This window comes from Ranitomeya imitator, chromosome 9, assembly GCF_032444005.1.
Source record: "Ranitomeya imitator isolate aRanImi1 chromosome 9, aRanImi1.pri, whole genome shotgun sequence".
Taxonomy (NCBI): Eukaryota; Metazoa; Chordata; class Amphibia; order Anura; family Dendrobatidae; genus Ranitomeya; species Ranitomeya imitator.
This window is the reverse complement of record NC_091290.1, coordinates 94,590,876-94,879,233: the sequence shown is the minus strand read 5'-3', so window position 1 is coordinate 94,879,233 and position 288,358 is coordinate 94,590,876.

Here is a 288,358-nt window from a genome sequence, read left to right as displayed (position 1 = left end):
ATAAAATGCATGGAGAAGTCATTTCGAATGAATGGTCCTCAGTGTTGTGAGAACGATGACTGGTTAAAATTTTTGGTGGTTTCTTGTTCAGTCCATAGGCCTACAGCATGTGGCAAACCGGTGAGCATGTGGCTCTATTAGTATAGGAGATACCTGAAAACATTTTCATCATAGTGCTTTTACCAATGCATGAAATGCATGGAGAAGTCATTTCGAATGAATGGTCCTCAGTGTTGTGAGAACGATGACTGGTTAAAATTTTTGGTGGTTTCTTGTTCAGTCCATAGGCCTACAGCATGTGGCAAACCGGTGAGCATGTGGCTCTATTAGTATAGGAGATACCTGAAAACATATCACACTTTTCATCATAGTGCTTTTACCAATGCATAAAATGCATGGAGAAGTCATTTCGAATGAATGGTCCTCAGTGTTGTGAGAACGATGACTGGTTAAAATTTTTGAGGGTTTCTTGTTCAGTCCATAGGCCTACAGCATGTGGCAAACCGGTGAGCATGTGGCTCTATTAGTATAGGAGATACCTGAAAACATATCACACTTTTCATCATAGTGCTTTTACCAATGCATAAAATGCATGGAGAAGTCATTTCGAATGAATGGTCCTCAGTGTTGTGAGAACGATGACTGGTTAAAATTTTTGATGGTTTCTTGTTCAGTCCATAGGCCTACAGCATGTGGCAAACCGGTGAGCATGTGGCTCTATTAGTATAGGAGATACCTGAAAACATATCACACTTTTCATCATAGTGCTTTTACCAATGCATAAAATGCATGGAGAAGTCATTTCGAATGAATGGTCCTCAGTGTTGTGAGAACGATGACTGGTTAAAATTTTTGATGGTTTCTTGTTCAGTCCATAGGCCTACAGCATGTGGCAAACCGGTGAGTATGTGGCTCTATTAGTATAGGAGATACCTGAAAACATATCACACTTTTCATCATAGTGCTTTTACCAATGCATAAAATGCATGGAGAAGTCATTTCGAATGAATGGTCCTCAGTGTTGTGAGAACGATGACTGGTTAAAATTTTTGATGGTTTCTTGTTCAGTCCATAGGCCTACAGCATGTGGCAAACCGGTGAGCATGTGGCTCTATTAGTATAGGAGATACCTGAAAACATATCACACTTTTCATCATAGTGCTTTTACCAATGCATAAAATGCATGGAGAAGTCATTTCGAATGAATGGTCCAAAGTGTTGTGAGAACGATGACTGGTTAAAATTTTTGGTGGTTTCTTGTTCAGTCCATAGGCCTACAGCATGTGGCAAACCGGTGAGCATGTGGCTCTATTAGTATAGGAGATACCTGAAAACATATCACACTTTTCATCATAGTGCTTTTACCAATGCATAAAATGCATGGAGAAGTCATTTCGAATGAATGGTCCTCAGTGTTGGAGGAACGATGACTGGTTAAAATTTTTTGGTGGTTTCTTGTTCAGTCCATAGGCCTACAGCATGTGGCAAACCGGTGAGCATGTGGCTCTATTAGTATAGGAGATACCTGAAAACATATCACACTTTTCATCATAGTGCTTTTACCAATGCATAAAATGCATGGAGAAGTCATTTCGAATGAATGGTCCTCAGTGTTGTGAGAACGATGACTGGTTAAAATTTTTGGTGGTTTCTTGTTCAGTCCATAGGCCTACAGCATGTGGCAAACCGGTGAGCATGTGGCTCAATTAGTATAGGAGATACCTGAAAACATTTTCATCATAGTGCTTTTACCAATGCATAAAATGCATGGAGAAGTCATTTCGAATGAATGGTCCTCAGTGTTGTGAGAACGATGACTGGTTAAAATTTTTGGTGGTTTCTTGTTCAGTCCATAGGCCTACAGCATGTGGCAAACCGGTGAGCATGTGGCTCTATTAGTATAGGAGATACCTGAAAACATATCACACTTTTCATCATAGTGCTTTTACCAATGCATAAAATGCATGGAGAAGTCATTTCGAATGAATGGTCCTCAGTGTTGTGAGAACGATGACTGGTTAAAATTTTTGAGGGTTTCTTGTTCAGTCCATAGGCCTACAGCATGTGGCAAACCGGTGAGCATGTGGCTCTATTAGTATAGGAGATACCTGAAAACATATCACACTTTTCATCATAGTGCTTTTACCAATGCATAAAATGCATGGAGAAGTCATTTCGAATGAATGGTCCTCAGTGTTGTGAGAACGATGACTGGTTAAAATTTTTGATGGTTTCTTGTTCAGTCCATAGGCCTACAGCATGTGGCAAACCGGTGAGCATGTGGCTCTATTAGTATAGGAGATACCTGAAAACATATCACACTTTTCATCATAGTGCTTTTACCAATGCATAAAATGCATGGAGAAGTCATTTCGAATGAATGGTCCTCAGTGTTGTGAGAACGATGACTGGTTAAAATTTTTGATGGTTTCTTGTTCAGTCCATAGGCCTACAGCATGTGGCAAACCGGTGAGCATGTGGCTCTATTAGTATAGGAGATACCTGAAAACATATCACACTTTTCATCATAGTGCTTTTACCAATGCATAAAATGCATGGAGAAGTCATTTTAAATGAATGGTCCTCAGTGTTGTGAGAACGATGACTGGTTAAAATTTTTGGTGGTTTCTTGTTCAGTCCATAGGACTACAGCATGTGGCAAACCGGTGAGCATGTGGCTCTATTAGTATAGGAGATACCTGAAAACATATCACACTTTTCATCATAGTGCTTTTACCAATGCATAAAATGCATGGAGAAGTCATTTCGAATGAATGGTCCTCAGTGTTGGAAGAACAATGACTGGTTAAAATTTTTTGGTGGTTTCTTGTTCAGTCCATAGGCCTACAGCATGTGGCAAACCGGTGAGCATGTGGCTCTATTAGTATAGGAGATACCTGAAAACATATCACACTTTTCATCATAGTGCTTTTACCAATGCATAAAATGCATGGAGAAGTCATTTCGAATGAATGGTCCTCAGTGTTGTGAGAACGATGACTGGTTAAAATTTTTGGTGGTTTCTTGTTCAGTCCATAGGCCTACAGCATGTGGCAAACCGGTGAGCATGTGGCTCTATTAGTATAGGAGATACCTGAAAACATTTTCATCATAGTGCTTTTACCAATGCATAAAATGCATGGAGAAGTCATTTCGAATGAATGGTCCTCAGTGTTGTGAGAACGATGACTGGTTAAAATTTTTGGTGGTTTCTTGTTCAGTCCATAGGCCTACAGCATGTGGCAAACCGGTGAGCATGTGGCTCTATTAGTATAGGAGATACCTGAAAACATATCACACTTTTCATCATAGTGCTTTTACCAATGCATAAAATGCATGGAGAAGTCATTTCGAATGAATGGTCCTCAGTGTTGTGAGAATGATGACTGGTTAAAATTTTTGGTGGTTTCTTGTTCAGTCCATAGGCCTACAGCATTTGGCAAACCGGTGAGCATGTGGCTCTATTAGTATAGGAGATACCTGAAAACATATCACACTTTTCATCATAGTGCTTTTACCAATGCATAAAATGCATGGAGAAGTCATTTCGAATGACTGGTCCTCAGTGTTGTGAGAACGATGACTGGTTAAAATTTTTGGTGGTTTCTTGTTCAGTCCATAGGCCTACAGCATGTGGCAAACCGGTGAGCATGTGGCTCTATTAGTATAGGAGATACCTGAAAACATATCACACTTTTCATCATAGTGCTTTTACCAATGCATAAAATGCATGGAGAAGTCATTTCGAATGAATGGTCCTCAGTGTTGTGAGAACGATGACTGGTTAAAATTTTTGATGGTTTCTTGTTCAGTCCATAGGCCTACAGCATGTGGCAAACCGGTGAGCATGTGGCTCTATTAGTATAGGAGATACCTGAAAACATATCACACTTTTCATCATAGTGCTTTTACCAATGCATAAAATGCATGGAGAAGTCATTTCGAATGAATGGTCCTCAGTGTTGGAAGAACGATGACTGGTTAAAATTTTTGGTGGTTTCTTGTTCAGTCCATAGGCCTACAGCATGTGGCAAACCGGTGAGCATGTGGCTCTATTAGTATAGGAGATACCTGAAAACATATCACACTTTTCATCATAGTGCTTTTACCAATGCATAAAATGCATGGAGAAGTCATTTCGAATGAATGGTCCTCAGTGTTGTGAGAACGATGACTGGTTAAAATTTTTGGTGGTTTCTTGTTCAGTCCATAGGCCTACAGCATGTGGCAAACCGGTGAGCATGTGGCTCTATTAGTATAGGAGATACCTGAAAACATTTTCATCATAGTGCTTTTACCAATGCATAAAATGCATGGAGAAGTCATTTCGAATGAATGGTCCTCAGTGTTGTGAGAATGATGACTGGTTAAAATTTTTGGTGGTTTCTTGTTCAGTCCATAGGCCTACAGCATGTGGCAAACCGGTGAGCATGTGGCTCTATTAGTATTGGAGATACCTGAAAACATATCACACTTTTCATCATAGTGCATTTACCAATGCATAAAATGCATGGAGAAGTCATTTCGAATGAATGGTCCTCAGTGTTGGAAGAACGATGACTGGTTAAAATTTTTGGTGGTTTCTTGTTCAGTCCATAGGCATACAGCATGTGGCAAACCGGTGAGCATGTGGCTCTATTAGTATAGGAGATACCTGAAAACATATCACACTTTTCATCATAGTGCTTTTACCAATGCATAAAATGCATGGAGAAGTTATTTCGAATGAATGGTCCTCAGTGTTGTGAGAACGATGACTGGTTAAAATTTTTGGTGGTTTCTTGTTCAGTCCATAGGCCTACAGCATGTGGCAAACCGGTGAGCATGTGGCTCTATTAGTATAGGAGATAAATGAAAACATTTTCATCATAGAGCTTTTAACAATGCATAAAATGCATGGAGAAGTCATTTCGAATGAATGGTCCTCAGTGTTGTGAGAACGATGACTGGTTAAAATTTTTGGTGGTTTCTTGTTCAGTCCATAGGCCTACAGCATGTGGCAAACCGGTGAGCATGTGGCTCTATTAGTATAGGAGATACCTGAAAACATTTTCATCATAGTGCTTTACCAATGCATAAAATGCATGGAGAAGTCATTTTGAATGAATGGTCCTCAGTGTTGTGAGAACGATGACTGGTTAAAATTTTTGGTGGTTTCTTGTTCAGTCCATAGGCCTACAGCATGTGGCAAACCGGTGAGCATGTGGCTCTATTAGTATAGGAGATACCTGAAAACATTTTCATCATAGTGCTTTTACCAATGCATAAAATGCATGGAGAAGTCATTTCGAATGAATGGTCCTCAGTGTTGTGAGAACGATGACTGGTTCAAATTTTTGGTGGTTTCTTGTTCAGTCCATAGGCCTACAGCATGTGGCAAACCGGTGAGCATGTGGCTCTATTAGTATAGGAGATACCTGAAAACATATCACACTTTTCATCATAGTGCTTTTACCAATGCATAAAATGCATGGAGAAGTCATTTCGAATGAATGGTCCTCAGTGTTGTGAGAACGATGACTGGTTAAAATTTTTGAGGGTTTCTTGTTCAGTCCATAGGCCTACAGCATGTGGCAAACCGGTGAGCATGTGGCTCTATTAGTATAGGAGATAACTGAAAACATATCACACTTTTCATCATAGTGCTTTTACCAATGCATAAAATGCATGGAGAAGTCATTTCGAATGACTGGTCCTCAGTGTTGTGAGAACGATGACTGGTTAAAATTTTTGGTGGTTTCTTGTTCAGTCCATAGGCCTACAGCATGTGGCAAACCGGTGAGCATGTGGCTCTATTAGTATAGGAGATACCTGAAAACATATCACACTTTTCATCATAGTGCTTTTACCAATGCATAAAATGCATGGAGAAGTCATTTCGAATGAATGGTCCTCAGTGTTGTGAGAACGATGACTGGTTAAAATTTTTGATGGTTTCTTGTTCAGTCCATAGGCCTACAGCATGTGGCAAACCGGTGAGCATGTGGCTCTATTAGCATAGGAGATACCTGAAAACATATCACACTTTTCATCATAGTGCTTTTACCAATGCATAAAATGCATGGAGAAGTCATTTCAAATGAATGGTCCTCAGTGTTGTGAGAACGATGACTGGTTAAAATTTTTGGTGGTTTCTTGTTCAGTCCATAGGCCTACAGCATGTGGCAAACCGGTGAGCATGTGGCTCTATTAGTATAGGAGATACCTGAAAACATATCACACTTTTCATCATAGTGCTTTTACCAATGCATAAAATGCATGGAGAAGTCATTTCGAATGAATGGTCCTCAGTGTTGGAAGAACGATGACTGGTTCAAATTTTTGGTGGTTTCTTGTTCAGTCCATAGGCCTACAGCATGTGGCAAACCGGTGAGCATGTGGCTCTATTAGTATAGGAGATACCTGAAAACATATCACACTTTTCATCATAGTGCTTTTACCAATGCATAAAATGCATGGAGAAGTCATTTCGAATGAATGGTCCTCAGTGTTGTGAGAACGATGACTGGTTAAAATTTTTGAGGGTTTCTTGTTCAGTCCATAGGCCTACAGCATGTGGCAAACCGGTGAGCATGTGGCTCTATTAGTATAGGAGATACCTGAAAACATATCACACTTTTCATCATAGTGCTTTTACCAATGCATAAAATGCATGGAGAAGTCATTTCGAATGAATGGTCCTCAGTGTTGTAAGAACGATGACTGGTTAAAATTTTTGGTGGTTTCTTGTTCAGTCCATAGGCCTACAGCATGTGGCAAACCGGTGAGCATGTGGCTCTATTAGTATAGGAGATACCTGAAACCATATCACACTTTTCATCATAGTGCTTTTACCAATGCATAAAATGCATGGAGAAGTCATTTCGAATGAATGGTCCTCAGTGTTGTGAGAACGATGACTGGTTAAAATTTTTGATGGTTTCTTGTTCAGTCCATAGGCCTACAGCATGTGGCAAACCAGTGAGCATGTGGCTCTATTAGTATAGGAGATACCTGAAAACATATCACACTTTTCATCATAGTGCTTTTACCAATGCATAAAATGCATGGAGAAGTCATTTCGAATGAATGGTCCTCAGTGTTGTGAGAACGATGACTGGTTCAAATTTTTGGTGGTTTCTTGTTCAGTCCATAGGCCTACAGCATGTGGCAAACCGGTGAGCATGTGGCTCTATTAGTATAGGAGATACCTGAAAACATATCACACTTTTCATCATAGTGCTTTTACCAATGCATAAAATGCATGGAGAAGTCATTTCGAATGAATGGTCCTCAGTGTTGTGAGAACGATGACTGGTTAAAATTTTTGAGGGTTTCTTGTTCAGTCCATAGGCCTACAGCATGTGGCAAACCGGTGAGCATGTGGCTCTATTAGTATAGGAGATAACTGAAAACATATCACACTTTTCATCATAGTGCTTTTACCAATGCATAAAATGCATGGAGAAGTCATTTCGAATGACTGGTCCTCAGTGTTGTGAGAACGATGACTGGTTAAAATTTTTGGTGGTTTCTTGTTCAGTCCATAGGCCTACAGCATGTGGCAAACCGGTGAGCATGTGGCTCTATTAGTATAGGAGATACCTGAAAACATATCACACTTTTCATCATAGTGCTTTTACCAATGCATAAAATGCATGGAGAAGTCATTTCGAATGAATGGTCCTCAGTGTTGTGAGAACGATGACTGGTTAAAATTTTTGATGGTTTCTTGTTCAGTCCATAGGCCTACAGCATGTGGCAAACCGGTGAGCATGTGGCTCTATTAGCATAGGAGATACCTGAAAACATATCACACTTTTCATCATAGTGCTTTTACCAATGCATAAAATGCATGGAGAAGTCATTTCAAATGAATGGTCCTCAGTGTTGTGAGAACGATGACTGGTTAAAATTTTTGGTGGTTTCTTGTTCAGTCCATAGGCCTACAGCATGTGGCAAACCGGTGAGCATGTGGCTCTATTAGTATAGGAGATACCTGAAAACATATCACACTTTTCATCATAGTGCTTTTACCAATGCATAAAATGCATGGAGAAGTCATTTCGAATGAATGGTCCTCAGTGTTGGAAGAACGATGACTGGTTCAAATTTTTGGTGGTTTCTTGTTCAGTCCATAGGCCTACAGCATGTGGCAAACCGGTGAGCATGTGGCTCTATTAGTATAGGAGATACCTGAAAACATATCACACTTTTCATCATAGTGCTTTTACCAATGCATAAAATGCATGGAGAAGTCATTTCGAATGAATGGTCCTCAGTGTTGTGAGAACGATGACTGGTTAAAATTTTTGAGGGTTTCTTGTTCAGTCCATAGGCCTACAGCATGTGGCAAACCGGTGAGCATGTGGCTCTATTAGTATAGGAGATACCTGAAAACATATCACACTTTTCATCATAGTGCTTTTACCAATGCATAAAATGCATGGAGAAGTCATTTCGAATGAATGGTCCTCAGTGTTGTAAGAACGATGACTGGTTAAAATTTTTGGTGGTTTCTTGTTCAGTCCATAGGCCTACAGCATGTGGCAAACCGGTGAGCATGTGGCTCTATTAGTATAGGAGATACCTGAAACCATATCACACTTTTCATCATAGTGCTTTTACCAATGCATAAAATGCATGGAGAAGTCATTTCGAATGAATGGTCCTCAGTGTTGTGAGAACGATGACTGGTTAAAATTTTTGATGGTTTCTTGTTCAGTCCATAGGCCTACAGCATGTGGCAAACCAGTGAGCATGTGGCTCTATTAGTATAGGAGATACCTGAAAACATATCACACTTTTCATCATAGTGCTTTTACCAATGCATAAAATGCATGGAGAAGTCATTTCGAATGAATGGTCCTCAGTGTTGTGAGAACGATGACTGGTTAAAATTTTTGGTGGTTTCTTGTTCAGTCCATAGGCCTACAGCATGTGGCAAACCGGTGAGCATGTGGCTCTATTAGTATAGGAGATACCTGAAAACATATCACACTTTTCATCATAGTGCTTTTACCAATGCATAAAATGCATGGAGAAGTCATTTCGAATGAATGGTCCTCAGTGTTGGAAGAACGATGACTGGTTAAAATTTTTGGTGGTTTCGTGTTCAGTCCATAGGCCTACAGCATGTGGCAAACCGGTGAGCATGTGGCTCTATTAGTATAGGAGAAACCTGAAAACATATCACACTTTTCATCATAGTGCTTTTACCAATGCATAAAATGCATGGAGAAATCATTTCGAATGAATGGTCCTCAGTGTTGTGAGAACGATGACTGGTTAAAATTTTTGGTGGTTTCTTGTTCAGTCCATAGGCCTACAGCATGTGGCAAACCGGTGAGCATGTGGCTCTATTAGTATAGGAGATACCTGAAAACATTTTCATCATAGTGCTTTTACCAATGCATAAAATGCATGGAGAAGTCATTTCGAATGAATGGTCCTCAGTGTTGTGAGAACGATGACTGGTTAAAATTTTTGGTGGTTTCTTGTTCAGTCCATAGGCCTACAGCATGTGGCAAACCGGTGAGCATGTGGCTCTATTAGTATTGGAGATACCTGAAAACATATAACACTTTTCATCATAGTGCTTTTACCAATGCATAAAATGCATGGAGAAGTCATTTCGAATGAATGGTCCTCAGTGTTGGAAGAACGATGACTGGTTAAAATTTTTGGTGGTTTCTTGTTCAGTCCATAGGCCTACAGCATGTGGCAAACCGGTGAGCATGTGGCTCTATTAGTATAGGAGATACCTGAAAACATATCACACTTTTCATCATAGTGCTTTTACCAATGCATAAAATGCATGGAGAAGTCATTTCGAATGAATGGTCCTCAGTGTTGTGAGAACGATGACTGGTTAAAATTTTTGATGGTTTCTTGTTCAGTCCATAGGCCTACAGCATGTGGCAAACCGGTGAGCATGTGGCTCTATTAGTATAGGAGATACCTGAAAACATATCACACTTTTCATCATAGTGCTTTTACCAATGCATAAAATGCATGGAGAAGTCATTTCGAATGAATGGTCCTCAGTGTTGTGAGAACGATGACTGGTTAAAATTTTTGGTGGTTTCTTGTTCAGTCCATAGGCCTACAGCATGTGGCAAACCGGTGAGCATGTGGCTCTATTAGTATAGGAGATACCTGAAAACATATCACACTTTTCATCATAGTGCTTTTACCAATGCATAAAATGCATGGAGAAGTCATTTCGAATGAATGGTCCTCAGTGTTGGAAGAACGATGACTGGTTAAAATTTTTGGTGGTTTCTTGTTCAGTCCATAGGCCTACAGCATGTGGCAAACCGGTGAGCATGTGGCTCTATTAGTATAGGAGATACCTGAAAACATATCACACTTTTCATCATAGTGCTTTTACCAATGCATAAAATGCATGGAGAAGTCATTTCGAATGAATGGTCCTCAGTGTTGTGAGAACGATGACTGGTTAAAATTTTTGGTGGTTTCTTGTTCAGTCCATAGGCCTACAGCATGTGGCAAACCGGTGAGCATGTGGCTCTATTAGTATAGGAGATACCTGAAAACATTTTCATCATAGTGCTTTTACCAATGCATAAAATGCATGGAGAAGTCATTTCGAATGAATGGTCCTCAGTGTTGTGAGAATGATGACTGGTTAAAATTTTTGGTGGTTTCTTGTTCAGTCCATAGGCCTACAGCATGTGGCAAACCGGTGAGCATGTGGCTCTATTAGTATTGGAGATACCTGAAAACATATTACACTTTTCATCATAGTGCTTTCACCAATGCATAAAATGCATGGAGAAGTCATTTCGAATGAATGGTCCTCAGTGTTGGAAGAACGATGACTGGTTAAAATTTTTGGTGGTTTCTTGTTCAGTCCATAGGCATACAGCATGTGGCAAACCGGTGAGCATGTGGCTCTATTAGTATAGGAGATACCTGAAAACATATCACACTTTTCATCATAGTGCTTTTACCAATGCATAAAATGCATGGAGAAGTTATTTCGAATGAATGGTCCTCAGTCTTGTGAGAACGATGACTGGTTCAAATTTTTGGTGGCTTCTTGTTCAGTCCATAGGCCTACAGCATGTGGCAAACCGGTGAGCATGTGGCTCTATTAGTATAGGAGATAAATGAAAACATTTTCATCATAGTGCTTTTAACAATGCATAAAATGCATGGAGAAGTCATTTCGAATGAATGGTCCTCAGTGTTGTGAGAACGATGACTGGTTAAAATTTTTGGTGGTTTCTTGTTCAGTCCATAGGCCTACAGCATGTGGCAAACCGGTGAGCATGTGGCTCTATTAGTATAGGAGATACCTGAAAACATTTTCATCATAGTGCTTTACCAATGCATAAAATGCATGGAGAAGTCATTTTGAATGAATGGTCCTCAGTGTTGTGAGAACGATGACTGGTTAAAATTTTTGGTGGTTTCTTGTTCAGTCCATAGGCCTACAGCATGTGGCAAACCGGTGAGCATGTGGCTCTATTAGTATAGGAGATACCTGAAAACATTTTCATCATAGTGCTTTTACCAATGCATAAAATGCATGGAGAAGTCATTTCGAATGAATGGTCCTCAGTGTTGTGAGAACGATGACTGGTTCAAATTTTTGGTGGTTTCTTGTTCAGTCCATAGGCCTACAGCATGTGGCAAACCGGTGAGCATGTGGCTCTATTAGTATAGGAGATACCTGAAAACATATCACACTTTTCATCATAGTGCTTTTACCAATGCATAAAATGCATGGAGAAGTCATTTCGAATGAATGGTCCTCAGTGTTGTGAGAACGATGACTGGTTAAAATTTTTGAGGGTTTCTTGTTCAGTCCATAGGCCTACAGCATGTGGCAAACCGGTGAGCATGTGGCTCTATTAGTATAGGAGATACCTGAAAACATATCACACTTTTCATCATAGTGCTTTTACCAATGCATAAAATGCATGGAGAAGTCATTTCGAATGACTGGTCCTCAGTGTTGTGAGAACGATGACTGGTTAAAATTTTTGGTGGTTTCTTTTTCAGTCCATAGGCCTACAGCATGTGGCAAACCGGTGAGCATGTGGCTCTATTAGTATAGGAGATACCTGAAAACATATCACACTTTTCATCATAGTGCTTTTACCAATGCATAAAATGCATGGAGAAGTCATTTCGAATGAATGGTCCTCAGTGTTGTGAGAACGATGACTGGTTAAAATTTTTGATGGTTTCTTGTTCAGTCCATAGGCCTACAGCATGTGGCAAACCGGTGAGCATGTGGCTCTATTAGCATAGGAGATACCTGAAAACATATCACACTTTTCATCATAGTGCTTTTACCAATGCATAAAATGCATGGAGAAGTCATTTCGAATGAATGGTCCTCAGTGTTGTGAGAACGATGACTGGTTAAAATTTTTGGTGGTTTCTTGTTCAGTCCATAGGCCTACAGCATGTGGCAAACCGGTGAGCATGTGGCTCTATTAGTATAGGAGATACCTGAAAACATATCACACTTTTCATCATAGTGCTTTTACCAATGCATAAAATGCATGGAGAAGTCATTTCGAATGAATGGTCCTCAGTGTTGGAAGAACGATGACTGGTTAAAATTTTTGGTGGTTTCTTGTTCAGTCCATAGGCCTACAGCATGTGGCAAACCGGTGAGCATGTGGCTCTATTAGTATAGGAGATACCTGAAAACATATCACACTTTTCATCATAGTGCTTTTACCAATGCATAAAATGCATGGAGAAGTCATTTCGAATGAATGGTCCTCAGTGTTGTGAGAACGATGACTGGTTAAAATTTTTGGTGGTTTCTTGTTCAGTCCATAGGCCTACAGCATGTGGCAAACCGGTGAGCATGTGGCTCTATTAGTATAGGAGATACCTGAAAACATTTTCATCATAGTGCTTTTACCAATGCATAAAATGCATGGAGAAGTCATTTCGAATGAATGGTCCTCAGTGTTGTGAGAACGATGACTGGTTAAAATTTTTGGTGGTTTCTTGTTCAGTCCATAGGCCTACAGCATGTGGCAAACCGGTGAGCATGTGGCTCTATTAGTATAGGAGATACCTGAAAACATTTTCATCATAGTGCTTTTACCAATGCATAAAATGCATGGAGAAGTCATTTCGAATGAATGGTCCTCAGTGTTGTGAGAACGATGACTGGTTAAAATTTTTGGTGGTTTCTTGTTCAGTCCATAGGCCTACAGCATGTGGCAAACCGGTGAGCATGTGGCTCTATTAGTATTGGAGATACCTGAAAACATATCACACTTTTCATCATAGTGCTTTTACCAATGCATAAAATGCATGGAGAAGTCATTTCGAATGAATGGTCCTCAGTGTTGTGAGAACGATGACTGGTTAAAATTTTTGGTGGTTTCTTGTTCAGTCCATAGACCTACAGCATGTGGCAAACCGGTGAGCATGTGGCTCTATTAGTATAGGAGATACCTGAAAACATTTTCATCATAGTGCTTTACCAATGCATAAAATGCATGGAGAAGTCATTTCGAATGAATGGTCCTCAGTGTTGTGAGAACGATGACTGGTTAAAATTTTTGGTGGTTTCTTGTTCAGTCCATAGGCCTACAGCATGTGGCAAACCGGTGAGCATGTGGCTCTATTAGTATAGGAGATACCTGAAAACATATCACACTTTTCATCATAGTGCTTTTACCAATGCATAAAATGCATGGAGAAGTCATTTCGAATGAATGGTCCTCAGTGTTGTGAGAACGATGACTGGTTAAAATTTTTGATGGTTTCTTGTTCAGTCCATAGGCCTACAGCATGTGGCAAACCGGTGAGCATGTGGCTCTATTAGCATAGGAGATACCTGAAAACATATCACACTTTTCATCATAGTGCTTTTACCAATGCATAAAATGCATGGAGAAGTCATTTCGAATGAATGGTCCTCAGTGTTGTGAGAACGATGACTGGTTAAAATTTTTGGTGGTTTCTTGTTCAGTCCATAGGCCTACAGCATGTGGCAAACCGGTGAGCATGTGGCTCTATTAGTATAGGAGATACCTGAAAACATATCACACTTTTCATCATAGTGCTTTTACCAATGCATAAAATGCATGGAGAAGTCATTTCGAATGAATGGTCCTCAGTGTTGGAAGAACGATGACTGGTTAAAATTTTTGGTGGTTTCTTGTTCAGTCCATAGGCCTACAGCATGTGGCAAACCGGTGAGCATGTGGCTCTATTAGTATAGGAGATACCTGAAAACATATCACACTTTTCATCATAGTGCTTTTACCAATGCATAAAATGCATGGAGAAGTCATTTCGAATGAATGGTCCTCAGTGTTGTGAGAACGATGACTGGTTAAAATTTTTGGTGGTTTCTTGTTCAGTCCATAGGCCTACAGCATGTGGCAAACCGGTGAGCATGTGGCTCTATTAGTATAGGAGATACCTGAAAACATTTTCATCATAGTGCTTTTACCAATGCATAAAATGCATGGAGAAGTCATTTCGAATGAATGGTCCTCAGTGTTGTGAGAACGATGACTGGTTAAAATTTTTGGTGGTTTCTTGTTCAGTCCATAGGCCTACAGCATGTGGCAAACCGGTGAGCATGTGGCTCTATTAGTATAGGAGATACCTGAAAACATTTTCATCATAGTGCTTTTACCAATGCATAAAATGCATGGAGAAGTCATTTCGAATGAATGGTCCTCAGTGTTGTGAGAACGATGACTGGTTAAAATTTTTGGTGGTTTCTTGTTCAGTCCATAGGCCTACAGCATGTGGCAAACCGGTGAGCATGTGGCTCTATTAGTATTGGAGATACCTGAAAACATATCACACTTTTCATCATAGTGCTTTTACCAATGCATAAAATGCATGGAGAAGTCATTTCGAATGAATGGTCCTCAGTGTTGTGAGAACGATGACTGGTTAAAATTTTTGGTGGTTTCTTGTTCAGTCCATAGACCTACAGCATGTGGCAAACCGGTGAGCATGTGGCTCTATTAGTATAGGAGATACCTGAAAACATTTTCATCATAGTGCTTTACCAATGCATAAAATGCATGGAGAAGTCATTTCGAATGAATGGTCCTCAGTGTTGTGAGAACGATGACTGGTTAAAATTTTTGGTGGTTTCTTGTTCAGTCCATAGGCCTACAGCATGTGGCAAACCGGTGAGCATGTGGCTCTATTAGTATAGGAGATACCTGAAAACATATCACACTTTTCATCATAGTGCTTTTACCAATGCATAAAATGCATGGAGAAGTCATTTCGAATGAATGGTCCTCAGTGTTGTGAGAACGGTGACTAGTTAAAATTTTTGGTGGTTTCTTGTTCAGTCCATAGGCCTACAGCATGTGGCAAACCGGTGAGCATGTGGCTCTATTAGTATAGGAGATACCTGAAAACATATCACACTTTTCATCATAGTGCTTTTACCAATGCATAAAATGCACGGAGAAGTCATTTCGAATGAATGGTCCTCAGTGTTGTGAGAACGATGACTGGTTAAAATTTTTGATGGTTTCTTGTTCAGTCCATAGGCCTACAGCATGTGGCAAACCGGTGAGCATGTGGCTCTATTAGTATAGGAGATACCTGAAAACATATCACACTTTTCATCATAGTGCTTTTACCAATGCATAAAATGCATGGAGAAGTCATTTCGAATGAATGGTCCTCAGTGTTGTGAGAACGATGACTGGTTAAAATTTTTGGTGGTTTCTTGTTCAGTCCATAGGCCTACAGCATGTGGCAAACCGGTGAGCATGTGGCTCTATTAGTATAGGAGATACCTGAAAACATATCACACTTTTCATCATAGTGCTTTTACCAATGCATAAAATGCATGGAGAAGTCATTTCGAATGAATGGTCCTCAATGTTGGAAGAACGATGACTGGTTAAAATTTTTGGTGGTTTCTTGTTCAGTCCATAGGCCTACAGCATGTGGCAAACCGGTGAGCATGTGGCTCTATTAGTATAGGAGATACCTGAAAACATATCACACTTTTCATCATAGTGCTTTTACTAATGCATAAAATGCATGGAGAAGTCATTTCGAATGAATGGTCCTCAGTGTTGTGAGAACGATGACTGGTTAAAATTTTTGGTGGTTTCTTGTTCAGTCCATAGGCCTACAGCATGTGGCAAACCGGTGAGCATGTGGCTCTATTAGTATAGGAGATACCTGAAAACATTTTCATCATAGTGCTTTTACCAATGCATAAAATGCATGTAGAAGTCATTTCGAATGAATGGTCCTCAGTGTTGTGAGAATGATGACTGGTTAAAATTTTTGATGGTTTCTTGTTCAGTCCATAGGCCTACAGCATGTGGCAAACCGGTGAGCATGTGGCTCTATTAGTATTGGAGATACCTGAAAACATATCACACTTTTCATCATAGTGCTTTTACCAATGCATAAAATGCATGGAGAAGTCATTTCGAATGAATGGTCCTCAGTGTTGTGAGAACGGTGACTGGTTAAAATTTTTGGTGGTTTCTTGTTCAGTCCATAGGCCTACAGCATGTGGCAAACCGGTGAGCATGTGGCTCTATTAGTATAGGAGATACCTGAAAACATATCACACTTTTCATCATAGTGCTTTTACCAATGCATAAAATGCACGGAGAAGTCATTTCGAATGAATGGTCCTCAGTGTTGTGAGAACGATGACTGGTTAAAATTTTTGATGGTTTCTTGTTCAGTCCATAGGCCTACAGCATGTGGCAAACCGGTGAGCATGTGGCTCTATTAGTATAGGAGATACCTGAAAACATATCACACTTTTCATCATAGTGCTTTTACCAATGCATAAAATGCATGGAGAAGTCATTTCGAATGAATGGTCCTCAGTGTTGTGAGAACGATGACTGGTTAAAATTTTTGGTGGTTTCTTGTTCAGTCCATAGGCCTACAGCATGTGGCAAACCGGTGAGCATGTGGCTCTATTAGTATAGGAGATACCTGAAAACATATCACACTTTTCATCATAGTGCTTTTACCAATGCATAAAATGCATGGAGAAGTCATTTCGAATGAATGGTCCTCAGTGTTGTGAGAACGATGACTGGTTAAAATTTTTGGTGGTTTCTTGTTCAGTCCATAGGCCTACAGCATGTGGCAAACCGGTGAGCATGTGGCTCTATTAGTATAGGAGATACCTGAAAACATTTTCATCATAGTGCTTTTACCAATGCATAAAATGCATGGAGAAGTCATTTCGAATGAATGGTCCTCAGTGTTGTGAGAATGATGACTGGTTAAAATTTTTGATGGTTTCTTGTTCAGTCCATAGGCCTACAGCATGTGGCAAACCGGTGAGCATGTGGCTCTATTAGTATTGGAGATACCTGAAAACATATCACACTTTTCATCATAGTGCTTTTACCAATGCATAAAATGCATGGAGAAGTCATTTCGAATGAATGGTCCTCAGTGTTGGAAGAACGATGACTGGTTAAAATTTTTGGTGGTTTCTTGTTCAGTCCATAGGCATACAGCATGTGGCAAACCAGTGAGCATGTGGCTCTATTAGTATAGGAGATACCTGAAAACATATCACACTTTTCATCATAGTGCTTTTACCAATGCATAAAATGCATGGAGATTTTATTTCAAATGAATGGTCATCAGTGTTGTGAGAACGATGACTGGTTAAAATTTTTGGTGGTTTCTTGTTCAGTCCATAGGCCTACAGCATGTGGCAAACCGGTGAGCATGTGGCTCTATTGGTATAGGAGATAAATGAAAACATTTTCATTATAGTGCTTTTAACAATGCATAAAATGCATGGAGAAGTCATTTCGAATGAATGGTCCTCAGTGTTGTGAGAACGATGACTGGTTAAAATTTTTGGTGGTTTCTTGTTCAGTCCATAGGCCTACAGCATGTGGCAAACCGGTGAGCATGTGGCTCTATTAGTATAGGAGATACCTGAAAACATTTTCATCATAGTGCTTTACCAATGCATAAAATGCATGGAGAAGTCATTTCGAATGAATGGTCCTCAGTGTTGTGAGAACGATGACTGGTTAAAATTTTTGGTGGTTTCTTGTTCAGTCCATAGGCCTACAGCATGTGGCAAACCGGTGAGCATGTGGCTCTATTAGTATAGGAGATACCTGAAAACATTTTCATCATAGTGCTTTTACCAATGCATAAAATGCATGGAGAAGTCATTTCGAATGAATGGTCCTCAGTGTTGTGAGAACGATGACTGGTTCAAATTTTTGGTGGTTTCTTGTTCAGTCCATAGGCCTACAGCATGTGGCAAACCGATGAGCATGTGGCTCTATTAGTATAGGAGATACCTGAAAACATATCACACTTTTCATCATAGTGCTTTTACCAATGCATAAAATGCATGGAGAAGTCATTTCGAATGAATGGTCCTCAGTGTTGTGAGAACGATGACTGGTTAAAATTTTTGAGGGTTTCTTGTTCAGTCCATAGGCCTACAGCATGTGGCAAACCGGTGAGCATGTGGCTCTATTAGTATAGGAGATACCTGAAAACATATCACACTTTTCATCATAGTGCTTTTACTAATGCATAAAATGCATGGAGAAGTCATTTCGAATGACTGGTCCTCAGTGTTGTGAGAACGATGACTGGTTAAAATTTTTGGTGGTTTCTTGTTCAGTCCATAGGCCTACAGCATGTGGCAAACCGATGAGCATGTGGCTCTATTAGTATAGGAGATACCTGAAAACATATCACACTTTTCATCATAGTGCTTTTACCAATGCATAAAATGCATGGAGAAGTCATTTCGAATGAATGGTCCTCAGTGTTGTGAGAACGATGACTGGTTAAAATGTTTGATGGTTTCTTGTTCAGTCCATAGGCCTACAGCATGTGGCAAACCGGTGAGCATGTGGCTCTATTAGCATAGGAGATACCTGAAAACATATCACACTTTTCATCATAGTGCTTTTACCAATGCATAAAATGCATGGAGAAGTCATTTCGAATGAATGGTCCTCAGTGTTGTGAGAACGATGACTGGTTAAAATTTTTGATGGTTTCTTGTTCAGTCCATAGGCCTACAGCATGTGGCAAACCGGAGAGCATGTGGCTCTATTAGTATAGGAGATACCTGAAAACATATCACACTTTTCATCATAGTGCTTTTACCAATGCATAAAATGCATGGAGAAGTCATTTCGAATGAATGGTCCTCAGTGTTGTGAGAACGATGACTGGTTAAAATTTTTGATGGTTTCTTGTTCAGTCCATAGGCCTACAGCATGTGGCAAACCGGTGAGCATGTGGCTCTATTAGTATAGGAGATACCTGAAAACATATCACACTTTTCATCATAGTGCTTTTACCAATGCATAAAATGCATGGAGAAGTCATTTCGAATGAATGTTCCTCAGTGTTGTGAGAACGATGACCGGTTAAAATTTTTGGTGGTTTCTTGTTCAGTCCATAGGCCTACAGCATGTGGCAAACCGGTGAGCATGTGGCTCTATTAGTATAGGAGATACCTGAAAACATATCACACTTTTCATCATAGTGCTTTTACCAATGCATAAAATGCATGGAGAAGTCATTTCGAATGAATGGTCCTCAGTGTTGGAAGAACGATGACTGGTTAAAATTTTTGGTGGTTTCTTGTTCAGTCCATAGGCCTACAGCATGTGGCAAACCGGTGAGCATGTGGCTCTATTAGTATAGGAGATACCTGAAAACATATCACACTTTTCATCATAGTGCTTTTACCAATGCATAAAATGCATGGAGAAGTCATTTCGAATGAATGGTCCTCAGTGTTGTGAGAACGATGACTGGTTAAAATTTTTGGTGGTTTCTTGTTCAGTCCATAGGCCTACAGCATGTGGCAAACCGGTGAGCATGTGGCTCTATTAGTATAGGAGATACCTGAAAACATTTTCATCATAGTGCTTTTACCAATGCATAAAATGCATGGAGAAGTCATTTCGAATGAATGGTCCTCAGTGTTGTGAGAATGATGACTGGTTAAAATTTTTGGTGGTTTCTTGTTCAGTCCATAGGCCTACAGCATGTGGCAAACCGGTGAGCATGTGGCTCTATTAGTATTGGAGATACCTGAAAACATATTACACTTTTCATCATAGTGCTTTTACCAATGCATAAAATGCATGGAGAAGTCATTTCGAATGAATGGTCCTCAGTGTTGGAAGAACGATGACTGGTTAAAATTTTTGGTGGTTTCTTGTTCAGTCCATAGGCATACAGCATGTGGCAAACCGGTGAGCATGTGGCTCTATTAGTATAGGAGATACCTGAAAACATATCACACTTTTCATCATAGTGCTTTTACCAATGCATAAAATGCATGGAGAAGTCATTTCGAATGAATGGTCCTCAGTGTTGGAAGAACGATGACTGGTTAAAATTTTTGGTGGTTTCTTGTTCAGTCCATAGGCATACAGCATGTGGCAAACCGGTGAGCATGTGGCTCTATTAGTATAGGAGATACCTGAAAACATTTTCATCATAGTGCTTTACCAATGCATAAAATGCATGGAGAAGTCATTTCGAATGAATGGTCCTCAGTGTTGTGAGAACGATGACTGGTTAAAATTTTTGGTGGTTTCTTGTTCAGTCCATAGGCCTACAGCATGTGGCAAACCGGTGAGCATGTGGCTCTATTAGTATAGGAGATACCTGAAAACATTTTCATCATAGTGCTTTTACCAATGCATAAAATGCATGGAGAAGTCATTTCGAATGAATGGTCCTCAGTGTTGTGAGAACGATGACTGGTTCAAATTTTTGGTGGTTTCTTGTTCAGTCCATAGGCCTACAGCATGTGGCAAACCGGTGAGCATGTGGCTCTATTAGTATAGGAGATACCTGAAAACATATCACACTTTTCATCATAGTGCTTTTACCAATGCATAAAATGCATGGAGAAGTCATTTCGAATGAATGGTCCTCAGTGTTGTGAGAACGATGACTGGTTAAAATTTTTGAGGGTTTCTTGTTCAGTCCATAGGCCTACAGCATGTGGCAAACCGGTGAGCATGTGGCTCTATTAGTATAGGAGATACCTGAAAACATATCACACTTTTCATCATAGTGCTTTTACCAATGCATAAAATGCATGGAGAAGTCATTTCGAATGACTGGTCCTCAGTGTTGTGAGAACGATGACTGGTTAAAATTTTTGGTGGTTTCTTGTTCAGTCCATAGGCCTACAGCATGTGGCAAACCGGTGAGCATGTGGCTCTATTAGTATTGGAGATACCTGAAAACATATTACACTTTTCATCATAGTGCTTTTACCAATGCATAAAATGCATGGAGAAGTCATTTCGAATGAATGGTCCTCAGTGTTGGAAGAACGATGACTGGTTAAAATTTTTGGTGGTTTCTTGTTCAGTCCATAGGCATACAGCATGTGGCAAACCGGTGAGCATGTGGCTCTATTAGTATAGGAGATACCTGAAAACATATCACACTTTTCATCATAGTGCTTTTACCAATGCATAAAATGCATGGAGAAGTCATTTCGAATGAATGGTCCTCAGTGTTGGAAGAACGATGACTGGTTAAAATTTTTGGTGGTTTCTTGTTCAGTCCATAGGCATACAGCATGTGGCAAACCGGTGAGCATGTGGCTCTATTAGTATAGGAGATACCTGAAAACATTTTCATCATAGTGCTTTACCAATGCATAAAATGCATGGAGAAGTCATTTCGAATGAATGGTCCTCAGTGTTGTGAGAACGATGACTGGTTAAAATTTTTGGTGGTTTCTTGTTCAGTCCATAGGCCTACAGCATGTGGCAAACCGGTGAGCATGTGGCTCTATTAGTATAGGAGATACCTGAAAACATTTTCATCATAGTGCTTTTACCAATGCATAAAATGCATGGAGAAGTCATTTCGAATGAATGGTCCTCAGTGTTGTGAGAACGATGACTGGTTCAAATTTTTGGTGGTTTCTTGTTCAGTCCATAGGCCTACAGCATGTGGCAAACCGGTGAGCATGTGGCTCTATTAGTATAGGAGATACCTGAAAACATATCACACTTTTCATCATAGTGCTTTTACCAATGCATAAAATGCATGGAGAAGTCATTTCGAATGAATGGTCCTCAGTGTTGTGAGAACGATGACTGGTTAAAATTTTTGAGGGTTTCTTGTTCAGTCCATAGGCCTACAGCATGTGGCAAACCGGTGAGCATGTGGCTCTATTAGTATAGGAGATACCTGAAAACATATCACACTTTTCATCATAGTGCTTTTACCAATGCATAAAATGCATGGAGAAGTCATTTCGAATGACTGGTCCTCAGTGTTGTGAGAACGATGACTGGTTAAAATTTTTGGTGGTTTCTTGTTCAGTCCATAGGCCTACAGCATGTGGCAAACCGGTGAGCATGTGGCTCTATTAGTATAGGAGATACCTGAAAACATATCACACTTTTCATCATAGTGCTTTTACCAATGCATAAAATGCATGGAGAAGTCATTTCGAATGAATGGTCCTCAGTGTTGTGAGAACGATGACTGGTTAAAATTTTTGATGGTTTCTTGTTCAGTCCATAGGCCTACAGCATGTGGCAAACCGGTGAGCATGTGGCTCTATTAGCATAGGAGATACCTGAAAACATATCACACTTTTCATCATAGTGCTTTTACCAATGCATAAAATGCATGGAGAAGTCATTTCGAATGAATGGTCCTCAGTGTTGTGAGAACGATGACTGGTTAAAATTTTTGGTGGTTTCTTGTTCAGTCCATAGGCCTACAGCATGTGGCAAACCGGTGAGCATGTGGCTCTATTAGTATAGGAGATACCTGAAAACATATCACACTTTTCATCATAGTGCTTTTACCAATGCATAAAATGCATGGAGAAGTCATTTCGAATGAATGGTCCTCAGTGTTGGAAGAACGATGACTGGTTAAAATTTTTGGTGGTTTCTTGTTCAGTCCATAGGCCTACAGCATGTGGCAAACCGGTGAGCATGTGGCTCTATTAGTATAGGAGATACCTGAAAACATATCACACTTTTCATCATAGTGCTTTTACCAATGCATAAAATGCATGGAGAAGTCATTTCGAATGAATGGTCCTCAGTGTTGTGAGAACGATGACTGGTTAAAATTTTTGGTGGTTTCTTGTTCAGTCCATAGGCCTACAGCATGTGGCAAACCGGTGAGCATGTGGCTCTATTAGTATAGGAGATACCTGAAAACATTTTCATCATAGTGCTTTTACCAATGCATAAAATGCATGGAGAAGTCATTTCGAATGAATGGTCCTCAGTGTTGTGAGAACGATGACTGGTTAAAATTTTTGGTGGTTTCTTGTTCAGTCCATAGTCCTACAGCATGTGGCAAACCGGTGAGCATGTGGCTCTATTAGTATAGGAGATACCTGAAAACATTTTCATCATAGTGCTTTTACCAATGCATAAAATGCATGGAGAAGTCATTTCGAATGAATGGTCCTCAGTGTTGTGAGAACGATGACTGGTTAAAATTTTTGGTGGTTTCTTGTTCAGTCCATAGGCCTACAGCATGTGGCAAACCGGTGAGCATGTGGCTCTATTAGTATTGGAGATACCTGAAAACATATCACACTTTTCATCATAGTGCTTTTACCAATGCATAAAATGCATGGAGAAGTCATTTCGAATGAATGGTCCTCAGTGTTGTGAGAACGATGACTGGTTAAAATTTTTGGTGGTTTCTTGTTCAGTCCATAGACCTACAGCATGTGGCAAACCGGTGAGCATGTGGCTCTATTAGTATAGGAGATACCTGAAAACATTTTCATCATAGTGCTTTACCAATGCATAAAATGCATGGAGAAGTCATTTCGAATGAATGGTCCTCAGTGTTGTGAGAACGATGACTGGTTAAAATTTTTGGTGGTTTCTTGTTCAGTCCATAGGCCTACAGCATGTGGCAAACCGGTGAGCATGTGGCTCTATTAGTATAGGAGATACCTGAAAACATCACACTTTTCATCATAGTGCTTTTACCAATGCATAAAATGCATGGAGAAGTCATTTCGAATGAATGGTCCTCAGTGTTGTGAGAACGATGACTGGTTAAAATTTTTGGTGGTTTCTTGTTCAGTCCATAGGCCTACAGCATGTGGCAAACCGGTGAGCATGTGGCTCTATTAGTATAGGAGATACCTGAAAACATTTTCATCATAGTGCTTTACCAATGCATAAAATGCATGGAGAAGTCATTTCGAATGAATGGTCCTCAGTGTTGTGAGAACGATGACTGGTTAAAATTTTTGGTGGTTTCTTGTTCAGTCCATAGGCCTACAGCATGTGGCAAACCGGTGAGCATGTGGCTCTATTAGTATAGGAGATACCTGAAAACATCACACTTTTCATCATAGTGCTTTTACCAATGCATAAAATGCATGGAGAAGTCATTTCGAATGAATGGTCCTCAGTGTTGTGAGAACGATGACTGGTTAAAATTTTTGGTGGTTTCTTGTTCAGTCCATAGGCCTACAGCATGTGGCAAACCGGTGAGCATGTGGCTCTATTAGTATAGGAGATACCTGAAAACATATCACACTTTTCATCATAGTGCTTTTACCAATGCATAAAATGCACGGAGAAGTCATTTCGAATGAATGGTCCTCAGTGTTGTGAGAACGATGACTGGTTAAAATTTTTGATGGTTTCTTGTTCACTCCATAGGCCTACAGCATGTGGCAAACCGGTGAGCATGTGGCTCTATTAGTATAGGAGATACCTGAAAACATATCACACTTTTCATCATAGTGCTTTTACCAATGCATAAAATGCATGGAGAAGTCATTTCGAATGAATGGTCCTCAGTGTTGTGAGAACGATGACTGGTTAAAATTTTTGGTGGTTTCTTGTTCAGTCCATAGGCCTACAGCATGTGGCAAACCGGTGAGCATGTGGCTCTATTAGTATAGGAGATACCTGAAAACATATCACACTTTTCATCATAGTGCTTTTACCAATGCATAAAATGCATGGAGAAGTCATTTCGAATGAATGGTCCTCAATGTTGGAAGAACGATGACTGGTTAAAATTTTTGGTGGTTTCTTGTTCAGTCCATAGGCCTACAGCATGTGGCAAACCGGTGAGCATGTGGCTCTATTAGTATAGGAGATACCTGAAAACATATCACACTTTTCATCATAGTGCTTTTACCAATGCATAAAATGCATGGAGAAGTCATTTCGAATGAATGGTCCTCAGTGTTGTGAGAACGATGACTGGTTAAAATTTTTGGTGGTTTCTTGTTCAGTCCATAGGCCTACAGCATGTGGCAAACCGGTGAGCATGTGGCTGTATTAGTATAGGAGATACCTGAAAACATTTTCATCATAGTGCTTTTACCAATGCATAAAATGCATGGAGAAGTCATTTCGAATGAATGGTCCTCAGTGTTGTGAGAATGATGACTGGTTAAAATTTTTGGTGGTTTCTTGTTCAGTCCATAGGCCTACAGCATGTGGCAAACCGGTGAGCATGTGGCTCTATTAGTATTGGAGATACCTGAAAACATATCACACTTTTCATCATAGTGCTTTTACCAATGCATAAAATGCATGGAGAAGTCATTTCGAATGAATGGTCCTCAGTGTTGGAAGAACGATGACTGGTTAAAATTTTTGGTGGTTTCTTGTTCAGTCCATAGGCATACAGCATGTGGCAAACCAGTGAGCATGTGGCTCTATTAGTATAGGAGATACCTGAAAACATATCACACTTTTCATCATAGTGCTTTTACCAATGCATAAAATGCATGGAGAAGTTATTTCAAATGAATGGTCATCAGTGTTGTGAGAACGATGACTGGTTAAAATTTTTGGTGGTTTCTTGTTCAGTCCATAGGCCTACAGCATGTGGCAAACCGGTGAGCATGTGGCTCTATTGGTATAGGAGATAAATGAAAACATTTTCATCATAGTGCTTTTAACAATGCATAAAATGCATGGAGAAGTCATTTCGAATGAATGGTCCTCAGTGTTGTGAGAACGATGACTGGTTAAAATTTTTGAGGGTTTCTTGTTCAGTCCATAGGCCTACAGCATGTGGCAAACCGGTGAGCATGTGGCTCTATTAGTATAGGAGATACCTGAAAACATATCACACTTTTCATCATAGTGCTTTTACTAATGCATAAAATGCATGGAGAAGTCATTTCGAATGACTGGTCCTCAGTGTTGTGAGAACGATGACTGGTTAAAATTTTTGGTGGTTTCTTGTTCAGTCCATAGGCCTACAGCATGTGGCAAACCGATGAGCATGTGGCTCTATTAGTATAGGAGATACCTGAAAACATATCACACTTTTCATCATAGTGCTTTTACCAATGCATAAAATGCATGGAGAAGTCATTTCGAATGAATGGTCCTCAGTGTTTTGAGAACAATGACTGGTTAAAATTTTTGAGGGTTTCTTGTTCAGTCCATAGGCCTACAGCATGTGGCAAACCGGTGAGCATGTGGCTCTATTAGCATAGGAGATACCTGAAAACATATCACACTTTTCATCATAGTGCTTTTACCAATGCATAAAATGCATGGAGAAGTCATTTCGAATGAATGGTCCTCAGTGTTGTGAGAACGATGACTGGTTAAAATTTTTGGTGGTTTCTTGTTCAGTCCATAGGCCTACAGCATGTGGCAAACCGGAGAGCATGTGGCTCTATTAGTATAGGAGATACCTGAAAACATATCACACTTTTCATCATAGTGCTTTTACCAATGCATAAAATGCATGGAGAAGTCATTTCGAATGAATGGTCCTCAGTGTTGTGAGAACGATGACTGGTTAAAATTTTTGATGGTTTCTTGTTCAGTCCATAGGCCTACAGCATGTGGCAAACCGGTGAGCATGTGGCTCTATTAGTATAGGAGATACCTGAAAACATATCACACTTTTCATCATAGTGCTTTTACCAATGCATAAAATGCATGGAGAAGTCATTTCGAATGAATGTTCCTCAGTGTTGTGAGAACGATGACTGGTTAAAATTTTTGGTGGTTTCTTGTTCAGTCCATAGGCCTACAGCATGTGGCAAACCGGTGAGCATGTGGCTCTATTAGTATAGGAGATACCTGAAAACATATCACACTTTTCATCATAGTGCTTTTACCAATGCATAAAATGCATGGAGAAGTCATTTCGAATGAATGGTCCTCAGTGTTGGAAGAACGATGACTGGTTAAAATTTTTGGTGGTTTCTTGTTCAGTCCATAGGCCTACAGCATGTGGCAAACCGGTGAGCATGTGGCTCTATTAGTATAGGAGATACCTGAAAACATATCACACTTTTCATCATAGTGCTTTTACCAATGCATAAAATGCATGGAGAAGTCATTTCGAATGAATGGTCCTCAGTGTTGTGAGAACGATGACTGGTTAAAATTTTTGGTGGTTTCTTGTTCAGTCCATAGGCCTACAGCATGTGGCAAACCGGTGAGCATGTGGCTCTATTAGTATAGGAGATACCTGAAAACATTTTCATCATAGTGCTTTTACCAATGCATAAAATGCATGGAGAAGTCATTTCGAATGAATGGTCCTCAGTGTTGTGAGAATGATGACTGGTTCAAATTTTTGGTGGTTTCTTGTTCAGTCCATAGGCCTACAGCATGTGGCAAACCGGTGAGCATGTGGCTCTATTAGTATTGGAGATACCTGAAAACATATTACACTTTTCATCATAGTGCTTTTACCAATGCATAAAATGCATGGAGAAGTCATTTCGAATGAATGGTCCTCAGTGTTGGAAGAACGATGACTGGTTAAAATTTTTGGTGGTTTCTTGTTCAGTCCATAGGCATACAGCATGTGGCAAACCGGTGAGCATGTGGCTCTATTAGTATAGGAGATACCTGAAAACATATCACACTTTTCATCATAGTGCTTTTACCAATGCATAAAATGCATGGAGAAGTCATTTCGAATGAATGGTCCTCAGTGTTGGAAGAACGATGACTGGTTAAAATTTTTGGTGGTTTCTTGTTCAGTCCATAGGCATACAGCATGTGGCAAACCGGTGAGCATGTGGCTCTATTAGTATAGGAGATACCTGAAAACATTTTCATCATAGTGCTTTACCAATGCATAAAATGCATGGAGAAGTCATTTCGAATGAATGGTCCTCAGTGTTGTGAGAACGATGACTGGTTAAAATTTTTGGTGGTTTCTTGTTCAGTCCATAGGCCTACAGCATGTGGCAAACCGGTGAGCATGTGGCTCTATTAGTATAGGAGATACCTGAAAACATTTTCATCATAGTGCTTTTACCAATGCATAAAATGCATGGAGAAGTCATTTCGAATGAATGGTCCTCAGTGTTGTGAGAACGATGACTGGTTCAAATTTTTGGTGGTTTCTTGTTCAGTCCATAGGCCTACAGCATGTGGCAAACCGGTGAGCATGTGGCTCTATTAGTATAGGAGATACCTGAAAACATATCACACTTTTCATCATAGTGCTTTTACCAATGCATAAAATGCATGGAGAAGTCATTTCGAATGAATGGTCCTCAGTGTTGTGAGAACGATGACTGGTTAAAATTTTTGAGGGTTTCTTGTTCAGTCCATAGGCCTACAGCATGTGGCAAACCGGTGAGCATGTGGCTCTATTAGTATAGGAGATACCTGAAAACATATCACACTTTTCATCATAGTGCTTTTACCAATGCATAAAATGCATGGAGAAGTCATTTCGAATGACTGGTCCTCAGTGTTGTGAGAACGATGACTGGTTAAAATTTTTGGTGGTTTCTTGTTCAGTCCATAGGCCTACAGCATGTGGCAAACCGGTGAGCATGTGGCTCTATTAGTATTGGAGATACCTGAAAACATATTACACTTTTCATCATAGTGCTTTTACCAATGCATAAAATGCATGGAGAAGTCATTTCGAATGAATGGTCCTCAGTGTTGGAAGAACGATGACTGGTTAAAATTTTTGGTGGTTTCTTGTTCAGTCCATAGGCATACAGCATGTGGCAAACCGGTGAGCATGTGGCTCTATTAGTATAGGAGATACCTGAAAACATATCACACTTTTCATCATAGTGCTTTTACCAATGCATAAAATGCATGGAGAAGTCATTTCGAATGAATGGTCCTCAGTGTTGGAAGAACGATGACTGGTTAAAATTTTTGGTGGTTTCTTGTTCAGTCCATAGGCATACAGCATGTGGCAAACCGGTGAGCATGTGGCTCTATTAGTATAGGAGATACCTGAAAACATTTTCATCATAGTGCTTTACCAATGCATAAAATGCATGGAGAAGTCATTTCGAATGAATGGTCCTCAGTGTTGTGAGAACGATGACTGGTTAAAATTTTTGGTGGTTTCTTGTTCAGTCCATAGGCCTACAGCATGTGGCAAACCGGTGAGCATGTGGCTCTATTAGTATAGGAGATACCTGAAAACATTTTCATCATAGTGCTTTTACCAATGCATAAAATGCATGGAGAAGTCATTTCGAATGAATGGTCCTCAGTGTTGTGAGAACGATGACTGGTTCAAATTTTTGGTGGTTTCTTGTTCAGTCCATAGGCCTACAGCATGTGGCAAACCGGTGAGCATGTGGCTCTATTAGTATAGGAGATACCTGAAAACATATCACACTTTTCATCATAGTGCTTTTACCAATGCATAAAATGCATGGAGAAGTCATTTCGAATGAATGGTCCTCAGTGTTGTGAGAACGATGACTGGTTAAAATTTTTGAGGGTTTCTTGTTCAGTCCATAGGCCTACAGCATGTGGCAAACCGGTGAGCATGTGGCTCTATTAGTATAGGAGATACCTGAAAACATATCACACTTTTCATCATAGTGCTTTTACCAATGCATAAAATGCATGGAGAAGTCATTTCGAATGACTGGTCCTCAGTGTTGTGAGAACGATGACTGGTTAAAATTTTTGGTGGTTTCTTGTTCAGTCCATAGGCCTACAGCATGTGGCAAACCGGTGAGCATGTGGCTCTATTAGTATAGGAGATACCTGAAAACATATCACACTTTTCATCATAGTGCTTTTACCAATGCATAAAATGCATGGAGAAGTCATTTCGAATGAATGGTCCTCAGTGTTGTGAGAACGATGACTGGTTAAAATTTTTGATGGTTTCTTGTTCAGTCCATAGGCCTACAGCATGTGGCAAACCGGTGAGCATGTGGCTCTATTAGCATAGGAGATACCTGAAAACATATCACACTTTTCATCATAGTGCTTTTACCAATGCATAAAATGCATGGAGAAGTCATTTCGAATGAATGGTCCTCAGTGTTGTGAGAACGATGACTGGTTAAAATTTTTGGTGGTTTCTTGTTCAGTCCATAGGCCTACAGCATGTGGCAAACCGGTGAGCATGTGGCTCTATTAGTATAGGAGATACCTGAAAACATATCACACTTTTCATCATAGTGCTTTTACCAATGCATAAAATGCATGGAGAAGTCATTTCGAATGAATGGTCCTCAGTGTTGGAAGAACGATGACTGGTTAAAATTTTTGGTGGTTTCTTGTTCAGTCCATAGGCCTACAGCATGTGGCAAACCGGTGAGCATGTGGCTCTATTAGTATAGGAGATACCTGAAAACATATCACACTTTTCATCATAGTGCTTTTACCAATGCATAAAATGCATGGAGAAGTCATTTCGAATGAATGGTCCTCAGTGTTGTGAGAACGATGACTGGTTAAAATTTTTGGTGGTTTCTTGTTCAGTCCATAGGCCTACAGCATGTGGCAAACCGGTGAGCATGTGGCTCTATTAGTATAGGAGATACCTGAAAACATTTTCATCATAGTGCTTTTACCAATGCATAAAATGCATGGAGAAGTCATTTCGAATGAATGGTCCTCAGTGTTGTGAGAACGATGACTGGTTAAAATTTTTGGTGGTTTCTTGTTCAGTCCATAGACCTACAGCATGTGGCAAACCGGTGAGCATGTGGCTCTATTAGTATAGGAGATACCTGAAAACATTTTCATCATAGTGCTTTACCAATGCATAAAATGCATGGAGAAGTCATTTCGAATGAATGGTCCTCAGTGTTGTGAGAACGATGACTGGTTAAAATTTTTGGTGGTTTCTTGTTCAGTCCATAGGCCTACAGCATGTGGCAAACCGGTGAGCATGTGGCTCTATTAGTATAGGAGATACCTGAAAACATCACACTTTTCATCATAGTGCTTTTACCAATGCATAAAATGCATGGAGAAGTCATTTCGAATGAATGGTCCTCAGTGTTGTGAGAACGATGACTGGTTAAAATTTTTGGTGGTTTCTTGTTCAGTCCATAGGCCTACAGCATGTGGCAAACCGGTGAGCATGTGGCTCTATTAGTATAGGAGATACCTGAAAACATATCACACTTTTCATCATAGTGCTTTTACCAATGCATAAAATGCACGGAGAAGTCATTTCGAATGAATGGTCCTCAGTGTTGTGAGAACGATGACTGGTTAAAATTTTTGATGGTTTCTTGTTCACTCCATAGGCCTACAGCATGTGGCAAACCGGTGAGCATGTGGCTCTATTAGTATAGGAGATACCTGAAAACATATCACACTTTTCATCATAGTGCTTTTACCAATGCATAAAATGCATGGAGAAGTCATTTCGAATGAATGGTCCTCAGTGTTGTGAGAACGATGACTGGTTAAAATTTTTGGTGGTTTCTTGTTCAGTCCATAGGCCTACAGCATGTGGCAAACCGGTGAGCATGTGGCTCTATTAGTATAGGAGATACCTGAAAACATATCACACTTTTCATCATAGTGCTTTTACCAATGCATAAAATGCATGGAGAAGTCATTTCGAATGAATGGTCCTCAATGTTGGAAGAACGATGACTGGTTAAAATTTTTGGTGGTTTCTTGTTCAGTCCATAGGCCTACAGCATGTGGCAAACCGGTGAGCATGTGGCTCTATTAGTATAGGAGATACCTGAAAACATATCACACTTTTCATCATAGTGCTTTTACCAATGCATAAAATGCATGGAGAAGTCATTTCGAATGAATGGTCCTCAGTGTTGTGAGAACGATGACTGGTTAAAATTTTTGGTGGTTTCTTGTTCAGTCCATAGGCCTACAGCATGTGGCAAACCGGTGAGCATGTGGCTGTATTAGTATAGGAGATACCTGAAAACATTTTCATCATAGTGCTTTTACCAATGCATAAAATGCATGGAGAAGTCATTTCGAATGAATGGTCCTCAGTGTTGTGAGAATGATGACTGGTTAAAATTTTTGGTGGTTTCTTGTTCAGTCCATAGGCCTACAGCATGTGGCAAACCGGTGAGCATGTGGCTCTATTAGTATTGGAGATACCTGAAAACATATCACACTTTTCATCATAGTGCTTTTACCAATGCATAAAATGCATGGAGAAGTCATTTCGAATGAATGGTCCTCAGTGTTGGAAGAACGATGACTGGTTAAAATTTTTGGTGGTTTCTTGTTCAGTCCATAGGCATACAGCATGTGGCAAACCAGTGAGCATGTGGCTCTATTAGTATAGGAGATACCTGAAAACATATCACACTTTTCATCATAGTGCTTTTACCAATGCATAAAATGCATGGAGAAGTTATTTCAAATGAATGGTCATCAGTGTTGTGAGAACGATGACTGGTTAAAATTTTTGGTGGTTTCTTGTTCAGTCCATAGGCCTACAGCATGTGGCAAACCGGTGAGCGTGTGGCTCTATTGGTATAGGAGATAAATGAAAACATTTTCATCATAGTGCTTTTAACAATGCATAAAATGCATGGAGAAGTCATTTCGAATGAATGGTCCTCAGTGTTGTGAGAACGATGACTGGTTAAAATTTTTGGTGGTTTCTTGTTCAGTCCATAGGCCTACAGCATGTGGCAAACCGGTGAGCATGTGGCTCTATTAGTATAGGAGATACCTGAAAACATTTTCATCATAGTGCTTTTACCAATGCATAAAATGCATGGAGAAGTCATTTCGAATGAATGGTCCTCAGTGTTGTGAGAACGATGACTGGTTCAAATTTTTGGTGGTTTCTTGTTCAGTCCATAGGCCTACAGCATGTGGCAAACCGGTGAGCATGTGGCTCTATTAGTATAGGAGATACCTGAAAACATATCACACTTTTCATCATAGTGCTTTTACCAATGCATAAAATGCATGGAGAAGTCATTTCGAATGAATGGTCCTCAGTGTTGTGAGAACGATGACTGGTTAAAATTTTTGAGGGTTTCTTGTTCAGTCCATAGGCCTACAGCATGTGGCAAACCGGTGAGCATGTGGCTCTATTAGTATAGGAGATACCTGAAAACATATCACACTTTTCATCATAGTGGTTTTACCAATGCATAAAATGCATGGAGAAGTCATTTCGAATGAATGGTCCTCAGTGTTGTGAGAACGATGACTGGTTAAAATTTTTGATGGTTTCTTGTTCAGTCCAGAGGCCTACAGCATGTGGCAAACCGGTGAGCATGTGGCTGTATTAGTATAGGAGATACCTGAAAACATTTTCATCATAGTGCTTTTACCAATGCATAAAATGCATGGAGAAGTCATTTCGAATGAATGGTCCTCAGTGTTGTGAGAATGATGACTGGTTAAAATTTTTGGTGGTTTCTTGTTCAGTCCATAGGCCTACAGCATGTGGCAAACCGGTGAGCATGTGGCTCTATTAGTATTGGAGATACCTGAAAACATATCACACTTTTCATCATAGTGCTTTTACCAATGCATAAAATGCATGGAGAAGTCATTTCGAATGAATGGTCCTCAGTGTTGGAAGAACGATGACTGGTTAAAATTTTTGGTGGTTTCTTGTTCAGTCCATAGGCATACAGCATGTGGCAAACCAGTGAGCATGTGGCTCTATTAGTATAGGAGATACCTGAAAACATATCACACTTTTCATCATAGTGCTTTTACCAATGCATAAAATGCATGGAGAAGTTATTTCAAATGAATGGTCATCAGTGTTGTGAGAACGATGACTGGTTAAAATTTTTGGTGGTTTCTTGTTCAGTCCATAGGCCTACAGCATGTGGCAAACCGGTGAGCGTGTGGCTCTATTGGTATAGGAGATAAATGAAAACATTTTCATCATAGTGCTTTTAACAATGCATAAAATGCATGGAGAAGTCATTTCGAATGAATGGTCCTCAGTGTTGTGAGAACGATGACTGGTTAAAATTTTTGGTGGTTTCTTGTTCAGTCCATAGGCCTACAGCATGTGGCAAACCGGTGAGCATGTGGCTCTATTAGTATAGGAGATACCTGAAAACATTTTCATCATAGTGCTTTTACCAATGCATAAAATGCATGGAGAAGTCATTTCGAATGAATGGTCCTCAGTGTTGTGAGAACGATGACTGGTTCAAATTTTTGGTGGTTTCTTGTTCAGTCCATAGGCCTACAGCATGTGGCAAACCGGTGAGCATGTGGCTCTATTAGTATAGGAGATACCTGAAAACATATCACACTTTTCATCCTAGTGCTTTTACCAATGCATAAAATGCATGGAGAAGTCATTTCGAATGAATGGTCCTCAGTGTTGTGAGAACGATGACTGGTTAAAATTTTTGAGGGTTTCTTGTTCAGTCCATAGGCCTACAGCATGTGGCAAACCGGTGAGCATGTGGCTCTATTAGTATAGGAGATACCTGAAAACATATCACACTTTTCATCATAGTGGTTTTACCAATGCATAAAATGCATGGAGAAGTCATTTCGAATGAATGGTCCTCAGTGTTGTGAGAACGATGACTGGTTAAAATTTTTGATGGTTTCTTGTTCAGTCCATAGGCCTACAGCATGTGGCAAACCGGTGAGCATGTGGCTCTATTAGCATAGGAGATACCTGAAAACATATCACACTTTTCATCATAGTGCTTTTACCAATGCATAAAATGCATGGAGAAGTCATTTCGAATGAATGGTCCTCAGTGTTGTGAGAACGATGACTGGTTAAAATTTTTGGTGGTTTCTTGTTCAGTCCATAGGCCTACAGCATGTGGCAAACCGGTGAGCATGTGGCTCTATTAGTATAGGAGATACCTGAAAGCATATCACACTTTTCATCATAGTGCTTTTACCAATGCATAAAATGCATGGAGAAGTCATTTCGAATGAATGGTCCTCAGTGTTGGAAGAACGATGACTGGTTAAAATTTTTGGTGGTTTCTTGTTCAGTCCATAGGCCTACAGCATGTGGCAAACCGGTGAGCATGTGGCTCTATTAGTATAGGAGATACCTGAAAACATATCACACTTTTCATCATAGTGCTTTTACCAATGCATAAAATGCATGGAGAAGTCATTTCGAATGAATGGTCCTCAGTGTTGTGAGAACGATGACTGGTTAAAATTTTTGGTGGTTTCTTGTTCAGTCCATAGGCCTACAGCATGTGGCAAACCGGTGAGCATGTGGCTCTATTAGTATAGGAGATACCTGAAAACATTTTCATCATAGTGCTTTTACCAATGCATAAAATGCATGGAGAAGTCATTTCGAATGAATGGTCCTCAGTGTTGTGAGAACGATGACTGGTTAAAATTTTTGGTGGTTTCTTGTTCAGTCCACAGGCCTACAGCATGTGGCAAACCGGTGAGCATGTGGCTCTATTAGTATAGGAGATACCTGAAAACATTTTCATCATAGTGCTTTTACCAATGCATAAAATGCATGGAGAAGTCATTTCGAATGAATGGTCCTCAGTGTTGTGAGAACGATGACTGGTTAAAATTTTTGGTGGTTTCTTGTTCAGTCCATAGGCCTACAGCATGTGGCAAACCGGTGAGCATGTGGCTCTATTAGTATTGGAGATACCTGAAAACATATCACACTTTTCATCATAGTGCTTTTACCAATGCATAAAATGCATGGAGAAGTCATTTCGAATGAATGGTCCTCAGTGTTGTGAGAACGATGACTGGTTAAAATTTTTGAGGGTTTCTTGTTCAGTCCATAGGCCTACAGCATGTGGCAAACCGGTGAGCATGTAGCTCTATTAGTATAGGAGATACCTGAAAACATATCACACTTTTCATCATAGTGCTTTTACCAATGCATAAAATGCACGGAGAAGTCATTTCGAATGAATGGTCCTCAGTGTTGTGAGAACGATGACTGGTTAAAATTTTTGATGGTTTCTTGTTCAGTCCATAGGCCTACAGCATGTGGCAAACCGGTGAGCATGTGGCTCTATTAGTATAGGAGATACCTGAAAACATATCACACTTTTCATCATAGTGCTTTTACCAATGCATAAAATGCATGGAGAAGTCATTTCGAATGAATGGTCCTCAGTGTTGTGAGAACGATGACTGGTTAAAATTTTTGGTGGTTTCTTGTTCAGTCCATAGGCCTACAGCATGTGGCAAACCGGTGAGCATGTGGCTCTATTAGTATAGGAGATACCTGAAAACATATCACACTTTTCATCATAGTGCTTTTACCAATGCATAAAATGCATGGAGAAGTCATTTCGAATGAATGGTCCTCAATGTTGGAAGAACGATGACTGGTTAAAATTTTTGGTGGTTTCTTGTTCAGTCCATAGGCCTACAGCATGTGGCAAAACGGTGAGCATGTGGCTCTATTAGTATAGGAGATACCTGAAAACATATCACACTTTTCATCATAGTGCTTTTACCAATGCATAAAATGCATGGAGAAGTCATTTCGAATGAATGGTCCTCAGTGTTGTGAGAACGATGACTGGTTAAAATTTTTGGTGGTTTCTTGTTCAGTCCATAGGCCTACAGCATGTGGCAAACCGGTGAGCATGTGGCTCTATTAGTATAGGAGATACCTGAAAACATTTTCATCACAGTGCTTTTACCAATGCATAAAATGCATGGAGAAGTCATTTCGAATGAATGGTCCTCAGTGTTGTGAGAACGATGACTGGTTCAAATTTTTGGTGGTTTCTTGTTCAGTCCATAGGCCTACAGCATGTGGCAAACCGGTGAGCATGTGGCTCTATTAGTATAGGAGATACCTGAAAACATATCACACTTTTCATCATAGTGCTTTTACCAATGCATAAAATGCATGGAGAAGTCATTTCGAATGAATGGTCCTCAGTGTTGTGAGAACGATGACTGGTTAAAATTTTTGATGGTTTCTTGTTCAGTCCATAGGCCTACAGCATGTGGCAAACCGGTGAGCATGTGGCTCTATTAGCATAGGAGATACCTGAAAACATATCACACTTTTCATCATAGTGCTTTTACCAATGCATAAAATGCATGGAGAAGTCATTTCGAATGAATGGTCCTCAGTGTTGTGAGAACGATGACTGGTTAAAATTTTTGGTGGTTTCTTGTTCAGTCCATAGGCCTACAGCATGTGGCAAACCGGTGAGCATGTGGCTCTATTAGTATAGGAGATACCTGAAAACATATCACACTTTTCATCATAGTGCTTTTACCAATGCATAAAATGCATGGAGAAGTCATTTCGAATGAATGGTCCTCAGTGTTGGAAGAACGATGACTGGTTAAAATTTTTGGTGGTTTCTTGTTCAGTCCATAGGCCTACAGCATGTGGCAAACCGGTGAGCATGTGGCTCTATTAGTATAGGAGATACCTGAAAACATATCACACTTTTCATCATAGTGCTTTTACCAATGCATAAAATGCATGGAGAAGTCATTTCGAATGAATGGTCCTCAGTGTTGTGAGAACGATGACTGGTTAAAATTTTTGGTGGTTTCTTGTTCAGTCCATAGGCCTACAGCATGTGGCAAACCGGTGAGCATGTGGCTCTATTAGTATAGGAGATACCTGAAAACATTTTCATCATAGTGCTTTTACCAATGCATAAAATGCATGGAGAAGTCATTTCGAATGAATGGTCCTCAGTGTTGTGAGAACGATGACTGGTTAAAATTTTTGGTGGTTTCTTGTTCAGTCCACAGGCCTACAGCATGTGGCAAACCGGTGAGCATGTGGCTCTATTAGTATAGGAGATACCTGAAAACATTTTCATCATAGTGCTTTTACCAATGCATAAAATGCATGGAGAAGTCATTTCGAATGAATGGTCCTCAGTGTTGTGAGAACGATGACTGGTTAAAATTTTTGGTGGTTTCTTGTTCAGTCCATAGGCCTACAGCATGTGGCAAACCGGTGAGCATGTGGCTCTATTAGTATTGGAGATACCTGAAAACATATCACACTTTTCATCATAGTGCTTTTACCAATGCATAAAATGCATGGAGAAGTCATTTCGAATGAATGGTCCTCAGTGTTGTGAGAACGATGACTGGTTAAAATTTTTGAGGGTTTCTTGTTCAGTCCATAGGCCTACAGCATGTGGCAAACCGGTGAGCATGTGGCTCTATTAGTATAGGAGATACCTGAAAACATATCACACTTTTCATCATAGTGCTTTTACCAATGCATAAAATGCACGGAGAAGTCATTTCGAATGAATGGTCCTCAGTGTTGTGAGAACGATGACTGGTTAAAATTTTTGATGGTTTCTTGTTCAGTCCATAGGCCTACAGCATGTGGCAAACCGGTGAGCATGTGGCTCAATTAGTATAGGAGATACCTGAAAACATATCACACTTTTCATCATAGTGCTTTTACCAATGCATAAAATGCATGGAGAAGTCATTTCGAATGAATGGTCCTCAGTGTTGTGAGAACGATGACTGGTTAAAATTTTTGGTGGTTTCTTGTTCAGTCCATAGGCCTACAGCATGTGGCAAACCGGTGAGCATGTGGCTCTATTAGTATAGGAGATACCTGAAAACATATCACACTTTTCATCATAGTGCTTTTACCAATGCATAAAATGCATGGAGAAGTAATTTCAAATGAATGGTCCTCAATGTTGGAAGAACGATGACTGGTTAAAATTTTTGGTGGTTTCTTGTTCAGTCCATAGGCCTACAGCATGTGGCAAACCGGTGAGCATGTGGCTCTATTAGTATAGGAGATACCTGAAAACATATCACACTTTTCATCACAGTGCTTTTACCAATGCATAAAATGCATGGAGAAGTCATTTCGAATGAATGGTCCTCAGTGTTGTGAGAACGATGACTGGTTAAAAGTTTTGGTGGTTTCTTGTTCAGTCCATAGGCCTACAGCATGTGGCAAACCGGTGATCATGTGGCTCTATTAGTATAGGAGATACCTGAAAACATTTTCATCATAGTGCTTTTACCAATGCATAAAATGCATGGAGAAGTCATTTCGAATGAATGGTCCTCAGTGTTGTGAGAATGATGACTGGTTAAAATTTTTGGTGGTTTCTTGTTCAGTCCATAGGCCTACAGCATGTGGCAAACCGGTTAGCATGTGGCTCTATTAGTATTGGAGATACCTGAAAACATATCACACTTTTCATCATAGTGCTTTTACCAATGCATAAAATGCATGGAGAAGTCATTTCGAATGAATGGTCCTCAGTGTTGGAAGAGCGATGACTGGTTAAAATTTTTGGTGGTTTCTTGTTCAGTCCATAGGCATACAGCATGTGGCAAACCAGTGAGCATGTGGCTCTATTAGTATAGGAGATACCTGAAAACATATCACACTTTTCATCATAGTGCTTTTACCAATGCATAAAATGCATGGAGAAGTTATTTCAAATGAATGGTCATCAGTGTTGTGAGAACGATGACTGGTTAAAATTTTTGGTGGTTTCTTGTTCAGTCCATAGGCCTACAGCATGTGGCAAACCGGTGAGCATGTGGCTCTATTAGTATAGGAGATACCTGAAAACATTTTCATCATAGTGCTTTTACCAATGCATAAAATGCATGGAGAAGTCATTTCGAATGAATGGTCCTCAGTGTTGTGAGAACGATGACTGGTTAAAATTTTTGGTGGTTTCTTGTTCAGTCCATAGGCCTACAGCATGTGGCAAACCGGTGAGCATGTGGCTCTATTAGTATAGGAGATACCTGAAAACATATCACACTTTTCATCATAGTGCTTTTACCAATGCATAAAATGCATGGAGAAGTCATTTCGAATGAATGGTCCTCAGTGTTGTGAGAACGATGACTGGTTAAAATTTTTGAGTGTTTCTTGTTCAGTCCATAGGCCTACAGCATGTGGCAAACCGGTGAGCATGTGGCTCTATTAGTATAGGAGATACCTGAAAACATATCACACTTTTCATCATAGTGCTTTTACCAATGCATAAAATGCATGGAGAAGTCATTTCGAATGACTGGTCCTCAGTGTTGTGAGAACGATGACTGGTTAAAATTTTTGGTGGTTTCTTGTTCGGTCCATAGGCCTACAGCATGTGGCAAACCGGTGAGCATGTGGCTCTATTAGTATAGGAGATACCTGAAAACATATCACACTTTTCATCATAGTGGTTTTACCAATGCATAAAATGCATGGAGAAGTCATTTCGAATGAATGGTCCTCAGTGTTGTGAGAACGATGACTGGTTAAAATTTTTGATGGTTTCTTGTTCAGTCCATAGGTCTACAGCATGTGGCAAACCGGTGAGCATGTGGCTCTATTAGCATAGGAGATACCTGAAAACATATCACACTTTTCATCATAGTGCTTTTACCAATGCATAAAATGCATGGAGAAGTCATTTCGAATGAATGGTCCTCAGTGTTGTGAGAACGATGACTGGTTAAAATTTTTGGTGGTTTCTTGTTCAGTCCATAGGCCTACAGCATGTGGCAAACCGGTGAGCATGTGGCTCTATTAGTATAGGAGATACCTGAAAACATATCACACTTTTCATCATAGTGCTTTTACCAATGCATAAAATGCATGGAGAAGTCATTTCGACTGAATGGGCCTCAGTGTTGGAAGAACGATGACTGGTTAAAATTTTTGGTGGTTTCTTGTTCAGTCCATAGGCCTACAGCATGTGGCAAACCGGTGAGCATGTGGCTCTATTAGTATAGGAGATACCTGAAAACATATCACACTTTTCATCATAGTGCTTTTACCAATGCATATAATGCATGGAGAAGTCATTTCGAATGAATGGTCCTCAGTGTTGTGAGAACGATGACTGGTTAAAATTTTTGGTGGTTTCTTGTTCAGTCCATAGGCCTACAGCATGTGGCAAACCGGTGAGCATGTGGCTCTATTAGTATAGGAGATACCTGAAAACATTTTCATCATAGTGCTTTTACCAATGCATAAAATGCATGGAGAAGTCATTTCGAATGAATGGTCCTCAGTGTTGTGAGAACGATGACTGGTTAAAATTTTTGGTGGTTTCTTGTTCAGTCCACAGGCCTACAGCATGTGGCAAACCGGTGAGCATGTGGCTCTATTAGTATAGGAGATACCTGAAAACATTTTCATCATAGTGCTTTTACCAATGCATAAAATGCATGGAGAAGTCATTTCGAATGAATGGTCCTCAGTGTTGTGAGAACGATGACTGGTTAAAATTTTTGGTGGTTTCTTGTTCAGTCCATAGGCCTACAGCATGTGGCAAACCGGTGAGCATGTGGCTCTATTAGTATTGGAGATACCTGAAAACATATCACACTTTTCATCATAGTGCTTTCACCAATGCATAAAATGCATGGAGAAGTCATTTCGAATGAATGGTCCTCAGTGTTGTGAGATCGATGACTGGTTAAAATTTTTGAGGGTTTCTTGTTCAGTCCATAGGCCTACAGCATGTGGCAAACCGGTGAGCATGTGGCTCTATTAGTATAGGAGATACCTGAAAACATATCACACTTTTCATCATAGTGCTTTTACCAATGCATAAAATGCATGGAGAAGTCATTTCGAATGAATGGTCCTCAGTGTTGGAAGAACGATGACTGGTTAAAATTTTTGGTGGTTTCTTGTTCAGTCCATAGGCCTACAGCATGTGGCAAACCGGTGAGCATGTGGCTCTATTAGTATAGGAGATACCTGAAAACATATCACACTTTTCATCATAGTGCTTTTACCAATGCATAAAATGCATGGAGAAGTCATTTCGAATGAATGGTCCTCAGTGTTGTGAGAACGATGACTGGTTAAAATTTTTGGTGGTTTCTTGTTCAGTCCATAGGCCTACAGCATATGGCAAACCGGTGAGCATGTGGCTCTATTAGTATAGGAGATACCTGAAAACATTTTCATCATAGTGCTTTTACCAATGCATAAAATGCATGGAGAAGTCATTCCGAATGAATGGTCCTCAGTGTTGTGAGAACGATGACTGGTTAAAATTTTTGGTGGTTTCTTGTTCAGTCCATCGGCCTACAGCATGTGGCAAACCGGTGAGCATGTGGCTCTATTAGTATTGGAGATACCTGAAAACATATCACACTTTTCATCATAGTGCTTTTACCAATGCATAAAATGCATGGAGAAGTCATTTCGAATGAATGGTCCTCAGTGTTGTGAGAACGATGACTGGTTAAAATTTTTGGTGGTTTCTTGTTCAGTCCATAGGCCTACAGCATGTGGCAAACCGGTGAGCATGTGGCTCTATTAGTATAGGAGATACCTGAAAACATTTTCATCATAGTGCTTTACCAATGCATAAAATGCATGGAGAAGTCATTTCGAATGAATGGTCCTCAGTGTTGTGAGAACGATGACTGGTTAAATTTTTTGGTGGTTTCTTGTTCAGTCCATAGGCCTACAGCATGTGGCAAACCGGTGAGCATGTGGCTCTATTAGTATAGGAGATACCTGAAAACATTTTCATCATAGTGCTTTTACCAATGCATAAAATGCATGGAGAAGTCATTTCGAATGAATGGTCCTCAGTGTTGTGAGAACGATGACTGGTTCAAATTTTTGGTGGTTTCTTGTTCAGTCCATAGGCCTACAGCATGTGGCAAATCGGTGAGCATGTGGCTCTATTAGTATAAGAGATACCTGAAAACATATCACACTTTTCATCATAGTGCTTTTACCAATGCATAAAATGCATGGAGAAGTCATTTCGAATGAATGGTCCTCAGTGTTGTGAGAACGATGACTGGTTAAAATTTTTGAGGGTTTCTTGTTCAGTCCATAGGCCTACAGCATGTGGCAAACCGGTGAGCATGTGGCTCTATTAGTATAGGAGATACCTGAAAACATATCACACTTTTCATCATAGTGCTTTTACCAATGCATAAAATGCATGGAGAAGTCATTTCGAATGACTGGTCCTCAGTGTTGTGAGAACGATGACTGGTTAAAATTTTTGGTGGTTTCTTGTTCAGTCCATAGGCCTACAGCATGTGGCAAACCGGTGAGCATGTGGCTCTATTAGTATAGGAGATACCTGAAAACATATCACACTTTTCATCATAGTGCTTTTACCAATGCATAAAATGCATGGAGAAGTCATTTCGAATGAATGGTCCTCAGTGTTGTGAGAACGATGACTGGTTAAAATTTTTGGTGGTTTCTTGTTCAGTCCATAGGCCTACAGCATGTGGCAAACCGGTGAGCATGTGGCTCTATTAGTATAGGAGATACCTGAAAACATATCACACTTTTCATCATAGTGCTTTTACCAATGCATAAAATGCATGGAGAAGTCATTTCGAATGAATGGTCCTCAGTGTTGTGAGAACGATGACTGGTTAAAATTTTTGGTGGTTTCTTGTTCAGTCCATAGGCCTACAGCATATGGCAAACCGGTGAGCATGTGGCTCTATTAGTATAGGAGATACCTGAAAACATTTTCATCATAGTGCTTTTACCAATGCATAAAATGCATGGAGAAGTCATTTCGAATGAATGGTCCTCAGTGTTGTGAGAACGATGACTGGTTAAAATTTTTGGTGGTTTCTTGTTCAGTCCATCGGCCTACAGCATGTGGCAAACCGGTGAGCATGTGGCTCTATTAGTATTGGAGATACCTGAAAACATATCACACTTTTCATCATAGTGCTTTTACCAATGCATAAAATGCATGGAGAAGTCATTTCGAATGAATGGTCCTCAGTGTTGTGAGAACGATGACTGGTTAAAATTTTTGGTGGTTTCTTGTTCAGTCCATAGGCCTACAGCATGTGGCAAACCGGTGAGCATGTGGCTCTATTAGTATAGGAGATACCTGAAAACATTTTCATCATAGTGCTTTACCAATGCATAAAATGCATGGAGAAGTCATTTCGAATGAATGGTCCTCAGTGTTGTGAGAACGATGACTGGTTAAAATTTTTGGTGGTTTCTTGTTCAGTCCATAGGCCTACAGCATGTGGCAAACCGGTGAGCATGTGGCTCTATTAGTATAGGAGATACCTGAAAACATTTTCATCATAGTGCTTTACCAATGCATAAAATGCATGGAGAAGTCATTTCGAATGAATGGTCCTCAGTGTTGTGAGAACGATGACTGGTTAAATTTTTTGGTGGTTTCTTGTTCAGTCCATAGGCCTACAGCATGTGGCAAACCGGTGAGCATGTGGCTCTATTAGTATAGGAGATACCTGAAAACATATCACACTTTTCATCATAGTGCTTTTACCAATGCATAAAATGCATGGAGAAGTCATTTCGAATGAATGGTCCTCAGTGTTGTGAGAACGATGACTGGTTAAAATTTTTGGTGGTTTCTTGTTCAGTCCATAGGCCTACAGCATATGGCAAACCGGTGAGCATGTGGCTCTATTAGTATAGGAGATACCTGAAAACATTTTCATCATAGTGCTTTTACCAATGCATAAAATGCATGGAGAAGTCATTTCGAATGAATGGTCCTCAGTGTTGTGAGAACGATGACTGGTTAAAATTTTTGGTGGTTTCTTGTTCAGTCCATCGGCCTACAGCATGTGGCAAACCGGTGAGCATGTGGCTCTATTAGTATTGGAGATACCTGAAAACATATCACACTTTTCATCATAGTGCTTTTACCAATGCATAAAATGCATGGAGAAGTCATTTCGAATGAATGGTCCTCAGTGTTGTGAGAACGATGACTGGTTAAAATTTTTGGTGGTTTCTTGTTCAGTCCATAGGCCTACAGCATGTGGCAAACCGGTGAGCATGTGGCTCTATTAGTATAGGAGATACCTGAAAACATTTTCATCATAGTGCTTTACCAATGCATAAAATGCATGGAGAAGTCATTTCGAATGAATGGTCCTCAGTGTTGTGAGAACGATGACTGGTTAAATTTTTTGGTGGTTTCTTGTTCAGTCCATAGGCCTACAGCATGTGGCAAACCGGTGAGCATGTGGCTCTATTAGTATAGGAGATACCTGAAAACATTTTCATCATAGTGCTTTTACCAATGCATAAAATGCATGGAGAAGTCATTTCGAATGAATGGTCCTCAGTGTTGTGAGAACGATGACTGGTTCAAATTTTTGGTGGTTTCTTGTTCAGTCCATAGGCCTACAGCATGTGGCAAATCGGTGAGCATGTGGCTCTATTAGTATAAGAGATACCTGAAAACATATCACACTTTTCATCATAGTGCTTTTACCAATGCATAAAATGCATGGAGAAGTCATTTCGAATGAATGGTCCTCAGTGTTGTGAGAACGATGACTGGTTAAAATTTTTGAGGGTTTCTTGTTCAGTCCATAGGCCTACAGCATGTGGCAAACCGGTGAGCATGTGGCTCTATTAGTATAGGAGATACCTGAAAACATATCACACTTTTCATCATAGTGCTTTTACCAATGCATAAAATGCATGGAGAAGTCATTTCGAATGACTGGTCCTCAGTGTTGTGAGAACGATGACTGGTTAAAATTTTTGGTGGTTTCTTGTTCAGTCCATAGGCCTACAGCATGTGGCAAACCGGTGAGCATGTGGCTCTATTAGTATAGGAGATACCTGAAAACATATCACACTTTTCATCATAGTGCTTTTACCAATGCATAAAATGCATGGAGAAGTCATTTCGAATGAATGGTCCTCAGTGTTGTGAGAACGATGACTGGTTAAAATTTTTGGTGGTTTCTTGTTCAGTCCATAGGCCTACAGCATGTGGCAAACCGGTGAGCATGTGGCTCTATTAGTATAGGAGATACCTGAAAACATATCACACTTTTCATCATAGTGCTTTTACCAATGCATAAAATGCATGGAGAAGTCATTTCGAATGAATGGTCCTCAGTGTTGTGAGAACGATGACTGGTTAAAATTTTTGGTGGTTTCTTGTTCAGTCCATAGGCCTACAGCATGTGGCAAACCGGTGAGCATGTGGCTCTATTAGTATAGGAGATACCTGAAAACATATCACACTTTTCATCATAGTGCTTTTACCAATGCATAAAATGCATGGAGAAGTCATTTCGAATGAATGGTCCTCAGTGTTGGAAGAACGATGACTAGTTAAAATTTTTGGTGGTTTCTTGTTCAGTCCATAGGCCTACAGCATGTGGCAAACCGGTGAGCATGTGGCTCTATTAATATAGGAGATACCTGAAAACATATCACACTTTTCATCATAGTGCTTTTACCAATGCATAAAATGCATGGAGAAGTCATTTCGAATGAATGGTCCTCAGTGTTGTGAGAACGATGACTGGTTAAAATTTTTGGTGGTTTCTTGTTCAGTCCATAGGCCTACAGCATGTGGCAAACCGGTGAGCATGTGGCTCTATTAGTATAGGAGATACCTGAAAACATTTTCATCATAGTGCTTTTACCAATGCATAAAATGCATGGAGAAGTCATTTCGAATGAATGGTCCTCAGTGTTGTGAGAACGATGACTGGTTAAAATTTTTGGTGGTTTCTTGTTCAGTCCATAGGCCTACAGCATGTGGCAAACCGGTGAGCATGTGGCTCTATTAGTATTGGAGATACCTGAAAACATATCACACTTTTCATCATAGTGCTTTTACCAATGCATAAAATGCATGGAGAAGTCATTTCGAATGAATGGTCCTCAGTGTTGGAAGAACGATGACTGGTTAAAATTTTTGGTGGATTCTTGTTCAGTCCATAGGCCTACAGCATGTGGCAAACCTGTGAGCATGTGGCTCTATTAGTATAGGAGATACCTGAAAACATATCACACTTTTCATCATAGTGCTTTTACCAATGCATAAAATGCATGGAGAAGTCATTTCGAATGAATGGTCCTCAGTGTTGTGAGAACGATGACTGGTTAATATTTTTGGTGGTTTCTTGTTCAGTCCATAGACCTACAGCATGTGGCAAACCGGTGAGCATGTGGCTCTATTAGTATAGGAGATACCTGAAAACATTTTCATCATAGTGCTTTACCAATGCATAAAATGCATGGAGAAGTCATTTCGAATGAATGGTCCTCAGTGTTGTGAGAACGATGACTGGTTAAAATTTTTGGTGGTTTCTTGTTCAGTCCATAGGCCTACAGCATGTGGCAAACCGGTGAGCATGTGGCTCTATTAGTATAGGAGATACCTGAAAACATATCACACTTTTCATCATAGTGCTTTTACCAATGCATAAAATGCATGGAGAAGTCATTTCGAATGAATGGTCCTCAGTGTTGTGAGAACGATGACTGGTTAAAATTTTTGGTGTTTTCTTGTTCAGTCCATAGGCCTACAGCATGTGGCAAACCGGTGAGCATGTGGCTCTGTTAGTATAGGAGATACCTGAAAACATATCACACTTTTCATCATAGTGCTTTTACCAATGCATAAAATGCATGGAGAAGTCATTTCGAATGACTGGTCCTCAGTGTTGTGAGAACGATGACTGGTTAACATTTTTGGTGGTTTCTTGTTCAGTCCATAGGCCTACAGCATGTGGCAAACCGGTGAGCATGTGGCTCTATTAGTATAGGAGATACCTGAAAACATATCACACTTTTCATCATAGTGCTTTTACCAATGCATAAAATGCATGGAGAAGTAATTTCGAATGAATGGTCCTCAGTGTTGTGAGAACGATGACTGGTTAAAATTTTTGATGGTTTCTTGTTCAGTCCATAGGCCTACAGCATGTGGCAAACCGGTGAGCATGTGGCTCTATTAGTATAGGAGATACCTGAAAACATATCACACTTTTCATCATAGTGCTTTTACCAATGCATAAAATGCATGGAGAAGTCATTTCGAATGAATGGTCCTCAGTGTTGTGAGAACGATGACTGGTTAAAATTTTTGGTGGTTTCTTGTTCAGTCCATAGGCCTACAGCATGTGGCAAACCGGTGAGCATGTGGCTCTATTAGTATAGGAGATACCTGAAAACATACAGTTAGGGCCAGAAATATTTGGACAGTGACACAAGTTTTGTTATTTTAGCTGTTTACAAAAACATGTTCAGAAATAAAATTATATATGTAATATGGGCTGAAAGTGCACACTCCCAGCTGCAATATGATAGTTTCCACATCCAAATCGGAGAAAGGGTTTAGGAATCATAGCTCTGTAATGCATAGCGTCCTCTTTTTCAAGGGACCAAAAGTAATTGGACAATGGACTCTAAGGGCTGCAATTAACTCTGAAGGCGTCTCCCTCGTTAACCTGTAATCAATGAAGTAGTTAAAAGGTCAGGGGTGGATTCCAGGTGTGTGGTTTTGCATTTGGAAGCTGTTGCTGTGAGCAGACAACATGCGGTCAAAGGAACTCTCAATTGAGGTGAAGCAGAACATCCTGAGGCTGAAAAAAAAGAAAAAATCCATCAGAGAGATAGCAGACATGCTTGGAGTAGCAAAATCAACAGTTGGGTACATTCTGAGAAAAAAGGAATTGACTGGTGAGCTTGGGAACTCAAAAAGGCCTGGGCGTCCACGGATGACAAGAGTGGTGGATGATCGCCGCATACTTAATTTGGTGAAGAAGAACCCGTTCACAACATCAACTGAAGTCCAGAACACTCTCAGTGAAGTAGGTGTATTTGTCTCTAAGTCAACAGTAAAGAGAAGACTCCATGACAGTAAATACAAAGGGTTCACATCTAGATGCAAACCATTCATCAATACCAAAAATAGACAGGCCAGAGTTAAATTTGCAGAAAAACACCTCAAGAAGCCAGCTCAGTTCTGGAAAAGTATTCTATGGACAGATGAGACAAAGATCAACCTGTACCAGAATGATGGGAAGAAAAAAGTTTGGAGAAGAAAGGGAACGGCACATGATCCAAGGCACACCACATCCTCTGTAAAACATGGTGGAGGCAACGTGATGGCATGGGCATGCATGGCTTTCAATGGCACTGGGTCACTTGTGTTTATTGATGACATAAGAGCAGACAAGAGTAGCCGGATGAATTCTGAAGTGTACCGGGATATACTTTCTGCCCAGATTCAGCCAAATGCTGCAAAGTTGATTGGACGGCGCTTCATAGTACAGATGGACAATGACCCCAAGCATACAGCCAAAGCTACCCAGGAGTTCATGAGTGCCAAAAAGTGGAACATTCTGCAATGGCCAAGTCAATCTCCAGATCTAAACCCAATTGAGCATGCATTTCACTTGCTCAAAGCCAGACTTAAGACGGAAAGACCCACAAACAAGCAAGACCTGAAGGCTGCGGCTGTAAAGGCCTGGCAAAGCATTAAGAAGAAGGAAACCCAGCGTTTGGTGATGTCCATGGGTTCCAGACTTAAGGCAGTGATTGCCTCCAAAGGATTTGCAACAAAATATTGAAAATAAAAATATTTTGTTTGGGTTATGTTTATTTGTCCAATTACTTTTGACCTCCTAAAATGTGGAGTGTTTGTAAAGAAATGTGTACAATTCCTACATTTTCTATCAGATATTTTTGTTCAACCCTTCAAATTAAACATTACAATCTGCACTTGAATTCTGTTGTAGAGGTTTCATTTCAAATCCAATGTGGTGGCATGCAGAGCCCAACTCGCGAAAATTGTGTCACTGTCCAAATATTTCTGGCCCTAACTGTATCACACTTTTCATCATAGTGCTTTTACCAATGCATAAAATGCATGGAGAAGTCATTTCGAATGAATGGTCCTCAGTGTTGGAAGAACGATGACTGGTTAAAATTTTTGGTGGTTTCTTGTTCAGTCCATAGGCCTACAGCATGTGGCAAACCGGTGAGCATGTGGCTCTATTAGTATAGGAGATACCTGAAAACATATCACACTTTTCATCATAGTGCTTTTACCAATGCATAAAATGCATGGAGAAGTCATTTCGAATGAATGGTCCTCAGTGTTGTGAGAACGATGACTGGTTAAAATTTTTGGTGGTTTCTTGTTCAGTCCATAGGCCTACAGCATGTGGCAAACCGGTGAGCATGTGGCTCTATTAGTATAGGAGATACCTGAAAACATTTTCATCATAGTGCTTTTACCAATGCATAAAATGCATGGAGAAGTCATTTCGAATGAATGGTCCTCAGTGTTGTGAGAACGATGACTGGTTAAAATTTTTGGTGGTTTCTTGTTCAGTCCATAGGCCTACAGCATGTGGCAAACCGGTGAGCATGTGGCTCTATTAGTATTGGAGATACCTGAAAACATATCACACTTTTCATCATAGTGCTTTTACCAATGCATAAAATGCATGGAGAAGTCATTTCGAATGAATGGTCCTCAGTGTTGGAAGAACGATGACTGGTTAAAATTTTTGGTGGTTTCTTGTTCAGTCCATAGGCCTACAGCATGTGGCAAACCGGTGAGCATGTGGCTCTATTAGTATAGGAGATACCTGAAAACATATCACACTTTTCATCATAGTGCTTTTACCAATGCATAAAATGCATGGAGAAGTCATTTCGAATGAATGGTCCTCAGTGTTGTGAGAACGATGACTGGTTAAAATTTTTGGTGGTTTCTTGTTCAGTCCATAGACCTACAGCATGTGGCAAACCGGTGAGCATGTGGCTCTATTAGTATAGGAGATACCTGAAAACATTTTCATCATAGTGCTTTACCAATGCATAAAATGCATGGAGAAGTCATTTCGAATGAATGGTCCTCAGTGTTGTGAGAACGATGACTGGTTAAAATTTTTGGTGGTTTCTTGTTCAGTCCATAGGCCTACAGCATGTGGCAAACCGGTGAGCATGTGGCTCTATTAGTATAGGAGATACCTGAAAACATATCACACTTTTCATCATAGTGCTTTTACCAATGCATAAAATGCATGGAGAAGTCATTTCGAATGAATGGTCCTCAGTGTTGTGAGAACGATGACTGGTTAAAATTTTTGGTGGTTTCTTGTTCAGTCCATAGGCCTACAGCATGTGGCAAACCGGTGAGCATGTGGCTCTATTAGTATAGGAGATACCTGAAAACATATCACACTTTTCATCATAGTGCTTTTACCAATGCATAAAATGCATGGAGATGTCATTTCGAATGAATGGTCCTCAGTGTTGTGAGAACGATGACTGGTTAAAATTTTTGATGGTTTCTTGTTCAGTCCATAAACCTACAGCATGTGGCAAGCCGGTGAGCATGTGGCTCTATTAGTATAGGAGATACCTGAAAACATATCACACTTTTCATCATAGTGCTTCTACCAATGCATAAAATGCATGGAGAAGTCATTTCGAATGAATGGTCCTCAGTGTTGGAAGAACGATGACTGGTTAAAATTTTTGGTGGTTTCTTGTTCAGTCCATAGGCCTACAGCATGTGGCAAACCGGTGAGCATGTGGCTCTATTAGTATAGGAGATACCTGAAAACATTTTCATCATAGTGCTTTTACCAATGCATAAAATGCATGGAGAAGTCATTTCGAATGAATGGTCCTCAGTGTTGTGAGAACGATGACTGGTTCAAATTTTTGGTGGTTTCTTGTTCAGTCCATAGGCCTACAGCATGTGGCAAATCGGTGAGCATGTGGCTCTATTAGTATAAGAGATACCTGAAAACATATCACACTTTTCATCATAGTGCTTTTACCAATGCATAAAATGCATGGAGAAGTCATTTCGAATGAATGGTCCTCAGTGTTGTGAGAACGATGACTGGTTAAAATTTTTGAGGGTTTCTTGTTCAGTCCATAGGCCTACAGCATGTGGCAAACCGGTGAGCATGTGGCTCTATTAGTATAGGAGATACCTGAAAACATATCACACTTTTCATCATAGTGATTTTACCAATGCATAAAATGCATGGAGAAGTCATTTCGAATGACTGGTCCTCAGTGTTGTGAGAACGATGACTGGTTAAAATTTTTGGTGGTTTCTTGTTCAGTCCATAGGCCTACAGCATGTGGCAAACCGGTGAGCATGTGGCTCTATTAGTATAGGAGATACCTGAAAACATATCACACTTTTCATCATAGTGCTTTTACCAATGCATAAAATGCATGGAGAAGTCATTTCGAATGAATGGTCCTCAGTGTTGTGAGAACGATGACTGGTTAAAATTTTTGATGGTTTCTTGTTCAGTCCATAGGCCTACAGCATGTGGCAAACCGGTGAGCATGTGGCTCTATTAGTATAGGAGATACCTGAAAACATATCACACTTTTCATCATAGTGCTTTTACCAATGCATAAAATGCATGGAGAAGTCATTTCGAATGAATGGTCCTCAGTGTTGTGAGAACGATGACTGGTTAAAATTTTTGGTGGTTTCTTGTTCAGTCCATAGGCCTACAGCATGTGGCAAACCGGTGAGCATGTGGCTCTATTAGTATAGGAGATACCTGAAAACATATCACACTTTTCATCATAGTGCTTTTACCAATGCATAAAATGCATGGAGAAGTCATTTCGAATGAATGGTCCTCAGTGTTGGAAGAACGATGACTAGTTAAAATTTTTGGTGGTTTCTTGTTCAGTCCATAGGCCTACAGCATGTGGCAAACCGGTGAGCATGTGGCTCTATTAGTATAGGAGATACCTGAAAACATATCACACTTTTCATCATAGTGCTTTTACCAATGCATAAAATGCATGGAGAAGTCATTTCGAATGAATGGTCCTCAGTGTTGTGAGAACGATGACTGGTTAAAATTTTTGGTGGTTTCTTGTTCAGTCCATAGGCCTACAGCATGTGGCAAACCGGTGAGCATGTGGCTCTATTAGTATTGGAGATACCTGAAAACATATCACACTTTTCATCATAGTGCTTTTACCAATGCATAAAATGCATGGAGAAGTCATTTCGAATGAATGGTCCTCAGTGTTGGAAGAACGATGACTGGTTAAAATTTTTGGTGGATTCTTGTTCAGTCCATAGGCCTACAGCATGTGGCAAACCTGTGAGCATGTGGCTCTATTAGTATAGGAGATACCTGAAAACATATCACACTTTTCATCATAGTGCTTTTACCAATGCATAAAATGCATGGAGAAGTCATTTCGAATGAATGGTCCTCAGTGTTGTGAGAACGATGACTGGTTAATATTTTTGGTGGTTTCTTGTTCAGTCCATAGACCTACAGCATGTGGCAAACCGGTGAGCATGTGGCTCTATTAGTATAGGAGATACCTGAAAACATTTTCATCATAGTGCTTTACCAATGCATAAAATGCATGGAGAAGTCATTTCGAATGAATGGTCCTCAGTGTTGTGAGAACGATGACTGGTTAAAATTTTTGGTGGTTTCTTGTTCAGTCCATAGGCCTACAGCATGTGGCAAACCGGTGAGCATGTGGCTCTATTAGTATAGGAGATACCTGAAAACATATCACACTTTTCATCATAGTGCTTTTACCAATGCATAAAATGCATGGAGAAGTCATTTCGAATGAATGGTCCTCAGTGTTGTGAGAACGATGACTGGTTAAAATTTTTGGTGGTTTCTTGTTCAGTCCATAGGCCTACAGCATGTGGCAAACCGGTGAGCATGTGGCTCTATTAGGATAGGAGATACCTGAAAACATATCACACTTTTCATCATAGTGCTTTTACCAATGCATAAAATGCATGGAGAAGTCATTTCGAATGACTGGTCCTCAGTGTTGTGAGAACGATGACTGGTTAAAATTTTTGGTGGTTTCTTGTTCAGTCCATAGGCCTACAGCATGTGGCAAACCGGTGAGCATGTGGCTCTATTAGTATAGGAGATACCTGAAAACATATCACACTTTTCATCATAGTGCTTTTACCAATGCATAAAATGCATGGAGAAGTCATTTCGAATGAATGGTCCTCAGTGTTGTGAGAACGATGACTGGTTAAAATTTTTGATGGTTTCTTGTTCAGTCCATAGGCCTACAGCATGTGGCAAACCGGTGAGCATGTGGCTCTATTAGTATAGGAGATACCTGAAAACATATCACACTTTTCATCATAGTGCTTTTACCAATGCATAAAATGCATGGAGAAGTCATTGCGAATGAATGGTCCTCAGTGTTGTGAGAACGATGACTGGTTAAAATTTTTGGTGGTTTCTTGTTCAGTCCATAGGCCTACAGCATGTGGCAAACCGGTGAGCATGTGGCTCTATTAGTATAGGAGATACCTGAAAACATATCACACTTTTCATCATAGTGCTTTTACCAATGCATAAAATGCATGGAGAAGTCATTTCGAATGAATGGTCCTCAGTGTTGGAAGAACGATGACTGGTTAAAATTTTTGGTGGTTTCTTGTTCAGTCCATAGGCCTACAGCATGTGGCAAACCGGTGAGCATGTGGCTCTATTAGTATAGGAGATACCTGAAAACATATCACACTTTTCATCATAGTGCTTTAACCAATGCATAAAATGCATGGAGAAGTCATTTCGAATGAATGGTCCTCAGTGTTGTGAGAACGATGACTGGTTAAAATTTTTGGTGGTTTCTTGTTCAGTCCATAGGCCTACAGCATGTGGCAAACCGGTGAGCATGTGGCTCTATTAGTATAGGAGATACCTGAAAACATATCACACTTTTCATCATAGTGCTTTTACCAATGCATAAAATGCATGGAGAAGTAATTTCGAATGAATGGTCCTCAGTGTTGTGAGAACGATGACTGGTTAAAATTTTTGATGGTTTCTTGTTCAGTCCATAGGCCTACAGCATGTGGCAAACCGGTGAGCATGTGGCTCTATTAGTATAGGAGATACCTGAAAACATATCACACTTTTCATCATAGTGCTTTTACCAATGCATAAAATGCATGGAGAAGTCATTTCGAATGAATGGTCCTCAGTGTTGTGAGAACGATGACTGGTTAAAATTTTTGGTGGTTTCTTGTTCAGTCCATAGGCCTACAGCATGTGGCAAACCGGTGAGCATGTGGCTCTATTAGTATAGGAGATACCTGAAAACATACAGTTAGGGCCAGAAATATTTGGACAGTGACACAAGTTTTGTTATTTTAGCTGTTTACAAAAACATGTTCAGAAATAAAATTATATATGTAATATGGGCTGAAAGTGCACACTCCCAGCTGCAATATGATAGTTTCCACATCCAAATCGGAGAAAGGGTTTAGGAATCATAGCTCTGTAATGCATAGCGTCCTCTTTTTCAAGGGACCAAAAGTAATTGGACAATGGACTCTAAGGGCTGCAATTAACTCTGAAGGCGTCTCCCTCGTTAACCTGTAATCAATGAAGTAGTTAAAAGGTCAGGGGTGGATTCCAGGTGTGTGGTTTTGCATTTGGAAGCTGTTGCTGTGAGCAGACAACATGCGGTCAAAGGAACTCTCAATTGAGGTGAAGCAGAACATCCTGAGGCTGAAAAAAAAGAAAAAATCCATCAGAGAGATAGCAGACATGCTTGGAGTAGCAAAATCAACAGTTGGGTACATTCTGAGAAAAAAGGAATTGACTGGTGAGCTTGGGAACTCAAAAAGGCCTGGGCGTCCACGGATGACAAGAGTGGTGGATGATCGCCGCATACTTAATTTGGTGAAGAAGAACCCGTTCACAACATCAACTGAAGTCCAGAACACTCTCAGTGAAGTAGGTGTATTTGTCTCTAAGTCAACAGTAAAGAGAAAACTCCATGACAGTAAATACAAAGGGTTCACATCTAGATGCAAACCATTCATCAATACCAAAAATAGACAGGCCAGAGTTAAATTTGCAGAAAAACACCTCAAGAAGCCAGCTCAGTTCTGGAAAAGTATTCTATGGACAGATGAGACAAAGATCAACCTGTACCAGAATGATGGGAAGAAAAAAGTTTGGAGAAGAAAGGGAACGGCACATGATCCAAGGCACACCACATCCTCTGTAAAACATGGTGGAGGCAACGTGATGGCATGGGCATGCATGGCTTTCAATGGCACTGGGTCACTTGTGTTTATTGATGACATAAGAGCAGACAAGAGTAGCCGGATGAATTCTGAAGTGTACCGGGATATACTTTCAGCCCAGATTCAGCCAAATGCTGCAAAGTTGATTGGACGGCGCTTCATAGTACAGATGGACAATGACCCCAAGCATACAGCCAAAGCTACCCAGGAGTTCATGAGTGCCAAAAAGTGGAACATTCTGCAATGGCCAAGTCAATCTCCAGATCTAAACCCAATTGAGCATGCATTTCACTTGCTCAAAGCCAGACTTAAGACGGAAAGACCCACAAACAAGCAAGACCTGAAGGCTGCGGCTGTAAAGGCCTGGCAAAGCATTAAGAAGAAGGAAACCCAGCGTTTGGTGATGTCCATGGGTTCCAGACTTAAGGCAGTGATTGCCTCCAAAGGATTTGCAACAAAATATTGAAAATAAAAATATTTTGTTTGGGTTATGTTTATTTGTCCAATTACTTTTGACCTCCTAAAATGTGGAGTGTTTGTAAAGAAATGTGTACAATTCCTACATTTTCTATCAGATATTTTTGTTCAACCCTTCAAATTAAACATTACAATCTGCACTTGAATTCTGTTGCAGAGGTTTCATTTCAAATCCAATGTGGTGGCATGCAGAGCCCAACTCGCGAAAATTGTGTCACTGTCCAAATATTTCTGGCCCTAACTGTATCACACTTTTCATCATAGTGCTTTTACCAATGCATAAAATGCATGGAGAAGTCATTTCGAATGAATGGTCCTCAGTGTTGGAAGAACGATGACTGGTTAAAATTTTTGGTGGTTTCTTGTTCAGTCCATAGGCCTACAGCATGTGGCAAACCGGTGAGCATGTGGCTCTATTAGTATAGGAGATACCTGAAAACATATCACACTTTTCATCATAGTGCTTTTACCAATGCATAAAATGCATGGAGAAGTCATTTCGAATGAATGGTCCTCAGTGTTGTGAGAACGATGACTGGTTAAAATTTTTGGTGGTTTCTTGTTCAGTCCATAGGCCTACAGCATGTGGCAAACCGGTGAGCATGTGGCTCTATTAGTATAGGAGATACCTGAAAACATTTTCATCATAGTGCTTTTACCAATGCATAAAATGCATGGAGAAGTCATTTCGAATGAATGGTCCTCAGTGTTGTGAGAACGATGACTGGTTAAAATTTTTGGTGGTTTCTTGTTCAGTCCATAGGCCTACAGCATGTGGCAAACCGGTGAGCATGTGGCTCTATTAGTATTGGAGATACCTGAAAACATATCACACTTTTCATCATAGTGCTTTTACCAATGCATAAAATGCATGGAGAAGTCATTTCGAATGAATGGTCCTCAGTGTTGGAAGAACGATGACTGGTTAAAATTTTTGGTGGTTTCTTGTTCAGTCCATAGGCCTACAGCATGTGGCAAACCGGTGAGCATGTGGCTCTATTAGTATAGGAGATACCTGAAAACATATCACACTTTTCATCATAGTGCTTTTACCAATGCATAAAATGCATGGAGAAGTCATTTCGAATGAATGGTCCTCAGTGTTGTGGGAACGATGACTGGTTAAAATTTTTGGTGGTTTCTTGTTCAGTCCATAGACCTACAGCATGTGGCAAACCGGTGAGCATGTGGCTCTATTAGTATAGGAGATACCTGAAAACATTTTCATCATAGTGCTTTACCAATGCATAAAATGCATGGAGAAGTCATTTCGAATGAATGGTCCTCAGTGTTGTGAGAACGATGACTGGTTAAAATTTTTGGTGGTTTCTTGTTCAGTCCATAGGCCTACAGCATGTGGCAAACCGGTGAGCATGTGGCTCTATTAGTATAGGAGATACCTGAAAACATATCACACTTTTCATCATAGTGCTTTTACCAATGCATAAAATGCATGGAGAAGTCATTTCGAATGAATGGTCCTCAGTGTTGTGAGAACGATGACTGGTTAAAATTTTTGGTGGTTTCTTGTTCAGTCCATAGGCCTACAGCATGTGGCAAACCGGTGAGCATGTGGCTCTATTAGTATAGGAGATACCTGAAAACATATCACACTTTTCATCATAGTGCTTTTACCAATGCATAAAATGCATGGAGATGTCATTTCGAATGAATGGTCCTCAGTGTTGTGAGAACGATGACTGGTTAAAATTTTTGATGGTTTCTTGTTCAGTCCATAGGCCTACAGCATGTGGCAAGCCGGTGAGCATGTGGCTCTATTAGTATAGGAGATACCTGAAAACATATCACACTTTTCATCATAGTGCTTCTACCAATGCATAAAATGCATGGAGAAGTCATTTCGAATGAATGGTCCTCAGTGTTGGAAGAACGATGACTGGTTAAAATTTTTGGTGGTTTCTTGTTCAGTCCATAGGCCTACAGCATGTGGCAAACCGGTGAGCATGTGGCTCTATTAGTATAGGAGATACCTGAAAACATTTTCATCATAGTGCTTTTACCAATGCATAAAATGCATGGAGAAGTCATTTCGAATGAATGGTCCTCAGTGTTGTGAGAACGATGACTGGTTCAAATTTTTGGTGGTTTCTTGTTCAGTCCATAGGCCTACAGCATGTGGCAAATCGGTGAGCATGTGGCTCTATTAGTATAAGAGATACCTGAAAACATATCACACTTTTCATCATAGTGCTTTTACCAATGCATAAAATGCATGGAGAAGTCATTTCGAATGAATGGTCCTCAGTGTTGTGAGAACGATGACTGGTTAAAATTTTTGAGGGTTTCTTGTTCAGTCCATAGGCCTACAGCATGTGGCAAACCGGTGAGCATGTGGCTCTATTAGTATAGGAGATACCTGAAAACATATCACACTTTTCATCATAGTGCTTTTACCAATGCATAAAATGCATGGAGAAGTCATTTCGAATGACTGGTCCTCAGTGTTGTGAGAACGATGACTGGTTAAAATTTTTGGTGGTTTCTTGTTCAGTCCATAGGCCTACAGCATGTGGCAAACCGGTGAGCATGTGGCTCTATTAGTATAGGAGATACCTGAAAACATATCACACTTTTCATCATAGTGCTTTTACCAATGCATAAAATGCATGGAGAAGTCATTTCGAATGAATGGTCCTCAGTGTTGTGAGAACGATGACTGGTTAAAATTTTTGGTGGTTTCTTGTTCAGTCCATAGGCCTACAGCATGTGGCAAACCGGTGAGCATGTGGCTCTATTAGTATAGGAGATACCTGAAAACATATCACACTTTTCATCATAGTGCTTTTACCAATGCATAAAATGCATGGAGAAGTCATTTCGAATGACTGGTCCTCAGTGTTGTGAGAACGATGACTGGTTAAAATTTTTGGTGGTTTCTTGTTCAGTCCATAGGCCTACAGCATGTGGCAAACCGGTGAGCATGTGGCTCTATTAGTATAGGAGATACCTGAATACATATCACACTTTTCATCATAGTGCTTTTACCAATGCATAAAATGCATGGAGAAGTCATTTCGAATGAATGGTCCTCAGTGTTGTGAGAACGATGACTGGTTAAAATTTTTGATGGTTTCTTGTTCAGTCCATAGGCCTACAGCATGTGGCAAACCGGTGAGCATGTGGCTCTATTAGTATAGGAGATACCTGAAAACATATCACACTTTTCATCATAGTGCTTTTACCAATGCATAAAATGCATGGAGAAGTCATTTCGAATGAATGGTCCTCAGTGTTGTGAGAACGATGACTGGTTAAAATTTTTGGTGGTTTCTTGTTCAGTCCATAGGCCTACAGCATGTGGCAAACCGGTGAGCATGTGGCTCTATTAGTATAGGAGATACCTGAAAACATATCACACTTTTCATCATAGTGCTTTTACCAATGCATAAAATGCATGGAGAAGTCATTTCGAATGAATGGTCCTCAGTGTTGTGAGAACGATGACTAGTTAAAATTTTTGGTGGTTTCTTGTTCAGTCCATAGGCCTACAGCATGTGGCAAACCGGTGAGCATGTGGCTCTATTAGTATAGGAGATACCTGAAAACATATCACACTTTTCATCATAGTGCTTTAACCAATGCATAAAATGCATGGAGAAGTCATTTCGAATGAATGGTCCTCAGTGTTGTGAGAACGATGACTGGTTAAAATTTTTGGTGGTTTCTTGTTCAGTCCATAGGCCTACAGCATGTGGCAAACCGGTGAGCATGTGGCTCTATTAGTATAGGAGATACCTGAAAACATATCACACTTTTCATCATAGTGCTTTTACCAATGCATAAAATGCATGGAGAAGTCATTTCGAATGAATGGTCCTCAGTGTTGTGAGAACGATGACTGGTTAAAATTTTTGATGGTTTCTTGTTCAGTCCATAGGCCTACAGCATGTGGCAAACCGGTGAGCATGTGGCTCTATTAGTATAGGAGATACCTGAAAACATATCACACTTTTCATCATAGTGCTTTTACCAATGCATAAAATGCATGGAGAAGTCATTTCGAATGAATGGTCCTCAGTGTTGTGAGAACGATGACTGGTTAAAATTTTTGGTGGTTTCTTGTTCAGTCCATAGGCCTACAGCATGTGGCAAACCGGTGAGCATGTGGCTCTATTAGTATAGGAGATACCTGAAAACATACAGTTAGGGCCAGAAATATTTGGACAGTGACACAAGTTTTGTTATTTTAGCTGTTTACAAAAACATGTTCAGAAATAAAATTATATATGTAATATGGGCTGAAAGTGCACACTCCCAGCTGCAATATGATAGTTTCCACATCCAAATTGGAGAAAGGGTTTAGGAATCATAGCTCTGTAATGCATAGCGTCCTCTTTTTCAAGGGACCAAAAGTAATTGGACAATGGACTCTAAGGGCTGCAATTAACTCTGAAGGCGTCTCCCTCGTTAACCTGTAATCAATGAAGTAGTTAAAAGGTCAGGGGTGGATTCCAGGTGTGTGGTTTTGCATTTGGAAGCTGTTGCTGTGAGCAGACAACATGCGGTCAAAGGAACTCTCAATTGAGGTGAAGCAGAACATCCTGAGGCTGAAAAAAAAGAAAAAATCCATCAGAGAGATAGCAGACATGCTTGGAGTAGCAAAATCAACAGTTGGGTACATTCTGAGAAAAAAGGAATTGACTGGTGAGCTTGGGAACTCAAAAAGGCCTGGGCGTCCACGGATGACAAGAGTGGTGGATGATCGCCGCATACTTAATTTGGTGAAGAAGAACCCGTTCACAACATCAACTGAAGTCCAGAACACTCTCAGTGAAGTAGGTGTATTTGTCTCTAAGTCAACAGTAAAGAGAAGACTCCATGACAGTAAATACAAAGGGTTCACATCTAGATGCAAACCATTCATCAATACCAAAAATAGACAGGCCAGAGTTAAATTTGCAGAAAAACACCTCAAGAAGCCAGCTCAGTTCTGGAAAAGTATTCTATGGACAGATGAGACAAAGATCAACCTGTACCAGAATGATGGGAAGAAAAAAGTTTGGAGAAGAAAGGGAACGGCACATGATACAAGGCACACCACATCCTCTGTAAAACATGGTGGAGGCAACGTGATGGCATGGGCATGCATGGCTTTCAATGGCACTGGGTCACTTGTGTTTATTGATGACATAAGAGCAGACAAGAGTAGCCGGATGAATTCTGAAGTGTACCGGGATATACTTTCAGCCCAGATTCAGCCAAATGCTGCAAAGTTGATTGGACGGCGCTTCATAGTACAGATGGACAATGACCCCAAGCATACAGCCAAAGCTACCCAGGAGTTCATGAGTGCCAAAAAGTGGAACATTCTGCAATGGCCAAGTCAATCTCCAGATCTAAACCCAATTGAGCATGCATTTCACTTGCTCAAAGCCAGACTTAAGACGGAAAGACCCACAAACAAGCAAGACCTGAAGGCTGCGGCTGTAAAGGCCTGGCAAAGCATTAAGAAGAAGGAAACCCAGCGTTTGGTGATGTCCATGGGTTCCAGACTTAAGGCAGTGATTGCCTCCAAAGGATTTGCAACAAAATATTGAAAATAAAAATATTTTGTTTGGGTTATGTTTATTTGTCCAATTACTTTTGACCTCCTAAAATGTGGAGTGTTTGTAAAGAAATGTGTACAATTCCTACATTTTCTATCAGATATTTTTGTTCAACCCTTCAAATTAAACATTACAATCTGCACTTGAATTCTGTTGTAGAGGTTTCATTTCAAATCCAATGTGGTGGCATGCAGAGCCCAACTCGCGAAAATTGTGTCACTGTCCAAATATTTCTGGCCCTAACTGTATCACACTTTTCATCATAGTGCTTTTACCAATGCATAAAATGCATGGAGAAGTCATTTCGAATGAATGGTCCTCAGTGTTGGAAGAACGATGACTGGTTAAAATTTTTGGTGGTTTCTTGTTCAGTCCATAGGCCTACAGCATGTGGCAAACCGGTGAGCATGTGGCTCTATTAGTATAGGAGATACCTGAAAACATATCACACTTTTCATCATAGTGCTTTTACCAATGCATAAAATGCATGGAGAAGTCATTTCGAATGAATGGTCCTCAGTGTTGTGAGAACGATGACTGGTTAAAATTTTTGGTGGTTTCTTGTTCAGTCCATAGGCCTACAGCATGTGGCAAACCGGTGAGCATGTGGCTCTATTAGTATAGGAGATACCTGAAAACATTTTCATCATAGTGCTTTTACCAATGCATAAAATGCATGGAGAAGTCATTTCGAATGAATGGTCCTCAGTGTTGTGAGAACGATGACTGGTTAAAATTTTTGGTGGTTTCTTGTTCAGTCCATAGGCCTACAGCATGTGGCAAACCGGTGAGCATGTGGCTCTATTAGTATTGGAGATACCTGAAAACATATCACACTTTTCATCATAGTGCTTTTACCAATGCATAAAATGCATGGAGAAGTCATTTCGAATGAATGGTCCTCAGTGTTGGAAGAACGATGACTGGTTAAAATTTTTGGTGGTTTCTTGTTCAGTCCATAGGCCTACAGCATGTGGCAAACCGGTGAGCATGTGGCTCTATTAGTATAGGAGATACCTGAAAACATATCACACTTTTCATCATAGTGCTTTTACCAATGCATAAAATGCATGGAGAAGTCATTTCGAATGAATGGTCCTCAGTGTTGTGAGAACGATGACTGGTTAAAATTTTTGGTGGTTTCTTGTTCAGTCCATAGACCTACAGCATGTGGCAAACCGGTGAGCATGTGGCTCTATTAGTATAGGAGATACCTGAAAACATTTTCATCATAGTGCTTTACCAATGCATAAAATGCATGGAGAAGTCATTTCGAATGAATGGTCCTCAGTGTTGTGAGAACGATGACTGGTTAAAATTTTTGGTGGTTTCTTGTTCAGTCCATAGGCCTACAGCATGTGGCAAACCGGTGAGCATGTGGCTCTATTAGTATAGGAGATACCTGAAAACATATCACACTTTTCATCATAGTGCTTTTACCAATGCATAAAATGCATGGAGAAGTCATTTCGAATGAATGGTCCTCAGTGTTGTGAGAACGATGACTGGTTAAAATTTTTGGTGGTTTCTTGTTCAGTCCATAGGCCTACAGCATGTGGCAAACCGGTGAGCATGTGGCTCTATTAGTATAGGAGATACCTGAAAACATATCACACTTTTCATCATAGTGCTTCTACCAATGCATAAAATGCATGGAGAAGTCATTTCGAATGAATGGTCCTCAGTGTTGGAAGAACGATGACTGGTTAAAATTTTTGGTGGTTTCTTGTTCAGTCCATAGGCCTACAGCATGTGGCAAACCGGTGAGCATGTGGCTCTATTAGTATAGGAGATACCTGAAAACATTTTCATCATAGTGCTTTTACCAATGCATAAAATGCATGGAGAAGTCATTTCGAATGAATGGTCCTCAGTGTTGTGAGAACGATGACTGGTTCAAATTTTTGGTGGTTTCTTGTTCAGTCCATAGGCCTACAGCATGTGGCAAATCGGTGAGCATGTGGCTCTATTAGTATAAGAGATACCTGAAAACATATCACACTTTTCATCATAGTGCTTTTACCAATGCATAAAATGCATGGAGAAGTCATTTCGAATGAATGGTCCTCAGTGTTGTGAGAACGATGACTGGTTAAAATTTTTGAGGGTTTCTTGTTCAGTCCATAGGCCTACAGCATGTGGCAAACCGGTGAGCATGTGGCTCTATTAGTATAGGAGATACCTGAAAACATATCACACTTTTCATCATAGTGCTTTTACCAATGCATAAAATGCATGGAGAAGTCATTTCGAATGACTGGTCCTCAGTGTTGTGAGAACGATGACTGGTTAAAATTTTTGGTGGTTTCTTGTTCAGTCCATAGGCCTACAGCATGTGGCAAACCGGTGAGCATGTGGCTCTATTAGTATAGGAGATACCTGAAAACATATCACACTTTTCATCATAGTGCTTTTACCAATGCATAAAATGCATGGAGAAGTCATTTCGAATGAATGGTCCTCAGTGTTGTGAGAACGATGACTGGTTAAAATTTTTGGTGGTTTCTTGTTCAGTCCATAGGCCTACAGCATGTGGCAAACCGGTGAGCATGTGGCTCTATTAGTATAGGAGATACCTGAAAACATATCACACTTTTCATCATAGTGCTTTTACCAATGCATAAAATGCATGGAGAAGTCATTTCGAATGACTGGTCCTCAGTGTTGTGAGAACGATGACTGGTTAAAGTTTTTGGTGGTTTCTTGTTCAGTCCATAGGCCTACAGCATGTGGCAAACCGGTGAGCATGTGGCTCTATTAGTATAGGAGATACCTGAAAACATATCACACTTTTCATCATAGTGCTTTTACCAATGCATAAAATGCATGGAGAAGTCATTTCGAATGAATGGTCCTCAGTGTTGTGAGAACGATGACTGGTTAAAATTTTTGATGGTTTCTTGTTCAGTCCATAGGCCTACAGCATGTGGCAAACCGGTGAGCATGTGGCTCTATTAGTATAGGAGATACCTGAAAACATATCACACTTTTCATCATAGTGCTTTTACCAATGCATAAAATGCATGGAGAAGTCATTTCGAATGAATGGTCCTCAGTGTTGGAAGAACGATGACTGGTTAAAATTTTTGGTGGTTTCTTGTTCAGTCCATAGGCCTACAGCATGTGGCAAACCGGTGAGCATGTGGCTCTATTAGTATAGGAGATACCTGAAAACATATCACACTTTTCATCATAGTGCTTTAACCAATGCATAAAATGCATGGAGAAGTCATTTCGAATGAATGGTCCTCAGTGTTGTGAGAACGATGACTGGTTAAAATTTTTGGTGGTTTCTTGTTCAGTCCATAGGCCTACAGCATGTGGCAAACCGGTGAGCATGTGGCTCTATTAGTATAGGAGATACCTGAAAACATATCACACTTTTCATCATAGTGCTTTTACCAATGCATAAAATGCATGGAGAAGTAATTTCGAATGAATGGTCCTCAGTGTTGTGAGAACGATGACTGGTTAAAATTTTTGATGGTTTCTTGTTCAGTCCATAGGCCTACAGCATGTGGCAAACCGGTGAGCATGTGGCTCTATTAGTATAGGAGATACCTGAAAACATATCACACTTTTCATCATAGTGCTTTTACCAATGCATAAAATGCATGGAGAAGTCATTTCGAATGAATGGTCCTCAGTGTTGTGAGAACGATGACTGGTTAAAATTTTTGGTGGTTTCTTGTTCAGTCCATAGGCCTACAGCATGTGGCAAACCGGTGAGCATGTGGCTCTATTAGTATAGGAGATACCTGAAAACATACAGTTAGGGCCAGAAATATTTGGACAGTGACACAAGTTTTGTTATTTTAGCTGTTTACAAAAACATGTTCAGAAATAAAATTATATATGTAATATGGGCTGAAAGTGCACACTCCCAGCTGCAATATGATAGTTTCCACATCCAAATCGGAGAAAGGGTTTAGGAATCATAGCTCTGTAATGCATAGCGTCCTCTTTTTCAAGGGACCAAAAGTAATTGGACAATGGACTCTAAGGGCTGCAATTAACTCTGAAGGCGTCTCCCTCGTTAACCTGTAATCAATGAACTAGTTAAAAGGTCAGGGGTGGATTCCAGGTGTGTGGTTTTGCATTTGGAAGCTGTTGCTGTGAGCAGACAACATGCGGTCAAAGGAACTCTCAATTGAGGTGAAGCAGAACATCCTGAGGCTGAAAAAAAAGAAAAAATCCATCAGAGAGATAGCAGACATGCTTGGAGTAGCAAAATCAACAGTTGGGTACATTCTGAGAAAAAAGGAATTGACTGGTGAGCTTGGGAACTCAAAAAGGCCTGGGCGTCCACGGATGACAAGAGTGGTGGATGATCGCCGCATACTTAATTTGGTGAAGAAGAACCCGTTCACAACATCAACTGAAGTCCAGAACACTCTCAGTGAAGTAGGTGTATTTGTCTCTAAGTCAACAGTAAAGAGAAGACTCCATGACAGTAAATACAAAGGGTTCACATCTAGATGCAAACCATTCATCAATACCAAAAATAGACAGGCCAGAGTTAAATTTGCAGAAAAACACCTCAAGAAGCCAGCTCAGTTCTGGAAAAGTATTCTATGGACAGATGAGACAAAGATCAACCTGTACCAGAATGATGGGAAGAAAAAAGTTTGGAGAAGAAAGGGAACGGCACATGATCCAAGGCACACCACATCCTCTGTAAAACATGGTGGAGGCAACGTGATGGCATGGGCATGCATGGCTTTCAATGGCACTGGGTCACTTGTGTTTATTGATGACATAAGAGCAGACAAGAGTAGCCGGATGAATTCTGAAGTGTACCGGGATATACTTTCAGCCCAGATTCAGCCAAATGCTGCAAAGTTGATTGGACGGCGCTTCATAGTACAGATGGACAATGACCCCAAGCATACAGCCAAAGCTACCCAGGAGTTCATGAGTGCCAAAAAGTGGAACATTCTGCAATGGCCAAGTCAATCTCCAGATCTAAACCCAATTGAGCATGCATTTCACTTGCTCAAAGCCAGACTTAAGACGGAAAGACCCACAAACAAGCAAGACCTGAAGGCTGCGGCTGTAAAGGCCTGGCAAAGCATTAAGAAGAAGGAAACCCAGCGTTTGGTGATGTCCATGGGTTCCAGACTTAAGGCAGTGATTGCCTCCAAAGGATTTGCAACAAAATATTGAAAATAAAAATATTTTGTTTGGGTTATGTTTATTTGTCCAATTACTTTTGACCTCCTAAAATGTGGAGTGTTTGTAAAGAAATGTGTACAATTCCTACATTTTCTATCAGATATTTTTGTTCAACCCTTCAAATTAAACATTACAATCTGCACTTGAATTCTGTTGTAGAGGTTTCATTTCAAATCCAATGTGGTGGCATGCAGAGCCCAACTCGCGAAAATTGTGTCACTGTCCAAATATTTCTGGCCCTAACTGTATCACACTTTTCATCATAGTGCTTTTACCAATGCATAAAATGCATGGAGAAGTCATTTCGAATGAATGGTCCTCAGTGTTGGAAGAACGATGACTGGTTAAAATTTTTGGTGGTTTCTTGTTCAGTCCATAGGCCTACAGCATGTGGCAAACCGGTGAGCATGTGGCTCTATTAGTATAGGAGATACCTGAAAACATATCACACTTTTCATCATAGTGCTTTTACCAATGCATAAAATGCATGGAGAAGTCATTTCGAATGAATGGTCCTCAGTGTTGTGAGAACGATGACTGGTTAAAATTTTTGGTGGTTTCTTGTTCAGTCCATAGGCCTACAGCATGTGGCAAACCGGTGAGCATGTGGCTCTATTAGTATAGGAGATACCTGAAAACATTTTCATCATAGTGCTTTTACCAATGCATAAAATGCATGGAGAAGTCATTTCGAATGAATGGTCCTCAGTGTTGTGAGAACGATGACTGGTTAAAATTTTTGGTGGTTTCTTGTTCAGTCCATAGGCCTACAGCATGTGGCAAACCGGTGAGCATGTGGCTCTATTAGTATTGGAGATACCTGAAAACATATCACACTTTTCATCATAGTGCTTTTACCAATGCATAAAATGCATGGAGAAGTCATTTCGAATGAATGGTCCTCAGTGTTGGAAGAACGATGACTGGTTAAAATTTTTGGTGGTTTCTTGTTCAGTCCATAGGCCTACAGCATGTGGCAAACCGGTGAGCATGTGGCTCTATTAGTATAGGAGATACCTGAAAACATATCACACTTTTCATCATAGTGCTTTTACCAATGCATAAAATGCATGGAGAAGTCATTTCGAATGAATGGTCCTCAGTGTTGGAAGAACGATGACTGGTTAAAATTTTTGGTGGTTTCTTGTTCAGTCCATAGACCTACAGCATGTGGCAAACCGGTGAGCATGTGGCTCTATTAGTATAGGAGATACCTGAAAACATTTTCATCATAGTGCTTTACCAATGCATAAAATGCATGGAGAAGTCATTTCGAATGAATGGTCCTCAGTGTTGTGAGAACGATGACTGGTTAAAATTTTTGGTGGTTTCTTGTTCAGTCCATAGGCCTACAGCATGTGGCAAACCGGTGAGCATGTGGCTCTATTAGTATAGGAGATACCTGAAAACATATCACACTTTTCATCATAGTGCTTTTACCAATGCATAAAATGCATGGAGAAGTCATTTCGAATGAATGGTCCTCAGTGTTGTGAGAACGATGACTGGTTAAAATTTTTGGTGGTTTCTTGTTCAGTCCATAGGCCTACAGCATGTGGCAAACCGGTGAGCATGTGGCTCTATTAGTATAGGAGATACCTGAAAACATATCACACTTTTCATCATAGTGCTTTTACCAATGCATAAAATGCATGGAGATGTCATTTCGAATGAATGGTCCTCAGTGTTGTGAGAACGATGACTGGTTAAAATTTTTGATGGTTTCTTGTTCAGTCCATAGGCCTACAGCATGTGGCAAGCCGGTGAGCATGTGGCTCTATTAGTATAGGAGATACCTGAAAACATATCACACTTTTCATCATAGTGCTTCTACCAATGCATAAAATGCATGGAGAAGTCATTTCGAATGAATGGTCCTCAGTGTTGGAAGAACGATGACTGGTTAAAATTTTTGGTGGTTTCTTGTTCAGTCCATAGGCCTACAGCATGTGGCAAACCGGTGAGCATGTGGCTCTATTAGTATAGGAGATACCTGAAAACATTTTCATCATAGTGCTTTTACCAATGCATAAAATGCATGGAGAAGTCATTTCGAATGAATGGTCCTCAGTGTTGTGAGAACGATGACTGGTTCAAATTTTTGGTGGTTTCTTGTTCAGTCCATAGGCCTACAGCATGTGGCAAATCGGTGAGCATGTGGCTCTATTAGTATAAGAGATACCTGAAAACATATCACACTTTTCATCATAGTGCTTTTACCAATGCATAAAATGCATGGAGAAGTCATTTCGAATGAATGGTCCTCAGTGTTGTGAGAACGATGACTGGTTAAAATTTTTGAGGGTTTCTTGTTCAGTCCATAGGCCTACAGCATGTGGCAAACCGGTGAGCATGTGGCTCTATTAGTATAGGAGATACCTGAAAACATATCACACTTTTCATCATAGTGCTTTTACCAATGCATAAAATGCATGGAGAAGTCATTTCGAATGACTGGTCCTCAGTGTTGTGAGAACGATGACTGGTTAAAATTTTTGGTGGTTTCTTGTTCAGTCCATAGGCCTACAGCATGTGGCAAACCGGTGAGCATGTGGCTCTATTAGTATAGGAGATACCTGAAAACATATCACACTTTTCATCATAGTGCTTTTACCAATGCATAAAATGCATGGAGAAGTCATTTCGAATGAATGGTCCTCAGTGTTGTGAGAACGATGACTGGTTAAAATTTTTGGTGGTTTCTTGTTCAGTCCATAGGCCTACAGCATGTGGCAAACCGGTGAGCATGTGGCTCTATTAGTATAGGAGATACCTGAAAACATATCACACTTTTCATCATAGTGCTTTTACCAATGCATAAAATGCATGGAGAAGTCATTTCGAATGACTGGTCCTCAGTGTTGTGAGAACGATGACTGGTTAAAATTTTTGGTGGTTTCTTGTTCAGTCCATAGGCCTACAGCATGTGGCAAACCGGTGAGCATGTGGCTCTATTAGTATAGGAGATACCTGAAAACATATCACACTTTTCATCATAGTGCTTTTACCAATGCATAAAATGCATGGAGAAGTCATTTCGAATGAATGGTCCTCAGTGTTGTGAGAACGATGACTGGTTAAAATTTTTGATGGTTTCTTGTTCAGTCCATAGGCCTACAGCATGTGGCAAACCGGTGAGCATGTGGCTCTATTAGTATAGGAGATACCTGAAAACATATCACACTTTTCATCATAGTGCTTTTACCAATGCATAAAATGCATGGAGAAGTCATTTCGAATGAATGGTCCTCAGTGTTGTGAGAACGATGACTGGTTAAAATTTTTGGTGGTTTCTTGTTCAGTCCATAGGCCTACAGCATGTGGCAAACCGGTGAGCATGTGGCTCTATTAGTATAGGAGATACCTGAAAACATATCACACTTTTCATCATAGTGCTTTTACCAATGCATAAAATGCATGGAGAAGTCATTTCGAATGAATGGTCCTCAGTGTTGGAAGAACGATGACTGGTTAAAATTTTTGGTGGTTTCTTGTTCAGTCCATAGGCCTACAGCATGTGGCAAACCGGTGAGCATGTGGCTCTATTAGTATAGGAGATACCTGAAAACATATCACACTTTTCATAATAGTGCTTTAACCAATGCATAAAATGCATGGAGAAGTCATTTCGAATGAATGGTCCTCAGTGTTGTGAGAACGATGACTGGTTAAAATTTTTGGTGGTTTCTTGTTCAGTCCATAGGCCTACAGCATGTGGCAAACCGGTGAGCATGTGGCTCTATTAGTATAGGAGATACCTGAAAACATATCACACTTTTCATCATAGTGCTTTTACCAATGCATAAAATGCATGGAGAAGTCATTTCGAATGAATGGTCCTCAGTGTTGTGAGAACGATGACTGGTTAAAATTTTTGATGGTTTCTTGTTCAGTCCATAGGCCTACAGCATGTGGCAAACCGGTGAGCATGTGGCTCTATTAGTATAGGAGATACCTGAAAACATATCACACTTTTCATCATAGTGCTTTTACCAATGCATAAAATGCATGGAGAAGTCATTTCGAATGAATGGTCCTCAGTGTTGTGAGAACGATGACTGGTTAAAATTTTTGGTGGTTTCTTGTTCAGTCCATAGGCCTACAGCATGTGGCAAACCGGTGAGCATGTGGCTCTATTAGTATAGGAGATACCAGAAAACATACAGTTAGGGCCAGAAATATTTGGACAGTGACACAAGTTTTGTTATTTTAGCTGTTTACAAAAACATGTTCAGAAATAAAATTATATATGTAATATGGGCTGAAAGTGCACACTCCCAGCTGCAATATGATAGTTTCCACATCCAAATCGGAGAAAGGGTTTAGGAATCATAGCTCTGTAATGCATAGCGTCCTCTTTTTCAAGGGACCAAAAGTAATTGGACAATGGACTCTAAGGGCTGCAATTAACTCTGAAGGCGTCTCCCTCGTTAACCTGTAATCAATGAAGTAGTTAAAAGGTCAGGGGTGGATTCCAGGTGTGTGGTTTTGCATTTGGAAGCTGTTGCTGTGAGCAGACAACATGCGGTCAAAGGAACTCTCAATTGAGGTGAAGCAGAACATCCTGAGGCTGAAAAAAAAGAAAAAATCCATCAGAGAGATAGCAGACATGCTTGGAGTAGCAAAATCAACAGTTGGGTACATTCTGAGAAAAAAGGAATTGACTGGTGAGCTTGGGAACTCAAAAAGGCCTGGGCGTCCACGGATGACAAGAGTGGTGGATGATCGCCGCATACTTAATTTGGTGAAGAAGAACCCGTTCACAACATCAACTGAAGTCCAGAACACTCTCAGTGAAGTAGGTGTATTTGTCTCTAAGTCAACAGTAAAGAGAAGACTCCATGACAGTAAATACAAAGGGTTCACATCTAGATGCAAACCATTCATCAATACCAAAAATAGACAGGCCAGAGTTAAATTTGCAGAAAAACACCTCAAGAAGCCAGCTCAGTTCTGGAAAAGTATTCTATGGACAGATGAGACAAAGATCAACCTGTACCAGAATGATGGGAAGAAAAAAGTTTGGAGAAGAAAGGGAACGGCACATGATCCAAGGCACACCACATCCTCTGTAAAACATGGTGGAGGCAACGTGATGGCATGGGCATGCATGGCTTTCAATGGCACTGGGTCACTTGTGTTTATTGATGACATAAGAGCAGACAAGAGTAGCCGGATGAATTCTGAAGTGTACCGGGATATACTTTCAGCCCAGATTCAGCCAAATGCTGCAAAGTTGATTGGACGGCGCTTCATAGTACAGATGGACAATGACCCCAAGCATACAGCCAAAGCTACCCAGGAGTTCATGAGTGCCAAAAAGTGGAACATTCTGCAATGGCCAAGTCAATCTCCAGATCTAAACCCAATTGAGCATGCATTTCACTTGCTCAAAGCCAGACTTAAGACGGAAAGACCCACAAACAAGCAAGACCTGAAGGCTGCGGCTGTAAAGGCCTGGCAAAGCATTAAGAAGAAGGAAACCCAGCGTTTGGTGATGTCCATGGGTTCCAGACTTAAGGCAGTGATTGCCTCCAAAGGATTTGCAACAAAATATTGAAAATAAAAATATTTTGTTTGGGTTATGTTTATTTGTCCAATTACTTTTGACCTCCTAAAATGTGGAGTGTTTGTAAAGAAATGTGTACAATTCCTACATTTTCTATCAGATATTTTTGTTCAACCCTTCAAATTAAACATTACAATCTGCACTTGAATTCTGTTGTAGAGGTTTCATTTCAAATCCAATGTGGTGGCATGCAGAGCCCAACTCGCGAAAATTGTGTCACTGTCCAAATATTTCTGGCCCTAACTGTATCACACTTTTCATCATAGTGCTTTTACCAATGCATAAAATGCATGGAGAAGTCATTTCGAATGAATGGTCCTCAGTGTTGGAAGAACGATGACTGGTTAAAATTTTTGGTGGTTTCTTGTTCAGTCCATAGGCCTACAGCATGTGGCAAACCGGTGAGCATGTGGCTCTATTAGTATAGGAGATACCTGAAAACATACCACACTTTTCATCATAGTGCTTTTACCAATGCATAAAATGCATGGAGAAGTCATTTCGAATGAATGGTCCTCAGTGTTGTGAGAACGATGACTGGTTAAAATTTTTGGTGGTTTCTTGTTCAGTCCATAGGCCTACAGCATGTGGCAAACCGGTGAGCATGTGGCTCTATTAGTATAGGAGATACCTGAAAACATTTTCATCATAGTGCTTTTACCAATGCATAAAATGCATGGAGAAGTCATTTCGAATGAATGGTCCTCAGTGTTGTGAGAACGATGACTGGTTAAAATTTTTGGTGGTTTCTTGTTCAGTCCATAGGCCTACAGCATGTGGCAAACCGGTGAGCATGTGGCTCTATTAGTATTGGAGATACCTGAAAACATATCACACTTTTCATCATAGTGCTTTTACCAATGCATAAAATGCATGGAGAAGTCATTTCGAATGAATGGTCCTCAGTGTTGGAAGAACGATGACTGGTTAAAATTTTTGGTGGTTTCTTGTTCAGTCCATAGGCCTACAGCATGTGGCAAACCGGTGAGCATGTGGCTCTATTAGTATAGGAGATACCTGAAAACATATCACACTTTTCATCATAGTGCTTTTACCAATGCATAAAATGCATGGAGAAGTCATTTCGAATGAATGGTCCTCAGTGTTGTGAGAACGATGACTGGTTAAAATTTTTGGTGGTTTCTTGTTCAGTCCATAGACCTACAGCATGTGGCAAACCGGTGAGCATGTGGCTCTATTAGTATAGGAGATACCTGAAAACATTTTCATCATAGTGCTTTACCAATGCATAAAATGCATGGAGAAGTCATTTCGAATGAATGGTCCTCAGTGTTGTGAGAACGATGACTGGTTAAAATTTTTGGTGGTTTCTTGTTCAGTCCATAGGCCTACAGCATGTGGCAAACCGGTGAGCATGTGGCTCTATTAGTATAGGAGATACCTGAAAACATATCACACTTTTCATCATAGTGCTTTTACCAATGCATAAAATGCATGGAGAAGTCATTTCGAATGAATGGTCCTCAGTGTTGTGAGAACGATGACTGGTTAAAATTTTTGGTGGTTTCTTGTTCAGTCCATAGGCCTACAGCATGTGGCAAACCGGTGAGCATGTGGCTCTATTAGTATAGGAGATACCTGAAAACATATCACACTTTTCATCATAGTGCTTTTACCAATGCATAAAATGCATGGAGATGTCATTTCGAATGAATGGTCCTCAGTGTTGTGAGAACGATGACTGGTTAAAATTTTTGATGGTTTCTTGTTCAGTCCATAGGCCTACAGCATGTGGCAAGCCGGTGAGCATGTGGCTCTATTAGTATAGGAGATACCTGAAAACATATCACACTTTTCATCATAGTGCTTCTACCAATGCATAAAATGCATGGAGAAGTCATTTCGAATGAATGGTCCTCAGTGTTGGAAGAACGATGACTGGTTAAAATTTTTGGTGGTTTCTTGTTCAGTCCATAGGCCTACAGCATGTGGCAAACCGGTGAGCATGTGGCTCTATTAGTATAGGAGATACCTGAAAACATTTTCATCATAGTGCTTTTACCAATGCATAAAATGCATGGAGAAGTCATTTCGAATGAATGGTCCTCAGTGTTGTGAGAACGATGACTGGTTCAAATTTTTGGTGGTTTCTTGTTCAGTCCATAGGCCTACAGCATGTGGCAAATCGGTGAGCATGTGGCTCTATTAGTATAAGAGATACCTGAAAACATATCACACTTTTCATCATAGTGCTTTTACCAATGCATAAAATGCATGGAGAAGTCATTTCGAATGAATGGTCCTCAGTGTTGTGAGAACGATGACTGGTTAAAATTTTTGAGGGTTTCTTGTTCAGTCCATAGGCCTACAGCATGTGGCAAACCGGTGAGCATGTGGCTCTATTAGTATAGGAGATACCTGAAAACATATTACACTTTTCATCATAGTGCTTTTACCAATGCATAAAATGCATGGAGAAGTCATTTCGAATGACTGGTCCTCAGTGTTGTGAGAACGATGACTGGTTAAAATTTTTGGTGGTTTCTTGTTCAGTCCATAGGCCTACAGCATGTGGCAAACCGGTGAGCATGTGGCTCTATTAGTATAGGAGATACCTGAAAACATATCACACTTTTCATCATAGTGCTTTTACCAATGCATAAAATGCATGGAGAAGTCATTTCGAATGAATGGTCCTCAGTGTTGTGAGAACGATGACTGGTTAAAATTTTTGGTGGTTTCTTGTTCAGTCCATAGGCCTACAGCATGTGGCAAACCGGTGAGCATGTGGCTCTATTAGTATAGGAGATACCTGAAAACATATCACACTTGTCATCATAGTGCTTTTACCAATGCATAAAATGCATGGAGAAGTCATTTCGAATGACTGGTCCTCAGTGTTGTGAGAACGATGACTGGTTAAAATTTTTGGTGGTTTCTTGTTCAGTCCATAGGCCTACAGCATGTGGCAAACCGGTGAGCATGTGGCTCTATTAGTATAGGAGATACCTGAAAACATATCACACTTTTCATCATAGTGCTTTTACCAATGCATAAAATGCATGGAGAAGTCATTTCGAATGAATGGTCCTCAGTGTTGTGAGAACGATGACTGGTTAAAATTTTTGATGGTTTCTTGTTCAGTCCATAGGCCTACAGCATGTGGCAAACCGGTGAGCATGTGGCTCTATTAGTATAGGAGATACCTGAAAACATATCACACTTTTCATCATAGTGCTTTTACCAATGCATAAAATGCATGGAGAAGTCATTTCGAATGAATGGTCCTCAGTGTTGTGAGAACGATGACTGGTTAAAATTTTTGGTGGTTTCTTGTTCAGTCCATAGGCCTACAGCATGTGGCAAACCGGTGAGCATGTGGCTCTATTAGTATAGGAGATACCTGAAAACATATCACACTTTTCATCATAGTGCTTTTACCAATGCATAAAATGCATGGAGAAGTCATTTCGAATGAATGGTCCTCAGTGTTGGAAGAACGATGACTGGTTAAAATTTTTGGTGGTTTCTTGTTCAGTCCATAGGCCTACAGCATGTGGCAAACCGGTGAGCATGTGGCTCTATTAGTATAGGAGATACCTGAAAACATATCACACTTTTCATCATAGTGCTTTAACCAATGCATAAAATGCATGGAGAAGTCATTTCGAATGAATGGTCCTCAGTGTTGTGAGAACGATGACTGGTTAAAATTTTTGGTGGTTTCTTGTTCAGTCCATAGGCCTACAGCATGTGGCAAACCGGTGAGCATGTGGCTCTATTAGTATAGGAGATACCTGAAAACATATCACACTTTTCATCATAGTGCTTTTACCAATGCATAAAATGCATGGAGAAGTAATTTCGAATGAATGGTCCTCAGTGTTGTGAGAACGATGACTGGTTAACATTTTTGATGGTTTCTTGTTCAGTCCATAGGCCTACAGCATGTGGCAAACCGGTGAGCATGTGGCTCTATTAGTATAGGAGATACCTGAAAACATATCACACTTTTCATCATAGTGCTTTTACCAATGCATAAAATGCATGGAGAAGTCATTTCGAATGAATGGTCCTCAGTGTTGTGAGAACAATGACTGGTTAAAATTTTTGGTGGTTTCTTGTTCAGTCCATAGGCCTACAGCATGTGGCAAACCGGTGAGCATGTGGCTCTATTAGTATAGGAGATACCTGAAAACATACAGTTAGGGCCAGAAATATTTGGACAGTGACACAAGTTTTGTTATTTTAGCTGTTTACAAAAACATGTTCAGAAATAAAATTATATATGTAATATGGGCTGAAAGTGCACACTCCCAGCTGCAATATGATAGTTTCGACATCCAAATCGGAGAAAGGGTTTAGGAATCATAGCTCTGTAATGCATAGCGTCCTCTTTTTCAAGGGACCAAAAGTAATTGGACAATGGACTCTAAGGGCTGCAATTAACTCTGAAGGCGTCTCCCTCGTTAACCTGTAATCAATGAAGTAGTTAAAAGGTCAGGGGTGGATTCCAGGTGTGTGGTTTTGCATTTGGAAGCTGTTGCTGTGAGCAGACAACATGCGGTCAAAGGAACTCTCAATTGAGGTGAAGCAGAACATCCTGAGGCTGAAAAAAAAGAAAAAATCCATCAGAGAGATAGCAGACATGCTTGGAGTAGCAAAATCAACAGTTGGGTACATTCTGAGAAAAAAGGAATTGACTGGTGAGCTTGGGAACTCAAAAAGGCCTGGGCGTCCACGGATGACAAGAGTGGTGGATGATCGCCGCATACTTAATTTGGTGAAGAAGAACCCGTTCACAACATCAACTGAAGTCCAGAACACTCTCAGTGAAGTAGGTGTATTTGTCTCTAAGTCAACAGTAAAGAGAAGACTCCATGACAGTAAATACAAAGGGTTCACATCTAGATGCAAACCATTCATCAATACCAAAAATAGACAGGCCAGAGTTAAATTTGCAGAAAAACACCTCAAGAAGCCAGCTCAGTTCTGGAAAAGTATTCTATGGACAGATGAGACAAAGATCAACCTGTACCAGAATGATGGGAAGAAAAAAGTTTGGAGAAGAAAGGGAACGGCACATGATCCAAGGCACACCACATCCTCTGTAAAACATGGTGGAGGCAACGTGATGGCATGGGCATGCATGGCTTTCAATGGCACTGGGTCACTTGTGTTTATTGATGACATAAGAGCAGACAAGAGTAGCCGGATGAATTCTGAAGTGTACCGGGATATACTTTCAGCCCAGATTCAGCCAAATGCTGCAAAGTTGATTGGACGGCGCTTCATAGTACAGATGGACAATGACCCCAAGCATACAGCCAAAGCTACCCAGGAGTTCATGAGTGCCAAAAAGTGGAACATTCTGCAATGGCCAAGTCAATCTCCAGATCTAAACCCAATTGAGCATGCATTTCACTTGCTCAAAGCCAGACTTAAGACGGAAAGACCCACAAACAAGCAAGACCTGAAGGCTGCGGCTGTAAAGGCCTGGCAAAGCATTAAGAAGAAGGAAACCCAGCGTTTGGTGATGTCCATGGGTTCCAGACTTAAGGCAGTGATTGCCTCCAAAGGATTTGCAACAAAATATTGAAAATAAAAATATTTTGTTTGGGTTATGTTTATTTGTCCAATTACTTTTGACCTCCTAAAATGTGGAGTGTTTGTAAAGAAATGTGTACAATTCCTACATTTTCTATCAGATATTTTTGTTCAACCCTTCAAATTAAACATTACAATCTGCACTTGAATTCTGTTGTAGAGGTTTCATTTCAAATCCAATGTGGTGGCATGCAGAGCCCAACTCGCGAAAATTGTGTCACTGTCCAAATATTTCTGGCCCTAACTGTATCACACTTTTCATCATAGTGCTTTTACCAATGCATAAAATGCATGGAGAAGTCATTTCGAATGAATGGTCCTCAGTGTTGGAAGAACGATGACTGGTTAAAATTTTTGGTGGTTTCTTGTTCAGTCCATAGGCCTACAGCATGTGGCAAACCGGTGAGCATGTGGCTCTATTAGTATAGGAGATACCTGAAAACATATCACACTTTTCATCATAGTGCTTTTACCAATGCATAAAATGCATGGAGAAGTCATTTCGAATGAATGGTCCTCAGTGTTGTGAGAACGATGACTGGTTAAAATTTTTGGTGGTTTCTTGTTCAGTCCATAGGCCTACAGCATGTGGCAAACCGGTGAGCATGTGGCTCTATTAGTATAGGAGATACCTGAAAACATTTTCATCATAGTGCTTTTACCAATGCATAAAATGCATGGAGAAGTCATTTCGAATGAATGGTCCTCAGTGTTGTGAGAACGATGACTGGTTAAAATTTTTGGTGGTTTCTTGTTCAGTCCATAGGCCTACAGCATGTGGCAAACCGGTGAGCATGTGGCTCTATTAGTATAGGAGATACCTGAAAACATTTTCATCATAGTGCTTTTACCAATGCATAAAATGCATGGAGAAGTCATTTCGAATGAATGGTCCTCAGTGTTGTGAGAACGATGACTGGTTAAAATTTTTGGTGGTTTCTTGTTCAGTCCATAGGCCTACAGCATGTGGCAAACCGGTGAGCATGTGGCTCTATTAGTATTGGAGATACCTGAAAACATATCACACTTTTCATCATAGTGCTTTTACCAATGCATAAAATGCATGGAGAAGTCATTTCGAATGAATGGTCCTCAGTGTTGGAAGAACGATGACTGGTTAAAATTTTTGGTGGTTTCTTGTTCAGTCCATAGGCCTACAGCATGTGGCAAACCGGTGAGCATGTGGCTCTATTAGTATAGGAGATACCTGAAAACATATCACACTTTTCATCATAGTGCTTTTACCAATGCATAAAATGCATGGAGAAGTCATTTCGAATGAATGGTCCTCAGTGTTGTGAGAACGATGACTGGTTAAAATTTTTGGTGGTTTCTTGTTCAGTCCATAGGCCTACAGCATGTGGCAAACCGGTGAGCATGTGGCTCTATTAGTATAGGAGATACCTGAAAACATACAGTTAGGGCCAGAAATATTTGGACAGTGACACAAGTTTTGTTATTTTAGCTGTTTACAAAAACATGTTCAGAAATAAAATTATATATGTAATATGGGCTGAAAGTGCACACTCCCAGCTGCAATATGATAGTTTCCACATCCAAATCGGAGAAAGGGTTTAGGAATCATAGCTCTGTAATGCATAGCGTCCTCTTTTTCAAGGGACCAAAAGTAATTGGACAATGGACTCTAAGGGCTGCAATTAACTCTGAAGGCGTCTCCCTCGTTAACCTGTAATCAATGAAGTAGTTAAAAGGTCAGGGGTGGATTCCAGGTGTGTGGTTTTGCATTTGGAAGCTGTTGCTGTGAGCAGACAACATGCGGTCAAAGGAACTCTCAATTGAGGTGAAGCAGAACATCCTGAGGCTGAAAAAAAAGAAAAAATCCATCAGAGAGATAGCAGACATGCTTGGAGTAGCAAAATCAACAGTTGGGTACATTCTGAGAAAAAAGGAATTGACTGGTGAGCTTGGGAACTCAAAAAGGCCTGGGCGTCCACGGATGACAAGAGTGGTGGATGATCGCCGCATACTTAATTTGGTGAAGAAGAACCCGTTCACAACATCAACTGAAGTCCAGAACACTCTCAGTGAAGTAGGTGTATTTGTCTCTAAGTCAACAGTAAAGAGAAGACTCCATGACAGTAAATACAAAGGGTTCACATCTAGATGCAAACCATTCATCAATACCAAAAATAGACAGGCCAGAGTTAAATTTGCAGAAAAACACCTCAAGAAGCCAGCTCAGTTCTGGAAAAGTATTCTATGGACAGATGAGACAAAGATCAACCTGTACCAGAATGATGGGAAGAAAAAAGTTTGGAGAAGAAAGGGAACGGCACATGATCCAAGGCACACCACATCCTCTGTAAAACATGGTGGAGGCAACGTGATGGCATGGGCATGCATGGCTTTCAATGGCACTGGGTCACTTGTGTTTATTGATGACATAAGAGCAGACAAGAGTAGCCGGATGAATTCTGAAGTGTACCGGGATATACTTTCAGCCCAGATTCAGCCAAATGCTGCAAAGTTGATTGGACGGCGCTTCATAGTACAGATGGACAATGACCCCAAGCATACAGCCAAAGCTACCCAGGAGTTCATGAGTGCCAAAAAGTGGAACATTCTGCAATGGCCAAGTCAATCTCCAGATCTAAACCCAATTGAGCATGCATTTCACTTGCTCAAAGCCAGACTTAAGACGGAAAGACCCACAAACAAGCAAGACCTGAAGGCTGCGGCTGTAAAGGCCTGGCAAAGCATTAAGAAGAAGGAAACCCAGCGTTTGGTGATGTCCATGGGTTCCAGACTTAAGGCAGTGATTGCCTCCAAAGGATTTGCAACAAAATATTGAAAATAAAAATATTTTGTTTGGGTTATGTTTATTTGTCCAATTACTTTTGACCTCCTAAAATGTGGAGTGTTTGTAAAGAAATGTGTACAATTCCTACATTTTCTATCAGATATTTTTGTTCAACCCTTCAAATTAAACATTACAATCTGCACTTGAATTCTGTTGTAGAGGTTTCATTTCAAATCCAATGTGGTGGCATGCAGAGCCCAACTCGCGAAAATTGTGTCACTGTCCAAATATTTCTGGCCCTAACTGTATCACACTTTTCATCATAGTGCTTTTACCAATGCATAAAATGCATGGAGAAGTCATTTCGAATGAATGGTCCTCAGTGTTGGAAGAACGATGACTGGTTAAAATTTTTGGTGGTTTCTTGTTCAGTCCATAGGCCTACAGCATGTGGCAAACCGGTGAGCATGTGGCTCTATTAGTATAGGAGATACCTGAAAACATATCACACTTTTCATCATAGTGCTTTTACCAATGCATAAAATGCATGGAGAAGTCATTTCGAATGAATGGTCCTCAGTGTTGTGAGAACGATGACTGGTTAAAATTTTTGGTGGTTTCTTGTTCAGTCCATAGGCCTACAGCATGTGGCAAACCGGTGAGCATGTGGCTCTATTAGTATAGGAGATACCTGAAAACATTTTCATCATAGTGCTTTTACCAATGCATAAAATGCATGGAGAAGTCATTTCGAATGAATGGTCCTCAGTGTTGTGAGAACGATGACTGGTTAAAATTTTTGGTGGTTTCTTGTTCAGTCCATAGGCCTACAGCATGTGGCAAACCGGTGAGCATGTGGCTCTATTAGTATTGGAGATACCTGAAAACATATCACACTTTTCATCATAGTGCTTTTACCAATGCATAAAATGCATGGAGAAGTCATTTCGAATGAATGGTCCTCAGTGTTGGAAGAACGATGACTGGTTAAAATTTTTGGTGGTTTCTTGTTCAGTCCATAGGCCTACAGCATGTGGCAAACCGGTGAGCATGTGGCTCTATTAGTATAGGAGATACCTGAAAACATATCACACTTTTCATCATAGTGCTTTTACCAATGCATAAAATGCATGGAGAAGTCATTTCGAATGAATGGTCCTCAGTGTTGTGAGAACGATGACTGGTTAAAATTTTTGGTGGTTTCTTGTTCAGTCCATAGACCTACAGCATGTGGCAAACCGGTGAGCATGTGGCTCTATTAGTATAGGAGATACCTGAAAACATTTTCATCATAGTGCTTTACCAATGCATAAAATGCATGGAGAAGTCATTTCGAATGAATGGTCCTCAGTGTTGTGAGAACGATGACTGGTTAAAATTTTTGGTGGTTTCTTGTTCAGTCCATAGGCCTACAGCATGTGGCAAACCGGTGAGCATGTGGCTCTATTAGTATAGGAGATACCTGAAAACATATCACACTTTTCATCATAGTGCTTTTACCAATGCATAAAATGCATGGAGAAGTCATTTCGAATGAATGGTCCTCAGTGTTGTGAGAACGATGACTGGTTAAAATTTTTGGTGGTTTCTTGTTCAGTCCATAGGCCTACAGCATGTGGCAAACCGGTGAGCATGTGGCTCTATTAGTATAGGAGATACCTGAAAACATATCACACTTTTCATCATAGTGCTTTTACCAATGCATAAAATGCATGGAGATGTCATTTCGAATGAATGGTCCTCAGTGTTGTGAGAACGATGACTGGTTAAAATTTTTGATGGTTTCTTGTTCAGTCCATAGGCCTACAGCATGTGGCAAGCCGGTGAGCATGTGGCTCTATTAGTATAGGAGATACCTGAAAACATATCACACTTTTCATCATAGTGCTTCTACCAATGCATAAAATGCATGGAGAAGTCATTTCGAATGAATGGTCCTCAGTGTTGGAAGAACGATGACTGGTTAAAATTTTTGGTGGTTTCTTGTTCAGTCCATAGGCCTACAGCATGTGGCAAACCGGTGAGCATGTGGCTCTATTAGTATAGGAGATACCTGAAAACATTTTCATCATAGTGCTTTTACCAATGCATAAAATGCATGGAGAAGTCATTTCGAATGAATGGTCCTCAGTGTTGTGAGAACGATGACTGGTTCAAATTTTTGGTGGTTTCTTGTTCAGTCCATAGGCCTACAGCATGTGGCAAACCGGTGAGCATGTGGCTCTATTAGTATAAGAGATACCTGAAAACATATCACACTTTTCATCATAGTGCTTTTACCAATGCATAAAATGCATGGAGAAGTCATTTCGAATGAATGGTCCTCAGTGTTGTGAGAACGATGACTGGTTAAAATTTTTGAGGGTTTCTTGTTCAGTCCATAGGCCTACAGCATGTGGCAAACCGGTGAGCATGTGGCTCTATTAGTATAGGAGATACCTGAAAACATATCACACTTTTCATCATAGTGCTTTTACCAATGCATAAAATGCATGGAGAAGTCATTTCGAATGAATGGTCCTCAGTGTTGTGAGAACGATGACTGGTTAAAATTTTTGGTGGTTTCTTGTTCAGTCCATAGGCCTACAGCATGTGGCAAACCGGTGAGCATGTGGCTCTATTAGTATAGGAGATACCTGAAAACATATCACACTTTTCATCATAGTGCTTTTACCAATGCATAAAATGCATGGAGAAGTCATTTCGAATGAATGGTCCTCAGTGTTGTGAGAACGATGACTGGTTAAAATTTTTGGTGGTTTCTTGTTCAGTCCATAGGCCTACAGCATGTGGCAAACCGGTGAGCATGTGGCTCTATTAGTATAGGAGATACCTGAAAACATATCACACTTTTCATCATAGTGCTTTTACCAATGCATAAAATGCATGGAGAAGTCATTTCGAATGACTGGTCCTCAGTGTTGTGAGAACGATGACTGGTTAAAATTTTTGGTGGTTTCTTGTTCAGTCCATAGGCCTACAGCATGTGGCAAACCGGTGAGCATGTGGCTCTATTAGTATAGGAGATACCTGAAAACATATCACACTTTTCATCATAGTGCTTTTACCAATGCATAAAATGCATGGAGAAGTCATTTCGAATGAATGGTCCTCAGTGTTGTGAGAACGATGACTGGTTAAAATTTTTGATGGTTTCTTGTTCAGTCCATAGGCCTACAGCATGTGGCAAACCGGTGAGCATGTGGCTCTATTAGTATAGGAGATACCTGAAAACATATCACACTTTTCATCATAGTGCTTTTACCAATGCATAAAATGCATGGAGAAGTCATTTCGAATGAATGGTCCTCAGTGTTGTGAGAACGATGACTGGTTAAAATTTTTGGTGGTTTCTTGTTCAGTCCATAGGCCTACAGCATGTGGCAAACCGGTGAGCATGTGGCTCTATTAGTATAGGAGATACCTGAAAACATATCACACTTTTCATCATAGTGCTTTTACCAATGCATAAAATGCATGGAGAAGTCATTTCGAATGAATGGTCCTCAGTGTTGGAAGAACGATGACTGGTTAAAATTTTTGGTGGTTTCTTGTTCAGTCCATAGGCCTACAGCATGTGGCAAACCGGTGAGCATGTGGCTCTATTAGTATAGGAGATACCTGAAAACATATCACACTTTTCATCATAGTGCTTTAACCAATGCATAAAATGCATGGAGAAGTCATTTCGAATGAATGGTCCTCAGTGTTGTGAGAACGATGACTGGTTAAAATTTTTGGTGGTTTCTTGTTCAGTCCATAGGCCTACAGCATGTGGCAAACCGGTGAGCATGTGGCTCTATTAGTATAGGAGATACCTGAAAACATATCACACTTTTCATCATAGTGCTTTTACCAATGCATAAAATGCATGGAGAAGTAATTTCGAATGAATGGTCCTCAGTGTTGTGAGAACGATGACTGGTTAAAATTTTTGATGGTTTCTTGTTCAGTCCATAGGCCTACAGCATGTGGCAAACCGGTGAGCATGTGGCTCTATTAGTATAGGAGATACCTGAAAACATATCACACTTTTCATCATAGTGCTTTTACCAATGCATAAAATGCATGGAGAAGTCATTTCGAATGAATGGTCCTCAGTGTTGTGAGAACGATGACTGGTTAAAATTTTTGGTGGTTTCTTGTTCAGTCCATAGGCCTACAGCATGTGGCAAACCGGTGAGCATGTGGCTCTATTAGTATAGGAGATACCTGAAAACATACAGTTAGGGCCAGAAATATTTGGACAGTGACACAAGTTTTGTTATTTTAGCTGTTTACAAAAACATGTTCAGAAATAAAATTATATATGTAATATGGGCTGAAAGTGCACACTCCCAGCTGCAATATGATAGTTTCCACATCCAAATCGGAGAAAGGGTTTAGGAATCATAGCTCTGTAATGCATAGCGTCCTCTTTTTCAAGGGACCAAAAGTAATTGGACAATGGACTCTAAGGGCTGCAATTAACTCTGAAGGCGTCTCCCTCGTTAACCTGTAATCAATGAAGTAGTTAAAAGGTCAGGGGTGGATTCCAGGTGTGTGGTTTTGCATTTGGAAGCTGTTGCTGTGAGCAGACAACATGCGGTCAAAGGAACTCTCAATTGAGGTGAAGCAGAACATCCTGAGTCTGAAAAAAAAGAAAAAATCCATCAGAGAGATAGCAGACATGCTTGGAGTAGCAAAATCAACAGTTGGGTACATTCTGAGAAAAAAGGAATTGACTGGTGAGCTTGGGAACTCAAAAAGGCCTGGGCGTCCACGGATGACAAGAGTGGTGGATGATCGCCGCATACTTAATTTGGTGAAGAAGAACCCGTTCACAACATCAACTGAAGTCCAGAACACTCTCAGTGAAGTAGGTGTATTTGTCTCTAAGTCAACAGTAAAGAGAAGACTCCATGACAGTAAATACAAAGGGTTCACATCTAGATGCAAACCATTCATCAATACCAAAAATAGACAGGCCAGAGTTAAATTTGCAGAAAAACACCTCAAGAAGCCAGCTCAGTTCTGGAAAAGTATTCTATGGACAGATGAGACAAAGATCAACCTGTACCAGAATGATGGGAAGAAAAAAGTTTGGAGAAGAAAGGGAACGGCACATGATCCAAGGCACACCACATCCTCTGTAAAACATGGTGGAGGCAACGTGATGGCATGGGCATGCATGGCTTTCAATGGCACTGGGTCACTTGTGTTTATTGATGACATAAGAGCAGACAAGAGTAGCCGGATGAATTCTGAAGTGTACCGGGATATACTTTCAGCCCAGATTCAGCCAAATGCTGCAAAGTTGATTGGACGGCGCTTCATAGTACAGATGGACAATGACCCCAAGCATACAGCCAAAGCTACCCAGGAGTTCATGAGTGCCAAAAAGTGGAACATTCTGCAATGGCCAAGTCAATCTCCAGATCTAAACCCAATTGAGCATGCATTTCACTTGCTCAAAGCCAGACTTAAGACGGAAAGACCCACAAACAAGCAAGACCTGAAGGCTGCGGCTGTAAAGGCCTGGCAAAGCATTAAGAAGAAGGAAACCCAGCGTTTGGTGATGTCCATGGGTTCCAGACTTAAGGCAGTGATTGCCTCCAAAGGATTTGCAACAAAATATTGAAAATAAAAATATTTTGTTTGGGTTATGTTTATTTGTCCAATTACTTTTGACCTCCTAAAATGTGGAGTGTTTGTAAAGAAATGTGTACAATTCCTACATTTTCTATCAGATATTTTTGTTCAACCCTTCAAATTAAACATTACAATCTGCACTTGAATTCTGTTGTAGAGGTTTCATTTCAAATCCAATGTGGTGGCATGCAGAGCACAACTCGCGAAAATTGTGTCACTGTCCAAATATTTCTGGCCCTAACTGTATCACACTTTTCATCATAGTGCTTTTACCAATGCATAAAATGCATGGAGAAGTCATTTCGAATGAATGGTCCTCAGTGTTGGAAGAACGATGACTGGTTAAAATTTTTGGTGGTTTCTTGTTCAGTCCATAGGCCTACAGCATGTGGCAAACCGGTGAGCATGTGGCTCTATTAGTATAGGAGATACCTGAAAACATATCACACTTTTCATCATAGTGCTTTTACCAATGCATAAAATGCATGGAGAAGTCATTTCGAATGAATGGTCCTCAGTGTTGTGAGAACGATGACTGGTTAAAATTTTTGGTGGTTTCTTGTTCAGTCCATAGGCCTACAGCATGTGGCAAACCGGTGAGCATGTGGCTCTATTAGTATAGGAGATACCTGAAAACATTTTCATCATAGTGCTTTTACCAATGCATAAAATGCATGGAGAAGTCATTTCGAATGAATGGTCCTCAGTGTTGTGAGAACGATGACTGGTTAAAATTTTTGGTGGTTTCTTGTTCAGTCCATAGGCCTACAGCATGTGGCAAACCGGTGAGCATGTGGCTCTATTAGTATTGGAGATACCTGAAAACATATCACACTTTTCATCATAGTGCTTTTACCAATGCATAAAATGCATGGAGAAGTCATTTCGAATGAATGGTCCTCAGTGTTGGAAGAACGATGACTGGTTAAAATTTTTGGTGGTTTCTTGTTCAGTCCATAGGCCTACAGCATGTGGCAAACCGGTGAGCATGTGGCTCTATTAGTATAGGAGATACCTGAAAACATATCACACTTTTCATCATAGTGCTTTTACCAATGCATAAAATGCATGGAGAAGTCATTTCGAATGAATGGTCCTCAGTGTTGTGAGAACGATGACTGGTTAAAATTTTTGGTGGTTTCTTGTTCAGTCCATAGACCTACAGCATGTGGCAAACCGGTGAGCATGTGGCTCTATTAGTATAGGAGATACCTGAAAACATTTTCATCATAGTGCTTTACCAATGCATAAAATGCATGGAGAAGTCATTTCGAATGAATGGTCCTCAGTGTTGTGAGAACGATGACTGGTTAAAATTTTTGGTGGTTTCTTGTTCAGTCCATAGGCCTACAGCATGTGGCAAACCGGTGAGCATGTGGCTCTATTAGTATAGGAGATACCTGAAAACATATCACACTTTTCATCATAGTGCTTTTACCAATGCATAAAATGCATGGAGAAGTCATTTCGAATGAATGGTCCTCAGTGTTGTGAGAACGATGACTGGTTAAAATTTTTGGTGGTTTCTTGTTCAGTCCATAGGCCTACAGCATGTGGCAAACCGGTGAGCATGTGGCTCTATTAGTATAGGAGATACCTGAAAACATATCACACTTTTCATCATAGTGCTTTTACCAATGCATAAAATGCATGGAGATGTCATTTCGAATGAATGGTCCTCAGTGTTGTGAGAACGATGACTGGTTAAAATTTTTGATGGTTTCTTGTTCAGTCCATAGGCCTACAGCATGTGGCAAGCCGGTGAGCATGTGGCTCTATTAGTATAGGAGATACCTGAAAACATATCACACTTTTCATCATAGTGCTTCTACCAATGCATAAAATGCATGGAGAAGTCATTTCGAATGAATGGTCCTCAGTGTTGGAAGAACGATGACTGGTTAAAATTTTTGGTGGTTTCTTGTTCAGTCCATAGGCCTACAGCATGTGGCAAACCGGTGAGCATGTGGCTCTATTAGTATAGGAGATACCTGAAAACATTTTCATCATAGTGCTTTTACCAATGCATAAAATGCATGGAGAAGTCATTTCGAATGAATGGTCCTCAGTGTTGTGAGAACGATGACTGGTTCAAATTTTTGGTGGTTTCTTGTTCAGTCCATAGGCCTACAGCATGTGGCAAATCGGTGAGCATGTGGCTCTATTAGTATAAGAGATACCTGAAAACATATCACACTTTTCATCATAGTGCTTTTACCAATGCATAAAATGCATGGAGAAGTCATTTCGAATGAATGGTCCTCAGTGTTGTGAGAACGATGACTGGTTAAAATTTTTGAGGGTTTCTTGTTCAGTCCATAGGCCTACAGCATGTGGCAAACCGGTGAGCATGTGGCTCTATTAGTATAGGAGATACCTGAAAACATATCACACTTTTCATCATAGTGCTTTTACCAATGCATAAAATGCATGGAGAAGTCATTTCGAATGAATGGTCCTCAGTGTTGTGAGAACGATGACTGGTTAAAATTTCTGGTGGTTTCTTGTTCAGTCCATAGGCCTACAGCATGTGGCAAACCGGTGAGCATGTGGCTCTATTAGTATAGGAGATACCTGAAAACATATCACACTTTTCATCATAGTGCTTTTACCAATGCATAAAATGCATGGAGAAGTCATTTCGAATGAATGGTCCTCAGTGTTGTGAGAACGATGACTGGTTAAAATTTTTGGTGGTTTCTTGTTCAGTCCATAGGCCTACAGCATGTGGCAAACCGGTGAGCATGTGGCTCTATTAGTATAGGAGATACCTGAAAACATATCACACTTTTCATCATAGTGCTTTTACCAATGCATAAAATGCATGGAGAAGTCATTTCGAATGACTGGTCCTCAGTGTTGTGAGAACGATGACTGGTTAAAATTTTTGGTGGTTTCTTGTTCAGTCCATAGGCCTACAGCATGTGGCAAACCGGTGAGCATGTGGCTCTATTAGTATAGGAGATACCTGAAAACATATCACACTTTTCATCATAGTGCTTTTACCAATGCATAAAATGCATGGAGAAGTCATTTCGAATGAATGGTCCTCAGTGTTGTGAGAACGATGACTGGTTAAAATTTTTGATGGTTTCTTGTTCAGTCCATAGGCCTACAGCATGTGGCAAACCGGTGAGCATGTGGCTCTATTAGTATAGGAGATACATGAAAACATATCACACTTTTCATCATAGTGCTTTTACCAATGCATAAAATGCATGGAGAAGTCATTTCGAATGAATGGTCCTCAGTGTTGTGAGAACGATGACTGGTTAAAATTTTTGGTGGTTTCTTGTTCAGTCCATAGGCCTACAGCATGTGGCAAACCGGTGAGCATGTGGCTCTATTAGTATAGGAGATACCTGAAAACATATCACACTTTTCATCATAGTGCTTTTACCAATGCATAAAATGCATGGAGAAGTCATTTCGAATGAATGGTCCTCAGTGTTGGAAGAACGATGACTGGTTAAAATTTTTGGTGGTTTCTTGTTCAGTCCATAGGCCTACAGCATGTGGCAAACCGGTGAGCATGTGGCTCTATTAGTATAGGAGATACCTGAAAACATATCACACTTTTCATCATAGTGCTTTAACCAATGCATAAAATGCATGGAGAAGTCATTTCGAATGAATGGTCCTCAGTGTTGTGAGAACGATGACTGGTTAAAATTTTTGGTGGTTTCTTGTTCAGTCCATAGGCCTACAGCATGTGGCAAACCGGTGAGCATGTGGCTCTATTAGTATAGGAGATACCTGAAAACATATCACACTTTTCATCATAGTGCTTTTACCAATGCATAAAATGCATGGAGAAGTAATTTCGAATGAATGGTCCTCAGTGTTGTGAGAACGATGACTGGTTAAAATTTTTGATGGTTTCTTGTTCAGTCCATAGGCCTACAGCATGTGGCAAACCGGTGAGCATGTGGCTCTATTAGTATAGGAGATACCTGAAAACATATCACACTTTTCATCATAGTGCTTTTACCAATGCATAAAATGCATGGAGAAGTAATTTCGAATGAATGGTCCTCAGTGTTGTGAGAACGATGACTGGTTAAAATTTTTGATGGTTTCTTGTTCAGTCCATAGGCCTACAGCATGTGGCAAACCGGTGAGCATGTGGCTCTATTAGTATAGGAGATACCTGAAAACATATCACACTTTTCATCATAGTGCTTTTACCAATGCATAAAATGCATGGAGAAGTCATTTCGAATGAATGGTCCTCAGTGTTGTGAGAACGATGACTGGTTAAAATTTTTGGTGGTTTCTTGTTCAGTCCATAGGCCTACAGCATGTGGCAAACCGGTGAGCATGTGGCTCTATTAGTATAGGAGATACCTGAAAACATACAGTTAGGGCCAGAAATATTTGGACAGTGACACAAGTTTTGTTATTTTAGCTGTTTACAAAAACATGTTCAGAAATAAAATTATATATGTAATATGGGCTGAAAGTGCACACTCCCAGCTGCAATATGATAGTTTCCACATCCAAATCGGAGAAAGGGTTTAGGAATCATAGCTCTGTAATGCATAGCGTCCTCTTTTTCAAGGGACCAAAAGTAATTGGACAATGGACTCTAAGGGCTGCAATTAACTCTGAAGGCGTCTCCCTCGTTAACCTGTAATCAATGAAGTAGTTAAAAGGTCAGGGGTGGATTCCAGGTGTGTGGTTTTGCATTTGGAAGCTGTTGCTGTGAGCAGACAACATGCGGTCAAAGGAACTCTCAATTGAGGTGAAGCAGAACATCCTGAGGCTGAAAAAAAAGAAAAAATCCATCAGAGAGATAGCAGACATGCTTGGAGTAGCAAAATCAACAGTTGGGTACATTCTGAGAAAAAAGGAATTGACTGGTGAGCTTGGGAACTCAAAAAGGCCTGGGCGTCCACGGATGACAAGAGTGGTGGATGATCGCCGCATACTTAATTTGGTGAAGAAGAACCCGTTCACAACATCAACTGAAGTCCAGAACACTCTCAGTGAAGTAGGTGTATTTGTCTCTAAGTCAACAGTAAAGAGAAGACTCCATGACAGTAAATACAAAGGGTTCACATCTAGATGCAAACCATTCATCAATACCAAAAATAGACAGGCCAGAGTTAAATTTGCAGAAAAACACCTCAAGAAGCCAGCTCAGTTCTGGAAAAGTATTCTATGGACAGATGAGACAAAGATCAACCTGTACCAGAATGATGGGAAGAAAAAAGTTTGGAGAAGAAAGGGAACGGCACATGATCCAAGGCACACCACATCCTCTGTAAAACATGGTGGAGGCAACGTGATGGCATGGGCATGCATGGCTTTCAATGGCACTGGGTCACTTGTGTTTATTGATGACATAAGAGCAGACAAGAGTAGCCGGATGAATTCTGAAGTGTACCGGGATATACTTTCAGCCCAGATTCAGCCAAATGCTGCAAAGTTGATTGGACGGCGCTTCATAGTACAGATGGACAATGACCCCAAGCATACAGCCAAAGCTACCCAGGAGTTCATGAGTGCCAAAAAGTGGAACATTCTGCAATGGCCAAGTCAATCTCCAGATCTAAACCCAATTGAGCATGCATTTCACTTGCTCAAAGCCAGACTTAAGACGGAAAGACCCACAAACAAGCAAGACCTGAAGGCTGCGGCTGTAAAGGCCTGGCAAAGCATTAAGAAGAAGGAAACCCAGCGTTTGGTGATGTCCATGGGTTCCAGACTTAAGGCAGTGATTGCCTCCAAAGGATTTGCAACAAAATATTGAAAATAAAAATATTTTGTTTGGGTTATGTTTATTTGTCCAATTACTTTTGACCTCCTAAAATGTGGAGTGTTTGTAAAGAAATGTGTACAATTCCTACATTTTCTATCAGATATTTTTGTTCAACCCTTCAAATTAAACATTACAATCTGCACTTGAATTCTGTTGTAGAGGTTTCATTTCAAATCCAATGTGGTGGCATGCAGAGCCCAACTCGCGAAAATTGTGTCACTGTCCAAATATTTCTGGCCCTAACTGTATCACACTTTTCATCATAGTGCTTTTACCAATGCATAAAATGCATGGAGAAGTCATTTCGAATGAATGGTCCTCAGTGTTGGAAGAACGATGACTGGTTAAAATTTTTGGTGGCTTCTTGTTCAGTCCATAGGCCTACAGCATGTGGCAAACCGGTGAGCATGTGGCTCTATTAGTATAGGAGATACCTGAAAACATATCACACTTTTCATCATAGTGCTTTTACCAATGCATAAAATGCATGGAGAAGTCATTTCGAATGAATGGTCCTCAGTGTTGTGAGAACGATGACTGGTTAAAATTTTTGGTGGTTTCTTGTTCAGTCCATAGGCCTACAGCATGTGGCAAACCGGTGAGCATGTGGCTCTATTAGTATAGGAGATACCTGAAAACATTTTCATCATAGTGCTTTTACCAATGCATAAAATGCATGGAGAAGTCATTTCGAATGAATGGTCCTCAGTGTTGTGAGAACGATGACTGGTTAAAATTTTTGGTGGTTTCTTGTTCAGTCCATAGGCCTACAGCATGTGGCAAACCGGTGAGCATGTGGCTCTATTAGTATTGGAGATACCTGAAAACATATCACACTTTTCATCATAGTGCTTTTACCAATGCATAAAATGCATGGAGAAGTCATTTCGAATGAATGGTCCTCAGTGTTGGAAGAACGATGACTGGTTAAAATTTTTGGTGGTTTCTTGTTCAGTCCATAGGCCTACAGCATGTGGCAAACCGGTGAGCATGTGGCTCTATTAGTATAGGAGATACCTGAAAACATATCACACTTTTCATCATAGTGCTTTTACCAATGCATAAAATGCATGGAGAAGTCATTTCGAATGAATGGTCCTCAGTGTTGTGAGAACGATGACTGGTTAAAATTTTTGGTGGTTTCTTGTTCAGTCCATAGACCTACAGCATGTGGCAAACCGGTGAGCATGTGGCTCTATTAGTATAGGAGATACCTGAAAACATTTTCATCATAGTGCTTTACCAATGCATAAAATGCATGGAGAAGTCATTTCGAATGAATGGTCCTCAGTGTTGTGAGAACGATGACTGGTTAAAATTTTTGGTGGTTTCTTGTTCAGTCCATAGGCCTACAGCATGTGGCAAACCGGTGAGCATGTGGCTCTATTAGTATAGGAGATACCTGAAAACATATCACACTTTTCATCATAGTGCTTTTACCAATGCATAAAATGCATGGAGAAGTCATTTCGAATGAATGGTCCTCAGTGTTGTGAGAACGATGACTGGTTAAAATTTTTGGTGGTTTCTTGTTCAGTCCATAGGCCTACAGCATGTGGCAAACCGGTGAGCATGTGGCTCTATTAGTATAGGAGATACCTGAAAACATATCACACTTTTCATCATAGTGCTTTTACCAATGCATAAAATGCATGGAGATGTCATTTCGAATGAATGGTCCTCAGTGTTGTGAGAACGATGACTGGTTAAAATTTTTGATGGTTTCTTGTTCAGTCCATAGGCCTACAGCATGTGGCAAGCCGGTGAGCATGTGGCTCTATTAGTATAGGAGATACCTGAAAACATATCACACTTTTCATCATAGTGCTTCTACCAATGCATAAAATGCATGGAGAAGTCATTTCGAATGAATGGTCCTCAGTGTTGGAAGAACGATGACTGGTTAACATTTTTGGTGGTTTCTTGTTCAGTCCATAGGCCTACAGCATGTGGCAAACCGGTGAGCATGTGGCTCTATTAGTATAGGAGATACCTGAAAACATTTTCATCATAGTGCTTTTACCAATGCATAAAATGCATGGAGAAGTCATTTCGAATGAATGGTCCTCAGTGTTGTGAGAACGATGACTGGTTCAAATTTTTGGTGGTTTCTTGTTCAGTCCATAGGCCTACAGCATGTGGCAAATCGGTGAGCATGTGGCTCTATTAGTATAAGAGATACCTGAAAACATATCACACTTTTCATCATAGTGCTTTTACCAATGCATAAAATGCATGGAGAAGTCATTTCGAATGAATGGTCCTCAGTGTTGTGAGAACGATGACTGGTTAAAATTTTTGAGGGTTTCTTGTTCAGTCCATAGGCCTACAGCATGTGGCAAACCGGTGAGCATGTGGCTCTATTAGTATAGGAGATACCTGAAAACATATCACACTTTTCATCATAGTGCTTTTACCAATGCATAAAATGCATGGAGAAGTCATTTCGAATGACTGGTCCTCAGTGTTGTGAGAACGATGACTGGTTAAAATTTTTGGTGGTTTCTTGTTCAGTCCATAGGCCTACAGCATGTGGCAAACCGGTGAGCATGTGGCTCTATTAGTATAGGAGATACCTGAAAACATATCACACTTTTCATCATAGTGCTTTTACCAATGCATAAAATGCATGGAGAAGTCATTTCGAATGAATGGTCCTCAGTGTTGGAAGAACGATGACTGGTTAAAATTTTTGGTGGTTTCTTGTTCAGTCCATAGGCCTACAGCATGTGGCAAACCGGTGAGCATGTGGCTCTATTAGTATAGGAGATACCTGAAAACATATCACACTTTTCATCATAGTGCTTTTACCAATGCATAAAATGCATGGAGAAGTCATTTCGAATGAATGGTCTCAGTGTTGTGAGAACGATGACTGGTTAAAATTTTTGGTGGTTTCTTGTTCAGTCCATAGACCTACAGCATGTGGCAAACCGGTGAGCATGTGGCTCTATTAGTATAGGAGATACCTGAAAACATTTTCATCATAGTGCTTTACCAATGCATAAAATACATGGAGAAGTCATTTCGAATGAATGGTCCTCAGTGTTGTGAGAACGATGACTGGTTAAAATTTTTGGTGGTTTCTTGTTCAGTCCATAGGCCTACAGCATGTGGCAAACCGGTGAGCATGTGGCTCTATTAGTATAGGAGATACCTGAAAACATATCACACTTTTCATCATAGTGCTTTTACCAATGCATAAAATGCATGGAGAAGTCATTTCGAATGAATGGTCCTCAGTGTTGTGAGAACGATGACTGGTTAAAATTTTTGGTGGTTTCTTGTTCAGTCCATAGGCCTACAGCATGTGGCAAACCGGTGAGCATGTGGCTCTATTAGTATAGGAGATACCTGAAAACATATCACACTTTTCATCATAGTGCTTTTACCAATGCATAAAATGCATGGAGATGTCATTTCGAATGAATGGTCCTCAGTGTTGTGAGAACGATGACTGGTTAAAATTTTTGATGGTTTCTTGTTCAGTCCATAGGCCTACAGCATGTGGCAAGCCGGTGAGCATGTGGCTCTATTAGTATAGGAGATACCTGAAAACATATCACACTTTTCATCATAGTGCTTCTACCAATGCATAAAATGCATGGAGAAGTCATTTCGAATGAATGGTCCTCAGTGTTGGAAGAACGATGACTGGTTAAAATTTTTGGTGGTTTCTTGTTCAGTCCATAGGCCTACAGCATGTGGCAAACCGGTGAGCATGTGGCTCTATTAGTATAGGAGATACCTGAAAACATTTTCATCATAGTGCTTTTACCAATGCATAAAATGCATGGAGAAGTCATTTCGAATGAATGGTCCTCAGTGTTGTGAGAACGATGACTGGTTAAAATTTTTGGTGGTTTCTTGTTCAGTCCATAGGCCTACAGCATGTGGCAAACCGGTGAGCATGTGGCTCTATTAGTATTGGAGATACCTGAAAACATATCACACTTTTCATCATAGTGCTTTTACCAATGCATAAAATGCATGGAGAAGTCATTTCGAATGAATGGTCCTCAGTGTTGGAAGAACGATGACTGGTTAAAATTTTTGGTGGTTTCTTGTTCAGTCCATAGGCCTACAGCATGTGGCAAACCGGTGAGCATGTGGCTCTATTAATATAGGAGATACCTGAAAACATATCACACTTTTCATCATAGTGCTTTTACCAATGCATAAAATGCATGGAGAAGTCATTTCGAATGAATGGTCCTCAGTGTTGTGAGAACGATGACTGGTTAAAATTTTTGGTGGTTTCTTGTTCAGTCCATAGACCTACAGCATGTGGCAAACCGGTGAGCATGTGGCTCTATTAGTATAGGAGATACCTGAAAACATTTTCATCATAGTGCTTTACCAATGCATAAAATGCATGGAGAAGTCATTTCGAATGAATGGTCCTCAGTGTTGTGAGAACGATGACTGGTTAAAATTTTTGGTGGTTTCTTGTTCAGTCCATAGGCCTACAGCATGTGGCAAACCGGTGAGCATGTGGCTCTATTAGTATAGGAGATACCTGAAAACATATCACACTTTTCATCATAGTGCTTTTACCAATGCATAAAATGCATGGAGAAGTCATTTCGAATGAATGGTCCTCAGTGTTGTGAGAACGATGACTGGTTAAAATTTTTGGTGGTTTCTTGTTCAGTCCATAGGCCTACAGCATGTGGCAAACCGGTGAGCATGTGGCTCTATTAGTATAGGAGATACCTGAAAACATATCACACTTTTCATCATAGTGCTTTTACCAATGCATAAAATGCATGGAGATGTCATTTCGAATGAATGGTCCTCAGTGTTGTGAGAACGATGACTGGTTAAAATTTTTGATGGTTTCTTGTTCAGTCCATAGGCCTACAGCATGTGGCAAGCCGGTGAGCATGTGGCTCTATTAGTATAGGAGATACCTGAAAACATATCACACTTTTCATCATAGTGCTTCTACCAATGCATAAAATGCATGGAGAAGTCATTTCGAATGAATGGTCCTCAGTGTTGGAAGAACGATGACTGGTTAAAATTTTTGGTGGTTTCTTGTTCAGTCCATAGGCCTACAGCATGTGGCAAACCGGTGAGCATGTGGCTCTATTAGTATAGGAGATACCTGAAAACATTTTCATCATAGTGCTTTTACCAATGCATAAAATGCATGGAGAAGTCATTTCGAATGAATGGTCCTCAGTGTTGTGAGAACGATGACTGGTTCAAATTTTTGGTGGTTTCTTGTTCAGTCCATAGGCCTACAGCATGTGGCAAATCGGTGAGCATGTGGCTCTATTAGTATAAGAGATACCTGAAAACATATCACACTTTTCATCATAGTGCTTTTACCAATGCATAAAATGCATGGAGAAGTCATTTCGAATGAATGGTCCTCAGTGTTGTGAGAACGATGACTGGTTAAAATTTTTGAGGGTTTCTTGTTCAGTCCATAGGCCTACAGCATGTGGCAAACCGGTGAGCATGTGGCTCTATTAGTATAGGAGATACCTGAAAACATATCACACTTTTCATCATAGTGCTTTTACCAATGCATAAAATGCATGGAGAAGTCATTTCGAATGAATGGTCCTCAGTGTTGTGAGAACGATGACTGGTTAAAATTTTTGGTGGTTTCTTGTTCAGTCCATAGGCCTACAGCATGTGGCAAACCGGTGAGCATGTGGCTCTATTAGTATAGGAGATACCTGAAAACATATCACACTTTTCATCATAGTGCTTTTACCAATGCATAAAATGCATGGAGAAGTCATTTCGAATGACTGGTCCTCAGTGTTGTGAGAACGATGACTGGTTAAAATTTTTGGTGGTTTCTTGTTCAGTCCATAGGCCTACAGCATGTGGCAAACCGGTGAGCATGTGGCTCTATTAGTATAGGAGATACCTGAAAACATATCACACTTTTCATCATAGTGCTTTTACCAATGCATAAAATGCATGGAGAAGTCATTTCGAATGAATGGTCCTCAGTGTTGTGAGAACGATGACTGGTTAAAATTTTTGATGGTTTCTTGTTCAGTCCATAGGCCTACAGCATGTGGCAAACCGGTGAGCATGTGGCTCTATTAGTATAGGAGATACATGAAAACATATCACACTTTTCATCATAGTGCTTTTACCAATGCATAAAATGCATGGAGAAGTCATTTCGAATGAATGGTCCTCAGTGTTGTGAGAACGATGACTGGTTAAAATTTTTGGTGGTTTCTTGTTCAGTCCATAGGCCTACAGCATGTGGCAAACCGGTGAGCATGTGGCTCTATTAGTATAGGAGATACCTGAAAACATATCACACTTTTCATCATAGTGCTTTTACCAATGCATAAAATGCATGGAGAAGTCATTTCGAATGAATGGTCCTCAGTGTTGGAAGAACGATGACTGGTTAAAATTTTTGGTGGTTTCTTGTTCAGTCCATAGGCCTACAGCATGTGGCAAACCGGTGAGCATGTGGCTCTATTAGTATAGGAGATACCTGAAAACATATCACACTTTTCATCATAGTGCTTTAACCAATGCATAAAATGCATGGAGAAGTCATTTCGAATGAATGGTCCTCAGTGTTGTGAGAACGATGACTGGTTAAAATTTTTGGTGGTTTCTTGTTCAGTCCATAGGCCTACAGCATGTGGCAAACCGGTGAGCATGTGGCTCTATTAGTATAGGAGATACCTGAAAACATATCACACTTTTCATCATAGTGCTTTTACCAATGCATAAAATGCATGGAGAAGTAATTTCGAATGAATGGTCCTCAGTGTTGTGAGAACGATGACTGGTTAAAATTTTTGATGGTTTCTTGTTCAGTCCATAGGCCTACAGCATGTGGCAAACCGGTGAGCATGTGGCTCTATTAGTATAGGAGATACCTGAAAACATATCACACTTTTCATCATAGTGCTTTTACCAATGCATAAAATGCATGGAGAAGTAATTTCGAATGAATGGTCCTCAGTGTTGTGAGAACGATGACTGGTTAAAATTTTTGATGGTTTCTTGTTCAGTCCATAGGCCTACAGCATGTGGCAAACCGGTGAGCATGTGGCTCTATTAGTATAGGAGATACCTGAAAACATATCACACTTTTCATCATAGTGCTTTTACCAATGCATAAAATGCATGGAGAAGTCATTTCGAATGAATGGTCCTCAGTGTTGTGAGAACGATGACTGGTTAAAATTTTTGGTGGTTTCTTGTTCAGTCCATAGGCCTACAGCATGTGGCAAACCGGTGAGCATGTGGCTCTATTAGTATAGGAGATACCTGAAAACATATCACACTTTTCATCATAGTGCTTTTACCAATGCATAAAATGCATGGAGATGTCATTTCGAATGAATGGTCCTCAGTGTTGTGAGAACGATGACTGGTTAAAATTTTTGATGGTTTCTTGTTCAGTCCATAGGCCTACAGCATGTGGCAAGCCGGTGAGCATGTGGCTCTATTAGTATAGGAGATACCTGAAAACATATCACACTTTTCATCATAGTGCTTCTACCAATGCATAAAATGCATGGAGAAGTCATTTCGAATGAATGGTCCTCAGTGTTGGAAGAACGATGACTGGTTAAAATTTTTGGTGGTTTCTTGTTCAGTCCATAGGCCTACAGCATGTGGCAAACCGGTGAGCATGTGGCTCTATTAGTATAGGAGATACCTGAAAACATTTTCATCATAGTGCTTTTACCAATGCATAAAATGCATGGAGAAGTCATTTCGAATGAATGGTCCTCAGTGTTGTGAGAACGATGACTGGTTAAAATTTTTGGTGGTTTCTTGTTCAGTCCATAGGCCTACAGCATGTGGCAAACCGGTGAGCATGTGGCTCTATTAGTATTGGAGATACCTGAAAACATATCACACTTTTCATCATAGTGCTTTTACCAATGCATAAAATGCATGGAGAAGTCATTTCGAATGAATGGTCCTCAGTGTTGGAAGAACGATGACTGGTTAAAATTTTTGGTGGTTTCTTGTTCAGTCCATAGGCCTACAGCATGTGGCAAACCGGTGAGCATGTGGCTCTATTAATATAGGAGATACCTGAAAACATATCACACTTTTCATCATAGTGCTTTTACCAATGCATAAAATGCATGGAGAAGTCATTTCGAATGAATGGTCCTCAGTGTTGTGAGAACGATGACTGGTTAAAATTTTTGGTGGTTTCTTGTTCAGTCCATAGACCTACAGCATGTGGCAAACCGGTGAGCATGTGGCTCTATTAGTATAGGAGATACCTGAAAACATTTTCATCATAGTGCTTTACCAATGCATAAAATGCATGGAGAAGTCATTTCGAATGAATGGTCCTCAGTGTTGTGAGAACGATGACTGGTTAAAATTTTTGGTGGTTTCTTGTTCAGTCCATAGGCCTACAGCATGTGGCAAACCGGTGAGCATGTGGCTCTATTAGTATAGGAGATACCTGAAAACATATCACACTTTTCATCATAGTGCTTTTACCAATGCATAAAATGCATGGAGAAGTCATTTCGAATGAATGGTCCTCAGTGTTGTGAGAACGATGACTGGTTAAAATTTTTGGTGGTTTCTTGTTCAGTCCATAGGCCTACAGCATGTGGCAAACCGGTGAGCATGTGGCTCTATTAGTATAGGAGATACCTGAAAACATATCACACTTTTCATCATAGTGCTTTTACCAATGCATAAAATGCATGGAGATGTCATTTCGAATGAATGGTCCTCAGTGTTGTGAGAACGATGACTGGTTAAAATTTTTGATGGTTTCTTGTTCAGTCCATAGGCCTACAGCATGTGGCAAGCCGGTGAGCATGTGGCTCTATTAGTATAGGAGATACCTGAAAACATATCACACTTTTCATCATAGTGCTTCTACCAATGCATAAAATGCATGGAGAAGTCATTTCGAATGAATGGTCCTCAGTGTTGGAAGAACGATGACTGGTTAAAATTTTTGGTGGTTTCTTGTTCAGTCCATAGGCCTACAGCATGTGGCAAACCGGTGAGCATGTGGCTCTATTAGTATAGGAGATACCTGAAAACATTTTCATCATAGTGCTTTTACCAATGCATAAAATGCATGGAGAAGTCATTTCGAATGAATGGTCCTCAGTGTTGTGAGAACGATGACTGGTTCAAATTTTTGGTGGTTTCTTGTTCAGTCCATAGGCCTACAGCATGTGGCAAATCGGTGAGCATGTGGCTCTATTAGTATAAGAGATACCTGAAAACATATCACACTTTTCATCATAGTGCTTTTACCAATGCATAAAATGCATGGAGAAGTCATTTCGAATGAATGGTCCTCAGTGTTGTGAGAACGATGACTGGTTAAAATTTTTGAGGGTTTCTTGTTCAGTCCATAGGCCTACAGCATGTGGCAAACCGGTGAGCATGTGGCTCTATTAGTATAGGAGATACCTGAAAACATATCACACTTTTCATCATAGTGCTTTTACCAATGCATAAAATGCATGGAGAAGTCATTTCGAATGAATGGTCCTCAGTGTTGTGAGAACGATGACTGGTTAAAATTTTTGGTGGTTTCTTGTTCAGTCCATAGGCCTACAGCATGTGGCAAACCGGTGAGCATGTGGCTCTATTAGTATAGGAGATACCTGAAAACATATCACACTTTTCATCATAGTGCTTTTACCAATGCATAAAATGCATGGAGAAGTCATTTCGAATGACTGGTCCTCAGTGTTGTGAGAACGATGACTGGTTAAAATTTTTGGTGGTTTCTTGTTCAGTCCATAGGCCTACAGCATGTGGCAAACCGGTGAGCATGTGGCTCTATTAGTATAGGAGATACCTGAAAACATATCACACTTTTCATCATAGTGCTTTTACCAATGCATAAAATGCATGGAGAAGTCATTTCGAATGAATGGTCCTCAGTGTTGTGAGAACGATGACTGGTTAAAATTTTTGATGGTTTCTTGTTCAGTCCATAGGCCTACAGCATGTGGCAAACCGGTGAGCATGTGGCTCTATTAGTATAGGAGATACATGAAAACATATCACACTTTTCATCATAGTGCTTTTACCAATGCATAAAATGCATGGAGAAGTCATTTCGAATGAATGGTCCTCAGTGTTGTGAGAACGATGACTGGTTAAAATTTTTGGTGGTTTCTTGTTCAGTCCATAGGCCTACAGCATGTGGCAAACCGGTGAGCATGTGGCTCTATTAGTATAGGAGATACCTGAAAACATATCACACTTTTCATCATAGTGCTTTTACCAATGCATAAAATGCATGGAGAAGTCATTTCGAATGAATGGTCCTCAGTGTTGGAAGAACGATGACTGGTTAAAATTTTTGGTGGTTTCTTGTTCAGTCCATAGGCCTACAGCATGTGGCAAACCGGTGAGCATGTGGCTCTATTAGTATAGGAGATACCTGAAAACATATCACACTTTTCATCATAGTGCTTTAACCAATGCATAAAATGCATGGAGAAGTCATTTCGAATGAATGGTCCTCAGTGTTGTGAGAACGATGACTGGTTAAAATTTTTGGTGGTTTCTTGTTCAGTCCATAGGCCTACAGCATGTGGCAAACCGGTGAGCATGTGGCTCTATTAGTATAGGAGATACCTGAAAACATATCACACTTTTCATCATAGTGCTTTTACCAATGCATAAAATGCATGGAGAAGTAATTTCGAATGAATGGTCCTCAGTGTTGTGAGAACGATGACTGGTTAAAATTTTTGATGGTTTCTTGTTCAGTCCATAGGCCTACAGCATGTGGCAAACCGGTGAGCATGTGGCTCTATTAGTATAGGAGATACCTGAAAACATATCACACTTTTCATCATAGTGCTTTTACCAATGCATAAAATGCATGGAGAAGTCATTTCGAATGAATGGTCCTCAGTGTTGTGAGAACGATGACTGGTTAAAATTTTTGGTGGTTTCTTGTTCAGTCCATAGGCCTACAGCATGTGGCAAACCGGTGAGCATGTGGCTCTATTAGTATAGGAGATACCTGAAAACATACAGTTAGGGCCAGAAATATTTGGACAGTGACACAAGTTTTGTTATTTTAGCTGTTTACAAAAACATGTTCAGAAATAAAATTATATATGTAATATGGGCTGAAAGTGCACACTCCCAGCTGCAATATGATAGTTTCCACATCCAAATCGGAGAAAGGGTTTAGGAATCATAGCTCTGTAATGCATAGCGTCCTCTTTTTCAAGGGACCAAAAGTAATTGGACAATGGACTCTAAGGGCTGCAATTAACTCTGAAGGCGTCTCCCTCGTTAACCTGTAATCAATGAAGTAGTTAAAAGGTCAGGGGTGGATTCCAGGTGTGTGGTTTTGCATTTGGAAGCTGTTGCTGTGAGCAGACAACATGCGGTCAAAGCAACTCTCAATTGAGGTGAAGCAGAACATCCTGAGGCTGAAAAAAAAGAAAAAATCCATCAGAGAGATAGCAGACATGCTTGGAGTAGCAAAATCAACAGTTGGGTACATTCTGAGAAAAAAGGAATTGACTGGTGAGCTTGGGAACTCAAAAAGGCCTGGGCGTCCACGGATGACAAGAGTGGTGGATGATCGCCGCATACTTAATTTGGTGAAGAAGAACCCGTTCACAACATCAACTGAAGTCCAGAACACTCTCAGTGAAGTAGGTGTATTTGTCTCTAAGTCAACAGTAAAGAGAAGACTCCATGACAGTAAATACAAAGGGTTCACATCTAGATGCAAACCATTCATCAATACCAAAAATAGACAGGCCAGAGTTAAATTTGCAGAAAAACACCTCAAGAAGCCAGCTCAGTTCTGGAAAAGTATTCTATGGACAGATGAGACAAAGATCAACCTGTACCAGAATGATGGGAAGAAAAAAGTTTGGAGAAGAAAGGGAACGGCACATGATCCAAGGCACACCACATCCTCTGTAAAACATGGTGGAGGCAACGTGATGGCATGGGCATGCATGGCTTTCAATGGCACTGGGTCACTTGTGTTTATTGATGACATAAGAGCAGACAAGAGTAGCCGGATGAATTCTGAAGTGTACCGGGATATACTTTCAGCCCAGATTCAGCCAAATGCTGCAAAGTTGATTGGACGGCGCTTCATAGTACAGATGGACAATGACCCCAAGCATACAGCCAAAGCTACCCAGGAGTTCATGAGTGCCAAAAAGTGGAACATTCTGCAATGGCCAAGTCAATCTCCAGATCTAAACCCAATTGAGCATGCATTTCACTTGCTCAAAGCCAGACTTAAGACGGAAAGACCCACAAACAAGCAAGACCTGAAGGCTGCGGCTGTAAAGGCCTGGCAAAGCATTAAGAAGAAGGAAACCCAGCGTTTGGTGATGTCCATGGGTTCCAGACTTAAGGCAGTGATTGCCTCCAAAGGATTTGCAACAAAATATTGAAAATAAAAATATTTTGTTTGGGTTATGTTTATTTGTCCAATTACTTTTGACCTCCTAAAATGTGGAGTGTTTGTAAAGAAATGTGTACAATTCCTACATTTTCTATCAGATATTTTTGTTCAACCCTTCAAATTAAACATTACAATCTGCACTTGAATTCTGTTGTAGAGGTTTCATTTCAAATCCAATGTGGTGGCATGCAGAGCCCAACTCGCGAAAATTGTGTCACTGTCCAAATATTTCTGGCCCTAACTGTATCACACTTTTCATCATAGTGCTTTTACCAATGCATAAAATGCATGGAGAAGTCATTTCGAATGAATGGTCCTCAGTGTTGGAAGAACGATGACTGGTTAAAATTTTTGGTGGCTTCTTGTTCAGTCCATAGGCCTACAGCATGTGGCAAACCGGTGAGCATGTGGCTCTATTAGTATAGGAGATACCTGAAAACATATCACACTTTTCATCATAGTGCTTTTACCAATGCATAAAATGCATGGAGAAGTCATTTCGAATGAATGGTCCTCAGTGTTGTGAGAACGATGACTGGTTAAAATTTTTGGTGGTTTCTTGTTCAGTCCATAGGCCTACAGCATGTGGCAAACCGGTGAGCATGTGGCTCTATTAGTATAGGAGATACCTGAAAACATTTTCATCATAGTGCTTTTACCAATGCATAAAATGCATGGAGAAGTCATTTCGAATGAATGGTCCTCAGTGTTGTGAGAACGATGACTGGTTAAAATTTTTGGTGGTTTCTTGTTCAGTCCATAGGCCTACAGCATGTGGCAAACCGGTGAGCATGTGGCTCTATTAGTATTGGAGATACCTGAAAACATATCACACTTTTCATCATAGTGCTTTTACCAATGCATAAAATGCATGGAGAAGTCATTTCGAATGAATGGTCCTCAGTGTTGGAAGAACGATGACTGGTTAAAATTTTTGGTGGTTTCTTGTTCAGTCCATAGGCCTACAGCATGTGGCAAACCGGTGAGCATGTGGCTCTATTAGTATAGGAGATACCTGAAAACATATCACACTTTTCATCATAGTGCTTTTACCAATGCATAAAATGCATGGAGAAGTCATTTCGAATGAATGGTCCTCAGTGTTGTGAGAACGATGACTGGTTAAAATTTTTGGTGGTTTCTTGTTCAGTCCATAGACCTACAGCATGTGGCAAACCGGTGAGCATGTGGCTCTATTAGTATAGGAGATACCTGAAAACATTTTCATCATAGTGCTTTACCAATGCATAAAATGCATGGAGAAGTCATTTCGAATGAATGGTCCTCAGTGTTGTGAGAACGATGACTGGTTAAAATTTTTGGTGGTTTCTTGTTCAGTCCATAGGCCTACAGCATGTGGCAAACCGGTGAGCATGTGGCTCTATTAGTATAGGAGATACCTGAAAACATATCACACTTTTCATCATAGTGCTTTTACCAATGCATAAAATGCATGGAGAAGTCATTTCGAATGAATGGTCCTCAGTGTTGTGAGAACGATGACTGGTTAAAATTTTTGGTGGTTTCTTGTTCAGTCCATAGGCCTACAGCATGTGGCAAACCGGTGAGCATGTGGCTCTATTAGTATAGGAGATACCTGAAAACATATCACACTTTTCATCATAGTGCTTTTACCAATGCATAAAATGCATGGAGATGTCATTTCGAATGAATGGTCCTCAGTGTTGTGAGAACGATGACTGGTTAAAATTTTTGATGGTTTCTTGTTCAGTCCATAGGCCTACAGCATGTGGCAAGCCGGTGAGCATGTGGCTCTATTAGTATAGGAGATACCTGAAAACATATCACACTTTTCATCATAGTGCTTCTACCAATGCATAAAATGCATGGAGAAGTCATTTCGAATGAATGGTCCTCAGTGTTGGAAGAACGATGACTGGTTAACATTTTTGGTGGTTTCTTGTTCAGTCCATAGGCCTACAGCATGTGGCAAACCGGTGAGCATGTGGCTCTATTAGTATAGGAGATACCTGAAAACATTTTCATCATAGTGCTTTTACCAATGCATAAAATGCATGGAGAAGTCATTTCGAATGAATGGTCCTCAGTGTTGTGAGAACGATGACTGGTTCAAATTTTTGGTGGTTTCTTGTTCAGTCCATAGGCCTACAGCATGTGGCAAATCGGTGAGCATGTGGCTCTATTAGTATAAGAGATACCTGAAAACATATCACACTTTTCATCATAGTGCTTTTACCAATGCATAAAATGCATGGAGAAGTCATTTCGAATGAATGGTCCTCAGTGTTGTGAGAACGATGACTGGTTAAAATTTTTGAGGGTTTCTTGTTCAGTCCATAGGCCTACAGCATGTGGCAAACCGGTGAGCATGTGGCTCTATTAGTATAGGAGATACCTGAAAACATATCACACTTTTCATCATAGTGCTTTTACCAATGCATAAAATGCATGGAGAAGTCATTTCGAATGACTGGTCCTCAGTGTTGTGAGAACGATGACTGGTTAAAATTTTTGGTGGTTTCTTGTTCAGTCCATAGGCCTACAGCATGTGGCAAACCGGTGAGCATGTGGCTCTATTAGTATAGGAGATACCTGAAAACATATCACACTTTTCATCATAGTGCTTTTACCAATGCATAAAATGCATGGAGAAGTCATTTCGAATGAATGGTCCTCAGTGTTGGAAGAACGATGACTGGTTAAAATTTTTGGTGGTTTCTTGTTCAGTCCATAGGCCTACAGCATGTGGCAAACCGGTGAGCATGTGGCTCTATTAGTATAGGAGATACCTGAAAACATATCACACTTTTCATCATAGTGCTTTTACCAATGCATAAAATGCATGGAGAAGTCATTTCGAATGAATGGTCTCAGTGTTGTGAGAACGATGACTGGTTAAAATTTTTGGTGGTTTCTTGTTCAGTCCATAGACCTACAGCATGTGGCAAACCGGTGAGCATGTGGCTCTATTAGTATAGGAGATACCTGAAAACATTTTCATCATAGTGCTTTACCAATGCATAAAATACATGGAGAAGTCATTTCGAATGAATGGTCCTCAGTGTTGTGAGAACGATGACTGGTTAAAATTTTTGGTGGTTTCTTGTTCAGTCCATAGGCCTACAGCATGTGGCAAACCGGTGAGCATGTGGCTCTATTAGTATAGGAGATACCTGAAAACATATCACACTTTTCATCATAGTGCTTTTACCAATGCATAAAATGCATGGAGAAGTCATTTCGAATGAATGGTCCTCAGTGTTGTGAGAACGATGACTGGTTAAAATTTTTGGTGGTTTCTTGTTCAGTCCATAGGCCTACAGCATGTGGCAAACCGGTGAGCATGTGGCTCTATTAGTATAGGAGATACCTGAAAACATATCACACTTTTCATCATAGTGCTTTTACCAATGCATAAAATGCATGGAGATGTCATTTCGAATGAATGGTCCTCAGTGTTGTGAGAACGATGACTGGTTAAAATTTTTGATGGTTTCTTGTTCAGTCCATAGGCCTACAGCATGTGGCAAGCCGGTGAGCATGTGGCTCTATTAGTATAGGAGATACCTGAAAACATATCACACTTTTCATCATAGTGCTTCTACCAATGCATAAAATGCATGGAGAAGTCATTTCGAATGAATGGTCCTCAGTGTTGGAAGAACGATGACTGGTTAAAATTTTTGGTGGTTTCTTGTTCAGTCCATAGGCCTACAGCATGTGGCAAACCGGTGAGCATGTGGCTCTATTAGTATAGGAGATACCTGAAAACATTTTCATCATAGTGCTTTTACCAATGCATAAAATGCATGGAGAAGTCATTTCGAATGAATGGTCCTCAGTGTTGTGAGAACGATGACTGGTTAAAATTTTTGGTGGTTTCTTGTTCAGTCCATAGGCCTACAGCATGTGGCAAACCGGTGAGCATGTGGCTCTATTAGTATTGGAGATACCTGAAAACATATCACACTTTTCATCATAGTGCTTTTACCAATGCATAAAATGCATGGAGAAGTCATTTCGAATGAATGGTCCTCAGTGTTGGAAGAACGATGACTGGTTAAAATTTTTGGTGGTTTCTTGTTCAGTCCATAGGCCTACAGCATGTGGCAAACCGGTGAGCATGTGGCTCTATTAGTATAGGAGATACCTGAAAACATATCACACTTTTCATCATAGTGCTTTTACCAATGCATAAAATGCATGGAGAAGTCATTTCGAATGAATGGTCCTCAGTGTTGTGAGAACGATGACTGGTTAAAATTTTTGGTGGTTTCTTGTTCAGTCCATAGACCTACAGCATGTGGCAAACCGGTGAGCATGTGGCTCTATTAGTATAGGAGATACCTGAAAACATATCACACTTTTCATCATAGTGCTTTTACCAATGCATAAAATGCATGGAGAAGTCATTTCGAATGAATGGTCCTCAGTGTTGTGAGAACGATGACTGGTTAAAATTTTTGGTGGTTTCTTGTTCAGTCCATAGGCCTACAGCATGTGGCAAACCGGTGAGCATGTGGCTCTATTAGTATAGGAGATACCTGAAAACATATCACACTTTTCATCATAGTGCTTTTACCAATGCATAAAATGCATGGAGAAGTCATTTCGAATGACTGGTCCTCAGTGTTGTGAGAACGATGACTGGTTAAAATTTTTGGTGGTTTCTTGTTCAGTCCATAGGCCTACAGCATGTGGCAAACCGGTGAGCATGTGGCTCTATTAGTATAGGAGATACCTGAAAACATATCACACTTTTCATCATAGTGCTTTACCAATGCATAAAATGCATGGAGAAGTCATTTCGAATGAATGGTCCTCAGTGTTGTGAGAACGATGACTGGTTAAAATTTTTGATGGTTTCTTGTTCAGTCCATAGGCCTACAGCATGTGGCAAGCCGGTGAGCATGTGGCTCTATTAGTATAGGAGATACCTGAAAACATATCACACTTTTCATCATAGTGCTTCTACCAATGCATAAAATGCATGGAGAAGTCATTTCGAATGAATGGTCCTCAGTGTTGGAAGAACGATGACTGGTTAAAATTTTTGGTGGTTTCTTGTTCAGTCCATAGGCCTACAGCATGTGGCAAACCGGTGAGCATGTGGCTCTATTAGTATAGGAGATACCTGAAAACATTTTCATCATAGTGCTTTTACCAATGCATAAAATGCATGGAGAAGTCATTTCGAATGAATGGTCCTCAGTGTTGTGAGAACGATGACTGGTTCAAATTTTTGGTGGTTTCTTGTTCAGTCCATAGGCCTACAGCATGTGGCAAATCGGTGAGCATGTGGCTCTATTAGTATAAGAGATACCTGAAAACATATCACACTTTTCATCATAGTGCTTTTACCAATGCATAAAATGCATGGAGAAGTCATTTCGAATGAATGGTCCTCAGTGTTGTGAGAACGATGACTGGTTAAAATTTTTGAGGGTTTCTTGTTCAGTCCATAGGCCTACAGCATGTGGCAAACCGGTGAGCATGTGGCTCTATTAGTATAGGAGATACCTGAAAACATATCACACTTTTCATCATAGTGCTTTTACCAATGCATAAAATGCATGGAGAAGTCATTTCGAATGACTGGTCCTCAGTGTTGTGAGAACGATGACTGGTTAAAATTTTTGGTGGTTTCTTGTTCAGTCCATAGGCCTACAGCATGTGGCAAACCGGTGAGCATGTGGCTCTATTAGTATAGGAGATACCTGAAAACATATCACACTTTTCATCATAGTGCTTTTACCAATGCATAAAATGCATGGAGAAGTCATTTCGAATGAATGGTCCTCAGTGTTGTGAGAACGATGACTGGTTAAAATTTTTGGTGGTTTCTTGTTCAGTCCATAGGCCTACAGCATGTGGCAAACCGGTGAGCATGTGGCTCTATTAGTATAGGAGATACCTGAAAACATATCACACTTTTCATCATAGTGCTTTTACCAATGCATAAAATGCATGGAGAAGTCATTTCGAATGACTGGTCCTCAGTGTTGTGAGAACGATGACTGGTTAAAATTTTTGGTGGTTTCTTGTTCAGTCCATAGGCCTACAGCATGTGGCAAACCGGTGAGCATGTGGCTCTATTAGTATAGGAGATACCTGAAAACATATCACACTTTTCATCATAGTGCTTTACCAATGCATAAAATGCATGGAGAAGTCATTTCGAATGAATGGTCCTCAGTGTTGTGAGAACGATGACTGGTTAAAATTTTTGGTGGTTTCTTGTTCAGTCCATAGGCCTACAGCATGTGGCAAACCGGTGAGCATGTGGCTCTATTAGTATAGGAGATACCTGAAAACATATCACACTTTTCATCATAGTGCTTTTACCAATGCATAAAATGCATGGAGAAGTCATTTCGAATGAATGGTCCTCAGTGTTGTGAGAACGATGACTGGTTAAAATTTTTGGTGGTTTCTTGTTCAGTCCATAGGCCTACAGCATGTGGCAAACCGGTGAGCATGTGGCTCTATTAGTATAGGAGATACCTGAAAACATATCACACTTTTCATCATAGTGCTTTTACCAATGCATAAAATGCATGGAGATGTCATTTCGAATGAATGGTCCTCAGTGTTGTGAGAACGATGACTGGTTAAAATTTTTGATGGTTTCTTGTTCAGTCCATAGGCCTACAGCATGTGGCAAGCCGGTGAGCATGTGGCTCTATTAGTATAGGAGATACCTGAAAACATATCACACTTTTCATCATAGTGCTTCTACCAATGCATAAAATGCATGGAGAAGTCATTTCGAATGAATGGTCCTCAGTGTTGGAAGAACGATGACTGGTTAAAATTTTTGGTGGTTTCTTGTTCAGTCCATAGGCCTACAGCATGTGGCAAACCGGTGAGCATGTGGCTCTATTAGTATAGGAGATACCTGAAAACATTTTCATCATAGTGCTTTTACCAATGCATAAAATGCATGGAGAAGTCATTTCGAATGAATGGTCCTCAGTGTTGTGAGAACGATGACTGGTTCAAATTTTTGGTGGTTTCTTGTTCAGTCCATAGGCCTACAGCATGTGGCAAATCGGTGAGCATGTGGCTCTATTAGTATAAGAGATACCTGAAAACATATCACACTTTTCATCATAGTGCTTTTACCAATGCATAAAATGCATGGAGAAGTCATTTCGAATGAATGGTCCTCAGTGTTGTGAGAACGATGACTGGTTAAAATTTTTGGTGGTTTCTTGTTCAGTCCATAGGCCTACAGCATGTGGCAAACCGGTGAGCATGTGGCTCTATTAGTATAGGAGATACCTGAAAACATATCACACTTTTCATCATAGTGCTTTTACCAATGCATAAAATGCATGGAGAAGTAATTTCGAATGAATGGTCCTCAGTGTTGTGAGAACGATGACTGGTTAAAATTTTTGATGGTTTCTTGTTCAGTCCATAGGCCTACAGCATGTGGCAAACCGGTGAGCATGTGGCTCTATTAGTATAGGAGATACCTGAAAACATATCACACTTTTCATCATAGTGCTTTTACCAATGCATAAAATGCATGGAGAAGTCATTTCGAATGAATGGTCCTCAGTGTTGTGAGAACGATGACTGGTTAAAATTTTTGGTGGTTTCTTGTTCAGTCCATAGGCCTACAGCATGTGGCAAACCGGTGAGCATGTGGCTCTATTAGTATAGGAGATACCTGAAAACATTTTCATCATAGTGCTTTTACCAATGCATAAAATGCATGGAGAAGTCATTTCGAATGAATGGTCCTCAGTGTTGTGAGAATGATGACTGGTTAAAATTTTTGGTGGTTTCTTGTTCAGTCCATAGGCCTACAGCATGTGGCAAACCGGTGAGCATGTGGCTCTATTAGTATTGGAGATACCTGAAAACATATCACACTTTTCATCATAGTGCTTTTACCAATGCATAAAATGCATGGAGAAGTCATTTTGAATGAATGGTCCTCAGTGTTGGAAGAACGATGACTGGTTAAAATTTTTGGTGGTTTCTTGTTCAGTCCATAGGCATACAGCATGTGGTAAACCGGTGAGCATGTGGCTCTATTAGTATAGGAGATACCTGAAAACATATCACACTTTTCATCATAGTGCTTTTACCAATGCATAAAATGCATGGAGAAGTTATTTCGAATGAATGACCCTCAGTGTTGTGAGAACGATGACTGGTTAAAATTTTTGGTGGTTTCTTGTTAAGTCCATAGGCCTACAGCATGTGGCAAACCGGTGAGCATGTGGCTCTATTAGTATAGGAGATAAATGAAAACATTTTCATCATAGAGCTTTTAACAATGCATAAAATGCATGGAGAAGTCATTTCGAATGAATGGTCCTCAGTGTTGTGAGAACGATGACTGGTTAAAATTTTTGGTGGTTTCTTGTTCAGTCCATAGGCCTACAGCATGTGGCAAACCGGTGAGCATGTGGCTCTATTAGTATAGGAGATACCTGAAAACATTTTCATCATAGTGCTTTACCAATGCATAAAATGCATGGAGAAGTCATTTTGAATGAATGGTCCTCAGTGTTGTGAGAACGATGACTGGTTAAAATTTTTGGTGGTTTCTTGTTCAGTCCATAGGCCTACAGCATGTGGCAAACCGGTGAGCATGTGGCTCTATTAGTATAGGAGATACCTGAAAACATTTTCATCATAGTGCTTTTACCAATTCATAAAATGCATGGAGTAATCATTTCGAATGAATGGTCCTCAGTGTTGTGAGAACGATGGCTGGTTCAAATTTTTGGTGGTTTCTTGTTCAGTCCATAGGCCTACAGCATGTGGCAAACCGGTGAGCATGTGGCTCTATTAGTATAGGAGATACCTGAAAACATATCACACTTTTCATCATAGTGCTTTTACCAATGCATAAAATGCATGGAAAAGTCATTTCGAATGAATGGTCCTCAGTGTTGTGAGAACGATGACTGGTTAAAATTTTTGAGGGTTTCTTGTTCAGTCCATAGGCCTACAGCATGTGGCAAACCGGTGAGCATGTGGCTCTATTAGTATAGGAGATACCTGAAAACATATCACACTTTTCATCATAGTGCTTTTACCAATGCATAAAATGCATGGAGAAGTCATGTCGAATGACTGGTCCTCAGTGTTGTGAGAACGATGACTGGTTAAAATTTTTGGTGGTTTCTTGTTCAGTCCATAGGCCTACAGCATGTGGCAAACCGGTGAGCATGTGGCTCTATTAGTATAGGAGATACCTGAAAACATATCACACTTTTCATCATTGTGCTTTTACCAATGCATAAAATGCATGGAGAAGTCATTTCGAATGAATGGTCCTCAGTGTTGTGAGAACGATGACTGGTTAAAATTTTTGATGGTTTCTTGTTCACTCCATAGGCCTACAGCATGTGGCAAACCGGTGAGCATGTGGCTCTATTAGTAAAGGAGATACCTGAAAACATATCACACTTTTCATCATAGTGCTTTTACCAATGCATAAAATGCATGGAGAAGTCATTTCGAATGAATGGTCCTCAGTGTTGTGAGAACGATGACTGGTTAAAATTTTTGGTGGTTTCTTGTTCAGTCCATAGGCCTACAGCATGTAGCAAACCGGTGAGCATGTGGCTCTATTAGTATAGGAGATACCTGAAAACATATCACACTTTTCATCATAGTGCTTTTACCAATGCATAAAATGCATGGAGAAGTCATTTCGAATGAATGGTCCTCAGTGTTGGAAGAACGATGACTGGTTAAAATTTTTGGTGGTTTCTTGTTCAGTCCATCGGCCTACAGCATGTGGCAAACCGGTGAGCATGTGGCTCTATTAGTATAGGAGATACCTGAAAACATATCACACTTTTCATCATAGTGCTTTTACCAATGCATAAAATGCATGGAGAAGTCATTTCGAATGAATGGTCCTCAGTGTTGTGAGAACGATGACTGGTTAAAATTTTTGAAGGTTTCTTGTTCAGTCCATAGGCCTACAGCATGTGGCAAACCGGTGAGCATGTGGCTCTATTAGTATAGGAGATACCTGAAAACATTTTCATCATAGTGCTTTTACCAATGCATAAAATGCATGGAGAAGACATTTCGAATGAATGGTCCTCAGTGTTGTGAGAACGATGACTGGTTAAAATTTTTGGTGGTTTCTTGTTCAGTCCATAGGCCTACAGCATGTGGCAAACCGGTGAGCATGTGGCTCTATTAGTATAGGAGATACCTGAAAACATATCACACTTTTCATCATAGTGCTTTTACCAATGCATAAAATGCATGGAGAAGTCATTTCGAATGAATGGTCCTCAGTGTTGTGAGAACGATGACTGGTTAAAATTTTTGAAGGTTTCTTGTTCAGTCCATAGGCCTACAGCATGTGGCAAACCGGTGAGCATGTGGCTCTATTAGTATAGGAGATACCTGAAAACATATCACACTTTTCATCATAGTGCTTTTACCAATGCATAAAATGCATGGAGAAGTCATTTCGAATGAATGGTCCTCAGTGTTGTGAGAACGATGACTGGTTAAAATTTTTGATGGTTTCTTGTTCAGTCCATAGGCCTACAGCATGTGGCAAACCGGTGAGCATGTGGCTCTATTAGTATAGGAGATACCTGAAAACATATCACACTTTTCATCATAGTGCTTTTACCAATGCATAAAATGCATGGAGAAGTCATTTCGAATGAATGGTCCTCAGTGTTGTGAGAACGATGACTGGTTAAAATTTTTGATGGTTTCTTGTTCAGTCCATAGGCCTACAGCATGTGGCAAACCGGTGAGCATGTGGCTCTATTAGTATAGGAGATACCTGAAAACATATCACACTTTTCATCATAGTGCTTTTACCAATGCATAAAATGCATGGAGAAGTCATTTCGAATGAATGGTCCTCAGTGTTGTGAGAACGATGACTGGTTAAAATTTTTGATGGTTTCTTGTTCAGTCCATAGGCCTACAGCATGTGGCAAACCGGTGAGCATGTGGCTCTATTAGTATAGGAGATACCTGAAAACATATCACACTTTTCATCATAGTGCTTTTACCAATGCATAAAATGCATGGAGAAGTCATTTCGAATGAATGGTCCTCAGTGTTGTGAGAACGATGACTGGTTAAAATTTTTGGTGGTTTCTTGTTCAGTCCATAGGCCTACAGCATGTGGCAAACCGGTGAGCATGTGGCTCTATTAGTATAGGAGATACCTGAAAACATATCACACTTTTCATCATAGTGCTTTTACCAATGCATAAAATGCATGGAGAAGTCATTTCGAATGACTGGTCCTCAGTGTTGTGAGAACGATGACTGGTTAAAATTTTTGGTGGTTTCTTGTTCAGTCCATAGGCCTACAGCATGTGGCAAACCGGTGAGCATGTGGCTCTATTAGTATAGGAGATACCTGAAAACATATCACACTTTTCATCATAGTGCTTTTACCAATGCATAAAATGCATGGAGAAGTCATTTCGAATGAATGGTCCTTAGTGTTGTGAGAACGATGACTGGTTAAAATTTTTGATGGTTTCTTGTTCAGTCCATAGGCCTACAGCATGTGGCAAACCGGTGAGCATGTGGCTCTATTAGTATAGGAGATACCTGAAAACATATCACACTTTTCATCATAGTGCTTTTACCAATGCATAAAATGCATGGAGAAGTCATTTCGAATGAATGGTCCTCAGTGTTGTGAGAACGATGACTGGTTAAAATTTTTGGTGGTTTCTTGTTCAGTCCATAGGCCTACAGCATGTGGCAAACCGGTGAGCATGTGGCTCTATTAGTATAGGAGATACCTGAAAACATATCACACTTTTCATCATAGTGCTTTTACCAATGCATAAAATGCATGGAGAAGTCATTTCGAATGAATGGTCCTCAGTGTTGGAAGAATGATGACTGGTTAAAATTTTTGGTGGTTTCTTGTTCAGTCCATAGGCCTACAGCATGTGGCAAACCGGTGAGCATGTGGCTCTATTAGTATAGGAGATACCTGAAAACATATCACACTTTTCATCATAGTGCTTTTACCAATGCATAAAATGCATGGAGAAGTCATTTCCAATGAATGGTCCTCAGTGTTGTGAGAACGATGACTGGTTAAAATTTTTGGTGGTTTCTTGTTCAGTCCATAGGCCTACAGCATGTGGCAAACCGGTGAGCATGTGGCTCTATTAGTATAGGAGATACCTGAAAACATATCACACTTTTCATCATAGTGCTGTTACCAATGCATAAAATGCATGGAGAAGTCATTTCGAATGAATGGTCCTCAGTGTTGTGAGAACGATGACTGGTTAAAATTTTTGATGGTTTCTTGTTCAGTCCATAGGCCTACAGCATGTGGCAAACCGGTGAGCATGTGGCTCTATTAGTATAGGAGATACCTGAAAACATATCACACTTTTCATCATAGTGCTTTTACCAATGCATAAAATGCATGGAGAAGTCATTTCGAATGAATGGTCCTCAGTGTTGTGAGAACGATGACTGGTTAAAATTTTTGGTGGTTTCTTGTTCAGTCCATAGGCCTACAGCATGTGGCAAACCGGTGAGCATGTGGCTCTATTAGTATAGGAGATACCTGAAAACATATCACACTTTTCATCATAGTGCTTTTACCAATGCATAAAATGCATGGAGAAGTCATTTCGAATGAATGGTCCTCAGTGTTGGAAGAACGATGACTGGTTAAAATTTTTGGTGGTTTCTTGTTCAGTCCATAGGCCTACAGCATGTGGCAAACCGGTGAGCATGTGGCTCTATTAGTATAGGAGATACCTGAAAACATATCACACTTTTCATCATAGTGCTTTTACCAATGCATAAAATGCATGGAGAAGTCATTTCGAATGAATGGTCCTCAGTGTTGTGAGAACGATGACTGGTTAAAATTTTTGGTGGTTTCTTGTTCAGTCCATAGGCCTACAGCATGTGGCAAACCGGTGAGCATGTGGCTCTATTAGTATAGGAGATACCTGAAAACATTTTCATCATAGTGCTTTTACCAATGCATAAAATGCATGGAGAAGTCATTTCGAATAAATGGTCCTCAGTGTTGTGAGAACGATGACTGGTTAAAATTTTTGGTGGTTTCTTGTTCAGTCCATAGGCCTACAGCATGTGGCAAACCGGTGAGCATGTGGCTCTATTAGTATTGGAGATACCTGAAAACATATCACACTTTTCATCATAGTGCTTTTACCAATGCATAAAATGCATGGAGAAGTCATTTCGAATGAATGGTCCTCAGTGTTGGAAGAACGATGACTGGTTAAAATTTTTGGTGGTTTCTTGTTTAGTCCATAGGCCTACAGCATGTGGCAAACCGGTGAGCATGTGGCTCTATTAGTATAGGAGATACCTGAAAACATATCACACTTTTCATCATAGTGCTTTTACCAATGCATAAAATGCATGGAGAAGTCATTTCGAATGAATGGTCCTCAGTGTTGTGAGAACGATGACTGGTTAAAATTTTTGATGGTTTCTTGTTCAGTCCATAGGCCTACAGCATGTGGCAAGCCGGTGAGCATGTGGCTCTATTAGTATAGGAGATACCTGAAAACATATCACACTTTTCATCATAGTGCTTCTACCAATGCATAAAATGCATGGAGAAGTCATTTCGAATGAATGGTCCTCAGTGTTGGAAGAACGATGACTGGTTAAAATCTTTGGTGGTTTCTTGTTCAGTCCATAGGCCTACAGCATGTGGCAAACCGGTGAGCATGTGGCTCTATTAGTATAGGAGATACCTGAAAACATTTTCATCATAGTGCTTTTACCAATGCATAAAATGCATGGAGAAGTCATTTCGAATGAATGGTCCTCAGTGTTGTGAGAATGATGACTGGTTAAAATTTTTGGTGGTTTCTTGTTCAGTCCATAGGCCTACAGCATGTGGCAAACCGGTGAGCATGTGGCTCTATTAGTATTGGAGATACCTGAAAACATATCACACTTTTCATCATAGTGCTTTTACCAATGCATAAAATGCATGGAAAAGTCATTTCGAATGAATGGTCCTCAGTGTTGTGAGAACGATGACTGGTTAAAATTTTTGGTGGTTTCTTGTTCAGTCCATAGGCATACAGCATGTGGCAAACCGGTGAGCATGTGGCTCTATTAGTATAGGAGATACCTGAAAACATATCACACTTTTCATCATAGTGCTTTTACCAATGCATAAAATGCATGGAGAAGTTATTTCGAATGAATGGTCCTCAGTGTTGTGAGAACGATGACTGGTTAAAATTTTTGGTGGTTTCTTGTTCAGTCCATAGGCCTACAGCATGTGGCAAACCGGTGAGCATGTGGCTCTATTAGTATAGGAGATAAATGAAAACATTTTCATCATAGAGCTTTTAACAATGCATAAAATGCATGGAGAAGTCATTTCGAATGAATGGTCCTCAGTGTTGTGAGAACGATGACTGGTTAAAATTTTTGGTGGTTTCTTGTTCAGTCCATAGGCCTACAGCATGTGGCAAACCGGTGAGCATGTGGCTCTATTAGTATAGGAGATACCTGAAAACATTTTCATCATAGTGCTTTACCAATGCATAAAATGCATGGAGAAGTCATTTTGAATGAATGGTCCTCAGTGTTGTGAGAACGATGACTGGTTAAAATTTTTGGTGGTTTCTTGTTCAGTCCATAGGCCTACAGCATGTGGCAAACCGGTGAGCATGTGGCTCTATTAGTATAGGAGATACCTGAAAACATTTTCATCATAGTGCTTTTACCAATGCATAAAATGCATGGAGAAATCATTTCGAATGAATGGTCCTCAGTGTTGTGAGAACGATGACTGGTTCAAATTTTTGGTGGTTTCTTGTTCAGTCCATAGGCCTACAGCATGTGGCAAACCGGTGAGCATGTGGCTCTATTAGTATAGGAGATACCTGAAAACATATCACACTTTTCATCATAGTGCTTTTACCAATGCATAAAATGCATGGAGAAGTCATTTCGAATGAATGGTCCTCAGTGTTATGAGAACGATGACTGGTTAAAATTTTTGAGGGTTTCTTGTTCAGTCCATAGGCCTACAGCATGTGGCAAACCGGTGAGCATGTGGCTCTATTAGTATAGGAGATACCTGAAAACATATCACACTTTTCATCATAGTGCTTTTACCAATGCATAAAATGCATGGAGAAGTCATTTCGAATGAATGGTCCTTAGTGTTGTGAGAACGATGACTGGTTAAAATTTTTGATGGTTTCTTGTTCAGTCCATAGGCCTACAGCATGTGGCAAACCGGTGAGCATGTGGCTCTATTAGTATAGGAGATACCTGAAAACATATCACACTTTTCATCATAGTGCTTTTACCAATGCATAAAATGCATGGAGAAGTCATTTCGAATGAATGGTCCTCAGTGTTGTGAGAACGATGACTGGTTAAAATTTTTGGTGGTTTCTTGTTCAGTCCATAGGCCTACAGCATGTGGCAAACCGGTGAGCATGTGGCTCTATTAGTATAGGAGATACCTGAAAACATATCACACTTTTCATCATAGTGCTTTTACCAATGCATAAAATGCATGGAGAAGTCATTTCGAATGAATGGTCCTCAGTGTTGGAAGAATGATGACTGGTTAAAATTTTTGGTGGTTTCTTGTTCAGTCCATAGGCCTACAGCATGTGGCAAACCGGTGAGCATGTGGCTCTATTAGTATAGGAGATACCTGAAAACATATCACACTTTTCATCATAGTGCTTTTACCAATGCATAAAATGCATGGAGAAGTCATTTCGAATGAATGGTCCTCAGTGTTGTGAGAACGATGACTGGTTAAAATTTTTGGTGGTTTCTTGTTCAGTCCATAGGCCTACAGCATGTGGCAAACCGGTGAGCATGTGGCTCTATTAGTATAGGAGATACCTGAAAACATATCACACTTTTCATCATAGTGCTGTTACCAATGCATAAAATGCATGGAGAAGTCATTTCGAATGAATGGTCCTCAGTGTTGTGAGAACGATGACTGGTTAAAATTTTTGATGGTTTCTTGTTCAGTCCATAGGCCTACAGCATGTGGCAAACCGGTGAGCATGTGGCTCTATTAGTATAGGAGATACCTGAAAACATATCACACTTTTCATCATAGTGCTTTTACCAATGCATAAAATGCATGGAGAAGTCATTTCGAATGAATGGTCCTCAGTGTTGTGAGAACGATGACTGGTTAAAATTTTTGGTGGTTTCTTGTTCAGTCCATAGGCCTACAGCATGTGGCAAACCGGTGAGCATGTGGCTCTATTAGTATAGGAGATACCTGAAAACATATCACACTTTTCATCATAGTGCTTTTACCAATGCATAAAATGCATGGAGAAGTCATTTTGAATGAATGGTCCTCAGTGTTGGAAGAACGATGACTGGTTAAAATTTTTGGTGGTTTCTTGTTCAGTCCATAGGCCTACAGCATGTGGCAAACCGGTGAGCATGTGGCTCTATTAGTATAGGAGATACCTGAAAACATATCACACTTTTCATCATAGTGCTTTTACCAATGCATAAAATGCATGGAGAAGTCATTTCGAATGAATGGTCCTCAGTGTTGTGAGAACGATGACTGGTTAAAATTTTTGGTGGTTTCTTGTTCAGTCCATAGGCCTACAGCATGTGGCAAACCGGTGAGCATGTGGCTCTATTAGTATAGGAGATACCTGAAAACATTTTCATCATAGTGCTTTTACCAATGCATAAAATGCATGGAGAAGTCATTTCGAATAAATGGTCCTCAGTGTTGTGAGAACGATGACTGGTTAAAATTTTTGGTGGTTTCTTGTTCAGTCCATAGGCCTACAGCATGTGGCAAACCGGTGAGCATGTGGCTCTATTAGTATTGGAGATACCTGAAAACATATCACACTTTTCATCATAGTGCTTTTACCAATGCATAAAATGCATGGAGAAGTCATTTCGAATGAATGGTCCTCAGTGTTGGAAGAACGATGACTGGTTAAAATTTTTGGTGGTTTCTTGTTCAGTCCATAGGCCTACAGCATGTGGCAAACCGGTGAGCATGTGGCTCTATTAGTATAGGAGATACCTGAAAACATATCACACTTTTCATCATAGTGCTTTTACCAATGCATAAAATGCATGGAGAAGTCATTTCGAATGAATGGTCCTCAGTGTTGTGAGAACGATGACTGGTTAAAATTTTTGATGGTTTCTTGTTCAGTCCATAGGCCTACAGCATGTGGCAAGCCGGTGAGCATGTGGCTCTATTAGTATAGGAGATACCTGAAAACATATCACACTTTTCATCATAGTGCTTCTACCAATGCATAAAATGCATGGAGAAGTCATTTCGAATGAATGGTCCTCAGTGTTGGAAGAACGATGACTGGTTAAAATTTTTGGTGGTTTCTTGTTCAGTCCATAGGCCTACAGCATGTGGCAAACCGGTGAGCATGTGGCTCTATTAGTATAGGAGATACCTGAAAACATTTTCATCATAGTGCTTTTACCAATGCATAAAATGCATGGAGAAGTCATTTCGAATGAATGGTCCTCAGTGTTGTGAGAATGATGACTGGTTAAAATTTTTGGTGGTTTCTTGTTCAGTCCATAGGCCTACAGCATGTGGCAAACCGGTGAGCATGTGGCTCTATTAGTATTGGAGATACCTGAAAACATATCACACTTTTCATCATAGTGCTTTTACCAATGCATAAAATGCATGGAAAAGTCATTTCGAATGAATGATCCTCAGTGTTGTGAGAACGATGACTGGTTAAAATTTTTGGTGGTTTCTTGTTCAGTCCATAGGCATACAGCATGTGGCAAACCGGTGAGCATGTGGCTCTATTAGTATAGGAGATACCTGAAAACATATCACACTTTTCATCATAGTGCTTTTACCAATGCATAAAATGCATGGAGAAGTTATTTCGAATGAATGGTCCTCAGTGTTGTGAGAACGATGACTGGTTAAAATTTTTGGTGGTTTCTTGTTCAGTCCATAGGCCTACAGCATGTGGCAAACCGGTGAGCATGTGGCTCTATTAGTATAGGAGATAAATGAAAACATTTTCATCATAGAGCTTTTAACAATGCATAAAATGCATGGAGAAGTCATTTCGAATGAATGGTCCTCAGTGTTGTGAGAACGATGACTGGTTAAAATTTTTGGTGGTTTCTTGTTCAGTCCATAGGCCTACAGCATGTGCCAAACCGGTGAGCATGTGGCTCTATTAGTATAGGAGATACCTGAAAACATTTTCATCATAGTGCTTTACCAATGCATAAAATGCATGGAGAAGTCATTTTGAATGAATGGTCCTCAGTGTTGTGAGAACGATGACTGGTTAAAATTTTTGGTGGTTTCTTGTTCAGTCCATAGGCCTACAGCATGTGGCAAACCGGTGAGCATGTGGCTCTATTAGTATAGGAGATACCTGAAAACATTTTCATCATAGTGCTTTTACCAATGCATAAAATGCATGGAGAAATCATTTCGAATGAATGGTCCTCAGTGTTGTGAGAACGATGACTGGTTCAAATTTTTGGTGGTTTCTTGTTCAGTCCATAGGCCTACAGCATGTGGCAAACCGGTGAGCATGTGGCTCTATTAGTATAGGAGATACCTGAAAACATATCACACTTTTCATCATAGTGCTTTTACCAATGCATAAAATGCATGGAGAAGTCATTTCGAATGAATGGTCCTCAGTGTTGTGAGAACGATGACTGGTTAAAATTTTTGAGGGTTTCTTGTTCAGTCCATAGGCCTACAGCATGTGGCAAACCGGTGAGCATGTGGCTCTATTAGTATAGGAGATACCTGAAAACATATCACACTTTTCATCATAGTGCTTTTACCAATGCATAAAATGCATGGAGAAGTCATTTCGAATGAATGGTCCTCAGTGTTGTGAGAACGATGACTGGTTAAAATTTTTGGTGGTTTCTTGTTCAGTCCATAGGCCTACAGCATGTAGCAAACCGGTGAGCATGTGGCTCTATTAGTATAGGAGATACCTGAAAACATATCACACTTTTCATCATAGTGCTTTTACCAATGCATAATATGCATGGAGAAGTCATTTCGAATGAATGGTCCTCAGTGTTGTGAGAACGATGACTGGTTAAAATTTTTGGTGGTTTCTTGTTCAGTCCATAGGCCTACAGCATGTGGCAAACCGGTGAGCATGTGGCTCTATTAGTATAGGAGATACCTGAAAACATATCACACTTTTCATCATAGTGCTTTTACCAATGCATAAAATGCATGGAGAAGTCATTTCGAATGAATGGTCCTCAGTGTTGTGAGAACGATGACTGGTTAAAATTTTTGATGGTTTCTTGTTCAGTCCATAGGCCTACAGCATGTGGCAAGCCGGTGAGCATGTGGCTCTATTAGTATAGGAGATACCTGAAAACATATCACACTTTTCATCATAGTGCTTCTACCAATGCATAAAATGCATGGAGAAGTCATTTCGAATGAATGGTCCTCAGTGTTGGAAGAACGATGACTGGTTAAAATTTTTGGTGGTTTCTTGTTCAGTCCATAGGCCTACAGCATGTGGCAAACCGGTGAGCATGTGGCTCTATTAGTATAGGAGATACCTGAAAACATATCACACTTTTCATCATAGTGCTTTTACCAATGCATAAAATGCATGGAGAAGTCATTTCGAATGAATGGTCCTCAGTGTTGTGAGAACGATGACTGGTTAAAATTTTTGGTGGTTTCTTGTTCAGTCCATAGGCCTACAGCATGTGGCAAACCGGTGAGCATGTGGCTCTATTAGTATAGGAGATACCTGAAAACATTTTCATCATAGTGCTTTTACCAATGCATAAAATGCATGGAGAAGTCATTTCGAATGAATGGTCCTTAGTGTTGTGAGAATGATGACTGGTTAAAATTTTTGGTGGTTTCTTGTTCAGTCCATAGGCCTACAGCATGTGGCAAACCGGTGAGCATGTGGCTCTATTAGTATTGGAGATACCTGAAAACATATCACACTTTTCATCATAGTGCTTTTACCAATGCATAAAATGCATGGAGAAGTCATTTCGAATGAATGGTCCTCAGTGTTGGAAGAACGATGACTGGTTAAAATTTTTGGTGGTTTCTTGTTCAGTCCATAGGCATACAGCATGTGGCAAACCGGTGAGCATGTGGCTCTATTAGTATAGGAGATACCTGAAAACATATCACACTTTTCATCATAGTGCTTTTACCAATGCATAAAATGCATGGAGAAGTTATTTCGAATGAATGGTCCTCAGTGTTGTGAGAACGATGACTGGTTAAAATTTTTGGTGGTTTCTTGTTCAGTCCATAGGCCTACAGCATGTGGCAAACCGGTGAGCATGTGGCTCTATTAGTATAGGAGATAAATGAAAACATTTTCATCATAGAGCTTTTAACAATGCATAAAATGCATGGAGAAGTCATTTCGAATGAATGGTCCTCAGTGTTGTGAGAACGATGACTGGTTAAAATTTTTGGTGGTTTCTTGTTCAGTCCATAGGCCTACAGCATGTGGCAAACCGGTGAGCATGTGGCTCTATTAGTATAGGAGATACCTGAAAACATTTTCATCATAGTGCTTTACCAATGCATAAAATGCATGGAGAAGTCATTTTGAATGAATGGTCCTCAGTGTTGTGAGAACGATGACTGGTTAAAATTTTTGGTGGTTTCTTGTTCAGTCCATAGGCCTACAGCATGTGGCAAACCGGTGAGCATGTGGCTCTATTAGTATAGGAGATACCTGAAAACATTTTCATCATAGTGCTTTTACCAATGCATAAAATGCATGGAGAAATCATTTCGAATGAATGGTCCTCAGTGTTGTGAGAACGATGACTGGTTCAAATTTTTGGTGGTTTCTTGTTCAGTCCATAGGCCTACAGCATGTGGCAAACCGGTGAGCATGTGGCTCTATTAGTATAGGAGATACCTGAAAACATATCACACTTTTCATCATAGTGCTTTTACCAATGCATAAAATGCATGGAGAAGTCATTTCGAATGAATGGTCCTCAGTGTTGTGAGAACGATGACTGGTTAAAATTTTTGAGGGTTTCTTGTTCAGTCCATAGGCCTACAGCATGTGGCAAACCGGTGAGCATGTGGCTCTATTAGTATAGGAGATACCTGAAAACATATCACACTTTTCATCATAGTGCTTTTACCAATGCATAAAATGCATGGAGAAGTCATTTCGAATGAATGGTCCTCAGTGTTGGAAGAACGATGACTGGTTAAAATTTTTGGTGGTTTCTTGTTCAGTCCATCGGCCTACAGCATGTGGCAAACCGGTGAGCATGTGGCTCTATTAGTATAGGAGATACCTGAAAACATATCACACTTTTCATCATAGTGCTTTTACCAATGCATAAAATGCATGGAGAAGTCATTTCGAATGAATGGTCCTCAGTGTTGTGAGAACGATGACTGGTTCAAATTTTGGTGGTTTCTTGTTCAGTCCATAGGCCTACAGCATGTGGCAAACCGGTGAGCATGTGGCTCTGTTAGTATAGGAGATACCTGAAAACATATCACACTTTTCATCATAGTGCTTTTACCAATGCATAAAATGCATGGAGAAGTCATTTCGAATGACTGGTCCTCAGTGTTGTGAGAACGATGACTGGTTAAAATTTTTGGTGGTTTCTTGTTCAGTCCATAGGCCTACAGCATGTGGCAAACCGGTGAGCATGTGGCTCTATTAGTATAGGAGATACCTGAAAACATATCACACTTTTCATCATAGTGCTTTTACCAATGCATAAAATGCATGGAGAAGTCATTTCGAATGAATGGTCCTCAGTGTTGTGAGAACGATGACTGGTTAAAATTTTTGATGGTTTCTTGTTCAGTCCATAGGCCTACAGCATGTGGCAAACCGGTGAGCATGTGGCTCTATTAGTATAGGAGATACCTGAAAACATATCACACTTTTTATCATAGTGCTTTTACCAATGCATAAAATGCATGGAGAAGTCATTTCGAATGAATGGTCCTCAGTGTTGTGAGAACGATGACTGGTTAAAATTTTTGGTGGTTTCTTGTTCAGTCCATAGGCCTACAGCATGTGGCAAACCGGTGAGCATGTGGCTCTATTAGTATAGGAGATACCTGAAAACATATCACACTTTTCATCATAGTGCTTTTACCAATGCATAAAATGCATGGAGAAGTCATTTCGAATGAATGGTCCTCAGTGTTGGAAGAACGATGACTGGTTAAAATTTTTGGTGGTTTCTTGTTCAGTCCATAGGCCTACAGCATGTGGCAAACCGGTGAGCATGTGGCTCTATTAGTATAGGAGATACCTGAAAACATATCACACTTTTCATCATAGTGCTTTTACCAATGCATAAAATGCATGGAGAAGTCATTTCGAATGAATGGTCCTCAGTGTTGTGAGAACGATGACTGGTTAAAATTTTTGGTGGTTTCTTGTTCAGTCCATAGGCCTACAGCATGTGGCAAACCGGTGAGCATGTGGCTCTATTAGTATAGGAGATACCTGAAAACATTTTCATCATAGTGCTTTTACCAATGCATGAAATGCATGGAGAAGTCATTTCGAATGAATGGTCCTCAGTGTTGTGAGAACGATGACTGGTTAAAATTTTTGGTGGTTTCTTGTTCAGTCCATAGGCCTACAGCATGTGGCAAACCGGTGAGCATGTGGCTCTATTAGTATAGGAGATACCTGAAAACATATCACACTTTTCATCATAGTGCTTTTACCAATGCATAAAATGCATGGAGAAGTCATTTCGAATGAATGGTCCTCAGTGTTGTGAGAACGATGACTGGTTAAAATTTTTGAGGGTTTCTTGTTCAGTCCATAGGCCTACAGCATGTGGCAAACCGGTGAGCATGTGGCTCTATTAGTATAGGAGATACCTGAAAACATATCACACTTTTCATCATAGTGCTTTTACCAATGCATAAAATGCATGGAGAAGTCATTTCGAATGAATGGTCCTCAGTGTTGTGAGAACGATGACTGGTTAAAATTTTTGATGGTTTCTTGTTCAGTCCATAGGCCTACAGCATGTGGCAAACCGGTGAGCATGTGGCTCTATTAGTATAGGAGATACCTGAAAACATATCACACTTTTCATCATAGTGCTTTTACCAATGCATAAAATGCATGGAGAAGTCATTTCGAATGAATGGTCCTCAGTGTTGTGAGAACGATGACTGGTTAAAATTTTTGATGGTTTCTTGTTCAGTCCATAGGCCTACAGCATGTGGCAAACCGGTGAGCATGTGGCTCTATTAGTATAGGAGATACCTGAAAACATATCACACTTTTCATCATAGTGCTTTTACCAATGCATAAAATGCATGGAGAAGTCATTTCGAATGAATGGTCCTCAGTGTTGTGAGAACGATGACTGGTTAAAATTTTTGGTGGTTTCTTGTTCAGTCCATAGGCCTACAGCATGTGGCAAACCGGTGAGCATGTGGCTCTATTAGTATAGGAGATACCTGAAAACATATCACACTTTTCATCATAGTGCTTTTACCAATGCATAAAATGCATGGAGAAGTCATTTCGAATGAATGGTCCTCAGTGTTGGAAGAAGGATGACTGGTTAAAATTTTTTGGTGGTTTCTTGTTCAGTCCATAGGCCTACAGCATGTGGCAAACCGGTGAGCATGTGGCTCTATTAGTATAGGAGATACCTGAAAACATATCACACTTTTCATCATAGTGCTTTTACCAATGCATAAAATGCATGGAGAAGTCATTTCGAATGAATGGTCCTCAGTGTTGTGAGAACGATGACTGGTTAAAATTTTTGGTGGTTTCTTGTTCAGTCCATAGGCCTACAGCATGTGGCAAACCGGTGAGCATGTGGCTCAATTAGTATAGGAGATACCTGAAAACATTTTCATCATAGTGCTTTTACCAATGCATAAAATGCATGGAGAAGTCATTTCGAATGAATGGTCCTCAGTGTTGTGAGAACGATGACTGGTTAAAATTTTTGGTGGTTTCTTGTTCAGTCCATAGGCCTACAGCATGTGGCAAACCGGTGAGCATGTGGCTCTATTAGTATAGGAGAAACCTGAAAACATATCACACTTTTCATCATAGTGCTTTTACCAATGCATAAAATGCATGGAGAAGTCATTTCGAATGAATGGTCCTCAGTGTTGTGAGAACGATGACTGGTTAAAATTTTTGGTGGTTTCTTGTTCAGTCCATAGGCCTACAGCATGTGGCAAACCGGTGAGCATGTGGCTCTATTAGTATAGGAGATACCTGAAAACATATCACACTTTTCATCATAGTGCTTTTACCAATGCATAAAATGCATGGAGAAGTCATTTCGAATGAATGGTCCTCAGTGTTGTGAGAACGATGACTGGTTAAAATTTTTGTTGGTTTCTTGTTCAGTCCATAGGCCTACAGCATGTGGCAAACCGGTGAGCATGTGGCTCTATTAGTATAGGAGATACCTGAAAACATATCACACTTTTCATCATAGTGCTTTTACCAATGCATAAAATGCATGGAGAAGTCATTTCGAATGAATGGTCCTCAGTGTTGTGAGAACGATGACTGGTTAAAATTTTTGATGGTTTCTTGTTCAGTCCATAGGCCTACAGCATGTGGCAAACCGGTGAGCATGTGGCTCTATTAGTATAGGAGATACCTGAAAACATATCACACTTTTCATCATAGTGCTTTTACCAATGCATAAAATGCATGGAGAAGTCATTTCGAATGAATGGTCCTCAGTGTTGTGAGAACGATGACTGGTTAAAATTTTTGATGGTTTCTTGTTCAGTCCATAGGCCTACAGCATGTGGCAAACCGGTGAGCATGTGGCTCTATTAGTATAGGAGATACCTGAAAACATATCACACTTTTCATCATAGTGCTTTTACCAATGCATAAAATGCATGGAGAAGTCATTTTAAATGAATGGTCCTCAGTGTTGTGAGAACGATGACTGGTTAAAATTTTTGGTGGTTTCTTGTTCAGTCCATAGGCCTACAGCATGTGGCAAACCGGTGAGCATGTGGCTCTATTAGTAAAGGAGATACCTGAAAACATATCACACTTTTCATCATAGTGCTTTTACCAATGCATAAAATGCATGGAGAAGTCATTTCGAATGAATGGTCCTCAGTGTTGTGAGAACGATGACTGGTTAAAATTTTTGGTGGTTTCTTGTTCAGTCCATAGGCCTACAGCATGTAGCAAACCGGTGAGCATGTGGCTCTATTAGTATAGGAGATACCTGAAAACATATCACACTTTTCATCATAGTGCTTTTACCAATGCATAAAATGCATGGAGAAGTCATTTCGAATGAATGGTCCTCAGTGTTGTGAGAACGATGACTGGTTAAAATTTTTGATGGTTTCTTGTTCAGTCCATAGGCCTACAGCATGTGGCAAACCGGTGAGCATGTGGCTCTATTAGTATAGGAGATACCTGAAAACATATCACACTTTTCATCATAGTGCTTTTACCAATGCATAAAATGCATGGAGAAGTCATTTTAAATGAATGGTCCTCAGTGTTGTGAGAACGATGACTGGTTAAAATTTTTGGTGGTTTCTTGTTCAGTCCATAGGCCTACAGCATGTGGCAAACCGGTGAGCATGTGGCTCTATTAGTATAGGAGATACCTGAAAACATATCACACTTTTCATCATAGTGCTTTTACCAATGCATAAAATGCATGGAGAAGTCATTTCGAATGAATGGTCCTCAGTGTTGGAAGAACGATGACTGGTTAAAATTTTTTGGTGGTTTCTTGTTCAGTCCATAGGCCTACAGCATGTGGCAAACCGGTGAGCATGTGGCTCTATTAGTATAGGAGATACCTGAAAACATATCACACTTTTCATCATAGTGCTTTTACCAATGCATAAAATGCATGGAGAAGTCATTTCGAATGAATGGTCCTCAGTGTTGTGAGAACGATGACTGGTTAAAATTTTTGGTGGTTTCTTGTTCAGTCCATAGGCCTACAGCATGTGGCAAACCGGTGAGCATGTGGCTCTATTAGTATAGGAGATACCTGAAAACATTTTCATCATAGTGCTTTTACCAATGCATAAAATGCATGGAGAAGTCATTTCGAATGAATGGTCCTCAGTGTTGTGAGAACGATGACTGGTTAAAATTTTTGGTGGTTTCTTGTTCAGTCCATAGGCCTACAGCATGTGGCAAACCGGTGAGCATGTGGCTCTATTAGTATAGGAGATACCTGAAAACATATCACACTTTTCATCATAGTGCTTTTACCAATGCATAAAATGCATGGAGAAGTCATTTCGAATGAATGGTCCTCAGTGTTGTGAGAATGATGACTGGTTAAAATTTTTGGTGGTTTCTTGTTCAGTCCATAGGCCTACAGCATTTGGCAAACCGGTGAGCATGTGGCTCTATTAGTATAGGAGATACCTGAAAACATATCACACTTTTCATCATAGTGCTTTTACCAATGCATAAAATGCATGGAGAAGTCATTTCGAATGACTGGTCCTCAGTGTTGTGAGAACGATGACTGGTTAAAATTTTTGGTGGTTTCTTGTTCAGTCCATAGGCCTACAGCATGTGGCAAACCGGTGAGCATGTGGCTCTATTAGTATAGGAGATACCTGAAAACATATCACACTTTTCATCATAGTGCTTTTACCAATGCATAAAATGCATGGAGAAGTCATTTCGAATGAATGGTCCTCAGTGTTGTGAGAACGATGACTGGTTAAAATTTTTGATGGTTTCTTGTTCAGTCCATAGGCCTACAGCATGTGGCAAACCGGTGAGCATGTGGCTCTATTAGTATAGGAGATACCTGAAAACATATCACACTTTTCATCATAGTGCTTTTACCAATGCATAAAATGCATGGAGAAGTCATTTCGAATGAATGGTCCTCAGTGTTGTGAGAACGATGACTGGTTAAAATTTTTGGTGGTTTCTTGTTCAGTCCATAGGCCTACAGCATGTGGCAAACCGGTGAGCATGTGGCTCTATTAGTATAGGAGATACCTGAAAACATATCACACTTTTCATCATAGTGCTTTTACCAATGCATAAAATGCATGGAGAAGTCATTTCGAATGAATGGTCCTCAGTGTTGGAAGAACGATGACTGGTTAAAATTTTTGGTGGTTTCTTGTTCAGTCCATAGGCCTACAGCATGTGGCAAACCGGTGAGCATGTGGCTCTATTAGTATAGGAGATACCTGAAAACATATCACACTTTTCATCATAGTGCTTTTACCAATGCATAAAATGCATGGAGAAGTCATTTCGAATGAATGGTCCTCAGTGTTGTGAGAACGATGACTGGTTAAAATTTTTGGTGGTTTCTTGTTCAGTCCATAGGCCTACAGCATGTGGCAAACCGGTGAGCATGTGGCTCTATTAGTATAGGAGATACCTGAAAACATTTTCATCATAGTGCTTTTACCAATGCATAAAATGCATGGAGAAGTCATTTCGAATGAATGGTCCTCAGTGTTGTGAGAACGATGACTGGTTAAAATTTTTGGTGGTTTCTTGTTCAGTCCATAGGCCTACAGCATGTGGCAAACCGGTGAGCATGTGGCTCTATTAGTATTGGAGATACCTGAAAACATATCACACTTTTCATCATAGTGCTTTTACCAATGCATAAAATGCATGGAGAAGTCATTTCGAATGAATGGTCCTCAGTGTTAAAAGAACGATGACTGGTTAAAATTTTTGGTGGTTTCTTGTTCAGTCCATAGGCCTACAGCATGTGGCAAACCGGTGAGCATGTGGCTCTATTAGTATAGGAGATACCTGAAAACATATCACACTTTTCATCATAGTGCTTTTACCAATGCATAAAATGCATGGAGAAGTCATTTCGAATGAATGGTCCTCAGTGTTGGAAGAACGATGACTGGTTAAAATTTTTGGTGGTTTCTTGTTCAGTCCATAGGCCTACAGCATGTGGCAAACCGGTGAGCATGTGGCTCTATTAGTATAGGAGATACCTGAAAACATATCACACTTTTCATCATAGTGCTTTTACCAATGCATAAAATGCATGGAGAAGTCATTTCGAATGAATGGTCCTCAGTGTTGTGAGAACGATGACTGGTTAAAATTTTTGGTGGTTTCTTGTTCAGTCCATAGGCCTACAGCATGTGGCAAACCGGTGAGCATGTGGCTCTATTAGTATAGGAGATACCTGAAAACATTTTCATCATAGTGCTTTTACCAATGCATAAAATGCATGGAGAAGTCATTTCGAATGAATGGTCCTCAGTGTTGTGAGAATGATGACTGGTTAAAATTTTTGGTGGTTTCTTGTTCAGTCCATAGGCCTACAGCATGTGGCAATCTGGTGAGCATGTGGCTCTATTAGTATTGGAGATACCTGAAAACATATCACACTTTTCATCATAGTGCTTTTACCAATGCATAAAATGCATGGAGAAGTCATTTCGAATGAATGGTCCTCAGTGTTGGAAGAACGATGACTGGTTAAAATTTTTGGTGGTTTCTTGTTCAGTCCATAGGCATACAGCATGTGGCAAACCGGTGAGCATGTGGCTCTATTAGTATAGGAGATACCTGAAAACATATCACACTTTTCATCATAGTGCTTTTACCAATGCATAAAATGCATGGAGAAGTTATTTCGAATGAATGGTCCTCAGTGTTGTGAGAACGATGACTGGTTAAAATTTTTGGTGGTTTCTTGTTCAGTCCATAGGCCTACAGCATGTGGCAAACCGGTGAGCATGTGGCTCTATTAGTATAGGAGATAAATGAAAACATTTTCATCATAGAGCTTTTAACAATGCATAAAATGCATGGAGAAGTCATTTCGAATGAATGGTCCTCAGTGTTGTGAGAACGATGACTGGTTAAAATTTTTGGTGGTTTCTTGTTCAGTCCATAGGCCTACAGCATGTGGCAAACCGGTGAGCATGTGGCTCTATTAGTATAGGAGATACCTGAAAACATTTTCATCATAGTGCTTTACCAATGCATAAAATGCATGGAGAAGTCATTTTGAATGAATGGTCCTCAGTGTTGTGAGAACGATGACTGGTTAAAATTTTTGGTGGTTTCTTGTTCAGTCCATAGGCCTACAGCATGTGGCAAACCGGTGAGCATGTGGCTCTATTAGTATAGGAGATACCTGAAAACATTTTCATCATAGTGCTTTTACCAATGCATAAAATGCATGGAGAAATCATTTCGAATGAATGGTCCTCAGTGTTGTGAGAACGATGACTGGTTCAAATTTTTGGTGGTTTCTTGTTCAGTCCATAGGCTTACAGCATGTGGCAAACCGGTGAGCATGTGGCTCTATTAGTATAGGAGATACCTGAAAACATATCACACTTTTCATCATAGTGCTTTTACCAATGCATAAAATGCATGGAGAAGTCATTTCGAATGACTGGTCCTCAGTGTTGTGAGAACGATGACTGGTTAAAATTTTTGGTGGTTTCTTGTTCAGTCCATAGGCCTACAGCATGTGGCAAACCGGTGAGCATGTGGCTCTATTAGTATAGGAGATACCTGAAAACATATCACACTTTTCATCATAGTGCTTTTACCAATGCATAAAATGCATGGAGAAGTCATTTCGAATGAATGGTCCTCAGTGTTGTGAGAACGATGACTGGTTAAAATTTTTGATGGTTTCTTGTTCAGTCCATAGGCCTACAGCATGTGGCAAACCGGTGAGCATGTGGCTCTATTAGTAAAGGAGATACCTGAAAACATATCACACTTTTCATCATAGTGCTTTTACCAATGCATAAAATGCATGGAGAAGTCATTTCGAATGAATGGTCCTCAGTGTTGTGAGAACGATGACTGGTTAAAATTTTTGGTGGTTTCTTGTTCAGTCCATAGGCCTACAGCATGTAGCAAACCGGTGAGCATGTGGCTCTATTAGTATAGGAGATACCTGAAAACATATCACACTTTTCATCATAGTGCTTTTACCAATGCATAAAATGCATGGAGAAGTCATTTCGAATGAATGGTCCTCAGTGTTGGAAGAACGATGACTGGTTAAAATTTTTGGTGGTTTCTTGTTCAGTCCATCGGCCTACAGCATGTGGCAAACCGGTGAGCATGTGGCTCTATTAGTATAGGAGATACCTGAAAACATATCACACTTTTCATCATAGTGCTTTTACCAATGCATAAAATGCATGGAGAAGTCATTTCGAATGAATGGTCCTCAGTGTTGTGAGAACGATGACTGGTTCAAATTTTGGTGGTTTCTTGTTCAGTCCATAGGCCTACAGCATGTGGCAAACCGGTGAGCATGTGGCTCTATTAGTATAGGAGATACCTGAAAACATATCACACTTTTCATCATAGTGCTTTTACCAATGCATAAAATGCATGGAGAAGTCATTTCGAATGAATGGTCCTCAGTGTTGTGAGAACGATGACTGGTTAAAATTTTTGAGGGTTTCTTGTTCAGTCCATAGGCCTACAGCATGTGGCAAACCAGTGAGCATGTGGCTCTATTAGTATAGGAGATACCTGAAAACATATCACACTTTTCATCATAGTGCTTTTACCAATGCATAAAATGCATGGAGAAGTCATTTCGAATGACTGGTCCTCAGTGTTGTGAGAACGATGACTGGTTAAAATTTTTGGTGGTTTCTTGTTCAGTCCATAGGCCTACAGCATGTGGCAAACCGGTGAGCATGTGGCTCTATTAGTATAGGAGATACCTGAAAACATATCACACTTTTCATCATAGTGCTTTTACCAATGCATAAAATGCATGGAGAAGTCATTTCGAATGACTGGTCCTCAGTGTTGTGAGAACGATGACTGGTTAAAATTTTTGGTGGTTTCTTGTTCAGTCCATAGGCCTACAGCATGTGGCAAACCGGTGAGCATGTTGCTCTATTAGTATAGGAGATACCTGAAAACATATCACACTTTTCATCATAGTGCTTTTACCAATGCATAAAATGCATGGAGAAGTCATTTCGAATGAATGGTCCTCAGTGTTGTGAGAACGATGACTGGTTAAAATTTTTGATGGTTTCTTGTTCAGTCCATAGGCCTACAGCATGTGGCAAACCGGTGAGCATGTGGCTCTATTAGTAAAGGAGATACCTGAAAACATATCACACTTTTCATCATAGTGCTTTTACCAATGCATAAAATGCATGGAGAAGTCATTTCGAATGAATGGTCCTCAGTGTTGTGAGAACGATGACTGGTTAAAATTTTTGGTGGTTTCTTGTTCAGTCCATAGGCCTACAGCATGTAGCAAACCGGTGAGCATGTGGCTCTATTAGTATAGGAGATACCTGAAAACATATCACACTTTTCATCATAGTGCTTTTACCAATGCATAAAATGCATGGAGAAGTCATTTCGAATGACTGGTCCTCAGTGTTGTGAGAACGATGACTGGTTAAAATTTTTGGTGGTTTCTTGTTCAGTCCATAGGCCTACAGCATGTGGCAAACCGGTGAGCATGTGGCTCTATTAGTATAGGAGATACCTGAAAACATATCACACTTTTCATCATAGTGCTTTTACCAATGCATAAAATGCATGGAGAAGTCATTTCGAATGAATGGTCCTCAGTGTTGTGAGAACGATGACTGGTTAAAATTTTTGATGGTTTCTTGTTCAGTCCATAGGCCTACAGCATGTGGCAAACCGGTGAGCATGTGGCTCTATTAGTATAGGAGATACCTGAAAACATATCACACTTTTCATCATAGTGCTTTTACCAATGCATAAAATGCATGGAGAAGTCATTTCGAATGAATGGTCCTCAGTGTTGTGAGAACGATGACTGGTTAAAATTTTTGGTGGTTTCTTGTTCAGTCCATAGGCCTACAGCATGTGGCAAACCGGTGAGCATGTGGCTCTATTAGTATAGGAGATACCTGAAAACATATCACACTTTTCATCATAGTGCTTTTACCAATGCATAAAATGCATGGAGAAGTCATTTCGAATGAATGGTCCTCAGTGTTGGAAGAACAATGACTGGTTAAAATTTTTGGTGGTTTCTTGTTCAGTCCATAGGCCTACAGCATGTGGCAAACCGGTGAGCATGTGGCTCTATTAGTATAGGAGATACCTGAAAACATATCACACTTTTCATCATAGTGCTTTTACCAATGCATAAAATGCATGGAGAAGTCATTTCGAATGAATGGTCCTCAGTGTTGTGAGAACGATGACTGGTTAAAATTTTTGGTGGTTTCTTGTTCAGTCCATAGGCCTACAGCATGTGGCAAACCGGTGAGCATGTGGCTCTATTAGTATAGGAGATACCTGAAAACATTTTCATCATAGTGCTTTTACCAATGCATAAAATGCATGGAGAAGTCATTTCGAATGAATGGTCCTCAGTGTTGTGAGAACGATGACTGGTTAAAATTTTTGGTGGTTTCTTGTTCAGTCCATAGGCCTACAGCATGTGGCAAACCGGTGAGCATGTGGCTCTATTAGTATAGGAGATAACTGAAAACATATCACACTTTTCATCATAGTACTTTTACCAATGCATAAAATGCATGGAGAAGTCATTTCGAATGAATGGTCCTCAGTGTTGTGAGAACGATGACTGGTTAAAATTTTTGAGGGTTTCTTGTTCAGTCCATAGGCCTACAGCATGTGGCAAACCGGTGAGCATGTGGCTCTATTAGTATAGGAGATACCTGAAAACATATCACACTTTTCATCATAGTGCTTTTACCAATGCATAAAATGCATGGAGAAGTCATTTCGAATGAATGGTCCTCAGTGTTGTGAGAACGATGACTGGTTAAAATTTTTGATGGTTTCTTGTTCAGTCCATAGGCCTACAGCATGTGGCAAACCGGTGAGCATGTGGCTCTATTAGTATAGGAGATACCTGAAAACATATCACACTTTTCATCATAGTGCTTTTACCAATGCATAAAATGCATGGAGAAGTCATTTCGAATGAATGGTCCTCAGTGTTGTGAGAATGATGACTGGTTAAAATTTTTGATGGTTTCTTGTTCAGTCCATAGGCCTACAGCATGTGGCAAACCGGTGAGCATGTGGCTCTATTAGTATAGGAGATACCTGAAAACATATCACACTTTTCATCATAGTGCTTTTACCAATGCATAAAATGCATGGAGAAGTCATTTCGAATGAATGGTCCTCAGTGTTGTGAGAACGATGACTGGTTAAAATTTTTGATGGTTTCTTGTCCAGTCCATAGGCCTACAGCATGTGGCAAACCGGTGAGCATGTGGCTCTATCAGTATAGGAGATACCTGAAAACATATCACACTTTTCATCATAGTGCTTTTACCAATGCATAAAATGCATGGAGAAGTCATTTCGAATGAATGGTCCTCAGTGTTGTGAGAACGATGACTGGTTAAAATTTTTGGTGGTTTCTTGTTCAGTCCATAGGCCTACAGCATGTGGCAAACCGGTGAGCATGTGGCTCTTTTAGTATAGGAGATACCTGAAAACATATCACACTTTTCATCATAGTGCTTTTACCAATGCATAAAATGCATGGAGAAGTCATTTCGAATGAATGGTCCTCAGTGTTGGAAGAACGATGACTGGTTAAAATTTTTGGTGGTTTCTTGTTCAGTCCATAGGCCTACAGCATGTGGCAAACCGGTGAGCATGTGGCTCTATTAGTATAGGAGATACCTGAAAACATATCACACTTTTCATCATAGTGCTTTTACCAATGCATAAAATGCATGGAGAAGTCATTTCGAATGAATGGTCCTCAGTGTTGTGAGAACGATGACTGGTTAAAATTTTTGGTGGTTTCTTGTTCAGTCCATAGGCCTACAGCATGTGGCAAACCGGTGAGCATGTGGCTCTATTAGTATAGGAGATACCTGAAAACATTTTCATCATAGTGCTTTTACCAATGCATAAAATGCATGGAGAAGTCATTTCGAATGAATGGTCCTCAGTGTTGTGAGAACGATGACTGGTTAAAATTTTTGGTGGTTTCTTGTTCAGTCCATAGGCCTACAGCATGTGGCAAACCGGTGAGCATGTGGCTCTATTAGTATAGGAGATAACTGAAAACATATCACACTTTTCATCATAGTACTTTTACCAATGCATAAAATGCATGGAGAAGTCATTTCGAATGAATGGTCCTCAGTGTTGTGAGAACGATGACTGGTTAAAATTTTTGAGGGTTTCTTGTTCAGTCCATAGGCCTACAGCATGTGGCAAACCGGTGAGCATGTGGCTCTATTAGTATAGGAGATACCTGAAAACATATCACACTTTTCATCATAGTGCTTTTACCAATGCATAAAATGCATGGAGAAGTCATTTCGAATGAATGGTCCTCAGTGTTGTGAGAACGATGACTGGTTAAAATTTTTGGTGGTTTCTTGTTCAGTCCATAGGCCTACAGCATGTGGCAAACCGGTGAGCATGTGGCTCTATTAGTATAGGAGATACCTGAAAACATTTTCATCATAGTGCTTTTACCAATGCATAAAATGCATGGAGAAGTCATTTCGAATGAATGGTCCTCAGTGTTGTGAGAACGATGACTGGTTAAAATTTTTGGTGGTTTCTTGTTCAGTCCATAGGCCTACAGCATGTGGCAAACCGGTGAGCATGTGGCTCTATTAGTATAGGAGATAACTGAAAACATATCACACTTTTCATCATAGTACTTTTACCAATGCATAAAATGCATGGAGAAGTCATTTCGAATGAATGGTCCTCAGTGTTGTGAGAACGATGACTGGTTAAAATTTTTGAGGGTTTCTTGTTCAGTCCATAGGCCTACAGCATGTGGCAAACCGGTGAGCATGTGGCTCTATTAGTATAGGAGATACCTGAAAACATATCACACTTTTCATCATAGTGCTTTTACCAATGCATAAAATGCATGGAGAAGTCATTTCGAATGAATGGTCCTCAGTGTTGTGAGAACGATGACTGGTTAAAATTTTTGATGGTTTCTTGTTCAGTCCATAGGCCTACAGCATGTGGCAAACCGGTGAGCATGTGGCTCTATTAGTATAGGAGATACCTGAAAACATATCACACTTTTCATCATAGTGCTTTTACCAATGCATAAAATGCATGGAGAAGTCATTTCGAATGAATGGTCCTCAGTGTTGTGAGAATGATGACTGGTTAAAATTTTTGATGGTTTCTTGTTCAGTCCATAGGCCTACAGCATGTGGCAAACCGGTGAGCATGTGGCTCTATTAGTATAGGAGATACCTGAAAACATATCACACTTTTCATCATAGTGCTTTTACCAATGCATAAAATGCATGGAGAAGTCATTTCGAATGAATGGTCCTCAGTGTTGTGAGAACGATGACTGGTTAAAATTTTTGATGGTTTCTTGTCCAGTCCATAGGCCTACAGCATGTGGCAAACCGGTGAGCATGTGGCTCTATCAGTATAGGAGATACCTGAAAACATATCACACTTTTCATCATAGTGCTTTTACCAATGCATAAAATGCATGGAGAAGTCATTTCGAATGAATGGTCCTCAGTGTTGTGAGAACGATGACTGGTTAAAATTTTTGGTGGTTTCTTGTTCAGTCCATAGGCCTACAGCATGTGGCAAACCGGTGAGCATGTGGCTCTATTAGTATAGGAGATACCTGAAAACATATCACACTTTTCATCATAGTGCTTTTACCAATGCATAAAATGCATGGAGAAGTCATTTCGAATGAATGGTCCTCAGTGTTGGAAGAACGATGACTGGTTAAAATTTTTGGTGGTTTCTTGTTCAGTCCATAGGCCTACAGCATGTGGCAAACCGGTGAGCATGTGGCTCTATTAGTATAGGAGATACCTGAAAACATATCACACTTTTCATCATAGTGCTTTTACCAATGCATAAAATGCATGGAGAAGTCATTTCGAATGAATGGTCCTCAGTGTTGTGAGAACGATGACTGGTTAAAATTTTTGGTGGTTTCTTGTTCAGTCCATAGGCCTACAGCATGTGGCAAACCGGTGAGCATGTGGCTCTATTAGTATAGGAGATACCTGAAAACATTTTCATCATAGTGCTTTTACCAATGCATAAAATGCATGGAGAAGTCATTTCGAATGAATGGTCCTCAGTGTTGTGAGAACGATGACTGGTTAAAATTTTTGGTGGTTTCTTGTTCAGTCCATAGGCCTACAGCATGTGGCAAACCGGTGAGCATGTGGCTCTATTAGTATAGGAGATACCTGAAAACATATCACACTTTTCATCATAGTGCTTTTACCAATGCATAAAATGCATGGAGAAGTCATTTCGAATGAATGGTCCTCAGTGTTGTGAGAACGATGACTGGTTAAAATTTTTGGTGGTTTCTTGTTCAGTCCATAGGCCTACAGCATGTGGCAAACCGGTGAGCATGTGGCTCTATTAGTATAGGAGATACCTGAAAACATATCACACTTTTCATCATAGTGCTTTTACCAATGCATAAAATGCATGGAGAAGTCATTTCGAATGACTGGTCCTCAGTGTTGTGAGAACGATGACTGGTTAAAATTTTTGGTGGTTTCTTGTTCAGTCCATAGGCCTACAGCATGTGGCAAACCGGTGAGCATGTGGCTCTATTAGTATAGGAGATACCTGAAAACATATCACACTTTTCATCATAGTGCTTTTACCAATGCATAAAATGCATGGAGAAGTCATTTCGAATGAATGGTCCTCAGTGTTGTGAGAACGATGACTGGTTAAAATTTTTGGTGGTTTCTTGTTCAGTCCATAGGCCTACAGCATGTGGCAAACCGGTGAGCATGTGGCTCTATTAGTATAGGAGATACCTGAAAACATATCACACTTTTCATCATAGTGCTTTTACCAATGCATAAAATGCATGGAGAAGTCATTTCGAATGAATGGTCCTCAGTGTTGGAAGAACGATGACTGGTTAAAATTTTTGGTGGTTTCTTGTTCAGTCCATAGGCCTACAGCATGTGGCAAACCGGTGAGCATGTGGCTCTATTAGTATAGGAGATACCTGAAAACATATCACACTTTTCATCATAGTGCTTTTACCAATGCATAAAATGCATGGAGAAGTCATTTCGAATGAATGGTCCTCAGTGTTGTGAGAACGATGACTGGTTAAAATTTTTGGTGGTTTCTTGTTCAGTCCATAGGCCTACAGCATGTGGCAAACCGGTGAGCATGTGGCTCTATTAGTATAGGAGATACCTGAAAACATTTTCATCATAGTGCTTTTACCAATGCATAAAATGCATGGAGAAGTCATTTCGAATGAATGGTCCTCAGTGTTGTGAGAACGATGACTGGTTAAAATTTTTGGTGGTTTCTTGTTCAGTCCATAGGCCTACAGCATGTGGCAAACCGGTGAGCATGTGGCTCTATTAGTATTGGAGATACCTGAAAACATATCACACTTTTCATCATAGTGCTTTTACCAATGCATAAAATGCATGGAGAAGTCATTTCGAATGAATGGTCCTCAGTGTTGGAAGAACGATGACTGGTTAAAATTTTTGGTGGTTTCTTGTTCAGTCCATAGGCCTACAGCATGTGGCAAACCGGTGAGCATGTGGCTCTATTAGTATAGGAGATACCTGAAAACATATCACACTTTTCATCATAGTGCTTTTACCAATGCATAAAATGCATGGAGAAGTCATTTCGAATGAATGGTCCTCAGTGTTGGAAGAACGATGACTGGTTAAAATTTTTGGTGGTTTCTTGTTCAGTCCATAGGCCTACAGCATGTGGCAAACCGGTGAGCATGTGGCTCTATTAGTATAGGAGATACCTGAAAACATTTTCATCATAGTGCTTTTACCAATGCATAAAATGCATGGAGAAGTCATTTCGAATGAATGGTCCTCAGTGTTGTGAGAATGATGACTGGTTAAAATTTTTGGTGGTTTCTTGTTTAGTCCATAGGCCTACAGCATGTGGCAAACCGGTGAGCATGTGGCTCTATTAGTATTGGAGATACCTGAAAACATATCACACTTTTCATCATAGTGCTTTTACCAATGCATAAAATGCATGGAGAAGTCATTTCGAATGAATGGTCCTCAGTGTTGGAAGAACGATGACTGGTTAAAATTTTTGGTGGTTTCTTGTTCAGTCCATAGGCATACAGCATGTGGCAAACCGGTGAGCATGTGGCTCTATTAGTATAGGAGATACCTGAAAACATATCACACTTTTCATCATAGTGCTTTTACCAATGCATAAAATGCATGGAGAAGTTATTTCGAATGAATGGTCCTCAGTGTTGTGAGAACGATGACTGGTTAAAATTTTTGGTGGTTTCTTGTTCAGTCCATAGGCCTACAGCATGTGGCAAACCGGTGAGCATGTGGCTCTATTAGTATAGGAGATAAATGAAAACATTTTCATCATAGAGCTTTTAACAATGCATAAAATGCATGGAGACGTCATTTCGAATGAATGGTCCTCAGTGTTGTGAGAACGATGACTGGTTAAAATTTTTGGTGGTTTCTTGTTCAGTCCATAGGCCTACAGCATGTGGCAAACCGGTGAGCATGTGGCTCTATTAGTATAGGAGATACCTGAAAACATTTTCATCATAGTGCTTTACCAATGCATAAAATGCATGGAGAAGTCATTTCGAATGAATGGTCCTCAGTGTTGTGAGAACGATGACTGGTTCAAATTTTTGGTGGTTTCTTGTTCAGTCCATAGGCCTACAGCATGTGGCAAACCGGTGAGCATGTGGCTCTATTAGTATAGGAGATACCTGAAAACATATCACACTTTTCATCATAGTGCTTTTACCAATGCATAAAATGCATGGAGAAGTCATTTCGAATGACTGGTCCTCAGTGTTGTGAGAACGATGACTGGTTAAAATTTTTGGTGGTTTCTTGTTCAGTCCATAGGCCTACAGCATGTGGCAAACCGGTGAGCATGTGGCTCTATTAGTATAGGAGATACCTGAAAACATATCACACTTTTCATCATAGTGCTTTTACCAATGCATAAAATGCATGGAGAAGTCATTTCGAATGAATGGTCCTCAGTGTTGTGAGAACGATGACTGGTTAAAATTTTTGATGGTTTCTTGTTCAGTCCATAGGCCTACAGCATGTGGCAAACCGGTGAGCATGTGGCTCTATTAGTAAAGGAGATACCTGAAAACATATCACACTTTTCATCATAGTGCTTTTACCAATGCATAAAATGCATGGAGAAGTCATTTCGAATGAATGGTCCTCAGTGTTGTGAGAACGATGACTGGTTAAAATTTTTGGTGGTTTCTTGTTCAGTCCATAGGCCTACAGCATGTAGCAAACCGGTGAGCATGTGGCTCTATTAGTATAGGAGATACCTGAAAACATATCACACTTTTCATCATAGTGCTTTTACCAATGCATAAAATGCATGGAGAAGTCATTTCGAATGAATGGTCCTCAGTGTTGGAAGAACGATGACTGGTTAAAATTTTTGGTGGTTTCTTGTTCAGTCCATCGGCCTACAGCATGTGGCAAACCGGTGAGCATGTGGCTCTATTAGTATAGGAGATACCTGAAAACATATCACACTTTTCATCATAGTGCTTTTACCAATGCATAAAATGCATGGAGAAGTCATTTCGAATGAATGGTCCTCAGTGTTGTGAGAACGATGACTGGTTCAAATTTTGGTGGTTTCTTGTTCAGTCCATAGGCCTACAGCATGTGGCAAACCGGTGAGCATGTGGCTCTATTAGTATAGGAGATACCTGAAAACATATCACACTTTTCATCATAGTGCTTTTACCAATGCATAAAATGCATGGAGAAGTCATTTCGAATGAATGGTCCTCAGTGTTGTGAGAACGATGACTGGTTAAAATTTTTGAGGGTTTCTTGTTCAGTCCATAGGCCTACAGCATGTGGCAAACCGGTGAGCATGTGGCTCTATTAGTATAGGAGATACCTGAAAACATATCACACTTTTCATCATAGTGCTTTTACCAATGCATAAAATGCATGGAGAAGTCATTTCGAATGACTGGTCCTCAGTGTTGTGAGAACGATGACTGGTTAAAATTTTTGGTGGTTTCTTGTTCAGTCCATAGGCCTACAGCATGTGGCAAACCGGTGAGCATGTGGCTCTATTAGTATAGGAGATACCTGAAAACATATCACACTTTTCATCATAGTGCTTTTACCAATGCATAAAATGCATGGAGAAGTCATTTCGAATGAATGGTCCTCAGTGTTGTGAGAACGATGACTGGTTAAAATTTTTGATGGTTTCTTGTTCAGTCCATAGGCCTACAGCATGTGGCAAACCGGTGAGCATGTGGCTCTATTAGTATAGGAGATACCTGAAAACATATCACACTTTTCATCATAGTGCTTTTACCAATGCATAAAATGCATGGAGAAGTCATTTCGAATGAATGGTCCTCAGTGTTGTGAGAACGATGACTGGTTAAAATTTTTGGTGGTTTCTTGTTCAGTCCATAGGCCTACAGCATGTGGCAAACCGGTGAGCATGTGGCTCTATTAGTATAGGAGATACCTGAAAACATATCACACTTTTCATCATAGTGCTTTTACCAATGCATAAAATGCATGGAGAAGTCATTTCGAATGAATGGTCCTCAGTGTTGGAAGAACGATGACTGGTTAAAATTTTTGGTGGTTTCTTGTTCAGTCCATAGGCCTACAGCATGTGGCAAACCGGTGAGCATGTGGCTCTATTAGTATAGGAGATACCTGAAAACATATCACACTTTTCATCATAGTGCTTTTACCAATGCATAAAATGCATGGAGAAGTCATTTCGAATGAATGGTCCTCAGTGTTGTGAGAACGATGACTGGTTAAAATTTTTGGTGGTTTCTTGTTCAGTCCATAGGCCTACAGCATGTGGCAAACCGGTGAGCATGTGGCTCTATTAGTATAGGAGATACCTGAAAACATTTTCATCATAGTGCTTTTACCAATGCATAAAATGCATGGAGAAGTCATTTCGAATGAATGGTCCTCAGTGTTGTGAGAACGATGACTGGTTAAAATTTTTGGTGGTTTCTTGTTCAGTCCATAGGCCTACAGCATGTGGCAAACCGGTGAGCATGTGGCTCTATTAGTATAGGAGATACCTGAAAACATATCACACTTTTCATCATAGTGCTTTTACCAATGCATAAAATGCATGGAGAAGTCATTTCGAATGAATGGTCCTCAGTGTTGTGAGAACGATGACTGGTTAAAATTTTTGAGGGTTTCTTGTTCAGTCCATAGGCCTACAGCATGTGGCAAACCGGTGAGCATGTGGCTCTATTAGTATAGGAGATACCTGAAAACATATCACACTTTTCATCATAGTGCTTTTACCAATGCATAAAATGCATGGAGAAGTCATTTCGAATGAATGGTCCTCAGTGTTGTGAGAACGATGACTGGTTAAAATTTTTGATGGTTTCTTGTTCAGTCCATAGGCCTACAGCATGTGGCAAACCGGTGAGCATGTGGCTCTATTAGTATAGGAGATACCTGAAAACATATCACACTTTTCATCATAGTGCTTTTACCAATGCATAAAATGCATGGAGAAGTCATTTCGAATGAATGGTCCTCAGTGTTGTGAGAACGATGACTGGTTAAAATTTTTGATGGTTTCTTGTTCAGTCCATAGGCCTACAGCATGTGGCAAACCGGTGAGCATGTGGCTCTATTAGTATAGGAGATACCTGAAAACATATCACACTTTTCATCATAGTGCTTTTACCAATGCATAAAATGCATGGAGAAGTCATTTCGAATGAATGGTCCTCAGTGTTGTGAGAACGATGACTGGTTAAAATTTTTGATGGTTTCTTGTCCAGTCCATAGGCCTACAGCATGTGGCAAACCGGTGAGCATGTGGCTCTATTAGTATAGGAGATACCTGAAAACATATCACACTTTTCATCATAGTGCTTTTACCAATGCATAAAATGCATGGAGAAGTCATTTCGAATGAATGGTCCTCAGTGTTGTGAGAACGATGACTGGTTAAAATTTTTGGTGGTTTCTTGTTCAGTCCATAGGCCTACAGCATGTGGCAAACCGGTGAGCATGTGGCTCTATTAGTATAGGAGATACCTGAAAACATATCACACTTTTCATCATAGTGCTTTTACCAATGCATAAAATGCATGGAGAAGTCATTTCGAATGAATGGTCCTCAGTGTTGTGAGAACGATGACTGGTTAAAATTTTTGAGGGTTTCTTGTTCAGTCCATAGGCCTACAGCATGTGGCAAACCGGTGAGCATGTGGCTCTATTAGTATAGGAGATACCTGAAAACATATCACACTTTTCATCATAGTGCTTTTACCAATGCATAAAATGCATGGAGAAGTCATTTCGAATGACTGGTCCTCAGTGTTGTGAGAACGATGACTGGTTAAAATTTTTGGTGGTTTCTTGTTCAGTCCATAGGCCTACAGCATGTGGCAAACCGGTGAGCATGTGGCTCTATTAGTATAGGAGATACCTGAAAACATATCACATTTTTCATCATAGTGCTTTTACCAATGCATAAAATGCATGGAGAAGTCATTTCGAATGAATGGTCCTCAGTGTTGGAAGAACGATGACTGGTTAAAATTTTTGGTGGTTTCTTGTTCAGTCCATAGGCCTACAGCATGTGGCAAACCGGTGAGCATGTGGCTCTATTAGTATAGGAGATACCTGAAAACATATCACACTTTTCATCATAGTGCTTTTACCAATGCATAAAATGCATGGAGAAGTCATTTCGAATGAATGGTCCTCAGTGTTGTGAGAACGATGACTGGTTAAAATTTTTGGTGGTTTCTTGTTCAGTCCATAGGCCTACAGCATGTGGCAAACCGGTGAGCATGTGGCTCTATTAGTATAGGAGATACCTGAAAACATTTTCATCATAGTGCTTTTACCAATGCATAAAATGCATGGAGAAGTCATTTCGAATGAATGGTCCTCAGTGTTGTGAGAACGATGACTGGTTAAAATTTTTGGTGGTTTCTTGTTCAGTCCATAGGCCTACAGCATGTGGCAAACCGGTGAGCATGTGGCTCTATTAGTATTGGAGATACCTGAAAACATATCACACTTTTCATCATAGTGCTTTTACCAATGCATAAAATGCATGGAGAAGTCATTTCGAATGAATGGTCCTCAGTGTTGGAAGAACGATGACTGGTTAAAATTTTTGGTGGTTTCTTGTTCAGTCCATAGGCCTACAGCATGTGGCAAACCGGTGAGCATGTGGCTCTATTAGTATAGGAGATACCTGAAAACATATCACACTTTTCATCATAGTGCTTTTACCAATGCATAAAATGCATGGAGAAGTCATTTCGAATGAATGGTCCTCAGTGTTGGAAGAACGATGACTGGTTAAAATTTTTGGTGGTTTCTTGTTCAGTCCATAGGCCTACAGCATGTGGCAAACCGGTGAGCATGTGGCTCTATTAGTATAGGAGATACCTGAAAACATATCACACTTTTCATCATAGTGCTTTTACCAATGCATAAAATGCATGGAGAAGTCATTTCGAATGAATGGTCCTCAGTGTTGTGAGAACGATGACTGGTTAAAATTTTTGGTGGTTTCTTGTTCAGTCCATAGGCCTACAGCATGTAGCAAACCGGTGAGCATGTGGCTCTATTAGTATAGGAGATACCTGAAAACATTTTCATCATAGTGCTTTTACCAATGCATAAAATGCATGGAGAAGTCATTTCGAATGAATGGTCCTCAGTGTTGTGAGAACGATGACTGGTTAAAATTTTTGTTGGTTTCTTGTTCAGTCCATAGGCCTACAGCATGTGGCAAACCGGTGAGCATGTGGCTCTATTAGTATAGGAGATACCTGAAAACATATCACACTTTTCATCATAGTGCTTTTACCAATGCATAAAATGCATGGAGAAGTCATTTCGAATGAATGGTCCTCAGTGTTGGAAGAACGATGACTGGTTAAAATTTTTGGTGGTTTCTTGTTCAGTCCATAGGCCTACAGCATGTGGCAAACCGGTGAGCATGTGGCTCTATTAGTATAGGAGATACCTGAAAACATTTTCATCATAGTGCTTTTACCAATGCATAAAATGCATGGAGAAGTCATTTCGAATGAATGGTCCTCAGTGTTGTGAGAACGATGACTGGTTAAAATTTTTGGTGGTTTCTTGTTCAGTCCATAGGCCTACAGCATGTGGCAAACCGGTGAGCATGTGGCTCTATTAGTATTGGAGATACCTGAAAACATATCACACTTTTCATCATAGTGCTTTTACCAATGCATAAAATGCATGGAGAAATCATTTCGAATGAATGGTCCTCAGTGTTGGAAGAACGATGACTGGTTAAAATATTTGGTGGTTTCTTGTTCAGTCCATAGGCCTACAGCATGTGGCAAACCGGTGAGCATGTGGCTCTATTAGTATAGGAGATACCTGAAAACATATCACACTTTTCATCATAGTGCTTTTACCAATGCATAAAATGCATGGAGAAGTCATTTCGAATGAATGGTCCTCAGTGTTGTGAGAACGATGACTGGTTAAAATTTTTGGTGGTTTCTTGTTGAGTCCATAGGCCTACAGCATGTGGCAAACCGGTGAGCATGTGGCTCTATTAGTATAGGAGATACCTGAAAACATTTTCATCATAGTGCTTTACCAATGCATAAAATGCATGGAGAAGTCATTTCGAATGAATGGTCCTCACTGTTGTGAGAACGATGACTGGTTCAAATTTTTGGTGGTTTCTTGTTCAGTCCATAGGCCTACAGCATGTGGCAAACTGGTGAGCATGTGGCTCTATTAGTATAGGAGATACCTGAAAATATTTTCATCATAGTGCTTTTACCAATGCATAAAATGCATGGAGAAGTCTTTTCGAATGAATGGTCCTCAGTGTTGTGAGAACGATGACTGGTTAAAATTTTTGGTGGTTTCTTGTTCAGTCCATAGGCCTACAGCATGTGGCAAACTGTTGAGCATGTGGCTCTATTAGTATAGGAGATACCTGAAAACATATCACACTTTTCATCATAGTGCTTTTACCAATGCATAAAATGCATGGAGAAGTCATTTTGAATGAATGGTCCTCAGTGTTGTGAGAACGATGACTGGTTAAAATTTTTGGTGGTTTCTTGTTCAGTCCATAGGCCTACAGCATGTGGAAAACCGGTGAGCATGTGGCTCTATTAGTATAGGAGATACCTGAAAACATTTTCATCATAGTGCTTTTACCAATGCATAAAATGCATGGAGAAGTCATTTCGAATGAATGGTCCTCAGTGTTGTGAGAACGATGACTGGTTAAAATTTTTGGTGGTTTCTTGTTCAGTCCATAGGCCTACAGCATGTGGCAAACCGGTGAGCATGTGGCTCTATTAGTATTGGAGATACCTGAAAACATTTCACACTTTTCATCATAGTGCTTTTACCAATGCATAAAATGCATGGAGAAGTCATTTCGAATGAATGGTCCTCAGTGTTGGAAGAACGATGACTGGTTAAAATTTTTGGTGGTTTCTTGTTCAGTCCATAGGCCTACAGCATGTGGCAAACCGGTGAGCATGTGGCTCTATTAGTATAGGAGATACCTGAAAACATATCACACTTTTCATCATAGTGCTTTTACCAATGCATAAAATGCATGGAGAAGTCATTTCGAATGAATGGTCCTCAGTGTTGGAAGAACGATGACTGGTTAAAATTTTTGGTGGTTTCTTGTTCAGTCCATAGGCCTACAGCATGTGGCAAACCGGTGAGCATGTGGCTCTATTAGTATAGGAGATACCTGAAAACATATCACACTTTTCATCATAGTGCTTTTACCAATGCATAAAATGCATGGAGAAGTCATTTCGAATGAATGGTCCTCAGTGTTGTGAGAACGATGACTGGTTAAAATTTTTGGTGGTTTCTTGTTCAGTCCATAGGCCTACAGCATGTGGCAAACCGGTGAGCATGTGGCTCTATTAGTATAGGAGATACCTGAAAACATTTTCATCATAGTGCTTTTACCAATGCATAAAATGCATGGAGAAGTCATTTCGAATGAATGGTCCTCAGTGTTGTGAGAACGATGACTGGTTAAAATTTTTGGTGGTTTCTTGTTCAGTCCATAGGCCTACAGCATGTGGCAAACCGGTGAGCATGTGGCTCTATTAGTATAGGAGATACCTGAAAACATATCACACTTTTCATCATAGTGCTTTTACCAATGCATAAAATGCATGGAGAAGTCATTTCGAATGAATGGTCCTCAGTGTTGGAAGAACGATGACTGGTTAAAATTTTTGGTGGTTTCTTGTTCAGTCCATAGGCCTACAGCATGTGGCAAACCGGTGAGCATGTGGCTCTATTAGTATAGGAGATACCTGAAAACATATCACACTTTTCATCATAGTGCTTTTACCAATGCATAAAATGCATGGAGAAGTCATTTCGAATGAATGGTCCTCAGTGTTGTGAGAACGATGACTGGTTAAAATTTTTGGTGGTTTCTTGTTCAGTCCATAGGCCTACAGCATGTGGCAAACCGGTGAGCATGTGGCTCTATTAGTATAGGAGATACCTGAAAACATTTTCATCATAGTGCTTTTACCAATGCATAAAATGCATGGAGAAGTCATTTCGAATGAATGGTCCTCAGTGTTGTGAGAACGATGACTGGTTAAAATTTTTGGTGGTTTCTTGTTCAGTCCATAGGCCTACAGCATGTGGCAAACCGGTGAGCATGTGGCTCTATTAGTATTGGAGATACCTGAAAACATATCACACTTTTCATCATAGTGCTTTTACCAATGCATAAAATGCATGGAGAAGTCATTTCGAATGAATGGTCCTCAGTGTTGGAAGAACGATGACTGGTTAAAATTTTTGGTGGTTTCTTGTTCAGTCCATAGGCCTACAGCATGTGGCAAACCGGTGAGCATGTGGCTCTATTAGTATAGGAGATACCTGAAAACATATCACACTTTTCATCATAGTGCTTTTACCAATGCATAAAATGCATGGAGAAGTCATTTCGAATGAATGGTCCTCAGTGTTGTGAGAACGATGACTGGTTAAAATTTTTGGTGGTTTCTTGGTGAGTCCATAGGCCTACAGCATGTGGCAAACCGGTGAGCATGTGGCTCTATTAGTATAGGAGATACCTGAAAACATTTTCATCATAGTGCTTTACCAATGCATAAAATGCATGGAGAAGTCATTTCGAATGAATGGTCCTCACTGTTGTGAGAACGATGACTGGTTCAAATTTTTGGTGGTTTCTTGTTCAGTCCATAGGCCTACAGCATGTGGCAAACTGGTGAGCATGTGGCTCTATTAGTATAGGAGATACCTGAAAATATTTTCATCATAGTGCTTTTACCAATGCATAAAATGCATGGAGAAGTCTTTTCGAATGAATGGTCCTCAGTGTTGTGAGAACGATGACTGGTTAAAATTTTTGGTGGTTTCTTGTTCAGTCCATAGGCCTACAGCATGTGGCAAACCGGTGAGCATGTGGCTCTATTAGTATTGGAGATACCTGAAAACATATCACACTTTTCATCATAGTGCTTTTACCAATGCATAAAATGCATGGAGAAGTCATTTCGAATGAATGGTCCTCAGTGTTGGAAGAACGATGACTGGTTAAAATTTTTGGTGGTTTCTTGTTCAGTCCATAGGCCTACAGCATGTGGCAAACCGGTGAGCATGTGGCTCTATTAGTATAGGAGATACCTGAAAACATATCACACTTTTCATCATAGTGCTTTTACCAATGCATAAAATGCATGGAGAAGTCATTTCGAATGAATGGTCCTCAGTGTTGGAAGAACGATGACTGGTTAAAATTTTTGGTGGTTTCTTGTTCAGTCCATAGGCCTACAGCATGTGGCAAACCGGTGAGCATGTGGCTCTATTAGTATAGGAGATACCTGAAAACATATCACACTTTTCATCATAGTGCTTTTACCAGTGCATAAAATGCATGGAGAAGTCATTTCGAATGAATGGTCCTCAGTGTTGTGAGAACGATGACTGGTTAAAATTTTTGGTGGTTTCTTGTTCAGTCCATAGGCCTACAGCATGTGGCAAACCGGTGAGCATGTGGCTCTATTAGTATAGGAGATACCTGAAAACATTTTCATCATAGTGCTTTTACCAATGCATAAAATGCATGGAGAAGTCATTTCGAATGAATGGTCCTCAGTGTTGTGAGAACGATGACTGGTTAAAATTTTTGGTGGTTTCTTGTTCAGTCCATAGGCCTACAGCATGTGGCAAACCGGTGAGCATGTGGCTCTATTAGTATAGGAGATACCTGAAAACATATCACACTTTTCATCATAGTGCTTTTACCAATGCATAAAATGCATGGAGAAGTCATTTCGAATGAATGGTCCTCAGTGTTGGAAGAACGATGACTGGTTAAAATTTTTGGTGGTTTCTTGTTCAGTCCATAGGCCTACAGCATGTGGCAAACCGGTGAGCATGTGGCTCTATTAGTATAGGAGATACCTGAAAACATATCACACTTTTCATCATAGTGCTTTTACCAATGCATAAAATGCATGGAGAAGTCATTTCGAATGAATGGTCCTCAGTGTTGTGAGAACGATGACTGGTTAAAATTTTTGGTGGTTTCTTGTTCAGTCCATAGGCCTACAGCATGTGGCAAACCGGTGAGCATGTGGCTCTATTAGTATAGGAGATACCTGAAAACATTTTCATCATAGTGCTTTTACCAATGCATAAAATGCATGGAGAAGTCATTTCGAATGAATGGTCCTCAGTGTTGTGAGAACGATGACTGGTTAAAATTTTTGGTGGTTTCTTGTTCAGTCCATAGGCCTACAGCATGTGGCAAACCGGTGAGCATGTGGCTCTATTAGTATTGGAGATACCTGAAAACATATCACACTTTTCATCATAGTGCTTTTACCAATGCATAAAATGCATGGAGAAGTCATTTCGAATGAATGGTCCTCAGTGTTGGAAGAACGATGACTGGTTAAAATTTTTGGTGGTTTCTTGTTCAGTCCATAGGCCTACAGCATGTGGCAAACCGGTGAGCATGTGGCTCTATTAGTATAGGAGATACCTGAAAACATATCACACTTTTCATCATAGTGCTTTTACCAATGCATAAAATGCATGGAGAAGTCATTTCGAATGAATGGTCCTCAGTGTTGTGAGAACGATGACTGGTTAAAATTTTTGGTGGTTTCTTGTTGAGTCCATAGGCCTACAGCATGTGGCAAACCGGTGAGCATGTGGCTCTATTAGTATAGGAGATACCTGAAAACATTTTCATCATAGTGCTTTACCAATGCATAAAATGCATGGAGAAGTCATTTCGAATGAATGGTCCTCACTGTTGTGAGAACGATGACTGGTTCAAATTTTTGGTGGTTTCTTGTTCAGTCCATAGGCCTACAGCATGTGGCAAACTGGTGAGCATGTGGCTCTATTAGTATAGGAGATACCTGAAAATATTTTCATCATAGTGCTTTTACCAATGCATAAAATGCATGGAGAAGTCTTTTCGAATGAATGGTCCTCAGTGTTGTGAGAACGATGACTGGTTAAAATTTTTGGTGGTTTCTTGTTCAGTCCATAGGCCTACAGCATGTGGCAAACCGGTGAGCATGTGGCTCTATTAGTATTGGAGATACCTGAAAACATATCACACTTTTCATCATAGTGCTTTTACCAATGCATAAAATGCATGGAGAAGTCATTTCGAATGAATGGTCCTCAGTGTTGGAAGAACGATGACTGGTTAAAATTTTTGGTGGTTTCTTGTTCAGTCCATAGGCCTACAGCATGTGGCAAACCGGTGAGCATGTGGCTCTATTAGTATAGGAGATACCTGAAAACATATCACACTTTTCATCATAGTGCTTTTACCAATGCATAAAATGCATGGAGAAGTCATTTCGAATGAATGGTCCTCAGTGTTGTGAGAACGATGACTGGTTAAAATTTTTGGTGGTTTCTTGTTGAGTCCATAGGCCTACAGCATGTGGCAAACCGGTGAGCATGTGGCTCTATTAGTATAGGAGATACCTGAAAACATTTTCATCATAGTGCTTTACCAATGCATAAAATGCATGGAGAAGTCATTTCGAATGAATGGTCCTCACTGTTGTGAGAACGATGACTGGTTCAAATTTTTGGTGGTTTCTTGTTCAGTCCATAGGCCTACAGCATGTGGCAAACTGGTGAGCATGTGGCTCTATTAGTATAGGAGATACCTGAAAATATTTTCATCATAGTGCTTTTACCAATGCATAAAATGCATGGAGAAGTCTTTTCGAATGAATGGTCCTCAGTGTTGTGAGAACGATGACTGGTTAAAATTTTTGGTGGTTTCTTGTTCAGTCCATAGGCCTACAGCATGTGGCAAACTGTTGAGCATGTGGCTTTATTAGTATAGGAGATACCTGAAAACATATCACACTTTTTATCATAGTGCTTTTACCAATGCATAAAATGCATGGAGAAGTCATTTCGAATGAATGGTCCTCAGTGTTGTGAGAACGATGACTGGTTAAAATTTTTGAGGGTTTCTTGTTCAGTCCATAGGCCTACAGCATGTGGCAAACCGGTGAGCATGTGGCTCTATTAGTATAGGAGATACCTGAAAACATATCACACTTTTCATCATAGTGCTTTTACCAATGCATAAAATGCATGGAGAAGTCATTTCGAATGAATGGTCCTCAGTGTTGTGAGAACGATGACTGGTTAAAATTTTTGATGGTTTCTTGTTCAGTCCATAAGCCTACAGCATGTGGCAAACCGGTGAGCATGTGGCTCTATTAGTATAGGAGATACCTGAAAACATATCACACTTTTCATCATAGTGCTTTTACCAATGCATAAAATGCATGGAGAAGTCATTTCGAATGAATGGTCCTCAGTGTTGTGAGAACGATGACTGGTTAAAATTTTTGATGGTTTCTTGTTCAGTCCATAGGCCTACAGCATGTGGCAAACCGGTGAGCATGTGGCTCTATTAGTATAGGAGATACCTGAAAACATATCACACTTTTCATCATAGTGCTTTTACCAATGCATAAAATGCATGGAGAAGTCATTTCGAATGAATGGTCCTCAGTGTTGTGAGAACGATGACTGGTTAAAATTTTTGATGGTTTCTTGTTCAGTCCATAGGCCTACAGCATGTGGCAAACCGGTGAGCATGTGGCTCTATTAGTATAGGAGATACCTGAAAACATATCACACTTTTCATCATAGTGCTTTTACCAATGCATAAAATGCATGGAGAAGTCATTTCGAATGAATGGTCCTCAGTGTTGTGAGAACGATGACTGGTTAAAATTTTTGGTGGTTTCTTGTTCAGTCCATAGGCCTACAGCATGTGGCAAACCGGTGAGCATGTGGCTCTATTAGTATAGGAGATACCTGAAAACATATCACACTTTTCATCATAGTGCTTTTACCAATGCATAAAATGCATGGAGAAGTCATTTCGAATGAATGGTCCTCAGTGTTGGAAGAACGATGACTGGTTAAAATTTTTTGGTGGTTTCTTGTTCAGTCCATAGGCCTACAGCATGTGGCAAACCGGTGAGCATGTGGCTCTATTAGTATAGGAGATACCTGAAAACATATCACACTTTTCATCATAGTGCTTTTACCAATGCATAAAATGCATGGAGAAGTCATTTCGAATGAATGGTCCTCAGTGTTGTGAGAACGATGACTGGTTAAAATTTTTGGTGGTTTCTTGTTCAGTCCATAGGCCTACAGCATGTGGCAAACCGGGTAGCATGTGGCTCAATTAGTATAGGAGATACCTGAAAACATTTTCATCATAGTGCTTTTACCAATGCATAAAATGCATGGAGAAGTCATTTCGAATGAATGGTCCTCAGTGTTGTGAGAACGATGACTGGTTAAAATTTTTGGTGGTTTCTTGTTCAGTCCATAGGCCTACAGCATGTGGCAAACCGGTGAGCATGTGGCTCTATTAGTATAGGAGATACCTGAAAACATATCACACTTTTCATCATAGTGCTTTTACCAATGCATAAAATGCATGGAGAAGTCATTTCGAATGAATGGTCCTCAGTGTTGTGAGAACGATGACTGGTTAAAATTTTTGAGGGTTTCTTGTTCAGTCCATAGGCCTACAGCATGTGGCAAACCGGTGAGCATTTGGCTCTATTAGTATAGGAGATACCTGAAAACATATCACACTTTTCATCATAGTGCTTTTACCAATGCATAAAATGCATGGAGAAGTCATTTCGAATGAATGGTCCTCAGTGTTGTGAGAACGATGACTGGTTAAAATTTTTGATGGTTTCTTGTTCAGTCCATAGGCCTACAGCATGTGGCAAACCGGTGAGCATGTGGCTCTATTAGTATAGGAGATACCTGAAAACATATCACACTTTTCATCATAGTGCTTTTACCAATGCATAAAATGCATGGAGAAGTCATTTCGAATGAATGGTCCTCAGTGTTGTGAGAACGATGACTGGTTAAAATTTTTGATGGTTTCTTTTTCAGTCCATAGGCCTACAGCATGTGGCAAACCGGTGAGCATGTGGCTCTATTAGTATAGGAGATACCTGAAAACATATCACACTTTTCATCATAGTGCTTTTACCAATGCATAAAATGCATGGAGAAGTCATTTCGAATGAATGGTCCTCAGTGTTGTGAGAACGATGACTGGTTAAAATTTTTGATGGTTTCTTGTTCAGTCCATAGGCCTACAGCATGTGGCAAACCGGTGAGCATGTGGCTCTATTAGTATAGGAGATACCTGAAAACATATCACACTTTTCATCATAGTGCTTTTACCAATGCATAAAATGCATGGAGAAGTCATTTTAAATGAATGGTCCTCAGTGTTGTGAGAACGATGACTGGTTAAAATTTTTGGTGGTTTCTTGTTCAGTCCATAGGCCTACAGCATGTGGCAAACCGGTGAGCATGTGGCTCTATTAGTATAGGAGATACCTGAAAACATATCACACTTTTCATCATAGTGCTTTTACCAATGCATAAAATGCATGGAGAAGTCATTTCGAATGAATGGTCCTCAGTGTTGGAAGAACGATGACTGGTTAAAATTTTTTGGTGGTTTCTTGTTCAGTCCATAGGCCTACAGCATGTGGCAAACTGGTGAGCATGTGGCTCTATTAGTATAGGAGATACCTGAAAACATATCACACTTTTCATCATAGTGCTTTTACCAATGCATAAAATGCATGGAGAAGTCATTTCGAATGAATGGTCCTCAGTGTTGTGAGAACGATGACTGGTTAAAATTTTTGGTGGTTTCTTGTTCAGTCCATAGGCCTACAGCATGTGGCAAACCGGTGAGCATGTGGCTCTATTAGTATAGGAGATACCTGAAAACATTTTCATCATAGTGCTTTTACCAATGCATAAAATGCATGGAGAAGTCATTTCGAATGAATGGTCCTCAGTGTTGTGAGAACGATGACTGGTTAAAATTTTTGGTGGTTTCTTGTTCAGTCCATAGGCCTACAGCATGTGGCAAACCGGTGAGCATGTGGCTCTATTAGTATAGGAGATACCTGAAAACATATCACACTTTTCATCATAGTGCTTTTACCAATGCATAAAATGCATGGAGAAGTCATTTCGAATGAATGGTCCTCAGTGTTGTGAGAATGATGACTGGTTAAAATTTTTGGTGGTTTCTTGTTCAGTCCATAGGCCTACAGCATTTGGCAAACCGGTGAGCATGTGGCTCTATTAGTATAGGAGATACCTGAAAACATATCACACTTTTCATCATAGTGCTTTTACCAATGCATAAAATGCATGGAGAAGTCATTTCGAATGACTGGTCCTCAGTGTTGTGAGAACGATGACTGGTTAAAATTTTTGGTGGTTTCTTGTTCAGTCCATAGGCCTACAGCATGTGGCAAACCGGTGAGCATGTGGCTCTATTAGTATAGGAGATACCTGAAAACATATCACACTTTTCATCATAGTGCTTTTACCAATGCATAAAATGCATGGAGAAGTCATTTCGAATGAATGGTCCTCAGTGTTGTGAGAACGATGACTGGTTAAAATTTTTGATGGTTTCTTGTTCAGTCCATAGGCCTACAGCATGTGGCAAACCGGTGAGCATGTGGCTCTATTAGTATAGGAGATACCTGAAAACATATCACACTTTTCATCATAGTGCTTTTACCAATGCATAAAATGCATGGAGAAGTCATTTCGAATGAATGGTCCTCAGTGTTGTGAGAACGATGACTGGTTAAAATTTTTGGTGGTTTCTTGTTCAGTCCATAGGCCTACAGCATGTGGCAAACCGGTGAGCATGTGGCTCTATTAGTATAGGAGATACCTGAAAACATATCACACTTTTCATCATAGTGCTTTTACCAATGCATAAAATGCATGGAGAAGTCATTTCGAATGAATGGTCCTCAGTGTTGGAATAACGATGACTGGTTAAAATTTTTGGTGGTTTCTTGTTCAGTCCATAGGCCTACAGCATGTGGCAAACCGGTGAGCATGTGGCTCTATTAGTATAGGAGATACCTGAAAACATATCACACTTTTCATCATAGTGCTTTTACCAATGCATAAAATGCATGGAGAAGTCATTTCGAATGAATGGTCCTCAGTGTTGTGAGAACGATGACTGGTTAAAATTTTTGGTGGTTCCTTGTTCAGTCCATAGGCCTACAGCATGTGGCAAACCGGTGAGCATGTGGCTCTATTAGTATAGGAGATACCTGAAAACATGTTCATCATAGTGCTTTTACCAATGCATAAAATGCATGGAGAAGTCATTTCGAATGAATGGTCCTCAGTGTTGTGAGAACGATGACTGGTTAAAATTTTTGGTGGTTTCTTGTTCAGTCCATAGGCCTACAGCATGTGGCAAACCGGTGAGCATGTGGCTCTATTAGTATTGGAGATACCTGAAAACATATCACACTTTTCATCATAGTGCTTTTACCAATGCATAAAATGCATGGAGAAGTCATTTCGAATGAATGGTCCTCAGTGTTAAAAGAACGATGACTGGTTAAAATTTTTGGTGGTTTCTTGTTCAGTCCATAGGCCTACAGCATGTGGCAAACCGGTGAGCATGTGGCTCTATTAGTATAGGAGATACCTGAAAACATATCACACTTTTCATCATAGTGCTTTTACCAATGCATAAAATGCATGGAGAAGTCATTTCGAATGAATGGTCCTCAGTGTTGGAAGAACGATGACTGGTTAAAATTTTTGGTGGTTTCTTGTTCAGTCCATAGGCCTACAGCATGTGGCAAACCGGTGAGCATGTGGCTCTATTAGTATAGGAGATACCTGAAAACATATCACACTTTTCATCATAGTGCTTTTACCAATGCATAAAATGCATGGAGAAGTCATTTCGAATGAATGGTCCTCAGTGTTGTGAGAACGATGACTGGTTAAAATTTTTGGTGGTTTCTTGTTCAGTCCATAGGCCTACAGCATGTGGCAAACCGGTGAGCATGTGGCTCTATTAGTATAGGAGATACCTGAAAACATTTTCATCATAGTGCTTTTACCAATGCATAAAATGCATGGAGAAGTCATTTCGAATGAATGGTCCTCAGTGTTGTGAGAATGATGACTGGTTAAAATTTTTGGTGGTTTCTTGTTCAGTCCATAGGCCTACAGCATGTGGCAAACCGGTGAGCATGTGGCTCTATTAGTATTGGAGATACCTGAAAACATATCACACTTTTCATCATAGTGCTTTTACCAATGCATAAAATGCATGGAGAAGTCATTTCGAATGAATGGTCCTCAGTGTTGGAAGAACGATGACTGGTTAAAATTTTTGGTGGTTTCTTGTTCAGTCCATAGGCATACAGCATGTGGCAAACCGGTGAGCATGTGGCTCTATTAGTATAGGAGATACCTGAAAACATATCACACTTTTCATCATAGTGCTTTTACCAATACATAAAATGCATGGAGAAGTTATTTCGAATGAATGGTCCTCAGTGTTGTGAGAACGATGACTGGTTAAAATTTTTGGTGGTTTCTTGTTCAGTCCATAGGCCTACAGCATGTGGCAAACCGGTGAGCATGTGGCTCTATTAGTATAGGAGATAAATGAAAACATTTTCATCATAGAGCTTTTAACAATGCATAAAATGCATGGAGAAGTCATTTCGAATGAATGGTCCTCAGTGTTGTGAGAACGATGACTGGTTAAAATTTTTGGTGGTTTCTTGTTCAGTCCATAGGCCTACAGCATGTGGCAAACCGGTGAGCATGTGGCTCTATTAGTATAGGAGATACCTGAAAACATTTTCATCATAGTGCTTTACCAATGCATAAAATGCATGGAGAAGTCATTTTGAATGAATGGTCCTCAGTGTTGTGAGAACGATGACTGGTTAAAATTTTTGGTGGTTTCTTGTTCAGTCCATAGGCCTACAGCATGTGGCAAACCGGTGAGCATGTGGCTCTATTAGTATAGGAGATACCTGAAAACATTTTCATCATAGTGCTTTTACCAATGCATAAAATGCATGGAGAAATCATTTCGAATGAATGGTCCTCAGTGTTGTGAGAACGATGACTGGTTCAAATTTTTGGTGGTTTCTTGTTCAGTCCATAGGCCTACAGCATGTGGCAAACCGGTGAGCATGTGGCTCTATTAGTATAGGAGATACCTGAAAACATATCACACTTTTCATCATAGTGCTTTTACCAATGCATAAAATGCATGGAGAAGTCATTTCGAATGACTGGTCCTCAGTGTTGTGAGAACGATGACTGGTTAAAATTTTTGGTGGTTTCTTGTTCAGTCCATAGGCCTACAGCATGTGGCAAACCGGTGAGCATGTGGCTCTATTAGTATAGGAGATACCTGAAAACATATCACACTTTTCATCATAGTGCTTTTACCAATGCATAAAATGCATGGAGAAGTCATTTCGAATGAATGGTCCTCAGTGTTGTGAGAACGATGACTGGTTAAAATTTTTGATGGTTTCTTGTTCAGTCCATAGGCCTACAGCATGTGGCAAACCGGTGAGCATGTGGCTCTATTAGTAAAGGAGATACCTGAAAACATATCACACTTTTCATCATAGTGCTTTTACCAATGCATAAAATGCATGGAGAAGTCATTTCGAATGAATGGTCCTCAGTGTTGTGAGAACGATGACTGGTTAAAATTTTTGGTGGTTTCTTGTTCAGTCCATAGGCCTACAGCATGTAGCAAACCGGTGAGCATGTGGCTCTATTAGTATAGGAGATACCTGAAAACATATCACACTTTTCATCATAGTGCTTTTACCAATGCATAAAATGCATGGAGAAGTCATTTCGAATGAATGGTCCTCAGTGTTGGAAGAACGATGACTGGTTAAAATTTTTGGTGGTTTCTTGTTCAGTCCATCGGCCTACAGCATGTGGCAAACCGGTGAGCATGTGGCTCTATTAGTATAGGAGATACCTGAAAACATATCACACTTTTCATCATAGTGCTTTTACCAATGCATAAAATGCATGGAGAAGTCATTTCGAATGAATGGTCCTCAGTGTTGTGAGAACGATGACTGGTTCAAATTTTGGTGGTTTCTTGTTCAGTCCATAGGCCTACAGCATGTGGCAAACCGGTGAGCATGTGGCTCTATTAGTATAGGAGATACCTGAAAACATATCACACTTTTCATCATAGTGCTTTTACCAATGCATAAAATGCATGGAGAAGTCATTTCGAATGAATGGTCCTCAGTGTTGTGAGAACGATGACTGGTTAAAATTTTTGAGGGTTTCTTGTTCAGTCCATAGGCCTACAGCATGTGGCAAACCGGTGAGCATGTGGCTCTATTAGTATAGGAGATACCTGAAAACATATCACACTTTTCATCATAGTGCTTTTACCAATGCATAAAATGCATGGAGAAGTCATTTCGAATGACTGGTCCTCAGTGTTGTGAGAACGATGACTGGTTAAAATTTTTGGTGGTTTCTTGTTCAGTCCATAGGCCTACAGCATGTGGCAAACCGGTGAGCATGTGGCTCTATTAGTATAGGAGATACCTGAAAACATATCACACTTTTCATCATAGTGCTTTTACCAATGCATAAAATGCATGGAGAAGTCATTTCGAATGAATGGTCCTCAGTGTTGTGAGAACGATGACTGGTTAAAATTTTTGATGGTTTCTTGTTCAGTCCATAGGCCTACAGCATGTGGCAAACCGGTGAGCATGTGGCTCTATTAGTATAGGAGATACCTGAAAACATATCACACTTTTCATCATAGTGCTTTTACCAATGCATAAAATGCATGGAGAAGTCATTTCGAATGAATGGTCCTCAGTGTTGTGAGAACGATGACTGGTTAAAATTTTTGGTGGTTTCTTGTTCAGTCCATAGGCCTACAGCATGTGGCAAACCGGTGAGCATGTGGCTCTATTAGTATAGGAGATACCTGAAAACATATCACACTTTTCATCATAGTGCTTTTACCAATGCATAAAATGCATGGAGAAGTCATTTCGAATGAATGGTCCTCAGTGTTGGAAGAACAATGACTGGTTAAAATTTTTGGTGGTTTCTTGTTCAGTCCATAGGCCTACAGCATGTGGCAAACCGGTGAGCATGTGGCTCTATTAGTATAGGAGATACCTGAAAACATATCACACTTTTCATCATAGTGCTTTTACCAATGCATAAAATGCATGGAGAAGTCATTTCGAATGAATGGTCCTCAGTGTTGTGAGAACGATGACTGGTTAAAATTTTTGGTGGTTTCTTGTTCAGTCCATAGGCCTACAGCATGTGGCAAACCGGTGAGCATGTGGCTCTATTAGTATAGGAGATACCTGAAAACATTTTCATCATAGTGCTTTTACCAATGCATAAAATGCATGGAGAAGTCATTTCGAATGAATGGTCCTCAGTGTTGTGAGAACGATGACTGGTTAAAATTTTTGGTGGTTTCTTGTTCAGTCCATAGGCCTACAGCATGTGGCAAACCGGTGAGCATGTGGCTCTATTAGTATAGGAGATACCTGAAAACATATCACACTTTTCATCATAGTGCTTTTACCAATGCATAAAATGCATGGAGAAGTCATTTCGAATGAATGGTCCTCAGTGTTGTGAGAACGATGACTGGTTAAAATTTTTGAGGGTTTCTTGTTCAGTCCATAGGCCTACAGCATGTGGCAAACCGGTGAGCATGTGGCTCTATTAGTATAGGAGATACCTGAAAACATATCACACTTTTCATCATAGTGCTTTTACCAATGCATAAAATGCATGGAGAAGTCATTTCGAATGAATGGTCCTCAGTGTTGTGAGAACGATGACTGGTTAAAATTTTTGATGGTTTCTTGTTCAGTCCATAGGCCTACAGCATGTGGCAAACCGGTGAGCATGTGGCTCTATTAGTATAGGAGATACCTGAAAACATATCACACTTTTCATCATAGTGCTTTTACCAATGCATAAAATGCATGGAGAAGTCATTTCGAATGAATGGTCCTCAGTGTTGTGAGAACGATGACTGGTTAAAATTTTTGATGGTTTCTTGTTCAGTCCATAGGCCTACAGCATGTGGCAAACCGGTGAGCATGTGGCTCTATTAGTATAGGAGATACCTGAAAACATATCACACTTTTCATCATAGTGCTTTTACCAATGCATAAAATGCATGGAGAAGTCATTTCGAATGAATGGTCCTCAGTGTTGTGAGAACGATGACTGGTTAAAATTTTTGATGGTTTCTTGTCCAGTCCATAGGCCTACAGCATGTGGCAAACCGGTGAGCATGTGGCTCTATTAGTATAGGAGATACCTGAAAACATATCACACTTTTCATCATAGTGCTTTTACCAATGCATAAAATGCATGGAGAAGTCATTTCGAATGAATGGTCCTCAGTGTTGTGAGAACGATGACTGGTTAAAATTTTTGGTGGTTTCTTGTTCAGTCCATAGGCCTACAGCATGTGGCAAACCGGTGAGCATGTGGCTCTATTAGTATAGGAGATACCTGAAAACATATCACACTTTTCATCATAGTGCTTTTACCAATGCATAAAATGCATGGAGAAGTCATTTCGAATGAATGGTCCTCAGTGTTGGAAGAACGATGACTGGTTAAAATTTTTGGTGGTTTCTTGTTCAGTCCATAGGCCTACAGCATGTGGCAAACCGGTGAGCATGTGGCTCTATTAGTATAGGAGATACCTGAAAACATATCACACTTTTCATCATAGTGCTTTTACCAATGCATAAAATGCATGGAGAAGTCATTTCGAATGAATGGTCCTCAGTGTTGTGAGAACGATGACTGGTTAAAATTTTTGGTGGTTTCTTGTTCAGTCCATAGGCCTACAGCATGTGGCAAACCGGTGAGCATGTGGCTCTATTAGTATAGGAGATACCTGAAAACATATCACACTTTTCATCATAGTGCTTTTACCAATGCATAAAATGCATGGAGAAGTCATTTCGAATGAATGGTCCTCAGTGTTGTGAGAACGATGACTGGTTAAAATTTTTGGTGGTTTCTTGTTCAGTCCATAGGCCTACAGCATGTGGCAAACCGGTGAGCATGTGGCTCTATTAGTATAGGAGATACCTGAAAACATATCACACTTTTCATCATAGTGCTTTTACCAATGCATAAAATGCATGGAGAAGTCATTTCGAATGACTGGTCCTCAGTGTTGTGAGAACGATGACTGGTTAAAATTTTTGGTGGTTTCTTGTTCAGTCCATAGGCCTACAGCATGTGGCAAACCGGTGAGCATGTGGCTCTATTAGTATAGGAGATACCTGAAAACATATCACACTTTTCATCATAGTGCTTTTACCAATGCATAAAATGCATGGATAAGTCATTTCGAATGAATGGTCCTCAGTGTTGTGAGAACGATGACTGGTTAAAATTTTTGATGGTTTCTTGTTCAGTCCATAGGCCTACAGCATGTGGCAAACCGGTGAGCATGTGGCTCTATTAGTATAGGAGATACCTGAAAACATATCACACTTTTCATCATAGTGCTTTTACCAATGCATAAAATGCATGGAGAAGTCATTTCGAATGAATGGTCCTCAGTGTTGTGAGAACGATGACTGGTTAAAATTTTTGGTGGTTTCTTGTTCAGTCCATAGGCCTACAGCATGTGGCAAACCGGTGAGCATGTGGCTCTATTAGTATAGGAGATACCTGAAAACATATCACACTTTTCATCATAGTGCTTTTACCAATGCATAAAATGCATGGAGAAGTCATTTCGAATGAATGGTCCTCAGTGTTGGAAGAACGATGACTGGTTAAAATTTTTGGTGGTTTCTTGTTCAGTCCATAGGCCTACAGCATGTGGCAAACCGGTGAGCATGTGGCTCTATTAGTATAGGAGATACCTGAAAACATATCACACTTTTCATCATAGTGCTTTTACCAATGCATAAAATGCATGGAGAAGTCATTTCGAATGAATGGTCCTCAGTGTTGTGAGAACGATGACTGGTTAAAATTTTTGGTGGTTTCTTGTTCAGTCCATAGGCCTACAGCATGTGGCAAACCGGTGAGCATGTGGCTCTATTAGTATAGGAGATACCTGAAAACATTTTCATCATAGTGCTTTTACCAATGCATAAAATGCATGGAGAAGTCATTTCGAATGAATGGTCCTCAGTGTTGTGAGAACGATGACTGGTTAAAATTTTTGGTGGTTTCTTGTTCAGTCCATAGGCCTACAGCATGTGGCAAACCGGTGAGCATGTGGCTCTATTAGTATTGGAGATACCTGAAAACATATCACACTTTTCATCATAGTGCTTTTACCAATGCATAAAATGCATGGAGAAGTCATTTCGAATGAATGGTCCTCAGTGTTGGAAGAACGATGACTGGTTAAAATTTTTGGTGGTTTCTTGTTCAGTCCATAGGCCTACAGCATGTGGCAAACCGGTGAGCATGTGGCTCTATTAGTATAGGAGATACCTGAAAACATATCACACTTTTCATCATAGTGCTTTTACCAATGCATAAAATGCATGGAGAAGTCATTTCGAATGAATGGTCCTCAGTGTTGGAAGAACGATGACTGGTTAAAATTTTTGGTGGTTTCTTGTTCAGTCCATAGGCCTACAGCATGTGGCAAACCGGTGAGCATGTGGCTCTATTAGTATAGGAGATACCTGAAAACATTTTCATCATAGTGCTTTTACCAATGCATAAAATGCATGGAGAAGTCATTTCGAATGAATGGTCCTCAGTGTTGTGAGAATGATGACTGGTTAAAATTTTTGGTGGTTTCTTGTTCAGTCCATAGGCCTACAGCATGTGGCAAACCGGTGAGCATGTGGCTCTATTAGTATTGGAGATACCTGAAAACATATCACACTTTTCATCATAGTGCTTTTACCAATGCATAAAATGCATGGAGAAGTCATTTCGAATGAATGGTCCTCAGTGTTGGAAGAACGATGACTGGTTAAAATTTTTGGTGGTTTCTTGTTCAGTCCATAGGCATACAGCATGTGGCAAACCGGTGAGCATGTGGCTCTATTAGTATAGGAGATTCCTGAAAACATATCACACTTTTCATCATAGTGCTTTTACCAATGCATAAAATGCATGGAGAAGTTATTTCGAATGAATGGTCCTCAGTGTTGTGAGAACGATGACTGGTTAAAATTTTTGGTGGTTTCTTGTTCAGTCCATAGGCCTACAGCATGTGGCAAACCGGTGAGCATGTGGCTCTATTAGTATAGGAGATAAATGAAAACATTTTCATCATAGAGCTTTTAACAATGCATAAAATGCATGGAGAAGTCATTTCGAATGAATGGTCCTCAGTGTTGTGAGAACGATGACTGGTTAAAATTTTTGGTGGTTTCTTGTTCAGTCCATAGGCCTACAGCATGTGGCAAACCGGTGAGCATGTGGCTCTATTAGAATAGGAGATACCTGAAAACATTTTCATCATAGTGCTTTACCAATGCATAAAATGCATGGAGAAGTCATTTTGAATGAATGGTCCTCAGTGTTGTGAGAACGATGACTGGTTAAAATTTTTGGTGGTTTCTTGTTCAGTCCATAGGCCTACAGCATGTGGCAAACCGGTGAGCATGTGGCTCTATTAGTATAGGAGATACCTGAAAACATTTTCATCATAGTGCTTTTACCAATGCATAAAATGCATGGAGAAATCATTTCGAATGAATGGTCCTCAGTGTTGTGAGAACGATGACTGGTTAAAATTTTTGATGGTTTCTTGTTCAGTCCATAGGCCTACAGCATGTGGCAAACCGGTGAGCATGTGGCTCTATTAGTAAAGGAGATACCTGAAAACATATCACACTTTTCATCATAGTGCTTTTACCAATGCATAAAATGCATGGAGAAGTCATTTCGAATGAATGGTCCTCAGTGTTGTGAGAACGATGACTGGTTAAAATTTTTGATGGTTTCTTGTTCAGTCCATAGGCCTACAGCATGTGGCAAACCGGTGAGCATGTGGCTCTATTAGTAAAGGAGATACCTGAAAACATATCACACTTTTCATCATAGTGCTTTTACCAATGCATAAAATGCATGGAGAAGTCATTTCGAATGAATGGTCCTCAGTGTTGTGAGAACGATGACTGGTTAAAATTTTTGGTGGTTTCTTGTTCAGTCCATAGGCCTACAGCATGTAGCAAACCGGTGAGCATGTGGCTCTATTAGTATAGGAGATACCTGAAAACATATCACACTTTTCATCATAGTGCTTTTACCAATGCATAAAATGCATGGAGAAGTCATTTCGAATGAATGGTCCTCAGTGTTGGAAGAACGATGACTGGTTAAAATTTTTGGTGGTTTCTTGTTCAGTCCATCGGCCTACAGCATGTGGCAAACCGGTGAGCATGTGGCTCTATTAGTATAGGAGATACCTGAAAACATATCACACTTTTCATCATAGTGCTTTTACCAATGCATAAAATGCATGGAGAAGTCATTTCGAATGAATGGTCCTCAGTGTTGTGAGAACGATGACTGGTTCAAATTTTGGTGGTTTCTTGTTCAGTCCATAGGCCTACAGCATGTGGCAAACCGGTGAGCATGTGGCTCTATTAGTATAGGAGATACCTGAAAACATATCACACTTTTCATCATAGTGCTTTTACCAATGCATAAAATGCATGGAGAAGTCATTTCGAATGAATGGTCCTCAGTGTTGTGAGAACGATGACTGGTTAAAATTTTTGAGGGTTTCTTGTTCAGTCCATAGGCCTACAGCATGTGGCAAACCGGTGAGCATGTGGCTCTATTAGTATAGGAGATACCTGAAAACATATCACACTTTTCATCATAGTGCTTTTACCAATGCATAAAATGCATGGAGAAGTCATTTCGAATGACTGGTCCTCAGTGTTGTGAGAACGATGACTGGTTAAAATTTTTGGTGGTTTCTTGTTCAGTCCATAGGCCTACAGCATGTGGCAAACCGGTGAGCATGTGGCTCTATTAGTATAGGAGATACCTGAAAACATATCACACTTTTCATCATAGTGCTTTTACCAATGCATAAAATGCATGGAGAAGTCATTTCGAATGAATGGTCCTCAGTGTTGGAAGAACGATGACTGGTTAAAATTTTTGGTGGTTTCTTGTTCAGTCCATAGGCCTACAGCATGTGGCAAACCGGTGAGCATGTGGCTCTATTAGTATAGGAGATACCTGAAAACATATCACACTTTTCATCATAGTGCTTTTACCAATGCATAAAATGCATGGAGAAGTCATTTCGAATGAATGGTCCTCAGTGTTGTGAGAACGATGACTGGTTAAAATTTTTGAGGGTTTCTTGTTCAGTCCATAGGCCTACAGCATGTGGCAAACCGGTGAGCATGTGGCTCTATTAGTATAGGAGATACCTGAAAACATTTTCATCATAGTGCTTTTACCAATGCATAAAATGCATGGAGAAGTCATTTCGAATGAATGGTCCTCAGTGTTGTGAGAACGATGACTGGTTAAAATTTTTGGTGGTTTCTTGTTCAGTCCATAGGCCTACAGCATGTGGCAAACCGGTGAGCATGTGGCTCTATTAGTATTGGAGATACCTGAAAACATATCACACTTTTCATCATAGTGCTTTTACCAATGCATAAAATGCATGGAGAAGTCATTTCGAATGAATGGTCCTCAGTGTTGGAAGAACGATGACTGGTTAAAATTTTTGGTGGTTTCTTGTTCAGTCCATAGGCCTACAGCATGTGGCAAACCGGTGAGCATGTGGCTCTATTAGTATAGGAGATACCTGAAAACATATCACACTTTTCATCATAGTGCTTTTACCAATGCATAAAATGCATGGAGAAGTCATTTCGAATGAATGGTCCTCAGTGTTGGAAGAACGATGACTGGTTAAAATTTTTGGTGGTTTCTTGTTCAGTCCATAGGCCTACAGCATGTGGCAAACCGGTGAGCATGTGGCTCTATTAGTATAGGAGATACCTGAAAACATTTTCATCATAGTGCTTTTACCAATGCATAAAATGCATGGAGAAGTCATTTCGAATGAATGGTCCTCAGTGTTGTGAGAATGATGACTGGTTAAAATTTTTGGTGGTTTCTTGTTCAGTCCATAGGCCTACAGCATGTGGCAAACCGGTGAGCATGTGGCTCTATTAGTATTGGAGATACCTGAAAACATATCACACTTTTCATCATAGTGCTTTTACCAATGCATAAAATGCATGGAGAAGTCATTTCGAATGAATGGTCCTCAGTGTTGGAAGAACGATGACTGGTTAAAATTTTTGGTGGTTTCTTCTTCAGTCCATAGGCATACAGCATGTGGCAAACCGGTGAGCATGTGGCTCTATTAGTATAGGAGATACCTGAAAACATATCACACTTTTCATCATAGTGCTTTTACCAATGCATAAAATGCATGGAGAAGTTATTTCGAATGAATGGTCCTCAGTGTTGTGAGAACGATGACTGGTTAAAATTTTTGGTGGTTTCTTGTTCAGTCCATAGGCCTACAGCATGTGGCAAACCGGTGAGCATGTGGCTCTATTAGTATAGGAGATAAATGAAAACATTTTCATCATAGAGCTTTTAACAATGCATAAAATGCATGGAGAAGTCATTTCGAATGAATGGTCCTCAGTGTTGTGAGAACGATGACTGGTTAAAATTTTTGGTGGTTTCTTGTTCAGTCCATAGGCCTACAGCATGTGGCAAACCGGTGAGCATGTGGCTCTATTAGTATAGGAGATACCTGAAAACATTTTCATCATAGTGCTTTACCAATGCATAAAATGCATGGAGAAGTCATTTTGAATGAATGGTCCTCAGTGTTGTGAGAACGATGACTGGTTAAAATTTTTGGTGGTTTCTTGTTCAGTCCATAGGCCTACAGCATGTGGCAAACCGGTGAGCATGTGGCTCTATTAGTATAGGAGATACCTGAAAACATTTTCATCATAGTGCTTTTACCAATGCATAAAATGCATGGAGAAATCATTTCGAATGAATGGTCCTCAGTGTTGTGAGAACGATGACTGGTTCAAATTTTTGGTGGTTTCTTGTTCAGTCCATAGGCCTACAGCATGTGGCAAACCGGTGAGCATGTGGCTCTATTAGTATAGGAGATACCTGAAAACATATCACACTTTTCATCATAGTGCTTTTACCAATGCATAAAATGCATGGAGAAGTCATTTCGAATGACTGGTCCTCAGTGTTGTGAGAACGATGACTGGTTAAAATTTTTGGTGGTTTCTTGTTCAGTCCATAGGCCTACAGCATGTGGCAAACCGGTGAGCATGTGGCTCTATTAGTATAGGAGATACCTGAAAACATATCACACTTTTCATCATAGTGCTTTTACCAATGCATAAAATGCATGGAGAAGTCATTTCGAATGAATGGTCCTCAGTGTTGTGAGAACGATGACTGGTTAAAATTTTTGATGGTTTCTTGTTCAGTCCATAGGCCTACAGCATGTGGCAAACCGGTGAGCATGTGGCTCTATTAGTAAAGGAGATACCTGAAAACATATCACACTTTTCATCATAGTGCTTTTACCAATGCATAAAATGCATGGAGAAGTCATTTCGAATGAATGGTCCTCAGTGTTGTGAGAACGATGACTGGTTAAAATTTTTGGTGGTTTCTTGTTCAGTCCATAGGCCTACAGCATGTAGCAAACCGGTGAGCATGTGGCTCTATTAGTATAGGAGATACCTGAAAACATATCACACTTTTCATCATAGTGCTTTTACCAATGCATAAAATGCATGGAGAAGTCATTTCGAATGAATGGTCCTCAGTGTTGGAAGAACGATGACTGGTTAAAATTTTTGGTGGTTTCTTGTTCAGTCCATCGGCCTACAGCATGTGGCAAACCGGTGAGCATGTGGCTCTATTAGTATAGGAGATACCTGAAAACATATCACACTTTTCATCATAGTGCTTTTACCAATGCATAAAATGCATGGAGAAGTCATTTCGAATGAATGGTCCTCAGTGTTGTGAGAACGATGACTGGTTCAAATTTTGGTGGTTTCTTGTTCAGTCCATAGGCCTACAGCATGTGGCAAACCGGTGAGCATGTGGCTCTATTAGTATAGGAGATACCTGAAAACATATCACACTTTTCATCATAGTGCTTTTACCAATGCATAAAATGCATGGAGAAGTCATTTCGAATGAATGGTCCTCAGTGTTGTGAGAACGATGACTGGTTAAAATTTTTGAGGGTTTCTTGTTCAGTCCATAGGCCTACAGCATGTGGCAAACCGGTGAGCATGTGGCTCTATTAGTATAGGAGATACCTGAAAACATATCACACTTTTCATCATAGTGCTTTTACCAATGCATAAAATGCATGGAGAAGTCATTTCGAATGACTGGTCCTCAGTGTTGTGAGAACGATGACTGGTTAAAATTTTTGGTGGTTTCTTGTTCAGTCCATAGGCCTACAGCATGTGGCAAACCGGTGAGCATGTGGCTCTATTAGTATAGGAGATACCTGAAAACATATCACACTTTTCATCATAGTGCTTTTACCAATGCATAAAATGCATGGAGAAGTCATTTCGAATGAATGGTCCTCAGTGTTGTGAGAACGATGACTGGTTAAAATTTTTGATGGTTTCTTGTTCAGTCCATAGGCCTACAGCATGTGGCAAACCGGTGAGCATGTGGCTCTATTAGTATAGGAGATACCTGAAAACATATCACACTTTTCATCATAGTGCTTTTACCAATGCATAAAATGCATGGAGAAGTCATTTCGAATGAATGGTCCTCAGTGTTGTGAGAACGATGACTGGTTAAAATTTTTGGTGGTTTCTTGTTCAGTCCATAGGCCTACAGCATGTGGCAAACCGGTGAGCATGTGGCTCTATTAGTATAGGAGATACCTGAAAACATATCACACTTTTCATCATAGTGCTTTTACCAATGCATAAAATGCATGGAGAAGTCATTTCGAATGAATGGTCCTCAGTGTTGGAAGAACGATGACTGGTTAAAATTTTTGGTGGTTTCTTGTTCAGTCCATAGGCCTACAGCATGTGGCAAACCGGTGAGCATGTGGCTCTATTAGTATAGGAGATACCTGAAAACATATCACACTTTTCATCATAGTGCTTTTACCAATGCATAAAATGCATGGAGAAGTCATTTCGAATGAATGGTCCTCAGTGTTGTGAGAACGATGACTGGTTAAAATTTTTGGTGGTTTCTTGTTCAGTCCATAGGCCTACAGCATGTGGCAAACCGGTGAGCATGTGGCTCTATTAGTATAGGAGATACCTGAAAACATTTTCATCATAGTGCTTTTACCAATGCATAAAATGCATGGAGAAGTCATTTCGAATGAATGGTCCTCAGTGTTGTGAGAACGATGACTGGTTAAAATTTTTGGTGGTTTCTTGTTCAGTCCATAGGCCTACAGCATGTGGCAAACCGGTGAGCATGTGGCTCTATTAGTATAGGAGATACCTGAAAACATATCACACTTTTCATCATAGTGCTTTTACCAATGCATAAAATGCATGGAGAAGTCATTTCGAATGAATGGTCCTCAGTGTTGTGAGAACGATGACTGGTTAAAATTTTTGAGGGTTTCTTGTTCAGTCCATAGGCCTACAGCATGTGGCAAACCGGTGAGCATGTGGCTCTATTAGTATAGGAGATACCTGAAAACATATCACACTTTTCATCATAGTGCTTTTACCAATGCATAAAATGCATGGAGAAGTCATTTCGAATGAATGGTCCTCAGTGTTGTGAGAACGATGACTGGTTAAAATTTTTGATGGTTTCTTGTTCAGTCCATAGGCCTACAGCATGTGGCAAACCGGTGAGCATGTGGCTCTATTAGTATAGGAGATACCTGAAAACATATCACACTTTTCATCATAGTGCTTTTACCAATGCATAAAATGCATGGAGAAGTCATTTCGAATGAATGGTCCTCAGTGTTGTGAGAACGATGACTGGTTAAAATTTTTGATGGTTTCTTGTTCAGTCCATAGGCCTACAGCATGTGGCAAACCGGTGAGCATGTGGCTCTATTAGTATAGGAGATACCTGAAAACATATCACACTTTTCATCATAGTGCTTTTACCAATGCATAAAATGCATGGAGAAGTCATTTCGAATGAATGGTCCTCAGTGTTGTGAGAACGATGACTGGTTAAAATTTTTGATGGTTTCTTGTCCAGTCCATAGGCCTACAGCATGTGGCAAACCGGTGAGCATGTGGCTCTATTAGTATAGGAGATACCTGAAAACATATCACACTTTTCATCATAGTGCTTTTACCAATGCATAAAATGCATGGAGAAGTCATTTCGAATGAATGGTCCTCAGTGTTGTGAGAACGATGACTGGTTAAAATTTTTGGTGGTTTCTTGTTCAGTCCATAGGCCTACAGCATGTGGCAAACCGGTGAGCATGTGGCTCTATTAGTATAGGAGATACCTGAAAACATATCACACTTTTCATCATAGTGCTTTTACCAATGCATAAAATGCATGGAGAAGTCATTTCGAATGAATGGTCCTCAGTGTTGTGAGAACGATGACTGGTTAAAATTTTTGAGGGTTTCTTGTTCAGTCCATAGGCCTACAGCATGTGGCAAACCGGTGAGCATGTGGCTCTATTAGTATAGGAGATACCTGAAAACATATCACACTTTTCATCATAGTGCTTTTACCAATGCATAAAATGCATGGAGAAGTCATTTCGAATGACTGGTCCTCAGTGTTGTGAGAACGATGACTGGTTAAAATTTTTGGTGGTTTCTTGTTCAGTCCATAGGCCTACAGCATGTGGCAAACCGGTGAGCATGTGGCTCTATTAGTATAGGAGATACCTGAAAACATATCACACTTTTCATCATAGTGCTTTTACCAATGCATAAAATGCATGGAGAAGTCATTTCGAATGAATGGTCCTCAGTGTTGGAAGAACGATGACTGGTTAAAATTTTTGGTGGTTTCTTGTTCAGTCCATAGGCCTACAGCATGTGGCAAACCGGTGAGCATGTGGCTCTATTAGTATAGGAGATACCTGAAAACATATCACACTTTTCATCATAGTGCTTTTACCAATGCATAAAATGCATGGAGAAGTCATTTCGAATGAATGGTCCTCAGTGTTGTGAGAACGATGACTGGTTAAAATTTTTGGTGGTTTCTTGTTCAGTCCATAGGCCTACAGCATGTAGCAAACCGGTGAGCATGTGGCTCTATTAGTATAGGAGATACCTGAAAACATTTTCATCATAGTGCTTTTACCAATGCATAAAATGCATGGAGAAGTCATTTCGAATGAATGGTCCTCAGTGTTGTGAGAACGATGACTGGTTAAAATTTTTGGTGGTTTCTTGTTCAGTCCATAGGCCTACAGCATGTGGCAAACCAGTGAGCATGTGGCTTTATTAGTATAGGAGATACCTGAAAACATTTTCATCATAGTGCTTTTACCAATGCATAAAATGCATGGAGAAGTCATTTCGAATGAATGGTCCTCAGTGTTGTGAGAATGATGACTGGTTAAAATTTTTGGTGGTTTCTTGTTCAGTCCATAGGCCTACAGCATGTGGCAAACCGGTGAGCATGTGGCTCTATTAGTATAGGAGATACCTGAAAACATATCACACTTTTCATCATAGTGCTTTTACCAATGCATAAAATGCATGGAGAAGTCATTTCGAATGAATGGTCCTCAGTGTTGGAAGAACGATGACTGGTTAAAATTTTTGGTGGTTTCTTGTTCAGTCCATAGGCCTACAGCATGTGGCAAACCGGTGAGCATGTGGCTCTATTAGTATAGGAGATACCTGAAAACATATCACACTTTTCATCATAGTGCTTTTACCAATGCATAAAATGCATGGAGAAGTCATTTCGAATGAATGGTCCTCAGTGTTGTGAGAACGATGACTGGTTAAAATTTTTGGTGGTTTCTTGTTCAGTCCATAGGCCTACAGCATGTGGCAAACCGGTGAGCATGTGGCTCGATTAGTATAGGAGATACCTGAAAACATTTTCATCATAGTGCTTTTACCAATGCATAAAATGCATGGAGAAGTCATTTCGAATGAATGGTCCTCAGTGTTGTGAGAACGATGACTGGTTAAAATTTTTGGTGGTTTCTTGTTCAGTCCATAGGCCTACAGCATGTGGCAAACCGGTGAGCATGTGGCTCTATTAGTATAGGAGATACCTGAAAACATATCACACTTTTCATCATAGTGCTTTTACCAATGCATAAAATGCATGGAGAAGTCATTTCGAATGAATGGTCCTCAGTGTTGGAAGAACGATGACTGGTTAAAATTTTTGGTGGTTTCTTGTTCAGTCCATAGGCCTACAGCATGTGGCAAACCGGTGAGCATGTGGCTCTATTAGTATAGGAGATACCTGAAAACATATCACACTTTTCATCATAGTGCTTTTACCAATGCATAAAATGCATGGAGAAGTCATTTCGAATGAATGGTCCTCAGTGTTGTGCGAATTATGACTGGTTAAAATTTTTGGTGGTTTCTTGTTGAGTCCATAGGCCTACAGCATGTGGCAAACCGGTGAGCATGTGGCTCTATTAGTATAGGAGATACCTGAAAACATTTTCATCATAGTGCTTTACCAATGCATAAAATGCATGGAGAAGTCATTTCGAATGAATGGTCCTCACTGTTGTGAGAACGATGACTGGTTCAAATTTTTGGTGGTTTCTTGTTCAGTCCATAGGCCTACAGCATGTGGCAAACTGGTGAGCATGTGGCTCTATTAGTATAGGAGATACCTGAAAATATTTTCATCATAGTGCTTTTACCAATGCATAAAATGCATGGAGAAGTCATTTCGAATGAATGGTCCTCAGTGTTGTGAGAACGATGACTGGTTAAAATTTTTGGTGGTTTCTTGTTCAGTCCATAGGCCTACAGCATGTGGCAAACCAGTGAGCATGTGGCTCTATTAGTATAGGAGATACCTGAAAACATATCACACTTTTCATCATAGTGCTTTTACCAATGCATAAAATGCATGGAGAAGTCATTTCGAATGAATGGTCCTCAGTGTTGTGAGAACGATGACTGGTTAAAATTTTTGGTGGTTTCTTGTTCAGTCCATAGGCCTACAGCATGTGGCAAACCGGTGAGCATGTGTGTTGTGAATTCTGTGGCTGAGTTCACTTCTGTGCTCACAAGTGGTATTGCAGTCTCTGGGCTTCCTCCCTCAGGTGTTTTGGTGAGCTCGTTGGCTGCCTTGCTATTTAGCTCCACCTGAGTCTGTCTTACTTGCTCCTTGTCAATGTTCCAGTGTTGGATCTGAGCTACTGCATCTTTCCTTGGGCCTGCTGCTCTGCTAGATATGTGCTTCTAGTTTGTTTTCTGTTTTTTCTGTCCAGCTTGCTATTATCTTTTGCTGGAAGCTCTGAGAAGCAAAGGGGTGCACCGCCGTGCTGTTAGTTCGGCACGGTGGGTCTTTTTGCCCCTTTGCGTGGTTTTCGTTTTAGGGTTTTTTGTAGACTGCATAGTTCTCTTTGCTATCCTCGCTCTGTCTAGAATATCGGGCCTCACTTTGCTGAATCTATTTCATTCCTACGTTTGTCTTTTCATCTTGCTAACAGTCATTATATGTGGGGGGCTGCCTATTCCTTTGGGGTATTTCTCTGAGGTAAGTCAGGCTTGTATTTCTATCTTCAGGCTAGTCAGCTCCTCAGGCAGTGCCGAGTTGCATAGGTAGTGATAGGCGCAATCCACTGCTGCTTATAGTTGTGTGAGGATAGATCAGGTACTGCAGTCTACAGAGATTCCACGTCTCAGAGCTCGTCCTATTGTTTTTGGTTATTGCCAGATCTCTGTATGTGCGTTGATTACTGCACGCTGTGTTGCCTGATTGCCAGCCATAATAGTACAAGGAGCCACACCAATGATTCCCAATAGAGGGAAAAAAGAAATCCTGACATCATTTTTTTTTCTTAGCTCTGTCTTCAGTCTTTTTTTCCCCTAGACATTAGAGTGCTTCAGGACACAGCTGTGGACATGGATATTCAGGCTCTGTGCTCCTCAATGGATAATCTCGTTGTAAATGTACAAAAGATTCAAGATACTATTGATCAGAAATCGATGCTAGAACCAAGAATTCCGATTCCTGATTTGTTTTTTGGTGACAGAACTAAGTTCCTGAGCTTCAGAAATAATTGTAAGCTATTTTTGGCCTTGAAACCTCATTCTTCTGGTAATCCTATTCAACAGGTTTTGATTATTATTTCTTTTTTGCGCGGCGACCCACAGGACTGGGCGTTTTCTCTTGCACCAGGAGATTCTGCATTGAGTAATGTTGATGCATTTTTCCAGGCGCTGGGATTGCTTTACGATGAGCCTAATTCAGTGGATCAGGCTGAGAAAAATCTGCTGGCTTTATGCCAGGGTCAGGATGATGTAGAAGTATATTGTCAGAAATTTAGGAAGTGGTCAGTACTCACTCTGTGGAATGAATCTGCACTAGCGGCTTTGTTCAGAAAGGGTCTCTCTGAAGCTCTTAAGGATGTAATGGTGGGATTTCCTATGCCTGCTGGTTTGAATGAGTCTATGTCCTTGGCCATTCAGATCGGTCGTCGCTTGCGCGAGCGTAAATCTGTGCACCATCTGGCGGTATTGTCTGAGAGTAAACCTGAGCCTATGCAGTGCGACAGGACTATGACTAAAGTAGAACGGCAAGAACACAGACGTCTGAACAGACTGTGTTTCTATTGTGGTGATTCTACTCATGCTATTTCTAATTGTCCTAAACGCACTAGGCGGTTCGATAGCTCTGCCGTTATTGGTACTGTACAGTCCAAATTCCTTTTGTCCATTACCTTAATGTGCTCTTTGTCATCGTATTCTGTCATGGCGTTTGTGGATTCAGGCGCTGCCCTGAATCTGATGGATTTGGATTATGCTAAACGTTGTGGATTTTTCTTGGAGCCTTTGCGATGTCCTATTCCGTTGAGAGGAATTGATGCTACACCTTTGGCCAAGAATAAGCCTCAGTACTGGGCCCAGCTGACCATGTGCATGGCTCCTGCACATCAGGAAGTTATTCGCTTTCTGGTACTGCATAATTTGCATGATGTGGTCGTGTTGGGGTTGCCATGGCTACAAACCCATAATCCAGTATTGGATTGGAACTCTATGTCGGTAACCAGCTGGGGTTGTCAGGGAGTACATGGTGATGTTCCATTTTTGTCTATTTCGTCATCCATTCCTTCTGACATCCCAGAGTTCTTGTCGGACTTTCAGGAGGTATTTGAAGAGTCCAAGTCTGATGCCCTACCTCCGCATAGGAATTGTGATTGTGCTATCGATTTGATTCCTGGTAGTAAATTCCCTAAGGGTCGTTTATTTAATTTGTCCGTACCTGAACACACCGCTATGCGCAGTTATGTGAAGGAGTCCCTGGAGAAGGGACATATTCGCCCATCGTCGTCACCATTGGGAGCAGGGTTCTTTTTTGTAGCCAAGAAGGATGGTTCGCTAAGACCGTGTATTGATTACCGCCTTCTTAATAAGATCACTGTTAAGTTTCAGTATCCCTTGCCATTGATTTCTGACTTGTTTGCTCGGATTAAGGGGGCTAGTTGGTTTACTAAGATTGATCTTCGTGGTGCGTATAATCTGGTGAGAATCAGGCAGGGAGATGAATGGAAAACGGCATTTAATATGCCCGAGGGTCATTTTGAGTATCTGGTGATGCCGTTCGGACTTGCCAATGCTCCATCTGTTTTTCAGTCTTTTATGCATGACATTTTCCGTGAGTATCTGGATAAATTCTTGATTGTTTACTTGGATGACATTTTGATCTTCTCAGATGATTGGGAGTCTCATGTGAAGCAAGTCAGAATGGTTTTCCAGGTACTGCGTGCTAATTCCTTGTTCGTGAAGGGATCAAAGTGTCTCTTCGGTGTGCAGAAAGTTTCATTTTTGGGGTTCATCTTTTCCCCTTCTACTATCGAGATGGATCCGGTTAAGGTTCAGGCCATCCAGGATTGGACTCAGCCGACATCTCTAAAAAGTCTGCAGAAATTCCTGGGCTTTGCTAATTTTTATCGTCGCTTCATCTGTAATTTTTCTAGCATTGCCAGACCATTGACCGATTTGACCAAGAAGGGTGCTGATTTGGTTAATTGGTCTTCTGCTGCCGTGGAAGCTTTTCAGGAGTTGAAGCGTCGTTTTTGCTGTGCCCCTGTGTTGTGTCAACCTGATGTTTCTCTTCCGTTCCAGGTCGAGGTTGATGCTTCTGAGATTGGTGCAGGGGCGGTTTTGTCACAGAGAGATTCTGGTTGCTCAGTGTTCAAACCATGTGCTTTCTTTTCCAGGAAATTTTCTGCTGCTGAGCGTAATTATGATGTGGGCAACCGAGAGTTGCTGGCCATGAAGTGGGCATTCGAGGAGTGGCGTCATTGGCTTGAGGGTGCTAAGCATCGCGTGGTGGTATTGACTGATCATAAGAACCTTACTTATCTTGAGTCTGCTAAGCGCTTGAATCCTAGACAGGCCCGTTGGTCGTTATTTTTTGCTCGTTTTGATTTTGTGATTTCATACCTTCCGGGCTCTAAAAATGTGAAGGCGGATGCTCTGTCTAGGAGTTTTGTGCCCGACTCTCCGGGGTTATCTGAGCCGGCGAGTATCCTCAAGGAAGGAGTCATTGTGTCTGCCATCTCCCCTGATTTGCAGAGAGTGTTGCAGAAATTTCAGGCTAATAAACCTGATCGTTGTCCGGCCGAGAAACTGTTCGTCCCTGATAGGTGGACTAGTAAAGTTATCTCTGAACTTCATTGTTCGGTGCTGGCCGGTCATCCAGGAATCTTTGGTACCAGGGAGTTGGTTGCTAGATCCTTCTGGTGGCCATCTCTGTCACGGGATGTGCGTGCTTTTGTGCAGTCCTGTGGAATTTGTGCTAGGGCTAAGCCCTGCTGTTCACGTGCCAGTGGGTTGCTTTTGCCCTTGCCGGTCCCGAAGAGGCCTTGGACACATATTTCGATGGATTTCATTTCTGACCTTCCCGTTTCTCAAAAAATGTCGGTCATTTGGGTGGTCTGTGATCGCTTTTCTAAAATGGTCCATCTGGTGCCCTTGGTTAAATTGCCTTCCTCCTCTGATTTGGTGCCTTTGTTCTTCCAGCATGTGGTTCGTTTACATGGCATTCCTGAGAATATTGTTTCTGACAGAGGTTCCCAGTTTGTCTAGAGGTTCTGGCGAGCCTTTTGTGGTAGGATGGGCATTGACCTATCTTTCTCCTCGGCCTTCCATCCTCAGACTAATGGCCAGACCGAACGAACCAATCAGACCTTGGAAACATATCTGAGATGTTTTGTTTCCGCTGACCAGGATGATTGGGTGTCATTTTTGCCGTTGGCTGAGTTCGCCCTTAATAATCGGGCCAGCTCGGCTACCTTGGTCTCTCCATTTTTCTGCAATTCTGGGTTCCATCCTCGTTTCTCTTCAGGACAGGTTGAGTCTTCGGACTGTCCTGGTGTGGATTCTGTGGTGGACAGGTTGCAGCAGATCTGGACTCAGGTAGTGGACAATTTGACCTTGTCCCAGGAGAAGGCTCAGCTTTTCGCTAATCGCAGACGCCGTGTGGGACCCCGACTTCGTGTTGGGGATCTGGTTTGGTTATCTTCTCGTTATATTCCTATGAAGGTTTCCTCTCCTAAATTTAAACCTCGTTTTATTGGTCCGTATAGGATTTCTGAGATTCTCAATCCGGTGTCTTTTCGTCTGACCCTCCCAGACTCCTTTTCCATACATAATGTATTCCATAGGTCGTTGTTGAGGAGATACGTGGCACCTATGGTTCCATCTGTGGAGCCTCCTGCCCCTGTTTTGGTGGAGGGGGAATTGGAGTATATTGTGGAGAAGATTTTGGATTCTCGTGTCTCTAGACGGAAACTCCAGTATCTGGTCAAATGGAAGGGTTATGCTCAGGAAGATAATTCCTGGGTTTTTGCCTCTGATGTCCATGCCCCAGATCTTGTTCGTGCCTTTCATGTGGCTCATCCTGGTCGGCCTGGGGGTTCTGGTGAGGGTTCGGTGACCCCTCCTCAAGGGGGGGGTACTGTTGTGAATTCTGTGGCTGAGTTCACTTCTGTGGTCACAAGTGGTATTGCAGTCTCTGGGCTTCCTCCCTCAGGTGTTTTGGTGAGCTCGTTGGCTGCCTTGCTATTTAGCTCCACCTGAGTCTGTCTTCCTTGCTCCTTGTCAATGTTCCAGTGTTGGATCTGAGCTACTGCATCTTTCCTTGGGCCTGCTGCTCTGCTAGATAAGTGCTTCTAGTTTGTTTTCTGTTTTTTCTGTCCAGCTTGCTATTATCTTTTGCTGGAAGCTCTGAGAAGCAAAGGGGTGCACCGCCGTGCTGTTAGTTCGGCACGGTGGGTCTTTTTGCCCCTTTGCGTGGTTTTCGTTTTAGGGTTTTTGTAGACTGCATAGTTCTCTTTGCTATCCTCGCTCTGTCTAGAATATCGGGCCTCACTTTGCTGAATCTATTTCATTCCTACGTTTGTCTTTTCATCTTGCTAACAGTCATTATATGTGGGGGGCTGCCTATTCCTTTGGGGTATTTCTCTGAGGTAAGTCAGGCTTGTATTTCTATCTTCAGGCTAGTCAGCTCCTCAGGCAGTGCCGAGTTGCATAGGTAGTGATAGGCGCAATCCACTGCTGCTTATAGTTGTGTGAGGATAGATCAGGTACTGCAGTCTACAGAGATTCCACGTCTCAGAGCTCGTCCTATTGTTTTTGGTTATTGCCAGATCTCTGTATGTGCGCTGATTACTGCACGCTGTGTTGCCTGATTGCCAGCCATAACACATGTGGCTCTATTAGTATAGGAGATACCTGAAAACATATCACACTTTTCATCACAGTGCTTTTACCAATGCATAAAATGCATGGAGAAGTCATTTCGAATGAATGGTCCTCAGTGTTGTGAGAACGATGACTGGTTAAAATTTTTGGTGGTTTCTTGTTCAGTCCATAGGCCTACAGCATGTGGCAAACCGGTGAGCATGTGGCTCTATTAGTATAGGAGATACCTGAAAACATATCACACTTTTCATCATAGTGCTTTTACCAATGCATAAAATGCATGGAGAAGTCATTTCGAATGAATGGTCCTCAGTGTTGTGAGAACGATGACTGGTTAAAATTTTTGGTGGTTTCTTGTTCAGTCCATAGGCCTACAGCATGTGGCAAACCGGTGAGCATGTGGCTCTATTAGTATAGGAGATACCTGAAAACATATCACACTTTTCATCATAGTGCTTTTACCAATGCATAAAATGCATGGAGAAGTCATTTCGAATGAATGGTCCTCAGTGTTGTGAGAACGATGACTGGTTAAAATTTTTGGTGGTTTCTTGTTCAGTCCATAGGCCTACAGCATGTGGCAAACCGGTGAGCATGTGGCTCTATTAGTATAGGAGATACCTGAAAACATATCACACTTTTCATCATAGTGCTTTTACCAATGCATAAAATGCATGGAGAAGTCATTTCGAATGAATGGTCCTCAGTGTTGTGAGAATGATGACTGGTTAAAATTTTTGGTGGTTTCTTGTTCAGTCCATAGGCCTTCAGCATGTGGCAAACCGGTGAGCATGTGGCTCTATTAGTATAGGAGATACCTGAAAACATATCACACTTTTCATCATAGTGCTTTTACCAATGCATAAAATGCATGGAGAAGTCATTTCGAATGAATGGTCCTCAGTGTTGTGAGAACGATGACTGGTTAAAATTTTTGGTGGTTTCTTGTTCAGTCCATAGGCCTTCAGCATGTGGCAAACCGGTGAGCATGTGGCTCTATTAGTATAGGAGATACCTGAAAACATATCACACTTTTCATCATAGTGCTTTTACCAATGCATAAAATGCATGGAGAAGTCATTTCGAATGAATGGTCCTCAGTGTTGTGAGAACGATGACTGGTTAAAATTTTTGGTGGTTTCTTGTTCAGTCCATAGGCCTACAGCATGTGGCAAACCGGTGAGCATGTGTGTTGTGAATTCTGTGGCTGAGTTCACTTCTGTGGTCACAAGTGGTATTGCAGTCTCTGGGCTTCCTCCCTCAGGTGTTTTGGTGAGCTCGTTGGCTGCCTTGCTGTTTAGCTCCACCTGAGTCTGTCTTCCTTGCTCCTTGTCAATGTTCCAGTGTTGGATCTGAGCTACTGCATCTTTCCTTGGGCCTGCTGCTCTGCTAGATAAGTGCTTCTAGTTTGTTTTCTGTTTTTTCTGTCCAGCTTGCTATTATCTTTTGCTGGAAGCTCTGAGAAGCAAAGGGGTGCACCGCCGTGCTGTTAGTTCGGCACGGTGGGTCTTTTTGCCCCTTTGCGTGGTTTTCGTTTTAGGGTTTTTTGTAGACTGCATAGTTCTCTTTGCTATCCTCGCTCTGTCTAGAATATCGGGCCTCACTTTGCTGAATCTATTTCATTCCTACGTTTGTCTTTTCATCTTGCTAACAGTCATTATATGTGGGGGGCTGCCTATTCCTTTGGGGTATTTCTCTGAGGTAAGTCAGGCTTGTATTTCTATCTTCAGGCTAGTCAGCTCCTCAGGCAGTGCCGAGTTGCATAGGTAGTGATAGGCGCAATCCACTGCTGCTTATAGTTGTGTGAGGATAGATCAGGTACTGCAGTCTACAGAGATTCCACGTCTCAGAGCTCGTCCTATTGTTTTTGGTTATTGCCAGATCTCTGTATGTGCGCTGATTACTGCACGCTGTGTTGCCTGATTGCCAGCCATAACACATGTGGCTCTATTAGTATAGGAGATACCTGAAAACATATCACACTTTTCATCACAGTGCTTTTACCAATGCATAAAATGCATGGAGAAGTCATTTCGAATGAATGGTCCTCAGTGTTGTGAGAACGATGACTGGTTAAAATTTTTGGTGGTTTCTTGTTCAGTCCATAGGCCTACAGCATGTGGCAAACCGGTGAGCATGTGGCTCTATTAGTATAGGAGATACCTGAAAACATATCACACTTTTCATCATAGTGCTTTTACCAATGCATAAAATGCATGGAGAAGTCATTTCGAATGAATGGTCCTCAGTGTTGTGAGAACGATGACTGGTTAAAATTTTTGGTGGTTTCTTGTTCAGTCCATAGGCCTACAGCATGTGGCAAACCGGTGAGCATGTGGCTCTATTAGTATAGGAGATACCTGAAAACATATCACACTTTTCATCATAGTGCTTTTACCAATGCATAAAATGCATGGAGAAGTCATTTCGAATGAATGGTCCTCAGTGTTGTGAGAACGATGACTGGTTAAAATTTTTGGTGGTTTCTTGTTCAGTCCATAGGCCTACAGCATGTGGCAAACCGGTGAGCATGTGGCTCTATTAGTATAGGAGATACCTGAAAACATATCACACTTTTCATCATAGTGCTTTTACCAATGCATAAAATGCATGGAGAAGTCATTTCGAATGACTGGTCCTCAGTGTTGTGAGAACGATGACTGGTTAAAATTTTTGGTGGTTTCTTGTTCAGTCCATAGGCCTTCAGCATGTGGCAAACCGGTGAGCATGTGGCTCTATTAGTATAGGAGATACCTGAAAACATATCACACTTTTCATCATAGTGCTTTTACCAATGCATAAAATGCATGGAGAAGTCATTTCGAATGAATGGTCCTCAGTGTTGTGAGAACGATGACTGGTTAAAATTTTTGGTGGTTTCTTGTTCAGTCCATAGGCCTTCAGCATGTGGCAAACCGGTGAGCATGTGGCTCTATTAGTATAGGAGATACCTGAAAACATATCACACTTTTCATCATAGTGCTTTTACCAATGCATAAAATGCATGGAGAAGTCATTTCGAATGAATGGTCCTCAGTGTTGTGAGAACGATGACTGGTTAAAATTTTTGGTGGTTTCTTGTTCAGTCCATAGGCCTACAGCATGTGGCAAACCGGTGAGCATGTGTGTTGTGAATTCTGTGGCTGAGTTCACTTCTGTGGTCACAAGTGGTATTGCAGTCTCTGGGCTTCCTCCCTCAGGTGTTTTGGTGAGCTCGTTGGCTGCCTTGCTATTTAGCTCCACCTGAGTCTGTCTTCCTTGCTCCTTGTCAATGTTCCAGTGTTGGATCTGAGCTACTGCATCTTTCCTTGGGCCTGCTGCTCTGCTAGATAAGTGCTTCTAGTTTGTTTTCTGTTTTTTCTGTCCAGCTTGCTATTATCTTTTGCTGGAAGCTCTGAGAAGCAAAGGGGTGCACCGCCGTGCTGTTAGTTCGGCACGGTGGGTCTTTTTGCCCCTTTGCGTGGTTTTCGTTTTAGGGTTTTTTGTAGACTGCATAGTTCTCTTTGCTATCCTCGCTCTGTCTAGAATATCGGGCCTCACTTTGCTGAATCTATTTCATTCCTACGTTTGTCTTTTCATCTTGCTAACAGTCATTATATGTGGGGGGCTGCCTATTCCTTTGGGGTATTTCTCTGAGGTAAGTCAGGCTTGTATTTCTATCTTCAGGCTAGTCAGCTCCTCAGGCAGTGCCGAGTTGCATAGGTAGTGATAGGCGCAATCCACTGCTGCTTATAGTTGTGTGAGGATAGATCAGGTACTGCAGTCTACAGAGATTCCACGTCTCAGAGCTCGTCCTATTGTTTTTGGTTATTGCCAGATCTCTGTATGTGCGCTGATTACTGCACGCTGTGTTGCCTGATTGCCAGCCATAACACATGTGGCTCTATTAGTATAGGAGATACCTGAAAACATATCACACTTTTCATCACAGTGCTTTTACCAATGCATAAAATGCATGGAGAAGTCATTTCGAATGAATGGTCCTCAGTGTTGTGAGAACGATGACTGGTTAAAATTTTTGGTGGTTTCTTGTTCAGTCCATAGGCCTACAGCATGTGGCAAACCGGTGAGCATGTGGCTCTATTAGTATAGGAGATACCTGAAAACATATCACACTTTTCATCATAGTGCTTTTACCAATGCATAAAATGCATGGAGAAGTCATTTCGAATGAATGGTCCTCAGTGTTGTGAGAACGATGACTGGTTAAAATTTTTGGTGGTTTCTTGTTCAGTCCATAGGCCTACAGCATGTGGCAAACCGGTGAGCATGTGGCTCTATTAGTATAGGAGATACCTGAAAACATATCACACTTTTCATCATAGTGCTTTTACCAATGCATAAAATGCATGGAGAAGTCATTTCGAATGAATGGTCCTCAGTGTTGTGAGAACGATGACTGGTTAAAATTTTTGGTGGTTTCTTGTTCAGTCCATAGGCCTACAGCATGTGGCAAACCGGTGAGCATGTGGCTCTATTAGTATAGGAGATACCTGAAAACATATCACACTTTTCATCATAGTGCTTTTACCAATGCATAAAATGCATGGAGAAGTCATTTCGAATGAATGGTCCTCAGTGTTGTGAGAACGATGACTGGTTAAAATTTTTGGTGGTTTCTGGTTCAGTCCATAGGCCTTCAGCATGTGGCAAACCGGTGAGCATGTGGCTCTATTAGTATAGGAGATACCTGAAAACATATCACACTTTTCATCATAGTGCTTTTACCAATGCATAAAATGCATGGAGAAGTCATTTCGAATGAATGGTCCTCAGTGTTGTGAGAACAATGACTGGTTAAAATTTTTGGTGGTTTCTTGTTCAGTCCATAGGCCTTCAGCATGTGGCAAACCGGTGAGCATGTGGCTCTATTAGTATAGGAGATACCTGAAAACATATCACACTTTTCATCATAGTGCTTTTACCAATGCATAAAATGCATGGAGAAGTCATTTCGAATGAATGGTCCTCAGTGTTGTGAGAACGATGACTGGTTAAAATTTTTGGTGGTTTCTTGTTCAGTCCATAGGCCTACAGCATGTGGCAAACCGGTGAGCATGTGGCTCTATTAGTATAGGAGATACCTGAAAACATATCACACTTTTCATCATAGTGCTTTTACCAATGCATAAAATGCATGGAGAAGTCATTTCGAATGAATGGTCCTCAGTGTTGTGAGAACGATGACTGGTTAAAATTTTTGGTGGTTTCTTGTTCAGTCCATAGGCCTACAGCATGTGGCAAACCGGTGAGCATGTGGCTCTATTAGTATAGGAGATACCTGAAAACATATCACACTTTTCATCATAGTGCTTTTACCAATGCATAAAATGCATGGAGAAGTCATTTCGAATGAATGGTCCTCAGTGTTGTGAGAACGATGACTGGTTAAAATTTTTGGTGGTTTCTTGTTCAGTCCATAGGCCTACAGCATGTGGCAAACCGGTGAGCATGTGGCTCTATTAGTATAGGAGATACCTGAAAACATTTTCATCATAGTGCTTTTACCAATGCATAAAATGCATGGAGAAGTCATTTCGAATGAATGGTCCTCAGTGTTGTGAGAACGATGACTGGTTAAAATTTTTGGTGGTTTCTTGTTCAGTCCATAGGCCTACAGCATGTGGCAAACCGGTGAGCATGTGGCTCTATTAGTATAGGAGATACCTGAAAACATTTTCATCATAGTGCATTTACCAATGCATAAAATGCATGGAGAAGTCATTTCGAATGAATGGTCCTCAGTGTTCTGAGAACGATGACTGGTTAAAATTTTTGGTGGTTTCTTGTTCAGTCCATAGGCCTACAGCATGTGGCAAACCGGTGAGCATGTGGCTCTATTAGTTTAGGAGATACCTGAAAACATATCACACTTTTCATCATAGTGCTTTTACCAATGCATAAAATGCATGGAGAAGTCATTTCGAATGAATGGTCCTCAGTGTTGTGAGAACGATGACTGGTTAAAATTTTTGGTGGTTTCTTGTTCAGTCCATAGGCCTACAGCATGTGGCAAACCGGTGAGAATGTGGCTCTATTAGTATAGGAGATACCTGAAAACATATCACACTTTTCATCATAGTGCTTTTACCAATGCATAAAATGCATGGAGAAGTCATTTCGAATGAATGGTCCTCAGTGTTGTGAGAACGATGACTGGTTAAAATTTTTGGTGGTTTCTTGTTCAGTCCATAGGCCTACAGCATGTGGCAAACCGGTGAGCATGTGGCTCTATTAGTATAGGAGATACCTGAAAACATATCACACTTTTCATCATAGTGCTTTTACCAATGCATAAAATGCATGGAGAAGTCATTTCGAATGAATGGTCCTCAGTGTTGTGAGAACGATGACTGGTTAAAATTTTTGGTGGTTTCTTGTTCAGTCCATAGGCCTACAGCATGTGGCAAACCGGTGAGCATGTGGCTCTATTAGTATAGGAGATACCTGAAAACATATCACACTTTTCATCATAGTGCTTTTACCAATGCATAAAATGCATGGAGAAGTCATTTCGAATGAATGGTCCTCAGTGTTGTGAGAACGATGACTGGTTAAAATTTTTGGTGGTTTCTTGTTCAGTCCATAGGCCTACAGCATGTGGCAAACCGGTGAGCATGTGGCTCTATTAGTATAGGAGATACCTGAAAACATATCACACTTTTCATCATAGTGCTTTTACCAATGCATAAAATGCATGGAGAAGTCATTTCGAATGAATGGTCCTCAGTGTTGTGAGAACGATGACTGGTTAAAATTTTTGGTGGTTTCTTGTTCAGTCCATAGGCCTACAGCATGTGGCAAACCGGTGAGCATGTGGCTTTATTAGTATAGGAGATACCTGAAAACATATCACACTTTTCATCATAGTGCTTTTACCAATGCATAAAATGCATGGAGAAGTCATTTCGAATGAATGGTCCTCAGTGTTGTGAGAACGATGACTGGTTAAAATTTTTGGTGGTTTCTTGTTCAGTCCATGGGCCTACAGCATGTGGCAAACCGGTGAGCATGTGGCTCTATTAGTATAGCAGATACCTGAAAACATCACACTTTTCATCATAGTGCTTTTACCAATGCATAAAATGCATGGAGAAGTCATTTCGAATGAATGGTCCTCAGTGTTGTGAGAACGATGACTGGTTAAAATTTTTGGTGGTTTCTTGTTCAGTCCATAGGCCTACAGCATGTGGCAAACCGGTGAGCATGTGGCTCTATTAGTATAGGAGATACCTGAAAACATATCACACTTTTCATCATAGTGCTTTTACCAATGCATAAAATGCATGGAGAAGTCATTTCGAATGAATGGTCCTCAGTGTTGTGAGAACGATGACTGGTTAACATTTTTGGTGGTTTGGTGGTTTCTTGTTCAGTCCATAGGCCTACAGCATGTGGCAAACCGGTGAGCATGTGGCTCTATTAGTATAGGAGATACCTGAAAACATATCACACTTTTCATCATAGTGCTTTTACCAATGCATAAAATGCATGGAGAAGTCATTTCGAATGAATGGTCCTCAGTGTTGTGAGAACGATGACTGGTTAAAATTTTTGGTGGTTTCTTGTTCAGTCCATAGGCCTACAGCATGTGGCAAACCGGTGAGCATGTGGCTCTATTAGTATAGGAGATACCTGAAAACATCACAGTTTTCATCATAGTGCTTTTACCAATGCATAAAATGCATGGAGAAGTCATTTCGAATGAATGGTCCTCAGTGTTGTGAGAACGATGACTGGTTAAAATTTTTGGTGGTTTCTTGTTCAGTCCATAGGCCTACAGCATGCGGCAAACCGGTGAGCATGTGGCTCTATTAGTATAGGAGATACCTGAAAACATATCACACTTTTCATCATAGTGCTTTTACCAATGCATAAAATGCATGGAGAAGTCATTTCGAATGAATGGTCCTCAGTGTTGTGAGAACGATGACTGGTTAAAATTTTTGGTGGTTTCTTGTTCAGTCCATAGGCCTACAGCATGTGGCAAACCGGTGAGCATGTGGCTCTATTAGTATAGGAGATACCTGAAAACATATCACACTTTTCATCATAGTGCTTTTACCAATGCATAAAATGCATGGAGAAGTCATTTCGAATGAATGGTCCTCAGTGTTGTGAGAACGATGACTGGTTAAAATTTTTGGTGGTTTCTTGTTCAGTCCATAGGCCTACAGCATGTGGCAAACCGGTGAGCATGTGGCTCTATTAGTATAGGAGATACCTGAAAACATATCACAATTTTCATCATAGTGCTTTTACCAATGCATAAAATGCATGGAGAAGTAATTTCGAATGAATGGTCCTCAGTGTTGTGAGAACGATGACTGGTTAAAATTTTTGGTGGTTTCTTGTTCAGTCCATAGGCCTATAGCATGTGGCAAACCGGTGAGCATGTGGCTCTATTAGTATAGGAGATACCTGAAAACATATCACACTTTTCATCATAGTGCTTTTACCAATGCATAAAATGCATGGAGAAGTCATTTCGAATGAATGGTCCTCAGTGTTGTGAGAACGATGACTGGTTAAAATGTTTGATGGTTTCTTGTTCAGTCCATATGCCTACAGCATGTGGCAAACCGGTGAGCATGTGGCTCTATTAGTATAGGAGATACCTGAAAACATATCACACTTTTCATCATAGTGCTTTTACCAATGCATAAAATGCATGGAGAAGTCATTTCGAATGAATGGTCCTCAGTGTTGTGAGAACGATGACTGGTTAAAATTTTTGGTGGTTTCTTGTTCAGTCCATAGGCCTACAGCATGTGGCAAACCGGTGAGCATGTGGCTCTATTAGTATAGGAGATACCTGAAAACATATCATACTTTTCATCATAGTGCTTTTACCAATGCATAAAATGCATGGAGAAGTCATTTCGAATGAATGGTCCTCAGTGTTGTGAGAATGATGACTGGTTAAAATTTTTGGTGGTTTCTTGTTCAGTCCATAGGCCTACAGCATGTGGCAAACCGGTGAGCATGTGGCTCTATTAGTATAGGAGATACCTGAAAACATATTATACTTTTCATCATAGTGCTTTTACCAATGCATAAAATGCATGGAGAAGTCATTTCGAATGAATGGTCCTCAGTGTTGTGAGAATGATGACTGGTTAAAATTTTTGGTGGTTTCTTGTTCAGTCCATAGGCCTACAGCATGTGGCAAACCGGTGAGCATGTGGCTCTATTAGTATAGGAGATACCTGAAAACATATCACACTTTTCATCATAGTGCTTTTACCAATGCATAAAATGCATGGAGAAGTCATTTCGAATGAATGGTCCTCAGTGTTGTGAGAACGATGACTGGTTAAAATTTTTGGTGGTTTCTTGTTCAGTCCATAGGCCTACAGCATGTGGCAAACCGGTGAGCATGTGGCTCTATTAGTATAGGAGATACCTGAAAACATATCACACTTTTCATCATAGTGCTTTTACCAATGCATAAAATGCATGGAGAAGTCATTTCGAATGAATGGTCCTCAGTGTTGTGAGAACGATGACTGGTTAAAATGTTTCGTGGTTTCTTGTTCAGTCCATAGGCCTACAGTATGTGGCAAACCGGTGAGCATGTGGCTCTATTAGTATAGGAGATACCTGAAAACATATCACACTTTTCATCATAGTGCTTTTACCAATGCATAAAATGCATGGAGAAGTCATTTCAAATGAATGGTCCTCAGTGTTGTGAGAACGATGACTGGTTAAAATTTTTGGTGGTTTCTTGTTCAGTCCATAGGCCTACAGCATGTGGCAAACCGGTGAGCATGTGGCTCTATTAGTATAGGAGATACCTGAAAACATATCACACTTTTCATCATAGTGCTTTTACCAATGCATAAAATGCATGGAGAAGTCATTTCGAATGAATGGTCCTCAGTGTTGTGAGAACGATGACTGGTTAAAATTTTTGGTGGTTTCTTGTTCAGTCCATAGGCCTACAGCATGTGGCACACCGGTGAGCATGTGGCTCTATTAGTATAGGAGATACCTGAAAACATATCACACTTTTCATCATAGTGCTTTTACCAATCCATAAAATGCATGGAGAAGTCATTTCAAATGAATGGTCCTCAGTGTTGTGAGAACGATGACTGGTTAAAATTTTTGGTGGTTTCTTGTTCAGTCCATAGGCCTACAGCATGTGGCAAACCGGTGAGCATGTGGCTCTATTAGTATAGGAGATACCTGAAAACATATCACACTTTTCATCATAGTGCTTTTACCAATGCATAAAATGCATGGAGAAGTCATTTCGAATGAATGGTCCTCAGTGTTGTGAGAACGATGACTGGTTAAAATTTTTGGTGGTTTCTTGTTCAGTCCATAGGCCTACAGCATGTGGCAAACCGGTGAGCATGTGGCTCTATTAGTACAGGAGATACCTGAAAACATATCACACTTTTCATCATAGTGCTTTTACCAATGCATAAAACGCATGGAGAAGTCATTTCGAATGAATGGTCCTCAGTGTTGTGAGAACGATGACTGGTTAAAATTTTTGGTGGTTTCTTGTTCAGTCCATAGGCCTACAGCATGTGGCAAACCGGTGAGCATGTGGCTCTATTAGTATAGGAGATACCTGAAAACATATCACACTTTTCATCATAGTGCTTTTACCAATGCATAAAATGCATGGAGAAGTCATTTCGAATGAATGGTCCTCAGTGTTGTGAGAACGATGACTGGTTAAAATTTTTGGTGGTTTCTTGTTCAGTCCATAGGCCTACAGCATGTGGCAAACCGGTGAGCATGTGGCTCTATTAGTATAGGAGATACCTGAAAACATATCACACTTTTCATCATAGTGCTTTTACCAATGCATAAAATGCATGGAGAAGTCATTTCGAATGAATGGTCCTCAGTGTTGTGAGAACGATGACTGGTTAAAATTTTTGGTGGTTTCTTGTTCAGTCCATAGGCCTACAGCATGTGGCAAACCGGTGAGCATGTGGCTCTATTAGTATAGGAGATACCTGAAAACATATCACACTTTTCATCATAGTGCTTTTACCAATGCATAAAATGCATGGAGAAGTCATTTCGAATGAATGGTCCTCAGTGTTGTGAGAACGATGACTGGTTAAAATTTTTGGTGGTTTCTTGTTCAGTCCATAGGCCTACAGCATGTGGCAAACCGGTGAGCATGTGGCTCTATTAGTATAGGAGATACCTGAAAACATATCACACTTTTCATCATAGTGCATTTACCAATGCATAAAATGCATGGAGAAGTCATTTCGAATGAATGGTCCTCAGTGTTGTGAGATCGATGACTGGTTAAAATTTTTGGTGGTTTCTTGTTCAGTCCATAGGCCTACAGCATGTGGCAAACCGGTGAGCATGTGGCTCTATTAGTATAGGAGATACCTGAAAACATATCACACTTTTCATCATAGTGCTTTTACCAATGCATAAAATGCATGGAGAAGTCATTTCGAATGAATGGTCCTCAGTGTTGTGAGAACGATGACTGGTTAAAACTTTTGGTGGTTTCTTGTTCAGTCCATAGGTCTACAGCATGTGGCAAACCGGTGAGCATGTGGCTCTATTAGTATAGGAGATACCTGAAAACATATCACACTTTTCATCATAGTGCTTTTACCAATGCATAAAATGCATGGAGAAGTCATTTCGAATGAATGGTCCTCAGTGTTGTGAGAACGATGACTGGTTAAAATTTTTGGTGGTTTCTTGTTCAGTCCATAGGCCTACAGCATGTGGCAAACCGGTGAGCATGTGGCTCTATTAGTATAGGAGATACCTGAAAACATATCACACTTTTCATCATAGTGCTTTTACCAATGCATAAAATGCATGGAGAAGTCATTTCGAATGAATGGTCCTCAGTGTTGTGAGAACGATGACTGGTTAAAATGTTTGGTGGTTTCTTGTTCAGTCCATAGGCCTACAGCATGTGGCAAACCGGTGAGCATGTGGCTCTATTAGTATAGGAGATACCTGAAAACATATCACACTTTTCATCATAGTGCTTTTACCAATGCATAAAATGCATGGAGAAGTCATTTCGAATGAATGGTCCTCAGTGTTGTGAGAACGATGACTGGTTAAAATTTTTGGTGGTTTCTTGTTCAGTCCATAGGCCTACAGCATGTGGCAAACCGGTGAGCATGTGGCTCTATTAGTATAGGAGATACCTGAAAACATATCACACTTTTCATCATAGTGCTTTAACCAATGCATAAAATGCATGGAGAAGTCATTTCGAATGAATGGTCCTCAGTGTTGTGAGAACGATGACTGGTTAAAATTTTTGGTGGTTTCTTGTTCAGTCCATAGGCCTACAGCATGTGGCAAACCGGTGAGCATGTGGCTCTATTAGTATAGGAGATACCTGAAAACATATCACACTTTTCATCATAGTGCTTTTACCAATGCATAAAACGCATGGAGAAGTCATTTCGAATGAATGGTCCTCAGTGTTGTGAGAACGATGACTGGTTAAAGTTTTTGGTGGTTTCTTGTTCAGTCCATAGGCCTACAGCATGTGGCAAACCGGTGAGCATGTGGCTCTATTAGTATAGGAGATACCTGAAAACATATCACACTTTTCATCATAGTGCTTTTACCAATGCATAAAATGCATGGAGAAGTCATTTCGAATGAATGGTCCTCAGTGTTGTGAGAACGATGACTGGTTAAAATTTTTGGTGGTTTCTTGTTCAGTCCATAGGCCTACAGCATGTGGCAAACCGGTGAGCATGTGGCTCTATTAGTATAGGAGATACCTGAAAACATATCATACTTTTCATCATAGTGCTTTTACCAATGCATAAAATGCATGGAGAAGTCATTTCGAATGAATGGTCCTCAGTGTTGTGAGAATGATGACTGGTTAAAATTTTTGGTGGTTTCTTGTTCAGTCCATAGGCCTACAGCATGTGGCAAACCGGTGAGCATGTGGCTCTATTAGTATAGGAGATACCTGAAAACATATTATACTTTTCATCATAGTGCTTTTACCAATGCATAAAATGCATGGAGAAGTCATTTCGAATGAATGGTCCTCAGTGTTGTGAGAATGATGACTGGTTAAAATTTTTGGTGGTTTCTTGTTCAGTCCATAGGCCTACAGCATGTGGCAAACCGGTGAGCATGTGGCTCTATTAGTATAGGAGATACCTGAAAACATATCACACTTTTCATCATAGTGCTTTTACCAATGCATAAAATGCATGGAGAAGTCATTTCGAATGAATGGTCCTCAGTGTTGTGAGAACGATGACTGGTTAAAATTTTTGGTGGTTTCTTGTTCAGTCCATAGGCCTACAGCATGTGGCAAACCGGTGAGCATGTGGCTCTATTAGTATAGGAGATACCTGAAAACATATCACACTTTTCATCATAGTGCTTTTACCAATGCATAAAATGCATGGAGAAGTCATTTCGAATGAATGGTCCTCAGTGTTGTGAGAACGATGACTGGTTAAAATGTTTCGTGGTTTCTTGTTCAGTCCATAGGCCTACAGTATGTGGCAAACCGGTGAGCATGTGGCTCTATTAGTATAGGAGATACCTGAAAACATATCACACTTTTCATCATAGTGCTTTTACCAATGCATAAAATGCATGGAGAAGTCATTTCAAATGAATGGTCCTCAGTGTTGTGAGAACGATGACTGGTTAAAATTTTTGGTGGTTTCTTGTTCAGTCCATAGGCCTACAGCATGTGGCAAACCGGTGAGCATGTGGCTCTATTAGTATAGGAGATACCTGAAAACATATCACACTTTTCATCATAGTGCTTTTACCAATGCATAAAATGCATGGAGAAGTCATTTCGAATGAATGGTCCTCAGTGTTGTGAGAACGATGACTGGTTAAAATTTTTGGTGGTTTCTTGTTCAGTCCATAGGCCTACAGCATGTGGCACACCGGTGAGCATGTGGCTCTATTAGTATAGGAGATACCTGAAAACATATCACACTTTTCATCATAGTGCTTTTACCAATCCATAAAATGCATGGAGAAGTCATTTCAAATGAATGGTCCTCAGTGTTGTGAGAACGATGACTGGTTAAAATTTTTGGTGGTTTCTTGTTCAGTCCATAGGCCTACAGCATGTGGCAAACCGGTGAGCATGTGGCTCTATTAGTATAGGAGATACCTGAAAACATATCACACTTTTCATCATAGTGCTTTTACCAATGCATAAAATGCATGGAGAAGTCATTTCGAATGAATGGTCCTCAGTGTTGTGAGAACGATGACTGGTTAAAATTTTTGGTGGTTTCTTGTTCAGTCCATAGGCCTACAGCATGTGGCAAACCGGTGAGCATGTGGCTCTATTAGTATAGGAGATACCTGAAAACATATCACACTTTTCATCATAGTGCTTTTACCAATGCATAAAACGCATGGAGAAGTCATTTCGAATGAATGGTCCTCAGTGTTGTGAGAACGATGACTGGTTAAAATTTTTGGTGGTTTCTTGTTCAGTCCATAGGCCTACAGCATGTGGCAAACCGGTGAGCATGTGGCTCTATTAGTATAGGAGATACCTGAAAACATATCACACTTTTCATCATAGTGCTTTTACCAATGCATAAAATGCATGGAGAAGTCATTTCGAATGAATGGTCCTCAGTGTTGTGAGAACGATGACTGGTTAAAATTTTTGGTGGTTTCTTGTTCAGTCCATAGGCCTACAGCATGTGGCAAACCGGTGAGCATGTGGCTCTATTAGTATAGGAGATACCTGAAAACATATCACACTTTTCATCATAGTGCTTTTACCAATGCATAAAATGCATGGAGAAGTCATTTCGAATGAATGGTCCTCAGTGTTGTGAGAACGATGACTGGTTAAAATTTTTGGTGGTTTCTTGTTCAGTCCATAGGCCTACAGCATGTGGCAAACCGGTGAGCATGTGGCTCTATTAGTATAGTAGATACCTGAAAACATATCACACTTTTCATCATAGTGCTTTTACCAATGCATAAAATGCATGGAGAAGTCATTTCGAATGAATGGTCCTCAGTGTTGTGAGAACGATGACTGGTTAAAATTTTTGGTGGTTTCTTGTTCAGTCCATAGGCCTACAGCATGTGGCAAACCGGTGAGCATGTGGCTCTATTAGTATAGGAGATACCTGAAAACAAATCACACTTTTCATCATAGTGCATTTACCAATGCATAAAATGCATGGAGAAGTCATTTCGAATGAATGGTCCTCAGTGTTGTGAGATCGATGACTGGTTAAAATTTTTGGTGGTTTCTTGTTCAGTCCATAGGCCTACAGCATGTGGCAAACCGGTGAGCATGTGGCTCTATTAGTATAGGAGATACCTGAAAACATATCACACTTTTCATCATAGTGCTTTTACCAATGCATAAAATGCATGGAGAAGTCATTTCGAATGAATGGTCCTCAGTGTTGTGAGAACGATGACTGGTTAAAACTTTTGGTGGTTTCTTGTTCAGTCCATAGGTCTACAGCATGTGGCAAACCGGTGAGCATGTGGCTCTATTAGTATAGGAGATACCTGAAAACATATCACACTTTTCATCATAGTGCTTTTACCAATGCATAAAATGCATGGAGAAGTCATTTCGAATGAATGGTCCTCAGTGTTGTGAGAACGATGACTGGTTAAAATTTTTGGTGGTTTCGTGTTCAGTCCATAGGCCTACAGCATGTGGCAAACCGGTGAGCATGTGGCTCTATTAGTATAGGAGATACCTGAAAACATATTACACTTTTCATCATAGTGCTTTTACCAATGCATAAAATGCATGGAGAAGTCATTTCGAATGAATGGTCCTCAGTGTTGTGAGAACGATGACTGGTTAAAATTTTTGGTGGTTTCTTGTTCAGTCCATAGGCCTACAGCATGTGGCAAACTGGTGAGCATGTGGCTCTATTAGTATAGGAGATACCTGAAAACATATCACACTTTTCATCATAGTGCTTTTACCAATGCATAAAATGCATGGAGAAGTCATTTCGAATTAATGGTCCTCAGTCTTGTGAGAACGATGGCTGGTTAACATTTTTGGTGGTTTCTTGTTCAGTCCATAGGCCTACAGCATGTGGCAAACCGGTGAGCATGTGGCTCTATTAGTATAGGAGATACCTGAAAACATATCACACTTTTCATCATAGTGCTTTTACCAATGCATAAAATGCATGGAGAAGTCATTTCGAATGAATGGTCCTCAGTGTTGTGAGAACGATGACTGGTTAAAATTTTTGGTGGTTTCTTGTTCAGTCCATAGGCCTACAGCATGTGGCAAACCGGTGAGCATGTGGCTCTATTAGTATAGGAGATACCTGAAAACATATCACACTTTTCATCATAGTGCTTTTACTAATGCATAAAATGCATGGAGAAGTCATTTCGAATGAATGGTCCTCAGTGTTGTGAGAACGATGACTGGTTAAAATTTTTGGTGGTTTCTTGTTCAGTCCATAGGCCTACAGCATGTGGCAATCCGGTGAGCATGTGGCTGTATTAGTATAGGAGATACCTGAAAACATATCACACTTTTCATCATAGTGCTTTTACCAATGCATAAAATGCATGGAGAAGTCATTTCGAATGAATGGTCCTCAGTGTTGTGAGAACGATGACTGGTTAAAATATTTGGTGGTTTCTTGTTCAGTCCATAGGCCTACAGCATGTGGCAAACCGGTGAGCATGTGGCTCTATTAGTATAGGAGATACCTTAAAACATATCACACTTTTCATCATAGTGCTTTTACCAATGCATAAAATGCATGGAGAAGTCATTTCGAATGAATGGTCCTCAGTGTTGTGAGAACGATGACTGGTTAAAATTTTTGGTGGTTTCTTGTTCAGTCCATAGGCCTACAGCATGTGGCAAACCGGTCAGCATGTGGCTCTATTAGTATAGGAGATACCTGAAAACATATCACACTTTTCATCATAGTGCTTTTACCAATGCATAAAATGCATGGAGAAGTCATTTCGAATGAATGGTCCTCAGTGTTGTGAGAACGATGACTGGTTAAAATTTTTGGTGGTTTCTTGTTCAGTCCATAGGCCTACAGCATGTGGCAAACCGGTGAGCATGTGGCTCTATTAGTATAGGAGATACCTGAAAACATATCACACTTTTCATCATAGTGCTTTTACCAATGCATAAAATGCATGGAGAAGTCATTTCGAATGAATGGTCCTCAGTGTTGTGAGAACGATGACTGGTTAAAATTTTTGGTGGTTTCTTGTTCAGTCCATAGGCCTTCAGCATGTGGCAAACCGGTGTGCATGTGGCTCTATTAGTATAGGAGATACCTGAAAACATATCACACTTTTCATCATAGTGCTTTTACCAATGCATAAAATGCATGGAGAAGTCATTTCGAATGAATGGTCCTCAGTGTTGTGAGAACGATGACTGGTTAAAATTTTTGGTGGTTTCTTGTTCAGTCCATAGGCCTACAGCATGTGGCAAACCGGTGAGCATGTGGCTCTATTAGTATAGGAGATACCTGAAAACATATCACACTTTTCATCATAGTGCTTTTACCAATGCATAAAATGCATGGAGAAGTCATTTCGAATGAATGGTCCTCAGTGTTGTGAGAACGATGACTGGTTAAAATTTTTGGTGGTTTCTTGTTCAGTCCATAGGCCTACAGCATGTGGCAAACCGGTGAGCTTGTGGCTCTATTAGTATAGGAGATACCTGAAAACATATCACACTTTTCATCATAGTGCTTATACCAATGCATAAAATACATGGAGAAGTCATTTCGAATGAATGGTCCTCAGTGTTGTGAGAACGATGACTGGTTAAAATTTTTGGTGGTTTCTTGTTCAGTCCATAGGCCTACAGCATGTGGCAAACCGGTGAGCATGTGGCTCTATTAGTATAGGAGATACCTGAAAACATATCACACTTTTCATCATAGTGCTTTTACCAATCCATGAAATGCATGGAGAAGTCATTTCGAATGAATGGTCCTCAGTGTTGTGAGAACGATGACTGGTTAAAATTTTTGGTGGTTTCTTGTTCAGTCCATAGGCCTACAGCATGTGGCAAACCGGTGAGCATGTGGCTCTATTAGTATAGGAGATACCTGAAAACATATCACACTTTTCATCATAGTGCTTTAACCAATGCATAAAATGCATGGAGAAGTCATTTCGAATGAATGGTCCTCAGTGTTGTGAGAACGATGACTGGTTAAAATTTTTGGTGGTTTCTTGTTCAGTCCATAGGCCTACAGCATGTGGCAAACCGGTGAGCATGTGGCTCTATTAGTATAGGAGATACCTGAAAACATATCACACTTTTCATCATAGTGCTTTTACCAATGCATAAAATGCATGGAGAAGTCATTTCGAATGAATGGTCCTCAGTGTTGTGAGAACGATGACTGGTTAAAATTTTTGGTGGTTTCTTGTTCAGTCCATAGGCCTACAGCATGTGGCAAACCGGTGAGCATGTGGCTCTATTAGTATAGGAGATACCTGAAAACATATCACACTTTTCATCATAGTGCTTTTACCAATGCATAAAATGCATGGAGAAGTCATTTCAAATGAATGGTCCTCAGTGTTGTGAGAACGATGACTGGTTAAAATTTTTGGTGGTTTCTTGTTCAGTCCATAGGCCTACAGCATGTGGCAAACCGGTGAGCATGTGGCTCTATTAGTATAGGAGATACCTGAAAACATATCACACTTTTCATCATAGTGCTTTTACCAATGCATAAAATGCATGGAGAAGTCATTTCGAATGAATGGTCCTCAGTGTTGTGAGAACGATGACTGGTTAAAATTTTTGGTGGTTTCTTGTTCAGTCCATAGGCCTACAGCATGTCGCAAACCGGTGAGCATGTGGCTCTATTAGTATAGGAGATACCTGAAAACATATCACACTTTTCATCATAGTGCTTTTACCAATACATAATATGCATGGAGAAGTCATTTCGAATGAATGGTCCTCAGTGTTGTGAGAACGATGACTGGTTAAAATTTTTGGTGGTTTCTTGTTCAGTCCATAGGCCTACAGCATGTGGCAAACCGGTGAGCATGTGGCTCTATTAGTATAGGAGATACCTGAAAACATATCACACTTTTCATCATAGTGCTTTTACCAATGCATAAAATGCATGGAGAAGTCATTTCGAATGAATGGTCCTCAGTGTTGTGAGAACGATGACTGGTTAAAATTTTTGGTGGTTTCTTGTTCAGTCCATAGGCCTACAGCATGTGGCAAACCGGTGAGCATGTGGCTCTATTAGTATAGGAGATACCTGAAAACATATCACACTTTTCATCATAGTGCTTTTACCAATGCATAAAATGCATGGAGAAGTCATTTTGAATGAATGGTCCTCAGTGTTGTGAGAACGATGACTGGTTAAAATCTTTGGTGGTTTCTTGTTCAGTCCATAGGCCTACAGCATGTGGCAAACCGGTGAGCATGTGGCTCTATTAGTATAGGAGATACCTGAAAACATATCACACTTTTCATCATAGTGCTTTTACCAATGCATAAAATGCATGGAGAAGTCATTTTGAATGAATGGTCCTCAGTGTTGTGAGAACGATGACTGGTTAAAATTTTTGGTGGTTTCTTGTTCAGTCCATAGGCCTACAGCATGTGGCAAACCGGTGAGCATGTGGCTCTATTAGTATAGGAGATACCTGAAAACATATCACACTTTTCATCATAGTGCTTTTACCAATACATAAAATGCATGGAGAAGTCATTTCGAATGAATGGTCCTCAGTGTTGTGAGAACGATGACTGGTTAAAATTTTTGGTGGTTTCTTGTTCAGTCCATAGGCCTACAGCATGTGGCAAACCGGTGAGCCTGTGGCTCTATTAGTATAGGAGATACCTGAAAACATATCACACTTTTCATCATAGTGCTTTTACCAATGCATAAAATGCATGGAGAAGTCATTTCGAATGAATGGTCCTCAGTGTTGTGAGAACGATGACTGGTTAAAATTTTTGGTGGTTTCTTGTTCAGTCCATAGGCCTACAGCATGTGGCAAACCGGTGAGCATGTGGCTCTATTAGTATAGGAGATACCTGAAAACATATCACACTTTTCATCATAGTGCTTTTACCAATGCATAAAAGGCATGGAGAAGTCATTTCGAATGAATGGTCCTCAGTGTTGTGAGAACGATGACTGGTTAAAATTTTTGGTGGTTTCTTGTTCAGTCCATAGGCCTACAGCATGTGGCAAACCGGTGAGCATGTGGCTCTATTAGTATAGGAGATACCTGAAAACATATCACACTTTTCATCATAGTGCTTTTACCAATGCATAAAATGCATGGAGAAGTTAATTCGAATGAATGGTCCTCAGTGTTGTGAGAACGATGACTGGTTAAAATTTTTGGTGGTTTCTTGTTCAGTCCATAGGCCTACAGCATGTGGCAAACCGGTGAGAATGTGGCTCTATTAGTATAGGAGATACCTGAAAACATTTTCATCATAGTGCTTTTACCAATGCATGAAATGCATGGAGAAGTCATTTCGAATGAATGGTCCTCAGTGTTGTGAGAACGATGACTGGTTAAAATTTTTGGTGGTTTCTTGTTCAGTCCATAGGCCTACAGCATGTGGCAAACCGGTGAGCATGTGGCTCTATTAGTATAGGAGATACCTGAAAACATATCACACTTTTCTTCATAGTGCTTTTACCAATGCAGAAAATGCATGGAGAAGTCATTTCGAATGAATGGTCCTCAGTGTTGTGAGAATGATGACTGGTTAAAATTTTTGGTGGTTTCTTGTTCAGTCCATAGGCCTACAGCATGTGGCAAACCGGTGAGCATGTGGCTCTATTAGTATAGGAGATACCTGAAAACATATCACACTTTTCATCATAGTGCTTTTACCAATGCATAAAATGCATGGAGAAGTCATTTCGAATGAATGGTCCTCAGTGTTGTGAGAACGATGACTGGTTAAAATTTTTGGTGGTTTCTTGTTCAGTCCATAGGCCTACAGCATGTGGCAAACCGGTGAGCATGTGGCTCTATTAGTATAGGAGATACCTGAAAACATATCACACTTTTCATCATAGTGCTTTTACCAATGCATAAAATGCATGGAGAAGTCATTTCGAATGAATGGTCCTCAGTGTTGTGAGAACGATGACTGGTTAAAATTTTTGGTGGCTTCTTATTCAGTCCATAGGCCTACAGCATGTGGCAAACCGGTGAGCATGTGGCTCTATTAGTATAGGAGATACCTGAAAACATATCACACTTTTCATCATAGTGCTTTTACCAATGCATAAAATGCATGGAGAAGTCATTTCGAATGAATGGTCCTCAGTGTTGGGAGAACAATGACTGGTTAAAATTTTTGGTGGTTTCTTGTTCAGTCCATAGGCCTACAGCATGTGGCAAACCGGTGAGCATGTGGCTCTATTAGTATAGGAGATACCTGAAAACATATCACACTTTTCATCATAGTGCTTTTACCAATACATAATATGCATGGAGAAGTCATTTCGAATGAATGGTCCTCAGTGTTGTGAGAACGATGACTGGTTAAAATTTTTGGTGGTTTCTTGTTCAGTCCATAGGCCTACAGCATGTGGCAAACCGGTGAGCATGTGGCTCTATTAGTATAGGAGATACCTGAAAACATATCACACTTTTCATCATAGTGCTTTTACCAATGCGTAAAATGCATGGAGAAGTCATTTCGAATGAATGGTCCTCAGTGTTGTGAGAACGATGACTGGTTAAAATTTTTGGTGGTTTCTTGTTCAGTCCATAGGCCTACAGCATGTGGCAAACCGGTGAGCATGTGGCTCTATTAGTATAGGAGATACCTGAAAACATTTTCATCATAGTGCTTTTACCAATGCATAAAATGCATGGAGAAGTCATTTCGAATGAATGGTCCTCAGTGTTGTGAGAACGATGACTGGTTAATATTTTTGGTGGTTTCTTGTTCAGTCCATAGGCCTACAGCATGTGGCAAACCGGTGAGCATGTGGCTCTATTAGTATAGGAGATACCTGAAAACATATCACACTTTTCATCATAGTGCTTTTACCAATGCATAAAATGCATGGAGAAGTCATTTCGAATGAATGGTCCTCAGTGTTGTGAGAACGATGACTGGTTAAAATTTTTGGTGGTTTCTTGTTCAGTCCATAGGCCTACAGCATGTGGCAAACCGGTGAGCATGTGGCTCTATTAGTATAGGAGATACCGGAAAACATATCACACTTTTCATCATAGTGCTTTTACCAATGCATAAAATGCATGGAGAAGTCATTTCGAATGAATGGTCCTCAGTGTTGTGAGAACGATGACTGGTTAAAATTTTTGGTGGTTGCTTGTTCAGTCCATAGGCCTACAGCATGTGGCAAACCGGTGAGCATGTGGCTCTATTAGTATAGGAGATACCTGAAAACATATCACACTTTTCATCATAGTGCTTTTACCAATGCATAAAATGCATGGAGAAGTCATTTCAAATGAATGGTCCTCAGTGTTGTGAGAACGATGACTGGTTAAAATTTTTGGTGGTTTCTTGTTCAGTCCATAGGCCTACAGCATGTGGCAAACCGGTGAGCATGTGGCTCTATTAGTATAGGAGATACCTGAAAACATATCACACTTTTCATCATAGTGCTTTTACCAATGCATAAAATGCATGGAGAAGTCATTTCGAATGAATGGTCCTCAGTGTTGTGAGAACGATGACTGGTTAAAATTTTTGGTGGTTTCTTGTTCAGTCCATAGGCCTACATCATGTGGCAAACCGGTGAGCATGTGGCTCTATTAGTATAGGAGATACCTGAAAACATTTTCATCATAGTGCTTTTACCAATGCATAAAATGCATGGAGAAGTCATTTCGAATGAATGGTCCTCAGTGTTGTGAGAACGATGACTGGTTAAAATTTTTGGTGGTTTCTTGTTCAGTCCATAGGCCTACAGCATGTGGCAAACCGGTGAGCATGTGGCTCTATTAGTATAGGAGATACCTGAAAACATATCACACTTTTCATCATAGTGCTTTTACCAATGCATAAAATGCATGGAGAAGTCATTTCGAATGAATGGTCCTCAGTGTTGTGAGAACGATGACTGGTTAAAATTTTTGGTGGTTTCTTGTTCAGTCCATAGGCCAACAGCATGTGGCAAACAGGTGAGCATGTGGCTCTATTAGTATAGGAGATACCTGAAAACATATCACACTTTTCATCATAGTGCTTTTACCAATGCATAAAATGCATGGAGAAGTCATTTTGAATGAATGGTCCTCAGTGTTGTGAGAATGATGACTGGTTAAAATTTTTGGTGGTTTCTTGTTCAGTCCATAGGCCTACAGCATGTGGCAAACTGGTGAGCATGTGGCTCTATTAGTATAGGAGACACCTGAAAACATATCAAACTTTTCATCATAGTGCTTTTACCAATGCATAAAATGCATGGAGAAGTCATTTCGAATGAATGGTCCTCAGTGTTGTGAGAACGATGGCTGGTTAAAATTTTTGGTGGTTTCTTGTTCAGTCCATAGGCCTACAGCATGTGGCAAACCGGTGAGCATGTGGCTCTATTAGTATAGGAGATACCTGAAAACATATCACACTTTTCATCATAGTGCTTTTACCAATGCATAAAATGCATGGAGAAGTCATTTCGAATGAATGGTCCTCAGTGTTGTGAGAACGATGACTGGTTAAAATTTTTGGTGGTTTCTTGTTCAGTCCATAGGCCTACAGCATGTGGCAAACCGGTGAGCATGTGGCTCTATTAGTATAGGAGATACCTGAAAACATATCACACTTTTCATCATAGTGCTTTTACCAATGCATAAAATGCATGGAGAAGTCATTTCGAATGAATGGTCCTCAGTGTTGTGAGAACGATGACTGGTTAAAATTTTTGGTGGTTGCTTGTTCAGTCCATAGGCCTACAGCATGTGGCAAACCGGTGAGCATGTGGCTCTATTAGTATAGGAGATACCTGAAAACATTTTCATCATAGTGCTTTTACCAATGCATAAAATGCATGGAGAAGTCATTTCGAATGAATGGTCCTCAGTGTTGTGAGAACGATGACTGGTTAAAATTTTTGGTGGTTTCTTGTTCAGTCCATAGGCCTACAGCATGTGGCAAACCGGTGAGCATGTGGCTCTATTAGTATAGGAGATACCTGAAAACATATCACACTTTTCATCATAGTGCTTTTACCAATGCATAAAATGCATGGAGAAGTCATTTCGAATGACTGGTCCTCAGTGTTGTGAGAACGATGACTGGTTAAAATTTTTGGTGGTTTCTTGTTCAGTCCATAGGCCTACAGCATGTGGCAAACCGGTGAGCATGTGGCTCTATTAGTATAGGAGATACCTGAAAACATATCACACTTTTCATCATAGTGCTTTTACCAATGCATAAAATGCATGGAGAAGTCATTTCGAATGAATGGTCCTCAGTGTTGTGAGAACGATGACTGGTTAAAATTTTTGGTGGTTGCTTGTTCAGTCCATAGGCCTACAGCATGTGGCAAACCGGTGAGCATGTGGCTCTATTAGTATAGGAGACACCTGAAAACATATCACACTTTTCATCATAGTGCTTTTACCAATGCATAAAATGCATGGAGAAGTCATTTCAAATGAATGGTCCTCAGTGTTGTGAGAACGATGACTGGTTAAAATTTTTGGTGGTTTCTTGTTCAGTCCATAGGGCAACAGCATGTGGCAAACAGGTGAGCATGTGGCTCTATTAGTATAGGAGATACCTGAAAACATATCACACTTTTCATCATAGTGCTTTTACCAATGCATAAAATGCATGGAGAAGTCATTTTGAATGAATGGTCCTCAGTGTTGTGAGAATGATGACTGGTTAAAATTTTTGGTGGTTTCTTGTTCAGTCCATAGGCCTACAGCATGTGGCAAACTGGTGAGCATGAGGCTCTATTAGTATAGGAGATACCTGAAAACATATCAAACTTTTCATCATAGTGCTTTTACCAATGCATAAAATGCATGGAGAAGTCATTTCGAATGAATGGTCCTCAGTGTTGTGAGAACGATGGCTGGTTAAAATTTTTGGTGGTTTCTTGTTCAGTCCATAGGCCTACAGCATGTGGCAAACCGGTGAGCATGTGGCTCTATTAGTATAGGAGATACCTGAAAACATATCACACTTTTCATCATAATGCTTTTACCAATGCATAAAATGCATGGAGAAGTCATTTCGAATGAATGGTCCTCAGTGTTGTGAGAACGATGACTGGTTAAAATTTTTGGTGGTTTCTTGTTCAGTCCATAGGCCTACAGCATGTGGCAAACCGGTGAGCATGTGGCTCTATTAGTATAGGAGATACCTGAAAACATATCACACTTTTCATCATAGTGCTTTTACCAATGCATAAAATGCATGGAGAAGTCATTTCGAATGAATGGTCCTCAGTGTTGTGAGAACGATGACTGGTTAAAATTTTTGGTGGTTGCTTGTTCAGTCCATAGGCCTACAGCATGTGGCAAACCGGTGAGCATGTGGCTCTATTAGTATAGGAGATACCTGAAAACATTTTCATCATAGTGCTTTTACCAATGCATAAAATGCATGGAGAAGTCATTTCGAATGAATGGTCCTCAGTGTTGTGAGAACGATGACTTGCTAAAATTTTTGGTGGTTTCTTTTTCAGTCCATAGGCCTACAGCATGTGGCAAACCGGTGAGCATGTGGCTCTATTAGTATAGGAGATACCTGAAAACATATCACACTTTTCATCATAGTGCTTTTACCAATGCATAAAATGCATGGAGAAGTCATTTCGAATGAATGGTCCTCAGTGTTGTTAGAACGATGACTGGTTAAAATTTTTGGTGGTTTCTTGTTCAGTCCATAGGCCTACAGCATGTGGCAAACCGGTGAGCATGTGGCTCTATTAGTATAGGAGATACCTGAAAACATATCACACTTTTCATCATAGTGCTTTTACCAATGCATAAAATGCATGGAGAAGTCATTTCGAATGAATGGTCCTCAGTGTTGTGAGAACGATGACTGGTTAAAATTTTTGGTGGTTTCTTGTTCAGTCCATAGGCCTACAGCATGTGGCAAACCGGTGAGCATGTGGCTCTATTAGTATAGGAGATACCTGAAAACATATCACACTTTTCATCATAGTGCTTTTACCAATGCATAAAATGCATGGAGAAGTCATTTCGAATGAATGGTCCTCAGTGTTGTGAGAACGATGACTGGTTAAAATTTTTGGTGGTTGCTTGTTCAGTCCATAGGCCTACAGCATGTGGCAAACCGGTGAGCATGTGGCTCTATTAGTATAGGAGATACCTGAAAACATATCACACTTTTCATCATAGTGCTTTTACCAATGCATAAAATGCATGGAGAAGTCATTTCAAATGAATGGTCCTCAGTGTTGTGAGAACGATGACTGGTTAAAATTTTTGGTGGTTTCTTGTTCAGTCCATAGGCCAACAGCATGTGGCAAACAGGTGAGCATGTGGCTCTATTAGTATAGGAGATACCTGAAAACATATCACACTTTTCATCATAGTGCTTTTACCAATGCATAAAATGCATGGAGAAGTCATTTTGAATGAATGGTCCTCAGTGTTGTGAGAATGATGACTAGTGTTGAGCGATACCGTCCGATACTTGAAAGTATCGGTATCGGATAGTATCGGCCGATACCCGAAAAATATCGGATATCGCCGATACCGATATCCGATACCAATACAAGTCAATGGGACATCAAGTATCGGAATGTATCCTCATGGATCCCAGGGTCTGAAGGAGAGGAAACTCTCCTTCAGGCCCTGGGATCCATATTAAAGTGTAAAATAAAGAATTAAAATAAAAAATATTGTTATATTCACCTCTCCGGCGGCCCCTGGACATCAGCGGGAGGATCCGGCGTCCGGCACGGCTTCTTTCTTCAAAATGCGCGCCTTCAGGACCTGTGGAATGACGTCCCGGCTTCTGATTGGTCGCGTGCCGCCCATGTGACCGCCACGCGACCAATCAGAAGCCGCGACGTCATTCCTCAGGTCCTAGAAGGCGCTCATTCTAGGACTTTAGCTGAGGAATGACGTCGCGGCTTCTGATTGGTCGCGTGGCGGTCACATGGGCGGCACGCGACCAATCAGAAGCCGGGACGTCATTCCACAGGTCCTGAAGGCGCGCATTTTGAAGAAAGAAGCCGTGCCGGACGCCAGATCCTCCCGCTGATGTCCAGGGGCCGCCGGAGAGGTGAATATAACAATATTTTTTATTTTAATTCTTTATTTTACACTTCCGATACCGATACCCGATATCACAAAAATATCGGATCTCGGTATCGGAATTCCGATACCGCAAGTATCGGCCGATACCCGATACTTGCGGTATCGGAATGCTCAACACTAATGATGACTGGTTAAAATTTTTGGTGGTTTCTTGTTCAGTCCATAGGCCTACAGCATGTGGCAAACTGGTGAGCATGTGGCTCTATTAGTATAGGAGATACCTGAAAACATATCAAACTTTTCATCATAGTGCTTTTACCAATGCATAAAATGCATGGAGAAGTCATTTCGAATGAATGGTCCTCAGTGTTGTGAGAACGATGGCTGGTTAAAATTTTTGGTGGTTTCTTGTTCAGACCATAGGCCTACAGCATGTGGCAAACCGGTGAGCATGTGGCTCTATTAGTATAGGAGATACCTGAAAACATATCACACTTTTCATCATAGTGCTTTTACCAATGCATAAAATGCATGGAGAAGTCATTTCGAATGAATGGTCCTCAGTGTTGTGAGAACGATGACTGGTTAAAATTTTTGGTGGTTTCTTGTTCAGTCCATAGGCCTACAGCATGTGGCAAACCGGTGAGCATGTGGCTCTATTAGTATAGGAGATACCTGAAAACATATCACACTTTTCATCATAGTGCTTTTACCAATGCATAAAATGCATGGAGAAGTCATTTCGAATGAATGGTCCTCAGTGTTGTGAGAACGATGACTGGTTAAAATTTTTGGTGGTTGCTTGTTCAGTCCATAGGCCTACAGCATGTGGCAAACCGGTGAGCATGTGGCTCTATTAGTATAGGAGATACCTGAAAACATTTTCATCATAGTGCTTTTACCAATGCATAAAATGCATGGAGAAGTCATTTTGAATGAATGGTCCTCAGTGTTGTGAGAACGATGACTGGTTAAAATTTTTGGTGGTTTCTTGTTCAGTCCATAGGCCTACAGCATGTGGCAAACCGGTGAGCATGTGGCTCTATTAGTATAGGAGATACCTGAAAACATATCACACTTTTCATCATAGTGCTTTTACCAATGCATAAAATGCATGGAGAAGTCATTTCGAATGAATGGTCCTCAGTGTTGTGAGAACGATGACTGGTTAAAATTTTTGGTGGTTGCTTGTTCAGTCCATAGGCCTACAGCATGTGGCAAACCGGTGAGCATGTGGCTCTATTAGTATAGGAGATACCTGAAAACATTTTCATCATAGTGCTTTTACCAATGCATAAAATGCATGGAGAAGTCATTTCGAATGAATGGTCCTCAGTGTTGTGAGAACGATGACTTGTTAAAATTTTTGGTGGTTTCTTTTTCAGTCCATAGGCCTACAGCATGTGGCAAACCGGTGAGCATGTGGCTCTATTAGTATAGGAGATACCTGAAAACATATCACACTTTTCATCATAGTGCTTTTACCAATGCATAAAATGCATGGAGAAGTCATTTCGAATGAATGGTCCTCAGTGTTGTTAGAACGATGACTGGTTAAAATTTTTGGTGGTTTCTTGTTCAGTCCATAGGCCTACAGCATGTGGCAAACCGGTGAGCATGTGGCTCTATTAGTATAGGAGATACCTGAAAACATATCACACTTTTCATCATAGTGCTTTTACCAATGCATAAAATGCATGGAGAAGTCATTTCGAATGAATGGTCCTCAGTGTTGTGAGAACGATGACTGGTTAAAATTTTTGGTGGTTTCTTGTTCAGTCCATAGGCCTACAGCATGTGGCAAACCGGTGAGCATGTGGCTCTATTAGTATAGGAGATACCTGAAAACATATCACACTTTTCATCATAGTGCTTTTACCAATGCATAAAATGCATGGAGAAGTCATTTCGAATGAATGGTCCTCAGTGTTGTGAGAACGATGACTGGTTAAAATTTTTGGTGGTTGCTTGTTCAGTCCATAGGCCTACAGCATGTGGCAAACCGGTGAGCATGTGGCTCTATTAGTATAGGAGATACCTGAAAACATATCACACTTTTCATCATAGTGCTTTTACCAATGCATAAAATGCATGGAGAAGTCATTTCAAATGAATGGTCCTCAGTGTTGTGAGAACGATGACTGGTTAAAATTTTTGGTGGTTTCTTGTTCAGTCCATAGGCCAACAGCATGTGGCAAACAGGTGAGCACGTGGCTCTATTAGTATAGGAGATACCTGAAAACATATCACACTTTTCATCATAGTGCTTTTACCAATGCATAAAATGCATGGAGAAGTCATTTTGAATGAATGGTCCTCAGTGTTGTGAGAATGATGACTGGTTAAAATTTTTGGTGGTTTCTTGTTCAGTCCATAGGCCTACAGCATGTGGCAAACTGGTGAGCATGTGGCTCTATTAGTATAGGAGATACCTGAAAACATATCAAACTTTTCATCATAGTGCTTTTACCAATGCATAAAATGCATGGAGAAGTCATTTCGAATGAATGGTCCTCAGTGTTGTGAGAACGATGGCTGGTTAAAATTTTTGGTGGTTTCTTGTTCAGACCATAGGCCTACAGCATGTGGCAAACCGGTGAGCATGTGGCTCTATTAGTATAGGAGATACCTGAAAACATATCACACTTTTCATCATAGTGCTTTTACCAATGCATAAAATGCATGGAGAAGTCATTTCGAATGAATGGTCCTCAGTGTTGTGAGAACGATGACTGGTTAAAATTTTTGGTGGTTTCTTGTTCAGTCCATAGGCCTACAGCATGTGGCAAACCGGTGAGCATGTGGCTCTATTAGTATAGGAGATACCTGAAAACATATCACACTTTTCATCATAGTGCTTTTACCAATGCATAAAATGCATGGAGAAGTCATTTCGAATGAATGGTCCTCAGTGTTGTGAGAACGATGACTGGTTAAAATTTTTGGTGGTTGCTTGTTCAGTCCATAGGCCTACAGCATGTGGCAAACCGGTGAGCATGTGGCTCTATTAGTATAGGAGATACCTGAAAACATTTTCATCATAGTGCTTTTACCAATGCATAAAATGCATGGAGAAGTCATTTCGAATGAATGGTCCTCAGTGTTGTGAGAACGATGACTGGTTAAAATTTTTGGTGGTTTCTTGTTCAGTCCATAGGCCTACAGCATGTGGCAAACCGGTGAGCATGTGGCTCTATTAGTATAGGAGATACCTGAAAACATATCACACTTTTCATCATAGTGCTTTTACCAATGCATAAAATGCATGGAGAAGTCATTTCGAATGAATGGTCCTCAGTGTTGTGAGAACGATGACTGGTTAAAATTTTTGGTGGTTGCTTGTTCAGTCCATAGGCCTACAGCATGTGGCAAACCGGTGAGCATGTGGCTCTATTAGTATAGGAGATACCTGAAAACATATCACACTTTTCATCATAGTGCTTTTACCAATGCATAAAATGCATGGAGAAGTCATTTCAAATGAAAGGTCCTCAGTGTTGTGAGAACGATGACTGGTTAAAATTTTTGGTGGTTTCTTGTTCAGTCCATAGGCCTACAGCATGTGGCAAACCGGTGAGCATGTGGCTCTATTAGTATAGGAGATACCTGAAAACATATCACACTTTTCATCATAGTGCTTTTACCAATGCATAAAATGCATGGAGAAGTCATTTCGAATGAATGGTCCTCAGTGTTGTGAGAACGATGACTGGTTAAAACTTTTGGTGGTTTCTTGTTCAGTCCATAGGCCTACAGCATGTGGCAAACCGGTGAGCATGTGGCTCTATTAGTATAGGAGATACCTGAAAACATTTTCATCATAGTGCTTTTACCAATGCATAAAATGCATGGAGAAGTCATTTCGAATGAATGGTCCTCAGTGTTGTGAGAACGATGACTGGTTAAAATTTTTGGTGGTTTCTTGTTCAGTCCATAGGCCTACAGCATGTGGCAAACCGGTGAGCATGTGGCTCTATTAGTATAGGAGATACCTGAAAACATATCACACTTTTCATCATAGTGCTTTTACCAATGCATAAAATGCATGGAGAAGTCATTTCGAATGAATGGTCCTCAGTGTTGTGAGAACGATGACTGGTTAAAATTTTTGGTGGTTTCTTGTTCAGTCCATAGGCCTACAGCATGTGGCAAACCGGTGAGCATGTGGCTCTATTAGTATAGGAGATACCTGAAAACATATTACACTTTTCATCATAGTGCTTTTACCAATGCATAAAATGCATGGAGAAGTCATTTTGAATGAATGGTCCTCAGTGTTGTGAGAATGATGACTGGTTAAAATTTTTGGTGGTTTCTTGTTCAGTCCATAGGCCTACAGCATGTGGCAAACTGGTGAGCATGTGGCTCTATTAGTATAGGAGATACCTGAAAACATATCACACTTTTCATCATAGTGCTTTTACCAATGCATAAAATGCATGGAGAAGTCATTTCGAATGAATGGTCCTCAGTGTTGTGAGAACGATGGCTGGTTAAAATTTTTGGTGGTTTCTTGTTCAGTCCATAGGCCTACAGCATGTGGCAAACCGGTGAGCATGTGGCTCTATTAGTATAGGAGATACCTGAAAACATATCACACTTTTCATCATAGTGCTTTTACCAATGCATAAAATGCATGGAGAAGTCATTTCGAATGAATGGTCCTCAGTGTTGTGAGAACGATGACTGGTTAAAATTTTTGGTGGTTTCTTGTTCAGTCCATAGGCCTACAGCATGTGGCAAACCGGTGAGCATGTGGCTCTATTAGTATAGGAGATACCTGAAAACATATCACACTTTTCATCATAGTGCTTTTACCAATGCATAAAATGCATGGAGAAGTCATTTCGAATGAATGGTCCTCAGTGTTGTGAGAACGATGACTGGTTAAAACTTTTGGTGGTTGCTTGTTCAGTCCATAGGCCTACAGCATGTGGCAAACCGGTGAGCATGTGGATCTATTAGTATAGGAGATACCTGAAAACATATCACACTTTTCATCATAGTGCTTTTACCAATGCATAAAATGCATGGAGAAGTCATTTCGAATGAATGGTCCTCAGTGTTGTGAGAACGATGACTGGTTAAAATTTTTGATGGTTTCTTGTTCAGTCCATAGGCCTACAGCATGTGGCAAACCGGTGAGCATGTGGCTCTATTAGTATAGGAGATACCTGAAAACATTTTCATCATAGTGCTTTTACCAATGCATAAAATGCATGGAGAAGTCATTTCGAATGAATGGTCCTCAGTGTTGTGAGAACGATGACTGGTTAAAATTTTTGGTGGTTTCTTGTTCAGTCCATAGGCCTACAGCATGTGGCAAACTGGTGAGCATGTGGCTCTATTAGTATAGGAGATACCTGAAAACATATCACACTTTTCATCATAGTGCTTTTACCAATGCATAAAATGCATGGAGAAGTCATTTCGAATGAATGGTCCTCAGTGTTGTGAGAACGATGGCTGGTTAAAATTTTTGGTGGTTTCTTGTTCAGTCCATAGGCCTACAGCATGTGGCAAACCGGTGAGCATGTGGCTCTATTAGTATAGGAGATACCTGAAAACATATCACACTTTTCATCATAGTGCTTTTACCAATGCATAAAATGCATGGAGAAGTCATTTCGAATGAATGGTCCTCAGTGTTGTGAGAACGATGACTGGTTAAAATTTTTGGTGGTTTCTTGTTCAGTCCATAGGCCTACAGCATGTGGCAAACCGGTGAGCATGTGGCTCTATTAGTATAGGAGATACCTGAAAACATATCACACTTTTCATCATAGTGCTTTTACCAATGCATAAAATGCATGGAGAAGTCATTTCGAATGAATGGTCCTCAGTGTTGTGAGAATGATGACTGGTTAAAATTTTTGGTGGTTTCTTGTTCAGTCCATAGGCCTACAGCATGTGGCAAACCGGTGAGCATGTGGCTGTATTAGTATAGGAGATACCTGAAAACATATCACACTTTTCATCATAGTGCTTTTACCAATGCATAAAATGCATGGAGAAGTCATTTCGAATGAATGGTCCTCAGTGTTGTGAGAACGATGACTGGTTAAAATTTTTGGTGGTTGCTTGTTCAGTCCATAGGCCTACAGCATGTGGCAAACCGGTGAGCATGTGGCTCTATTAGTATAGGAGATACCTGAAAACATTTTCATCATAGTGCTTTTACCAATGCATAAAATGCATGGAGAAGTCATTTCGAATGAATGGTCCTCAGTGTTGTGAGAACGATGACTTGTTAAAATTTTTGGTGGTTTCTTTTTCAGTCCATAGGCCTACAGCATGTGGCAAACCGGTGAGCATGTGGCTCTATTAGTATAGGAGATACCTGAAAACATATCACACTTTTCATCATAGTGCTTTTACCAATGCATAAAATGCATGGAGAAGTCATTTCGAATGAATGGTCCTCAGTGTTGTTAGAACGATGACTGGTTAAAATTTTTGGTGGTTTCTTGTTCAGTCCATAGGCCTACAGCATGTGGCAAACCGGTGAGCATGTGGCTCTATTAGTATAGGAGATACCTGAAAACATATCACACTTTTCATCATAGTGCTTTTACCAATGCATAAAATGCATGGAGAAGTCATTTTGAATGAATGGTCCTCAGTGTTGTGAGAATGATGACTGGTTAAAATTTTTGGTGGTTTCTTGTTCAGTCCATAGGCCTACAGCATGTGGCAAACTGGTGAGCATGTGGCTCTATTAGTATAGGAGATACCTGAAAACATATCACACTTTTCATCATAGTGCTTTTACCAATGCATAAAATGCATGGAGAAGTCATTTCGAATGAATGGTCCTCAGTGTTGTGAGAACGATGACTGGTTAAAATTTTTGGTGGTTGCTTGTTCAGTCCATAGGCCTACAGCATGTGGCAAACCGGTGAGCATGTGGCTCTATTAGTATAGGAGATACCTGAAAACATATCACACTTTTCATCATAGTGCTTTTACCAATGCATAAAATGCATGGAGAAGTCATTTCAAATGAATGGTCCTCAGTGTTGTGAGAACGATGACTGGTTAAAATTTTTGGTGGTTTCTTGTTCAGTCCATAGGCCAACAGCATGTGGCAAACAGGTGAGCATGTGGCTCTATTAGTATAGGAGATACCTGAAAACATATCACACTTTTCATCATAGTGCTTTTACCAATGCATAAAATGCATGGAGAAGTCATTTTGAATGAATGGTCCTCAGTGTTGTGAGAATGATGACTGGTTAAAATTTTTGGTGGTTTCTTGTTCAGTCCATAGGCCTACAGCATGTGGCAAACTGGTGAGCATGTGGCTCTATTAGTATAGGAGATACCTGAAAACATATCAAACTTTTCATCATAGTGCTTTTACCAATGCATAAAATGCGTGGAGAAGTCATTTCGAATGAATGGTCCTCAGTGTTGTGAGAACGATGGCTGGTTAAAATTTTTGGTGGTTTCTTGTTCAGACCATAGGCCTACAGCATGTGGCAAACCGGTGAGCATGTGGCTCTATTAGTATAGGAGATACCTGAAAACATATCACACTTTTCATCATAGTGCTTTTACCAATGCATAAAATGCATGGAGAAGTCATTTCGAATGAATGGTCCTCAGTGTTGTGAGAACGATGACTGGTTAAAATTTTTGGTGGTTGCTTGTTCAGTCCATAGGCCTACAGCATGTGGCAAACCGGTGAGCATGTGGCTCTATTAGTATAGGAGATACCTGAAAACATTTTCATCATAGTGCTTTTACCAATGCATAAAATGCATGGAGAAGTCATTTCGAATGAATGGTCCTCAGTGTTGTGAGAACGATGACTGGTTAAAATTTTTGGTGGTTTCTTGTTCAGTCCATAGGCCTACAGCATGTGGCAAACCGGTGAGCATGTGGCTCTATTAGTATAGGAGATACCTGAAAACATATCACACTTTTCATCATAGTGCTTTTACCAATGCATAAAATGCATGGAGAAGTCATTTCGAATGAATGGTCCTCAGTGTTGTGAGAACGATGACTGGTTAAAATTTTTGGTGGTTTCTTGTTCAGTCCATAGGCCTACAGCATGTGGCAAACCGGTGAGCATGTGGCTCTATTAGTATAGGAGATACCTGAAAACATATCACACTTTTCATCATAGTGCTTTTACCAATGCATAAAATGCATGGAGAAGTCATTTCGAATGAATGGTCCTCAGTGTTGTGAGAACGATGACTGGTTAAAATTTTTGGTGGTTGCTTGTTCAGTCCATAGGCCTACAGCATGTGGCAAACCGGTGAGCATGTGGCTCTATTAGTATAGGAGATACCTGAAAACATATCACACTTTTCATCATAGTGCTTTTACCAATGCATAAAATGCATGGAGAAGTCATTTCAAATGAAAGGTCCTCAGTGTTGTGAGAACGATGACTGGTTAAAATTTTTGGTGGTTTCTTGTTCAGTCCATAGGCCTACAGCATGTGGCAAACCGGTGAGCATGTGGCTCTATTAGTATAGGAGATACCTGAAAACATATCACACTTTTCATCATAGTGCTTTTACCAATGCATAAAATGCATGGAGAAGTCATTTCGAATGAATGGTCCTCAGTGTTGTGAGAACGATGACTGGTTAAAACTTTTGGTGGTTTCTTGTTCAGTCCATAGGCCTACAGCATGTGGCAAACCGGTGAGCATGTGGCTCTATTAGTATAGGAGATACCTGAAAACATTTTCATCATAGTGCTTTTACCAATGCATAAAATGCATGGAGAAGTCATTTCGAATGAATGGTCCTCAGTGTTGTGAGAACGATGACTGGTTAAAATTTTTGGTGGTTTCTTGTTCAGTCCATAGGCCTACAGCATGTGGCAAACCGGTGAGCATGTGGCTCTATTAGTATAGGAGATACCTGAAAACATATCACACTTTTCATCATAGTGCTTTTACCAATGCATAAAATGCATGGAGAAGTCATTTCGAATGAATGGTCCTCAGTGTTGTGAGAACGATGACTGGTTAAAATTTTTGGTGGTTTCTTGTTCAGTCCATAGGCCTACAGCATGTGGCAAACCGGTGAGCATGTGGCTCTATTAGTATAGGAGATACCTGAAAACATATTACACTTTTCATCATAGTGCTTTTACCAATGCATAAAATGCATGGAGAAGTCATTTTGAATGAATGGTCCTCAGTGTTGTGAGAATGATGACTGGTTAAAATTTTTGGTGGTTTCTTGTTCAGTCCATAGGCCTACAGCATGTGGCAAACTGGTGAGCATGTGGCTCTATTAGTATAGGAGATACCTGAAAACATATCACACTTTTCATCATAGTGCTTTTACCAATGCATAAAATGCATGGAGAAGTCATTTCGAATGAATGGTCCTCAGTGTTGTGAGAACGATGGCTGGTTAAAATTTTTGGTGGTTTCTTGTTCAGTCCATAGGCCTACAGCATGTGGCAAACCGGTGAGCATGTGGCTCTATTAGTATAGGAGATACCTGAAAACATATCACACTTTTCATCATAGTGCTTTTACCAATGCATAAAATGCATGGAGAAGTCATTTCGAATGAATGGTCCTCAGTGTTGTGAGAACGATGACTGGTTAAAATTTTTGGTGGTTTCTTGTTCAGTCCATAGGCCTACAGCATGTGGCAAACCGGTGAGCATGTGGCTCTATTAGAATAGGAGATACCTGAAAACATATCACACTTTTCATCATAGTGCTTTTACCAATGCATAAAATGCATGGAGAAGTCATTTCGAATGAATGGTCCTCAGTGTTGTGAGAACGATGACTGGTTAAAACTTTTGGTGGTTGCTTGTTCAGTCCATAGGCCTACAGCATGTGGCAAACCGGTGAGCATGTGGATCTATTAGTATAGGAGATACCTGAAAACATATCACACTTTTCATCATAGTGCTTTTACCAATGCATAAAATGCATGGAGAAGTCATTTCGAATGAATGGTCCTCAGTGTTGTGAGAACGATGACTGGTTAAAATTTTTGATGGTTTCTTGTTCAGTCCATAGGCCTACAGCATGTGGCAAACCGGTGAGCATGTGGCTCTATTAGTATAGGAGATACCTGAAAACATTTTCATCATAGTGCTTTTACCAATGCATAAAATGCATGGAGAAGTCATTTCGAATGAATGGTCCTCAGTGTTGTGAGAACGATGACTGGTTAAAATTTTTGGTGGTTTCTTGTTCAGTCCATAGGCCTACAGCATGTGGCAAACTGGTGAGCATGTGGCTCTATTAGTATAGGAGATACCTGAAAACATATCACACTTTTCATCATAGTGCTTTTACCAATGCATAAAATGCATGGAGAAGTCATTTCGAATGAATGGTCCTCAGTGTTGTGAGAACGATGGCTGGTTAAAATTTTTGGTGGTTTCTTGTTCAGTCCATAGGCCTACAGCATGTGGCAAACCGGTGAGCATGTGGCTCTATTAGTATAGGAGATACCTGAAAACATATCACACTTTTCATCATAGTGCTTTTACCAATGCATAAAATGCATGGAGAAGTCATTTCGAATGAATGGTCCTCAGTGTTGTGAGAACGATGACTGGTTAAAATTTTTGGTGGTTTCTTGTTCAGTCCATAGGCCTACAGCATGTGGCAAACCGGTGAGCATGTGGCTCTATTAGTATAGGAGATACCTGAAAACATATCACACTTTTCATCATAGTGCTTTTACCAATGCATAAAATGCATGGAGAAGTCATTTCGAATGAATGGTCCTCAGTGTTGTGAGAACGATGACTGGTTAAAATTTTTGGTGGTTGCTTGTTCAGTCCATAGGCCTACAGCATGTGGCAAACCGGTGAGCATGTGGCTCTATTAGTATAGGAGATACCTGAAAACATTTTCATCATAGTGCTTTTACCAATGCATAAAATGCATGGAGAAGTCATTTCGAATGAATGGTCCTCAGTGTTGTGAGAACGATGACTTGTTAAAATTTTTGGTGGTTTCTTTTTCAGTCCATAGGCCTACAGCATGTGGCAAACCGGTGAGCATGTGGCTCTATTAGTATAGGAGATACCTGAAAACATATCACACTTTTCATCATAGTGCTTTTACCAATGCATAAAATGCATGGAGAAGTCATTTCGAATGAATGGTCCTCAGTGTTGTTAGAACGATGACTGGTTAAAATTTTTGGTGGTTTCTTGTTCAGTCCATAGGCCTACAGCATGTGGCAAACCGGTGAGCATGTGGCTCTATTAGTATAGGAGATACCTGAAAACATATCACACTTTTCATCATAGTGCTTTTACCAATGCATAAAATGCATGGAGAAGTCATTTTGAATGAATGGTCCTCAGTGTTGTGAGAATGATGACTGGTTAAAATTTTTGGTGGTTTCTTGTTCAGTCCATAGGCCTACAGCATGTGGCAAACTGGTGAGCATGTGGCTCTATTAGTATAGGAGATACCTGAAAACATATCACACTTTTCATCATAGTGCTTTTACCAATGCATAAAATGCATGGAGAAGTCATTTCGAATGAATGGTCCTCAGTGTTGTGAGAACGATGACTGGTTAAAATTTTTGGTGGTTGCTTGTTCAGTCCATAGGCCTACAGCATGTGGCAAACCGGTGAGCATGTGGCTCTATTAGTATAGGAGATACCTGAAAACATATCACACTTTTCATCATAGTGCTTTTACCAATGCATAAAATGCATGGAGAAGTCATTTCAAATGAATGGTCCTCAGTGTTGTGAGAACGATGACTGGTTAAAATTTTTGGTGGTTTCTTGTTCAGTCCATAGGCCAACAGCATGTGGCAAACAGGTGAGCATGTGGCTCTATTAGTATAGGAGATACCTGAAAACATATCACACTTTTCATCATAGTGCTTTTACCAATGCATAAAATGCATGGAGAAGTCATTTTGAATGAATGGTCCTCAGTGTTGTGAGAATGATGACTGGTTAAAATTTTTGGTGGTTTCTTGTTCAGTCCATAGGCCTACAGCATGTGGCAAACTGGTGAGCATGTGGCTCTATTAGTATAGGAGATACCTGAAAACATATCAAACTTTTCATCATAGTGCTTTTACCAATGCATAAAATGCGTGGAGAAGTCATTTCGAATGAATGGTCCTCAGTGTTGTGAGAACGATGGCTGGTTAAAATTTTTGGTGGTTTCTTGTTCAGACCATAGGCCTACAGCATGTGGCAAACCGGTGAGCATGTGGCTCTATTAGTATAGGAGATACCTGAAAACATATCACACTTTTCATCATAGTGCTTTTACCAATGCATAAAATGCATGGAGAAGTCATTTCGAATGAATGGTCCTCAGTGTTGTGAGAACGATGACTGGTTAAAATTTTTGGTGGTTTCTTGTTCAGTCCATAGGCCTACAGCATGTGGCAAACCGGTGAGCATGTGGCTCTATTAGTATAGGAGATACCTGAAAACATATCACACTTTTCATCATAGTGCTTTTACCAATGCATAAAATGCATGGAGAAGTCATTTCGAATGAATGGTCCTCAGTGTTGTGAGAACGATGACTGGTTAAAATTTTTGGTGGTTTCTTGTTCAGTCCATAGGCCTACAGCATGTGGCAAACCGGTGAGCATGTGGCTCTATTAGTATAGGAGATACCTGAAAACATATTACACTTTTCATCATAGTGCTTTTACCAATGCATAAAATGCATGGAGAAGTCATTTTGAATGAATGGTCCTCAGTGTTGTGAGAATGATGACTGGTTAAAATTTTTGGTGGTTTCTTGTTCAGTCCATAGGCCTACAGCATGTGGCAAACTGGTGAGCATGTGGCTCTATTAGTATAGGAGATACCTGAAAACATATCACACTTTTCATCATAGTGCTTTTACCAATGCATAAAATGCATGGAGAAGTCATTTCGAATGAATGGTCCTCAGTGTTGTGAGAACGATGGCTGGTTAAAATTTTTGGTGGTTTCTTGTTCAGTCCATAGGCCTACAGCATGTGGCAAACCGGTGAGCATGTGGCTCTATTAGTATAGGAGATACCTGAAAACATATCACACTTTTCATCATAGTGCTTTTACCAATGCATAAAATGCATGGAGAAGTCATTTCGAATGAATGGTCCTCAGTGTTGTGAGAACGATGACTGGTTAAAATTTTTGGTGGTTTCTTGTTCAGTCCATAGGCCTACAGCATGTGGCAAACCGGTGAGCATGTGGCTCTATTAGTATAGGAGATACCTGAAAACATATCACACTTTTCATCATAGTGCTTTTACCAATGCATAAAATGCATGGAGAAGTCATTTCGAATGAATGGTCCTCAGTGTTGTGAGAACGATGACTGGTTAAAACTTTTGGTGGTTGCTTGTTCAGTCCATAGGCCTACAGCATGTGGCAAACCGGTGAGCATGTGGATCTATTAGTATAGGAGATACCTGAAAACATATCACACTTTTCATCATAGTGCTTTTACCAATGCATAAAATGCATGGAGAAGTCATTTCGAATGAATGGTCCTCAGTGTTGTGAGAACGATGACTGGTTAAAATTTTTGATGGTTTCTTGTTCAGTCCATAGGCCTACAGCATGTGGCAAACCGGTGAGCATGTGGCTCTATTAGTATAGGAGATACCTGAAAACATTTTCATCATAGTGCTTTTACCAATGCATAAAATGCATGGAGAAGTCATTTCGAATGAATGGTCCTCAGTGTTGTGAGAACGATGACTGGTTAAAATTTTTGGTGGTTTCTTGTTCAGTCCATAGGCCTACAGCATGTGGCAAACTGGTGAGCATGTGGCTCTATTAGTATAGGAGATACCTGAAAACATATCACACTTTTCATCATAGTGCTTTTACCAATGCATAAAATGCATGGAGAAGTCATTTCGAATGAATGGTCCTCAGTGTTGTGAGAACGATGGCTGGTTAAAATTTTTGGTGGTTTCTTGTTCAGTCCATAGGCCTACAGCATGTGGCAAACCGGTGAGCATGTGGCTCTATTAGTATAGGAGATACCTGAAAACATATCACACTTTTCATCATAGTGCTTTTACCAATGCATAAAATGCATGGAGAAGTCATTTCGAATGAATGGTCCTCAGTGTTGTGAGAACGATGACTGGTTAAAATTTTTGGTGGTTTCTTGTTCAGTCCATAGGCCTACAGCATGTGGCAAACCGGTGAGCATGTGGCTCTATTAGTATAGGAGATACCTGAAAACATATCACACTTTTCATCATAGTGCTTTTACCAATGCATAAAATGCATGGAGAAGTCATTTCGAATGAATGGTCCTCAGTGTTGTGAGAACGATGACTGGTTAAAATTTTTGGTGGTTTCTTGTTCAGTCCATAGGCCTACAGCATGTGGCAAACCGGTGAGCATGTGGCTGTATTAGTATAGGAGATACCTGAAAACATATCACACTTTTCATCATAGTGCTTTTACCAATGCATAAAATGCATGGAGAAGTCATTTCGAATGAATGGTCCTCAGTGTTGTGAGAACGATGACTGGTTAAAATTTTTGGTGGTTGCTTGTTCAGTCCATAGGCCTACAGCATGTGGCAAACCGGTGAGCATGTGGCTCTATTAGTATAGGAGATACCTGAAAACATTTTCATCATAGTGCTTTTACCAATGCATAAAATGCATGGAGAAGTCATTTCGAATGAATGGTCCTCAGTGTTGTGAGAACGATGACTTGTTAAAATTTTTGGTGGTTTCTTTTTCAGTCCATAGGCCTACAGCATGTGGCAAACCGGTGAGCATGTGGCTCTATTAGTATAGGAGATACCTGAAAACATATCACACTTTTCATCATAGTGCTTTTACCAATGCATAAAATGCATGGAGAAGTCATTTCGAATGAATGGTCCTCAGTGTTGTTAGAACGATGACTGGTTAAAATTTTTGGTGGTTTCTTGTTCAGTCCATAGGCCTACAGCATGTGGCAAACCGGTGAGCATGTGGCTCTATTAGTATAGGAGATACCTGAAAACATATCACACTTTTCATCATAGTGCTTTTACCAATGCATAAAATGCATGGAGAAGTCATTTTGAATGAATGGTCCTCAGTGTTGTGAGAATGATGACTGGTTAAAATTTTTGGTGGTTTCTTGTTCAGTCCATAGGCCTACAGCATGTGGCAAACTGGTGAGCATGTGGCTCTATTAGTATAGGAGATACCTGAAAACATATCACACTTTTCATCATAGTGCTTTTACCAATGCATAAAATGCATGGAGAAGTCATTTCGAATGAATGGTCCTCAGTGTTGTGAGAACGATGACTGGTTAAAATTTTTGGTGGTTGCTTGTTCAGTCCATAGGCCTACAGCATGTGGCAAACCGGTGAGCATGTGGCTCTATTAGTATAGGAGATACCTGAAAACATATCACACTTTTCATCATAGTGCTTTTACCAATGCATAAAATGCATGGAGAAGTCATTTCAAATGAATGGTCCTCAGTGTTGTGAGAACGATGACTGGTTAAAATTTTTGGTGGTTTCTTGTTCAGTCCATAGGCCAACAGCATGTGGCAAACAGGTGAGCATGTGGCTCTATTAGTATAGGAGATACCTGAAAACATATCACACTTTTCATCATAGTGCTTTTACCAATGCATAAAATGCATGGAGAAGTCATTTTGAATGAATGGTCCTCAGTGTTGTGAGAATGATGACTGGTTAAAATTTTTGGTGGTTTCTTGTTCAGTCCATAGGCCTACAGCATGTGGCAAACTGGTGAGCATGTGGCTCTATTAGTATAGGAGATACCTGAAAACATATCAAACTTTTCATCATAGTGCTTTTACCAATGCATAAAATGCGTGGAGAAGTCATTTCGAATGAATGGTCCTCAGTGTTGTGAGAACGATGGCTGGTTAAAATTTTTGGTGGTTTCTTGTTCAGACCATAGGCCTACAGCATGTGGCAAACCGGTGAGCATGTGGCTCTATTAGTATAGGAGATACCTGAAAACATATCACACTTTTCATCATAGTGCTTTTACCAATGCATAAAATGCATGGAGAAGTCATTTCGAATGAATGGTCCTCAGTGTTGTGAGAACGATGACTGGTTAAAATTTTTGGTGGTTTCTTGTTCAGTCCATAGGCCTACAGCATGTGGCAAACCGGTGAGCATGTGGCTCTATTAGTATAGGAGATACCTGAAAACATATCACACTTTTCATCATAGTGCTTTTACCAATGCATAAAATGCATGGAGAAGTCATTTCGAATGAATGGTCCTCAGTGTTGTGAGAACGATGACTGGTTAAAATTTTTGGTGGTTGCTTGTTCAGTCCATAGGCCTACAGCATGTGGCAAACCGGTGAGCATGTGGCTCTATTAGTATAGGAGATACCTGAAAACATTTTCATCATAGTGCTTTTACCAATGCATAAAATGCATGGAGAAGTCATTTCGAATGAATGGTCCTCAGTGTTGTGAGAACGATGACTGGTTAAAATTTTTGGTGGTTTCTTGTTCAGTCCATAGGCCTACAGCATGTGGCAAACCGGTGAGCATGTGGCTCTATTAGTATAGGAGATACCTGAAAACATATCACACTTTTCATCATAGTGCTTTTACCAATGCATAAAATGCATGGAGAAGTCATTTCGAATGAATGGTCCTCAGTGTTGTGAGAACGATGACTGGTTAAAATTTTTGGTGGTTTCTTGTTCAGTCCATAGGCCTACAGCATGTGGCAAACCGGTGAGCATGTGGCTCTATTAGTATAGGAGATACCTGAAAACATATCACACTTTTCATCATAGTGCTTTTACCAATGCATAAAATGCATGGAGAAGTCATTTCGAATGAATGGTCCTCAGTGTTGTGAGAACGATGACTGGTTAAAATTTTTGGTGGTTGCTTGTTCAGTCCATAGGCCTACAGCATGTGGCAAACCGGTGAGCATGTGGCTCTATTAGTATAGGAGATACCTGAAAACATATCACACTTTTCATCATAGTGCTTTTACCAATGCATAAAATGCATGGAGAAGTCATTTCAAATGAAAGGTCCTCAGTGTTGTGAGAACGATGACTGGTTAAAATTTTTGGTGGTTTCTTGTTCAGTCCATAGGCCTACAGCATGTGGCAAACCGGTGAGCATGTGGCTCTATTAGTATAGGAGATACCTGAAAACATATCACACTTTTCATCATAGTGCTTTTACCAATGCATAAAATGCATGGAGAAGTCATTTCGAATGAATGGTCCTCAGTGTTGTGAGAACGATGACTGGTTAAAACTTTTGGTGGTTTCTTGTTCAGTCCATAGGCCTACAGCATGTGGCAAACCGGTGAGCATGTGGCTCTATTAGTATAGGAGATACCTGAAAACATTTTCATCATAGTGCTTTTACCAATGCATAAAATGCATGGAGAAGTCATTTCGAATGAATGGTCCTCAGTGTTGTGAGAACGATGACTGGTTAAAATTTTTGGTGGTTTCTTGTTCAGTCCATAGGCCTACAGCATGTGGCAAACCGGTGAGCATGTGGCTCTATTAGTATAGGAGATACCTGAAAACATATCACACTTTTCATCATAGTGCTTTTACCAATGCATAAAATGCATGGAGAAGTCATTTCGAATGAATGGTCCTCAGTGTTGTGAGAACGATGACTGGTTAAAATTTTTGGTGGTTTCTTGTTCAGTCCATAGGCCTACAGCATGTGGCAAACCGGTGAGCATGTGGCTCTATTAGTATAGGAGATACCTGAAAACATATTACACTTTTCATCATAGTGCTTTTACCAATGCATAAAATGCATGGAGAAGTCATTTTGAATGAATGGTCCTCAGTGTTGTGAGAATGATGACTGGTTAAAATTTTTGGTGGTTTCTTGTTCAGTCCATAGGCCTACAGCATGTGGCAAACTGGTGAGCATGTGGCTCTATTAGTATAGGAGATACCTGAAAACATATCACACTTTTCATCAGAGTGCTTTTACCAATGCATAAAATGCATGGAGAAGTCATTTCGAATGAATGGTCCTCAGTGTTGTGAGAACGATGGCTGGTTAAAATTTTTGGTGGTTTCTTGTTCAGTCCATAGGCCTACAGCATGTGGCAAACCGGTGAGCATGTGGCTCTATTAGTATAGGAGATACCTGAAAACATATCACACTTTTCATCATAGTGCTTTTACCAATGCATAAAATGCATGGAGAAGTCATTTCGAATGAATGGTCCTCAGTGTTGTGAGAACGATGACTGGTTAAAATTTTTGGTGGTTTCTTGTTCAGTCCATAGGCCTACAGCATGTGGCAAACCGGTGAGCATGTGGCTCTATTAGAATAGGAGATACCTGAAAACATATCACACTTTTCATCATAGTGCTTTTACCAATGCATAAAATGCATGGAGAAGTCATTTCGAATGAATGGTCCTCAGTGTTGTGAGAACGATGACTGGTTAAAACTTTTGGTGGTTGCTTGTTCAGTCCATAGGCCTACAGCATGTGGCAAACCGGTGAGCATGTGGATCTATTAGTATAGGAGATACCTGAAAACATATCACACTTTTCATCATAGTGCTTTTACCAATGCATAAAATGCATGGAGAAGTCATTTCGAATGAATGGTCCTCAGTGTTGTGAGAACGATGACTGGTTAAAATTTTTGATGGTTTCTTGTTCAGTCCATAGGCCTACAGCATGTGGCAAACCGGTGAGCATGTGGCTCTATTAGTATAGGAGATACCTGAAAACATTTTCATCATAGTGCTTTTACCAATGCATAAAATGCATGGAGAAGTCATTTCGAATGAATGGTCCTCAGTGTTGTGAGAACGATGACTGGTTAAAATTTTTGGTGGTTTCTTGTTCAGTCCATAGGCCTACAGCATGTGGCAAACTGGTGAGCATGTGGCTCTATTAGTATAGGAGATACCTGAAAACATATCACACTTTTCATCATAGTGCTTTTACCAATGCATAAAATGCATGGAGAAGTCATTTCGAATGAATGGTCCTCAGTGTTGTGAGAACGATGGCTGGTTAAAATTTTTGGTGGTTTCTTGTTCAGTCCATAGGCCTACAGCATGTGGCAAACCGGTGAGCATGTGGCTCTATTAGTATAGGAGATACCTGAAAACATATCACACTTTTCATCATAGTGCTTTTACCAATGCATAAAATGCATGGAGAAGTCATTTCGAATGAATGGTCCTCAGTGTTGTGAGAACGATGACTGGTTAAAATTTTTGGTGGTTTCTTGTTCAGTCCATAGGCCTACAGCATGTGGCAAACCGGTGAGCATGTGGCTCTATTAGTATAGGAGATACCTGAAAACATATCACACTTTTCATCATAGTGCTTTTACCAATGCATAAAATGCATGGAGAAGTCATTTCGAATGAATGGTCCTCAGTGTTGTGAGAACGATGACTGGTTAAAATTTTTGGTGGTTTCTTGTTCAGTCCATAGGCCTACAGCATGTGGCAAACCGGTGAGCATGTGGCTGTATTAGTATAGGAGATACCTGAAAACATATCACACTTTTCATCATAGTGCTTTTACCAATGCATAAAATCCATGGAGAAGTCATTTCGAATGAATGGTCCTCAGTGTTGTGAGAACGATGACTGGTTAAAATTTTTGGTGGTTGCTTGTTCAGTCCATAGGCCTACAGCATGTGGCAAACCGGTGAGCATGTGGCTCTATTAGTATAGGAGATACCTGAAAACATTTTCATCATAGTGCTTTTACCAATGCATAAAATGCATGGAGAAGTCATTTCGAATTAATGGTCCTCAGTGTTGTGAGAACGATGACTTGTTAAAATTTTTGGTGGTTTCTTTTTCAGTCCATAGGCCTACAGCATGTGGCAAACCGGTGAGCATGTGGCTCTATTAGTATAGGAGATACCTGAAAACATATCACACTTTTCATCATAGTGCTTTTACCAATGCATAAAATGCATGGAGAAGTCATTTCGAATGAATGGTCCTCAGTGTTGTTAGAACGATGACTGGTTAAAATTTTTGGTGGTTTCTTGTTCAGTCCATAGGCCTACAGCATGTGGCAATCCGGTGAGCATGTGGCTCTATTAGTATAGGAGATACCTGAAAACATATCACACTTTTCATCATAGTGCTTTTACCAATGCATAAAATGCATGGAGAAGTCATTTCGAATGAATGGTCCTCAGTGTTGTGAGAACGATGACTGGTTAAAATTTTTGGTGGTTTCTTGTTCAGTCCATAGGCCTACAGCATGTGGCAAACCGGTGAGCATGTGGCTCTATTAGTATAGGAGATACCTGAAAACATATCACACTTTTCATCATAGTGCTTTTACCAATGCATAAAATGCATGGAGAAGTCATTTCGAATGAATGGTCCTCAGTGTTGTGAGAACGATGACTGGTTAAAATTTTTGGTGGTTGCTTGTTCAGTCCATAGGCCTACAGCATGTGGCAAACCGGTGAGCATGTGGCTCTATTAGTATAGGAGATACCTGAAAACATATCACACTTTTCATCATAGTGCTTTTACCAATGCATAAAATGCATGGAGAAGTCATTTCAAATGAATGGTCCTCAGTGTTGTGAGAACGATGACTGGTTAAAATTTTTGGTGGTTTCTTGTTCAGTCCATAGGCCAACAGCATGTGGCAAACAGGTGAGCATGTGGCTCTATTAGTATAGGAGATACCTGAAAACATATCACACTTTTCATCATAGTGCTTTTACCAATGCATAAAATGCATGGAGAAGTCATTTTGAATGAATGGTCCTCAGTGTTGTGAGAATGATGACTGGTTAAAATTTTTGGTGGTTTCTTGTTCAGTCCATAGGCCTACAGCATGTGGCAAACTGGTGAGCATGTGGCTCTATTAGTATAGGAGATACCTGAAAACATATCAAACTTTTCATCATAGTGCTTTTACCAATGCATAAAATGCATGGAGAAGTCATTTCGAATGAATGGTCCTCAGTGTTGTGAGAACGATGGCTGGTTAAAATTTTTGGTGGTTTCTTGTTCAGACCATAGGCCTACAGCATGTGGCAAACCGGTGAGCATGTGGCTCTATTAGTATAGGAGATACCTGAAAACATATCACACTTTTCATCATAGTGCTTTTACCAATGCATAAAATGCATGGAGAAGTCATTTCGAATGAATGGTCCTCAGTGTTGTGAGAACGATGACTGGTTAAAATTTTTGGTGGTTTCTTGTTCAGTCCATAGGCCTACAGCATGTGGCAAACCGGTGAGCATGTGGCTCTATTAGTATAGGAGATACCTGAAAACATATCACACTTTTCATCATAGTGCTTTTACCAATGCATAAAATGCATGGAGAAGTCATTTCGAATGAATGGTCCTCAGTGTTGTGAGAACGATGACTGGTTAAAATTTTTGGTGGTTGCTTGTTCAGTCCATAGGCCTACAGCATGTGGCAAACCGGTGAGCATGTGGCTCTATTAGTATAGGAGATACCTGAAAACATTTTCATCATAGTGCTTTTACCAATGCATAAAATGCATGGAGAAGTCATTTCGAATGAATGGTCCTCAGTGTTGTGAGAACGATGACTGGTTAAAATTTTTGGTGGTTTCTTGTTCAGTCCATAGGCCTACAGCATGTGGCAAACCGGTGAGCATGTGGCTCTATTAGTATAGGAGATACCTGAAAACATATCACACTTTTCATCATAGTGCTTTTACCAATGCATAAAATGCATGGAGAAGTCATTTCGAATGAATGGTCCTCAGTGTTGTGAGAACGATGACTGGTTAAAATTTTTGGTGGTTTCTTGTTCAGTCCATAGGCCTACAGCATGTGGCAAACCGGTGAGCATGTGGCTCTATTAGTATAGGAGATACCTGAAAACATATCACACTTTTCATCATAGTGCTTTTACCAATGCATAAAATGCATGGAGAAGTCATTTCGAATGAATGGTCCTCAGTGTTGTGAGAACGATGACTGGTTAAAATTTTTGGTGGTTGCTTGTTCAGTCCATAGGCCTACAGCATGTGGCAAACCGGTGAGCATGTGGCTCTATTAGTATAGGAGATACCTGAAAACATATCACACTTTTCATCATAGTGCTTTTACCAATGCATAAAATGCATGGAGAAGTCATTTCAAATGAAAGGTCCTCAGTGTTGTGAGAACGATGACTGGTTAAAATTTTTGGTGGTTTCTTGTTCAGTCCATAGGCCTACAGCATGTGGCAAACCGGTGAGCATGTGGCTCTATTAGTATAGGAGATACCTGAAAACATATCACACTTTTCATCATAGTGCTTTTACCAATGCATAAAATGCATGGAGAAGTCATTTCGAATGAATGGTCCTCAGTGTTGTGAGAACGATGACTGGTTAAAACTTTTGGTGGTTTCTTGTTCAGTCCATAGGCCTACAGCATGTGGCAAACCGGTGAGCATGTGGCTCTATTAGTATAGGAGATACCTGAAAACATTTTCATCATAGTGCTTTTACCAATGCATAAAATGCATGGAGAAGTCATTTCGAATGAATGGTCCTCAGTGTTGTGAGAACGATGACTGGTTAAAATTTTTGGTGGTTTCTTGTTCAGTCCATAGGCCTACAGCATGTGGCAAACCGGTGAGCATGTGGCTCTATTAGTATAGGAGATACCTGAAAACATATCACATTTTCATCATAGTGCTTTTACCAATGCATAAAATGCATGGAGAAGTCATTTCGAATGAATGGTCCTCAGTGTTGTGAGAACGATGACTGGTTAAAATTTTTGGTGGTTTCTTGTTCAGTCCATAGGCCTACAGCATGTGGCAAACCGGTGAGCATGTGGCTCTATTAGTATAGGAGATACCTGAAAACATATTACACTTTTCATCATAGTGCTTTTACCAATGCATAAAATGCATGGAGAAGTCATTTTGAATGAATGGTCCTCAGTGTTGTGAGAATGATGACTGGTTAAAATTTTTGGTGGTTTCTTGTTCAGTCCATAGGCCTACAGCATGTGGCAAACTGGTGAGCATGTGGCTCTATTAGTATAGGAGATACCTGAAAACATATCACACTTTTCATCATAGTGCTTTTACCAATGCATAAAATGCATGGAGAAGTCATTTCGAATGAATGGTCCTCAGTGTTGTGAGAACGATGGCTGGTTAAAATTTTTGGTGGTTTCTTGTTCAGTCCATAGGCCTACAGCATGTGGCAAACCGGTGAGCATGTGGCTCTATTAGTATAGGAGATACCTGAAAACATATCACACTTTTCATCATAGTGCTTTTACCAATGCATAAAATGCATGGAGAAGTCATTTCGAATGAATGGTCCTCAGTGTTGTGAGAACGATGACTGGTTAAAATTTTTGGTGGTTTCTTGTTCAGTCCATAGGCCTACAGCATGTGGCAAACCGGTGAGCATGTGGCTCTATTAGTATAGGAGATACCTGAAAACATATCACACTTTTCATCATAGTGCTTTTACCAATGCATAAAATGCATGGAGAAGTCATTTCGAATGAATGGTCCTCAGTGTTGTGAGAACGATGACTGGTTAAAACTTTTGGTGGTTGCTTGTTCAGTCCATAGGCCTACAGCATGTGGCAAACCGGTGAGCATGTGGATCTATTAGTATAGGAGATACCTGAAAACATATCACACTTTTCATCATAGTGCTTTTACCAATGCATAAAATGCATGGAGAAGTCATTTCGAATGAATGGTCCTCAGTGTTGTGAGAACGATGACTGGTTAAAATTTTTGATGGTTTCTTGTTCAGTCCATAGGCCTACAGCATGTGGCAAACCGGTGAGCATGTGGCTCTATTAGTATAGGAGATACCTGAAAACATTTTCATCATAGTGCTTTTACCAATGCATAAAATGCATGGAGAAGTCATTTCGAATGAATGGTCCTCAGTGTTGTGAGAACGATGACTGGTTAAAATTTTTGGTGGTTTCTTGTTCAGTCCATAGGCCTACAGCATGTGGCAAACTGGTGAGCATGTGGCTCTATTAGTATAGGAGATACCTGAAAACATATCACACTTTTCATCATAGTGCTTTTACCAATGCATAAAATGCATGGAGAAGTCATTTCGAATGAATGGTCCTCAGTGTTGTGAGAACGATGGCTGGTTAAAATTTTTGGTGGTTTCTTGTTCAGTCCATAGGCCTACAGCATGTGGCAAACCGGTGAGCATGTGGCTCTATTAGTATAGGAGATACCTGAAAACATATCACACTTTTCATCATAGTGCTTTTACCAATGCATAAAATGCATGGAGAAGTCATTTCGAATGAATGGTCCTCAGTGTTGTGAGAACGATGACTGGTTAAAATTTTTGGTGGTTTCTTGTTCAGTCCATAGGCCTACAGCATGTGGCAAACCGGTGAGCATGTGGCTCTATTAGTATAGGAGATACCTGAAAACATATCACACTTTTCATCATAGTGCTTTTACCAATGCATAAAATGCATGGAGAAGTCATTTCGAATGAATGGTCCTCAGTGTTGTGAGAACGATGACTGGTTAAAATTTTTGGTGGTTTCTTGTTCAGTCCATAGGCCTACAGCATGTGGCAAACCGGTGAGCATGTGGCTGTATTAGTATAGGAGATACCTGAAAACATATCACACTTTTCATCATAGTGCTTTTACCAATGCATAAAATGCATGGAGAAGTAATTTCGAATGAATGGTCCTCAGTGTTGTGAGAACGATGACTGGTTAAAATTTTTGGTGGTTTCTTGTTCAGTCCATAGGCCTACAGCATGTGGCAAACCGGTGAGCATGTGGCTCTATTAGTATAGGAGATACCTAAAAACATATCACACTTTTCATCATAGTGCTTTAACCAATGCATAAAATGCATGGAGAAGTCATTTTGAATGAATGGTCCTCAGTGTTGTGAGAATGATGACTGGTTAAAATTTTTGGTGGTTTCTTGTTCAGTCCATAGGCCTACAGCATGTGGCAAACTGGTGAGCATGTGGCTCTATTAGTATAGGAGATACCTGAAAACATATCACACTTTTCATCATAGTGCTTTTACCAATGCATAAAATGCATGGAGAAGTCATTTCGAATGAATGGTCCTCAGTATTGTGAGAACGATGGCTGGTTAAAATTTTTGGTGGTTTCTTGTTCAGTCCATAGGCCTACAGCATGTGGCAAACTGGTGAGCATGTGGCTCTATTAGTATAGGAGATACCTGAAAACATATCACACTTTTCATCATAGTGCTTTTACCAATGCATAAAATGCATGGAGAAGTAATTTCGATTGAATGGTCCTCAGTGTTGTGAGAACGATGACTGGTTAAAATTTTTGGTGGTTGCTTGTTCAGTCCATAGGCCTACAGCATGTGGCAAACCGGTGAGCATGTGGCTCTATTAGTATAGGAGATACCTGAAAACATTTTCATCATAGTGCTTTTACCAATGCATAAAATGCATGGAGAAGTCATTTCGAATGAATGGTCCTCAGTGTTGTGAGAACGATGACTGGTTAAAATTTTTGGTGGTTTCTTGTTCAGTCCATAGGCCTACAGCATGTGGCAAACCGGTGAGCATGTGGCTCTATTAGTATAGGAGATACCTGAAAACATATCACACTTTTCATCATAGTGCTTTTACCAATGCATAAAATGCATGGAGAAGTCATTTCGAATGAATGGTCCTCAGTGTTGTGAGAACGATGACTGGTTAAAATTTTTGGTGGTTGCTTGTTCAGTCCATAGGCCTACAGCATGTGGCAAACCGGTGAGCATGTGGCTCTATTAGTATAGGAGACACCTGAAAACATATCACACTTTTCATCATAGTGCTTTTACCAATGCATAAAATGCATGGAGAAGTCATTTCAAATGAATGGTCCTCAGTGTTGTGAGAACGATGACTGGTTAAAATTTTTGGTGGTTTCTTGTTCAGTCCATAGGGCAACAGCATGTGGCAAACAGGTGAGCATGTGGCTCTATTAGTATAGGAGATACCTGAAAACATATCACACTTTTCATCATAGTGCTTTTACCAATGCATAAAATGCATGGAGAAGTCATTTTGAATGAATGGTCCTCAGTGTTGTGAGAATGATGACTGGTTAAAATTTTTGGTGGTTTCTTGTTCAGTCCATAGGCCTACAGCATGTGGCAAACTGGTGAGCATGAGGCTCTATTAGTATAGGAGATACCTGAAAACATATCAAACTTTTCATCATAGTGCTTTTACCAATGCATAAAATGCATGGAGAAGTCATTTCGAATGAATGGTCCTCAGTGTTGTGAGAACGATGGCTGGTTAAAATTTTTGGTGGTTTCTTGTTCAGTCCATAGGCCTACAGCATGTGGCAAACCGGTGAGCATGTGGCTCTATTAGTATAGGAGATACCTGAAAACATATCACACTTTTCATCATAGTGCTTTTACCAATGCATAAAATGCATGGAGAAGTCATTTCGAATGAATGGTCCTCAGTGTTGTGAGAACGATGACTGGTTAAAATTTTTGGTGGTTTCTTGTTCAGTCCATAGGCCTACAGCATGTGGCAAACCGGTGAGCATGTGGCTCTATTAGTATAGGAGATACCTGAAAACATATCACACTTTTCATCATAGTGCTTTTACCAATGCATAAAATGCATGGAGAAGTCATTTCGAATGAATGGTCCTCAGTGTTGTGAGAACGATGACTGGTTAAAATTTTTGGTGGTTGCTTGTTCAGTCCATAGGCCTACAGCATGTGGCAAACCGGTGAGCATGTGGCTCTATTAGTATAGGAGATACCTGAAAACATTTTCATCATAGTGCTTTTACCAATGCATAAAATGCATGGAGAAGTCATTTCGAATGAATGGTCCTCAGTGTTGTGAGAACGATGACTTGTTAAAATTTTTGGTGGTTTCTTGTTCAGTCCATAGGCCTACAGCATGTGGCAAACCGGTGAGCATGTGGCTCTATTAGTATAGGAGATACCTGAAAACATATCACACTTTTCATCATAGTGCTTTTACCAATGCATAAAATGCATGGAGAAGTCATTTCGAATGAATGGTCCTCAGTGTTGTGAGAACGATGACTGGTTAAAATTTTTGGTGGTTTCTTGTTCAGTCCATAGGCCTACAGCATGTGGCAAACCGGTGAGCATGTGGCTCTATTAGTATAGGAGATACCTGAAAACATATCACACTTTTCATCATAGTGCTTTTACCAATGCATAAAATGCATGGAGAAGTCATTTCGAATGAATGGTCCTCAGTGTTGTGAGAACGATGACTGGTTAAAATTTTTGGTGGTTTCTTGTTCAGTCCATAGGCCTACAGCATGTGGCAAACCGGTGAGCATGTGGCTCTATTAGTATAGGAGATACCTGAAAACATATCACACTTTTCATCATAGTGCTTTTACCAATGCATAAAATGCATGGAGAAGTCATTTCGAATGAATGGTCCTCAGTGTTGTGAGAACGATGACTGGTTAAAATTTTTGGTGGTTGCTTGTTCAGTCCATAGGCCTACAGCATGTGGCAAACCGGTGAGCATGTGGCTCTATTAGTATAGGAGATACCTGAAAACATTTTCATCATAGTGCTTTTACCAATGCATAAAATGCATGGAGAAGTCATTTCGAATGAATGGTCCTCAGTGTTGTGAGAACGATGACTGGTTAAAATTTTTGGTGGTTTCTTGTTCAGTCCATAGGCCTACAGCATGTGGCAAACCGGTGAGCATGTGGCTCTATTAGTATAGGAGATACCTGAAAACATATCACACTTTTCATCATAGTGCTTTTACCAATGCATAAAATGCATGGAGAAGTCATTTCGAATGAATGGTCCTCAGTGTTGTGAGAACGATGACTGGTTAAAATTTTTGGTGGTTTCTTGTTCAGTCCATAGGCCTACAGCATGTGGCAAACCGGTGAGCATGTGGCTCTATTAGTATAGGAGATACCTGAAAACATATCACACTTTTCATCATAGTGCTATTACCAATGCATAAAATGCATGGAGAAGTCATTTCGAATGAATGGTCCTCAGTGTTGTGAGAACGATGACTGGTTAAAATTTTTGGTGGTTGCTTGTTCAGTCCATAGGCCTACAGCATGTGGCAAACCGGTGAGCATGTGGCTCTATTAGTATAGGAGATACCTGAAAACATATCACACTTTTCATCATAGTGCTTTTACCAATGCATAAAATGCATGGAGAAGTCATTTCAAATGAAAGGTCCTCAGTGTTGTGAGAACGATGACTGGTTAAAATTTTTGGTGGTTTCTTGTTCAGTCCATAGGCCTACAGCATGTGGCAAACCGGTGAGCATGTGGCTCTATTAGTATAGGAGATACCTGAAAACATATCACACTTTTCATCATAGTGCTTTTACCAATGCATAAAATGCATGGAGAAGTCATTTCGAATGAATGGTCCTCAGTGTTGTGAGAACGATGACTGGTTAAAACTTTTGGTGGTTTCTTGTTCAGTCCATAGGCCTACAGCATGTGGCAAACCGGTGAGCATGTGGCTCTATTAGTATAGGAGATACCTGAAAACATTTTCATCATAGTGCTTTTACCAATGCATAAAATGAATGGAGAAGTCATTTCGAATGAATGTTCCTCAGTGTTGTGAGAACGATGACTGGTTAAAATTTTTGGTGGTTTCTTGTTCAGTCCATAGGCCTACAGCATGTGGCAAACCGGTGAGCATGTGGCTCTATTAGTATAGGAGATACCTGAAAACATATCACACTTTTCATCATAGTGCTTTTACCAATGCATAAAATGCATGGAGAAGTCATTTCGAATGAATGGTCCTCAGTGTTGTGAGAACGATGACTGGTTAAAATTTTTGGTGGTTTCTTGTTCAGTCCATAGGCCTACAGCATGTGGCAAACCGGTGAGCATGTGGCTCTATTAGTATAGGAGATACCTGAAAACATATCACACTTTTCATCATAGTGCTTTTACCAATGCATAAAATGCATGGAGAAGTCATTTTGAATGAATGGTCCTCAGTGTTGTGAGAATGATGACTGGTTAAAATTTTTGGTGGTTTCTTGTTCAGTCCATAGGCCTACAGCATGTGGCAAACTGGTGAGCATGTGGCTCTATTAGTATAGGAGATACCTGAAAACATATCACACTTTTCATCATAGTGCTTTTACCAATGCATAAAATGCATGGAGAAGTCATTTCGAATGAATGGTCCTCAGTGTTGTGAGAACGATGGCTGGTTAAAATTTTTGGTGGTTTCTTGTTCAGTCCATAGGCCTACAGCATGTGGCAAACCGGTGAGCATGTGGCTCTATTAGTATAGGAGATACCTGAAAACATATCACACTTTTCATCATAGTGCTTTTACCAATGCATAAAATGCATGGAGAAGTCATTTCGAATGAATGGTCCTCAGTGTTGTGAGAACGATGACTGGTTAAAATTTTTGGTGGTTTCTTGTTCAGTCCATAGGCCTACAGCATGTGGCAAACCGGTGAGCATGTGGCTGTATTAGTATAGGAGATACCTGAAAACATATCACACTTTTCATCATAGTGCTTTTACCAATGCATAAAATGCATGGAGAAGTAATTTCGAATGAATGGTCCTCAGTGTTGTGAGAACGATGACTGGTTAAAATTTTTGGTGGTTTCTTGTTCAGTCCATAGGCCTACAGCATGTGGCAAACCGGTGAGCATGTGGCTCTATTAGTATAGGAGATACCTAAAAACATATCACACTTTTCATCATAGTGCTTTTACCAATGCATAAAATGCATGGAGAAGTCATTTCGAATGAATGGTCCTCAGTGTTGTGAGAACGATGACTGGTTAAAATTTTTGGTGGTTGCTTGTTCAGTCCATAGGCCTACAGCATGTGGCAAACCGGTGAGCATGTGGCTCTATTAGTATAGGAGATACCTGAAAACATATCACACTTTTCATCATAGTGCTTTTACCAATGCATAAAATGCATGGAGAAGTCATTTCAAATGAAAGGTCCTCAGTGTTGTGAGAACGATGACTGGTTAAAATTTTTGGTGGTTTCTTGTTCAGTCCATAGGCCTACAGCATGTGGCAAACCGGTGAGCATGTGGCTCTATTAGTATAGGAGATACCTGAAAACATATCACACTTTTCATCATAGTGCTTTTACCAATGCATAAAATGCATGGAGAAGTCATTTCGAATGAATGGTCCTCAGTGTTGTGAGAACGATGACTGGTTAAAACTTTTGGTGGTTTCTTGTTCAGTCCATAGGCCTACAGCATGTGGCAAACCGGTGAGCATGTGGCTCTATTAGTATAGGAGATACCTGAAAACATTTTCATCATAGTGCTTTTACCAATGCATAAAATGAATGGAGAAGTCATTTCGAATGAATGTTCCTCAGTGTTGTGAGAACGATGACTGGTTAAAATTTTTGGTGGTTTCTTGTTCAGTCCATAGGCCTACAGCATGTGGCAAACCGGTGAGCATGTGGCTCTATTAGTATAGGAGATACCTGAAAACATATCACACTTTTCATCATAGTGCTTTTACCAATGCATAAAATGCATGGAGAAGTCATTTCGAATGAATGGTCCTCAGTGTTGTGAGAATGATGACTGGTTAAAATTTTTGGTGGTTTCTTGTTCAGTCCATAGGCCTACAGCATGTGGCAAACTGGTGAGCATGTGGCTCTATTAGTATAGGAGATACCTGAAAACATATCACACTTTTCATCATAGTGCTTTTACCAATGCATAAAATGCATGGAGAAGTCATTTCGAATGAATGGTCCTCAGTGTTGTGAGAACGATGGCTGGTTAAAATTTTTGGTGGTTTCTTGTTCAGTCCATAGGCCTACAGCATGTGGCAAACCGGTGAGCATGTGGCTCTATTAGTATAGGAGATACCTGAAAACATATCACACTTTTCATCATAGTGCTTTTACCAATGCATAAAATGCATGGAGAAGTCATTTCGAATGAATGGTCCTCAGTGTTGTGAGAACGATGGCTGGTTAAAATTTTTGGTGGTTTCTTGTTCAGTCCATAGGCCTACAGCATGTGGCAAACCGGTGAGCATGTGGCTCTATTAGTATAGGAGATACCTGAAAACATATCACACTTTTCATCATAGTGCTTTTACCAATGCATAAAATGCATGGAGAAGTCATTTCGAATGAATGGTCCTCAGTGTTGTGAGAACGATGACTGGTTAAAATTTTTGGTGGTTTCTTGTTCAGTCCATAGGCCTACAGCATGTGGCAAACCGGTGAGCATGTGGCTGTATTAGTATAGGAGATACCTGAAAACATATCACACTTTTCATCATAGTGCTTTTACCAATGCATAAAATGCATGGAGAAGTAATTTCGAATGAATGGTCCTCAGTGTTGTGAGAACGATGACTGGTTAAAATTTTTGGTGGTTTCTTGTTCAGTCCATAGGCCTACAGCATGTGGCAAACCGGTGAGCATGTGGCTCTATTAGTATAGGAGATACCTAAAAACATATCACACTTTTCATCATAGTGCTTTTACCAATGCATAAAATGCATGGAGAAGTCATTTTGAATGAATGGTCCTCAGTGTTGTGAGAATGATGACTGGTTAAAATTTTTGGTGGTTTCTTGTTCAGTCCATAGGCCTACAGCATGTGGCAAACTGGTGAGCATGTGGCTCTATTAGTATAGGAGATACCTGAAAACATATCACACTTTTCATCATAGTGCTTTTACCAATGCATAAAATGCATGGAGAAGTCATTTCGAATGAATGGTCCTCAGTATTGTGAGAACGATGGCTGGTTAAAATTTTTGGTGGTTTCTTGTTCAGTCCATAGGCCTACAGCATGTGGCAAACCGGTGAGCATGTGGCTCTATTAGTATAGGAGATACCTGAAAACATATCCCACTTTTCATCATAGTGCTTTTACCAATGCATAAAATGCATGGAGAAGTCATTTCGAATGAATGGTCCTCAGTGTTGTGAGAACGATGACTGGTTAAAATTTTTGGTGGTTTCTTGTTCAGTCCATAGGCCTACAGCATGTGGCAAACCGGTGAGCATGTGGCTCTATTAGTATAGGAGATACCTGAAAACATATCACACTTTTCATCATAGTGCTTTTACCAATGCATAAAATGCATGGAGAAGTAATTTCGATTGAATGGTCCTCAGTGTTGTGAGAACGATGACTGGTTAAAATTTTTGGTGGTTGCTTGTTCAGTCCATAGGCCTACAGCATGTGGCAAACCGGTGAGCATGTGGCTCTATTAGTATAGGAGATACCTGAAAACATATCACACTTTTCATCATAGTGCTTTTACCAATGCATAAAATGCATGGAGAAGTCATTTCGAATGAATGGTCCTCAGTGTTGTGAGAACGATGACTGGTTAAAATTTTTGGTGGTTTCTTGTTCAGTCCATAGGCCTACAGCATGTGGCAAACCGGTGAGCATGTGGCTCTGTTAGTATAGGAGATACCTGAAAACATATCACACTTTTCATCATAGTGCTTTTACCAATGCATAAAATGCATGGAGAAGTCATTTCGAATGAATGGTCCTCAGTGTTGTGAGAACGATGACTGGTTAAAATTTTTGATGGTTTCTTGTTCAGTCCATAGGCCTACAGCATGTGGCAAACCGGTGAGCATGTGGCTCTATTAGTATAGGAGATACCTGAAAACATTTTCATCATAGTGCTTTTACCAATGCATAAAATGCATGGAGAAGTCATTTCGAATGAATGGTCCTCAGTGTTGTGAGAACGATGACTGGTTAAAATTTTTGGTGGTTTCTTGTTCAGTCCATAGGCCTACAGCATGTGGCAAACCGGTGAGCATGTGGCTCTATTAGTATAGGAGATACCTGAAAACATATCACACTTTTCATCATAGTGCTTTTACCAATGCATAAAATGCATTGAGAAGTCATTTCAAATGAATGGTCCTCAGTGTTGTGAGAACGATGACTGGTTAAAATTTTTGGTGGTTTCTTGTTCAGTCCATAGGCCTACAGCATGTGGCAAACTGGTGAGCATGTGGCTCTATTAGTATAGGAGATACCTGAAAACATATCACACTTTTCATCATAGTGCTTTTACCAATGCATAAAATGCATGGAGAAGTCATTTCGAATGAATGGTCCTCAGTGTTGTGAGAACGATGGCTGGTTAAAATTTTTGGTGGTTTCTTGTTCAGTCCATAGGCCTACAGCATGTGGCAAACCGGTGAGCTTGTGGCTCTATTAGTATAGGAGATACCTGAAAACAAATCACACTTTTCATCATAGTGCTTTTACCAATGCATAAAATGCATGGAGAAGTCATTTCGAATGAATGGTCCTCAGTGTTGTGAGAACGATGACTGGTTAAAATTTTTGGTGGTTTCTTGTTCAGTCCATAGGCCTACAGCATGTGGCAAACCGGTGAGCATGTGGCTCTATTAGTATAGGAGATACCTGAAAACATATCACACTTTTCATCATAGTGCTTTTACCAATGCATAAAATGCATGGAGAAGTCATTTCGAATGAATGGTCCTCAGTGTTGTGAGAACGATGACTGGTTAAAATTTTTGGTGGTTTCTTGTTCAGTCCATAGGCCTACAGCATGTGGCAAACCGGTGAGCATGTGGCTCTAATAGTATAGGAGATACCTGAAAACATATCACACTTTTCATCATAGTGCTTTTACCAATGCATAAAATGCATGGAGAAGTCATTTCGAATGAATGGTCCTCAGTGTTGTGAGAACGATGACTGGTTAAAATTTTTGGTGGTTTCTTGTTCAGTCCATAGGCCTACAGCATGTGGCAAACCGGTGAGCATGTGGCTCTATTAGTATAGGAGATACCTGAAAACATATCACACTTTTCATCATAGTGCTTTTACCAATGCATAAAATGCATGGAGAAGTCATTTCGAATGAATGGTCCTCAGTGTTGTGAGAACGATGACTGGTTAAAATTTTTGGTGGTTTCTTGTTCAGTCCATAGGCCTACAGCATGTGGCAAACCGGTGAGCATGTGGCTCTATTAGTATAGGAGATACCTGAAAACATATCACACTTTTCATCATAGTGCTTTTACCAATGCATAAAATGCATGGAGAAGTCATTTCGAATGAATGGTCCTCAGTGTTGTGAGAACGATGACTGGTTAAAATTTTTGGTGGTTTCTTGTTTAGTCCATAGGCCTACAGCATGTGGCAAACCGGTGAGCATGTGGCTCTATTAGTAAAGGAGATACCTGTAAACATATCACACTTTTCATCATAGTGCTTTTACCAAAGCATAAAATGCATGGAGAAGTCATTTCGAATGAATGGTCCTCAGTGTTGTGAGAACGATGACTGGTTAAAATTTTTGGTGGTTTCTTGTTCAGTCCATAGGCCTACAGCATGTGGCAAACCGGTGAGCATGTGGCTCTATTAGTATAGGAGATACCTGAAAACATATCACACTTTTCATCATAGTGCTTTTACCAATGCATAAAATGCATGGAGAAGTCATTTCGAATGAATGGTCCTCAGTGTTGTGAGAACAATGACTGGTTAAAATTTTTGGTGGTTTCTTGTTCAGTCCATAGGCCTACAGCATGTGGCAAACCGGTGAGCATGTGGCTCTATTAGTATAGGAGATACCTGAAAACATATCACACTTTTCATCATAGTGCTTTTACCAATGCATAAAATGCATGGAGAAGTCATTTCGAATGAATGGTCCTCAGTGTTGTGAGAACGATGACTGGTTAAAATTTTTGGTGGTTTCTTGTTCAGTCCATAGGCCTACAGCATGTGGCAAACCGGTGAGCATGTGGCTCTATTAGTATAGGAGATACCTGAAAACATATCACACTTTTCATCATAGTGCTTTTACCAATGCATAAAATGCATGGAGAAGTCATTTCGAATGAATGGTCCTCAGTGTTGTGAGAACGATGACTGGTTAAAATTTTTGGTGGTTTCTTGTTCAGTCCATAGGCCTACAGCATGTGGCAAACCGGTGAGCATGTGGCTCTATTAGTATAGGAGATACCTGAAAACATATCACACTTTTCATCATAGTGCTTTTACCAATGCATAATATGCATGGAGAAGTCATTTCGAATGAATGGTCCTCAGTGTTGTGAGAACGATGACTGGTTAAAATTTTTGGTGGTTTCTTGTTCAGTCCATAGGCCTACAGCATGTGGCAAACCAGTGAGCATGTGGCTCTATTAGTATAGGAGATACCTGAAAACATATCACACTTTTCATCACAGTGCTTTTACCAATGCATAAAATGCATGGAGAAGTCATTTCGAATGAATGGTCCTCAGTGTTGTGAGAACGATGACTGGTTAAAATTTTTGGTGGTTTCTTGTTCAGTCCATAGGCCTACAGCATGTGGCAAACCGGTGAGCATGTGGCTCTATTAGTATAGGAGATACCTGAAAACATATCACACATTTCATCATAGTGCTTTTACCAATGCATAAAATGCATGGAGAAGTCATTTCGAATGAATGGTCCTCAGTGTTGTGAGAACGATGACTGGTTAAAATTTTTGGTGGTTTCTTGTTCAGTCCATAGGCCTACAGCATGTGGCAAACCGGTGAGCATGTGGCTGTATTAGTATAGGAGATACCTGAAAACATATCACACTTTTCATCATAGTGCTTTTACCAATACATAAAATGCATGGAGAAGTCATTTCGAATGAATGGTCCTCAGTGTTGTGAGAACGATGACTGGTTAAAATTTTTGGTGGTTCTTGTTCAGTCCATAGGCCTACAGCATGTGGCAAACCGGTGAGCATGTGGCTCTATTAGTATAGGAGATACCTGAAAACATATCACACTTTTCATCATAGTGCTTTTACCAATACATAATATGCATGGAGAAGTCATTTCGAATGAATGGTCCTCAGTGTTGTGAGAACGATGACTGGTTAAAATTTTTGGTGGTTTCTTGTTCAGTCCATAGGCCTACAGCATGTGGCAAACCGGTGAGCATGTGGCTCTATTAGTATAGGAGATACCTGAAAACATATCACACTTTTCATCATAGTGCTTTAACCAATGCATAAAATGCATGGAGAAGTAATTTCGAATGAATGGTCCTCAGTGTTGTGAGAACGATGACTGGTTAAAATTTTTGGTGGTTTCTTGTTCAGTCCATAGGCCTACAGCATGTGGCAAACCGGTGAGCTTGTGGCTCTATTAGTATAGGAGATACCTGAAAACATATCACACTTTTCATCATAGTGCTTTTACCAATGCATAAAATGCATGGAGAAGTCATTTCGAATGAATGGTCCTCAGTGTTGTGAGAACGATGACTGGTTAAAATTTTTGGTGGTTTCTTGTTCAGTCCATAGGCCTACAGCATGTGGCAAACCGGTGAGCATGTGGCTCTATTAGTATAGGAGATACCTGAAAACATATCACACTTTTCATCATAGTGCTTTTACCAATGCATAAAATGCATGGAGAAGTAATTTCGATTGAATGGTCATCAGTGTTGTGAGAACGATGACTGGTTAAAATTTTTGGTGGTTGCTTGTTCAGTCCATAGGCCTACAGCATGTGGCAAACCGGTGAGCATGTGGCTCTATTAGTATAGGAGATACCTGAAAACATATCACACTTTTCATCATAGTGCTTTTACCAATGCATAAAATGCATGGAGAAGTCATTTCGAATGAATGGTCCTCAGTGTTGTGAGAACGATGACTGGTTAAAATTTTTGGTGGTTTCTTGTTCAGTCCATAGGCCTACAGCATGTGGCAAACCGGTGAGCATGTGGCTCTGTTAGTATAGGAGATACCTGAAAACATATCACACTTTTCATCATAGTGCTTTTACCAATGCATAAAATGCATGGAGAAGTCATTTCGAATGAATGGTCCTCAGTGTTGTGAGAACGATGACTGGTTAAAATTTTTGATGGTTTCTTGTTCAGTCCATAGGCCTACAGCATGTGGCAAACCGGTGAGCATGTGGCTCTATTAGTATAGGAGATACCTGAAAACATTTTCATCATAGTGCTATTACCAATGCATAAAATGCATGGAGAAGTCATTTCGAATGAATGGTCCTCAGTGTTGTGAGAACGATGACTGGTTAAAATTTTTGGTGGTTTCTTGTTCAGTCCATAGGCCTACAGCATGTGGCAAACCGGTGAGCATGTGGCTCTATTAGTATAGGAGATACCTGAAAACATATCACACTTTTCATCATAGTGCTTTTACCAATGCATAAAATGCATTGAGAAGTCATTTCAAATGAATGGTCCTCAGTGTTGTGAGAACGATGACTGGTTAAAATTTTTGGTGGTTTCTTGTTCAGTCCATAGGCCTACAGCATGTGGCAAACTGGTGAGCATGTGGCTCTATTAGTATAGGAGATACCTGAAAACATATCACACTTTTCATCATAGTGCTTTTACCAATGCATAAAATGCATGGAGAAGTCATTTCGAATGAATGGTCCTCAGTGTTGTGAGAACGATGGCTGGTTAAAATTTTTGGTGGTTTCTTGTTCAGTCCATAGGCCTACAGCATGTGGCAAACCGGTGAGCATGTGGCTCTATTAGTATAGGAGATACCTGAAAACATATCACACTTTTCATCATAGTGCTTTTACCAATGCATAAAATGCATGGAGAAGTCATTTCGAATGAATGGTCCTCAGTGTTGTGAGAACGATGGCTGGTTAAAATTTTTGGTGGTTTCTTGTTCAGTCCATAGGCCTACAGCATGTGGCAAACCGGTGAGCATGTGGCTCTGTTAGTATAGGAGATACCTGAAAACATATCACACTTTTCATCATAGTGCTTTTACCAATGCATAAAATGCATGGAGAAGTCATTTCGAATGAATGGTCCTCAGTGTTGTGAGAACGATGACTGGTTAAAATTTTTGATGGTTTCTTGTTCAGTCCATAGGCCTACAGCATGTGGCAAACCGGTGAGCATGTGGCTCTATTAGTATAGGAGATACCTGAAAACATATCACACTTTTCATCATAGTGCTTTAACCAATGCATAAAATGCATGGAGAAGTAATTTCGAATGAATGGTCCTCAGTGTTGTGAGAACGATGACTGGTTAAAATTTTTGGTGGTTTCTTGTTCAGTCCATAGGCCTACAGCATGTGGCAAACCGGTGAGCTTGTGGCTCTATTAGTATAGGAGATACCTGAAAACATATCACACTTTTCATCATAGTGCTTTTACCAATGCATAAAATGCATGGAGAAGTCATTTCGAATGAATGGTCCTCAGTGTTGTGAGAACGATGACTGGTTAAAATTTTTGGTGGTTTCTTGTTCAGTCCATAGGCCTACAGCATGTGGCAAACCGGTGAGCATGTGGCTCTATTAGTATAGGAGATACCTGAAAACATATCACACTTTTCATCATAGTGCTTTTACCAATGCATAAAATGCATGGAGAAGTAATTTCGATTGAATGGTCATCAGTGTTGTGAGAACGATGACTGGTTAAAATTTTTGGTGGTTGCTTGTTCAGTCCATAGGCCTACAGCATGTGGCAAACCGGTGAGCATGTGGCTCTATTAGTATAGGAGATACCTGAAAACATATCACACTTTTCATCATAGTGCTTTTACCAATGCATAAAATGCATGGAGAAGTCATTTCGAATGAATGGTCCTCAGTGTTGTGAGAACGATGACTGGTTAAAATTTTTGGTGGTTTCTTGTTCAGTCCATAGGCCTACAGCATGTGGCAAACCGGTGAGCATGTGGCTCTGTTAGTATAGGAGATACCTGAAAACATATCACACTTTTCATCATAGTGCTTTTACCAATGCATAAAATGCATGGAGAAGTCATTTCGAATGAATGGTCCTCAGTGTTGTGAGAACGATGACTGGTTAAAATTTTTGATGGTTTCTTGTTCAGTCCATAGGCCTACAGCATGTGGCAAACCGGTGAGCATGTGGCTCTATTAGTATAGGAGATACCTGAAAACATTTTCATCATAGTGCTATTACCAATGCATAAAATGCATGGAGAAGTCATTTCGAATGAATGGTCCTCAGTGTTGTGAGAACGATGACTGGTTAAAATTTTTGGTGGTTTCTTGTTCAGTCCATAGGCCTACAGCATGTGGCAAACCGGTGAGCATGTGGCTCTATTAGTATAGGAGATACCTGAAAACATATCACACTTTTCATCATAGTGCTTTTACCAATGCATAAAATGCATTGAGAAGTCATTTCAAATGAATGGTCCTCAGTGTTGTGAGAACGATGACTGGTTAAAATTTTTGGTGGTTTCTTGTTCAGTCCATAGGCCTACAGCATGTGGCAAACTGGTGAGCATGTGGCTCTATTAGTATAGGAGATACCTGAAAACATATCACACTTTTCATCATAGTGCTTTTACCAATGCATAAAATGCATGGAGAAGTCATTTCGAATGAATGGTCCTCAGTGTTGTGAGAACGATGGCTGGTTAAAATTTTTGGTGGTTTCTTGTTCAGTCCATAGGCCTACAGCATGTGGCAAACCGGTGAGCATGTGGCTCTATTAGTATAGGAGATACCTGAAAACATATCACACTTTTCATCATAGTGCTTTTACCAATGCATAAAATGCATGGAGAAGTCATTTCGAATGAATGGTCCTCAGTGTTGTGAGAACGATGACTGGTTAAAATTTTTGGTGGTTTCTTGTTCAGTCCATAGGCCTACAGCATGTGGCAAACCGGTGAGCATGTGGCTCTATTAGTATAGGAGATACCTGAAAACATATCACACTTTTCATCATAGTGCTTTTACCAATGCATAAAATGCATGGAGAAGTCATTTCGAATGAATGGTCCTCAGTGTTGTGAGAACGATGACTGGTTAAAATTTTTGGTGGTTTCTTGTTCAGTCCATAGGCCTACAGCATGTGGCAAACCGGTGAGCATGTGGCTCTAATAGTATAGGAGATACCTGAAAACATATCACACTTTTCATCATAGTGCTTTTACCAATGCATAAAATGCATGGAGAAGTCATTTCGAATGAATGGTCCTCAGTGTTGTGAGAACGATGACTGGTTAAAATTTTTGGTGGTTTCTTGTTCAGTCCATAGGCCTACAGCATGTGGCAAACCGGTGAGCATGTGGCTCTATTAGTATAGGAGATACCTGAAAACATATCACACTTTTCATCATAGTGCTTTTACCAATGCATAAAATGCATGGAGAAGTCATTTCGAATGAATGGTCCTCAGTGTTGTGAGAACAATGACTGGTTAAAATTTTTGGTGGTTTCTTGTTCAGTCCATAGGCCTACAGCATGTGGCAAACCGGTGAGCATGTGGCTCTATTAGTATAGGAGATACCTGAAAACATATCACACTTTTCATCATAGTGCTTTTACCAATGCATAAAATGCATGGAGAAGTCATTTCGAATGAATGGTCCTCAGTGTTGTGAGAACGATGACTGGTTAAAATTTTTGGTGGTTTCTTGTTCAGTCCATAGGCCTACAGCATGTGGCAAACCGGTGAGCATGTGGCTCTATTAGTATAGGAGATACCTGAAAACATATCACACTTTTCATCATAGTGCTTTTACCAATGCATAAAATGCATGGAGAAGTCATTTCGAATGAATGGTCCTCAGTGTTGTGAGAACGATGACTGGTTAAAATTTTTGGTGGTTTCTTGTTCAGTCCATAGGCCTACAGCATGTGGCAAACCGGTGAGCATGTGGCTCTATTAGTATAGGAGATACCTGAAAACATATCACACTTTTCATCATAGTGCTTTTACCAATGCATAATATGCATGGAGAAGTCATTTCGAATGAATGGTCCTCAGTGTTGTGAGAACGATGACTGGTTAAAATTTTTGGTGGTTTCTTGTTCAGTCCATAGGCCTACAGCATGTGACAAACCAGTGAGCATGTGGCTCTATTAGTATAGGAGATACCTGAAAACATATCACACTTTTCATCACAGTGCTTTTACCAATGCATAAAATGCATGGAGAAGTCATTTCGAATGAATGTTCCTCGGAGTTGTGAGAACGATGACTGGTTAAAATTTTTGGTGGTTTCTTGTTCAGTCCATAGGCCTACAGCATGTGGCAAACCGGTGAGCATGTGGCTCTATTAGTATAGGAGATACCTGAAAACATATCACACATTTCATCATAGTGCTTTTACCAATGCATAAAATGCATGGAGAAGTCATTTCGAATGAATGGTCCTCAGTGTTGTGAGAACGATGACTGGTTAAAATTTTTGGTGGTTTCTTGTTCAGTCCATAGGCCTACAGCATGTGGCAAGCCGGTGAGCATGTGGCTCTATTAGTATAGGAGATACCTGAAAACATATCACACTTTTCATCATAGTGCTTTTACCAATACATAAAATGCATGGAGAAGTCATTTCGAATGAATGGTCCTCAGTGTTGTGAGAACGATGACTGGTTAAAATTTTTGGTGGTTCTTGTTCAGTCCATAGGCCTACAGCATGTGGCAAACCGGTGAGCATGTGGCTCTATTAGTATAGGAGATACCTGAAAACATATCACACTTTTCATCATAGTGCTTTTACCAATACATAATATGCATGGAGAAGTCATTTCGAATGAATGGTCCTCAGTGTTGTGAGAACGATGACTGGTTAAAATTTTTGGTGGTTTCTTGTTCAGTCCATAGGCCTACAGCATGTGGCAAACCGGTGAGCATGTGGCTCTATTAGTATAGGAGATACCTGAAAACATATCACACTTTTCATCATAGTGCTTTTACCAATGCATAAAATGCATGGAGAAGTCATTTCGAATGAATGGTCTTCAGTGTTGTGAGAACGATGACTGGTTAAAATTTTTGGTGGTTTCTTGTTCAGTCCATAGGCCTATAGCATGTGGCAAACCGGTGAGCATGTGGCTCTATTAGTATAGGAGATACCTGAAAACATATCACACTTTTCATCATAGTGCTTTTACCAATGCATAAAATGCATGGAGAAGTCATTTCGAATGAATGGTCCTCAGTGTTGTGAGAACAATGACTGGTTAAAATTTTTGGTGGTTTCTTGTTCAGTCCATAGGCCTACAGCATGTGGCAAACCGGTGAGCATGTGGCTCTATTAGTATAGGAGATACCTGAAAACATATCACTTTTCATCATCGTGCTTTTACCAATGCATAAAATGCATGTAGAAGTCATTTCGAATGAATGGTCCTCAGTGTTGTGAGAACGATGACTGGTTAAAATTTTTGGTGGTTTCTTGTTCAGTCCATAGGCCTACAGCATGTGGCAAACCAGTGAGCATGTGGCTCTATTAGTATAGGAGATACCTGAAAACATATCACACTTTTCATCATAGTGCTTTTACCAATACATAAAATGCATGGAGAAGTCATTTCGAATGAATGGTCCTCAGTGTTGTGAGAACGATGACTGGTTAAAATTTTTGGTGGTTTCTTGTTCAGTCCATAGGCCTATAGCATGTGGCAAACCGGTGAGCATGTGGCTCTATTAGTATAGGAGATACCTGAAAACATATCACACTTTTCATCATAGTGCTTTTACCAATGCATAAAATGCATGGAGAAGTCATTTCGAATGAATGGTCCTCAGTGTTGTGAGAACAATGACTGGTTAAAATTTTTGGTGGTTTCTTGTTCAGTCCATAGGCCTACAGCATGTGGCAAACCGGTGAGCATGTGGCTCTATTAGTATAGGAGATACCTGAAAACATATCACACTTTTCATCATCGTGCTTTTACCAATGCATAAAATGCATGGAGAAGTCATTTCGAATGAATGGTCCTCAGTGTTGTGAGAACGATGACTGGTTAAAATTTTTGGTGGTTTCTTGTTCAGTCCATAGGCCTACAGCATGTGGCAAACCAGTGAGCATGTGGCTCTATTAGTATAGGAGATACCTGAAAACATATCACACTTTTCATCACAGTGCTTTTACCAATGCATAAAATGCATGGAGAAGTCATTTCGAATGAATGGTCCTCAGTGTTGTGAGAACGATGACTGGTTAAAATTTTTGGTGGTTTCTTGTTCAGTCCATAGGCCTACAGCATGTGGCAAACCGGTGAGCATGTGGCTCTATTAGTATAGGAGATACCTGAAAACATATCACACTTTTCATCATAGTGCTTTTACCAATACATAAAATGCATGGAGAAGTCATTTCGAATGAATGGTCCTCAGTGTTGTGAGAACGATGACTGGTTAAAATTTTTGGTGGTTCTTGTTCAGTCCATAGGCCTACAGCATGTGGCAAACCGGTGAGCATGTGGCTCTATTAGTATAGGAGATACCTGAAAACATATCACACTTTTCATCATAGTGCTTTTACCAATACATAATATGCATGGAGAAGTCATTTCGAATGAATGGTCCTCAGTGTTGTGAGAACGATGACTGGTTAAAATTTTTGGTGGTTTCTTGTTCAGTCCATAGGCCTACAGCATGTGGCAAACCGGTGAGCATGTGGCTCTATTAGTATAGGAGATACCTGAAAACATATCACACTTTTCATCATAGTGCTTTTACCAATGCATAAAATGCATGGAGAAGTCATTTCGAATGAATGGTCCTCAGTGTTGTGAGAACGATGACTGGTTAAAATTTTTGGTGGTTTCTTGTTCAGTCCATAGGCCTATAGCATGTGGCAAACCGGTGAGCATGTGGCTCTATTAGTATAGGAGATACCTGAAAACATATCACACTTTTCATCATAGTGCTTTTACCAATGCATAAAATGCATGGAGAAGTCATTTCGAATGAATGGTCCTCAGTGTTGTGAGAACAATGACTGGTTAAAATTTTTGGTGGTTTCTTGTTCAGTCCATAGGCCTACAGCATGTGGCAAACCGGTGAGCATGTGGCTCTATTAGTATAGGAGATACCTGAAAACATATCACACTTTTCATCATCGTGCTTTTACCAATGCATAAAATGCATGGAGAAGTCATTTCGAATGAATGGTCCTCAGTGTTGTGAGAACGATGACTGGTTAAAATTTTTGGTGGTTTCTTGTTCAGTCCATAGGCCTACAGCATGTGGCAAACCAGTGAGCATGTGGCTCTATTAGTATAGGAGATACCTGAAAACATATCACACTTTTCATCATAGTGCTTTTACCAATACATAAAATGCATGGAGAAGTCATTTCGAATGAATGGTCCTCAGTGTTGTGAGAACGATGACTGGTTAAAATTTTTGGTGGTTTCTTGTTCAGTCCATAGGCCTACAGCATGTGGCAAACCGGTGAGCATGTGGCTCTATTAGTATAGGAGATACCTGAAAACATATCACACTTTTCATCATAGTGCTTTTACCAATGCATAAAATGCATGGAGAAGTCATTTCGAATGAATGGTCCTCAGTGTTGTGAGAACGATGACTGGTTAAAATTTTTGGTGGTTTCTTGTTCAGTCCATAGGCCTACAGCATGTGGCAAACCGGTGAGCATGTGGCTCTATTAGTATAGGAGATACCTGAAAACATATCACACTTTTCATCATAGTGCTTTTACCAATGCATAAAATGCATGGAGAAGTCATTTCGAATGAATGGTCCTCAGTGTTGTGAGAACGATGACTGGTTAAAATTTTTGGTGGTTTCTTGTTCAGTCCATAGGCCTACAGCATGTGGCAAACCGGTGAGCATGTGGCTCTATTAGTATAGGAGATACCTGAAAACATATCACACTTTTCATCATAGTGCTTTTACCAATGCATAAAATGCATGGAGAAGTCATTTCGAATGAATGGTCCTCAGTGTTGTGAGAACGATGACTGGTTAAAATTTTTGGTGGTTTCTTGTTCAGTCCATAGGCCTACAGCATGTGGCAAACCGGTGAGCATGTGGCTCTATTAGTATAGGAGATACCTGAAAACATATCACACTTTTCATCATAGTGCTTTTACCAATGCATAAAATGCATGGAGAAGTCATTTCGAATGAATGGTCCTCAGTGTTGTGAGAACGATGACTGGTTAAAATTTTTGGTGGTTTCTTGTTCAGTCCATAGGCCTACAGCATGTGGCAAACCGGTGAGCATGTGGCTCTATTAGTATAGGAGATACCTGAAAACATATCACACTTTTCATCATAGTGCTTTTACCAATACATAAAATGCATGGAGAAGTCATTTCGAATGAATGGTCCTCAGTGTTGTGAGAACGATGACTGGTTAATATTTTTGGTGGTTTCTTGTTCAGTCCATAGGCCTACAGCATGTGGCAAACCGGTGAGCATGTGGCTCTATTAGTATAGGAGATACCTGAAAACATATCACACTTTTCATCATAGTGCTTTTACCAATGCATAAAATGCATGGAGAAGTCATTTCGAATGAATGGTCCTCAGTGTTGTGAGAACAATGACTGGTTAAAATTTTTGGTGGTTTCTTGTTCAGTCCATAGGCCTACAGCATGTGGCAAACCGGTGAGCATGTGGCTCTATTAGTATAGGAGATACCTGAAAACATATCACACTTTTCATCATAGTGCTTTTACCAATGCATAAAATGCATGGAGAAGTCATTTCGAATGAATGGTCCTCAGTGTTGTGAGAACGATGACTGGTTAAAATTTTTGGTGGTTTCTTGTTCAGTCCATAGGCCTACAGCATGTGGCAAACCGGTGAGCATGTGGCTCTATTAGTATAGGAGATACCTGAAAACATATCACACTTTTCATCATAGTGCTTTTACCAATGCATAAAATGCATGGAGAAGTCATTTCGAATGAATGGTCCTCAGTGTTGTGAGAACGATGACTGGTTAAAATTTTTGGTGGTTTCTTGTTCAGTCCATAGGCCTACAGCATGTGGCAAACCGGTGAGCATGTGGCTTCATTATATTAGTATAGGAGAAACGTGAAAACATATCACACTTTTCATCATAGTGCTTTTACCAATGCATAAAATGCATGGAGAAGTCATTTCGAATGAATGGTCCTCAGTGTTGTGAGAACGATGACTGGTTAAAATTTTTGGTGGTTTCTTGTTCAGTCCATAGGCCTACAGCATGTGGCAAACCGGTGAGCATGTGGCTCTATTAGTATAGGAGATACCTGAAAACATATCACACTTTTCATCATAGTGCTTTTACCAATGCATAAAATGCATGGAGAAGTCATTTCGAATGAATGGTCCTCAGTGTTGTGAGAACGATGACTGGTTAAAATTTTTGGTGGTTTCTTGTTCAGTCCATAGGCCTACAGCATGTGGCAAACCGGTGAGCATGTGGCTCTATTAGTATAGGAGATACCTGAAAACATATCACACTTTTCATCATAGTGCTTTTACCAATGCATAAAATGCATGGAGAAGTCATTTCGAATGAATGGTCCTCAGTGTTGTGAGAACGATGACTGGTTAAAATTTTTGGTGGTTTCTTGTTCAGTCCATAGGCCTACAGCATGTGGCAAACCGGTGAGCATGTGGCTCTATTAGTATAGGAGATACCTGAAAACATATCACACTTTTCATCATAGTGCTTTTACCAATGCATAAAATGCATGGAGAAGTCATTTCGAATGAATGGTCCTCAGTGTTGTGAGAACGATGACTGGTTAAAATTTTTGGTGGTTTCTTGTTCAGTCCATAGGCCTACAGCATGTGGCAAACTGGTGAGCATGTGGCTCTATTAGTATAGGAGATACCTGAAAACATATCACACTTTTCATCATAGTGCTTTTACCAATGCATAAAATGCATGGAGAAGTCATTTCGAATGAATGGTCCTCAGTGTTGTGAGAACGATGACTGGTTAAAATTTTTGGTGGTTTCTTGTTTAGTCCATAGGCCTACAGCATGTGACAAACCGGTGAGCATGTGGCTCTATTAGTATAGGAGATACCTGAAAACATATCACACTTTTCATCATAGTGCTTTTACCAATGCATAAAATGCATGGAGAAGTCATTTCGAATGAATGGTCCTCAGTGTTGTGAGAACGATGACTGGTTAAAATTTTTGGTGGTTTCTTGTTCAGTCCATAAGCCTACAGCATGTGGCAAACCGGTGAGCATGTGGCTCTATTAGTATAGGAGATACCTGAAAACATATCACACTTTTCATCATAGTGCTTTTACCAATGCATAAAATGCATGGAGAAGTCATTTCGAATGAATGGTCCTCAGTGTTGTGAGAACGATGACTGGTTAAAATTTTTGGTGGTTTCTTGTTCAGTCCATAGGCCTACAGCATGTGGCAAACCGGTGAGCTTGTGGCTCTATTAGTATAGGAGATACCTGAAAACATATCACACTTTTCATCATAGTGCTTTTACCAATGCATAAAATGCATGGAGAAGTCATTTCGAATGAATGGTCCTCAGTGTTGTGAGAACGATGACTGGTTAAAATTTTTGGTGGTTTCTTGTTCAGTCCATAGGCCTACAGCATGTGGCAAACCGGTGAGCATGTGGCTCTATTAGTATAGGAGATACCTGAAAACATATCACACTTTTCATCATAGTGCTTTTACCAATGCATAAAATGCATGGAGAAGTCATTTCGAATGAATGGTCCTCAGTGTTGTGAGAACGATGACTGGTTAAAATTTTTGGTGGTTTCTTGTTCAGTCCATAGGCCTACAGCATGTGGCAAACCGGTGAGCATGTGGCTCTATTAGTATAGGAGATACCTGAAAAGATATCACACTTTTCATCATAGTGCTTTTACCAATGCATAAAATGCATGGAGAAGTCATTTCGAATGAATGGTCCTCAGTGTTGTGAGAACGATGACTGGTTAAAATTTTTGGTGGTTTCTTGTTCAGTCCATAGGCCTACAGCATGTGGCAAACCAGTGAGCATGTGGCTCTATTAGTATAGGAGATACCTGAAAACATATCACACTTTTCATCACAGTGCTTTTACCAATGCATAAAATGCATGGAGAAGTCATTTCGAATGAATGGTCCTCAGTGTTGTGAGAATGATGATTGGTTAAAATTTTTGGTGGTTTCTTGTTCAGTCCATAGGCCTACAGCATGTGGCAAACCGGTGAGCATGTGGCTCTATTAGTATAGGAGATACCTGAAAACATATCACACTTTTCATCATAGTGCTTTTACCAATGCATAAAATGCATGGAGAAGTCATTTCGAATGAATGGTCCTCAGTGTTGTGAGAACGATGACTGGTTAAAATTTTTGGTGGTTTCTTGTTCAGTCCATAGGCCTACAGCATGTGGCAAACCGGTGAGCATGTGGCTCTATTAGTATAGGAGATACCTGAAAACATATCACACTTTTCATCATAGTGCTTTTACCAATACATAAAATGCATGGAGAAGTCATTTCGAATGAATGGTCCTCAGTGTTGTGAGAACGATGACTGGTTAAAATTTTTGGTGGTTTCTTGTTCAGTCCATAGGCCTACAGCATGTGGCAAACCGGTGAGCATGTGGCTCTATTAGTATAGGAGATACCTGAAAACATATCACACTTTTCATCATCGTGCTTTTACCAATGCATAAAATGCATGGAGAAGTCATTTCGAATGAATGGTCCTCAGTGTTGTGAGAACGATGACTGGTTAAAATTTTTGGTGGTTTCTTGTTCAGTCCATAGGCCTACAGCATGTGGCAAACCAGTGAGCATGTGGCTCTATTAGTATAGGAGATACCTGAAAACATATCACACTTTTCATCATAGTGCTTTTACCAATACATAAAATGCATGGAGAAGTCATTTCGAATGAATGGTCCTCAGTGTTGTGAGAACGATGACTGGTTAAAATTTTTGGTGGTTTCTTGTTCAGTCCATAGGCCTACAGCATGTGGCAAACCGGTGAGCATGTGGCTCTATTAGTATAGGAGATACCTGAAAACATATCACACTTTTCATCATAGTGCTTTTACCAATGCATAAAATGCATGGAGAAGTCATTTCGAATGAATGGTCCTCAGTGTTGTGAGAATGATGACTGGTTAAAATGTTTGGTGGTTTCTTGTTCAGTCCATAGGCCTACAGCATGTGGCAAACCGGTGAGCATGTGGCTCTATTAGTATAGGAGATACCTGAAAACATATCACACTTTTCATCATAGTGCTTTTACCAATGCATAAAATGCATGGAGAAGTCATTTCGAATGAATGGTCCTCAGTGTTGTGAGAACGATGACTGGTTAAAATTTTTTGTGGTTTCTTGTTCAGTCCATAGGCCTACAGCATGTGGCAAACCGGTGAGCATGTGGCTCTATTAGTATAGGAGATACGTGAAAACATATCACACTTTTCATCATAGTGCTTTTACCAATGCATAAAATGCATGGAGAAGTCATTTCGAATGAATGGTCCTCAGTGTTGTGAGAACGATGACTGGTTAAAATTTTTGGTGGTTTCTTGTTCAGTCCATAGGCCTACAGCATGTGGCAAACCGGTGAGCATGTGGCTCTATTAGTATAGGAGATACCTGAAAACATATCACACTTTTCATCATAGTGCTTTTACCAATGCATAAAATGCATGGAGAAGTCATTTCGAATGAATGGTCCTCAGTGTTGTGAGAACGATGACTGGTTAAAATTTTTGGTGGTTTCTTGTTCAGTCCATAGGCCTACAGCATGTGGCAAACCGGTGAGCATGTGGCTCTATTAGTATAGGAGATACCTGAAAACATATCACACTTTTCATCATAGTGCTTTTACCAATGCATAAAATGCATGGAGAAGTCATTTCGAATGAATGGTCCTCAGTGTTGTGAGAACGATGACTGGTTAAAACTTTTGGTGGTTTCTTGTTCAGTCCATAGGCCTACAGCATGTGGCAAACCGGTGAGCATGTGGCTCTATTAGTATAGGAGATACCTGAAAACATATCACACTTTTCATCATAGTGCTTTTACCAATACATAAAATGCATGGAGAAGTCATTTCGAATGAATGGTCCTCAGTGTTGTGAGAACGATGACTGGTTAATATTTTTGGTGGTTTCTTGTTCAGTCCATAGGCCTACAGCATGTGGCAAACCGGTGAGCATGTGGCTCTATTAGTATAGGAGATACCTGAAAACATATCACACTTTTCATCATAGTGCTTTTACCAATGCATAAAATGCATGGAGAAGTCATTTCGAATGAATGGTCCTCAGTGTTGTGAGAACAATGACTGGTTAAAATTTTTGGTGGTTTCTTGTTCAGTCCATAGGCCTACAGCATGTGGCAAACCGGTGAGCATGTGGCTCTATTAGTATAGGAGATACCTGAAAACATATCACACTTTTCATCATAGTGCTTTTACCAATGCATAAAATGCATGGAGAAGTCATTTCGAATGAATGGTCCTCAGTGTTGTGAGAACGATGACTAATTAAAATTTTTGGAGGTTTCTTGTTCAGTCCATAGGCCTACAGCATGTGGCAAACCGGTGAGCATGTGGCTCTATTAGTATAGGAGATACCTGAAAACATATCACACTTTTCATCATAGTGCTTTTACCAATGCATAAAATGCATGGAGAAGTCATTTCGAATGAATGGTCCTCAGTGTTGTGAGAACGATGACTGGTTAAAATTTTTGGTGGTTTCTTGTTCAGTCCATAGGCCTACAGCATGTGGCAAACCGGTGAGCATGTGGCTCTATTAGTATAGGAGATACGTGAAAACATATCACACTTTTCATCATAGTGCTTTTACCAATGCATAAAATGCATGGAGAAGTCATTTCGAATGAATGGTCCTCAGTGTTGTGAGAACGATGACTGGTTAAAATTTTTGGTGGTTTCTTGTTCAGTCCATAGGCCTACAGCATGTGGCAAACCGGTGAGCATGTGGCTCTATTAGTATAGGAGATACCTGAAAACATATCACACTTTTCATCATAGTGCTTTTACCAATGCATAAAATGCATGGAGAAGTCATTTCGAATGAATGGTCCTCAGTGTTGTGAGAACGATGACTGGTTAAAATTTTTGGTGGTTTCTTGTTCAGTCCATAGGCCTACAGCATGTGGCAAACCGGTGAGCATGTGGCTCTATTAGTATAGGAGATACCTGAAAACATATCACACTTTTCATCATAGTGCTTTTACCAATGCATAAAATGCATGGAGAAGTCATTTCGAATGAATGGTCCTCAGTGTTGTGAGAACGATGACTGGTTAAAATTTTTGGTGGTTTCTTGTTCAGTCCATAGGCCTACAGCATGTGGCAAACCGGTGAGCATGTGCTTCTATTAGTATAGGAGATACCTGAAAACATATCACACTTTTCATCATAGTGCTTTTACCAATGCATAAAATGCATGGAGAAGTCATTTCGAATGAATGGTCCTCAGTGTTGTGAGAACGATGACTGGTTAAAATTTTTGGTGGTTTCTTGTTCAGTCCATAGGCCTACAGCATGTGGCAAACCGGTGAGCATGTGGCTCTATTAGTATAGGAGATACGTGAAAACATATCACACTTTTCATCATAGTGCTTTTACCAATGCATAAAATGCATGGAGAAGTCATTTCGAATGAATGGTCCTCAGTGTTGTGAGAACGATGACTGGTTAAAATTTTTGGTGGTTTCTTGTTCAGTCCATAGGCCTACAGCATGTGGCAAACCGGTGAGCATGTGGCTCTATTAGTATAGGAGATACCTGAAAACATATCACACTTTTCATCATAGTGCTTTTACCAATGCATAAAATGCATGGAGAAGTCATTTCGAATGAATGGTCCTCAGTGTTGTGAGAACGATGACTGGTTAAAATTTTTGGTGGTTTCTTGTTCAGTCCATAGGCCTACAGCATGTGGCAAACCGGTGAGCATGTGGCTCTATTAGTATAGGAGATACCTGAAAACATATCACACTTGTCATCATAGTGCTTTTACCAATACATAAAATGCATGGAGAAGTCATTTCGAATGAATCGTCCTCAGTGTTGTGAGAACGATGACTGGTTAAAATTTTTGGTGGTTTCTTGTTCAGTCCATAGGCCTGCAGCATGTGGCAAACCGGTGAGCATGTGGCTCTATTAGTATAGGAGATACCTGAAAACATATCACACTTTTCATCATAGTGCTTTTACCAATACATAATATGCATGGAGAAGTCATTTCGAATGAATGGTCCTCAGTGTTGTGAGAATGATGACTGGTTAAAATTTTTGGTGGTTTCTTGTTCAGTCCATAGGCCTACAGCATGTGGCAAACCGGTGAGCATGTGGCTCTATTAGTATAGGAGATACCTGAAAACATATCACACTTTTCATCATGGTGCTTTTACCAATGCATAAAATGCATGGAGAAGTCATTTCGAATGAATGGTCCTCAGTGTTGTGAGAACGATGACTGGTTAAAATTTTTGGTGGTTTCTTGTTCAGTCCATAGGCCTACAGCATGTGGCAAACCGGTGAGCATGTGGCTCTATTAATATAGGAGATACCTGAAAACATATCACACTTTTCATCATAGTGCTTTTACCAATACATAAAATGCATGGAGAAGTCATTTCGAATGAATGGTCCTCAGTGTTGTGAGAACGATGACTGGTTAAAATTTTTGGTGGTTTCTTGTTCAGTCCATAGGCCTACAGCATGTGGCAAACCGGTGAGCATGTGGCTCTATTAGTATAGGAGATACCTGAAAACATATCACACTTTTCATCATAGTGCTTTTACCAATGCATAAAATGCATGGAGAAGTCATTTCGAATGAATGGTCCTCAGTGTTGTGAGAACGATGACTGGTTAAAATTTTTGGTGGTTTCTTGTTCAGTCCATAGGCCTACAGCATGTGGCAAACCGGTGAGCATGTGGCTCTATTAGTATAGGAGATACCTGAAAACATATCACACTTTTCATCATAGTGCTTTTACCAATGCATAAAATGCATGGAGAAGTCATTTCGAATGAATGGTCCTCAGTGTTGTGAGAACGATGACTGGTTAAAATTTTTGGTGGTTTCTTGTTCAGTCCATAGGCCTACAGCATGTGGCAAACCGGTGAGCATGTGGCTCTATTAGTATAGGAGATACCTGAAAACATATCACACTTTTCATCATAGTGCTTTTACCAATGCATAAAATGCATGGAGAAGTCATTTCGAATGAATGGTCCTCAGTGTTGTGAGAACGATGACTGGTTAAAATTTTTGGTGGTTTCTTGTTCAGTCCATAGGCCTACAGCATGTGGCAAACCGGTGAGCATGTGGCTCTATTAGTATAGGAGATACCTGAAAACATATCACACTTTTCATCATAGTGCTTTTACCAATGCATAAAATGCATGGAGAAGTCATTTCGAATGAATGGTCCTCAGTGTTGTGAGAACGATGACTGGTTAAAATTTTTGGTGGTTTCTTGTTCAGTCCATAGGCCTACAGCATGTGGCAAACCGGTGAGCATGTGGCTCTATTAGTATAGGAGATACCTGAAAACATATCACACTTGTCATCATAGTGCTTTTACCAATACATAAAATGCATGGAGAAGTCATTTCGAATGAATGGTCCTCAGTGTTGTGAGAACGATGACTGGTTAAAATTTTTGGTGGTTTCTTGTTCAGTCCATAGGCCTACAGCATGTGGCAAACCGGTGAGCATGTGGCTCTATTAGTATAGGAGATACCTGAAAACATATCACACTTTTCATCATAGTGCTTTTACCAATACATAATATGCATGGAGAAGTCATTTCGAATGAATGGTCCTCAGTGTTGTGAGAACGATGACTGGTTAAAATTTTTGAGGGTTTCTTGTTCAGTCCATAGGCCTACAGCATGTGGCAAACCGGTGAGCATGTGGCTCTATTAGTATAGGAGATACCTGAAAACATATCACACTTTTCATCATAGTGCTTTTACCAATGCATAAAATGCATGGAGAAGTCATTTCGAATGAATGGTCCTCAGTGTTGTGAGAACGATGACTGGTTAAAATTTTTGGTGGTTTCTTGTTCAGTCCATAGGCCTACAGCATGTGGCAAACCGGTGAGCATGTGGCTCTATTAGTATAGGAGATACCTGAAAACATATCACACTTTTCATCATAGTGCTTTTACCAATACATAATATGCATGGAGAAGTCATTTCGAATGAATGGTCCTCAGTGTTGTGAGAACGATGACTGGTTAAAATTTTTGGTGGTTTCTTGTTCAGTCCATAGGCCTACAGCATGTGGCAAACCGGTGAGCATGTGGCTCTATTAGTATAGGAGATACCTGAAAACATATCACACTTTTCATCATAGTGCTTTTACCAATGCATAAAATGCATGGAGAAGTCATTTCGAATGAATGGTCCTCAGTGTTGTGAGAACGATGACTGGTTAAAATTTTTGGTGGTTTCTTGTTCAGTCCATAGGCCTACAGCATGTGGCAAACCGGTGAGCATGTGGCTCTATTAGTATAGGAGATACCTGAAAACATATCACACTTTTCATCATAGTGCTTTTACCAATGCATAAAATGCATGGAGAAGTCATTTCGAATGAATGGTCCTCAGTGTTGTGAGAACGATGACTGGTTAAAATTTTTGGTGGTTTCTTGTTCAGTCCTTAGGCCTACAGCATGTGGCAAACCGGTGAGCATGTGGCTCTATTAGTATAGGAGATACCTGAAAACATATCACACTTTTCATCATAGTGCTTTTACCAATGCATAAAATGCATGGAGAAGTCATTTCGAATGAATGGTCCTCAGTGTTGTGAGAACGATGACTGGTTAAAATTTTTGGTGGTTTCTTGTTCAGTCCATAGGCCTACAGCATGTGGCAAACCGGTGAGCATGTGGCTCTATTAGTATAGGAGATACCTGAAAACATATCACACTTTTCATCATAGTGCTTTTACCAATGCATAAAATGCATGGAGAAGTCATTTCGAATGAATGGTCCTCAGTGTTGTGAGAATGATGACTGGTTAAAATGTTTGGTGGTTTCTTGTTCAGTCCATAGGCCTACAGCATGTGGCAAACCGGTGAGCATGTGGCTCTATTAGTATAGGAGATACCTGAAAACATATCACACTTTTCATCATAGTGCTTTTACCAATGCATAAAATGCATGGAGAAGTCATTTCGAATGAATGGTCCTCAGTGTTGTGAGAACGATGACTGGTTAAAATTTTTTGTGGTTTCTTGTTCAGTCCATAGGCCTACAGCATGTGGCAAACCGGTGAGCATGTGGCTCTATTAGTATAGGAGATACGTGAAAACATATCACACTTTTCATCATAGTGCTTTTACCAATGCATAAAATGCATGGAGAAGTCATTTCGAATGAATGGTCCTCAGTGTTGTGAGAACGATGACTGGTTAAAATTTTTGGTGGTTTCTTGTTCAGTCCATAGGCCTACAGCATGTGGCAAACCGGTGAGCATGTGGCTCTATTAGTATAGGAGATACCTGAAAACATATCACACTTTTCATCATAGTGCTTTTACCAATGCATAAAATGCATGGAGAAGTCATTTCGAATGAATGGTCCTCAGTGTTGTGAGAACGATGACTGGTTAAAATTTTTGGTGGTTTCTTGTTCAGTCCATAGGCCTACAGCATGTGGCAAACCGGTGAGCATGTGGCTCTATTAGTATAGGAGATACCTGAAAACATATCACACTTTTCATCATAGTGCTTTTACCAATGCATAAAATGCATGGAGAAGTCATTTCGAATGAATGGTCCTCAGTGTTGTGAGAACGATGACTGGTTAAAACTTTTGGTGGTTTCTTGTTCAGTCCATAGGCCTACAGCATGTGGCAAACCGGTGAGCATGTGGCTCTATTAGTATAGGAGATACCTGAAAACATATCACACTTTTCATCATAGTGCTTTTACCAATACATAAAATGCATGGAGAAGTCATTTCGAATGAATGGTCCTCAGTGTTGTGAGAACGATGACTGGTTAATATTTTTGGTGGTTTCTTGTTCAGTCCATAGGCCTACAGCATGTGGCAAACCGGTGAGCATGTGGCTCTATTAGTATAGGAGATACCTGAAAACATATCACACTTTTCATCATAGTGCTTTTACCAATGCATAAAATGCATGGAGAAGTCATTTCGAATGAATGGTCCTCAGTGTTGTGAGAACAATGACTGGTTAAAATTTTTGGTGGTTTCTTGTTCAGTCCATAGGCCTACAGCATGTGGCAAACCGGTGAGCATGTGGCTCTATTAGTATAGGAGATACCTGAAAACATATCACACTTTTCATCATAGTGCTTTTACCAATGCATAAAATGCATGGAGAAGTCATTTCGAATGAATGGTCCTCAGTGTTGTGAGAACGATGACTAATTAAAATTTTTGGAGGTTTCTTGTTCAGTCCATAGGCCTACAGCATGTGGCAAACCGGTGAGCATGTGGCTCTATTAGTATAGGAGATACCTGAAAACATATCACACTTTTCATCATAGTGCTTTTACCAATGCATAAAATGCATGGAGAAGTCATTTCGAATGAATGGTCCTCAGTGTTGTGAGAACGATGACTGGTTAAAATTTTTGGTGGTTTCTTGTTCAGTCCATAGGCCTACAGCATGTGGCAAACCGGTGAGCATGTGGCTCTATTAGTATAGGAGATACGTGAAAACATATCACACTTTTCATCATAGTGCTTTTACCAATGCATAAAATGCATGGAGAAGTCATTTCGAATGAATGGTCCTCAGTGTTGTGAGAACGATGACTGGTTAAAATTTTTGGTGGTTTCTTGTTCAGTCCATAGGCCTACAGCATGTGGCAAACCGGTGAGCATGTGGCTCTATTAGTATAGGAGATACCTGAAAACATATCACACTTTTCATCATAGTGCTTTTACCAATGCATAAAATGCATGGAGAAGTCATTTCGAATGAATGGTCCTCAGTGTTGTGAGAACGATGACTGGTTAAAATTTTTGGTGGTTTCTTGTTCAGTCCATAGGCCTACAGCATGTGGCAAACCGGTGAGCATGTGGCTCTATTAGTATAGGAGATACCTGAAAACATATCACACTTTTCATCATAGTGCTTTTACCAATGCATAAAATGCATGGAGAAGTCATTTCGAATGAATGGTCCTCAGTGTTGTGAGAACGATGACTGGTTAAAATTTTTGGTGGTTTCTTGTTCAGTCCATAGGCCTACAGCATGTGGCAAACCGGTGAGCATGTGCTTCTATTAGTATAGGAGATACCTGAAAACATATCACACTTTTCATCATAGTGCTTTTACCAATGCATAAAATGCATGGAGAAGTCATTTCGAATGAATGGTCCTCAGTGTTGTGAGAACGATGACTGGTTAAAATTTTTGGTGGTTTCTTGTTCAGTCCATAGGCCTACAGCATGTGGCAAACCGGTGAGCATGTGGCTCTATTAGTATAGGAGATACGTGAAAACATATCACACTTTTCATCATAGTGCTTTTACCAATGCATAAAATGCATGGAGAAGTCATTTCGAATGAATGGTCCTCAGTGTTGTGAGAACGATGACTGGTTAAAATTTTTGGTGGTTTCTTGTTCAGTCCATAGGCCTACAGCATGTGGCAAACCGGTGAGCATGTGGCTCTATTAGTATAGGAGATACCTGAAAACATATCACACTTTTCATCATAGTGCTTTTACCAATGCATAAAATGCATGGAGAAGTCATTTCGAATGAATGGTCCTCAGTGTTGTGAGAACGATGACTGGTTAAAATTTTTGGTGGTTTCTTGTTCAGTCCATAGGCCTACAGCATGTGGCAAACCGGTGAGCATGTGGCTCTATTAGTATAGGAGATACCTGAAAACATATCACACTTGTCATCATAGTGCTTTTACCAATACATAAAATGCATGGAGAAGTCATTTCGAATGAATCGTCCTCAGTGTTGTGAGAACGATGACTGGTTAAAATTTTTGGTGGTTTCTTGTTCAGTCCATAGGCCTGCAGCATGTGGCAAACCGGTGAGCATGTGGCTCTATTAGTATAGGAGATACCTGAAAACATATCACACTTTTCATCATAGTGCTTTTACCAATACATAATATGCATGGAGAAGTCATTTCGAATGAATGGTCCTCAGTGTTGTGAGAATGATGACTGGTTAAAATTTTTGGTGGTTTCTTGTTCAGTCCATAGGCCTACAGCATGTGGCAAACCGGTGAGCATGTGGCTCTATTAGTATAGGAGATACCTGAAAACATATCACACTTTTCATCATGGTGCTTTTACCAATGCATAAAATGCATGGAGAAGTCATTTCGAATGAATGGTCCTCAGTGTTGTGAGAACGATGACTGGTTAAAATTTTTGGTGGTTTCTTGTTCAGTCCATAGGCCTACAGCATGTGGCAAACCGGTGAGCATGTGGCTCTATTAATATAGGAGATACCTGAAAACATATCACACTTTTCATCATAGTGCTTTTACCAATACATAAAATGCATGGAGAAGTCATTTCGAATGAATGGTCCTCAGTGTTGTGAGAACGATGACTGGTTAAAATTTTTGGTGGTTTCTTGTTCAGTCCATAGGCCTACAGCATGTGGCAAACCGGTGAGCATGTGGCTCTATTAGTATAGGAGATACCTGAAAACATATCACACTTTTCATCATAGTGCTTTTACCAATGCATAAAATGCATGGAGAAGTCATTTCGAATGAATGGTCCTCAGTGTTGTGAGAACGATGACTGGTTAAAATTTTTGGTGGTTTCTTGTTCAGTCCATAGGCCTACAGCATGTGGCAAACCGGTGAGCATGTGGCTCTATTAGTATAGGAGATACCTGAAAACATATCACACTTTTCATCATAGTGCTTTTACCAATGCATAAAATGCATGGAGAAGTCATTTCGAATGAATGGTCCTCAGTGTTGTGAGAACGATGACTGGTTAAAATTTTTGGTGGTTTCTTGTTCAGTCCATAGGCCTACAGCATGTGGCAAACCGGTGAGCATGTGGCTCTATTAGTATAGGAGATACCTGAAAACATATCACACTTTTCATCATAGTGCTTTTACCAATGCATAAAATGCATGGAGAAGTCATTTCGAATGAATGGTCCTCAGTGTTGTGAGAACGATGACTGGTTAAAATTTTTGGTGGTTTCTTGTTCAGTCCATAGGCCTACAGCATGTGGCAAACCGGTGAGCATGTGGCTCTATTAGTATAGGAGATACCTGAAAACATATCACACTTTTCATCATAGTGCTTTTACCAATGCATAAAATGCATGGAGAAGTCATTTCGAATGAATGGTCCTCAGTGTTGTGAGAACGATGACTGGTTAAAATTTTTGGTGGTTTCTTGTTCAGTCCATAGGCCTACAGCATGTGGCAAACCGGTGAGCATGTGGCTCTATTAGTATAGGAGATACCTGAAAACATATCACACTTGTCATCATAGTGCTTTTACCAATACATAAAATGCATGGAGAAGTCATTTCGAATGAATGGTCCTCAGTGTTGTGAGAACGATGACTGGTTAAAATTTTTGGTGGTTTCTTGTTCAGTCCATAGGCCTACAGCATGTGGCAAACCGGTGAGCATGTGGCTCTATTAGTATAGGAGATACCTGAAAACATATCACACTTTTCATCATAGTGCTTTTACCAATACATAATATGCATGGAGAAGTCATTTCGAATGAATGGTCCTCAGTGTTGTGAGAACGATGACTGGTTAAAATTTTTGAGGGTTTCTTGTTCAGTCCATAGGCCTACAGCATGTGGCAAACCGGTGAGCATGTGGCTCTATTAGTATAGGAGATACCTGAAAACATATCACACTTTTCATCATAGTGCTTTTACCAATGCATAAAATGCATGGAGAAGTCATTTCGAATGAATGGTCCTCAGTGTTGTGAGAACGATGACTGGTTAAAATTTTTGGTGGTTTCTTGTTCAGTCCATAGGCCTACAGCATGTGGCAAACCGGTGAGCATGTGGCTCTATTAGTATAGGAGATACCTGAAAACATATCACACTTTTCATCATAGTGCTTTTACCAATACATAATATGCATGGAGAAGTCATTTCGAATGAATGGTCCTCAGTGTTGTGAGAACGATGACTGGTTAAAATTTTTGGTGGTTTCTTGTTCAGTCCATAGGCCTACAGCATGTGGCAAACCGGTGAGCATGTGGCTCTATTAGTATAGGAGATACCTGAAAACATATCACACTTTTCATCATAGTGCTTTTACCAATGCATAAAATGCATGGAGAAGTCATTTCGAATGAATGGTCCTCAGTGTTGTGAGAACGATGACTGGTTAAAATTTTTGGTGGTTTCTTGTTCAGTCCATAGGCCTACAGCATGTGGCAAACCGGTGAGCATGTGGCTCTATTAGTATAGGAGATACCTGAAAACATATCACACTTTTCATCATAGTGCTTTTACCAATGCATAAAATGCATGGAGAAGTCATTTCGAATGAATGGTCCTCAGTGTTGTGAGAACGATGACTGGTTAAAATTTTTGGTGGTTTCTTGTTCAGTCCTTAGGCCTACAGCATGTGGCAAACCGGTGAGCATGTGGCTCTATTAGTATAGGAGATACCTGAAAACATATCACACTTTTCATCATAGTGCTTTTACCAATGCATAAAATGCATGGAGAAGTCATTTCGAATGAATGGTCCTCAGTGTTGTGAGAACGATGACTGGTTAAAATTTTTGGTGGTTTCTTGTTCAGTCCATAGGCCTACAGCATGTGGCAAACCGGTGAGCATGTGGCTCTATTAGTATAGGAGATACCTGAAAACATATCACACTTTTCATCATAGTGCTTTTACCAATGCATAAAATGCATGGAGAAGTCATTTCGAATGAATGGTCCTCAGTGTTGTGAGAACGATGACTGGTTAAAATTTTTGGTGGTTTCTTGTTCAGTCCTTAGGCCTACAGCATGTGGCAAACCGGTGAGCATGTGGCTCTATTAGTATAGGAGATACCTGAAAACATATCACACTTTTCATCATAGTGCTTTTACCAATACATAAAATGCATGGAGAAGTCATTTCGAATGAATGGTCCTCAGTGTTGTGAGAACGATGACTGGTTAAAATTTTTGGTGGTTTCTTGTTCAGTCCATAGGCCTACAGCATGTGGCAAACCGGTGAGCATGTGGCTCTATTAGTATAGGAGATACCTGAAAACATATCACACTTTTCATCATAGTGCTTTTACCAATGCATAAAATGCATGGAGAAGTCATTTCGAATGAATGGTCCTCAGTGTTGTGAGAACGATGACTGGTTAAAATTTTTGGTGGTTTCTTGTTCAGTCCATAGGCCTACAGCATGTGGCAAACCGGTGAGCATGTGGCTCTATTAGTATAGGAGATACCTGAAAATATATCACACTTTTCATCATAGTGCTTTTACCAATGCATAAAATGCATGGAGAAGTCATTTCGAATGAATGGTCCTCAGTGTTGTGAGAACGATGACTGGTTAAAATTTTTGGTGGTTTCTTGTTCAGTCCATAGGCCTACAGCATGTGGCAAACCGGTGAGCATGTGGCTCTATTAGTATAGGAGATACCTGAAAACATATCACACTTTTCATCATAGTGCTTTTACCAATGCATAAAATGCATGGAGAAGTCATTTCGAATGAATGGTCCTCAGTGTTGTGAGAACGATGACTGGTTAAAATTTTTGGTGGTTTCTTGTTCAGTCCATAGGCCTACAGCATGTGGCAAACCGGTGAGCATGTGGCTCTATTAGTATAGGAGATACCTGAAAACATATCATACTTTTCATCATAGTGCTTTTACCAATGCATAAAATGCACGGAGAAGTCATTTCGAATGAATGGTCCTCAGTGTTGTGAGATCGATGACTGGTTAAAATTTTTGGTGGTTTCTTGTTCAGTCCATAGGCCTACAGCATGTGGCAAACCGGTGAGCATGTGGCTCTATTAGTATAGGAGATACCTGAAAACATATCACACTTTTCATCATAGTGCTTTTACCAATGCATAAAATGCATGGAGAAGTCATTTCGGATGAATGGTCCTCAGTGTTGTGAGAACGATGACTGGTTAAAATTTTTGGTGGTTTCTTGTTCAGTCCATAGGCCTACAGCATGTGGCAAACCGGTGAGCATGTGGCTCTATTAGTATAGGAGATACCTGAAAACATATCACACTTTTCATCATAGTGCTTTTACCAATGCATAAAATGCATGGAGAAGTCATTTCGAATGAATGGTCCTCAGTGTTGTGAGAACGATGACTGGTTAAAATTTTTGGTGGTTTCTTGTTCAGTCCATAGGCCTACAGCATGTGGCAAACCGGTGAGCATGTGGCTCTATTAGTATAGGAGATACCTGAAAACATATCACACTTTTCATCATAGTGCTTTTACCAATGCATAAAATGCATGGAGAAGTCATTTCGAATGAATGGTCCTCAGTGTTGTGAGAACGATGACTGGTTAAAATTTTTGGTGGTTTCTTGTTCAGTCCATAGGCCTACAGCATGTGGCAAACCGGTGAGCATGTGGCTCTATTAGTATAGGAGATACCTGAAAACATATCACACTTTTCATCATAGTGCTTTTACCAATGCATAAAATGCATGGAGAAGTCATTTCGAATGAATGGTCCTCAGTGTTGTGAGAACGATGACTGGTTAAAATTTTTGGTGGTTTCTTGTTCAGTCCATAGGCCTACAGCATGTGGCAAACCGGTGAGCATGTGGCTCTATTAGTATAGGAGATACCTGAAAACATATCATACTTTTCATCATAGTGCTTTTACCAATGCATAAAATGCACGGAGAAGTCATTTCGAATGAATGGTCCTCAGTGTTGTGAGATCGATGACTGGTTAAAATTTTTGGTGGTTTCTTGTTCAGTCCATAGGCCTACAGCATGTGGCAAACCGGTGAGCATGTGGCTCTATTAGTATAGGAGATACCTGAAAACATATCACACTTTTCATCATAGTGCTTTTACCAATGCATAAAATGCATGGAGAAGTCATTTCGGATGAATGGTCCTCAGTGTTGTGAGAACGATGACTGGTTAAAATTTTTGGTGGTTTCTTGTTCAGTCCATAGGCCTACAGCATGTGGCAAACCGGTGAGCATGTGGCTCTATTAGTATAGGAGATACCTGAAAACATATCACACTTTTCATCATAGTGCTTTTACCAATGCATAAAATGCATGGAGAAGTCATTTCGAATGAATGGTCCTCAGTGTTGTGAGAACGATGACTGGTTAAAATTTTTGGTGGTTTCTTGTTCAGTCCATAGGCCTACAGCATGTGGCAAACCGGTGAGCATGTGGCTCTATTAGTATAGGAGATACCTGAAAACATATCACACTTTTCATCATAGTGCTTTTACCAATGCATAAAATGCATGGAGAAGTCATTTCGAATGAATGGTCCTCAGTGTTGTGAGAACGATGACTGGTTAAAATTTTTGGTGGTTTCTTGTTCAGTCCATAGGCCTACAGCATGTGGCAAACCGGAGAGCATGTGGCTCTATTAGTATAGGAGATACCTGAAAACATATCACACTTTTCATCATAGTGCTTTTACCAATGCATAAAATGCATGGAGAAGTCATTTCGAATGAATGGTCCTCAGTGTTGTGAGAACGATGACTGGTTAAAATTTTTGGTGGTTTCTTGTTCAGTCCATAGGCCTAAAGCATGTGGCAAACCGGTGAGCATGTGGCTCTATTAGTATAGGAGATACCTGAAAACATATCACACTTTTCATCATAGTGCTTTTACCAATGCATAAAATGCATGGAGAAGTCATTTCGAATGAATGGTCCTCAGTGTTGTGAGAACGATGACTGGTTAAAATTTTTGGTGGTTTCTTGTTCAGTCCATAGGCCTACAGCATGTGGCAAACCGGTGAGCATGTGGCTCTATTAGTATAGGAGATACCTGAAAACATATCACACTTTTCATCATAGTGCTTTTACCAATGCATAAAATGCATGGAGAAGTCATTTCGCTTTCAAAATTTTTAATGGGTTTTAACTTTAACAGGTAAGGGTAAGAAGGGGAGGGGGGGAAAAGAGGGGGGGGGGAAGGAGTGGAGGTAGGAAAGGAACATCCCCCTGACATAGGGGGAGATATAGGCAAACATACAGTTGAGTAAAATAAACACAGTAAAATAACAAGCATTGTATACATATATGTTAAACATTAGACGTTTGAGGTGTCATTAAGTATTTGATACTGTAGTGGTTAACTGGTAGATAAGAATATGAAAGCCTAATGTAAAATTTTTGCTTATTGTATGGTGTGTAGTGATTTATAACAGGGAACATCTAAGATGTACTTGTGGCTATGTGGGCGAAAAATAATTGGCTCAAGATTAAGGCTGATCATTGGGAATTAAGACCCCTATTGGGTATAACAGTGTTGTGTAGGTAGAAGAAGATGTATGAGGGGTAAACTACATTTTATTCAGAAACATTGTATGCTTTACAAGGTTTAAGGACATATTGGCTGGACATTCTCGGAGGGTTTAGGCCGTGGTGTTGTAGAAAGGATAAGCCTTCCACTGGGTTTGTAACATGGACGCTACCCGACAAAAGTTTTATTGTGAGAGTGGAGTAAGGGGACCACGAGTATGAAAAATGTGCCCTCCGGAGTTCTTGTGTAATGTGTGCAAAGTCTCTGCGTTTTTTCAGGGTGGCTCTGGATAGGTCCCTGAAGAAAGATAGTTGACCAAATGAAGAAAGCTGGAAGTTCTTGTCGGAAGGGAGATCGAATAGTTTGTTCCTGATCCATGCCGGGAAGAAGGAGACGATGATGTCTCTTGGTACGCCCTGTGGGAGAAACGCAGGTCTTTTGATTCGAAAGGCTTTTTCAATGATGTTCGGTTCACTGGCCTCAGGTATGAATTTGTGGATCATTTTGAGAATATAATTCTTCAGCTGTGGCGGTTTAATAGATTCAGGGACTCCTCTTATTTTTACATTGTTTCTCCTTCTGTGGTCCTCGAGATGCGCTATGTTACTTTTTAGGGTGTCTAAGTCTTTTTGAAGAGTGTCAATTTTAGTTTCCAGTATAGAGGGGGACCTTGAGCTGGCCGGGTAAGTGGGATCCATGCTCCTGTATGAAAGATCCTCTACGCTGGTGTCGGATAAGCATTCAGATGGTAGGTATGGGTCGTGAGTGGGCGATGTGCAATCACTTTGGGAGGATCTAGAGGAGGGGGCCGATGAGGAGGAGCCGATGCTCTCTGCTAAAGATGACAGTGCGTCTCTTACGTAGGACTCGGACGCTGTCTCTGAACCCTCTGAGTCTGTGGTGGGTGATTTAAAGGAGAAAAGGTGTTTGGGGTCCATACGATGTTCCGCAAAAGCTTCCCTTAATATTTCACGGAGTTGTTCCAGTGCGTGGTCAAAGTCACTTTTGAGAAGAGGGTTTTTGGTTGTCATTGTCTCCGTTGAACCAGTTGATGGACATGGTGAGTGGAGTCTGGTCTGTGGAGTGAAAGGAGGGCCATCGTGCCTTAATATGTGGGTTGCACTTTCGTTTTTGGTGTTGTGGAAAGCTGGGTAGCTGTGGTCAGTGGGCGGAGTTGGGGGAGGAGTCTCGTCCTGTCTACTTCTCCCCCGTCCAGGTGATCTCCCCTGTGCCCCTTTGTACCCTTTATCGGACTCTTCCGGCAAGTGGGTAGTTAGAGGTTCTATGCCTCTTTGTGCTGCGGGCCGGGCTGATGATATTGTTGAAGCCGAGACCCTGTCTCTGGCTCCCGGCATATTTTCGCGGCAGGCCATGGGCGGAGTGGTGGGCGGAGCCTCGGCGTTCACTCCGAGTTTCGGTCCCGCCTGTTTGAGTGGAGCCGAGGCTCTGTGCCCTCTCCCCGCTGCCGCTCCCAGCTGTGTGGAAGCTGCCAGAGGCTTCGGGGACTTCGGGGCAGCGAGCGCGGGTGGAGGGACCGATGCTGCTGTGGAACTCCGAGTCGTTGGAGCCGGATCGCCGCGTGCGGTAGGCGGGGATGTGGGCGGGGCCGCGGCGTCTCTCTTACCTCCCGTCCCCGCCGGTGCATGCAGCGTCGCGGCTCGCGGTGAGGTCCCTGCTGCTGTGCCCGCTCGGGAAAGCTGGGTGCCGGATCCCGAGTGTCTCCGGGTGGGACTCACCCCCTGTGTAAGTCTCCCCGGCATTTTCACTGCGGCGCCGCCATTTTTCTTGATCCCGGCCGCAGATTTAGTATTAATTGTAGGCGGAGTCGAGGGCGGGGTTAAGGCTTCTTCTCCGTACCTCGGCTCCGATGGCTTAGGAAAGGCCGCGGCTTCAGGCCTATGAACGGAGGTGGCTCCGGTCTGGGTAGCGGCAGTCCCAGAAGCCGCGATTTTCAGTGCGGGTGCTACGGCTGGTTTCCCAGGTGGTCCTCTCTTGCCTGAGTCCGGGCTGAAGCCTGAGGGCTTAATTGGATGTGGTTTTCTGGGCCTCTGAGTGTGCGGGCCTGTAGGAAGGCCGCGGCTGGAGCTTAGATGTCCTTTTGTTGTATTTACCATCATTAAAGAGGCTCTGCAAGCGTTCTGTTCTGTTCTTGGTAGCTTTAGGCAGGATTAGGTGGGGTTTCGTCCCCAAATGTAAGCTATTAGTAGCTAATAATACGGGATTTAGCAGGAGCTACCCAGACACAGGTCTGCTCCCTAGCCCGTGCAAGCCACGCCCCCGGAGAAGTCATTTCGAATGAATGGTCCTCAGTGTTGTGAGAACGATGACTGGTTAAAATTTTTGGTGGTTTCTTGTTCAGTCCATAGGCCTACAGCATGTGGCAAACCGGTGAGCATGTGGCTCTATTAGTATAGAAGATACCTGAAAACATATCACACTTTTCATCATAGTGCTTTTACCAATGCATAAAATGCATGGAGAAGTCATTTCGAATGAATGGTCCTCAGTGTTGTGAGAACGATGACTGGTTAAAATTTTTGGTGGTTTCTTGTTCAGTCCATAGGCCTACAGCATGTGGCAAACCGGTGAGCATGTGGCTCTATTAGTATAGGAGATACCTGAAAACATATCACACTTTTCATCATAGTGCTTTTACCAATGCATAAAATGCATGGAGAAGTCATTTCGAATGAATGGTCCTCAGTGTTGTGAGAACGATGACTGGTTAAAATTTTTGGTGGTTTCTTGTTCAGTCCATAGGCCTACAGCATGTGGCAAACCGGTGAGCATGTGGCTCTATTAGTATAGAAGATACCTGAAAACATTTTCATCATAGTGCATTTACCAATGCATAAAATGCATGGAGAAGTCATTTCGAATGAATGGTCCTCAGTGTTGTGAGAACGATGACTGGTTAAAATTTTTGGTGGTTTCTTGTTCAGTCCATAGGCCTACAGCATGTGGCAAAACGGTGAGCATGTGGCTCTATTAGTATAGGAGATACCTTAAAACATATCACACTTTTCATCATAGTGCTTTTACCAATGCATAAAATGCATGGAGAAGTCATTTCGAATGAATGGTCCTCAGTGTTGTGAGAACGATGACTGGTTAAAATTTTTGGTGGTTTCTTGTTCAGTCCATAGGCCTACAGCATGTGGCAAACCGGTGAGCATGTGGCTCTATTAGTATAGGAGATACCTGAAAACATATCACACTTTTCATCATAGTGCTTTTACCAATGCATAAAATGCATGGAGAAGTCATTTCGAATGAATGGTCCTCAGTGTTGTGAGAACGATGACTGGTTAAAATTTTTGGTGGTTTCTTGTTCAGTCCATAGGCCTACAGCATGTGGCAAACCGGTGAGCATGTGGCTCTATTAGTATAGGAGATACCTGAAAACATATCACACTTTTCATCATAGTGCTTTTACCAATGCATAAAATGCATGGAGAAGTCATTTTGAATGAATGGTCCTCAGTGTTGTGAGAATGATGACTGGTTAAAATTTTTGGTGGTTTCTTGTTCAGTCCATAGGCCTACAGCATGTGGCAAACCGGTGAGCATGTGGCTCTATTAGTATAGGAGATACCTGAAAACATATCACACTTTTCATCATAGAGCTTTTACCAATGCATAAAATACATGGAGAAGTCATTTCAAATGAATGGTCCTCAGTGTTGTGAGAACGATGACTGGTTAAAATTTTTGGTGGTTTCTTGTTCAGTCCATAGGCCTACAGCATGTGGCAAACCGGTGAGCATGTGGCTCTATTAGTATAGGAGATACCTGAAAACATTTTCATCATAGTGCATTTACCAATGCATAAAATGCATGGAGAAGTCATTTCGAATGAATGGTCCTCAGTGTTGTGAGAACGATGACTGGTTAAAATTTTTGGTGGTTTCTTGTTCAGTCCATAGGCCTACAGCATGTGGCAAACCGGTGAGCATGTGGCTCTATTAGTATAGGAGATACCTTAAAACATATCACACTTTTCATCATAGTGCTTTTACCAATGCATAAAATGCATGGAGAAGTCATTTCGAATGAATGGTCCTCAGTGTTGTGAGAACGATGACTGGTTAAAATTTTTGGTGGTTTCTTGTTCAGTCCATAGGCCTACAGCATGTGGCAAACCGGTGAGCATGTGGCTCTATTAGTATAGGAGATACCTGAAAACATATCACACTTTTCATCATAGTGCTTTTACCAATGCATAAAATGCATGGAGAAGTCATTTCGAATGAATGGTCCTCAGTGTTGTGAGAACGATGACTGGTTAAAATTTTTGGTGGTTTCTTGTTCAGTCCATAGGCCTACAGCATGTGGCAAACCGGTGAGCATGTGGCTCTATTAGTATAGGAGATACCTGAAAACATATCACACTTTTCATCATAGTGCTTTTACCAATGCATAAAATGCATGGAGAAGTCATTTTGAATGAATGGTCCTCAGTGTTGTGAGAATGATGACTGGTTAAAATTTTTGGTGGTTTCTTGTTCAGTCCATAGGCCTACAGCATGTGGCAAACCGGTGAGCATGTGGCTCTATTAGTATAGGAGATACCTGAAAACATATCACACTTTTCATCATAGAGCTTTTACCAATGCATAAAATGCATGGAGAAGTCATTTCAAATGAATGGTCCTCAGTGTTGTGAGAACGATGACTGGTTAAAATTTTTGGTGGTTTCTTGTTCAGTCTATAGGCCTACAGCATGTGGCAAACCGGTGAGCATGTGGCTCTATTAGTATAGGAGATACCTGAAAACATATCACACTTTTCATCATAGTGCTTTTACCAATGCATAAAATGCATGGAGAAGTCATTTCGAATGAATGGTCCTCAGTGTTGTGAGAACGATGACTGGTTAAAATTTTTGGTGGTTTCTTGTTCAGTCCATAGGCCTACAGCATGTGGCAAACCGGTGAGCGTGTGGCTCTATTAGTATAGGAGATACCTGAAAACATATCACACTTTTCATCATAGTGCTTTTACCAATGCATAAAATGCATGGAGAAGTCATTTTGAATGAATGGTCCTCAGTGTTGTGAGAACGATGACTGGTTAAAATTTTTGGTGGTTTCTTGTTCAGTCCATAAGCCTACAGCATGTGGCAAACCGGTGAGCATGTGGCTCTATTAGTATAGGAGATACCTGAAAACATATCACACTTTTCATCATAGTGCTTTTACCAATGCATAAAATGCATGGAGAAGTCATTTCGAATGAATGGTCCTCAGTGTTGTGAGAACGATGACTGGTTAAAATTTTTGGTGGTTTCTTGTTCAGTCCATAGGCCTACAGCATGTGGCAAACCGGTGAGCATGTGGCTCTATTAGTATAGGAGATACCTGAAAACATATCAAACTTTTCATCATAATGCTTTTACCAATGCATAAAATGCATGGAGAAGTCATTTCGAATGAATGATCCTCAGTGTTGTGAGAACGATGACTGGTTAAAATTTTTGGTGGTTTCTTGTTCAGTCCATAGGCCTACAGCATGTGGCAAACCGGTGAGCATGTGGCTCTATTAGTATAGGAGATACCTGAAAACATATCACACTTTTCATCATAGTGCTTTTACCAATGCATAAAATGCATGGAGAAGTCATTTCGAATGAATGGTCCTCAGTGTTGTGAGAACGATGACTGGTTAAAATTTTTGGTGGTTTCTTGTTCAGTCCATAGGCCTACAGCATGTGGCAAACCGGTGAGCATGTGGCTCAATTAGTATAGGAGATACCTGAAAACATATCACACTTTTCATCATAGAGCTTTTACCAATGCATAAAATGCATGGAGAAGTCATTTCAAATGAATGGTCCTCAGTGTTGTGAGAACGATGACTGGTTAAAATTTTTGGTAGTTTCTTGTTCAGTCCATAGGACTACAGCATGTGGCAAACCGGTGAGCATGTGGCTCTATTAGTATAGGAGATACCTGAAAACATATCACACTTTTCATCATAGTGCTTTTACCAATGCATAAAATGCACGGAGAAGTCATTTCGAATGAATGGTCCTCAGTGTTGTGAGAACGATGACTGGTTAAAATGTTTGGTGGTTTCTTGTTCAGTCCATAGGCCTACAGCATGTGGCAAACCGGTGAGCATGTGGCTCTATTAGTATAGGAGATACCTGAAAACATATCACACTTTTCATCATAGTGCTTTTACCAATGCATAAAATGCATGGAGAAGTCATTTCGAATGAATGGTCCTCAGTGTTGTGAGAACGATGACTGGTTAAAATTTTTGGTGGTTTCTTGTTCAGTCCATAGGCCTACAGCATGTGGCAAACCGGTGAGCATGTGGCTCTATTAGTATAGGAGATACCTGAAAACATATCACACTTTTCATCAGAGTGCTTTTACCAATGCATAAAATGCATGGAGAAGTCATTTCGAATGAATGGTCCTCGGTTTTGTGAGAACGATGACTGGTTAAAATTTTTGGTGGTTTCTTGTTCAGTCCATAGGCCTACAGCATGTGGCAAACCGGTGAGCATGTGGCTCTATTAGTATAGGAGATACCTGAAAACATATCACACTTTTCATCATAGTGCTTTTACCAATGCATAAAATGCATGGAGAAGTCATTTCGAATGAATGGTCCTCAGTGTTGTGAGAACGATGACTGGTTAAAATTTTTGGTGGTTTCTTGTTCAGTCCATAGGCCTACAGCATGTGGCAAACCGGTGAGCATGTGGCTCTATTAGTATAGGAGATACCTGAAAACATATCCCACTTTTCATCATAATGCTTTTACCAATGCATAAAATGCATGGAGAAGTCATTTCGAATGAATGGTCCTCAGTGTTGTGAGAACGATGACTGGTTAAAATTTTTGGTGGTTTCTTGTTCAGTCCATAGGCCTACAGCATGTGGCAAACCGGTGAGCATGTGGCTCTATTAGTATAGGAGATACCTGAAAACATATCACACTTTTCATCAGAGTGCTTTTACCAATGCATAAAATGCATGGAGAAGTCATTTCGAATGAATGGTCCTCGGTTTTGTGAGAACGATGACTGGTTAAAATTTTTGGTGGTTTCTTGTTCAGTCCATAGGCCTACAGCATGTGGCAAACCGGTGAGCATGTGGCTCTATTAGTATAGGAGATACCTGAAAACATATCACACTTTTCATCATAGTGCTTTTACCAATGCATAAAATGCATGGAGAAGTCATTTCGAATGAATGGTCCTCAGTGTTGTGAGAACGATGACTGGTTAAAATTTTTGGTGGTTTCTTGTTCAGTCCATAGGCCTACAGCATGTGGCAAACCGGTGAGCATGTGGCTCTATTAGTATAGGAGATACCTGAAAACATATCCCACTTTTCATCATAATGCTTTTACCAATGCATAAAATGCATGGAGAAGTCATTTCGAATGAATGGTCCTCAGTGTTGTGAGAACGATGACTGGTTAAAATTTTTGGTGGTTTCTTGTTCAGTCCATAGGCCTACAGCATGTGGCAAACCGGTGAGCATGTGGCTCTATTAGTATAGGAGATACCTGAAAACATTTTCATCATAGTGCATTTACCAATGCATAAAATGCATGGAGAAGTCATTTCGAATGAATGGTCCTCAGTGTTGTGAGAACGATGACTGGTTAAAATTTTTGGTGGTTTCTTGTTCAGTCCATAGGCCTACAGCATGTGGCAAACCGGTGAGCATGTGGCTCTATTAGTATAGGAGATACCTTAAAACATATCACACTTTTCATCATAGTGCTTTTACCAATGCATAAAATGCATGGAGAAGTCATTTCGAATGAATGGTCCTCAGTGTTGTGAGAACGATGACTGGTTAAAATTTTTGGTGTTTTCTTGTTCAGTCCATAGGCCTACAGCATGTGGCAAACCGGTGAGCATGTGGCTCTATTAGTATAGGAGATACCTGAAAACATATCACACTTTTCATCATAGTGCTTTTACCAATGCATAAAATGCATGGAGAAGTCATTTCGAATGAATGGTCGTCAGTGTTGTGAGAACGATGACTGGTTAAAATTTTTGGTGGTTTCTTGTCCAGTCCATAGGCCTACAGCATGTGGCAAACCGGTGAGCATGTGGCTCTATTAGTATAGGAGATACCTGAAAACATATCACACTTTTCATCATAGTGCTTTTACCAATGCATAAAATGCATGTAGAAGTCATTTTGAATGAATGGTCCTCAGTGTTGTGAGAATGATGACTGGTTAAAATTTTTGGTGGTTTCTTGTTCAGTCCATAGGCCTACAGCATGTGGCAAACCGGTGAGCATGTGGCTCTATTAGTATAGGAGATACCTGAAAACATATCACACTTTTCATCATAGAGCTTTTACCAATGCATAAAATGCATGGAGAAGTCATTTCAAATGAATGGTCCTCAGTGTTGTGAGAACGATGACTGGTTAAAATTTTTGGTGGTTTCTTGTTCAGTCCATAGGCCTACAGCATGTGGCAAACCGGTGAGCATGTGGCTCTATTAGTATAGGAGATACCTGAAAACATATCATACTTTTCATCATAGTGCTTTTACCAATGCATAAAATGCATGGAGAAGTCATTTCGAATGAATGGTCCTCAGTGTTGTGAGAACGATGACTGGTTAAAATTTTTGGTGGTTTCTTGTTCAGTCCATAGGCCTACAGCATGTGGCAAACCGGTGAGCGTGTGGCTCTATTAGTATAGGAGATACCTGAAAACATATCACACTTTTCATCATAGTGCTTTTACCAATGCATAAAATGCATGGAGAAGTCATTTTGAATGAATGGTCCTCAGTGTTGTGAGAACGATGACTGGTTAAAATTTTTGGTGGTTTCTTGTTCAGTCCATAGGCCTACAGCATGTGGCAAACCGGTGAGCATGTGGCTCTATTAGTATAGGAGATACCTGAAAACATATCACACTTTTCATCATAGTGCTTTTACCAATGCATAAAATGCATGGAGAAGTCATTTCGAATGAATGGTCCTCAGTGTTGTGAGAACGATGACTGGTTAAAATTTTTGGTGGTTTCTTGTTCAGTCCATAGGCCTACAGCATGTGGCAAACCGGTGAGCATGTGGCTCTATTAGTATAGGAGATACCTGAAAACATATCAAACTTTTCATCATAATGCTTTTACCAATGCATAAAATGCATGGAGAAGTCATTTCGAATGAATGGTCCTCAGTGTTGTGAGAACGATGACTGGTTAAAATTTTTGGTGGTTTCTTGTTCAGTCCATAGGCCTACAGCATGTGGCAAACCGGTGAGCATGTGGCTCTATTAGTATAGGAGATACCTGAAAACATATCACACTTTTCATCATAGTGCTTTTACCAATGCATAAAATGCATGGAGAAGTCATTTCGAATGAATGGTCCTCAGTGTTGTGAGAACGATGACTGGTTAAAATTTTTGGTGGTTTCTTGTTCAGTCCATAGGCCTACAGCATGTGGCAAACCGGTGAGCATGTGGCTCAATTAGTATAGGAGATACCTGAAAACATATCACACTTTTCATCATAGAGCTTTTACCAATGCATAAAATGCATGGAGAAGTCATTTCAAATGAATGGTCCTCAGTGTTGTGAGAACGATGACTGGTTAAAATTTTTGGTAGTTTCTTGTTCAGTCCATAGGACTACAGCATGTGGCAAACCGGTGAGCATGTGGCTCTATTAGTATAGGAGATACCTGAAAACATATCACACTTTTCATCATAGTGCTTTTACCAATGCATAAAATGCACGGAGAAGTCATTTCGAATGAATGGTCCTCAGTGTTGTGAGAACGATGACTGGTTAAAATTTTTGGTGGTTTCTTGTTCAGTCCATAGGCCTACAGCATGTGGCAAACCGGTGAGCATGTGGCTCTATTAGTATAGGAGATACCTGAAAACATATCATACTTTTCATCATAGTGCTTTTACCAATGCATAAAATGCATGGAGAAGTCATTTCGAATGAATGGTCCTCAGTGTTGTGAGAACGATGACTGGTTAAAATTTTTGGTGGTTTCTTGTTCAGTCCATAGGCCTACAGCATGTGGCAAACCGGTGAGCATGTGGCTCTATTAGTATAGGAGATACCTGAAAACATATCACACTTTTCATCATAGTGCTTTTACCAATGCATAAAATGCATGGAGAAGTCATTTCGAATGAATGGTCCTCAGTGTTGTGAGAACGATGACTGGTTAAAATTTTTGGTGGTTTCTTGTTCAGTCCATAGGCCTACAGCATGTGGCAAACCGGTGAACATGTGGCTCTATTAGTATAGGAGATACCTGAAAACATATCACACTTTTCATCATAGTGCTTTTACCAATGCATAAAATGCATGGAGAAGTCATTTCGAATGAATGGTCCTCAGTGTTGTGAGAACGATGACTGGTTAAAATTTTTGGTGGTTTCTTGTTCAGTCCATAGGCCTACAGCATGTGGCAAACCGGTGAGCATGTGGCTCTATTAGTATAGGAGATACCTGAAAACATATCACACTTTTCATCATAGTGCTTTTACCAATGCATAAAATGCATGGAGAAATCATTTCGCTTTCAAAATTTTTAATGGGTTTTAACTTTAACAGGTAAGGGTAAGAAGGGGAGGGGGGGAAAAGAGGGGGGGGGAAGGAGTGGAGGTAGGAAAGGAACATCCCCCTGACATAGGGGGAGATATAGGCAAACATACAGTTGAGTAAAATAAACACAGTAAAATAGCAAGCATTGTATACCTATATGTTAAACATTAGACGTTTGAGGTGTCATTAAGTATTTGATACTGTAGTGGTTAACTGGTAGATAAGAATATGAAAGCCTAATGTAAAATTTTTGCTTATTGTATGGTGTGTAGTGATTTATAACAGGGAACATCTAAGATGTACTTGTGGCTATGTGGGCGAAAAATAATTGGCTCAAGATTAAGGCTGATCATTGGGAATTAAGACCCCTATTGGGTATAACAGTGTTGTGTAGGTAGAAGAAAATGTATGAGGGGTAAACTACATTTTATTCAGAAACATTGTATGCTTTACAAGGTTTAAGGACATGTTGGCTGGACATTCTCGGAGGGTTTAGGCCGTGGTGTTGTAGAAAGGATAGGCCTTCCACTGGGTTTGTAACATGGACGCTACCCGACAAAAGTTTTATTGTGAGAGTGGAGTAAGGGGACCACGAGTATGAAAAATGTGCCCTCCGGAGTTCTTGTGTAATGTGTGCAAAGTCTCTGCGTTTTTTCAGGGTGGCTCTGGATAGGTCCCTGAAGAAAGATAGTTGACCAAATGAAGAAAGCTGGAAGTTCTTGTCGGAAGGGAGATCGAATAGTTTGTTCCTGATCCATGCCGGGAAGAAGGAGACGATGATGTCTCTTGGTACGCCCTGTGGGAGAAACGCAGGTCTTTTGATTCGAAAGGCTTTTTCAATGATGTTCGGTTCACTGGCCTCAGGTATGAATTTGTGGATCATTTTGAGAATATAATTCTTCAGCTGTGGCGGTTTAATAGATTCAGGGACTCCTCTTATTTTTACATTGTTTCTCCTTCTGTGGTCCTCGAGATGCACTATGTTACTTTTTAGGGTGTCTAAGTCTTTTTGAAGAGTGTCAATTTTAGTTTCCAGTATAGAGGGGGACCTTGAGCTGGCCGGGTAAGTGGGATCCATGCTCCTGTATGAAAGATCCTGTACGCTGGTGTCGGATAAGCATTTAGATGGTAGGTATGGGTCGTGAGTGGGCGATGTGCAATCACTTTGGGAGGATCTAGAGGAGGGGGCCGATGAGGAGGAGCCAATGCTCTCTGCTAAAGATGACAGTGCGTCTCTTACGTAGGACTCGGACGCTGTCTCTGAACCCTCTGAGTCTGTGGTGGGTGATTTAAAGGAGAAAAGGTGTTTGGGGTCCATACGATGTTCCGCAAAAGCTTCCCTTAATATTTCACGGAGTTGTTCCAGTACGTGGTCAAAGTCACTTTTGAGAAGAGGTTTTTTGGTTGTCATTGTCTCCGTTGAACCAGTTGATAGACATGGTGAGTGGGGTCTGGTCTGTGGAGTGAAAGGAGGGGCATCGTGCCTTAATATGTGGGTTGCACTTTCGTTTTTGGTGTTGTGGAAAGCTGGGTAGCTGTGGTCAGTGGGCGGAGTTGGGGGAGGAGTCTCGTCCTGTCTACTTCTCCCCCGTCCAGGTGATCTCCCCTGTGCCCCTTTGTACCCTTTATCGGACTCTTCCGGCAAGTGGGTAGTTAGAGGTTCTATGCCTCTTTGTGCTGCGGGCCGGGCTGATGATATTGTTGAAGCCGAGACCCTGTCTCTGGCTCCCGGCATATTTTCGCGGCAGGCCATGGGCGGAGTGGTGGGCGGAGCCTCGGCGTTCACTCCGAGTTTCGGTCCCGCCTGTTTGAGTGGAGCCGCGGCTCTGTGCCCTCTCCCCGCTGTCGCTCCCAGCTGTGTGGAAGCTGCCAGAGGCTTCGGGGACTTCGGGGCAGCGAGCGCGGGTGGAGGGACCGATGCTGCTGTGGAACTCCGAGTCGTTGGAGCCGGATCGCCGCGTGCGGTAGGCGGGGATGTGGGCGGGGCCGCGGCGTCTCTCTTACCTCCCGTCCCCGCCGGTGCATGCAGCGTCGCGGCTCGCGGTGAGGTCCCTGCTGCTGTGCCCGCTCGGGAAAGCTGGGTGCCGGATCCCGAGTGTCTCCGGGTGGGACTCACCCCCTGTGTAAGTCTCCCCGGCATTTTCGCTGCGGCGCCGCCATTTTTCTTGATCCCGGCCGCAGATTTAGTATTAATTGTAGGCGGAGTCGAGGGCGGGGTTAAGGCTTCTTCTCCGTACCTCGGCTCCGATGGCTTAGGAAAGGCCGCGGCTTCAGGCCTATGAACGGAGGTGGCTCCGGTCTGGGTAGCGGCAGTCCCAGAAGCCGCGATTTTCAGTGCGGGTGCTACGGCTGGTTTCCCAGGTGGTCCTCTCTTGCCTGAGTCCGGGCTGAAGCCTGAGGGCTTAATTGGATGTGGTTTTTTGGGCCTCTGAGTGTGCGGGCCTGTAGGAAGGCCGCGGCTGGAGCTTAGATGTCCTTTTGTTGTATTTACCATCATTAAAGAGGCTCTGCAAGCGTTCTGTTCTGTTCTTGGTAGCTTTAGGCAGGATTAGGTGGGGTTTCGTCCCCAAATGTAAGCTATTAGTAGCTAATAATACGGGATTTAGCAGGAGCTACCCAGACACAGGTCTGCTCCCTAGCCCGTGCAAGCCACGCCCCCGGAGAAGTCATTTCGAATGAATGGTCCTCAGTGTTGTGAGAACGATGACTGGTTAAAATTTTTGGTGGTTTCTTGTTCAGTCCATAGGCCTACAGCATGTGGCAAACCGGTGAGCATGTGGCTCTATTAGTATAGGAGATACCTGAAAACATATCACACTTTTCATCATAGTGCTTTTACCAATGCATAAAATGCATGGAGAAGTCATTTCGAATGAATGGTCCTCAGTGTTGTGAGAACGATGACTGGTTAAAATTTTTGGTGGTTTCTTGTTCAGTCCATAGGCCTACAGCATGTGGCAAACCGGTGAGCATGTGGCTCTATTAGTATAGGAGATACCTGAAAACATATCACACTTTTCATCATAGTGCTTTTACCAATGCATAAAATGCATGGAGAAGTCATTTCGAATGAATGGTCCTCAGTGTTGTGAGAACGATGACTGGTTAAAATTTTTGGTGGTTTCTTGTTCAGTCCATAGGCCTACAGCATGTGGCAAACCGGTGAGCATGTGGCTCTATTAGTATAGGAGATACCTGAAAACATTTTCATCATAGTGCATTTACCAATGCATAAAATGCATGGAGAAGTCATTT